The 264,514-nt window shown below is 41.6% G+C and overlaps 6 protein-coding genes across 9 annotated transcripts; 4 read left to right on the top strand and 2 right to left on the bottom strand.

The window, feature by feature from the left end:
- The first annotated feature begins 497 nt into the window (after nucleotides 1-497).
- On the top strand, nucleotides 498-44,219 carry CACNG4 (calcium voltage-gated channel auxiliary subunit gamma 4). The gene is made up of 4 exons (XM_014882718.2): nucleotides 498-833; nucleotides 33,514-33,597; nucleotides 38,869-39,009; nucleotides 39,838-44,219. The coding sequence occupies exons 1-4, from the start codon at nucleotides 611-613 to the stop codon at nucleotides 40,374-40,376; spliced, it is 987 nt and encodes a 328-aa protein (XP_014738204.1). The 5' UTR covers nucleotides 498-610; the 3' UTR covers nucleotides 40,377-44,219.
- Nucleotides 44,220-48,212: 3,993 nt separating this feature from the next.
- CACNG1 (calcium voltage-gated channel auxiliary subunit gamma 1) lies at nucleotides 48,213-57,822 on the top strand. The gene is made up of 4 exons (XM_014882724.2): nucleotides 48,213-48,453; nucleotides 54,018-54,092; nucleotides 56,129-56,266; nucleotides 56,986-57,822. The coding sequence occupies exons 1-4, from the start codon at nucleotides 48,213-48,215 to the stop codon at nucleotides 57,210-57,212; spliced, it is 681 nt and encodes a 226-aa protein (XP_014738210.1). The 3' UTR covers nucleotides 57,213-57,822.
- A 6,374-nt stretch (nucleotides 57,823-64,196) lies between these two features.
- On the bottom strand, nucleotides 64,197-150,288 carry HELZ (helicase with zinc finger). 3 transcript variants are annotated; one of them, XM_014882702.2, is made up of 31 exons: nucleotides 150,165-150,288; nucleotides 132,892-133,119; nucleotides 131,159-131,195; nucleotides 127,664-127,788; nucleotides 125,457-125,513; nucleotides 124,576-124,624; nucleotides 124,082-124,157; nucleotides 121,159-121,357; nucleotides 120,036-120,143; nucleotides 119,440-119,737; nucleotides 115,979-116,246; nucleotides 111,169-111,502; nucleotides 107,292-107,422; nucleotides 104,816-104,995; nucleotides 104,223-104,324; nucleotides 97,494-97,672; nucleotides 95,816-95,934; nucleotides 94,235-94,380; nucleotides 91,642-91,789; nucleotides 89,117-89,300; nucleotides 87,942-88,170; nucleotides 84,602-84,806; nucleotides 80,580-80,631; nucleotides 79,557-79,750; nucleotides 77,019-77,226; nucleotides 76,457-76,533; nucleotides 75,678-76,263; nucleotides 75,048-75,288; nucleotides 73,365-73,878; nucleotides 70,291-70,546; nucleotides 64,197-66,818 (listed from the first exon to the last, which is right to left on the bottom strand). In XM_014882702.2, exons 2-31 carry the CDS (start codon nucleotides 133,099-133,101, stop codon nucleotides 66,487-66,489), a joined length of 5,844 nt encoding a protein of 1,947 aa, XP_014738188.1. In that variant the 5' UTR covers nucleotides 133,102-133,119; nucleotides 150,165-150,288; the 3' UTR covers nucleotides 64,197-66,486. The 3 variants fall into 3 exon arrangements, with proteins under 3 accessions (XP_014738188.1, XP_014738187.1, XP_014738191.1); XM_014882701.2 differs by having other exon boundaries at nucleotides 104,223-104,327; XM_014882705.2 differs by lacking the exons at nucleotides 131,159-131,195; nucleotides 132,892-133,119 and having other exon boundaries at nucleotides 104,223-104,327; nucleotides 150,165-150,214.
- A 6,794-nt stretch (nucleotides 150,289-157,082) lies between these two features.
- Nucleotides 157,083-165,836, bottom strand: PSMD12 (proteasome 26S subunit, non-ATPase 12). 2 transcript variants are annotated; one of them, XR_015807766.1, is made up of 11 exons: nucleotides 165,646-165,834; nucleotides 163,564-163,623; nucleotides 163,236-163,364; nucleotides 162,057-162,164; nucleotides 161,033-161,137; nucleotides 160,444-160,593; nucleotides 160,133-160,267; nucleotides 159,474-159,586; nucleotides 158,970-159,144; nucleotides 158,385-158,517; nucleotides 157,083-157,525 (listed from the first exon to the last, which is right to left on the bottom strand). XR_015807766.1 is itself a non-coding variant. In XM_014882716.2 (11 exons), exons 1-11 carry the CDS (start codon nucleotides 165,751-165,753, stop codon nucleotides 157,316-157,318), a joined length of 1,371 nt encoding a protein of 456 aa, XP_014738202.1. In that variant the 5' UTR covers nucleotides 165,754-165,836; the 3' UTR covers nucleotides 157,083-157,315. The 2 variants fall into 2 exon arrangements, 1 of the variants encoding a protein (XP_014738202.1); XM_014882716.2 differs by having other exon boundaries at nucleotides 158,385-158,462; nucleotides 165,646-165,836.
- A 39,822-nt stretch (nucleotides 165,837-205,658) lies between these two features.
- On the top strand, nucleotides 205,659-249,090 carry PITPNC1 (phosphatidylinositol transfer protein cytoplasmic 1). The gene is made up of 10 exons (XM_088176811.1): nucleotides 205,659-205,706; nucleotides 207,066-207,214; nucleotides 210,814-210,902; nucleotides 211,335-211,342; nucleotides 220,389-220,460; nucleotides 229,478-229,573; nucleotides 237,691-237,846; nucleotides 238,573-238,636; nucleotides 241,827-241,945; nucleotides 244,923-249,090. The coding sequence occupies exons 1-10, from the start codon at nucleotides 205,659-205,661 to the stop codon at nucleotides 244,926-244,928; spliced, it is 807 nt and encodes a 268-aa protein (XP_088032937.1). The 3' UTR covers nucleotides 244,929-249,090.
- Nucleotides 249,091-250,539: 1,449 nt separating this feature from the next.
- NOL11 (nucleolar protein 11) lies at nucleotides 250,540-262,088 on the top strand. Its single transcript, XM_014882709.2, has 18 exons — nucleotides 250,540-250,692; nucleotides 251,937-252,050; nucleotides 252,764-252,820; nucleotides 253,403-253,548; nucleotides 253,804-253,861; nucleotides 254,395-254,533; nucleotides 254,917-255,129; nucleotides 255,415-255,491; nucleotides 255,817-255,940; nucleotides 256,612-256,715; nucleotides 256,967-257,044; nucleotides 257,808-257,992; nucleotides 258,233-258,358; nucleotides 258,513-258,734; nucleotides 259,207-259,285; nucleotides 260,106-260,198; nucleotides 260,498-260,605; nucleotides 260,910-262,088. Exons 1-18 carry the CDS (start codon nucleotides 250,555-250,557, stop codon nucleotides 261,021-261,023), a joined length of 2,175 nt encoding a protein of 724 aa, XP_014738195.1. The 5' UTR covers nucleotides 250,540-250,554; the 3' UTR covers nucleotides 261,024-262,088.
- The last annotated feature ends 2,426 nt before the right edge of the window (nucleotides 262,089-264,514 follow it).

The following is a 264,514-nucleotide window of genomic DNA, read 5'->3' on the forward strand; positions in this document are numbered from 1 at the left end:
GAACCCACCCAAGAAAGAGCAGTGAAGGTGCAGAGCTTTGCACCTCTAGAGTGGGCAGGTCTGCTCTCCAGACAGATCCTGCCGTGCTGCAGGGCTGACAGCCAACCTGGTTCACATTCACACCTTCATGCCCTGTGAATTTCACAGCACGGCAGAATGCTTTGGGTCGGAAGGGACCTTAAAGCCCATCTCGTTCCACTAGACCAGGTAGCTCCAAGCCCCGTCCAGCCGGCCTCGAGCACTTCCCGGGATGGAACACGTCAGACGCGGCAGAGCCCGCTCCGACCGGAGGAGCGGAGCGATGCTGGGCGGGCGCGCACCGGGGGCCGGGGCCGGGCTCTCACGTCGGGGGTCGGGAGGGCTCCGTGCCTCCGGTGCCGGGGCCGGGCCGCCCCTCCCTCCCTCCTCCCTCCTGCCTCCCTCCGCCCGGTGCCTGCGCGGCCGGGGCGGTGCGCGGGGGCGCGGCCGGCGGCGGAGCCCGGCCCCGCGGCGGCGGCAGCGGCTCCCCCCGCCCGGCCCCCGCCCCGTGACTCGGAGCCTCCCGCGGGCGCGGCGGCTGCCGGGCGGTGTCGTGCGGCCCCCCGCGCCCGTGCGGGGACTATGAAGCACCATGGTGTGGTGTGACCGTGGCGTCCAGATGCTGCTGACCACGGTGGGCGCCTTCGCCGCCTTCAGCCTCATGGCCATCGCCATCGGCACCGACTACTGGCTCTACTCCAGCGCCCACATCTGCAACGGCACCAACATCACGACGGACGAGGCGCAGGGGCCGCCGCGGCGGGCGCGGGGCGATCTCACGCACTCGGGGCTCTGGAGGATCTGCTGCCTCGAAGGTACCGGGGCCACGCCGGGGAGGGGGGGGGAGAAACTTCCCGGGGGGACCCGGTTGGGCTCCCGGAGCCGCCGGGCAGCGCTCGGGCAGAGCCCGGCAGGAGCTGGAGCCGGAGCCGCCGGGCTGAGCCCCGCCGGTGCCGGGGCCGGAGCCGCGCCGCTGCCTCGGACACGGCCGAGGAGGAGGATGGCGTTACCGTGGCAACCGGCATCTCCGACATTGCCATGGGAACCGGCGGCGGGATGCGGAGCGCTGCCCAGGGGAGCGCTGCCCAGGGGGGCGACCTCGCTCCGCGACCATCGCCGGGGCTTCGGGGCTTTGGGGGGGGCTCCTGGCGGGGTCGGGGCATTGGGTGCTTTGGGGCGCACCTGAGCCCTGCAGGCTTCGGGTCCGGCCCTCCCCTCCCCCCCGGGACTTTGGCTTTAGGAGCTTTGGAGCTGAACCACAGCTCTCAGGCAGGACAGCGGGAACTCCAGTTCCTCCCAGTCTGCCCTCAGACAGACACCGGGAGCTCGGGTTGAGGGGGTGTTGCCACCGCTCAGGTGCTTCAGTGTGGACTCGGGGTTCCTTGATACAGCCCGAGGGTCAGGCTGAAGGATCGGAACAATGAAAAGATGGGTGTTTTAGCGGCGGAGCTGGGCAGCAGGACCCCGCTCCCCGCAGAAGCCGAACATGTGGCTCCCGCTCTGAAAATGGAGTTGTGGAGAAGGCGCGGCGGTAACTGCGGGGACAAAGAAGCACATGGGTGCTGCGAGGTTTGGCAGAGCAGGTCGCAAAGCCCAGATGTGAAACCACATCTGTCCGCCGAGAGCGCGGGGCTCCGGCCGTGGGAAAGCGGCACATCCCCGGCAAAGGGACGTGCGCTGGCAGCGGGGCCGTGGCCACGGGGGCTCTGAAGCCCCTCACCTGCTGGTCCATTCTCTCTGCGAACGGCCAGCAGAGCCTCCGCGGTGCTGGAGGAAAGGGAGAGCAGAGGAGCGATGGTGACTTGTGCCGAGCTGCTCTGAGGCTCGGGGGGCCGGGGGTAGCGGAGCTCTGCTCCCCGCAGGGATGCGCTTGGCGGGCGGGCTGTGTGCGCCCCATTCCATCAGCACGGCTCAGCTCGGCACACGGGAACTTTGCAAACCCGGCTTTGTGCTTTATTCCAACTGACAGACGGCTCAGCCCAGAGCAGCCCAGCTCCGGTTCAGAGTCGCAGCTGTGTTCAGACGGGTTTTTTCCTCCCCAGAAAAGGCTGTGGCGTGGTAGAAAACACCTCATTCTCACGTCTGTTCTCATCTTCTCCTTTAGCTAATGATTTAAGGCTACAGTGTAACATGATTTTTCTCTTAAAATAGGGGATTTGCTACCTAGTGATAGTAGGCATACATAGAAGAGCTGTAGGAAAAGGAAATAAGTATTTTTAGATGCTAAAGAGAGAAAGAATTATTGAAATGTGAAGGTTTATGGGTAATAGCAATGCTTGGCTTTATGACTTTTAAAGGAAATCTAACACTCAGCATGGGCTTTTATGGCACCTGGAAAATGAGGGCTTGCATCTGAGAGCTCCTGAGTTTGCTTGAGAGGTGCTGAGCATCCTCCACTTGAACTGAATCTTGTGATCTTCACTGAGCTTGTTCTAAGTGTCTTCAGCCTCCGTTTTTCATGGAAAATAAGTTTGTTTGCATCTTGCAGGAGTTGCTGAGCTTGTTCAGCTAGGCTGGACCCGTCACCACTGGGAAAAATCCCTGAGCTCTTCCCAATGTCAGGATTTCTGTGTGGTCTCCCAGTAACACCATTCGTAGAAATGAAGTGCAGCTTTGACTGAAACTGGTGGGATTTCTGCTTTGATTTCACCTGGGCTTGAGTCAGAAGTTTATTTAGGAGAAGAGCAGCCAGGGGAGCTGTGGGGAACGGGCAGTGTTGAGGCAGCTCCCAGTGGCATGGCCGAGCTCCAGTCTGGCTGCAGTACTGGTGCCCTGCTGGCACTCACCAGGGCATTTTCTGGACATTGGTGCCCTGCTGGCACTCACCAGGGCAAATGCTGGACGCTTGCACCCAGGAGCTGTGTGCAAGTGAAGCTCAAACCCCCATCAGTTTGGGGGATAAAAAGGCGTTTCATGGGACACATCAATCCGACAGCAAGAGAGCTGTGCTGCTCAAAATTCAAATGCTCATAATCAAATTATAAAGTTACAATTTTTAAAGTTGTCAAATATGTGCTAAGAATGCCCAATTTGAGAAAGCTGTCATCTGTTCCCAGAGCTGAGGAGCAGAGACTACATTCTCTCCTCCTTTTTCAGTATGTTCTGTTTTGTAAGATAAAATCTATAGATACAGTAAATTATTCATGTTTTAAACCATGCCATGGGACTTGGATTCAACATGGAACCATTCCTTTGTTTTATAAAATAATAAAACCATTTCTAGAAGCTGATTTCAAACAACACTCCCTTGACCATTTCAGAGCCTCGCTCATTTGAAGTGGCTGAGTCTTTTAGTAATCTAAAGGTAATATTGCAATTCTGAGGAGATACATAGCAGGAAAATAACTTCAGTTATGGATTTTTATATGTGATTAAGTGGTCTGGCTTCAAACTTATTTTTAGAAGTCTTCTCGTCTTTTGGAGAAATAATTGTTAAAAGCTCCTTAATTTATTTTAATGGTCTTTATTGCCATTTCACTCATGTCAAAAAGACAAATCTGAGACACAAATGTGCAGAAGCTAAAAATGCCTTAAACAGCCTCTGGAATTGCTTTTGACATACATAAAGCATTTTGCTGAGCAAATTTCGGGTCAATTGAAATTTCCCAGTAAAATGTTTCTCAATTCTATCAATAAAACAACCCGTATGCTGGATTTTGAGCAATCACCTCTTCTGTAGTCCCAATTTCAAGATTTCAAACAAAATTGCTGAAACAGGATATAAAAGGATAACCTTCTAAATCAATTATCAGGTGCTCCTCAGTGTTTTCCTGTTTTTCTTTGAAACAATATTTTACAACAAATTGGCATCATAATTGGAGTGATACAGCTTAGGGATCAAGCATATTATCTTTGTTTGGAGCTGCAGGGATGAAATCATGTTTCAGTGCTAGTAGTTGATACTACTATGGAGCTTAGTCACTCAAGAGGCAGCGTTAATGATACATCAGTCAAACTCTTGCCTATCTAATCCCAATTTTGTTCTTTTAGCATGTTTGTCAAAGGTGGAGGTAGGAGGTTCATTGAGTGGATTTTAAATAATTGTGCCGTTTTTTGTGTGGTTTTTTAAAAGTTTTATCCAAGGTAATTGTCCTCAGTCAGAAACTGAAATAATTCCTGGTGTGGATATGCAGAACAGAAGTGGCTGAGCCTCTGAAGATGGCCCAGCTGGCAAAGCTGGGGTTTGGTTTTCTGGGCCCAAGACAACCATGATAGCTGCAGCATTGGCAGCTGAAGTTAAAATGTCACCAGAGCAGGGAGTTTCTGACAGAGCCCCCATCAACCTGAAACCTGCACCCCAGCCCACAAATTCACAAGAAGAGCAAACCAGCCCCATTTTGGGTGGCTGCTGTTCTGTCCCATGTCCACACCTGAGCTGTGGTGGCTGCCACAAGCTTTGGGTCCCTGGGTGCAGAGCAGGGTCTTGCAAGCACAGCAGATGCTGTGTCCTGTGAATAACCATTCTGTGGTCAGCCTAACCCGAGAAAGGCAGATTAAACCACTCTGATTTCCCAGCAGCCCTGTTCCTATGGGAAATGTGCAGCACAGCTTCGTAAGCCTCGCACAGGCTTACTCACAAGGAGGATCTGATTAAAATATTTGCCTAGGAAAAAACAATGTTAAAAACACCACTTTATCCACTGAAAATGCTTATCTTGGTGAACAATCGTGCTGAAGTTAATAGGACAGCTCACAATAGAGCGCTCTGCAGGCTCTGTGACATCAAGATAGGAAATCAAGTAATGTACTTGTAATTTAAATTTATTCAAAGAGTATTTTATTAAACACTTCAGCACATGAATCTCTTTGAACCTATTGTGTCTACTGCTTTTAGTATTCCCTGTTTGCCATTTACTTTTCAAGTGGTGCAATTGGCTATTTAATTCACGTGGGCCCACGTGTCTTCCCTGGCTGCGTGGCTGGAACATTTATAATGGGGAGGAAGGATCGAGTAAATCGTTTATGATTTTGAAAACTTGCACAAACACACATTTGCACAATTATTTGCAAGTCTTCCAGCTTGGATGAATGCACACAAGCACGGGAGCTGCGGCACCCGCATGCGCTGCTTCCATGGATACTCCTGAAAACAAAATAAAAATGCTTATACCAATGTTTGATGCAAGCAAATAAAGGCAGGCTGCCACCCATCAATACTGCAAATTCATGGCTCATCTGAAAAGAATGAATATTCCTTAATATTCTCCAAGCACAGCTATGAAGCTCCAGCAGCACCACTGTTTGTAGTGAACTAAATACAACGCAGCCTTTTTATTCCAATGCTGTGGCCAAAGTGTTATTTGGTGTAGAGCAAATGTTAAATCACTCTAAGATCAGACATGACCTGCATAGGAGGTTGTGTCCACAGGCACATTAAGAGGTGGTTGCTCTTCTCAGTCCGTGCAGGCACACGAGCCTGTGCTCACAGTGGGAAAGAGAAGTGGTTGCAAATGGAGAATGCACAAATGGATGTCTCTGCTGTGAAAAACTTGTTTTGTGATGCTGTGGCCTGTTTCTAGGACAATATATGTGTATTATTGCACTCCTGAAGAGTGAACTTTCACCCATGAATCTTTCAACACGAGCATAAGCCCATCAGTGAAGGACTTTGCTGAGATGCAGACGCTGTTTTCACTCTGTCATTCCATACATGCTGCTCATACCGTCTCCGTTTCCTTGGTAAAACACGCTCCTGAGAAGGTCCATGTGCTTTGCTCACTGTTTTTAAGAGCAGAGCTGTTTTTCAGGCAACTGATGGACTGATTTTTTTAACAGCCTTTTTAAGTTTTTTTTGTTTGTTTGTTTGCTTGCTTGCTTGCTTTTCAGGAGTATTCCATTTGTTAGTTTCTGAATTTGGAGCTTCCTTTAGGGACACAGAGTTCAATCCCTTTGAAATATTGTCCATAGTATAAAATTCTTAAAAATACTGAGAAATTTGAAGGACCTGTCAGCAGAAGATGGGTTAAGGTATTATCTATTCTCAAAAACAAACAAACAAACAAAAAAATAAAGCATGTGTCTCCTCAATGCATCTCTTTGAACATTTGTACAGAGGCTCTCAAATGATCTTATTGATGTCACAAAACATCCATTCTTCCCTGCTCTATGAAACAGGGATCTGAAGCTAATTGACCGAATATATGTCACTTTAATGAATTAATTTGCTTTCTTGAACTCGATCTACTCTATAGCCAGTAGGGAGCTATCAGGCTACACGAAGGTTTTGGTTTTTCCTCCGTGGCTCTCAGCATGTCAGATATCCCAGTGCAAAACTTAGATCCCAAAGACTCTGTGTGCATTAGCAATGCTCCCCGAAGGCTGCAATCCAATGAAAGCACATTTGTAATCCAGCTCTAAAGCTCTTTCTGCTGTGCAGGATGCAATGTGGAGAATATTAATCTCACCTCGGTTTCAGGATTGTTCTGGGGAGGTTTCAGAAATGTTTTGTGAAGAGTCAAGGAGGCGTTGGGTTGTACAAACAGGATCCTCGTGGCTGTGTTGTGCTGCAGTTACTGTTTTATTCTGTATATAGTTACACTGCATGTTCTGAGGACTTGACAGATGGCATTTGTGGTGGGATCTGTCAGAGCCATAGTAACTCATTTTGGGGTTTGTGGGGACCTTTGCAATGATGTAATGCAGTTTTTGGGCTTTGTCCAGCAGCTGTTACCTTTAACTGACCTTCTGCCATGGGCTTTTATTGCTCTTTTTACATACTGCCAGGGCTTGCCCTGCCTTCTGGCAGCTCTACTGACCCTCACCAGTGTAAACTGGTAAAACAATTCAATACAATAATGTATTTTTTTTTTGCTCCTGTGAAATTTCAGCACGGTGATTATTCCTCCATACACCCTGTCCCATTTGCTGGGTCGTACAGTGTCACCTCTGCTCAGGTCCTGCTGTCCCACCTGTAGCTTCAGTCAGTCTTGCCAGGTGCAAAACACCTCGTAAAAAACTCGGGGAGAAGGGGAGTGTACCTGATGTTTCCATCCTGTAGTCTTGTACATTTTTCCAGAAACAGAGCAAAAAAAAAAACCAAATATTAGGAAGGGAAGCAAGTGCTTTCATCTCATCTCTAATTCCTTTGAGGAGGTAGGAGTACTTAGATACTGAGTGTAATCTGAAGTCTGTTATTAACACCTATCAGCTCCCAGATATTTAGTTGGTGTCTCTGTGGTTTATGTGTTAAAGAGCAGCAATTTCTGTAGAATTTCTGTATCCCCAAACTGAAAATGGAGAGGAAGAAGAAGGAGGAGGAGGAGGATGATGATGGGCTTGTGACTCTCTGGGGTTGCTTTATCTTCCTGGCCCTGACTAGGAGGGATAACTGTGCTTCCTTTCCACCCACTTCCCTCTCATTCTAATAATAAAATGGAAACGAAGATGTGGAGAAACTGGGACACGGCGAGAGGGCTGCCCAGCTCGGGGAAGATGCATGAACACAGCTTTAACTGGGTTTGAAGCATTTTGCTTGCAACTTATGTTTTATACATGCAATATTTGGTGTTTAAGCATGTCTTCCTTGAGGGACAGGATTAAGTCTGAGTCTCCACCTACATGAAGTTAACTGCTTTCTAGGAAGGCAGTGGAATTATGCCAATATGAAGCCAATATAAGAGAAGGGATCTTAGATTTGTCCCTTCAATTGGACCTTTTCCTGCTGGTCTTTCTTTTCTGAGCCAAGGCTCATCTCAAGAAATAAATCAAACTATCAAACTAAAAAAACTGGTCCTGCTTCCAAACATTACTTGGTGCTTATCTTCATTTTAGATTTCTGTTTACTGGTATTTATTATGTCTCAGACTTATGGTTCAGCATCCAAATTCTTCCCAACAGATGGCAAGGCAGGATGCACAGGAGTCGTAAAATAAACAGGATAAATGCACAACTGCCCATATGTCTGAGAGGCTGATACACATTTATGACTTCAGAACAAAAGGGTGTTTGCAGCAGACAGCACCAGTGCTGGGCAGGACTTCATGGTTTTTTCTGCCTTGTTTTGAAGCCTCTCATTTTTTCAGTGTGTTTTGATCAGTTAATTTGCGATAAAATTTTTCCTCCCTCTTCTACTCCCAGGTAGTTCTTTTCCTTAGTTATTTGTCTCCACTCCCAAGGTACATCAGTTTATTTTATCTTCAGCATTTTAACGTGGAAGGTGGCTCTTTCCTGGGCTTCAGCTCGTATTTTTTCTTTCAGTGTGGTTGTGACTCTTTTGAGGGGCACGCAGAGGTGCTGGGGACCACAGCAACATTTGAGGCTTTCTCTATATTGAGATTTATCATAATATTAATGACAAGTGGCCTCTCTACTATCTCAAAATAGCAAGCCTCCAGGCAAGCTGCCTGCAGGATGGATAGCCCAGCCTAGACAGACTTAGCTAGATTTCTCTTCAGATCTGGGGGCATTTTTGCCAGTTGTTGCATGCTGGGAGTCAAATGCAGTGGAAGCGTTGAAGCAGTTCTTGATTTAGCCTGGCAGATAGTCCAGGCCCTCTTTCTCCTCCTTCCCGTGGCATCCTGTCATCTCAACATCTTTATTCTCTTCCTCTTTTTTCCTCCCCTTGCCAAAATGTTGTAACCTTCCTTCTGCTAAAGAGATACCTTTGAAATCAGCTCTTTGATGACAGCACATCAGTCCTTCTCTAGAAAATGAGTAGATACTGCCCTAGGCAGAAATTTAAGATTTTTAATTTCTCATCTTAACTCTTGACCATCTCTGTGCCCTCCTGCCAATGAAAAACCTGTAATCACTTACTTGTCCAAAGGTATAGTCTGGGTTCTCTTTTTCTCTACCTGTTTTACTCATTTCCCAGGATTTATCCAGACTCCTGACTACTTAAAAAATAACCCCTTCTTCAATAGAAATTTAATCATTTCTTGTCAAATGTAATCCATGAAGGAATGATAGATTATAAACACACAGTCATGGTATGAAGAGATGTGTGAAAGGAGAGCACGTTATGGAATTACAGTATTTCCTGTAGCAATTGCCAAGCGCTGATACGAATTAACCTCTTTTATTGTTCTTTTTCAAGCATTCCGCCTTTTAATTGCTGTTTTGGAATTGTGCCACTTAGTTGTGCCCTTTGAATGTTTCTCACTTAGCCAGTCCTGTTAGCTTGATAATGCCAAATGTTTCTGAGATATTCAGAAGCACTGAACATCGCCTGCTCGAGTGGGAGAGGGACCCAGCTCAGGCAGGAATTAGCACCCTTTTTTAGCTGCCAGGGCTTTTTTTTTTTTCCTTCAGATTAAGTTAATAGCCATTTTTAAGTCACTGCCAATTCTCTACCGGGGATTCAGATCAGTTGTCTACCATTTATACTTTTTAAATGATGCCGTTTTGTGTGGAATATGGATGACTGGATATTTTCTCCTGTCCAAATATATAGCATTCAATATCACTGGGGTTGTTATTGTCTTCCTTGCATCCCAGAGGCACAGTTTATCTCTTGGTGCTGTAAGGCATTAAAAAGGAACCATGGCATGTCACAATTATGACTTGAAATAGGATCTTGCCAGAGGAACATTGCCTAAAGGTAATCAAATCTAAACTATAACTTATTGCAAATACCTATCAGAGCTGTGCACACCTATCTCACAGCTCGCTGGCTATCAGTGATAGCTGATAGCAGGGCACTGAATGATTTTGTTGGAAGAATTGTCATGCTGTTGGGATTTTTTAAAGTTCAGCCCCCAGCATTCAACTGCCTGCAAGCAAATGAAATCACAAACTCTCAATGCTGGAAGATCTTGTGACTATTTAGGCTGAGCTTTCAAAGGTACCCAGATATGAAAGTTTGTGATACTCCTCCGTGCATGACTCACTAATGGCAGTAGTGGGCTTTAATCATCTTTGTCCAGTGGATATTCTAAATTCAAGTAAACCATTGCAATGCTCTTTTACATAATGCATATATTTTAATGCAAAATTCGCTAGACTTGGTTTCTTTGTGTGTTAGATTGGTTTTAGCCAGATGATGAAACAGCAAGTTGCATTGTGTCACATCACATTTTCATCCACGAGGATTTTGAACAGGGTTGAATCCCTCAAATTCACTGAACAGAGAGCCCCGTTACTGGAGCCAGTGAAGCCAATAACCCAAAATGGATTGTTAAACTCCAGATATGGCTCTGCTGAGTGTGGGGAGGTGATTTGCAGGCAACTGTGAACTACCAATACTTCAGGATTTGAAGCTGATTTCCATTTGCAGAGGGAGAGCCCCAGACTTTGCTTCCTCCCAGATTTAACATCTCCCATTCCCACTCTGCCACCTGATGTACACCTGACTGAAGGCAGTTTATTCTGTACAGCTGCAGCTCAGGACCATTTCAACTGGGTTTTATTAGGGGAACTGTTGGAAAGCATCAGTATCAAGCAGAGCTCTCCTAAACATGGTAAAACATGGATTAATAAATCTGGGAGCTCAGTAACAGTTTGGAAATGGTTTCTTGAAACTGAGTTGCTAACCCAAACCAGTTGGGTCTTCACCCTCATCCTTCTGCTAGCCAGCAGGGGCTCAGTTATTTGCCATGACAGCAATTTGGGGGTCACTAAAGTGCTCTTTGCAGACAGGATGACCCCTTCCAGATGGAGCAGTAGGACACAGACAGCTCCAGTCCAAAAGCCCCTCTGCACACACTGAGCCCAAGCCAATGAACATAGCAAGAGGCTGAGTTTCTTGGCTCATGCTTGGAGCTGCTTGGATGTTCCCACCTTGTGTTTGAATCAGAGCTGGTCCATGTTCCCCCACCTCTGCCCACTGTGAAAACACATTTTTCTCAGTCAACAAAAGATGCTCCAAGACAGTGAACAGACTTTCCAAAAGGTGAGGCTTCCGACCTCTATCCAAGCTTACATTGCACTGACAACCAATCAAATTTCATTTTTTTTAAGTTACTTGGGTGTTTCAAAAGATATTTATTCAAGACTATGCCAATATCTGCTCACTGTGAGATTAAACATCCTGTGGTTTGCTCCAGAGGATGGGAGGCATTTCTCCTTTGCTCTGCACGTTTTGCTGTGCTCTTGTCCTTGCCTTTAGCACTGACAAATGCAGGCGGTTCCGAGGTGCTTTGGGATCCTTAAAGATGCAAGACCTGAAATAAACCATGCAGCATTTAGGAATGATGTTCACAGCACCACTTCTAATTATAGCAGTTCAAACAATTCATTTGCAGTGTCCCGCTATGGTTGCGCTTATTAAAACAGAATCCTCTTTATAGTTTGGTAGCAAATTAAGGGGGGACAAACACAGCTATCCTGTTCCATCCCATGCCTTTGAAAGAGGTTTACCTTCATAATTTGCTTTCTAGGGATATTTCCATTGTTTTCTCTTGTGCTCCTGGCCTGATTTTTTAATGACTTACTCGGTGTCTCTTGGTAGCCATTTCTCAGTGACCTTTTTGCTCATTTTATTTTAATTTCTGTATATAAATGGCAGCATTCTAGCTGGACACATTCTTTGGGCACAGCACAAAAACCCCATAGGGAAGGAAAAACAGGCCAGAAATTTTCCACCTACATTTTAAGCATTAACCCAGGGCTTTGGCCACACAAAGGGCCAGCACGCTCAGCTCACGCCAGAGCTGGATCCTGGTCCAGGGCCAGGGCCAGACCTGGGTAGCAAGACATCAACATCTCCAGGCATCAGCACTGGATGCAGCTACTCCCACAGGTTATCCCATTTTCTGGCATGACTGCTGTGCCCTGGGAGGGCTGAGCAAGTGCTTGCAGCTGGCCAGAATATGGGTACACAGCTCCTAATGCTGATTTTATAGCATTAATGTGCACCTGTTTTGGTGGCCAACTGGCACCGTGCTCAGCCTAAAATATCTGTGTAAGCTCTGTATTAAAAGAGGCATAAGAATTAGCATGTATCAAACATGTCATTAGACACGTGCCTGGTAGACATAATGCAGGATAATGAATATGATCACAAGAATAAATTAATAACCGAAAATATTTTTTATACGTGTGCACACTTAAAACAGGGTAGGAACTAAGTGACACTTGTGTCACCAGTTTATAATTAAAATGCAGTGCTTGAATGAAAATGTAAGCTTCAATTAGCCAGCACGACCCTGCTTCCGGCTTTACTTCCCACTGAAAAGCAACGATAACAAGCTCACATTTATTATCAGAGTTTTTCCTGGAGCTGTGCACTGAAACATGCTCACATCTGAGCCCTTTCACTGAAGACATTTTTTCGCTTCAGCAGTTTGGCATGCCATACAAAGGCTCTCTGATTTTTAGTGATGTTCACCTCCTCTTACATAAAAATGTTTTCTGTGCATATTATTTGGTTTTAGTTAAAGTCCAGGTGCACGGGTTACTGAAGAACTAAAGGGATGGCTCATCACAGAGCACAATGGGTAATTATTGCTGAGCTTCACTGTATTGCACAGACAAATCCTTTCTTGGAGCTCAGCATTGTGACTGTGAGAAAGAAAATACCTAGGATCCAGCCCAAAGTCCTACAAGGGTAAGAATAGATTCTGTGGGAGATGCTTTGCCCATTTCATTTTTAACTCTCTCAAGGGACAGAGCTTCACAGTTTTGTTTAGAGACACTATTTTGCATTTTAATTTCACCAGTGGGAAGTTAATACATATATAAATTATGAGGTCTCATGTGTTCCCATTTCATCCCAAGAGGATGTTAGGCTTTTTGTAAAATGGCTAAATAATTCTCTGGGTTCTGCCCCCCATTAAAACTATGTTTTTTCTTGATTTATGATCCAAATTTTGCTGCTGCTTTGCCTGAGGATTGAGCTTAATTTCTGCAAGAGAGGGCAGAGTCCTTGGCTGTGCAGGCAGGAAGAAAACCCATTTGGCTCCTGCCCAACCCCACACTTTGGGCACCTGGCTCAGCACTCCACGGGAGGGGCAGACCCATCCACGGGAGATCCAGATCCTTGAGGTGCCTTTTGAGAGATCCTGACATCTTCCCAATCCCCCCCAAAATAGGAACCTTTTAGTCTAGGACTTATTCAGCCTTGTGTCCATGCAGGAGGTACCTTTTGGGCATTCCTACACCCTTCAAATTGGTCCAGGTGCAGAAAAGGCTGCAGGAATCTGGGTCCTAAATAACAAGGATAGGGAATGGCCACCTCAGCCAGTGCTTAGGAGAGCTGGTGAAAAGCACACAAACCCCAACAGCCCCAAAATGTCAAGATTGAGCAGTTGAGCCTCAGAAAGTGTATTTAAGGAATATGTCCTCTCTGACAGAGATGGACCAAATGTCCACACGGATTTCTTTTGCAATGCCCCCTCCAATATTTTAAGCAATTTCTACAGGCAGAATTCTTGTGATGTAGGAGTGGATGTCAAGCCAGGATATCTCAACTCAGAATAGATGTGTGCTCTTAGCTTTGGGTCAGGCAGTGACGTGTGGTGGAGTTAGAGCCTCCAGGAGCTCTTCAAGTTGTAAAAACTACAAAGCTCCTGGTTTTTCACTGGTGCTGTTCACATGGGACAGAGTGACCTCTCCAGAAAGCCCTTCCAACATCAGCCACAGTCTCTCTCAATAGCATCTAATAACTACCCATGGAGAAAATTACTCTCTATTTAAAAGGCCAGAAAAATCATCTTCAGTTTAACTCTGCTGACTTTGGTAGAATTACACCAAAAATGAGTTCTGTCTGATATCTTTTCCCATACTAATGTTCAGTAGCTGGCCATAAAAAGCCTTTCCAAGGCAGATTAAACAAGTCCAAATGGTGAAATATTCTTTTAATTTTCTTTCACACACGTTATTTTAGGTATAGTTTGGAACTCTGCCCTTACAAGAGGCATCCCTTTAAATATTTATACAGCATCAATATGTAGCCACCTTCATACGTTTTTAATGATATGTTCCTTTCTAAATTAACCATTAGGTAACCCTGTCCTATGGTGTTGTGTGTTTTGCACTGCATTTACTCTACCCGTGGATTTTTACTTTTTTACTTCTCCGTGGAACAATGAAGATGTCAAGGCAAGCCCCAGGGGCGCAGTGGAAATCGAATTCTTGGAGCACCAGTGCTGTTGCCATGTGGACACACACTCAATAGAACTCTGTGCTGCCCTGCAAGCCAAGGGGATGCAGCCCCAGCCCCACTGCTGGGCCCTGGCACTTCAGTGCCAGCACCATGGCAGCTCCTTGCTCCTGGAAATGTAATTCCCAGCATCCCAGGGGGGAAAAAACATTGAAGCAAACCCAAGCAAAGAAGGGACAGGAAGAGATATCTCCATTTCGAGGTTCTCCTTGAGATCCAGTAAGTTTCTGGATTTTCCAGAGGTTTTTCTCTTTTTTTTCCTTCTTAATTGTGTAATTAAGATGCTACAATGTGCCAAGGTGAACAAGACCAAAGCCATCAACTGAGTCAAAGATCTTTTCCTCATGATCTCTTTGCTCAGCCCTGATTCAGCCTGAAAACCCACAGATGAGTAAAAGTGTTGGTACAAGCCATGGGTTTTTATAACTCTGGGATTTTTGAGTCCTGTTTAATTACACCACATTATCATAGCAAAGCAGTTTCTGCAGAAGTTGCTCATGGCTTATTTCCCCTCCCTCCCAAGGGGACCACAGGAGGTGGCTGCAGAATGAGAGTGAGATCACGGCTGCAGAACCTCAGCAAAACTTCAGCAGACAGACAGACAGACAGAAAGGCAGCACGCCTCTCCCAGCTTTGGGACAAAGATTATTCCCCTGACCAAAAAAAAGGGACATCAGAGTTTATCCTGTGCCCTGTTATGCTGAAAAATATTCCCACACACTGCTTCACAAAGAAGAGTTTCACCCTTCAGAGCTGGATTCCAGCTTCTCCTCCTCTGAACGGGCCTTGCCCTGTATTTGTTTTGCAAGTAAAAGCTTCAGTTCAGTCAGCAGAGATTTTGTCTGAGGATAATGGGCTGAAGGAAATACTGCAGTGCAATTTCCCTGAGTTGCAGGGTAGTGAAGATCGAGTCACCAGCAGTGCCCTTCCCATCCCAGGCAGGATGTCACCGTCTCCTACACTGCACACCAGGCACTCTGTAAAAGGCACAGGGGTATTTTCTGTTTTCCCTCCAGTGAAGCAAATCTGGTAGGGTTTGGCTGCAGCAGTCACTTGGTTTCTGGGTTTTTAAATGCACTGGTGAAGGGACAATTTTTGCTCCAAACAGAAGCCGCCTGGGCTTGGCATTCCTGACAGGTGCCTGAGGAAAAGAAGCCAGGAGCAGCTGAAATCCAACAAACTGCTCCCTTCCACCACGGGAAAGGCAAGGTATGGCCAAGCTGAACTTGTGCTGTTATTCCAGGATTTTCTTTTTTTTTTTTAATTTTTTTTTTGGTGTTTGCTGCAAATAAGTTTAAATTCTCTCTGTTTTGGAGGCAAGTAGTCAATGCATCTGAAGTGCATACTTGACATATGTTTCTTTTCACATGCTGTCCTCCATTCATTTCATGCAGCAGATGCTCAGTTTACCACTTTAAATGTATTCTTATTTACTAGAAATTATTTTAGAAAATAGCTGTTTGGAACTAAACACTTCCAGCCCTTCTTTTGGGTGCAGGCAGCTCCTTTTTGCAGCTGTCCTGGGTGGCTGCATGCAGATGTTGACAGGTTAATTTGCATTTGAAGAGCTGGATGCAGTGAGCTAAGCAAGGATTTTTCTTCCCTGCCTCTGAAGGCAGTCATTTCACACTCCTTGCCAAATTTAGCCCTGATGCTACTCTTCTTAATTAACTAGAGCAACATCCAAGCTGAGTTTGGCCCATTGTTAGGTGGCCATTTATTACAGGCTTGAATTAAACCCTTGGCCGAGTAGAAGAAAGGCTTTTATTCTGAAAATTGATTGGACAAAAGTGAAACACAAGGACAGCCCTAATTCACAGCAAGGTGGTAGATACAAACTGGTTTATCTGATTTCTTCTATCCTTTCACAGAAACTGCAAGTCCAACCTGGTTTTCTTGCCTGCTGCACACTGCTGAAGTCAGAAATGGTTTAGTTTAAAAAGGAATCCTGATGTTAAGGAGAATGTGCAGCTCACATTGCTCAGTCTCCCTTTCCAGAGAGTATTCTTTTTCTTCTTGTTGTGGGTTTCTTTTTTCCCTTTAAAATAAGTTTATATCAAGACTGTGAGCACAAAGACACCCAGATTTAGACTTCAGTCCCTTCCATTGCTGTAGGAAAAGGCAGAAGTCCTGATCCACAGCCCTGCTGTCAGCCTTTAGGAACTGTTGCTGCTGGTTTTTCATGTGCCTGATCCATCCACATCAGCTCAAAGCAAAGACCAAACTTTCCCTGCTGCAGCAGGGAGAAGAGCTGGCATTCAAAGAGTTGTAGCCCTTTCACCACCAAAGCCCTCTTTGCTTCCTCTTTGGTTTCTTTTCTTCCCTTTAGATGTTACAAAACTGTCAAGGAAAGCTACATCCTGTGGGTATTAGAGCACTGAGCTGAACCTACAGAGACATGGGAAGACATAATTAATGTTTCTCTGGCGTTTTTTTTCACCTTCTTTTCACCACATTTCTGTGCTTCCCTGCCTCGTCCCTGCCATGATCTGCCTGTGAGCAGATGCTGGTCTCACTTCTCCCCCCCATAATCTGGATTTCAGCTCAGTTTGCTGTGCATCCCCCTGGCTGAGGCTGCCATGGGGACAGTCACCCATCTGAGGGACAAAGTTACCCTTCTGAATTTAGCAGTTCTGATGTTTATTTGCAGGCATTAAATGGACACTGGTAACATGTTGGATTCAGCCTGCATTCCTGGCAAAATTCTTCCTGGTCACAGACAAATGCAAACTAATTCATCACCCCAACTGTGCGTGAGGGAGGTACTGGCACAGTGCACTGTCTCAAAGGAAAGTGTTTGCTCCAGTCCATCATTTGCATGGCACTTTTCTTGGAGATATCTTTGGGTTTTCTACGTAAGAACTTCAGGGGAGGGGATGGGAATGGAGAATGTTGCTGTTAGACAGGCATGATTCAGGTACCCATGGCGACATGAGATCACTCTGCATTGTCACCAGCACAAGGAGATTACCTTATACAAGAATAACTAAGAATAGAATTTTTGACCTTCAATATTTCCTTATCTGTAAACATTAGATCTGCAGAGCTGTGCAGCCCTGCTTGTCAGCAAGAAGAAATAAAAGAAAAATAAAACTAATTTAAAACCCCACAGTGGCAGTGGAATAAATTCATACATTTATCATTTCAGAGGTTCCCATCACTCCTGCCTCTTTTCCTGCAAGGTTTAAATGATTACATATTTTTTTTGTGGTTATGTTTACTCTCCTAAGAATAGAACACACTTTACAGAAGCTCACATGGATGAAAAAGCATTTTCCTTTTGCACTGTTGCTCACAGTTAACACACACAAACCTATACCTTGAGCTTTCCAAAACCCTGGTTCATACCATCAAATAAATGAATGACATATGCAGAAATTTATTTTTAAGTCCTTAAAAGTTGAATGTTTATTACTTGAACTTTTGCTCTAAGAAATACCATGGATCTCAATGATTGGTGCAAGACTTTATCTAGTCCAGTAAAAGAGGCAGATTCTTCACAACACTTGCACCTGCCCCTGCTCCTGCCAGCATTAGAATTGGAGATATTTGAATGAAAAAAGATCCTTAAAGTGAAGAAATGCAGGATGAGGTTCTAATCTTACCACAACAGCTGGAAAGAACCTTGTAAAATTAAATTCAGCATCTGCTTCTGTAGATGTCTCAGGTTTTAAGTTTCTGAGGCAGAGAGTAATTTTCAAGCAGAATTTTAACTTGCACATACATGAATTATTTCTAGTGACTGGCTCAAAAATAGCGATTGGAGCCTGTGCAATGTGTTCACACAGGGCTGGAGTGTGGCCAGGCAGCCTGGCCAGGCCTGGGGACACAAAACTTTCTGCACACACCTGGACCATGTGCCCCACCTTGGGTCTGGCGCTGTGGGCTGGGGACACGCTCTGAGTGTCCCTTGTCCCTTCCTGGGCATGGGTTCATCAGGGAACAGCCAGAGTTTGGCGTCCAGACATCTTGCTGAGGTCTGAGCTGGAGTTTGGAGTCACTGGAGGCCAAAGGCAAGGTGCTGTCCCCTGGGAGCAGGGGCTCATCAGGCTGTGTGACTCAGAGGTGCAGCTGTCACAGCCCCCGTGGCTCCTCCTGTGATGGGAATGGCTCAGACACCGTGTTGGGATCAGGCTTCAAGTCACCATCCAGTCATGGTGTTCAGGCTCCTCCTTTGCTCCATGGGGAGAAAGGAATTTGTGCTCCTCTGAGAAGAAAAAGGAGGCTGTGGTGTGGGAAAAGCAGCTCCCAGGTTCTCACTCATGAGAATACTGTTAGGAAAAAAAAAAACTCTAGGAAAAAACACATTATAGCACAAGAGGATGGCACTATGTCTGCTGAAGCCCTCCAGAAGTCACAAGAATCACAAGGTTGGAAGAGACCTTCAAGATCATCGAGTCCAACCTGTTTCCTGGCACCTCAACTAACCCATGGCACCAAGTGCCACATCCAGGCTTTTTTTAAACACATCCAGGGATGGTGACTCCAGCACCTCCCCAGGCAGACCATTCCAGTACTTGATCACTCTTTCCATGAAAAACTCTTTCCTAATATCCAACCTATATTTCCCTTGGTGCAGCTTAAGACTGTGACCTCTTGTTCTGTCAGTGTTCCCTGGATAAAGAGACCAACCCCAGCTGAGCACAGGCACCTTTCAGGGAGCTGTAGAGTGACAAGGTCACCCCTGAGTCTCCTTTTCTCCAGGCAGAACAACCCCAGCTCCCCCAGCCGTTCCTCACAGGGTTTGTGTTCCCAGCCCCTCCCCAGCCTCGTTGCCTCCTCTGGATGTGCTCAGGTGTCTCAGTCCTTCCTAAACCGGGGGCCCAGAACTGGACACAGTAAATCCATGAAGGAACCCCTGGTGTATCCAGCATTTGCAGGTTAGCAGGACATGTTGGGTAGGATCGTGGGGAGTCACTGCAGAAAAGCACTGATGTCTCATGAGGGCACAGCTCTCCTACTCCAGAGCCTGCAGGAGCAGGTCTGCAGAGGAGTTTGGGTGATGCTGTGCTTAAAAAGTCAAAACTCAGCCTACAAACCCCAGCACCCTGGACAACAAATGACACTGAAGAGCAGAGCTCAGGAGCTGCACCCTCACGGTGACCCTCATGACATCAGACCTCCCTTTACAACCCACAGGGCTGATGTCTGGGGCTGTGCTCGTCCTCAGGGATGGACATCACAACTCTGAGCCTGTGGCTGGAGTCAGCAGTGCAGGAGTGCACAGCCCATCCCTCCTGGGGCTGCCCTGGCAGCACCACCAGAGTTCAGTGATGCAGCAGATCCTCTGTCTCCAGCAGGTATTTGCTGGCCATAACTCGGTGATTCCAGTCTGTAGAGCAGAAGTAATCCACAGTCACTGGGCAAACTTTGTCCAGAGCTTATTTGGGAGAAAAAGCCCTGCTGCATCCTGCTGGGTGCAGGAGAGCTGCTGGAGCTGGGTGATGTTTCGACATGACTGAGTATTTTTAGAGCCATCCTATAGTGCAGGATTTTTAACTTCCATTTCACAGCCCTTGAAGCCTGGCAAACTTTCATTAACATTTGATGCCTTGAAGTCATGCAAGGTCTGGGGGGAAAGGGAGGGGAAGGAGGGAAAAGGGATACACCTTTTTGGAGCTAAGTTGCTCGGAAGCTTAGGAAAAGCCTCCAGTCCCTCCTTTTTGTACCAAGTGGTTTTGAAGGACCCCAACTATTCAGAAAACAAAGCTAGAATTCCAAACCATGGCTGAGTGGAAGAGTCTTAATTAACATGTGAAAAAATACCTGGAGTCTGTCTTGGGGAGTTGAACCCCACCACCCTGCAAGGATCATGTCTCTCTTCTTTGCCCATTATTAGGCAACTTTCTTCATACAGAGCTGTTTGACCCATAAATCCCCAAATTATTTATAAGCCATCAGGCATCCATCCTCGAGCAGAGAACATGAGCCATGGAGAAGTCAAAGGATTTGCTCCCAGTTCCCATTTCTGCTCAGCACAAAGTAAGGCTTTTTTGCCCAAAGTTATAACCAATGAAAAAAGTGCTTCCCTGGCTACAAGGCAGACTTTCTACTGGAAAATAAGTTAACAGAAACTCTTTTTTCCCCCCTCTAAATGTACACACATACACACACACAGAGCGGCTCTTCGTGCACACAACTGAGATTTTTCATAGGCTGGGGGAGTAGGAAGAAGAGACGTATTTTTGTCTCCTTGGCAAAAATATATTGGCAGCATATCACTGAGTTGTAAAGATTGAGTAAGTATCAGAGCATGGCCCCGTTAAGCAGGTTTTGGAAAGCTGCCCCTTGGCTGCCTCTGCCCGTCTGCCAGGGCCATGGCAGGGACACTGCCCTGGGGACTCAGCCTGAGGGGCCCCAAACAGCCCACCCAGGCTCTGAGGAGGAAGAGGAGGTTGCAGTAGCTGGGAATGAGGAGCTGTCAGCTCTGCATCACAGCCGATGAGGTGTCTGAAGGGGAGAGGAGCTGTAAATCTCCCTCTGGGCATGGCAGCGTGCCCGGGCGGTCGGAGCTGCTGCCTGACTCCTGATGTGGACATGGCAGGAGGTGTCACCAAAGGGGTGACAGACTGGTCCTCCCCTGCTTTCAAAACTCAGGGGGAAATCAGGTCCCCAGGATGCTGTTATCCAGGGGCAGGGGCAAACACGAAGGACTAAGGGGACAGGAGTCAGGACCTGCCCTTTGTCCAATCTTCCCAGCAAAAGGAAAATGTTTTGGTTTTCTCCTCCCAGCTGCTTCCATGCCATCCCAGGTCAGCAGAAGGCAATGAGCATTTCTGGTTACAATGGCAGATGTGCCTGATGATGGTAAGGGTTGGGACTCTCAGATACATTATTTAAAAGCAAATCCTGGCATTCTAAATTGGATTGCTCAAAGCTCCCACCACCATTGTCCTTCCCCGGTGCAGGTAGAGACATTTCATAGTAAAACACAATCCTGAAATACTGTAAGTAAACTCAGAAATCTCGACAATAAAATATTTATGAGCCTGTGCTTTGGTGCATTGTAATTTTGCATGATATGTTTTGCTTTTCAAGACTGACTAGATTAAGGCTCTTCTGATTCATTAAACACATTTTCCCAAATGCTGTTTCTACAAATATTGTTGGGTCATTGTGTTTAGTTGCATTTATTAGCTGGTGTAACAAGGAACGTACGTCTCCCATAAACCTGAGAGGAACCCGCTTAAATGTGTTGCTCTGAATCTCAGCAGAGAAGAAAACAGTTCTCATGAATAATTAAAGCTTAAAGAGGTCATGCTGGTTTTGCAGCCTCATTTTTTATTTGTCACTGCTTAGTTTGCATTAGGAAATAGGAAGTTTCAGGTGCAGGAGGCAAATGGAATCTCTTCTGCATGTGTTCATTTAAACAGATCTATTTGGTAGCCATCTCCATCTTTATGTATTAGGTCATTTGTTAGCTGTGATAATTTAAATCAGTCCTAGGAATTAGAAAGTTTAAGGCTTTTAATTTTCTTCAGGCAGTGGCTGTGCATCCCTTTGCCTTCTGGCAGGAAGGAGAACTGGCTCCTCAGCCAGGCAGGGCTGGGATGAAGGCAGACATGGGATTCAGGCAGGGCAGGAATTCAAAAACACTGGGATTCAGACAGGGCAGGGATGGGGTTCAGACAGGGCAGGGATTCAGACCAGACATTCTGCCCCAAAGTGCTCCTTTGCTCTTTTTCTGCTCCTTTGCTCTTTCTTTACATTGCTCTCAGCCTTTCTTCACAAAGTTGCAGCACCTTTTGGGTTGCACACACTGCTGAGGATCAGGACTAACCAAGGCAGTAGTAACTCAATTCAAGTTAAAATGCTACATGCTGCCTTTATATTCCCTTCCAGGATTTAACAATGGCGAAATATTTTTGTTCTTTTCATTTTTTCCCACTGGAAGCTGCTCAGTCTCTCCAGCAGCTCTGCTATTTGTTCCCAAGGTTAGACATCAGCCCCGGGTATCCAGCTCAACAGCACACACAGCACTAATCTCTCTGGTGGAGTGTCTTTCACACTGATACATCATGCAGATGATTGCTGAGACCTTTGCCTTGCATTTCCCAAATCCAGCCATCAGCAGGGCTTGGCAGTTCCACCCCTTTCTCCCAACCTTTCGATTCCCCCTTGTCATCTGCCTTGTTTCTGTCCCGCATCACTGATTGTGCATGATCAATCTCTAGAGGCTTTGCTTCTATGTATAACTCAACAAGCTGGCAGAGAGACCAGGAAGATCATTTGTGTGCTCCAAAACGAATGGAGATCCAACTCAAGGTCACTGCATTCCAAAGACAGACACATTACAAGCATTCCTTTCAACTAAGATGATTTATGGACTGTTATTTCCCTATTGCTTCTTCAGTATTCAACTGTTTTTCTGAATGCCATCATCTTATGATGAATCTCCATGGAATGAAGAGATGTGGAATCACTACAAGATCGCAGGAGTGTCCAAATATCCTGCATATTCCTAATCAATTCACTTGCAAGGTCCTTTATCACTACTTTCCAGTGTAAACCTCATGCTTTTTGCATTAAAACACCCCAACTTGGCAATGTATGAGTGAGCCAAAGGAAAGTTTGTAAAGAAAGTTCAGCTCTAGATGTCAAGTTAGAGACATTCCCTGCTATTGGAGCAGATAATAACTCATTTAATGCAGAGAGGCAATTATTTAGTGCCTTGCAAGCTTCTGCTGCACCAAGAGATCTCACCATCACCAATAATCAGAACTATCAGTTATCAATTCTCTAGTAGTGATTGCATCAATAATATGAACCATCACCTTATTAATAAAATATCAATAGTATGAACCATTAATAATATGAATTTTTTTTTTTTACTGACCAGATCTGGGAGGTTTTTCCATCAGAGAAGAAGACATCAGGTGCACCCTGTGTGTGTTACCCCAAACATCACCAAGGATTTCCCAGATCCTCATTCTGGAGAGTTTCTTAAATTTTAGACTGCTATATGCCAGCTGCAAACCTTGCCTGGTGTGAAATGAAAATGCTTCAGAAAATGGGGGGGGAAATGGCAGTTTAAGAGGGTTTAAAAATAGAAATCAAGAATAGGAAGGCAACAGCTGGAGGTTGTGCATGTGTGAAAGTTGAAATGGCAGAAGATACAGGGGATTAAGCATACACTGCACTGGGTGTGTTTCAGTAGTTCAGGAAGCACCCCAGAGGTGACCATGACAGTGACTCCAATTATAAACTCAGTAGAGACTTTGAAGAGACATCAATGTCCACTTCCTTGAATTCCACCCCCAGGAAATGCCAAGCCATGGGACAGGATCTGTAGATGTGCTGTGATCCTAAAAGGTGAAGCCATCGAGCCCTGGTTGATCACCATGTTAATGAGGGAGAACTGATGACTTACCCAAGGAAGGGAAACCATATGGACAAAAACCAAACTGCTCCTTGAGGGAAACTTGATTCCAACTGCGCAGATGCAGGAAAAAGGCATCGTTTGACATTGTGCAAATAAACACGATTTGTCATTTTACAGCACATGAACTTCACCAGGCAAAAGGAGGGTCTGTTCTCAGAACTGCACCCGGTACAGTTTGGCACTCCAGCCCTCTCACAGACTGGCAGCAGCCTCCCTGCATGAGCAGTCTTTGTACCACTGCATCTATGTCAGGGTCAAGAATCCTGGGGGGGAAGAACAGATTTTGGTCCAATCCTGGCTACGTTCAGGCCAGCCCCGTTCATTTCCCGCACTGAGGCGTTGGAGCCCTGATGGTCACTGTGGGGCCATTCACAGTTGTGAAAAACAAGTCAGTCTCTGACATATTGTGCCAAAAGCACTGCCAGTTACTAAAGTACCTCTTTAAATTAAGGTGTTTGGAGCCAGAATGTAAGTAAGAGCTGGAACCTCATCAGAGGATGACTCTCAGTTCAGAGCTCTGATGGATGAAGGCTCTCACCCAAGAAGCCAACTCCAGCTCCTCAAGTGCTAGACTAATTTTAGCTAAGGTAGAAAAGCCAACTACAGAACTCTAATGGAGGTTTCTATCCAAGCTCCAAATTCCCTTTAAAAGGACAAGGAGGATTATATCAGCCACCCAGAAACAGCCTCAGCAAAGTGGCAGCAGAGCAAAATATGGAAGTGAGTGGTGAGACAAACTTCTGGGCTGCCGGGATAAAGGACTGTGGCAGGAGATGCAGGACGAGACGAGGTGTGAAGGCAGAACACAGCGAGTGTGGGCCGTGCTGGTGGAGAGAAAAGCAGACACAGAGAAGTGAGTTAACAACCCCACGACAAACTAGAAATGTTGACAGTTTCTTGAGACTGAGCCAGGCATGAGAACGCTCACCGTGGCAGGGCTGATTTCTCTCTGACTTGAAAATATTCCTCAAAAGGCATCACCAGTGTTGCCCCAAAACAAACCACGGCATACCCAGACTGAGGGATTGCCCCTATTTCCCTGCACAGCTATTTATAAAATGCAAACTGAACATTAGGGCTGGAAGTTTGTCAGTTTTCTCTCTAGAAAACACAGAGTCATTCCCTCAATAAGCTCTGTGAAAAGGATCAACAAAAGAGACAAAAACAGAACCACCTGAAACAAGCCCCACTTAGCAATCCAAGCAGCAGCGTGAGAGGATGTGGCTGATAAGGAGAAAATTGCAAATTGCAGTAGGAAGACCCATCAGCAGGGCTTGTGGAATTACACAGCACGCTCCATTATCTGCTGCTTGGCCAAGGAAAGGCAGCTGGGGAGGGATAGGAGCACTGCTGAATAACCTCAGTCTTGAATTCTGTGGCCAAAATGCTGGTTTATGTGACAAACATTTGAAGAAACTGGAAACTGAGTAGCCCAAACCAACAGGAAACACAACTGTCCCCTCCTCTGCCGCTGCCCTGCATTTCCCTGGTACCATTGGTATTCACTGTGGTAGCACAAGGACACTTGGTACTTTTGGCAGCAGTTTTGTAATGACTGAAGAGAATTCAAAGGACAGCAGCCAGACACTGTGATGTGTTTTATTAGCTCCCAGATGTGCAGGTGAGGAGAATCTTTGGGAAATGAGTTTTGCTGCCACGAGTTTTCTAACATCACTCAAGGTCTCAAAATCTTATAACAGAACAAAAGGGTGTCATAGAATTCGAAAGGCATCTTTGGCAAAGCATCTTTTCTGAATCTGTTCATTTCTTAGACAGAAATACAAATGCACAACATCTCTGATGATATTTGCCCAGCTGAAAGCAGGAGGTCAGCTGCTGAGGCTGTGTGTTTTCCACATGAATTATAAGTGACTGAGACACTGTAGGCATTTCCTGGGATATCTTCTGGTGTAGGTGATCCAGAATCTGGAGATGCTTTACCAGGCTGTGTAAAATAGAGCTTGGTGCATCCTGGCTTGCAGAACATCAAAATAACAAAGAGTATTTTGCTCAGAAAGTAAAATTTTTCCTGCTAGGATTAGAAGTCACCCCCCAAGAGCAGAGGTGCTCCATCCCTGGAAGTGTTCAAGGCCAGGTTGGACAGGGTTTGGAGCAGCCTGGTTTAGTGGAAGGTGTCCCTGTCTATGACAGGAGGTTGGGACAAGATGAGCTTTAAGATCCCTTCCAACCCAAACCATTCTGCCATTCCATGAACAGAAAATGAACATGAAAAAAAAATCCAGTGGATTTTTTTCCTCCCCTAAGCAAGGTATACCTTCTGCTATGGTGCCAACTTCTTTGGGAAATAGTGAGCATCCCCTGGCATCGGGGGAGATCAGCTAAGGCCATGGGAAGCTCAGGAGTGTTTGAAAAGGGGTGGCTGTGGCATGAAGGTCGAGCTGCCCAAGCAGGAACCTCTCCAGTCGCTATTTGCAGCTCTGGAATTGGCACTCAGACCACTGGAGGTGGCTCCTCAGCCACGCCAAGCATGAGCTCCACTGCGGTCTGAGACCTCTGTACAAAAAAGCAATGCAAGGAGCAGAGCAGCACAGCCTTCCTTCTGTGGGGCTGTGCTGAAAGAAGGGGCTGTGAGCTGCCTCTGCCTCCAACAGAGAGGGCTTTGTCCAGGAGCACCAGGGAGAGGCTGCAAAAGGGAATCAGATCAAGCACTGCCACAGAGCAGGCGAGTTGGGGAAAGCAGATCAGAATATTCTAAGCACTGGGGAGTGGTGGTGTAAGACAGTTCTCACAGAAAGTCTACGACAAATACAGGAGGGAGGATTTACTACACGAAGGTAAGAGAATGGAGTGAGCACATCAAATGACAAGATAAGCCAAGACCTGTTCCTGGAGGAAACATGCTTCTGCCAGACTGGAGGGGAATGGGGAGCACTAAATAAAGGCCAGGCAAGAGATCCCTGCCAGCCCCAGCTCCTCTGCAGTGCGTGGGCAGCAGCAGCTGCTCCAGCGTCTCCTCCAGCTCCTCGGAGCCCTCCCGAGGTGCTGAGCACACCGGGAAGGTGTTCTGCCTTCAAAAGCCTTAAAGAGGAGCAAAATGGAGCAGGCAGCAAATCCCGAGTGGTTGCTCCTCACCTGACACCGAGGGGACTGCCAGGAAGCTCTGAGCAGTGGAAGGTCTGTAGGCAGCAGAGGGGGAGGACTGGAGAAAGGGGAAATTCATGTCACAGCAGAAGATAAGAAAATAAGAGACTTGAGGAGGAGTTTTGCTTTGCCCACCAGACAATTGAAAATAGATCAAAAGAAGAACCCAAAGGGTTTGTTTGAGATGACAGCTCATAAGGAAGAAAGTGGGGCAAATTTCATACATTTGAACGTTTTTAAATAATTTTCTTTCTGCCCGGGAAGTAGATGGGAAGCAAACAAAAGGGAGTAGGCCAGATTCTGATATCACTGGGTGAGACAGATTTGAGCCCACTACAGTGAAATCAGAATCTGGCCTAGAAGTAGGCAGCTCCTCTCCCTGCAAGGAGAAAAAAGTGAGTTCTGAGTTAGGGAATGTAAGATAGAGAAAGAAGGAAAGGACTTCTAAAAGTGTAATAAAAGATTCTGTTTTTCACAGTCTCAAGACTTGTAGAGAAACATGGTTAGGAGAAAGGACTAATTCCTTTTAAAGATTCAGCTGAGCTGAATTTGCTTTGGCCTGACCATGACCCACATGGGCAGCTCAGCTGGTTTATGGCACCAGTGTAGCCCACAGTTACAGGAATAAAATCCTACTCTTTTTATGTCCTGAGTATTTTCTGAACATAGGACCTACCCTGGCAGAAGTATGACAATAACCCCAGGTATGAGCAGTGCTGTTCATCAAATTCATCTACAGGATGAAACAAAAATACTAACTGTCATATGGACAAATTTCCAGGACTGGCAGGACTCCGAGGGTGTCAGACAGAATCTGTCTCAAAAACAGCCTATGCTTTGAAGTTTCCAGCTCTCACAACAGCCAAACTTTTTTCAAAGGCAGACACCCAATAAATGTGTATTTAACCTCCTGAGGCTTCTTCCTCTGCTGGCTCCATCCTCTGTGGTGATGAAGGCGGCTCCCAGCAGCCTTGTGGAGTAGCAAATTCACATGAGGTGTGTTTTGCACATGACCTGCATCAATAGTTCATGATTTCTTTTATAACAAGAGCATTAAACATCTCCAGGCAGAGGCTCATGGGATCTCTGCTCATTCCAGTAACTTAAGGACAGGCTTGTGAAACTCTCAGCAACCAGCAGGAGACAGATAATCAAACTTGGGACTGTTTAACACAGAAAGTTCCAAGCTACAGGAAAATATCTAATGTTGTTCCTTATGGTCTGGTGGGAGAGCTCAGAACTAGAATAACCCCTGTGTTTGACCAACAGCACCACAAAGCAGGTTTTGAAAGCAAAAGGAGGTGCAGCCTCATTTCCTCTTCTCGAGGGTTATTTTGTGGCAAGAGGAATGAGAAGAAAGCAAAGGCAGCCCCTGCCTGTGCTGTGGTGTCAGTCCAGTGAGACGGGGGAGCTGTACTGGTGGAAAATCAAACAAATGAACACAGTGCACAGATACATATTTTTGTGGAGATGAACATTTTTTGGCATGTCTGATCTCCTTTACTCACTATTGCTCAAATCACTCAAAGGCAAAGGGCTTCAGAACCTGTCAGCAGAGAAATCCTCCTAAGGAAAAACACACACAAGTGTTTCTCCTCTCCCCTGGCAGAGTCCAGCACTGAGAGACTTTCACTCACTATAAATAGAGGCTCTCCACTGATGTCCAAGGGAAGTGTAAAGCCATGCCATTAAGGAAACCCAGTCCTGCACGACGTGCTGGGATGGACACTGTGTTCAGGCAACTCCTGTTACAACAGCCCCACTCTGCTTGTCACGCTTTTCTCGTGGTGCTAGCTGTGATGCTGTCTGTCAGTCAGCCCTCTCTGTGCTGATACATTCAGAAAACTTGTCGTTTAAACATTCAGATATTCATGTGTTGCAGTAAATCAGGCTGACAGTCGGCTCTGGAATTGAGGCACAGCATTTAATCACAGAATAGATGCAACAAGCAGAACCATCGGTCCAAATTTCCCATGGTACTTTACTAATTGCCTTATTTTTAATATACAGCCAGCTCCTTCAACTTGTATTCCCTGTTTCCTCAAGCACTTGCTGTCAAATGATCCTGAAAATAATTTCATTCCATGTCTCCAAACCAACCCAGAAGTCCCACATTTGCCAGAAAGCAATCAGCTGCTTGGTGGGGTTTGGGGTTGGATGACTCTGGGTGTGTTTACCTGCCTGCAGGTGACGGCTGAGGCCAAGTGACCACCCCTACAGCTGACATTCACAGCCCTCATCCCACCGGAGCCACTCCTTTGGGAGAATCCCCTGCTCCACACTATTAATAGAGTGCATGTGTGTGCCCCAAGTTCCCACAGCTGCTCGAGAGCTGCAGGAATGTGGAGTTCTGGCAGGGGAGGGTTTGATCCAAGACACAGCAAATGTCTGCTGTCCCATGAGAAAACAAGAAAGGCTTCTCTAGCAGGCCCCAAACCCAGTGATTTCTGCATTAAAGGAGGGCTGGCAGCTGAAAGAGTTAATGGGGCCGTGGCTCTGCAGCAATGATGGAGGAGGAGGGAGCAGCTCGGCCCCTCTCTCCTCGAGTGTCTCCCACTGCTATCGGATATCGCCTCCCCTAAGAGCCTGCTCAGCTCAGGGAGACAAAAATTGCTATTGGCACAGTTCCCCTGCAGCCAGGCCCCTCTGCTGCAGAGCTGCTCCAGTCTGGAGTGGTGGAAACCGATTTTAAATGACAACAGAGCAGTAATGCTATGGGAAGATCTTGTTGTGTAGAGTTTTCAGGATTAGGGCAGGGAGAAAACAAAAGTACAGCCTTGTATTGACAAATGTTGTCAGACATTTGAGGACTCTGTTTTCTAGTGCTGATTTGTGCAAACACTTCCAGGGCATCAGGGAATGTTGTCATTGATAAACACTAAGCACGGGAAATTGCTGTTCTCAAAGCCATGGCTGATGGTATGGACAATAACAGGATCATGTAATGCATGGCCACCAAATTAATAAGCATTTGCATCCTAAGCATTAACCTTCACTTTCAGTCATCAAAAAATAAAAACCAGTGAAGAATCTGCAGTGGTAGAGGCAGGATTATTGGAGGAATATTTGAGGAAAGAGCAAGGAGAAGACAGTATGTCATCAGAATTTGGGATCACTACTTTGATTTGCTGTTGAAACCTCTACGTATTTTGAGATCTCAAACCCCAAAACAAAGCTTAATCTCCACTTAGGCACTACAGTTGCCTCCCTTATCACGTTATCCGAGTACATCACACTCTAATTATAGTTGTCTGAACAACACTTAGTGAGATTGGGAGGTACTAACCTTGCCAGAGAAGCCCTTGAACGCAGAGTAGAACCAAGTCAGAAATGCTTTTTAGTTCCTAAATGCCAGCTAAGTATGCTGCAACAAGTGGAAAAAATTTGTTCTTACACCATCAACAACACTTCAGAAAATTTACCTCTTCATTATCATTAATGCAGATCCTGAAGTCCTGGTTCAAAATTCAGAACAAAGTTATTGTTATTATGAGGGGGAAAAATGAATTCTAATATTTGTATTTCTAAAAGCATCATTAAAAACGTTATTAGTAATCATTCAAAGAAAGGAGTAATACTTACAGCATCTCAGTGGGATTTTATATCGCACTCTCAAGAGGTATCCAGAAGTGTTTCTCAATATTTTAGTATCTGTTAGGCAGTGATTGCAGTTTATTTCTCTCTCTCTAGTGGGTACAGCAGTAGGAGTTAAATATTCCATCTCCCTCTCCCAAGGATTGAAGGGACTGTATCCCCAAACTCAAGCAAGGAAGAAAATCTCTCTCCCACACCCCCTCCTGGAGTGGGAAATGGCTTCGTGTGCCTCAGTGAGTGTGGACCTGCTTCAAGGCAGCTGCTGAGAAGCCTTTGAGAAGGACTTCAAGGAGCTCAGCCCTTGTGCAGATGCTTGCAGAGTGGTCGTTACTGCATTTAATTGAAGCATTTCCTTTTCTGCCACGACTTTTATCCTTTTTGCATTGCTTTACATGCCAGGGCATGGACATGGGTATTCCACCAAATTCCAGCTTTGCTTTGTTCTTATTTTTCATGTACAAATACAACTCAGACTCTGCTGTTGTGCTTTTAGAGCTGACCACTTCTCCAGCAAGTTTTAATTTTTGCCAAATCTGAGTTCCAAAGTCCATCATTATGAAGAAAAGAGGTATTGTTACTTTTCCTAGCAAGCCTTTATTTCAGATGCTTTGTGGATTGAAAGAGGCCTCAATACCCTGTAGATCACCAGAGTTCTTGATAGCAACTTCAAGCCTCACTGAGAGTTTAATAAGCTGCTGCTGAATTACATTGCACTTGTTAAGTTTATAGAAAAAAGTTATCCAGTCTGCTGGTGTTAATAGCTGTCAAACATCACAGACATTAGAGAAGACCCTGAACCAACATCTCTGGTCTGAACTACACCAAAAATACTGGGCAGAATATTTTGGATTCCTAGGCTTTGACACGGGTACAAATTTCACAGTCATTTGCTACTTCTATCATAATTTACCCAGATAAATAATGACCAATTAATAATGACCAATCCCAGTATTCCTAAAAACTGAAAATAAAAAGGAACTCTCAAACTCATCCATATTTTTGGTGGGGTTTTTTTGGAGGGGTGGTTATTCTGTTTTTTACCTCTGCTAGTCTCGCTAGTACTCTTTCATGTGAAAAGCTCTAAATACAAGAGCCAGGAAATGAAGGTCTCATCAGTGCTGTCCTGCTGGTGCATTCCAGCCCTGCAGTGGAAGGAATGGCTTCATGGCCTTTGTCAAAGTTCTGCTGAGGGGCCCATTTCACTCAGCAGTTCAATTATGTTGAGCCATTTCACAGAGCCCAAACCCTTCCATCAGTCCATCAGTGCTGCAACACCAGAGGCTTTGAGAGCGTTTCAGTCTTGCAGACTTCTCGTCTGTTAAGTGAATTTCTGGAGCTGAGGTGTTTGTTTGGGCTGTTGCCATGTCCACACTCTGAACGTGCAGAAGGAGCCTGTGGTGGGGGCACAGAGCTCTCCTGAATTCAGGCATCTCCCTGTCTGCACCCCTCAGTGACCTGTGGTACCTCCACTTTTACATCAGCTCTGGGTAATTACAGCCAATTACCTTAACGTTCATTGGAGAATCATGGAATGGTTTGGGTTCAAAGAGATCTTAAAGCCCACCCAGTTCCACCCACACCTTCCATTGTCCCAGGGTGCCCCCTCCAACCTGACCTCGGACACTTCCAGGAGTGGGGCAGCCACAGCTTCTCTGGGCACAATTCTCACAGGGAGGAATTTCATCCTAATATCCCTCTAACCCTGCCTTCAGCCAGTGTGAGAAGGACACAGAATACAATACCTACAGACAGAGAAGTGTGTACAGACTGAGAGATGGCCCCACCCAAACACCCACAAGCACAGTCATTGGAAAGCTTACTTCCATAGGAAATTAAGATGGGAAAATTATTTAGATTTTTTTCCTTAATAAATGGAGAGGATAAAAATCACATTCTGAGTGTATTTCCTATACATTGCACATATTAATGGAGACACTCAATGAAATGTCCATCTAGTCTCAGAGGCTCTGTAATGCTGGGGGTGATTCAGTTCCGTTGTGTGAACTGCCACGGAAATAAGCACTGAGGTCTTTAAAATCTGATTTTTGCATTGCCTTGCCCGAGAGCCATGAGGAGCAGCAGCCCCTGTGATGGCCAGCACAGGGATGCACACTGGCTCAGCAGCAGCAGCAGACACAGCTGAAGTTCTCTCCCCACCTGGCAGCCAGGACAGGTGTGTCACTCCCAGATGTGACAGGAGCCACTTACATCTTGTTCCCAGCCTTTGAAGTGCTGTGCAGAGAAAGCCTGAGCCGCTGCTGCAATTAGAGCTGATACATCATTTACTGGGAGAATTAAATGCGCTGTAGTAGCAAACCTGCAGTTGACACTCACAGGGTGCAATTTAAATCCTCCGGATTAGTAATTCTTTTGAGATCTTTGTAATCATTGGTAATAGGTAGTGAAATAAATCCACATTTATATCCTACAGACTGCAGCTGTGCTTCTGTTAAAGCAGTATTAACTGATGGGTTTTAAATCCTTCTGCCAGCTCGAGCTGTAAGCACAGAGACTCCTGTGCAGGGATAACTCAGCCTGGGTGATGTGTTCCCGAGCAGGAGAGCGCTGGTTAATGAATAATGAAAGCACCCCGGCACAATCCCAGCTCAGGGCTCACTCCTGCAGGAAGCTCTCTGGGGAGAGGACCCTGTGCAGCTCCCTGTGCCACAGTGACCCAACTGCAGCTCAGACTATGGATAACTGTGACAGGAAAGAGCACAAAATGCTCATGGACAGTTTTACCTACAGGGACAAAGTGCTGAGGTGTCTGGGTGAGCGAGGGGTTTGTCCAGCCAGCTCTGGTGTTGTCCCTCCAGGGATCAGGAGTGCACACTGTGCCCTGACTTTACTGCACAGGCTCCCAGTTAGATAAACAAATATGCCATTAAAAGCTGAGCCAACCTGGAGTGGGACATACAGGCTTAAACTGCAGCAGGAAGAGATTTATGGACTTGTTTTTGCAGCCTAGAGAGTAATTGAAGAGGCCTCAGACAATACAGCTTTTACCAGCTCTGATAAGGGAAGGCTGCACTTCACTGGGATGAGATGGGAAGGGTGATGGGAGCAAGATTGGCACTGGGAGCCCCAGCACGGAGCAGGGACCCAGCCTGACAGCCACTCTGGGAACAAAAAGAAGCTTTGCAAACTCAGTATGCTTGTAAGATAAGCACAGCGCTGATAAAGTGAAGCACTTAGAGATTAAAAAACTCAAGAGAATGATATAAGTGGCTGAAGGAAAGAGCCCAGGAATCCTGGCTGTCCCTTCAGCTCAGTCTGCCCAAAATTCATGACTTTGGAGATGGTTTCTTGACAGGTTAAGAAAAAGCACATTTACCTGATTCTGTTCCTTATGGGCTGTGTTTGCTTTGTTTCCATTTAGGAATCTACAAAGGACATTGTTTCCGGATCAACCACTTCCCTGAGGACAATGACTACGACCACGACAGCTCAGAGTACCTTCTCCGTAAGTGAGCAGTGACACCCAGCACACAGATGTGCCCCCAGAGGCCTCCCTGGGCTTCTCTTCTGCAGAGAGAAACCCCAGTTTTACTCACTGCCAGACTGGTCCAAACTGGGCTGCAAAGCCCAGTGGTGCCACACGCCCATCACCCTTGGAGACCCCCACTTCACAGAGTCATTCAATCATGGAATGGTTTGTGTTGGAAGGGACCTTAAAGACCATCTAGTTCCAACCCTCTTGCCATGCAGTTTCAAGGATTTTTTCCAAGGGTTTCCTTCAGCCAGGAGAATGCTGACAATTTTGCTGTTGATTGTCTAAACATCATATGACAAATTTCCAAGTGAAAACTACAGCTATTGTGCCCAGATTGGAGAGGATATTTTACAGATGGAGTATTTATAGGGTTACAAAACAGGTTTGAGGAGTGGGCTCCAGCCCATTAGGAAGCTTTACCAAATGCTTAAACCCAATCCTCACTCAAGTCCCAGTCTTTGCAGCTGGTGAGCCACCTCCCCCTGCAATGAAATTACTGCACTGTAGGAAGGAAGCTGAAATTTCTGCAGCTATCAGAAAAATCCCAGCATGAAAAGGGCTGTGGCTTCCCTGCCTGGCCACCCAGCCACTGCTGCTCCATGCTGGCATGTAATTCCTCCCAGAAAAGATTTCACCCACCAACCTGGTGCTTGAAATAAGGGCAGTTGTTTCACCCCCTCCACATGGCCATTCTCAGCTGATGGCAAGTCCTGGAACCCAACCATGAGAGCTGCAAAGTTGGAGTTAAAATTCCCCTTCCCCAGAGGACTCCTTGCCTTGTTGTTCCTTCTGAACAAAAGAGCTGAGCAACCAAGCTGAAAGCAGTGCCCTTTACCAGGGAGAGGAACTGCAGCTCACAAGCTGTTGGGAAATCAGGGAGCAGAGGACAACACTGCTGGCAAGGCAGAGAACTCCTCAATTACAATATTAATTACCTGAAACACCACTCAGAGAGCTGCTCTGCCCTTCTGCTCACTTCTGGGCAACAACTTCTAGTTGCTAAGACATGAAGAAGGAAAAAAAATTTCCGAAAAGTTTGCCTCACCAGAAAACCCAGATGTTTTTTCCTCTTTGCTCTTGTCAATTTAGATCAGTCATAGCACCCGGCTGACACAATTTCAGAGCTCAGGCAAAGGCAGAGCATGAGCACAGCTGCATTTATCTTTCATACAATGCCTTGAAACTAATGTTAAATTGATGCAAAGTCAGCTTTAGGAAACAAACATCATTAGTAAAAGGAAAGAGGAATTAAGTAGCATCTTGATAAAAGCACATTATGCCTTCTTTATATAGAGAAAAGTGAGAACTGGGAAAAACAGTCTCCAGCTCCACGTTAAGGTACAAGACTGGTAAATTGTTTGTAAGTGTGCTTGTGACGGGTGTTCCTAAAAGCTGTTTGCAAAAGTGACTAAGTACAGATCTTAAAAACAAGTTAGTCCAACCCTTTATGTCTTCTGCAAAATCAGTCTCCAGTGCCTCCCCTGCAGAGCAGAGCTCACCTCACAGTCTGCACGGAGACAAGGCTCCTTGGCTTTAACTTCCATAGGAGCTGCTGTTTTCCATGCACAGAGTTGATTTAGAGATTACTGAAAGGTAACATGTCTCAATCCAGAGGAGATGAGCTCATAGCTTTATGTAGTCGGGACCAAATCATTGCCTGAGACAGGAGGATATTTACATCCTGTTTCAAAGGGACATGAGAGCTTCTGTCCTGTTTTTGCCCTCTGCAACACCTTTGCTGTCTACTGTCTCCATATCATTTTCCACTATTTCTGGCCATTTCTTGGCACAGTTTCTCAGAGGGATGTGTTGGAACTAATATTTATTTTTCCTGCCTGGCTTAGACAAAGGCACCCACACTGATGTATTTCCTGCTCCTGAAAGAGCAGCATGAGGGGTCTCAGCCTCTTCCACAGTCCCCAATTTAATTCAGGCTTCGCAGAAATCCAAACACTGTAGTGCTAGCAGAATCGAGCCCTGGTTCAAAACCCCATGCAAATCAGAGACAAAAATGACTGTTTTGGGGAGACTGGTCTAGGGAGTGGGCAGAGGCAGGAGTTTGGATTTTGCCCTTTGATGCTCAAGCTGCTTCCTGCAAAACCAAGCGAACGACAGCGCAGTGACAAACTGACACCTGCAGAGGGGCTCGGACGAGACCCTTCCTATTGAACCTTCCCCGTGGCAGCACACGCCCATCTGTGTGTCCAAAAAATCCTCCTCACATGCCTGAGCAGGGCCCCAGCGAGCAGCAGATGTCCCAGTGCCAGCACGGAGAGCCCCGCGGTCCCCGGGCTGCCACCGCATCCCCAGCGGCAAAGGCGCCCGGCTTCGCTCCCTCCTGCTTCCCTCCTCTCCTGCTTCCCTCTCTCCCGCATTCCTTTGGGCACACAAAACCCGAGCTGCTCCCATCCAGCAGCGCACAAAGCACAGAGGACAGATCTCCTCTCCCTTTGCAGAAGGGGGATGTCATCCTCGCTGTGCGCTGGGGATGTCGGGGCTCTGCTGCTCCGAGCAGGGGGACTCTGCTTCAGGGGCATCTCTACTTTCATGCCCTTCCTCCCTGCATGTTAGAGCATCCTCTTTCCACAGCCATTCCCTCGGCTCCTGCCTTTCCGGAGATTAAAAGCCCGAGCCGAGCAGGGATTGCAGCCCCATGGGGAGGAGCAGCACCGCGGCTCCACCGGAGGAGGTGTCACCGCACATAGCGGTGCACAGCAGGCGATGCAAACCGACAGGACGGTAAACAAGGCGGGGAGGAAAGCCAGGGAGAAAGCAAAAACCAGATTGCCTTAATGTATTTTGATGTGCTGTCATTTTATTACCAGTATCAGGAGACATATGTAAATTCTACGTGGTACCTTATGAGCTTCCTTTGAAATATCAGAGCTAAAAGTACACATGGTAAGAAAAAATATACTGTGGAATTTTTCAGGAAGAGAACACTGTGTGTTCTGCTTCTCTTCGCATTAATTACCTACTACAGAAAAATTATCTCTGGAGATTATTAGTACAAATAGAACAACCCACCCCCTATATTTGGTATGTCTGACAAGTTCCTTCCAATGATATCACTGAAGCATTTTGGGAAAGCTCTTTGATTTAACTGAAATCATTATAAACAGAATGACCATAAAGTGCAGGAAACAATATCCAGAAAGGATGGGCCAGAGGAGATCCTGAGCGTTTAGCCAGGGCACAAACAGACAGAGATTTGGGGTGCCTTAAAGTCCAGCAGCAGAGACTGACTTGGAATCTTTTTCTAATAATTGACTGAAAAAAAACTGACCCAAAAACCAAAGTGCTGTTAATTCATACCACACACGTGAGGGTACAGCCAGGACAAGGGAAGAGGCTCTCACGTCTCAACAGGCTTTGACCAGAGACCGTACACCCACTCACATCAGTTGGATTTGGCAGTTCCTGCAAGACGCTGTCTGAATAGCAATGCGCCCGCCTGGACCGGGTTCAGATCCGGCTGGAAAATGCCCCATCTGTGAAGGACACGTGCAGCTTGGGGAGGGATGGACTTTTCTCGCTGCTGCCTATCGATACAGGCATAAGCTTTTCCCAGGCAGGCGCTGTCTTTTGGGGTTTGTGTGTGCGCCCTCCCCGCGATGCGGAGCGGGGGCTGCGGGGCCGTGCGGGGCGCAGGGAGCGATGCTGGTGTGGAACCCCCAGCCCCCAGCTGGGACCTCTGCCACCAGTTACCAGGGGAATCGTCAGGAAGCGATTCACTGAGTCGGGAACGCCACGGCCATCGACAGCAAAATGAGAAAGCAGCAGCTGGAACATCTGCCCGACTCTCCCGGGGAAGCGGGAGCTGCTCTCGCTGTGCGTGTCAGCCAGGAGGATGCACCCGGGGAGACCGCGGCGCTCACGGCACCGCAGCGGCCCAGATGGCGTTTTCTGCTCTCCACTCACCCAGCCCTGGGGTGCCCGTGCCCTCACAGTCTGCTCTGAGGTTTCCATGCCACTGCGACAGCAGCCTGTGACTCTCACCCGCCTTGGGACCCCCCGGCCCGGCACCCCTCGCTCTGCCAGGGCTCCCCTCCGTGCCCTCGCCCTTCCCCGGCTTCGGGGTGATCCCATTTTCCGCAGCAGTATTCAGCACCTTATCTACCCTCCTTCAAAAAATAAATCCTCTCTCTACAGCAATAAAACTCTGTTCCTCACTCTGCCTTTCAGGAACCCCTGCCAGCTTTTACCCCTTTGGTTTTTACAATACAGACATCTCTCTTCTCATGCTTGTTTATTTTTTCTCAGCCCTTTTGTTCCCTCCCTGCCGCTTCCCTGGCGATTGCTGCTCTGTCTTGTTGTGACCCGACTTTGAAAGCCGGCTTGAAGTGGTGTTTTAGTATTTTTGTGGGGGATTTTATACGCTGATGAATGGACTGAAGCATGCAGAATTTTAAATGACTACTTTGCTGTCAGGAAACTAAACACAAACATCTAAGACACACTTGTTAAAATTCCTTCCTTAGAAATCTGAAAGGTTTCCATGTCCTTAATATCCAGCAAAAGAAAAAAGGGGTTATTAGCCATGCTTGCTGGCAAATATGGATGCTGCTGACTTCAAGAGCTGTAATTTGCTCACCTTGTGTGTGCACCACGGAACAGATCCGTCTGCTCCAGCTGTCCCAAACGTTGTAGGGTTCATAGCCAGCTCATGAATTTTTCACTGCTGCTCCCTGCGTGATGCTGGGTCTTACTGTCACTTATCTCGTGCTTTGCCAGAAATATTCTGCACACGGTGGCATCAGAAAATGCCAATAATGCTGGACTTCCTGGGAGAAAGCTCAAAACACTGAAGCCACTCAGTTGAGAGTCTGTGTCACATTGACCACCTCATGGCTTTGTCATCCCAAAAACGTGCCCAGAAATGCAGAATCAGTGGTAATTCTAGCAAAAAGGAATAAAAAATGATAATAAGTTAGATATTAGGAAAAATTTTTTTCACTGAAAGGGTTATGAAGCACTGGAACAGTGAGTATGTGCAAAAAATGCTTGCATGTGGCTGAAACTCGAGGACATGATTTAGTGGTGAGCGTGGTGGAGGTGCTGGTTTCACTGTTGGATTTGATGACCTTAAAAGTCTTTTTCAACCTTAACAATTTTCTTGTTCTATTAAATCATTCTTCTTAACGATTTTAGGGAAAAAAAACAGGGGTTTTGAGACTCTAATCTCCACACTTGCACCCAAAATGATTACTCTGTCTTCCCCTCCTACCTGTCTCCCTGCAGGCATCGTCCGTGCCTCCAGCGTGTTCCCCATCCTAAGCACAATTTTGCTGTTGCTGGGAGGACTCTGTGTCGGAGCAGGAAGGATTTACAACAGCAAAAACAACATTATTCTCAGCGCTGGGATTCTCTTTGTTGCAGCGGGTATGTTCTGTTTAAATTGAGTTCTTGAGAAGTGCTGCCTTTTTCAGCTGGAAACGACTCTGGAAAAGCTCCTTGGCAATGCTTTCCCTGCACTCCTTTCCAGGACTGAGGGCAGTAACACCACCACACCAGGCAAATTTCTCAAGACAAAATTATGCTCTTGAAGCTCCACAATAAGTGTGTTCTGGAAAAGCTTTTGGTTTTCCTGCAGAAAGAAGTTAAATTCAGTAACAAGCATGTTTTACACTATTTAAAATGTATTAAACGTTAGATGAATCAAGCATCTCTTATACCTAAGGTCTTTTTTTTTTTTTAAATATGAAGGCAGGAAACATTCCCCTCTGATAGGTGAGCCCGATTTTCACACTAGAAACATCTGAGAGAGTCAGCCCCATTGTTAACAGTTCTCCCTGCAGCCTGTATTAAGCATGCTGCATTTAGATGAAAATTCAGCAAGGTGCAAGAGAATTTATCTTGATCAAGGTGAACAGCCATAGCCCTGAGCTCCAAATGTATTTTTATCATTCTTCTGGATGTTAGAATCCAACTCACAATGTTAGCAAGCTCCCACATGCTGCTGCTTTTCCACTCTTGCAATGAAGAGATGGGAAAAAATCCTGCTGAGTATTTTGGGAACACATGACCCATGTGTTGATCTATTGGTTGTTTTTCAGGAATAAATGAATCCTTGAGATAAATGTAAGAGTAAATAAATGTCATAAAATTTCATTGTCCCAGTCTTAGAGCCACTCAGGCCCAGAAAGTAACGTGGCTTGAATTTTATCTCCCCAGCCACATAAACACTGATTTATGTTTTTCTTCCTCTAGGTCTAAGTAATATCATAGGGATCATTGTCTACATATCGAGCAATGCAGGTGACCCAAGTGACAAGCGAGATGAGGACAAAAAGAACCATTACAACTATGGTTGGTCTTTTTATTTTGGAGCCTTGTCTTTTATCGTGGCTGAAACCATAGGTGTTCTGGCTGTGAACATTTATATTGAGAAGAACAAAGAGCTGAGGTTTAAGACCAAGAGGGAATTCCTTAAGACTTCTTCCAGTTCTCCCTATGCCAGGATGCCAAGCTATAGGTACAGGAGGAGGAGGTCCAGATCCAGCTCCCGATCCACGGAGCCTTCTCCATCCAGGGACATTTCTCCAGTTGGCATGAAGATAGCAGGCACCATCCCCATGAACGAAATTTCCATGTACACCCTTTCCAGGGAGCCTTTGAAGGTTACCACGGCTGCCAGCTACAATGCAGACCAAGAAGCCAGTTTCCTGCAGGTCCACAACTTCCTCCAGAAGGAATTTAAGGAAGGACTCCACGTCAACATGGTCAACAGGAGAACGACGCCTGTTTGAAGCACCTTCCTTCCTCGAGCTTTTTGAAGAGATGCCCAAACAGAATGGATCTGTCAGGAGCGATGTTAAAATACCCTCTCACCTCTTTAATTGTGGCATGTGTTGAGGTAGCAAGTGGAGATCCTCTGGACCAACATAAAGATATTTACACGCTCGTAGCTTTTTTTGAAGCTATTTGGAGTTTGTTTATTTCCGTTCTTGGTGTCACAAGATGAAGGCAGTTTTCGTGTTCCTGCACTTTTGTAGTGTGTACACAGTCTTGGAGAAACTGCAAAGGACTGGCCACCAGTGTGTTTTAAAGGATTACAGAAAAATTGTTGTACTTTTTTTTTTTTCTAATATTGAGATCCCTTAATACGAACTTGCAAATATAATTTATAACCAAGCCCAAGGATGAATATGAACTACTCATCAAGTGAGCCACTTTCCTTTGACACAGCGTAAGCTTTGCCTCTTTCAAAAAAAAAAAAAAAAAAGAAAAAGAAAAAAAAAGAAAATATTTTTGAAGGCAACACTTTCTAAAACTGACCTGTGCCACTGAAACCGTAGAGCACCCACGTACTGAGCATTACAGACTCCCTGATGGGGTGGGAAGGGGATCTCCCATTCCTGGGGTGAGGCATCCCTTGGGGCAACGCAGGCCGAGGAGCAGAGGGTGGGTGCGTCTTGAAACACCTGGAAAGGGAAAAAGATTAAAAGCAGGTGGGACTTGAGCGTACTCGCAGACATCATTTCTTGCCTAACGTTTCGAAAACTTGAATTCTCATTTCGACGAGCCCTAGTGCCTGATCCGGCAAGGTGCTGAGTGCTGGCTGTCAGGAACCCCTGGCGGGGAGCAGGGCTGAGCCCCGGGGCCCCGCTGCCCATTTCCTCACTGCTTCACAAGTGCAACACCAACGCCACTGCGGACGGAGATCTCCGAGCTAACGAGACGCGAGCGCGCCCGGCCGACAGAAACTTCCCGCAGCAACGGGAGCCGAGCGCTGACAGAGCAGATGACGACTTTGTATTTTTTAAAACAGGACAGAAAAAAAAAAAAAAAAAAAAAAAAGAAAGAAAAAAAAAAAAAGAAAAAAAAAAAAGGAAAGAAAAAAGTTAATCGCCGTTTATGAGATATTTATTAAACTCTTTTTATTATGAATTAAGTGCCGCATGGTGCAAGGTATAGTTGCTTTTAGATGGAAATGGTGGTTCGACCTAATTTAATTTATTTTGTAATGATGCATCTACTTACGTGCAGAGAGGCCACAGCAAACTCTATGCATCACGTAAGGAGGGAACTAATTTGTACCCTTTGCTTCTGTATGTTTCTAAAAGAGTCTGAAATTTATTTTTTTTTCTTATAAATTCCTGTTTTCATTTTTTTCACTTAGGCTTGGATCTCAAAGCTCGAGGGCCTGACTCAAAGGTAATTTAATTTAATAGTACTCATGCTGATTTTAGTGACCACTCGACCAAGCCATATAAGAATGAGGTGCCCAGTTCCCCTCAGATGAATTAGATGCAGTGAGAGAGGAGCATCTAATTCCTGTAGATTCCTTTGAATATCCCCATCATTTTTGCCCAGAAAAAAAAAAAATCTTTGCTAGCAGAACACTAGACAAGTGGTGACCAAAAAAAAAAAAAATCCATAATTTGGAAAGTTTGGGTCACTGGTAGTGGGAGATCTCAGCCAAACTGTTAAAACCTCTTTAGTCTTAATTTATTCTATGATGGCCCCAGAGCCAGAGACTCAGTGGTGGTTTGGATACGAGGCTTTCAGCTAGTGGAACCAAGTCCTCCAGGGAAATCCCGGAGAAGCTGCCTTAACATCCCAAAAAGGAAGTTACACCCCCTCTCCCCCCAGAGAAACCTGCTCAAGCCTCTCTCCTTGCAAGAACCAAGACACAATTCTCAATTTTAAGCGAGAGTCTTCCCCCTAGTCACTGTTAAGCTCTGCCTGGCCCTCAGCCTGGCACAGCCACGTCGTTATTTTGGCAGGGGTGGGTTGGAGCCTTCATCCCTGCTCATTAAGAGTTTCCATTCAGGTTAAAACTCTGCTGGGATGCTTTTTTCAAACCTCTGAACTCTGAGAGCTAAAGCGAATGGAGCGATGGGAATGATTTAAAAGTAGAAAATGTTGTGCTACTTTCTGTATCAACACACTATGGAGAAAGATGTTACACAAGCTTTTTAAAAAAAATTCAAACAGAGGCAGAAAAGAAAACTTTTTTACCTACTTTTCGGCTAGGACAACATAAAAGTGTTCTAAAATTATTAAAGTTCTTGATGAAAGGTTTTTTTTACAAGAATCTTTATGCTTTCAAACAATAAATTATTTCCTACTTTTTGAGACTTCGTAATATTAAAATACTTTGATTAGCTATGATAGAAGTAGAAGTTTGCAATGAAAAAAAAAAAAACAACCTTCTGTCTCATTAGTGTGTCATACTAAGTGCTAATTAATTTACATCTAATTATAGTCAATGTATTTTTCAAGTGCAATTTCCCAGAACTATTTGTTTCCCACTGTGTTAAAAAAACTAATAGTTAGAACTAAGTCCTCATCCGTGTTTACTGTAATTAAGAATAAAACCATTCCCTTTCAAACCAGGAGTTAGATGTAGGCTGTTTCTCTAAACTCATGTACCTTGAACTGGAAGTGGACAGTGTGAGGTTTGCTCCGCGCGTGGGTTTTGTTCTTTTTAGTCGTCGTTCTCCAGTGAATGTGCTTCAAACCACCCATCTGATTCCACACGAAGTCCAAGGTTTTTCTTCAGCCCAGCTCAGACCTGCAGAGGTGCAGTATTTTTTGGCAGAATAAAAGTCTTGCTGAGTGTTTTGGGATGTTGCTCTTTGCCAGAGCCTCCTCCCCCCGGAGCAGGGCTGGGTCCAGCAGCTCTCAAGGAATGTTTTGGTCCAAACTGGAGCATCTGCTCCTTCTCCAGCAGGCACCTTCAAGAAATGGAGCTGGAGTAGTGATCATGAGATGTGCATGGGGTCTGGACAGGGAACAAAGTCATGGGGAGATAACAGGGACCAGAGCTTTTGTCCTGTGGGACAACAAGGGCTGCCACTGAAAACTCAGCAGTTAAGTTGCAGTGCAGTAAATTGTTCAACCAAAGCCAAAACAAAACAAAACCAAACAAAACCAAAAAAATCATTTGATAATTCCAGTTTAAAAAAAAAAAAAAAAAAAAAAAAACAAATTGAAAAACCCCAGTCCTTTCCCATGAAAAACTTTGATTCTGACAACACTGAAAAATTTGCAGCATTCCTGCCCATGAACAGTCTTGCTCCACGGTTGATCTGTCTGAACAGAGTTAGATTGTGCTCAGACTTTGAAACCACTCAGTGATAGTTTTAAAAAAATCATCTGTTCTTCCACATCTTTCTGGTTTCCCTGGCCAGCATCGAACAAATGAGCCCCATTTCCCAGCAAGGCCTGCAGACATCATAAAACCATATCATTAACAATAATCGGTCTTTTGGTATATAACATACTCTAGCAGCAGAACTAAAAAAAAAAAAAAAAAAAAAAAGCTATTGGATCAGATTTGATTTTCCAAGAAACAAAGTTTCAGGTGTACCATGAGCTCTCTCTTCCTCGTTTCTCATACACAATAGGAGTAAAAGGAGAAATCACTTCAGCTGCCCAGACATCTAACAATAAACTATTTTTCTATTTCCTTTTCTCTCTGTATGGATCACATATCCACAAGGGCTAATATATCATGTCCCTTGAGGCTACATTTCTGTCTGCAGTTCTAAAGTGTTTCCACTGTGCTTCAGTTCTACTGGTATAATCACAACCATGTATAATGTACTTAATCCTTACTTTTTAAATAAACCATTTTAAATGTATTTGGCTTTGTGTGGAGAAAGGTATATAGATTTTAAATTTCAAAATTCTCTGAGCTGAGATTTCTGTTTATTTTTTCACATTTTTCACTGATTGCACCTGGCCATGTTACTGGGAGCCAGTATTTCAAAGGAGATAAAATTCTTGTGGTCCCTGAGACCACAGAATCTCCAAGATAAGCTATCTTCACAACATTTTCAGTTATTTGGTTGGAAATTAGGAAAAACCTTCTCATTCCCAGCTTACACCTGTCCCATATGAGACACACTGTGGTCTCAGTGCCCAGTTTGAACCTGGTGTGGTGGCCACTGCAAGCCACCCTTGATGAAAACAGCCCCGTGTGTTCTGTGTGCCCTCCCTGAGCTGAGCTCAGCTTTTGAGCTTTCTTACGAGCTCACCTCGAGCCTGCTGCTGTCCCTGAAGGAAGGATGACCCCAGCTCCACACAGCCTTGCTCTGATCCCACCACCAAACCCCAGCGGTGCCAAACACAGCAGAGCATCCCCTGCCCGTCCCCAGGCAGCCCCAACTATCCCCGACAGCATTTCTCCTTCAAATCCTTCTTCTAACTTCACCTCGCAGCTCCTCAGCCTCCAGACCGTCTGCAAAGATGAGGACTGGGCTCTCCCACCTCTCTCCCAGCTCATGAATTGGCACATCGGGAGGGAGGCAGAGGATTCATCTTTTCAAACGCCTCTGACACGCCGTGGTGAAGCCATTTAAAGCTCAGGCTCAAAGCTGCTTCCCTTTGACTGAAATAAATAAAGGTTTTTCCCCACGTTTATGAGCAAGTCCGTGGGTAAATGGTGACCCGAGGAGCTGTGGCTGTCCCGCTGTGCACAGGGATGCTGGAAAAGTGATGCTTGAGGAGGGGGGAAGCAGAAACAGCTTCGGAAAGTGGAGGAAAAGGGGACGTGGCATTTCCTTGGAATGAGAGAACCAAGGAAAGACACGGGCAGTGCCGAAGCTACCCGGGAAAGGAGAGGCTGTGCATCTGTGAGCGATCCAGCCCCGCTTTCAGCTCCCAGAGCCCCGGGATCGCTTCCCCAGCGGCACAACCCGCACGGCCGCCGGGATTTTGGGAGCACGGAGCTGTGGGTCAGCCCCAGGGGCAGCAGGGATGGCCAGGGGTGGGACCCTGCTGAAAAATAAAATAGCCGGCCAAAACACGCACATTTAGCTGTTGTGTTCCAAGATTTCCACCTCAGAATAAGGGAGCTTTCGGACAGAGCTGCTGGTGGCATTCCCAGCTATTGGCTGTGCAGACCCATCCCGATTCCAGGGGTCTCACCACACCGGGGCAATGCAGGCTGGGGAGCCCAAATATTGCTGAGGAGATCCTGTTTGAAGAAAGCTCTTTGCTGAGCTCACATTTGAGCTGAGAGCAGAGCAGGAGCTGCCTCCCTTTCTCTGGGTTATTCTGACCTGCAAAGGGTTTTCTGCAGAGCGTTGTTCTGCAAGCAGGGAACCACAGAGTGAGGTTAATCTGGTTGTGGTAAATGCTGAGGCTGGTCTGAAGGAAATCCAGAAGAGTGCAAGTGCTGGGGAGCAGAGCCAAGTCACCACCTCTGCCAGGGAAGAAAACAACTCAGTAGTTTGGCTTCAGACGCCTCCTCTGGCATTTTCTCCAGAAGAGAGAGAGAATTGTGGCCCCTGCTCACTGCTGCTAAAGTGCAACTAATTGCAACCCTCCCTGCTTTCCAACAGGTCCTCATTAATAGCCTGTTTATATTTCATGTGATATCGATTTTTAAATGTGAGTATTTACTAGCTGACACAGAGAGGCTGCAGGAACCATTCCCAGAGGATTAGGTATCATGGTCTTCTGAATGTGCAGAAAACTTCCAGGGTTTGCTTCAGTCCTGTGCTCCTCCAGAAATCTGTTTTGTTTCTGCATTTACCAAATGCCCACAAATAACCCATAAAACCCCTTTTTCCCCCATGGGCTGGCAGCTCTAAGTAATTTTGGGGGGCGGGGGAGAGTGTTTCACCTCAGCTGCAGCAATGTGAACTTGGGAAGCCACTGCTGCCCATGCTGTGGCTCATCAAAGCCTGTTCACACTCCCAGCTCCACTCAGCAGTCGGGAAGGATCAATTATTCCCTTCTGATTTCATTTCAGTTGTTTCCTGGAAATTAGGAAACTCAAAGCCAAACCAAACTCATAGAACTTCTCCAGAATGAAGGAGCTAAATGAGAACAAAAAGTGTGATTCTTGCCAACACTGGAAGAGGCACAAAGACCAGTGAAAAAAACTAATGAGTTCCCACCCCTGCAGTCCTTGTAGGTTGTAATTAGTCTAAAGCAGAATCATTAGCACTTGATGCCTCAGCAACCAGAGCCTTGCTTTGTGCTCACATTTGCAAGCACAGATTCACTTCCCTCTGCTCCACCTGTGGAGTTTGTAGCACCAAGGAATTGAAGTCGAGGTGCAGCTCCTGAGATTGACTGATGTCTAGTGAGATTTGACAAGAACCTGCTTCAAAGGCAAAGGCATTACACCTTTAATGCATTTCTTTTCTGGCTTAAAGTCTGCTCCCTTCAGGCCTTTCTGCTTTCATGACAAGTCTTGGTTCTGGTTTAAATGAAAGCCTCTAATATCTCTGCCAGCCCAGCACAAATGTGCCTGTGGTCCCTGGTCCCTGCCTTGCTCCATGTCCCCACTGCTCTCCCTGGTCCCCTTTCCCTCCAATTTTGCACCAGGGACCTCTACTCCTGCCCACAGCTCCCACACCCCAGTAAGAATGGGGCTCCAGATGCCATCCTGGGTGCCCACATGTCCCTCTGCTCCACAGGGGTGTCTGAGCCATCCCTGTCACACATCAGAGTGATGTCAACCCCTCTAAGTCATACTTCAATTACAGTTACTTCGGACCAATATTTTTTAACTTACACTTTATTTGCTCTCCCTTTCCCCTGCTCTCCCTACACTTTAGTTCCTTGCTCCACATTGTCCTCATCAACTTGAGCTGACACCTCTGCACCTTTATTTTGACATCAAACTGGAGTGTTAATAAAGCAGCACTGGAGTAGCTCTGACATTATCTTGACACAATGATATTTGCAGCTTTCCACTGGCATTTTTTTAACCATTCTTTTAAAATTCAGTTACTGTCACCCTCCTCAGTTTGATATCACAATTGTAATGTCACCTCCACAGTGGCCTCTGCATTGATATTACCATCAAATTGGCTTTACAATCAGCTGAAATATCAAAGGGAAGGAGAGGCTGTCCCAGTCCCAGCAATGTGGGGCAAGAGAAGCCATTTCTGGAGAAAGGAATGGATGTGTTGGGTGGCTTCTGGAGTTACTGCGGGCATCGAGGGGAACCTGTTTAATAGGAAAGCAAACAAGGATTTGAGGGATATTGCATTAGAAAAAGAAAAAATACATTAAAAACCCTAACAACAAAAAAAGTAAAACAAAAAAGCCCTGGAAAAACGGAACACACAAAAAAACCCCCAACTACCCAGAACAGTTCAGGCTAATTAAAAATTATTACAATAAAAGCTTAGAATAAAAATAACTATAATAGAAGTTAATAATAAAATAAACTAGTCGGCTTATTTTATCACTCTCTGCAACAGTTCTGGGCTCTCGAGGCACATCCACCTCTGAGCTCCTGCGAGCCACAGGCGTGGGGTGAGAGGGCTCCAGGGCTATTAAACTGTTTAGGATCAGCCTGAACTCAGGCCCAGCACTATTATAAACACAGATGTTTTTATAACCTCGCTGAAAAGCTAATCATCCTATTAATGCCTATTTCTGGGCATGCTGCAAGTGAAGAGATCTCAGCCCCTGCGCGGCGGCTGCAGCCGCTCCGGCCGGGCGTGGGAATCCAAAACAGCCCGGGTGGGACGGGGCCGAAAGCTGAGCTGCGCTTTGGGAGCGTCCTGACACAGCCCAGCAGCTGCCCGCAGCCTGGGACTGACATTTCCAGGCACTCGGATGCGCCAGGATTTCGGGAGCCCTGGCGGTTCCCCCCGCTCCGGAGCGAGATGGACGAGAGCAAACCCCTGAAGGTCCGGCTGGCGTTCTCCGTCATCCTGGTGGGCATCTCGCTGCTCTTCGCCGCCGTCGTGACTGACCACTGGGCCGTGCTCAGCCCCAGCCTGGAGGAAAACACCACCACCTGCGAGGCCGCTCATTTCGGGCTCTGGAGACTCTGCACCAAGCGGATTTTCATGCAGGAGCAAGGTCCCAAAGAGAAGAGCTGTGGGCCCATCAGCCTGCCAGGAGGTATGTGAGCACACACGGGAGAAAGCACCGGGACTCACAGCAGGCTTTGCTTAGGAGGTTGGAGGGCATGGCAAAGGAAAATTGGCTCCGTGTGCCCCGTGGCAGAAGGAAAACAGGCGCTGATTTTGGGATGGGGTGCATGGGGCTGTGTTCCTGTTGGTGTGCACACACACCTCGTTGCCATCCCTCCTGCTGGGGCTGCTGTGCTGTGTTGCCTTGGTCTGTTTGTGACCATATTTGAGTCCCATGTGAAGCAGTGACAGCGCTGGGGAGAAGGGAAGGAGGATTGAGCACAGTGGGAATCACGAAGGGAGATTGGGATGGAGGGAACCTTGCTGAAGCCCAGCCAAGGGTCCTACAGGTATGCTGACAGCAGCAGGCAAGAGAGAGGATTTACGGGTCCGCCAAACACGGATGGATCTTTAGGATTTTCCAGAGGAACAGCCCATCCACGGTGGGCACTGGGCTGTCTCTGAGCTGTTCCAGTAACAGCCATTCCTCAGGGCAGGGAGGGAGAGGGACCTGCAGGATGGCTTGTCAACTTCCAGGAAAAAAAAGAGTCATGAACAGATTTTGAATCAATTTCTCGAGAACTTAGGGAGCCTCCTCACCTCTCACCAAAGGCACCTGCTCCCACACACGTCTCCACCTCCAGTTCGATCGATGGGGAGGGCAGTGGGCACGGCAGCTTTCCGGGAAGGCTGCTCCATTCCCATGGCTAAAGGAGCTCATTATGTTCTGCTGATTGCCAAGTCAGCAACATCCGTGCCGTTTGCACTAATACACTCCCTCTGTGACTGAGCCACGCTGCTTTTTTAGAAGGCTTATAGGGTACTGGATGCTTTCCAGAACAGAAATAACAGGATTGCCTTCGTGTTAGACTCACTGCTTGAAATGAAATACATGTTAACACATATTTGAAAATTTCCTGTGAAAATCTTCCTGCTTGGGCTGACTGTATATTGCCTGTATTACTGCAATTCTTTATCTCATTGGCCAAATTACATGTTGTGAAGAGAGGAGCTGAGCCTCAGCATGTGGATCTGCCTCTAACCAAACTTGGGAGTGTGTCATCCATATGCTTAATGTCTCTCAGGAAGGTACTTACGTGCCTAGAGACGTATTCCTCTCTGCACGCCTTCCGTGCGCACAGAGAACTCCCACAAAAGGAAAAACAATAGAAATTGGTGGATAAACAGCAAAACTGCACGACCGTGGGGTAAATATAAAACTCATAAATATCCAGCTGTCTGCACAAAGCAGATTCGCAGGCAGGGCACAGGAAAGCAGCCACTATCTTTGACAGACATCAGCATGTGCTTGCACAGACGTTGAATCACATCCCAGCGCCGCATTCCGCCAGGCACAGAGTGACTGGGAATTATGGAGGGGCTGGACTGTCCCCCACACCAGAGCTGGCTCACCCAGCTTTTAAAGATATTTGGGAATTCGGATGACAGCCTGCATCATAATCGCATTCCAAAGGGTGAAATTCGCACCTCAATTATAACATCAATACCTTCATCCCTGTTTTAGCCGGGAAAGGATCAGAGCAAGGGGAAGGAGCAGAGCCCGGGGCTGGGGCTGCTGAGCGAGGCTGTGGCCGCACGGCTCCTGCTCGATTGATTTCACACTTCTGGGAAGGGATGTCGGCAGGGAAACACCGGGGCTGTGAAACCTGCAGCAGCCAAGAAAATGTGAATGAACAAACGCACAGTAAAAGAGCAGATGCAGGCACTGCTCTTCCTGAAAATCGTGAGATATAACCAGACATTACTGCCAGGACTGGGAAAGAGGCATCAGAATTTATCACTGAATTAATAACCATTTACCAGTCGCTCCCTGTGGATGAAATGGATGGCATGATTAACGTTATTTATTAGGTTTTGAGCTCAGCACAGTGCAGAGTGGGGAGGATGACTTGGCTCGCAGTCCACAAAGCAGGGCTGTGATTTAGGCAGAGCTTTAAAATTTTACAGCACCCATCCGAGGGTGTTGACAAATTGAAAAGAGTTCAGCATCCTGCTGCAACAAATGAAAAGATCAGGGAGATGGTTGTTAAAACCAGGCAAATTCAGATTAATACTGAGACATTTTTAACTGTGGTCAGTGGGCACCGGGGAATTTTACTACCAGCTGTAAACAGAGCTCAGCATCACTGCCTGTGACTCCAGTGCTGGTGCTGTCCTGAAATGTGGCTCCTGTGCTCTGGGCAGCAGCAGGGATGTTCAACAGCTTAAACAAGTCCTTGTAAATACAGGAACCTGAGTGCAGGCAGCTGGGGAGGAGAAGTGCTCAAGCAGATGGGCTGTCTGCAGGGCTGTCTGTTCCCTGGAGACTCATCCTGCAGGACAGCTGTGAAATTAAACTGCTTGGAGAAGCCATCTCCAGAATTTCATGTGTGCCAAAGGCCTTGTTGGCCAGGTCACAGCCCAAGGCCTGGCCCCCTCCATGGCTCAGCCCTCACTTAACACCTCCTCTAAGGTCCTGCTTCCCAAACTCATCACAGGTGGAAATCCCACACTAAAACCCAGGATTTTCTAACCATCCACCCTGCCACAGTCTCCCCATGCTCTCTCCATCTCAGGTTCAGGGCAAGGTGTTCTCCAGCCCTTTCCCAGCCTGTCACTCCAAAGCTCACAGGGGACAGCTGCCACCCAAAACTCTGCGTGCCCTGAACATCTCGTGGTCTTTCCAGCCTTTCTTTCCCCCACGGTCTCCAACGTGCAGGTGCCCAAGGCTCAACCACAGCTCAGCGGGGTTGCATCCCATGCCTGCATCCCATGCCTGCATCCAGGTGTGATGGATCTGAGGGCAGGGAGCAGGAAGGCTGTGGGGGGTGTCTTGGAGGGGTGAGGACTCTGAGATAAACCACATTATAACCCTGAAGTTCATGCAACCACAGAGTCCCTGGACTGTCCCCATCAGCACCTTGGGGTGACCTTGTGGCAGAGATAATGCAATTGAGGTGGAGAGAAACGAAGATTGGCACAGTGTTCATCCATTATCAACCCCAGTGTAAATCCTGTCTGTTATGCAAATGTGCTGTGACATAAATGGGCTTTTCTCTTATTCATGGTGGCACCAGAGTCACTGCAGTGCCTCAGATCTGCTGAATAACAGACTTGTTGAAACAGATATCCCCAGCTCAGCAGAGCATGGGAGCACCTTAAAAACCGAAAACAATTCAGCATTTCACCAAAACAAATCTAGTGCTATTTTCCCACAACAAGTGCATTTTCCAAAAACACCAACCCACTTGTGTGATGACCCTTTTTATCATACATAGGGAGAGCTTTTCTAAGGGCCACAGGGGACAGAGGTAGCTCCATCTCCTGCAGACAAGCCCACCTCGGAAAGGTTTCTGAGGCTGGAGGGTGGACTGGGCTGGTTTGGTTCCCCTGCAGTGGACACAGAGCTGTGCTGTGCTCGCACCACACCAAGTTTGGATGCTTCTGCCTTTGTACTGCACATCTGGGGACCCCTTTGATTTTGGGCTTTTTAGAAAATTAATGAAAAACTAAATCAAACGATCCCAAAATAAAGTGTCCCAGACACAATGCTCAGCCTCAGCCACCACTGAGTTGCTGGTGGAGGCACACAACTGCTGATTTGAGGCTCAAAATTCACAATTAGAGTCACAGAGGGCTGAGATCAAATGCATTTCTTCCAGTCATTTGCCAGGATAATAAAGAACAGGTCAGGAGATGCCAGAGCTAAACATTAACCTTGTCTCCAGCAAGGAGAATCTGCAGATGAAATAAAAGTCAGCTTATAAACTTAAGTAGATAAGAGTGTCTCGAAGGAATCTTCCTCTAACAGGCCCAAAAATGCTGCTTTGCAATTACCTGTCTCCTGGGAGAGGGAAAATAAATCCTCCCTGAGTCACTAACTCCAGCAGCCACCACTTACATGACAGAAAAAACCCACAAGAACCAACAGGTAGAACACAGAGAAACGATTGCTGTACAGAACCACTGAAATGCTCATGGGCAGAAGCTCACACAGTCCCTGCATGGTTCTGCACCTGGCCTGGCTCAGGATTCCCCCTGTGCTGGAGCAGCCAGTCCCAGCCTGGATGTGCAGAGAGCCACAGCTTCTCCCAGGCTTCCTCCCAGCATCTCCTGGAAGCTGCTGCTAACTCTGTTATTTAACAGAAGAGATGCCCCTAAGGGAAGGGGCCCCTATTTTTGTGTTTCAGGCAGCCTTGGCTCTGTTTCCTGGGCCATTGGGAGCCCCTGGGTGCTCCAAGGTGCTGGGGCTGGTGCTGAGTGTGTCCCCCCGCCCAGCTCAGCAGGATGGCACCACTCAGTGTGTCCCCACCAGTGCACCCTTCCAGCCAAATTCCTGGCGAGCAACTGCTCTCCCTGCTCCACACCCCTTCAAACCCTCAATTAAATCAGTTATAAATAGCAAGAACACCCTCAACCCTTACCCTGCTGCTGCCAAAGCTCCGAGTCAGCAGGAGCTCACCAGAGCCTTCCCATCCCGCAGGGAGGCTGAGGCTGGAAGTGTCCTGTGCCTGCTGACAGCAGTGACATTGCTCCCCGGGCTGACCCTCGCCTGGCTGAGGAGGAAAAGGGATCGTGGCCATCGAGAGACTCAGCCAACAACTTCCCTTGTCCCCATATCCCCCTGTCCCTCAATCCTGATCCCTGCTCGCTTCTCTACCCCCCTACAAACGCCCTGTACCTGGCACTGTGCCCACGTGAAGTCCAGACAGAGGAACTTCACAAAGCTCCCTCTATCTACCTCTGTCTTATCAATGTAACTCAATAGGCTGCTCTGATGGGATCAAACCTGGATAAAGCCTGGCACGAGCCTCTCTGCCCTTGGTCCACACTGCCTTCCCTTCCCTGGGCAACTGCTTGGGCTTCAAAAAGCTTTGGTCTTTTTTGCTTTGTTCTTTTTTTACTGACAGCCAAAAAAAAAAAGCTCTTAGCATCCCTATTTTAGTAAAACACCATGTGATTTGCTGCATTGCAGCAGCCTCATCTCTGGGACCCCCAGAGCAGCAAACCTCCTGCATGCAGCAGAACCCCCCCACTGCCACACAGGGATCTGTGAGCTGCAGAAGGGAAGAGCCAGGAGGGAAAGGTGGATGAGGACACTCCATCCTCCCTGTGTGCCCTCCAAGGCCACCACACCCCAAGGGGGTGATGCCACTGGGGGTGGCTTGGTGGGAAGGGAGCTGCCAGCTCAGCTGTGAGCATGGCAGGGGCCATCCCCAGGAAATGCTGCAACACTGAGAGGCAGAAACCCGTGATGGCCAAAGACAGAACGAGAAAAATCCTCTGTAATTCATATTTTAAACAGGAGAGCAATCAGCTCTGAGAGGGATACAAAAGGCACCAGAGGGGTTTCAGCCTTGTCCGTGCTGGAGCCCAGTGTCCTCATCTGCTCCCAGGGAAATCAGATCCAACTCCAGTTCCTTGGTGTCACCAAGGGTAGGGAGCCTCAAAACCTCTGCAAGTTTGGTACATCAATAAAAAGCTAATTCAGTTTTACTGCATTTTATCAGAGGCTTCCAAGAACACAAAACTGAATTTTCCTTTCTCTTTCAGACCACAATTGCTCCTATTTCAAGCACTTCACTCCAGGAGAAACCTCGGAGATATTTGAAGTAACCACCCAGAAAGGTAAGAATGATTCCAAAAGAATATTTTCCTAATGTTGTATGAAGTGATGGACACACAAGATCTAATGAAAAGGGGTCCCCAAGAGGAGAGTTCAGTCCTGGTTCCACTGAAAGCAGCAGAATTTCTAACAGGCACCATCAGTTGGGGAAAATGTGCAAAATGTCCTGGACAAGGTCAAATCCCAGCTTCCTGGGGACAATTATTTTTATATATGATCACACCCATGAACATGATTTTACATAAGTTGTCCCACAAATATATAACAACGTCAATACCCAGGAAAATTGCAAAAAGTCCTTCCAGCATAAAAATGACTTTACAACATTGGCACTATCCGTGACACTCAGCTTCTGCCATTGAAGGGGAAGATATTAATAAAACCTAAATGAATAAATCATACCCCAAACAGAGTCTTGACCCTGAAAAGAAGTGCAGGGGCTCTCTGAAGACCATTAAGAATTTTATGCTTCATATTGATTTTATATGAAAGCCATGTAAAAAATAGAGCAATCAATGAATGGAAGGAACAGGAATCCTACAAAGACATGAACTGTCAGTGTTTACAGCAGAACTGTCTTTCATGGACAAATTTCACATTTTTAGTAAGTCCAAATATTTTGAGGGCTCCCCTAACATGCTCCTCTCTCTTTCTCATCCTCTCCTTGGGGACAAACTCCTTCATAGTTTGCAACACAACATATTTACTGTGGAAAATGTGAGCCATTGAATACATTACATGAATTAATCTGCTTTGCTTCTGCTACTCTGAAGATAGGTTCCCTAAAACAGGAGCTTCCTAAAACAGGAAAGACAGGAATTTTAACTGGATAGAAAAGCATGTATCTGAGTCACCTGCTTTTGCTTACTAATCTGCTATCTGATACAGCCACCTGATCTTCAAAATGCACCCAATGCCTTCAGGGCAATGAAGAACAAAATCAGAAAAAAATTATTCTTTAGGAAAAAAAAAAATTAAAAAGGAAAAACTTCTTTTCTTTGGGGCAAAAAGAAAATCTTAAGCCCAGCAAAAGATTTTACAATGAAATAAACACTTGCAGGCAGTTCCAGCACAGAGAAAAGAGAAACATTTAGAAAAGGATAATAAAACAGTGATATGAAAAGCAGGGAGAACAAAGAGTGATCTGCTGTTCCCCTTTGCAGAAATAGCTCATTTGGATGGGAGCTAATTAGTAACAGGCAAAAAAATTCTTCATGATTTTGCCTGGGAGATATTTTTTTTAATGGCTTGAAAGGCAAATATCATCAGGCACTGTGATGTTCATGCATGGCTACATGTGTTAAATATTAAACTAATCTGAAAACGAACACAACATGCAAATGAAGCCCTGAATTACTCAATTAACAACTCTCCCCCTCCGCCCAGGCACTGAGCAGTGCTGGGCTGGGGAAATGTCCAGCACATGGCTTAGCAAAAACCAGGACTTTGGGGAGGGTTAAATCCCATTCCCTGAAGAAGCTGGGTTTTCACAGAGCTGGAAATCACTGTTGTAAAGGCAAAGGAATAAAAATGAGCAGTGCAGAACATTTCACCCCTGGCCTGCTGTGCCTGCTCTGGTGCTGAGCCCACGGAGCACTCGGCTCTCCATGGGACAGCACCAGCACCATCCACGGGCCAGGGCTCTGCAGAAAACACGGAATAAAAGCAGCAGAGAGCTGACTATTTACTCCAGGAGCAGAGTATGGGTGACGGAAGGGACGAGAGTCCAGCACTCCAGCAGCCCCATACAGGGGGCTGATGAGCAAAGGTGCCCTGGGCTACCTCAGGGGGTGTTCAGAAAGCATTTTCCCCTTCCTGCTCTGCTTTCATACCCTTCACATTCAAAAGATACACGGCCAATACTTGCCCTGTTTTCACTTGGGGGAAATAATTCACCAAAGCCACCTCGCCCAGGCATCAGAGATGCACATATTTCTCAGAGTGAGTTACTGCAACGTCCCCACAGCTGATGGCAGCAGGCTCAAAATGTGCACACTATGTCATTTTTGGTGTTTTTTTTTTTTTTTTCCTTTGGCAGAATACAGCATTTCAGCTGCAGCCATTGCCATCTTCAGCGTTGGCTTTGCAATCATCGGGACAATCTGTGTCCTCTTGTCCTTCAGGAAGAAGAGGGATTATCTGCTGAAGCCAGCATCCATGTTCTACACCTTTGCAGGTACGAGGAGGGCTGCTCACATTTCTGCACTTGGTTCGTAGGACAACACAGAGAAACTTAAGATAGATCCCAAGGGACAGAGACACTCCTAAATATGCCCTGAAAGCATTTTCTTCCTGGCCACAGACTACAGGTCTCTGTGTGGTATGAGAAAATTCTGTTCAGCAGCTGGTCTGTGTTTTCTCCAACCCTTTAAAAGTATATTCACTCCCTTCTAGTATGTTCACTGTCAGTCCCAGTCTGAACCAGGGACACACAATATTCTATCTCATTTATTAAGCTTCAAAACAACAAAACGGCTGATCCAGGCCCAAAATACACAACAGTCTCCCAAACACACGAAGACTGCACTGGTACATGAGCCAGGAATATTCTGACATGCCACAATGAGCGAAAGACAGAGGTGCAAACTGTCACCTCAATATAAAATCTTCCTCAACCTCTGAAAAAGCTCCTCAGGGAACGCAATTATTCCTCCTCCACTTTGAATTCCCCATCCAAGCCTGCCTAAAAGATCACACTCAACAAGTCAGTGGCTGACCTCAGTAATGGCAGAGCTCCTGGCAGATCTGAGCACTGGTTCCTTCAAACACTGGAGTCAGTGACTCACCTGTGAATCTCACTGCAGCTCCTGTATGCAAAACAACAGATGAGGCGGTTAATTAAGGATGAAAAATTGACAGCTGGTTATTCAACCCACTGCTCCTATCTTCCTTCAGGTCTCTGCATCATCATCTCTGTAGAAGTCATGAGACAATCCGTGAAGAGGATGATTGACAGCAAGGAGACAGCCTGGATCAAGTACAGTTACTCCTGGTCCTTCGCCTGTGCCTGCGCCTCCTTCGTGCTGCTCTTCGTCTGCGGCATCGCCCTCCTCCTCATCGCGCTGCCCCGCTTCCCCCAGAACCCCTGGGAGACCTGCATGGATGCAGAACCAGAGCACTGATGGTCCCTGCACCCAGGAAAAATATCCAGAAAGTGCTCTGAAAATATTTGTATTTTTTTAAAATGTCTGGGTCTCACCACACAATGTGCTCTCCATCAAGTGAGTCATTACTGAGCCAAGGCAGGTTTGATTGCAATTGTTGCTTTCTTTTTCTTTTCCTCTCTTTTTTCCTTTCTTTTTTCTCTCTTTTTTGATTCTTTTTTTTTTCTTTTTCTTTTTTTTTAAGAAAGCAGAAAGACCACTCAATACCATCATGGGTGTGTGTGAATGGCACTGCTCTGTGCCAATTTGGGGCTGCTCTGTGCTGATGCAGTTGAGGGGAAATCTGTGTCTGAGACAGCTCAGGTCATAGAGGAGACAGCTTTGTTATGAAGATGTTTGGTGTAGTTGGGCATAGATCCATGAGGGATATCGGGCTTTTATACCTTACTTGGTCAGAGAGACACTGAGGAGTCAATGTCCCCAGTTTTGCCACACTCCTCTCCTTCCCTCAGAAGGGCTAACTTGTTTCCCCAGGGTAAGTTGGAAATCTCTTCTATTAAAATGTTAACATTTGATAAAAAACAAAACAGAACTTTGCGTAGCATTGGGATAAAAATCCCCCCTCCAAATTTACACCCTGCAGTTCCATTCTTCTGAATCAATCATAAAACCCCACAAATCAGAGTCTTGTGTTTTGCTTAAACTTCAGTGGCAAAGCCAAGAAGTACTGAACATGGAGAGTGATATTTTCCTTTAATAAAAAGCATAATCTTCCAGTAGCATGATTTTCTGGAAAATTATTTGATGGATGAATCACTTGGCCCATCAGATTCTGCCAGGCCCGTGATGGCAGAGCAGGGCTGGGTGGTGTTTGCTGCACTGAGCTCTCATTTGTTCCCTGGACTGGGCTTTGTAAGAGCACCCTGCTCTGCTCACTGCACGTGTGTACACAGAGCTGCATCCCAGGAAAAACTCTCCAAAGCTGAGAGGGGAAGGATTCTGTCTGAAAGAGCCGGGAGAGGCAGCCCTGAGAACACCCCGGCACCTCACTGCTGCTGCTGCTGCTGCAGAATCACAGAGCCCAGGCACTGCTGGGGGATGCTGCAGGCGCTGCTTTGCTGCTGAGAGCCTGCAGGGCTCTGCCACAGCTGCCTCAAGCACTTTGGAAGCACTTTGGGGTCCCCCAACCCAACCATCAGCAGCACTGGGGTCCCCCAGCCCCACATGCTCACCCAGCCCCTCCAGCCAAGTCCTTTTCACCCTTAAAATCCCCCAGCACCAAGAGGTGGGGTATTTCTTCTTTTTTTTTTTCTTTTTTACAGTTCAATTTTCAGAATCTGTTCAACATTTTCCCCCCAAGCAGGAAACGGTACATAGCTTACAGTGTACTCTTCTCACCCAGTAATTTAAAAATCAGGAGAAAGGGGAACTGAAGTGCTATTCCCTCTGTGTTTAGCTGTCCACAATGCTAAAGAAAATGAGAATTCCTAACAGAAAAATCTCTGGTCAATTTGAAGAGGTCTGAAATCACGGCATGTTCAAACATTTGGAGAAATTCCCCAGCAATTCTGTGCTGGCTCCAGGGGCTGCCCTGGGCCCTGCTCAGTCCCAGCAGCCCCAGCCAGACTCAGGCTCATCTCCATTTTCCCCATCAGCAGAGTGGCAGCGAGAACAGAAGCCTTTTGTGAAGTTGCATTAATGTTTTCCAAGCTCTTTGAAGTTGAAAAGCACTACAAATAACACATATATTATAAAGTTTTGGGATGAAGCACTCATTGGTGCTCAGATCTGAGTGTGAGCTGAGGAGCTCTGCCTGTCTCTCATCATGAGAGACAACTGCAAGTCTTCACGTTGTCACAGAACCACTCTGAAATGCTAAATAGTTTTGAAATCTTATTTTTGGGTACAGAGCTGACTTCCTGAATTTGCATTTTCATTGTTCAGAAAAATAGAGGCTAGTTTCTAGGGAGAACCTTTACATGCAACAACAGAAAGGAAAGCAGTCAGTGTGACTGCTGGGGTGGCTGACCCCGGATTGGGACATCCAAACCTACACAGCAAAGATTAATCCAAGCAGAGCAGCTGGCAGGAACAACAGTGTACCCAGTTCAGCCATCATCATCATCATCATCATCATCATCATCATCATCACCTCAGACGTGCCATGGGTTGAGATAAGCAAGGTTTGGGGACATGGGTCTGGGTTAATTCCCCCACACAGAGCAGAGGCACTGTGTCCTGTGTCCCTGGGGAACCCTTCACCCAGCCACACCTTTCCCGAAGTGCCATCCCTCTCCTTCAATTCCTCCACTGGGAGAAGGTCATTTCTAGCTGGGTTCTTATCCCAAAGGGCCAACCTTTTGCCCAGCCAAGATGCTGCTCAGTCCCCTTCTTGATATTCAAGAGCAAGATGTGCACATTTCAGATAAACACAGCCTGGAAGGTCTCACCCATCTCCTGCACACTCCTGATCTGCTTCATCCAAGCCCCAGTGAGGGCAGTGGAAAGATTCCTGGTGAGTGCTGGGCTTTGGCCTGGATCCGAGGTTTTACAGCCTCTCTGGGATCACTTTACTCACGAGGCAGGGAAAACAAACAGCTCATGGCATCGAGATCCTACACCCACAGCCAGAGCTCAGGCAGCTCAGCCAGATGCCTCCTAAAGCCCTTAAGACTCACTGAGTTTTATTCTCTTTCTGCTCCAGGCTGAGGCTTTGTGATCATTCCCTACTCTGTACGGTCCCTGTCAGACTGAGAAGCACGTGGATAACTTCATTTTCTTCTTCCAGATATTAAGAACTGCTGAAGAGGGACCCATCCATTAAATGGGTCATTGGTATTCATGGTGGGAAGGGCTCTGCTCCTGAAGCAGGTTTGTTCTGCCACAGAGCTGATAATGTGTTTTAAGAGAGTTAATAAAAGTAATTGGCCTTCATAAAGGAAAAGGAATATAATGTTGGAGGGGGGAGCTGTAACCAGTTTCAGTTTTCATTCTCTCAGCTGAGCAAACAGCAGGGAAGAGCCACCAGAACCTCAGGAATGTACCATGAAAATGTGAAGGAAACTTCCCCACCAGCAGGGCCAAACAGGGATGGGAACCTGGCTGCTACACATCCAACAGGAGCACTCCTGGGTTTGGGACACAGCCAGAGTGGGAAACATGCACCAGGCAGAGGGAGAGGCCAAGGATTGTGCAGAACAAGGAGCCAGCCACCATGAAATCCTGAGCACTGCCACCAGCAGACCTCCAGCCCTAATCCAGCACCAGTGCCTGTCCCTCCTCCACAGCCACAGAGATGTCCCAGGGCACTGTCCAAGCCACAGTGCTGAGATTGGGGCTGCTCCAGTCTGCCAAAGCCCGAGTGTTAAATCACACCCAACGCAGCAGAAGACGGGAAGGTTTTTGTTTATGTAAGATTTGCTGTGAGGCGTGGAGAGAATCTGCTTCCCTTGTTTTTAAATGCTGTGCTGTGTGAATTTAATGTGCAGAAAAGGTGTCAGACAAGCAACCCTGAAGAAGAAAACTGCCTGTTTAGCAGGGAGCTGAGCTCTTGAACACCCTTCATCTGCAACGAGGTTCTGCAGGCACAGCCCAGCACCAGCGGGTGGGGGAGAAGAGCTCAGCACACGAGGCAGCACAGATGGGTGTTTCACCCAGAAATCCTGGCACACACCCCTAATCCTCCAAACCTGGGAAGAGCCAGCACGTGCAGGATGCTCAGGTGCTTGATCACCCTGACATAATTTACAAAAGCACAGGTACTTACTAATTTACTTCGTTTTTTCAGTGATCCCTTTCCACTCTGTGACTTCCTTGTGGCCATCACCTTTTTCTCCTCACTCTGACTGCTGTGGAAATGATTTCCAGGAAGTCCCAAGGATCTGCGAATTTCCCCCCCTGCAATGAGACCCCTGGCCCTGCTGCAGAGGGACTCGTTCTCACCTGGGCCTGACAGCTCTTGAGGAACACACCTGATACAGCAGACAGAAGTTTGCAGCACTGCCAGCCCTGGGGATTCACGTGGAGTCCCTGGGCTCCATCCAGAGCTGCAGCTGGGCACTCACATGCCAAGAACCTGACCACAGAAACTGTTAGAGAATAAACCTCGGCCTAAACTTGATTTAAAATGAGCCTCCACAGTGGGACAGTGCCCCTTGGAACACTGCATTACTTTATAACTTAACTACAGGAGTATTAGGCTGCTCTGTACCATAAAACACACACAGCAGTGGGACCTGCTCTAAAAGCATCCATTCCAATTATTTCCCCTTTCCATTGTCACCAAGGGACAAGAAAAGAGCGTCACAACTTTGTTTTGACTGAAGTAGAGGATGAGATTGTCATTGCTTTGTCACACTTGATCGATGCTCAGGCTCCACTGAAGCTATTGAACATAAATTCCAAGGCATGCAGATGTCACACATGCCCACTCTGCAGCAGACACTGAGCTGCTCTGCTGCTTTCTTCAAAGAAATGCAGAGAAGGGAACAAACTCCGATTTCTGGACTATTTTCTATTCAACAGAACCAGCAGCACAATTCTGTTTGGCAAGGCTGCACCCCAGGCTCTGGCTCAGCTCGTTCCCAGTATCACCAGTCTCACTGGGAGCACCTCAGTGGCTTCACAGCTGGTCTTGCTGAGGTATTTACCCTCCAGCAGGAAGCCAAGTCTTCTGGAAAAGGGACTGACAACATCTTTTAACCAGTCTTGGATAATTCATATCACCGAGCGTTCTGTAATTTGTCAGAAGCATCTATTAATCCTTAATGAGGTAAAAGCTCCTCAACATTTCTCAGCTAAAGTTGCCAAAAATCCCCCACACCGAACTGACATTTCCATTGCTGCTGCTGCAAATCCTTTTACTTCTCTTGAACGGAAGAAAAAAACAAATTTGAAGGATTCAGCCCTTGCTCCCTGACATAGCCAGCAAAAAGAAACTGGCTCAAGTATTGCTACACTAACAGAAATAGCCCATATTTCATGTCAAGGAATAGGATGTGCAAATTTTTATAGGCACCATAGATCATCACCATCTGTCTTGACAAGTTAATTGTCTGCAGTTTTTCTAGGAAAACTAGAACCTTTAAAAACTAACAAAACAAATGAGTTGAAGGATGATATGGCCAGAGCATGAAGCATCGTGGGCTCACTGCCCTGGAAATGTGCAAGTTCTGATATGCCCGAGTTCAGTCTAAAAAGAAAATTTGGAGTGGTCAAAGTGCTCTTGGTGCTACTTATAGCACTGAAGTACTACATACATAGCAAAAGAATTGCTTATAGAGCACAATCTCTGCAAAAAAACCAGCTGAACTTGACAAATCTGGGAACAAAACATTAATTAATCAAAGTGGGGAATGGCACTCACAGGGTTCGCAGTCAGTGGCAGGACTCACATCCTGCAAAGGGCCAGCAACACCACAGCCCACACAATTAAAAATCCAGGACAAACTGGCTTAGATGACAACCTGCAGGAAAAAATATGGATGCAGGGGCTTTGGTTCTAACCTGCCAGCTTTATGCAAAACAGCAATTTGTGAGCTGTCTTGTAGAAACACTGAAAGCTGCCGTGTGAGCACAAAGGGGGATGGAGGGGAATTGTCCCAACACCCACTCTGAGGAGCCTGGCACTGCTGAGACACCTGAGACACCCTGAAACCATCGTGGGGACACCCCCTGCTCTGCAGGCTGCTCCAGAGGACACCAGCACACCGTGGAGGGCCCCCAGCAGCCAGAGCAAGAACAAAGAGGGACAGGGACGTGGCACAAAACCTCTGCCCCAGCCTGCTGGGTCCCTCAGGACGGGGCCAGCAGCAATCCAGGCTGGGGACAAGCACAGCATGACCCAGGTGAGGCAGGACACCAGGGGCAGGTCCTGCAGCATCAGCAGGTGAGAGTGGTACCTCAGAACCCAACTGCAGGTCAGGCTGAGCTGGGGGCAGAGCAGCATCACCTCCGGCTGCTCCCGAGCCAGGATGGCCAAGTGGGAAGCTCAGAGCTCCAGCAGAGTTCACTCTTCACCTACACACACAAAAACATGCCAGCTGCATTCACCCAGTGGCTTTTTAAAGGGTGAAGGCTCTAATTGAATTGTAAGAAAAAAATTTTCTTAGAATCCAAATCAATTATTTTTAAAATCTCTCCCTTCATTCTTCGTTAGTTCTTATCACCACAGTGACAACCTCCCCATGAGGCACCCAGATTTTTCTCATCAAAAACTGGAATTAAAGAAAAAAGAATCCGAAATTATTCTTGAATATCAAATACAAGCTTACTAAATTTAGATCTGTCATTTAAATTTTCCACAGACAACAATGGGGAGTTTATTCCTAGACAAGGAGCATAGGATTTGGCACTAACTGAAACATAACAAAAATCAAGGAGCCAAATACCCAGTTGGTGCATATGCCCCAGCCTCCACTTATTTCCCTCAAACTGAGATAATTTACACAAACTCAATTTTGAATTTTCCCTGTAATTGCAACAGGTCCATATTTACAGTGCAGCCTGAACAGTGCCCACTGGAGCCATCTGTAAGACTTAATTTCATTTTAATAAGAGTTTGATTGAAGCCCTAGGAAAGTTGAAAATACAGTTTTGGGGTTTTCTAAACATGACTTCAACAAAAATGGGATAATTTACTCCAAAGATCTCGCTCAGGGCTGTACATGTGACACACAATGGCCAGACAAGACATTTCAAAAAAATAGAATCTGTTGGAAAAAAAACTAACTCTAAGAAATCAAAATGATTCATGCCAAAACTGTTAAGTCAGATCATCTCTTATCATATCATCCTCAAATTTCTGGGTGAGAGCACTTATGAAAATTTAGCACCAAAACCAGCTGGGGCTTTCATAGAAAGTTAAAGAACTGAAATTCAAAGTCAGAGAGAAAATGGGATTTTATCTGTAATATTTTCAATGTAGATAAAATAACCAGTGTAAAACAGAATAAAATGTGGTGAAATGCAACCATCTCCCCCTTAACTGATCGACAGATAGCAGTAAATTAACAAGTGATGTTTATTAGTTTAATATTCAATATTAAATGGTGAACAGAATCAAAAGGCTGCTCCATAGAACTGAGTGACTTTGAAACCCCTGAAATTACAAAACGCTGACTCGGGGACGTGAAGTGCTTTGGATCCCATCTCTGCTCTGCCAGTCCTGCTCCTCCCTCCACTGGATCCCCACCTCAGCTCTGCCAGTGAATTTCCCATGGACCAGTTCCTGCAGCCAGCAGCTTGGCAAAAACCCATTTAACAGCAGCTTTGCTTGATTCAAGGTTGCAGAATTTGGCCTCTCCTCGTTCTTGGGTCATCTGGGTTCCACGCCCTGGGCTGAAGCTGAGCAGTACCTGGCAGGGGCTGTCCCCTCCCCAGCATTGTTTGTTTGGTATAACATTAGGAAATAAATTAAGGAGTTATATGAGCTTTGCTTTACAGCAAAAAGAAGGAAAAAGGTATTCAGATTAAGTTTCTGAATCATAACCCAGCAAAGATTTATAATAAAAAATTCATATGCAAATCTCTGCAGTGTACTGAGTTAAAATCAACACCGTTACACAATGACCCCTGTCATAATACAAGAAGTCAAATGCAAAAAAATAATGAACCTAATTGATTGTAACTAGAGCAAAAATGTGATTGAACAGAGCAGTCACTGCTCCCCAGTAATGTGTCCCATGGACAGCTGTAAAAATCTGAAATTCCGCCCTCACAGCTCTAAAATTTCAATTTTCACAGGTAATAAGTGGAGGAATTCTGAACTACACCCAGCTCATCCCTGTAAACCAGTTCCCAGATTTAAAGTTATTTCAAGTGTTAAATGAGGATTAAGGACAAATAAAGGAGAAACTCTACAAACCCCCTCTGGAGCTCCCCAGCCACAAAGCAGGGACAGTGTGCAAAACCAGAAATCTTTATCCACAAAGTTTTTATCTTCTGAATTTTCATTCACATTTGTTTCTTTAATTTTTTTTTTTAATATCCCATAATTAATTTTTCAGACTGGATTCCTTAAGGGCCAGGTTCATGGAGATAAATAACCTGGTAAACACTCTGATCCCCAGAAGATTTAGATTAATTTGGATACAGCTTTGACAAACATTAAATCTCTTCTTTAATGATGTTCCTCAAACAAAACAGTTAGCAAAATATCTGAATTTCCTTGTATAATGTCACATTTTAATGTAAACATCAAATAATGTACCAAAAGTTTTACTGGAAAAAAAAAAAAAAATTAAAGCGGCACAATTCTTTATACCACTGGAGAAGAGGGGAGGAAAAAGCCAGATTACAAACATTTACACATGCATAGTGGAAAAAAAATTAAACAAACAAACAAAAAAGTATTTTACTAAATTCACGCATTTTTTTAAAATAGTTATTAAATCTACTAAGCACCAACATACCTAAAAATTTATTTTCAGCTTCATGATTCATTTAAAAAACCTATCAAATTAACTTTTCAAACAAGCTTATATTATTAGCTTGTCCAAAAATAAAATGTAGAGTTTTTTTGGGTTTTTTGTTAATTTTTTTCTTCTTTTTTCGATTTTTTTTATTATTTTTTAAAGTATACCAATACTTTTATCTGAATGTTTCCAAACAATGGCATAGGTGTCTGCAAAGAATGCCTTTACTTTACCCTACAGTGGATGGAAAATACAATACCACATCATACAGAATCTAAAACTATAAAAGTCTGAGAATGCAGCATCCCTTCACAAAAAAGCTGATAAAACTGAAATTATTTAGAAGATGCTGCACCTTTATTTAAAAAAAAAAAAAAATTAAATGAATTTAAGCAGAAATAACATACATTTTTACATTAACTGGCCATTTCTGGTACAGAAACCCAGCATAGTATGCTAATGTTATTGAATAAATGTAAATGCTACTTACAATCTTCTTAAATACAATTTAGACAAACTTTTTTTTTCCTTTTTTTTCTTTTTCCTTTTTTTTTTCCTTTTTTTCAAGTTGTACAGGTAATCTCTCAGCTGCTAGTTTAATGCAACATATCATTAACATTACACAAATTAAAAAATAACACGTGTGTGTCTTCCTACAGAAAAGCTTCCAAAAACCCGACCCACATCAAAAAATGCAAAACAATGGAATATAATTAAAAAAAAAAAATTAGTTGCAAGTCTAGCAGCAAAGCAATTAAGTGAGGATATATTTACCAATATAAACAAAGGGAATATTTGCAACTACAGGTGAAGCCCCAACTATCTTAGACCTACCGACACAAATAAAAATTAAATTCTCTCTAAAAAAAATAATCTGATTATTTAAAATAGGAGTAAAAGCCATTGCTACCTGATGAACTACCTAGGCTAAGTTCCTGAAACAAGGACAGGGGGTCGCTGTTCTTTTTTGTCTGCTCAGGAGGAGGTTTGGGTTTGGGGGGAGCCCGCAGAGCGCTGGCGTACGACATGACGGGCTTGGTGCCCCCCGCGGGCTGGGGGCTGCTGCTGTTGGACTCCACCAGCTGCTTGTTGGGCATCAGAGGGGGGAACTGGCCCAGGTGCTGGAGCACGTTGTAGTTGAAGGAGTTGGAGAGTTGGATGTTCTCAGCCTTCAGGTGTTCCTCCGGGGGCTTGGCAGCCTTCGGCGGAGCTGCGAAGGAGAAAGAAGAGCTGGAGCAAACGAAGGGCTCTGACTCAGCCAAGCCACCTGCAGCGAGCCCAGAGTCAGAGCTGCCACCACCCCTCTGGTAACCTCCTCCCACACCACCCATCTGCCGTGTTTTAGTCACTCTGAAAACCAAGTTCACAGAATGACACAATCCCAGGATGGGCTGGGCTGGAAGGGATCTTAAAGCTCATCCTGCTCCATCCCCTGCCACAGGCAGAGACACCTTTGCAGGGACACATATTGAGAAAATTACAGCCTGAAAAATATTCCAGGCTGGAGCTTCTCAGCTCTGTTCCCAGCCCATGAGCTGCTCCAGCTCAAGGCCAGGGAGAATTTCTCCCAGGGTGATCATTTGGTCACAATAAAAAGGAATTAATACCAAGATAGAAGCCCTGTTGTGGTGTGTGCCCAGGCCCTGGCCATGGGGTGTCTTCTCTCTGAACCAATCTCCTTTTCTCTGCTCTGGGAGTTGCAGTCATGCTATAAAACCAAGTGTGTTCCTGAATAAACTTGGCTCTTTCTTCCTGTCATGACAGACGACCATGGAGCTGTGCATCTTATTTCTGCCTCACTTAAAGGGTTAAAACCCCTTCCCACGGCTACACAGCTTCCACCAGACCAGCTTGATCCAAGCCCCATCCAACCTGGCCTTGAAGTGATCTAACCTCATTCCCAACTCCTGGATCAAGCAGCAGCAGCACAAGACTGACATTACCCAGCCGATGCTGTGTGTCTGTGCCCTGCAGCTGAAACCCCAAACCTGCAATTCTGCACAGCACATTCTCTGGTGCACTGAGGGAAGCTGCTTCCGAATGGGATCTACTCTAATTTAAGCACTTTATCCACTGAGACAGCATAAAGGGTATTTCATTCTTCTTGCTTTACAGCTTAATAGGCTAAAATTAAAATTTACAGCACCATATATAATTCATTCTCCAACAGCAATTCAGAGTCCTGAATGCCAACCAACTAATTATTGGTATTTCAGGCTGAATGCATTCCTGCTAATTGATATGTTCTTGCTCCACATTTAACAACTCCTGTAACTATCAGAAAAAAATGGTGCTTTAAACCATAGGTATAAAACTGCTTTCAAATGAATTTCCTGAATCCTAATGAGGTCCCTTACTTTTGTCTGGAGAATTCTGCTGTCTTGCACAGCTAGAGAGACACTACACTGAAACACAGCTCCATGTTCTAACTGCAATAGTCCAGGAACTGGGCAACAGATATATTCTGTAATTATTTCAGTCTTTGATCATATAATGTTATTTTTAAAGTGCACTTACAAAAATGTACTACCAGATGAGTGCAAAAGCAGAAAAACTTAAAAGTTTCTCACTGGAAGGGTCACACACAGGCATCTGCTTTTTATAGAGCACCCAAAGAAAAAAAAAATACCAAAACCAACCCATAGGAGAATGGATATGGAAAGAACACAAGCAAAGCAATTTTGCTAGGGTTGCTATGATTCAACAAAAAACAAACAACCCAGAACACGAGCAAAAAAAACCTCCCAAAATAACCACAGCACTCAAGACAAGTAATGACAAGCAGGGCCAGAGGTGAAAGCTGTGTGTGGTAGAGGTGCCTAACAGAAGGAAAAATATGAAATACACATCTTGAATAAGAACTTAAATCATTTTCTTTGCACCAACAGAAAAAGCGATGCATATCAAACCCTCAAACTGCAATTTTGGGAAGTGCCTGTATGGAACAATTGACAGCAGCTCTCCCTGTGCCCCATAAATCCCTCCTGGTGCCAGGGCCACTCCTGATGTGCAGGAGAGATGAGCCCTTGAACACTCTGGGGTCAGGGTCACTCCCTCTCAAGCAGCAAAGGCAGGCCCAGGACTTTCACAGCATCACATTCCCACGGGCCTTCATTTCATGGATAAAAAGCAACAGTAACGAGAAGAGTGCAGTTACTGGCCATTAACCCTTAGCTCTATAAAACACATTTGGGCTGTAAATATGATCACAGGCAGTGAGCTGTAAATGTGGAAAGCCACAGCAGCCATAAAATGGAGATGTGTTTGCATGAACCATTAGGTACAGGGCTCTGTTCCTTATACATTTATTGACAAAACAGAAACCATGCTTAACTACAATAAAAAAAACGTTTCACTGCAAATGCAGTTACCAGCGAGAATTTGTTATTTTCACTTAGAATTTCGTATTTGACAGCAAGTGTGTGTATATGGTACTTTTTACATACACATCTGTCCTCTGAGGACTTTACTCACAAACAGGTTCTCAAGCTTTTCATTAAACCAAAGAAATGTGGGGCTGGCTGATCCCAACATAAAAAATGTGCCAGAGCTCCTGAGATAGTTCCTCCTCTTAGATAACCACGGAGTTTGGAGAGCAACTCACAGTGAGCAATTCAGTGATGAATGCCACATAATACTGTGCATTCAGCTCCTTGATTTTCAGTAAAAATAGAAATAGATTGAAGGAGGTGCCCTGAGCTTGAAGCTTTGAACTTAGCATGAAAGATGCTGCCATAAATATGGGTTTGCAAAATAACATTTTCACATTTTGGAAATTAAAAGGCACATTAGGAATTTAATTCTTGAGTGCTGTCGCTGGCTGACATAAAGAGCTTTTCTCATTCATTCTACACTGCATGTTCCTACTTCAGAATTACTATGAAATTACAAGATGTTTTACGTTTATAAAGTTTGGTGAAAAGCAATTAAATCTTTTAAGGCCAATAAAACCAGCTTATAAATATTTTTTCTCATTATTAAGTGGTTTTAATATCCACACTGGAATACTGTTTGCATTTTTATTAATTTTGTTTTTAAATTACCACTGAAGATTCTTAAAGCAAAATCACAGGGAAGAAACTGTACTATCCTGGTAATTTTGTTTTTCATAAACACAAGAAATACAGGAAACAGAAGAATAGTTGCACTGCTCCAGCTCTCTCCTTGCAGCTTTTTTTCTTCTCTGAAAAGTTAATTTAGTTTCTGTCTGCTCAATCAATCAGCACTGCTGCTACCACCAGGGAAGCCACATTCCACTGAGATTCTTCCACAGTGAGAGAGAATTTAAACTCGTCACTCCTTTGATGAAGTACCAGAATTTACTGGAGAAATGCTGAGAGCACTAATTCAGTTTATGTGTTGCTCCCTCAGACTGTAACACCAACACAAAATATCACTGATTCTGGAAACAAATAATCTATCTTGCAAATAAATCCCACCAGTCACCTCAGCTCCCTCCAGCACAAATTCAGCTGCACTCGAAGCCACAGTGAGAGACTTTCTGGGTTTAGTGGAGCTTTTGGAGAGGACTAAGAAGCAGCATTGCTTTTTTAGCTGAAGAGCAGGATGTTAAAAAGAAATGAGATTATTCCAAGCAAGCCTATAACGACTGAAACAAGAAATACTTGAACAATCTTTGCTGAAATTGGTTTTGGGAAAGCAGCAGCTGCAGCTGTACCCACCTAGCAGCTCCCGGGGTGGAACAGCTCTGCTGGCTCCATTGCATGGAATGTTTGGGTAGGGGGCAGAGGAGGAGGAGGAGTTCACCCACAGCTCAGGGGAGGAGTAGTTGAACGATGACTGGTTACTGTGGTCCTGAAGCTCTTTACACTGACCAAGACTGTCTTGAGGAGTGCTTAATTCTTCAGAACAAGCCTGGACTGAACTAGAGGAAATTCTTCTTTGGTACAACGGCCTGCCTGGTCCTCTTGGTTCATACTGTGAACAAAAAAAAAAAACCCAAATCAGAAAATAGCCTTTTGCTCTTTTGGTTCAACTGCTTGTATCAAATACCATTTCCTCATTTAGTATTTTCCCTTAAATGTCTTACCAAAAAAAACCCCTAGTTCTTTGCATTTACAGAAAAAACGAATACATTTCAAGTTATATATTGTATACTGCAGTCACTGATAACATATTTTGATCACACAAAATAGAGAATTTTAAAGGAAGTGCAAAGAACATCAACTGAGATCTCTTAATTCTTATCAACCTTTCCATCTCACACTCCACACTCCCACGTGGGTGTTGGATCACACGGTGAGGAGGAAGCCACCCAGCATTTACAGACGAAGCAAAGGAACACACAAGAGCAAGAAAAAAAAATGTTCTTACAATGCAGCCAGGAAAAAAATGGCTTTTCCTTTTCCAAAGGATAAATTAGTGACTTGTACACCAGGATCTGGGTAAGCAGGATACATTTGTATACTGGATTTTGTACATACAAAACAAATGCTCTGGAGAAGCGAGTACCCTCGGGAGAAATAATGCAGAGAATTTTATCTGAAACCACAGAAATTATTTGCTTCCATAAACCCTGTAGATCATGTAGATGAAAACGGCAGGAGCTCCATCAATTAACCTGTGGGCTTCAAGAGTTCAGATTTAAGGGCCCTCTAAGCTTTCTCAAGATTCAAAGCAAGCCTGTTGTATTAGACTTTATTTTTAATAGTAAATACAGTATTTACTCCCACCTGCACTGACTAACAAGAGCACCAATAACAGAAAAGTCATACAGGTAAATCTAGACTTGGTAAAGGGAAAGAAAACCCATCCTAATGAAATGTCACAAGAAATTAGCTAAAATATCAAATAACTTGCTTGCAGAGTCCAGCTATTGGTATTCTATCATCTATGAAAAATAAGGAGAAAAGTTCATGAAAGGAAACTGTTATATCTCATTTCAGTCACCACAACCAAGGGATCAACACTTGGATATCCTGACAATTCACTCCCCTAAGGAAATTCTTCAACAACAACAAAAACAAACAAAAAAAAATCATAAATTACTGCCTAAATCAACCCAGAAGTATACATTCACTGAGTTTAAAAGGGTTATTTTGGTAAGCAATCAGGAATTTATCAAAGTTCTGGACACTTGCAAGTACAGAACCAGACAGAATAACTCCAGTATTCCCTTTGATGTGCAGTTCAGATCTGGTTTGACTAAACACATGCAAAAGCTTTCAAGTATCAAGTCAATTAACAGCTTTATAAATAGTGATTGAGCAAACAGTTTAGCAAGGATACCAGAAGTCAAGAAATCTGCCCTGACAAGTGCCTTGTTGGAGGGATGTCTGTTAAAAACACACCTAAAACTCCATTTTGATTTCTTTGTGCCTTCAGTCCCACCTACCAGCTGGAGCAGCAGTTTTGGAAAGTTTATAAACAAGTCTCTGTCTTTTTTGCATTTGGCATTTCTGTCACATATTTTGAAAAGAAGAAGAAATAAGAACTAAACCGAATTTGCACTAATTACATAAAGGCTTACTCTATTTGTCTTCAGATAGCAGGAGCTGTCACAAGCTTTATAGGAATATTTATTGGTTTATTACTGCTGAAAAGCCATTGTTCCTACGTCCCGCTGTACTGACAGCATTAACTGTTGTCACAAAGTATTAGATTTTATACAGGGTGGTATGACTTAATGGACTGAGACATCAAATTTCTAAATGTCTATAAACCCAAACCTCACTACAGCTCTGGCTGGGCCTGAGGACTCCATTAACCTCTCTGGATCTGTGTAAGGCAGAAATTTGTAAAATGTACTGGAATTCAATTTTAGTTATTTTTCCCATGCTCATAAACTAAGTATTTTCTGTTTTCAGAAGTTGAAAGACAAATTAAATATGTATTGTGTGAGACAGCAACGAGCAAGGCTCCCTCCCCAGCTTCTGTAAAAACCTTAACAGAAATGCATCACAGAACAAGCCACTTATGTACAAATATTGGATTACATGCAGTCAGTGAGAATATTAATTCTCACATTCCTGGAATGCAACCTGGCTTCAGGACACTCCATGTTTGCACATCACACACTCCTTAGCACCTCAGATTCCAACAGGGATTGAAACCTCCTGTTCAGAACACTGCCTGTCCTGGCTGTGTGTGCTGGCACAGTCTGCATGTCACAGCACAGCCCCCCGGAGCCCAAGGACAAGAGAAGATGGAGAGGGACAGAGCCAGCCGTGGGTGGCAGGGTGTGTGCTGGGGCCAGCCTCGGGGAGCACAGCTGGATGTTTCTGATTTCCAGCACACAGCCTCCAAAATACACAGGATGGCTTTGTATCAAATTAATGCAGGCAGGGTGGGATTATGAAATCAGGTTTTGGACCGTGTTGGAACAGCTGTACAGTTCTGGTCTCGTGTGAGAAGTAACTCAAGCACACTCACAGCTCAACACTGAGTGAGACCCTGGCTCATTCCAGCTGCTTGTCCAGAGCCTCCACCTGGGCTGGGGCTGATTTTCACTGCAGATAAATGACATGCAGACACAGAGCAATGACTGCACCAAAACTCAGAGTAACATTCCAAAAGCCAAGGCTTCCCATTTAGCAGAGAAAATATTACACCTGCAGCGACAAGAACCACAGATCTGCTCAGGGTGAACAGCAGAGACGCAGAGAACGAGATTTCACCTCGCAGAAATTCCCACTGTGAGCTTTTAATGCGTGAGGTGTTTTGCATTCATGACCACTCCACAACATAATCTGATATTAAAATGACAGGACAAGTGCAGAGCAGCCAGAACACCCACCTCTTCTAAGCTGTGGAGCGAAGAAGCAGAAACTGCTCGAGATGCGAGTGGATGAAATGGCTCCTGACCGACTGCGTGCTGATGATTCTGGATTTGTATAAAAGGGCTCTGCTGCGACCTGTGGGGCAGTGGAGGTATTCCATAGTGAAAGCCCTGCCCCAGGAGGTGATTCTGCTGGAGGTTAGCATAAGTCCAGGACCCATCAGGTTGCAGGTATTTCAAGGGAGACGGGGTTATGTGTTCGGATGGCATTGAGAAAGGGGGGTTGTACATTTGGGGTAAATGCTGCTGGAACGCTGGGTTAGTGGGCAGTTCAATGTCTCTGCTGTTCTCAGTGAAGTTGGGGAAGTGGGCGCTGTGGTTGGAGTTGCAGGAAGGAGAAGGGAGTGCTGGTGGGCTCCGGGGCTGGACTTGTCTGTATTGCAACAGTCTGGACTGGGGGGGCGGCATCTCGGCCACGTCGCGGCTCTCGCTCGGATCGCGGTGCGACAGCTCCCGCAGCAAGTCCTGGAACCTGCACGGGCACAATAAACGCGGCGAGGAAAGAGAAAAGGAAAAGAAAAAAAAAAAAGTTTTGCTGAAATCTCGCTCTTTTTGAGGTGCAGCAAACTCAGAGAACAAAACGCTCCATTTAAATATCCTCATCTTTGCACTTACTGACCCTAACTTCAAAGGATGTGACTTGAGCAATCAGAAATTAGGCACAAGAGGATTAACGGGATGAAATACCCACCTGAATCATCTCAAAGTTTTAAATAACTCTTGAGATTGCCTTTCCAGTCAGAAGAATCAATTTTTTGTTATCTCTTAAGAGACAACTAAAGGTAAGGATTTCCTGCTTTACTACACAAAGTAAAAAGTTCACATAGTTTAAGAAAATTTTAAGCCCTTTCAAGGCAAAAGCCAGAACAATCAGGGACTGCCCTCACTCGCACAATGTACTTCTAAACTTTTTCAAAAGGTCAATTCAGTTCAGCACTTCAAAGAATCAGCTAGGAGGGCATTTAGATGCTTTACCATGTCTATAACAAACCAGATGGAAAAGAAAGCATAGTGGGAGATGACAGTAAACAGAGGCAATTTAAAAATCCAGCCTTTACAATATACATGATTAAAGTTGATGACCACTGGAACCATTTTTCTGTTGATGTTCAACAGCTTCCTCTCTTGCCCCCTAAAGCTCCATCTCAAATACAAGTTTTTTTTTCTTTAAATCTGCTTTTAAAAGCAAAGGCTTTTTGAAAAGGAAGAAAAGTTTAGGTTTCAACTGGGAGCAGTGTTTAGGGAGGGGCTGTTTTGTTTCTTTTCAAGCACACAAATCTCAGACTGCTACTTCAAATTGAAGAATTTACAACTTAAATACGCCTTAACTACACTCAGACACGTTTTTCATAAAAACACAAGGTTGTTACTCTCTATCCATTCCTTATTCCATAAATACATCCCTGAAAAGCTCCATAAAAATATTTTTCCACTACAGCTTTACTACCCAATATACTAACAGAATAAAGCATAACACATAATAAAAGCATAGTTGTAAGTCAGCCTGCCAACTATTTTAACCTTCATAATAACAGCAGCAAAAAGCAATACCTTTAAGTGCCTTGCACTTGATCACAGTGTTACAGATAGGTGCCCACTGCTCAATTTTACACAAGCTCTGATGACTCAGTAAACAAATACCTTGAATATGTTGCCTCTGTTTCATCTTCTGTATTACTGGCAAGTTTCCAGTTTGCCCTAACTTGCTGCTGTTGATGTAATCCAATTGGTTGCTGAGGAAGATGTGGTAGATGAGGATGGTGATGGTGTTGATATGGAATAGTGCCTTGACTGAGATAGGCATTATGTTCATTCCATTGCTGTAACCTGGCTTGTTGTTGCTGCCTTATTGTTTCCAAAGCTACATTTCCATGCATACGATCTATAAAAATAGTTTTAAAAAAAAATTTTATCTAATGCCCCTTTTTAAAGATCTTTATGTCAGAACAAAAAAAAAAAAAAAAAAAAAAAAAGAATACTTTTTATACAGTTTATTCCAGGGTCTATTATACACTAACTGCATTGCAGTGCATAACCTGGTTATTTAAATCATATGGAAAATCATATAAACATGAATCTTCTAATAAAGTGCTGAATATTCAAACATGCCTCAAGCAGTAAATTATGCTCAATGACATTACTTATGGAAACTAACCCAACAAAAACCCAATTCAGAGCAATATGCCTGAAAAAGGTAAATACCTCCTTCATTTTCACTTCAATGTAGTTATAATTGCACACTCTGAATTTAAATAAAGAAAAGTCACCTACCTAAAGTGTCCCCTAAGGGCATTCCTGACGGATTCTCTTCAATGAAGTTGTTCAAGTGGGTTGGCAGAACTGGGTTGTGCTGTGCAATAGGCCTCAAAGGATTATTGACTTCTTGTAACAGAGGTGGGGGGTGTTGTTCTGAAATCACAGCATCTACAGCAGGAGAATGTGGTCGGTGGGGAATGGGATTATTAAAAAAGGACTGGCTGGGGCCTGCCTGGAAAGCAGGGGAAAGCTGAGAAGGTGCTGGAGGCTGCTGATTCAAGTGATTATGCTGCTGAACTACCTGGCTCTGCTGGGGGGCCATTTGGTTGGGTTGCTCAGGCAAGTGATTCTGCTGTTGACTTAACAGGTTTTGCTGCTGCTGCTGCTGCTGCTGCAGAGGGAAGGGCTGCCTCGGGATCTGGGACAGGTGCTGGAAGTGACGGCTGGGAACTGCAAACTGGGAGTGGGGAGGGGTCAGGTGCAGGTTCAGCTGCCTGGGGTTGGGGTTGGGGTTGTCTTTGCGATGGAATTTAGCATTGGGGTAAGCAACACTGGAACGGGACTCTGGGCTTCTCTGCTGAGGGTTTGCTTCTAAATCAACCTACGAAAGGAGAGTACAAAGCTCTGAGAATTTGCGTTTTAAAAATCGAAATTAAAATATTTCAGTTTGACTAAATTAATAAACGTGATTAAATTCGTTAAGAAAGAGTATGAAATAACAAACAAATAAAAATATCCAAATCCCCCCAAAAAATAAACAAACCAAATCAGAAACCCAGACAAGAGAAACCTACCTGCTTGGATTCCAGAGGTTTCTTCTCAGGTGTTCGAATTTTACTGATTTCAGGTCCAGCAGTGTTTTCACTTTTACCTAAAACATTCACAAAATTGTTTCATTTCAATAGAAAAAATTACTATTTTGGAATTTTTTTTCCCCAGACACAGGAAAACTGACTTATTAGCATGGCATTTATAGCACCACAGACATTTAGTATTATCTACCTAAATAACACTTTCCCTTTAATCTCCACATTTCATTCATTAATCACCACTAAGTAGTCCTTCCAACTTAATTGCAAATAACATCAGCAGTACTGCAGAAAGGGAGATGGAACAATTACACCTTCAACAGCCCTCCCCAGCTCCCACTCCTTCTGAATCTCACAATATCCCAGTTATTCTATTTGTAAAGGCAAATCCCAGGTAATTTCCCCCAGTCTGTGCATTGCACGATTAGGGAGGAAAGGGCAAAGGACTGACAGGATGGAGGAAGGGAAATCCTTTCCACGAGCCCCTGTTTAAAGCACAAACTCTCCCCAGAGCAGAGCAGTTTGCAGAGCCATTCCAAGCACTGACCATTCCGAGTTTGCTCGTGCTGCTCCTTGTCCTGGTGTGGGAGCTGCTGCTGTCCTATGCTAACAGGGGAGTGGTGGCCCAGGCCATACGGGATCGGAGACCCTCGCCCATGTGCCTGTAACAGGTTCATGTTATATGCCATGGCTGCTTGGTGAGTAATGAGTCGAGGGTCGACTGCAAACCTACCCTGATACCCCGTCCATGGTACCTGCATGGTGAACAAAAATTAAAATAAAAAATAAAAAATAAAAAAAAAAGAGAGAGATGTGATCTGTTAAGGCACATTCAATTAAAGGCAGTGATAACGAGCACATTGATATTAGGTCAGTAACAAGAGCTTTTCATGCACCAGCTGACCTGACACACACACAACTACAGCTGGTGCAGGGAGGGGAGAGCTCTAAGGGCAGGCAAAACAAGGGGCACAGATTTTGCAGGAGAACCCAGGGTAAAAATTTTTCTATCCAAACCCATTCTTGTTTCAGCGGTTTCAAAGTTCAGCTAGAAAAGACTAGTGGACAAACTGTAGTTTACTAAACTTCAGATTAATCTCTTCTCTAATTAAATAGAAATGGGTGAAGTTCAAGCAAATGCAAAGCCCTTTGTCCTGGTAGCTACGAGACACTGGGCTGTGGCTCAGGGTGGGGACAGAGAGAGAGAAGCCTCAAAGGTGAGGAGCACCCAGGGCTGGGATTCTGGGCCACAGCAGGAGGGGCTGTGCCCTCTCTGCACCCACAGGACACCCAGTGAAGGTCCCAGGAGTACTGGTGGAACCCAGAGAGTGCCCAAAGGTGAGCAGTGACAGGGAATGACACTCCAAAGTGTCTGTGTTACATGACACGTGTATTGCAGAGTCAAAGGAAAATCCATCTCCTGAAAGCAGGTAAAAAGTCAGGATTTTTTACAATGGCTTCAATTCCATTCCTACAAGGAATGCTAAGGAAGACAGCTCTGCATCAAATGAATTCAAACTCGTCCTGTAGGAAATTTATTAAAAGAAGGGAAATATATGAACAAGGAAAGAGTGCAGGGAAAGTCTTCCCAACACTCAGGCTGCCAAAGCATCCTTTAGTGATGGCAGCAGACAACCTCCTCCAGCTTTTACTTTGGGTGTGGAATCTGCATTCAACAAAGACATCATTTGATCTTCCACTAACATAAACACATTTCACTTCAGTCCCTGCTTGTTTCAAGCGTAACAACTTTCATCCAATTCTTTTTTTAAATTACTATTTGCCCTTGAAATGTGCACTTTGAACTTCAGCTTTAGGCTACTATTGCATCTGTACAACCCTAAATGATCTCCAAGCTTCTTTTCAAAAGTAGCAGTCTCATTAGTACCTCAGTCTTCCCACTTAATTATTTAAAAATCCATCCTCAGGGAAGGTGAGTTCAAAATACTTGTTTTTAGTACATCTCTTTCGATTGGAAACACATAAAAAATATATTAACCTTGGAACAATAAGACAGAGCTTTCTAAATTACCTTGGTTTGATATTAATGTAATGTGAGCAAGCATGACAAAGATACAGCTGCTGGCCTTCTCATTGCATTTAAATTTAACCATCAAATGCAGATTTCTAGTAAGCTTGGAAAAAGGAAAATTCCTTGTCCTAGCAAAGAAAACTGAGTTACAGCTGCCAGCTGATCTAAGACACAAAACTGAAACTACAGCAAGTCCCCTATTCAGCATCCATAACCCAAATTACAACAGAGGACTCATAATTATTGCAAAAAACCAAATTAGCTATATTCCAACATTTAGCATTATGAATGGAATTAAACACATCTGCATCTGTGGGTTCCACGTGCTTGCCACGGTCCTCAGGAGTTGTGTACAACACAGACATGTTACTCCACAAGCTTCTGCAGCCTTTGTTTTTCCTTGCATTTTCCTCCTGGAATATGTTGACTGTGAAGGGTAAAAATAAAGCAGAGACTGCTTCTTTAATGTGTGTCAATTTTGGTGGGACAGTCTTATTTGTAATCCAAAATTCCATGCATAAATATAGCCTAAAAGAGCTGGTTAGAGATCTTCATTCTGTTCCCAAATGTCATTAAGGGAAGGGATTGGAGAGGAAACTGGTTCACTATGAGGTTCTGGAAGGGGAAAAACATCCCATTATGCTTATTTTTCTTATCACTTCACTTCAGACACCTTGCACTGCAGACATCCAAAACTTGTAATTTAGGCTGTGTGATGCCAATAAAGAGAAACAAACTTGGTGTGAATCACTGAGGTCTCTCCAATGATTAAGAGCTGAAGCAGGCAAATAATTCAGAGGCAGGTGTCTCAAGTCAGATGAGACAGATTCCACTGGTGTGCCTAAAACACACCAAATTACAGGAACATGAAATTGCTTTTAGCCTGCCGGGAGTTATTGGGGGGAGCAAAGCTTTCAGGTCCTCTGCACTGCCACTCCTAAAACCAGCAAAGCCCACAGATTTGGAGTGCTGAAAAAAAAAACCCTGCAATACATTTATGTGCACACAATAAGTGAGGTGGGGAGGGGGGAGAAATAGAAAATGAATTCTTACAGGCAAAGGCACAGACATGACCATATTTCCTCCATAGACAGCAGGTACATATAGAATACTTGTCCCAGTGTGTGGATCTATCCTTTGAACAGGACTTGGAGATTTCCCCAGATTGGGGTGAGGTCCCAGAGGAGGAGGGGGAGGAGTATATGCTCTGATAGGATTTCCAATTAGAACAGAAGGGTTGGGCTGAACTGAAAATAAAGATTAAAAAAAAAGAGATATATATATACATACATAAAAAAAAAAGAAGATACATACACAAAAAGAACATGAAGACCATTTCTTTGTTTTTTCATCCTAACAGCATCTATCTTTATAAAATATGTGTGCAACTCTCTAACAGCACAGGTTTGGTACACCAAGAGAAAGCATTAATCAAATACTGTATTCCATTTCAAGAATTTGAAGAGGCAGAAAATACAAGTTGAGATACAGAGAAACAGGTAGCTGGCAAGTGCATTAATGAAAGAATGTCCCAAACTAATTAAATATGCTGACTGTCAGAGTGGCTGTTAAGCACTGCATCAGAAACTAAAATAGCCCTCCTTTCTTTAGCAGGGAAGACAAGCTCTAAACTAATACTTTTCCAAATTAATAATAAAGTCATTCAGCTGTTGCATGCTGCCTTGCAAAGGTATGATCAGTAATATCTGGGTGTATGACAGCACAATTTAACTTCAAAGTACCTCAGAAAACATTGCATGCAAAATTATGTCCAAACCCTTTTAGTGCAAATACCCTGGTACAGGGCTGTACATTGTGAATTTCAAACACAGCTATTTTTCAAAGGCCAACAACTGTGTTTGTGTTAAGGCTTCAAAATAAATGCACACAACACCTATAAACAGAGAGCCTCGGAAATATCAAATGTCCACTTAACAGTCTATGATCTGATTCCCACATGCAAACAACAAGTGAATGGCTTTCAAACAGAGAAGGGACCAGCTACTCAATGTATGTCAAACTACTGCCAGCTTCACTGGGCCCAGGAATGCCCCCAGGAACTGCAGAGGCACTCACCAATTCCATCAGGTGGGAAATGGTCATTCTGGTTATGATGATGGACCTTGCCCTTTAAAGGAAAAAAAACCAGGAATAGTGATCATTGCATTCTTACACAAACCAAAGCTTTTTATTTCAAGTGAACATGAAAATTAAACATAAAACAGAATTTGAAAGGAGTCAGCCCAACAGTTTATTCTTACACATTCAACCATCCAGTTCCACTACCTGACTATGAATTCACAAAGCTGGACATAAAACACCACTAATTCAATTAACCAGTGGGTCATCACAACTCCCTCTGGGAAAACTCCCTCTCCCACAGCCTGTTTTGAGATACAAAGAGAGTTACAGCAGATATTTTGAGTTCCTTTTCCCATCATTTTATTTCCAACTGTCCCACATCTTTCAGAAGCAGCAGCCAGGACCAAAGTAACCCCCAGTACTCCTCTGCCATGGCAGCTTTAGTGGGAGCAAGATCCATTTTCTGCTCCAGGTTCCAGCTCGAGAATGTTGGAGACAAAGGAGCTGCCCTCAGTTTTACTCAGCTGCTCACCCAGCCCCTGGAGACATTTCTCCCTGTCCCATCTCATTTATCAGCTTCTGGGCTGTGGCTCCTCTGTGACTGCTCCCCAAAAGTGCAATACAGGAGAGTAAAGAACCCCAGTGCCCAGGGAAATCTGTTCTTCCTTGCTGCATTGTACATTAGAAAAGGATTTTAACAGACCTGAGTTATCCCTCCTACCTTCTCATGAGTTTACAGCATTAGCTAATTAGTTAATATTCATAAACTGTGAGCATATATTCCATTGCCAGTATGCTCTCAAGTTCTTTGCAGAAATACTTTACTTAATCTGGACCTAAGTACGCTCACAAATTTAAAATAAATCTAAAAACGCTTTGATGCTGCAAAACTTTTCTTGCCCAGGAGATAAGTCCAGGCAGTTTTCCAGCACTCTGAGCAAATTAGTCAGGGTACAAAGACAGGTTGTTTGACAATGTTGACTCATGCATAAACCAGATTAAAGAACGGGTCTCCAAATTTTCCTCTCATTTGAAAAATGAATTATGGAAAAATAAAATAATAATTGCTTTTCATTGCAGCACTTAAAGAAAGCCTGTTTATTCAACAGAGAAAGATTCAATCTAAAAACGTGGAGGAGCTACAGCCTTAATCACTCATGGACAGCACACAGCATTTCTGTGTCTATTACAATGTCAGAGGCAAGCTGAGTGTACAGAAGTCTGACAAATCTCTGCTCTAACCTATCAGACCTGTATTTTATAGGTGCCACATTCTTCAAACTGAAATACCAAATAATTACATTAGTTTGTAAGAAAATAATGATGTAAGTTTGTAAGAGGAGCTGTCCTGCTCAATGGCAGCTTCAGTATGTCCCTGTATCAGACAGGTAAATAAAAGTCAACTGGGCCACCAGGAAGCTGGGGAAGGGAGTTGCTGTCTTTCTTTTCTCTTTTTCTCTTCACAGTTTTGAAGGCTTAACGATTTTATAACAGTTCTGTTATGAACTCAATTGTTACTCCATTTCTCAAAGATTTTCACACCAAGGTTCATGTCCCCACCCATCTCCAGAACACCTAAACCTCCCCTAGAACTGATGGTGACTGACAACACCAGAGCATAAATACACTCAGTTTCCTCTAAAAACTCACTCCACTTTTGGAATATAAAAATCCACATTACATAAAGGCTCTCAGAGGAAGCCCAGACCAAGATTTGGGTGACTGCAGGCAGTTAACAGCCTCGTCATTCCTTGGATCCCCCTTTAGTCAACAACCAGGAGTAGAGAGAGTTCTCCAGAGATTTATTCTGACCTGTGGTCCACACTGACTGCAGGAAATGTCTGGGATGATGATGCACCCTGATTTAAGTGCCTGAATCCAGAGCAAAAGCTGGCAGGCAGTGAGTGGGAGGCAGGAAAGTTGTAAAGTCAGAGCTTAATTTACTGTACGTGAAGTACCCCGAGGGAAGCTCTGAGCTCTGGAAACTTTCCCTTTCCACATCATCACCTTCCATGAAGGCTGTCCCCATCCAACTCCCACTCCTGGCCAAGCCACACCAACACAGGACAAGGCAGCACTGCCCTCACAGCTCCGTGCTGGCTCTTGGCCTCTCACACACACAAGACTGAAACATTTTTCCTTCTCTAAAACCTAAACAGCAAGGAGGTTTTTAATGTCCCTACATAAATCCAGGAGCAATTCTGCTGACTAAGAAGTGCTGTTTGTACAAAACCACTTTTCAGCACAGGCAAAAGACAAGCCCTGACTCACACAACGTCCATAAACTCTCCACAAAACACGTACTGCTTTTGGAGACTGCTCTTATTTTTTTGCTACAAAATATGCCAGCATTAGGTTTTAATCCTTCATTTTTCATGTTAAATACTGTGCTTAGGATGTCTAAAATAAACAAAACCAACCATCTGCTTTTCAAACTTGAGCAAAGGGAAATGGATCCCTGATCCCAGCTGTATTCTCAGAGTATTTGATTATTACTTGCTCACTGCTCTGCACACACTCACTACCTGTCCATGGCATTCAGAGGGAAGATTTTATTTAGAATTGTGATATAGGTGGTTTAAACACTTCAGATCTTAAGCTGAAAATAGAGTGCTGGCAGTTTGACAGCACAAGGGCTTAGTTTACCAACAAACTAAAGCAAAATAAACAGAGCTGTCGACTTACAAGACTCTCACTTTCCCTAACACTCACTCCCCATTTTTTTCCTGAATTTACTATACCTGCATTTTCAAGTACTTTCTTTTTTTTACATTTAGGAAACTAAAGGTATTAATAATGATGTCTTATTATTAAGGAAAAGACTGAAGAGCTCATGAAAAATGGGAATACAGCCACAGCAGTGGCTTTTAAAGACAATTTAGTAATTTCTGGTTTTCTGTAAGCCCAGTGTTTTGACACATGACTAGAAGCTTTAGAAATCTGGTGTTTGTTTCAGAAAGTAATGCATGCATCTTGATGAAGAAACCAAATGTTCTCACTTACAAGCTCCCTTTTGGGAAGGACTGCCAAAGGGAAGGCTTTCCTTTTTGTATTAAAAAAACCTGTCGTAAAAATTTCATTTCAGTGATACAAGCCTGGAACAAAAATGCAAAGCTATGGGAAATATGTGCAGTTCTTCCTTCCTGTACACTGAGTTCATCACAAAGCTGACAACCTGCATTTCAGTTCTATCTCTAAACACAATTAAATTAAATTACAACCCAAATGATTTTGAGATAAACTACAAAGAACTATTAAAATGGAATTCATTACTAATATATCACCCCCAAGAAAGCTCTAAAATTTAGTGTTGTTCTTTATCATCCTAAGGAAGCTATGCATTTTCATCACTTCTTCACCTGCTTTTATAAAAAATGCTGATGAAATTACCATTCAGAGGTAATTTTATCTCTCTGCCCTCTTGATGCTAATGAAATCTGGTCTTCTGAAGGACATTATCACTGAGCTAATATATGCAATAAACCAGTTTACAACATATTTTCAATTACATAGAAATTATGTAAGATAACTTAAGTCCTTGAATTTTAAATGTGATTTTTAAACCAAACCAAGTCCCTTTTGGCTATTATTTTGTTGTCCTCTTTTACTCCTTGTCACTGTCTGTACGAACCTGTTGTTTCTTGGGATATAATCAGAGCACAGCTTGGGACAGGGACTGGCTCTTGCTCAGAGGGTTTAATCTGGTTTATCTAAATCCTGAAGTTCTCCAGGGCCACTGCAAAACTGCCAATGAACATGCCAGAGTGATGGGCCAAGGTGTGTTTTAGTAAGGAAACAAGGCTTGGACAACCCCAAGCTATATTGCTAAAAACTTTATGATAATACAAGTCTAAAGCTTTCACTTGAAAATGCCGAGGATCCCTCTGGAATTCGCATTCATATCTGATTGCACTGATGCAATTTTAAAACAAACAGCTTGTTCCATAAACCTTTCATGTTATTTCTCTACCTTCACTTGCAGTTTCTGACAGAAGGCATCACCAGTGACACTTTACCTTTGGAGGTGACTGCTGCTGTTTGGTGGGATTGGCTGAGTGCTGGTGCCGCAGAGCTCGGGGGATGAACTCGGGGGCCAGGGGGTTCAACACGTAGGTTTTCTTTAACTCCAGAGCTTCCAGCTGAGCTTTGATCTGCTCAAATGTGATGCCATGAAGACTTTCGTTCTCGTGGCACAGGGCAATGAACCTTTCCCAGAATTTCCTACGGAAATGATTTTTACAAGCAGTGAGGAAGGCACAATGGCTGTTATTAAAATGGAAACAGATTTAATGTAACTGTGGGACGCTTTGATTTTGTGTGTGTGCACACCAATCCATCCACCCTCAACGTGCTCCCTGCAGCTGAACCCCACAGCACAGTGCAAAGCTCCCCAGCCATTCCAAAGGGACACCCAGCTCTGTCCGTGGCCATCAGGTCACAGCACTGGCCGGGTGACACATTTAATATTCATGCCACGGACAGCTCCAACTCAGAACTTTTCCCTAGAAAACCAAAACCAGCAAACTCAAAGCTTCAAATTCTGGAATGTATGTGATTTAAGGCATTCATCAAAGCTCAAATAGTCACAGGAATTACACAGATTCTCAGAATGTTCTCAGAACATGTCAAGAACATTCTCCACATTCAGGCAGATCCCTCAGTGTAACAAATAGCAAAGCTAATACAAACCAAATACAAAGGGTTTTGAGATATCCCCTCAAAACCACTCTTGTGAAACACTTCAGAGGCACATGAAAATCAATATTTTTGGGAGTTTCTAGAGATTCTTTGAGATCCTCTAGTGGAAAACAAACAAAACCATAAATTTTAGTGCATGTCCAATTTTTCTACAACATAAAGAAGTATTTTTGAGCTAGGAAAACAACCATCACATGATGCATGACTTGTCTATGAAAATTCTGTTTCCAACTATTTGGAGGATAGAGGGGTTATTTAAACCATGTAATAAAAAAACATTCCTCCCTGTCTTCTGCTTTCTCATGACATGTCTTTCCACTGCTTTATAAAAAAAGGCTTTTTTTTTTTGTTAACATCCACAGCAGAATCTATACAAAATTTCACACTTGCGATTTTTTCTAACCTCAAAAGAACATTTCGGGTGAAGTTACTGAAGCTTAAAAGATATTTAAGTAAGGTCTGAAGGTGTCACTTTAAAAAAAAAAAAAATCAACAAATCTGACTGAGCTGTCTCTTTCAAAAATATCAAGAGTAAAGGTGTGCTTGACTAGAACTCCTGCTTGTTCACCCTTCAGTAATAAGGTCTGGCCTATCAGCAAGCATTGTTCTTTCCCCAGAACCTGCAAAATGAGAGATTGCTGCACATTAATTGTACCAGCAGTGTCACATTTTGCTGAGTAGATGACTTTGTGAGAAAAAACAAATGTCTGTCTTGCAAAAATGCTGTGATGCTAGTGATGTTTTTAAGAATTCAAAATAGTTTTCCCTAAAAGCCCATTTCTGTCGTGATTTTATAGAGGCAAGAAATGCTCTTTTAGAATTCAGGGTGCAAGCTGGCCCTTTTTCTGCATTTTGCTCTAAGGCAAATAGCTCTTGCAAGGTTTTAAATGAGAATTAAAAACGAAAATTAAATGCATCACCAGAATGCTTTAATGATGGAATTCCTTCTGATTAATCAATTCAGTCACCAAACCTACTGCCAAGTACCACAAATCCACTGAGACCCACCCACTTTTGCTGAGAGTGCCCCAAGCAGTCTCTCTACACATGGAACACTTGTTCTGGGGTCTGAGAACAGAGAATAAAACCCTGCTGTCTCTGTCTGAGTGTGCTCAGGAGTTTAAGGGGGGGTGTCTGCCAAAACAGCCCTGTCGAGTCTGGCTGGAGCACACAGGAATGTAATGATTACCCTGGGCAGGCTTCACAAAGCTCTCCACAACTATCATTACAGTCCTGACTCCTTTTGACAGGTATTAGAATATTTATAAAATTCAAGTACACTCTCAACTTTTTTGAGGTCTGTTTTTCCTAACGAAATGCCACTTCTTTCAGACTTCTCTACTCCTGTTCTACTAAAAAAGAACCCTCTTCCCAGCAGCCTCCCTGAGCCCCTCCAGCACTGTTTTCAAAGACTGAATGTTCAATTATTCAGTGAAACAAGACAATGGTGTATTAAAGGGAAAGCTCAAGATACATCTTAATAAAGTTTCAGTGTTCCTTGTTTCTTAATTATCTTTCAGTTTTATAATTTGGAACAGCTCTTCGTCTATAAACAGCTGCTGGTCTTCAAAATGCAAACTCAATCCTTACGTGCCAGCACTGTGATTTATTTACCACGATGACAGCCTATATTTTTATTTTATTAAGTTTTGCCCACCTTATTTCAGATATTTTGAAGGAGCATTTGGGAGGCACAGGGGCTCTTTCTCATCAGCTCATTACCTAAACCAGCCCCTGCCTAAAATCCCATCCAGGTAAAGGGAAAAGTGAACTAAACCTACAGCAATTATTTCTCTGTCAGGAAGATGTTAAAAGCCATTTAAAGCAGATCACTGCATTCATGTACAGACAATCCTGACACAGCCCCAGCAGGGAAGTGGTGAAATTCAGGTTATATTTCATAAATACAGTAAACAAAGGTTTGAGTTCCATTTGGCTTTTTCAACTCCAATCTTTGAAAACCACATCTCTTTTCAATACAATAGAAGCAGCATTGCTCAGGAAAGTAGAACACAACATAGATATAACAACTAACATGTATTTTTAGCTTTATTTTAATAATGTAGTCAGTGCACTGTTTCCTCTCTTCGAGAATAAGCTGCAGGGTTTATCTCTGATCATCTCAAAATTTGAGAGCTCTTCCATCGAAAAAAAACCCTTTGAAGAAGAAGAACTTGGAACCTTTAACGTAAGTGTTTACATATCTCAGCATTTTTCACATTTCTTCATTTAGGTCTAAAAAATGTAAATTCACTCAACTCTTAACAAGATTTTTCCTAGTGTCATGAAGACTTATCAAAACACAAATAATGTTTTTCAAGTCTCCTACCATCCTATGACTGCCATAATATTCAAATATGTTACATCACAATTTTAAACTCCAAATTATGCATTACCTTTGTTTGTATATAGAATTGCAATGAATATACAAAAAAACCCTACTAGAAAGTAAAATGAAGCATGTTTAATTGATAAGTGAAAATCTGAGCAACTATAAATACACCAAAAGTCAGGTTATCAATAGCCAGGTGTAGGTATCTCATATTTTTCCCTGTTATACATGATGACAACTGTCACTTTCCTAAATCCACCAGTCACAAATAAACACATTTTCCAGTGCCCTTAGCCCTGATTAACCAAGGAACATAGAGAAAGTACCTGCATCTTCCAATGGAACACAAAGCAATAGGATCTCCCACCACAGCTACCAAGGATTGTGCTCTTGTAATGGCAGTGTTGAGAAGTTTGTAATTAGACAGAAAACCATAATCCAAGTCTTCTGTGGAATCCTCCAGTAACTGCTCTTTCCTTTTAATTGGAGTTTGCTTATGTTTGCATGTGTGCCGTGTTCGTACTGTGCTGAGGAACAAAACTCTGAACTGTTTTCCTAAAATGAAATAAAAAAACATCTCTGAGATAATTGTTGCTGTTCTTTCTCATACCACAGCCAGACCAGTGCCCCTGCCAGTCAGATTTCACACCTACATGTTCTGAACTCATAGTTACCCTTCACATGAAGAGCTTTATGCAAGGATAATAAGATTTAAAAATTTTAAAAGATGCACTATAAATAGCATATTCCATTACAAGAATATTTCCTCTTTAAAAAACTTACTTTTTTACCTTGATATCAATCACTCCTGAACTTCCCAAAACGTTAATTACCTTTACAGCATTGCCTATCAGTCAATAACAAATCTTGAATTTATTTATTCTACCTAAAAAATAAATTCTGGACATTCTTGATTCATATTTTTAAATTTCTCAAATACATGAATATCCACCATGAAAAAACAGAGCAAACCACTCACTGTCACTCAGTTACTTTATCATCTGCCTTTGTTTATTACTGACTAGAAGTGCAGCCTAGCAACAGGCTATGCCTACACATAATCCTTGTTATCAATGTGATTTCAGGAAGAAACACCTAAATTTTTAGACTCCTTGCAGTTTATTCTACAGATGGAAAAGAAAGCAGTAAAACATTTCAAGGCTAAAGTTCTTTTACTTTCGTATTTGGAACTTTAAAACCTATCGGTTTGTTAAAAAAGTTTAAATTCTGTTTAAAATCTATCAGTTTCCACAGTTTTGTTTTTGAAGTGGGGTTGAACTCAATTCTGAGAAAAGACAAAAATACGTTTTTGAGGAAGAAGAAATCTCATATCCATGGGTTTAGAGTCAACATTGGAGTAACATCTGTACGACAGCCCTCCTTTCGCCGCCATGGCTTTAGGGTAATTCCAGTAAATCACAGGGTCATTTTATCAAATTATTAGTGCAGCAGACCCATTTCCCCTGGGTCAGCCCAGCTCGGGGCCAGCCCAGCTGCTCACCCTGCACGTTGAGCACCCTCTCCACGCTGACGTCGGACAGGCGCTTCTTGCGCAGCTCGGCGCGGATGCGGAACACCTGGTCAGCGTACGGGGTCACCACCCCGATGCTGCCATCGTCCAGCTTGCCCCAGGCCACGGGCCACTTCCTCCTGAGCTCCTCCACACGCTCCACCACCTCAAACACCTGGGGGAAAAAAAGCAGGATTCTTCAAAGTTACACCCCAGCCAGCGTCACTCTCCGGTAGGGAAAGCGAATTTGAGTTTTAGGGCTTTGAATCACTCATAGGACACAGTGTTACATGAGCAATGATACTAATGATACTAATGATACTAATGATACTAATGATACTAATGATACTAATGATACTAATGATACTAATGATACTAATGAGACTCCAGTATCCTGGATTGAAACTATGTATTCACTACACTGCACCCTTTTTTATCTGGAAATAAGTTTTCTCACAAAAGCCACAGTTAAAATGACAAACTCCAGAATTACATTAATAATCTTAATTCTTAGGTTCTTATGGAAATGTCAAGTGTACTAGGACCTTTCTTGCCATGCATCAACTTATTTCTATAAGTAAACACACTGCCTAATTAGATAAAATTTAATTTTTTTTCTGGATTTGATATATGACATCTTAGAGTCTGAGAACTATAGACACAGAGTCTGTATACACAGCACAATCATCTCCCATTCCAAAGGATATCATTGGGAGTTTCAGATTATCCATCAACTGCTAATTCCTCTCTGTGAAATATTATGAAATGTGCTGAGAAGACTAATTTGTAATAAAACCTGAACACTTCCTCCAGTGAGGAGACAGCCTCCAAGTAACCTCCTGCCAGAGCAGCTCATCTCAACACACCAGAGGTTCTACACTGCACAAGGCATTTCTGAGTAACTTTAGAGAAGGTTTGTGATTCTTTTTTTAATTTACATTCAATAAGTATTTCTCCAGCTATTTAAAGCATGGTAATTCATGATGCTGTTTTCCTACAGCATCACAAATGCAAACTCAGCCTCTTTAAGAAAAAAAAATCTGTTAATCCTTAAAAAGTCACAAATAATTTATTTTCGGTAATTTCAGAGGACAGTGAAAATATGGGACTGTTTTTAAGCAAGTCCTGAATGCTTTTGTGACATCAATTCTTGCACTTATAAGCCAGCTCTATTGACAAAGGCTATTAGAATAAACTTTTATATCTATACAAGCCATAGCATGAAAATAATGATCTTTTGTGGGTATTTTGGCAAGATTCTCTGAAAGTATATAGCTTCTGGGTATGTATTTAGAATTAATACCACACAGAGAAATCTTTAAATTAAGACCTACAAGGGAAAGTGTATTTCCCAGAATAATTCTTAATAAAGTCATCAATGAACCACAAGATGCCCCAATGCAAATATCCATTAAGGGTCAAACAGAAAAAATCTCCCTCATCATCTAATTTCAGCTTTTCCTGCTAGTGTTTAAGGAGCTGCTGTCCTTCATTTCTGCCTGTGGCCATTAATGACTCACAGTTTTCAGACAGTTACTTGGCCACTGAAGATATTTTTAGGTCTTTTACAACTTTTTTTAAATGGCAAAGCAATCCAAATAGATTAATGAAAGCAGTCAGGTGTTCAGAAGTCACTGGAGTTTCTTATTTAAGAAGATATTTTAACTCAGCAAAGGGTGTTTAGCAAGTACAGCACAACAACAACAACAGGTTCCAAATTGTGCAGCAGATGAACCTCACCACGATCAGCAAGGGGAAACAGGCAGCTCTGCAGTGCTTCACAACAAGCACCAACCAGAAATTCCCCTTAAGCCTATGAAAATTACTGTTATTTCTTAGATTTTCTCTCCCTTCTCTAACTGGAGGTGACTGGGAAAAGGAGTCTTCCACTATGAGGAGCTTTATCAAGTCACAAGCTGGGAGGGTGGGTGCTGCTGCATGTGCTTGTTTTTGTGGGCTTGGGTTGTTTGGTTCTTTTAAACACAAGGGAAGGAATGAGAACAAAAGCAGGTTTTGAAGAATACCAATAAACCTTTGTGAAACAAACAGATTGAGAATAAGTTCTCACCTAAAAGAATCTCATCTGCACATTATCAGTTAGACACTGATCCTAAACATATTAAAGGAAATGTGAAATGTTACTCCAGAGGACTCTTATCTGAGTGGGAACATTTCTACAACAGTCAAAGAAATCTAAGTTTTACTTCAAATTGCAGTTACTCTCAGTTGCTAAGATACCTCTATCAGAATGTCACATAAATTATCAGGAAAGACATCCTGAAGAATGAGCCTGGGAGAATGAGATGCGGCTTATAATTTGCAGAGAAAAAAAAGAAGGTAAATTAGTGGAAATGTTTACTACAATTGCAATTTTCATTACATCATCTTTAGCAAACTCCATGTTCCCCTCTCCTAGTAAAGGACAATTTATGTCTTCCACCCACACTGAGCATAAACCAGTAAATTCGGGGGAGTGGAGCTTTAAGAAAACAACAGTAAAAGCAAAGAAGAGTTACCTCTGCATTATTGTAAAAAGCTGTACTGTTTTTTTCTTGCACATCTTCTCCACGTGCTGTGAAGAAAGTCAAAGGGTAGAAATCTTTGTGTGCTGGCTGCTTTCCACTTGCCATCAATTTGCCTTCATAGAAAAGTTCGGATGTGTAACTGTAACGAGGCAAAACAGGGTAAAATGTGGAGTCTACACATAAGCTCGCTGATAAAATATGCAAATCTCCCTGATGAAATATGCAACCACAAAATACTTCATAAGGAAAACAGAACCACTGATTACTATTCAGCATCTTCAAATGATTTCTCTGAACTGATATTTCCCTACTACAGACACAGCAGAAGGCACTAAAATTATGCTTCTCCAACACTTTTTCTACAAAGGCTGTTTTTTCTTCTCATCTAAAGCTTGACAAAGTCATGAACATTTCTCACTGATGTTTCACTCAGAAGTTCTGATGGCTGGAAACTGGGCAAAAAGAACACTTGCTGTCTGGCACTGGTTATTCCCCAGGCTGGACAACGAGCTTGCTCATGCCAGTTAAGAGTTATTGAACTTGGAAGATAAATTTACTACAGATTTCGTGTGCACTGAGCCCGACACTGGCCAGGCGTTCAGCTGTCAACCAAGCTTTTCTTCTGTGACTTCTACTCCAGGCTGATCTATGTTGCTAGAGACCAGAAACACAACCAGAACAGAGTTCCTCTGCTGGCAGCAGCCATTCCAGCAGCTGGCTGACTGAAAAAGAAACGAGGCAAGAACTACTTCACGGTGAAAAGCAGGAAGGGGAAAAAGGCAAATTGAATGGAATAAGACAAAAAGGCAGCAAGGAGAGACTGCAGAGTGGTGTAAATGCACAGTACAGCTAAATTAATGCACTGGCTTCCAGTAATTAGTGAATTTGGTATAATCTCCCTTTCAATCTTCAACCTCCAACCTTAATGTTCTTTGGATATCTCTCAGAGGTTGCAGTAACCCGAGTACAGCCTGACATGAAGACAACCAAAGCAGGAGACTCTGCAGCTGGTGGGTCCATCGAGTTCTTCCAGGATTATTGCAGCTTAAGATGGAAACAGCTGCTCATGGAAAAGCCACAGAAATTTGTCTGCTACCAAATCACCATCAAAGCACTGCAGCCCACCCCTGAGCTGAACTGGCTCACCCTGGACAGCCCTGAAGAACAGTGGGCTCCTCTCTGGGCTGGGTTGCAGCAGTGACTCCAAAGCAGCCAGAGGGCAAAACTAATAATCTCTTCTGCAAATTAAGTCTTAGTAATGAGATCTGATTAAACAACAAAACTTTTCTGTATGGGCTGTTTTTACCAATTACAGCTCTAAAGCTAGGCTGAACTAATGGCTCATTCTTTCTTCAGTTTCTCATGGTGTCTCTGCTTCAGTGAGGTAGAGATGATTAATGAACCCTTCATCTTCCTACACGTCTGTCCTAAGTGTCATGGTCCCATTTGCCAGGGGGGAAATTCCACATTAAACACAAAAGGAGACTTGAGACATCTCCTAAAGGGACCACCATGAGAGTGTTCAGCTGGTGTCACCTCACAGAGAACACTTCCCAGTGGCATTGGGCAAGCTGGACTTTCACCAGACAGCCAACCAGTGCCAGTGGTGTTTCTGCATCCCCACCTCAGTGTTCAACACAGTGGATCTTTCTTGGAACTCCCTGTCTGAACCCCAGCTGCTGAAGTGAATTTTGATGATCTTTCTGAGGCAAATGACATGGAAGTGATCTCTAATGAAAAGCAGAAATGATCCCTTCCTTTACAAATGTGCTCTCATTTCAAACTCAGAAACTCAAAAAATGGCTAAGAAATCTAGCAGCACTCAGCCTATAATTACAAAGTCCATAAAATGAAGACAGATCAAGCTATGCAAAAAAATATTTTACATTCTCACTTTTGATTCCCCAGAGCACTTAAATATTTCTGCTTTTGCTTTGAACACAGTGATAACCTAATTAGTATGACTGGATACCAACATAATATTCCTCAGTACATATTTGAGCCAGGATTTAAACTTTAGCATTTTTCCCCATGATTGCACTTATTCTTTCCAGCACAGCTCATGGATGAGCTTATTACACTGGCAGCCATTAGTTTATCATAGCATAAAAATGCAAACCCACTGATTAATGTGTCTTGAAAGAAGTAATAAAAGATGTCAACAGTAAAGAAACATGTTCAAAATTTGACCTATTTTTTTCCATTCACAGTTGCATATCCATATGTTCCTTACACTGCCCACAGCTTACCATTCCAAGATAATGCAGCCCAGTAAATCTAAAATTCTGAAATGGTTCAAAGAAGCACAGAGCCTTATAACAGACTGCTGGGTGGTTAAAAAGGGAAAGTTGGCCCTTCTTTGGTTTAGTGTGCAAACATCCAAAGCATCCCCACCTGAATGAGGGGCTCTGTCCCACAGCCCTGGCAGCTGCTCTAGGAGACCAAATTACAACACAGAATTACTAATGAACTTTGAAAACAAGTAAGATTTTCGTGACAGAAACGCTTGAGCTGTGCTTGGCTCTTTTGTTGGCTGGCAGCAGTCAGAAAAAGCACATGATACAGTGAAAAAGTTCACACCTACTTGATGATTGCTTCATGGGAGCGATAGTTCTCACACAGCAGGATCCTGCACGGGAATTCTGCAGGGTAGTGCTCGTAGAGCCGGTCGAGCAAGGAAACATGAAGGTTTCTCTCCCTGGCAAATTCACTGTAGACAAAAGGACTGAGCTGTAATAGACACACACACACAAAGAAAATGTAACTAAATGGGTGGACTCGGAATTTCATGCTCCCAACAAATGTATTTGCATTGTTTTTGCATCAAACCAAAAATGAAACCTCCTTTTTACCGGACATTCATTCTGAGCTGGAAGATACAGACCATGGCTATTCACAGAAATGCTCCTTCCTATCAGAAAAGTAACAAAAGACCAGCATGGTCTTAAAGGAACAATAAAATACTCTATAACTATGCAAAGAGCCCTTCTATCTAAGTTTAACACCCCAAACTGTGTTTAGAATGACTTTACACCATTATTCTGACAACCACTTTTACAATTAAGTTATTACCACAAATAGTACAAATCAGAAAATAAAGAAATTTTAGTACCGTTTAAAAAGTTACATAGAAATGTTGTTGAAAAAACAAAAACCTGGTGACCTATTTACTGTTACACTGAACTCCTACTGGGCTCGTTTAACCATAAAGCCACAATCTATTACAGCAGGAAAAACTGAACCAAAGATGATGAAAATGAGATGTTTAAGATACAATTTCAAAGTGTAGAAACAAAGCCAATCTATTTTATCATTCTGAATTCACACGATTCAGGTTCTGAGTTTCACTTCAGCTAAATATTAGTTTTGGAAATTTAAATACTGGACACCTGATAGAGTATCTTCTATAAGACCCTGAGTTACAGAGCAGCCTGAGACAGGCCCAGGGAAGACTTCACCCACCCAGCTGGGCTGATGAGATCAAGCCTGAAGTAAGAATTCCAAGCACTTGAAAAGCATTTTGAGAGCAGTATTTAAAAAGCACTACTCCAGTCCTTGGCGTTACTAATACCACTGAAATTATCCAGTAGTATTAAATCATAGGTGGTACCACCATTCTGAGTTTGTTACTGTACCAAAGCAAATATCCATTCTACTGCTACTGTGAGATGTAAAGAGAATTAAAGGCAAATCTATAAAAACAAATAAATCTGGCCTAAATCAATAAAGCAAGTAAAGCTGACTTTTCCAAGCATGCTTTCTCATGCCTACAGGCTGTAAAATGACAGGCAGAATCAGTGTTTTAAACTCTCCAAACCAAGCAGCTCCCAGGCACTTTGCAGAAACAGAAAAGCACTGGATAGTTTCAGTTTTCCATTCCTCACTTGTTCAAATCTTCACCTGATCAGATGCTTCTAACAAAAATTTTAAGTTCTCTCAATCCTAATTCTCCATATTCTTGAATTCTTTTAAAAATCAACAGGGAATACCAGTCATTAACTCCTGACTATAATAAATATCCTCACATCTTACCGAAATAATGTCCCTGGAATTCTCCTTGGCTTCCCCATCTATTATATGATTTGGTGCAGATAAATAACTTAAAATAGATAAATACAAACATTATACAGATGCACTTCATCCTCAAAATTTGCATAGCTCTTACCTGCATATGGTCTCCAGCCAAGACAATTCTTGTGTTTTTATCAGCTAATGCTAGAGGCATAATCGTTTCACACTCCATAGCTTGAGCAGCTTCATCTAACAGAATGTGTGTAAAAAACCCTGTAAAACAGAGATATCAGCAAATAAATGAAACTTGAAATATGATAAAATGAATATCGATAACAAAACAAGAACTTGGACTTAAAATTCTGTATTCTGATAATAAGCAAAACTAGAATTTTAAGAAGTATGGCTTACACAGATTAATTTCTAGCAACTGCTGAAAACCACACAATTTTCAAACCCATCAAATGACCAAGGGTGGTCACCTGATTGCCAGTGACAGCAGAGGAGCCCCCGGGTCTGCCTCTTTCCTGTGATACACAGGAAATTAAACACGTGTTTTATCAGAGCCCTGCTTACACCAAGGGAAATCTCTCTTGGCAGACATCCCTCAAGAGGTTTCTCGAATTTGAAAATCATTTCACCACCACGAGACTTGAAGAGCTTTGGACAACGACAATGACAAGGAATTCCTCTTGTACTTGAGTCCTAGTAACTATTTTATATACTATATTTCCCATTAAAATTGCACACATACCTGAGCACTTTGCTGGTTATGGGCTTAAAGGAATGTTGGGGGGGGGGAAAAAGGAACAGAAGTTGTTGAAGGAAAATTTGAATTCAATCTTATGATAATATTGGACCAAAGGTTTGGTGGGAATCTATGCACTGGAGAACATGCACTTGAAAAAAAACTTGCCCATTGTAGAGTTATATTTTATGAAATCTAAACTCAGGTTAGGTACAGAAGTGGTTTTATGCATTGATGTCTGTGACATATTAAGGTTTAAAACAAAGTATTACAGGACTTACTGCACCATCCAATTCAGATTACATACATAAAATTGTAGCAATTTTCTTTGGAAAATATGAATTTCATACAGCTGTACACACATTGCTATGGCATGACTGTACACAGCCTGCTGCCAAACAAAGCAGCTATTTCTCTCTAAAGACCCAGAAATATTTACCATCAATTCCATATTAGTTTTCTCTGCTGCAACAAATGCTTAAACGTAGCCATAAAAAACTAACCCTAACAACTTATGTCAAGAAATTCCATGTTCTCCAAAAAGCAGATGGATTTAATTTGGAGATCAGGAAAATAATAAACCCTAAGCAGCCTCGACCCCAAAAAAACAAGCCTAATATATTTCAGTTTAGAAAACAACCCTAAATGTATCATGTTAACAAAGACAGGGGTTGTATGTGTGGGAGTTGTTTGCAAAGCTAAACAATTCACAAAACAAGGGAAAAAAGCTCTCTGTTATTTATGCTTACATGCTCCACTGAGTAATGACCTTAATGAGCATAATATTCAAAGTCAGAATCTCAAACAGAATTTTCCCCCTTGGATCTCAGAAACACCAGATCATAGATAGCATTGCTGCCTTTTTTTTCTTTTTTTTTTTTTTTTTTAAAGAAGGCAAAAAAAATAACAAGCAAAAGGTTAATTAGAACGCCAGCAGTTTGTTTTGTAATAAACATTTATTCATTAAAAAAAACAAAAGAGCATTTTAAGATCATCATTGTTTACTTTATTTTTGAACAGTTCCAAAAATTGGGTAAGGGACCAAGATCAAGCATGGACACTTCTTGTCTAGAAATTCTCTTACCTGGCTCAAGATCCAGCTGACATAGATACTGTGATGTATTTAAAGTAACAACTACTACTCGTTGCTTAAGAATATCTTCCTTCTGTGGCATCTGAAAGGTGGAATGTGTGCTTGAAATCAAACAGTACTGATGCACAACTGGGTGAACAGTCTTTACCCAGCGATTTCGGAAATATACCCTAGGAAAGAAAAAGGAGCTTATTTTCCATGAGCTTAGCACACAGCGCCAGCCTCACATTTCAAATATTAATATTCTGTTTTCTGGTAAAGAAACATCATCTTCAAGAAATAGAATGTAACAACTATGCAGAATTACATGCTAAAATGTCTTGGATTCACTTTCTACTATTGCAGTGCAGTTTTACATACATGAACAGTTAGCAGGTTTTAATTCACATATAGAAATCTGTAAATTCTTCAAATATTTATGTCCTGTGATCCTCACATCACTATCTAATTTTAAACTTACAATAAACTAATTTTAAAAAATATTTCCTGACCTGAAATGTAACTATAGCCCAGAGTATAGAACTGACAGTGGTCTGCACATCTCAGCTACTACAGCTGAAAATATGAATATATGAAATACATTCAAATCCTGTTGTTCCTTTCACCCATCCTGTGTGTTGTCTGAATTCTACAAACCAAACATGAGGGAGATTCATCTTTTTATCACTCAGGGCCACAACTGTGATACTTTGGATAAAAGAATGAGAAAACAGTGCCAGAAGTTTGGCTGGAGTCTAAAATACAAAGACACTGACTGGACTTCAGCCACCCCTCCATGACACATCAGGTCATTTTAACCATCCCATGGGATCAGTGATAAATTTTTCTCAGGAAGGGATGATCTGTTACAGCCACTTTAGCTGCATGGAACAGAAGCACAGACACAAAGTCTGTGTCCCAGAACACAGAGTACAAGTAACTCCACAGGGGTGAACACATCCAGCAAGGAGCTGCATGAAGGTGCCTTGGGACACCTCCATCAGGTGTTCCTCACCACTATCATCTCTAGCAAGAACTATAAATCTGAAGTAGAACCTTAAAACTACAAGAAATTATTGTACAAAAATGAAAGTTTTTAAATTTATTTCCAAAGCAAATTAAGATGAAATTAATTAATTTCAGTTCTAAAAATGGGATTTAATGCTGTTCAGTTGATCTATTCATTACTTTATTTCTCCTGCACCCATAGTTCAAATCACAAATCATTAATAAAGTGTTTGAAAAAGTGTAATTATGCACCTAATTGCAGAGCATGATTGCACTGCATGGACTCTGGATATCACATGTCCACCCACGTCTGAAAATTACAGCTGAGCTCCATGTAACGTGAGAGAAACAAGTACTAGGATTAGAATAAATCTGGTTTGTGAAGATACAATGTCCATTTTGGACAAAACGAAATGCAAAGGCACTTCAGTACCCTAAATGACTTTTTATTTGACAACCAAGGCAAATCCACACTTGGAGACCAAAGGTAACTCCAGGTAAAACTGGGTTTAGTGCAGGAACAGCCCCCACACTCCTGAGTCATTCTCAGAACAAGAGGCTTCTAATGTTACCCTCATATATTTATTTTTCTCAGCTATCAAATGGATGAGCTTTATTTGATAAACTGTTATTACACCAAGTCATGGCCTAACAGCTACAACAAGGGATTGAGATAACCCCTGCTCCACTTATCCCAGCTTTTGTATCCTCAGCTTTTGTGTGCTTCACTTTCCCAACCTTAACTGAGGTAATACTTACCCCCACCTCACAGAGCATTACTGAGTTTATTGGGAGTTTATGTTTGTAAAGCACTTTGAGATTCTTGGATAAAAGGTGCTATTGAAATGCAAAATATTATGGTTATTAGACATTATTATACCATGCACTGTCTTTTATTACAAAAATTCAACTGTGGGTGACTCACAGATTGGCTGACAGCATTTCAAACTGCATTGCTGCTTACCCATTAATTTCTTTTATTTTGATGTGAGATCAAATAGGTATCCCAGAGCTATTATTCACTACTGGCACAAAAACACCTGACAGATGTGACTACTTCGAAAATGTCATGAGAGAAGTTAAGCCTCACTGAACAAGGACTTTCTTTCTCAGGTGCAACTCAGGCTAACGAAATCACCCAGAATTCCATTATTAGATGGGTTTTTTTCCTCAAAGTTGGAAGAACCAATTACAAAAATGGAGTTTACCAGCTTAACACAAATCATAACATTTCATCTTGCAACATGCCCTTAACTTCTGATTAAACAAAAGACTAAATTTCTAAAATGTTTAGTCTTAAACCTGCATGAGCAGAGTCCCTTAACTCCAGCAGAGTCAGTTACCAACCAAAACACTCATTAGTACCCACAACACATTTTTTTAGTATTATTATTATTTGGGTACAAAGTGGGCAAAAGCTGAAGCCACAGAACCCAAACCCAGCCTCAGCTTACAAGAGAGATTTTTTTTCTGTCACATTCCTCATATCAAGGCTTTCATTCTGGAGAAATGAAAACCTTGCAGGGTAAGGTCTACCCAAACCTCAGGCAGGGAAATTACTGGCACATACATGGAGCATTGCTAAACATGGAAATCCCAGAAGATTATAGATTAGGAACTCAATCTTCTACAAACAAAGGCACTGAATATATCCACTGGATTTAATGCTTGGTTGACACACAAAGAATCTGCATTTCCTGTGGAAATTCAGCTCACCTTTAGTTCTAATGTGGAACCTGGGTACCTTCAACAGAAATCTTAATTTCTGTGCACCCCCAGCAAATGAGCCAAAGGATGCCACAAGCTGTCAGCTGACCTGCCTGTGCTTCCATCATCTTCCCTGCCCTGACATCAAAAAATATATTTTCCCCAACTAAGTGTCAGTCAAATCAAGTAGTTCCAGGTTGGGAATGCTTCTACTCACTTCAAAACACTTCTAAAATTTAATAAAGGGGGAGTCTGGGGTCAGAACCTCTGAGGGAGGCTAAAAAGAGTTTCCCTTGCACTCCTGTCCTGCACCAGTGACTTCTGGTGACTCCTTACAGCAGAGTGAGTGGGGATTAAACTTCAGTTCCTCAAAACTTTTTCTCCCTGTTCTGCACCTGACTCCTGGCAGTTCAGAACAGAAAGGCCAGGACTCTCCCCTTCAGGCTGTGCTCCAAGAAACCCTTCTTGGATACATCCCACCTCAGCTTTTGTTATCCTACCTCTCACCTGAAATCCCTCCAGTAAAAAAAAGCACAGAAATTCAGAGGGAAGGGAATCTAGCAGGCTAATTTCATGTCTCTGTTAAGAAACCATTTTTACAAATCTAACTAGTCCCAAGAACCCTAAAGAAAACTTTAAAAGCACCTGATTTTCCTCTTCCATTTCTTTAGATCCATCTCCAAAGAGAGGCTCATTCTCACAAACAAATCTGTTCCTTGGGATGCAGAAAACACATGAAAAACCTGTCCTACAGTTTGAAAGTTCTCTTTTTTAGCACCTTTTTCCTTTAAGGATGGAAAAGATGGAAGCTGGAGTTTCAAGAAAAAAGTAATTGGCAGAAGAGTAATTTATTTTCCAAACTAATGTTTGATAAGATGAATTAATTCCATTTTCAGTACAAAAATTCATTTGGAAAAAGGGCAATGGTCTTTCAAAACCTGTTGGGGGTTTTTGGTTTGGGGTGCTGTTTGTTTTCTTTTTTAATTCAGCTCTGGCTCCTGTGGATTATTTTTCATAATCTGGATAATTCTTAGCTAGCAGCCACATACTAAAGCTACCTGGCTCCAGGATAAATGCAGAATTTACACATGGATGTTACAATCAAAGTAGTAAAAAATTAACTGAAGGGGTTTCAGTGAGATATTTTTAACAGAACCAACTTATTTTTTAACACTGCAAGAACATGCTTAGGAATAAAAGAAAATACTCAATATAGAGATAAAGGCTGTATAAACCTCTTTCCTTTTCCCTTAATATTCTATATAAAACCAGTGTATGGAAACAACTAAATTTGAAATATGCAAGTAAAATAATACTAAATTAATGTCACTAAATAATAATACCTCAAGCACTGCCCAGCAACATACAGAGGAATTCCTGCTATCTGCTTGCTGGAGTTTTTAGGAAAGGGTGATAATCTGAATTCTCCTGCTCTCCTACATCAGCAGCCACCTCCAGAAGGTTCCAGCAGCTGATGGACACAGGCACATCCACGGAGTATAAGAAAATACAAATACAAATGAGGAGCCCATTACTCCCTCTCACAGCTCTGACTCACCAGCTAAAGGTGCCTGGCTGCTCCTGCACGCTAAAAAATCAGGAGTGTCAAAAATCAGAGTCTCACCATCAAACACAGGCATTTCATCGAGGCTCTCTCCTCCCAGCTGTAGCCTGGGCTTGGCTTTATTCCCTCAGAAACATTTCTGCATTCATTTCCATAAGTATATGAAATTGTTTCAGTGTCAAGTTTCTCCAGTAAAAGGCAGGTTTTGGAGTGTGCCCCTAATACAGTTGACTCATCTAATCAAACCCAGGGGCACCGTTTTTTTTCTGGGTAATAATTTGTTTATGGGCATCAGGACTATGAGAATTTGGCCTTCAGGCTTCACTGGTATTTCATTTAGGTGCAGAAGTTAGATTTAACATAAATTCTCAATGTTCCCTCTGACTTTGTATTTTCCAAAGGGCATAGGAAGTTATTTTATTAAGAGAAAATACAAATTTATAACACGATATTTAAACAAAAAGCCCCACAAACTCTACTTTTCAAACTTTTATGTCACATCACTGACAGGATAATTTATTTAATGTACATCTCACCCACAGAAATATCTACGTGGTTTTCAGTACAAAATGTTAAATAATTTAGGTTCCTTTCTTTAAAAACAACATAAATATTATAAACATTATGTTGCTCCCCACTAAGCTAACTCATCACTTGCAGAGTAAATAAGGGATAAAATCTACAGCAAAGTGTTCAGTTATTGAGAAACACAAGAAACTCTGCAAGCAGCACATCTACCTTGAATAATTAACTGCTTCCACTCCACTTAATGCTTCCTTTAAAATACTGCAAGAGGCTCAGATTCCCCTGTTTGATCTAACAGTAATGATTTTAATTTGAAAATACACCTTTACAACAGTCAAAAGGAGAAGTACCTCTATAAATAATTTTGAGCTGGGAGTCTCACACAACTCCAGCTTGGATTCAGAAAAATTGACCTTCAACTCCTGCCAGAGCAGGTTAATGCACTTTGTGCTCAAACAACAATTATCTGTCAGATTTTTTATTTGAACCATACATATTTGTGTATCCACTAACATATATACACAACTCCAGAGCTACCTTCATTTTCTTAAGTTTCAATTTTTTTATAGAGGTGTCCTGACTATTTGAACAGCATCAGACAATCTACAGCAGCACTTTCTGAAGGCTTCATAACAAATACTACAACACTTAAATTCAAATATTCAGTGACTTTTAAATTACATGCTGTGAGTCTCTTGGCAAATATGCACATAAATTTTAACCATAAGAAAAATACCACTTTTAATGTTTTTCATATTTCTGAGATTGGACTACACAGTTGAAAACAAGGTGGCAAAAACCTGGCAACAAAAAAATTGTATTTAACTCCTTGCACTGTTAAATCACAATTCAATATTCCCAAAAGAGTCGACCACACACATTTTTTCCCTTCAGAAAATTAAGACTCCATAATGTTTTTCATCCCAAAGTGCTTTACAAATCACCTTAAGACCATCTGTGTTAAAACACAACAAGATCAAAGATATCTTTTAAAAGATAACACTGCTTTCTTTCCCTTGGCCAGACCCTCAGTGTCTGTAAAATGTCACCAAAGCCAACAGACCTAGGAGAATTTACACCTCTGGCAAATGTAGCCCTTTCACATAACTTCATTGGCTTTACTGACATTGCATAAAATATAAGTCCAGGATGGCTTTTAATAGCTAGCAAGTAAACACAGAGTCATTTTCTTAGCAATATTATAAATTCACCCATTGGCATTCAGAAAATGATGCCCATAATTTAAAATATATATATACACCAAGTTAGCAGTATAAAGTACACATTGTCATTACTGGGCAAAATGTTTCCAGGAGGAGATTTATGCCCATAAATAAATCCTCCTTAACTATTTCCATGCAAGTATACCCTCCTTGCTCTTAAGATTCTGCTGCTTCTTTTTTTTTTTTTCTAACCCAATTTCCCCACAACACCCATGGTAAGTACATACAATACATAAACAATCACTTCACACTGATTTTTCAGAAGAGGCCAAACTACTTTCACACAATTCTCTAAGTAAGCAGCTCCTACAACACCAAAATGTTTTTCCAAGAAGCCAGCTGAGGAGCTCCAGTTTCCAAATTAGCCTTGTAATTGTGAGTCAAAACTTTCAAAACTTAAAATATAAAAGTAACTGAAGTCCATTTTATTTTCCCACAGTAACTTTTAGAGGAGCGTATCAAAAGCTTGCTCACTAGGACAGACACATTTATCAACAGAATAATAAAAGCTTAAAAAAGGATGTCTTTATTTTTATTTAACAAATGACTGAAAATTACATTACAAGATTTCACATTCCTTTTAGGCTGTTTTTAAAAGCACTGCTGGTAATGCCAATACGCTTTTATGTTTTAAAAGTTCTTTAACCTTATTTTATAGACACCTTTTCTTAAGAATAGTATTTTATAGATACATAATAAGCCTTAAAAAAATACCTGAGAGGTCTTGCCTGGGGATTGCCTGCTTCTACATATGGATGTAAATAATCCTTTATGTAGAGATCAGCAGCACTATTAGAATGGGTGCAAATGAGAATCCTGCTGGAATAAATGGATGCAAATAAAAAAGCAATGAAGAAAAACAGAAAACAATTCAAAGCAGTAGAATACAAAAAAAAGAAAACAGTGGCCATCTTCCTGCACATTCCTCTTCATGGAAATACTCACTGACCTCCTGCACTTCCCATGATTCAGCCCTCAGCTCAAACCCTTCACTTATCAAACAGCGTTTCAATAATCATTTCATAATTATTAATCTAGACTTGATTTTAAAGACCAACTTTTGTTATCTAGAATGCTGCAAAACTTCCCAAGCCATTCTACATTTTAATTAGTTTTATTCTACACGGCAAATACAGGCCAAGATTATAAAATTACTTTATCATCCCAAACCATGACGGGTGGCTTGGTTTTGTTGTTTTCTGAGCTGGGTGGAAATTCTCTATTTCTACCTTTGACTCGAATTTTAGCCAAAAATCACATCGTGTGTGCTAGTGGGGTCCTGCTGTGCGCTCAGTGCCCCCTCTCACCTGGTGTCCTGCTGCTGGAGGATGTGCTTGACTGCCTGAGCCAGAGTGAAGGTTTTTCCTGTCCCATAGGGACCGATGATAAGAACGGGGGGCAGCTGAATGGAGAGCGGGGTGGTGATGGCCAGAACAGCTTCCTTCTGCTTCGCGTTCAGCCGAGGGTCCAACTGCTCATCCCATTGTCTGCCAACAGGAGGTCACACACACGTTACCAACAGAAGCTCTCCCAGCCCACTGCCAGGCAGGAATTAAATGAAGGGTGCTTTCCAAAGCGTTAAAGGAACTGAAGAGCCTTTACAGAGCTGCCGTGTGGGTCGTGGCACCGAGGCACATGAAATAAATCACTAAATCTAGCAAAACAATCGCGTGCTTCAATCATAAAAGTTTGCTATTTGCAATAAGTTTGTTGTGAAGGGGTTTCAATCTATTCTCAATTTACATCATCCCACCTAACAACAGTTTACCTGCACACATTTTAAAAGAAAGACATACTGCACCATTCCCTGATAACAAAAGCAGGTAAACATACAATGTTTTTTTCTACTATATCATTCAAATAATAGTTCCATTAGTTATTTTTTCCCTGCAGCATTTACACTGCCAACTTGAAATGTAAACAGTTATACAAGCCCAGGGCGTGGTAGAAGTTATCTAAAATCAAATTTAAAATCTACTGGCTTCCAATTAACTACAAACTTCTCTCTCTTTTTTTTTTTTTTAAGATCATCAGGGCACATACCTCTAATGGGGAAGCAATTTTAAAAAAGGATTTTTGTTGTAAAGCAGCCAGTGATGCCAGCACTGGGAGGAAGATGATTTCAGAAAATTCCAGTAAGTGTAAGAAGATTTCTAGACAGAGTTTTTAATATTCTCACTGTCAGATTCAAAAGCAGACATGCACAGTAAAAAACACCTGTCACTGTTGCACATATGGCCATACTTTACTAATGTGACCTGCTTTGGTACAAGCACCACACTTCTTACAGACTGGGAAAGTTCCTGTTCAGAAGTAGTTTGCAATAGGGAGCAAGATCAAGAGGGAACTGAATTTTAAGATGCCTATGAACAACAAGCTGGCAAGAGACTAAGAAATATAGGAAAGGAACAGAGATATAAAACAGAAATAGAAGAAAAACAGGAAAGACAGTTTGGAGTTAGTTTGATTCTTAAAGAAGGACAAATCAAGCCACCAGATGGAATTGATTTAAACTGAACTATAATCATTATGTATTTTATTTATGTATACAAAAAATACCAAACATTATACCAACACAACAACTACAACTGGTTATGTATATAGAAGATAAAAGTTCTATCCTACTTGACTTGCCTCCTTTTTCTTGAAATCACTCCTTACTTCCAAACTATTCTTAAACACTATTTCTTTGTAAGATTCTCTCAGAACCTAATTAAGTCAGTGAACACATTGTCACTGACCTCCATTAGCCTTGTAGTGTAACTCTAAACAGAACTTATTCCCTTCTTCCTCCCAGTACTGTCAAAGCTCTGATGCACACAGCAATCACCCCACCCTTGTACCACATCTGTTCTTACACTTCCAAACTACATATTTTCCAGTGTTTTTTGACTTAAAATATCCCACTGTCTCAGCTTTCTGATAGATCATTTTCCTTTAATGCCTAGGCTATCTCCTGATTTGTCCTGCATCACAACCACACTCCTAATTCTCACCTTCAAGACCCCACACCACTCCTCCCAGGCTGTACAGACTATCATTTCCACATTCCTCTCATTTCCCTGGTCCCCAAGCACAGAAACCTCATGCCTCTTTTATCAAGAGCAAGAATACTGCCCATATTCCCTGAGCCACACAGCCTCACATCTCTCCTCCCTAAGCTTCCTCTTCTATTTTCTATTTCTATACTATTTTCACTGCATCAGCCTTAAGGTTCTTTAGAAGTATTTATATAACACAGGGGTTTAAAATTTCATAAAGGAAACTGTGAAACGTGTATAGAAAAAATCTCTGGGCTACTTGCAAAGGCAGGGCTGGTCCTTGAAGAGTCATTGCCACACCTTCCATCACCACATCCTCTGGGATATGTCCAAATCCGGGCTCACTGCAGCTCAACAAGTACTAATGGATCAGCCCTTGCAAACTGGACTCTGCACACTTGGGATGCTGCACAGCACTCCTGGAACTGGCACTGCCATTCCTACACAGTACAGTGTTTTCAGAGGAGGGTGGCAGCACGGAAATGAACAGCAGCAGGTTTGTTTCCTGCAGCCACAGGAGAACTGTGATGCCTCCAAAGCCCCAGCTCACCCAGTGGCTTCTGGCCCTGGGAGGATCATTGCTCTTGTTTTATTTAGCACAGTTTCACTCCCTCCCCTGAACCCCTCACCACTAACGAGGAGTGTGGCTTGTTTCCTGTTCAGGGACAGATTTCAGCCATCTGCTCTGAGAAATTCAGTGCTGCATTCCCACCCAGTCTTTGATTTTACAGTGCTCATGTACCTGTTGGGACTCCAGGGTATGGTGGGAGTCATGCTGACATCTGGAAACAAAATGCTGTTGTCCTTAATCCTGTCCAAGGCATAATGCATTTCACAGAGGGGTAAGCGGTTCAACTGGAACTGAAGCTCAACCTGCACAACAAACCAGTGAATAAATGGACAGGTGAACAAAAAGGATTCATTTAGAAAATGCTCATTAGACTTTGCTGTACATTATACATTTTTCTCTTCCTGCACACCACTGGCTCTTAGAAGAAAAGAGCAAACAGCATTCAATCCAAAGATCTGTGATAAAATTAACTTCCTTTTTTTGTTGTTGCTTCGAATCAAAGATAAATACAGCATTTTCTCTAATTTAATTTTGTTGTTTGACTTTTAAGATTAGATTCCTCTGTACTTTCAGAAAAAAATTGAAAGGAAAGCATTCTTGAATTTATTTTTTTTTAATACAACAAATCCTTCTGGAAAATATTATTATCCTAAAACACTGTTTTTACAAATGTAAGCTTTTATCTCTTATTGTAAGAGCAACCTCAAAAAAAGTCAGGCCAGAAATTTTACCAGATCAACAAATGACATAAATCAGCAAAGAAAAACCCCAAACATTATTTCTAGTCAAACACTCTGGAATGGCATAACTTGTCATTTTTGTTCAATTATTAGGACTCCCCAGAAGTTAATTTCTAACTATTAGCTGCTTACCAATGCATGCTTGTTTTTGTTCTCTCAATTATAGGTGTTTCAATGCTAGTAAATAAAAGATATTGCCAACATAAATTCTGGTACAAAGCCAGAAACATCACACAGAGTACTTAACATTCCTGGTTCAATTCAGAATGGAACAATGGATAGCAAAAGCAGTTGACACACACACTCACTGAAAGGGTAAAAAGAAAAGTACATTCTAAATTTGAACAAGGGATAAAAGCAGCTCCTGGGGAAATTATTCACAAAAACAGTTCACTCAGATTATCATTTACACATATTTAAATTTGCAGTAATTAATCTCTCCAGAAATATATGACTCTGATCAGAGTATTATGCCAAAGAACTCCACATTCTCAACAAAACAGAAGACAAAACTTGACACAGATCTGCACTAATAAAAACCAGCATAAAACCACCAAAGCTGATGAAGAACTTCAAGAGACTAATACACATTTTTAGGTTTATTTCCAAAGACTGCTGTCACTATATATATTTATGTAATTACTGTGCTACAAATCTAATAAGTATTTTTGATGAAATAAGCTAAGTACATAAGTAAATAAGCTTTTTTCTGAGATTTACAATGAGTGTGAACATGTTACCAACAGCAGCCCCATTACTGCAACCTGTCTGGAAAAGCACCCCTCATTTACCTGGAAATATCAATTATTTAACAATTTCTATGGCCATCTGTGAGAGATTTCACAAGCACATGACAGAATCTGGTTCTGTCCTAGTAATTAGGAGAAGAACACAACCAGAGCAAAGATGAGCTGGATGTGGTCCATTAGCACCATCCCAAGTGAAGGTGCAGCCCCCCAGGTCACCCCAGAGAAAAGCCATGGAGGTGACAGTCATTCCAAATGTTCCCCCATGCCCACAGCAACAACCCAGTCTCAGATCTCATCATTTTCTGCCCTAGCACTCACTGATTTCATGTTAGCCCATTCTTACTTAATCACACTTTAATCTCGTGGTAATGAGTGCTACCAACCAGAAAGTTCAACAAACACAAAGCAATACTAGAATATATTTTTACAATTATCTTTTTTGAGAATTTATATAAAAACCTGAAGGTTAACAGGTAAAAAGGAAGGGCAGAAGGAAGGAAAAGTGCTCACTTCTCATTCAAAGCCATATAAACTTCTCTCAGGAACCTTCTCCTACAGAGAATTCCCCATACAGAGGAATAATTTATAATCCTAGATTTAACTACTTCTTGTACCTGACACTGCTTTACCGGCCCACAAAGCCCCTTCCCACCACAGGGATCACTCTGGTGTACCAGTAATGTTTACTACTTGCAGATCATCTCCTTCAAAAGGCTTTGTAAACGAGCATTTTCTTTTTCCTACTCTTATTGCAGTATTACAGTGTTCATATCATTATGTAGCATGTAAAATCAACACGAGCTTTGCTGTAAATAAACAGTGTTTGCTTGTATCCCTGCAGAGTGTAGCCATTAACTTTCCATCTCTGGCAGATATAGAGACATTAAATATTCATCTTGACTATCACATTTTACAGCAAGACATACAACCATAAGTCTGAAGACAAGGGCAGCAACAAATCTGACAGCGTTAAGCATGGAGCTCATGGAGGTGTTTGCAACTGCTAAGAAACTTTTTTTAAATAGGACACATGAAAATTCAAGAATTATTTTTCCACCCTGTGCAATTTGTGCCACCCAGCCCCTCAGCCCCGTTCTGCACAGCAGGGTTGGCACTTTTCAGGAGTGACAGCACAGCTCATCCTGCCTGATGGGACACCTCGAGCTCCTCCCCAAGCTCTGTCCTCCCCAGCACTGCCCTGTCCCCCAGTCACATCCTGCAGATGTTTGGGAAAGACTGCCACTCATGGTTTGATCTATGCAGGGAAAATATCTTTGCCCAGACAGACCCAAGGCTGACAAAAGATCACACAAACTAACGAGGGTAATTTAAATGCAGAAAATCTGTGATGCTCATCTGGGTGACACTAAAACAGCCCCTTCTGGGAGTCCAAGCAAGGTGCCTGGCATTAAATACCTCCTATTATCTACCTGCATTCACCACTTTCTTAACAGCTTGTGATTTGTTTTGCTTTTAATGCTGCTTGGATGGAATCAAACAGTTCTATTTGCTATTGCAGAGTACTGAATGAGGCCATCTGGGAAGGAGAGGCATGTAACCTGCTTTAATATACATTCCACAATCAAAAAACAGTGGGAAAGGAAGTTAATCCATTGCCAGGTTCACAGAGCAGGACACACAACAGAGGAACAACTCCAAAAATAAAGCCATGGTGCTTCAAAGTTCACTCCACCCCACTCTTATGAATGGTTTACCTGATAAAAGCAGAATTGTGAGTTTATTATAGTTAAGGCAGAATAGCAGGTAAACAAGGCACCACCAAGTTTCTGAGGCTAATTATAAGAGAAAAAGGAAAGAAACTACCCAACTTATCCAAAATCCACAGAAATCAAAGCAGTTTTATCAGTGTTTGAGAATCACACAGGGAATATGAGCTCTACTGAAGAGAGCAGTGAAACCTGCAGCACCTTTAACAAAAACTCAGTACATCCAAATTACAGCCTCCTCAATTCTACACTGAGCATTGCTTTCCAAAATTTCAGTCAATACTTAATCATTAAAAAATCCCTCACAGTTAAAATTCATTCAAATATAGGTAATGCTTGAAGAATCTGACCACCAGTTCAGTGATACATGTATAAAGCACTAAATGATTTTACAAACAACTTTAGGACCCAATTTCTAATGCAGAATAGATCTGCTGCCTCAGGCCAAGATTTATAAGGCACTCAAGGAAAAATTAGCCAGTTCCTGAAGCCCCAGCTCATTTTGTATTCCAGTCAAGTTTCAAATACAACCAATTAGTAAGTTTAATTATTGTTTTAAGAAAACAAACACAAAACCAAGAGCTCAGAACAACATAAGTCTTCCTAGACCAATTATCCATGTTAAATTAAGACATTAGGATTCTTGCATATGTTTCCCCAAAACGAAATAAATGAGATGAGATAAACCTTGGGTGAAAATGCATTCATTCCAGGCAATTACAGTGACCTTAATCTGAGGTTGTTTCTGTTTGGTAAACAGATCAATTATGGAGGCAAGAGAAGCACAAGGCAAAGAGTTCTGACACCACAAGCACCCCCAACCCGGACCTACCTGCATTTCACAATCTGCCCGAAGATTCAGCTCCTCACAGCATTCCCTGGATACCCTCAGGAAGATATAATCCTTTGTCTTCTCCTCGATAGCTGCTTCATAAACCTTCTCTTTGGTTCCTTGGGTCTGTGCTGACTTTTCTTTAGTGACAGGCAATAAATAAACAGCATTGACTTTGGTCATCACCAGCCGTCCAGCCAAAGTGTCTTCAGAGAGAGTTTCAGTGAGCTTAAAACGACCAAAAAGTTGTCCATTCTGGGCATATTTTGCACCTCCAGAAACACCAGTGAGCATGAAGCTTGCTACAATCTGCAATTGCACTTTTATGTTGAACCTAAGCGAGAAAGCATCGAGTCAGTGCACGAAAATGCTCTGGGATTCTGAAATTTCAGGCGTTCAGAGTGAAGATTCACTTCATTAATTAATTTTTAAGTATGAACAAGGACAGTCAAAATGGCCCTTTTTAAGTATGCAGCTGTCAAATATCCACACTTTTTACTTTTGACTGTAGCCTATAAAGTAGATATTGAAAAGAACCAACATCTATGAAGTTTAAAAAAAGAACCCTCACAAGAGAGAAACAAATACCAGATACCAATAAAAGCTTAGAGTGGATGAATTACATGTCCCAAAGCAGTGAAAATTTCTGTTTAAATAGTCTATAACCTTATGGAAGGTATGCAAGGGGAGAAAAGCAGACAAAGAACAGAGCAAGATTCCTATTTATCCCATCTGTCTCTTCCAGGCTGCACACCAAAGAGGGCAATCTCCATCTTAAAAAGTAAATGGTATTATACCTGTAATTCAGAGGGATTGATTAAAATGCATTGAAACAAATCAGACTGTAGGCATTAAAATGATATCATTTTATTTAAAATGAGGGAATGGCATCACAGGCTCAGCCCTATAAACCATCTATCCACAGAATTCCTATTAGCAGCAGCTTCCTCCTGTAATCAGAGATGTAACAAATTCATCCTCTGCACTTATCATTTTCCAGAAGTCACATGCACAACACATGAAAGTGACTTATTAGCACACTTCATTGACCTCTCACCAATAAAAAGTAATTTCTCCCTAGGGTGTTGGGGTTTTTTAAACAGATTGTTTCAACCTAGTTTTAAAAAGAACAAAGAGGAAAAAAAGTCTGACAATAGAGTAACAATATTCAGTTATTTTCTCATCAACAACGTTTTCCTAAATTTGCAAAAAACTACAGAAAAAAAGTAAAACCCATTCACAAATGAAATAAAACCTCTTGGAAAAATACATTCTTATAATACTTTTCATACTCATACTGGTTTTATTTTATCTGCTCTTCTTGTAATTTTTATTTTAACCTAATAAACTGGTAATTGCTCATTTAATCCCTGCAGTATTAATGATCATAAGCCTCCAACAATAAAATCCAACATTTCAGCTTGGTAATTAAACATCTACCAAACCAATCAAATCTATTTTTTCGGATCTGGCAAATCACGACTCTTGCACAAAAACTGCAAGTTTGCCCCCATGTGGTAACAGCTGCTTCTTTACAGAACATGAGCATTGTCAGATCTGAATTTCCCAGTCTTCTATTCCCCAAAAACAAGGGAGGTTTTCTTACCCAGCAGGAATCTGTTAGGTTATCACTGACCAAGCTGCAGTGAAAGCATTCACCCAACCCTTCCCATTTCCACACGTACCAATAAAAACCCCATAACACAAAGACAAGCTTTCTTCTATTGAAGGGCTGCAGTATTCCAGAGGAGCTATCAGCAAGTCAGCATTATCTAAACCAGCTCATATCTCCTTGTTAAAACACTGTAAAAAACATTTAAGTGAGTAACAAGGGCTGGGAATTCTTACTGAGACACAATCGTTTGCTATTGGGAATTTATGCTGTTGAAACTTCCCTGAAGTTGATCCCTATGCTGCTAAACACGTTGCAGCTAAAATTCAGATTTATAAAAACAGGCTGCAAAACAGTTTTATTGCATTTCTGAGACAAGGTACAGGTCAGTGTTTTCATAAATGACTGAACTGCATCTGCTGTGCTAAAGGGAATCTCAAGTTTACATTATCAAGCAATTTCCATTGAGCAAGCTGACACCTTCTGGCAAACTACAAAACTACAAAATCCTCGCAGGATTTGATTTTTAAAATATCAGAAGTTGCTTCTTTCACCCATTTCTCACCCTTGCTTTGCAGGGTTAGACAAAAGAGGGTTTTCAGTCAGGCTTATAAAAAAACCAAAAACTTTTATTTCCTCCTAACCACTGCAAATGCCAGCCTACCTGCAGTGTTCACGAAGCAGCTACAAGAAAACCTGTTGTTCATATTTAAAAACCACAGAATAATTATGAAGAATGACTTCATAAATCATTAATCATCCAGTACCAGTGCAAACAATAAATTCCCCAAAGGCAAACAAACCCATCCTGGCCAAAGCCCCAGGTGTCACTTTGCAAAAGCACATTCAGCACATTTGCAGGGCTCAGGGTGTGCAGTGGGACACCTGCCTGGGGAGTGATCAATGGAACACACAGTAATGACAAAAGCAAATTTATTTTCCATCAGAGCCAGTGCTTGACGTGTTCACAGCCTTGAGGATAAATCTGCTCTGTAATTCTGGGAGCATGGAAGGAGCTGTCTGTCACCTCACACCCTGTAATGTTCACACAAGAAAATGTTCTAGTCACTCTAACAAGTATATATTGCTTTTCTCTTCAATATGCAAGAGAGAAAGGAAGAGCTAAACCATAAATATATTTACATTCTCCAAAAGCCAGCTAATATCGAGATTGGAACACTGATTTGTTTTTCCTCAAAAACAGTGTGTTTGCAATTGGAAATTCAACAGTAGTAACTCCCTAATTATTCTATTTTGTGATACTCATGTGGAATAACTTGTATAAATGTCTCTTGAAATATTAAAATAAACATGATTTAAAAGTAAAGTTCTCTGAGACTGTCCAGAACTCTCTTATAACTGAATTCAAGATATGTTCCAGCCACTGCAACTTTCACTCAGTACAGTGAAATACAGTGTGCAGCTCCACTCAGATGATTCCACATAAAGCCTGAACCAGTGCTTTCCTAGAAAGTGAGAAACCATCAACATTCTTAAAACCCAAGGATCCACTTCAGTCTGAACTGCAGACACTCATGTGATTCCAGTATTGTCACAAGACCACGCTGCCAATGCTGCTGCTTTTACAATGTACATTCACAAACCCTTGAAAAGTGTAACAGCTCATCAACACTGTCACTGTGGCACCACTTCAGACGTGTTACAACCCACTTGCATCTGGATTTCTCAGCCCATTTCCAGGCTTGCAACCCTGACACTTCACTAGAGAATACCAAGTGTGTGATCTTAGCCACAGAGGAGTGGAAATGGCTGCTGGTTTGAGCCTTGTTACAATAAAGTGGGTCAGCTACAAGATCAAAAGAATGTTTGTCATCAACACTATCAAAACAGAAGATTTCAAGTATTAACACTTACTTAAAACTTATCAAGCAATAAATTACTGCTGCACCAAACAGTCCAAAGGGGAAGCATTACATACAGGATACACTTATTCTTCTTTCATTTCTCCAGGTTTGCTGCTCTTTAGTTTCCTATGAGGCATGAGAGTGCAACTCCCAAGGTGAAAATTCTATCAGTAAAAAATACTGCTCATGTTTTAATGGTATTTCATTAATATTTACTTTAAATCCACTTTTGTTTCAAAAGGCCTTAGAAGAGTCAACCTGTTTATAAATATGTATGATGGAGAATATTTCTGTGAGCTGGAAACAGTGTTCAAGCATGACTGCTCCACGTGTTAGACTCCAGCTCAAGAGCAGAGTGCAGAAGTGATAAAAGATAACAGGGCAAATACTGCCCCTCAGCTGAGATTTAAAAAAGAAATTGAACTGGTTTTCTGCTTTAAAAGCAATGGAAATACAGAATTTGTTTTCTAAGTTCTAGAGGGTTGGTTCAACTGAACCTCTGTAGCTCCAGAAATGGTTCTTCATCCTAAAGACTTTCTGATTTGGAACTTCCAAGTAATTGGTAAAACTAAATATGCTACCAGATTGGGCTAAAATGATGTTATCTCTTTTAGGCTTTCCATTATGAGTAGTGACAAAACTCTGAAACTCTTTAGTACCACAGGAATTCAGGAAAAATTTTTGACCACAAATATTAAACTAAAAAAAAAGTCCACATGAAGGTCTGTAACTGTGAATTTCACATCTTTTTCCTAAATCCCTATTTTTCAATCATCTAACACCAGTTGGGTAATTTGTACATAACACCTAAAGACACAACAAACCAAACAATGTACATTATATGCCTTTTATTAGGGACTTTTATTCAGAAACTGGGTGTCAACCTATTTAGGAAATAAATAAAGTCAGCTGCCACATCATCATAAGATCAGTCTGATCCACACAGAATTCAACTCTTTTTACAAAGATTTTATATATTCCTTTGCTATAACCTACTTTCACACAGGAACAAAAATATAACTATTATTAATAACATTTTGTGTAGACAGATAATAAACTAGAAACAAAAATAATTAACAAAACCTCGTCCAACAGCTGCTTAGCACTACAACTTTAAGCACAGACTGATACACACTGCTTGTTCTCAATGAATTAGCAGGAATTTATATTTAAGTGCTAGTGACCTTTACCAAATACTTCTATTCCCAGACTTGTTCAGGTTCAGTTCAAAGAAACAGGAAGCCTCAGTATCTTAAAGAAGTAGAAGTTTTTTTAATGAAAAAAGCTGTCACCCTCATTTGAATAGGAATATTTTTATAAAGGAATCACTTACTTGCTAACTTCCTTATACTGTGCTATTTCCTCAATATAAAGGAGGTCGTGGAGCCTTGACTGGTAGTTGGTCTTGGTCAGTGATTTGTCCAGGACAGATTGTGTGAACAGCTGGTCAGCAGACAGAGGGATTTGGTATCTGGTGAGAAGGCTCTTCTCCAGTTCAGTAGTTTCATTAGGCTCAAACTCCACAATAGTCTTAGACGTGGAATCCCAACGCTTGGCTGTGGTCAGGAGCTGCTGCCGTGCATGCATCAGGTATTCAAGGTCTGCATGGACACACAGAGCAGGGAAGGTGGGGTTTGTTTTTACAAACCCCAGCTGGCTTGTTTTTATTCAAAAAAAAATCAAGCAGAACCCACTAGTAAAACCAATCCCCTCAGAGATACTGAAGCACAGGCAGAGTCTCCTCTGCCCACAACACCTTTAGGAAGTTCGCTGCTGGTATTTACTATTCCTCAGGTGTGCACAGAAAGCAAGCAGGCTCTCCAAGAGTATCAGAAAATAAAATATTCTATAGATAGCAATTAGAATTAATAAAGACCAAAAAAGCACTTTTATTTAAATAATCAACAGCTTTGAAGGACTTGGCCCTGGAATACTCTTTAAAATCCAACTGCAACATCCCCTCATTTCAAAAACATTAAATAGTGAGGAACCTACAACGTACATTATAAAATTCAGAAGGTCATAAAAACAAGTTGATAAATCAGCTCCTAAGGAACCATCACATTTGCAACACCGTGAAAGTCTTTTAAAAAAGTTCTACAGCCCCCTAATCTGTGTGTGGTGCAGACTGCTACATAAAGTAGCTACAGCTACTTTACTAAGGAAAACTTGGGAAATGTAACCTAGCAGGATACAAAATGAGAAAATTCAAAGGAAATTAATTTTTCAGTGTACTCTGATTTCAGGGACCACACATCTTAGATTAGAAACACAAGACCAAGCACTTACCTACAGCCACCTAGAATATATCCATTAATACCACAAAACCACTATGACAACAGTGAATCAGTTAACAGAATTGCAGTTAAATTGCAGAGCTGAAAATATTTGGCATTTATAGTCAAGCCATGCTATCTTAATGTATAATCTCTGAGTAAGATTTAACATAGGTATCCAGGATATCACACCAACGCTGAAAATGTGCAAAAAAGACATTTTCAAATTCAAATTAAATGCTTATCATCTTGACTGTCTTTAGTCTAAATAGGAAAAAACCAGCATTTTAGCAGAAGAAATCTCCGTTCAGCTTGACTATGACTACAGGAACATGGCTTATCCTACTCACTGATCTCATGTGCTCACTAAGAAGACACATTTAAATACATCACTCAAGCCTGAACCATATCAGTAGTTACAGTTGTACAGCAAGAAAAAGTCCAAGTTTGTGTGGTTTGTGTGTCTGAAATAACATCACCACAAATGAAGCTTTCTCTGCTACAAATCACACCTCAGATCCCAAAAGCTCAGTAATTATGCTGGGACTGACTCCTTGCTTGCTGAACAACAGCCATTTAATTCCCAGCACTGGAGAGGCTTTCCCTGGAAGCCTGACATAAACAGTTCCTGGCACACATTGCACACACAGTGACACTTTCTTAAAGAGCAGTTAGTACATAATCAGTGCACAGAAAACTTCCTACAGCTCCCTCTTCCTGCTGCAAATAAAGATTCCAAACTGCAGAATGGAGCCTCCTCTACAAAAATATTTTCATGTTGACCTTTCATTCCTGCCTAAACACCTCATCAGGGCCCTGAATTACATAAAAGCATAGAGACCTCGGGCATCTTTCTGTTAGAAAAGCATTTCCATAAGATCTCAATTCATATATGAAAAAAAGTAAAAGAAATGATGGAACTGGACACAGATGCAGTGTAATTATCCCTTTCCCTTGCCTATTACACACCTCTTGGATTACACAGCATAAAAAGCCCACGATTCTGCAGTTACAATTATCTGTAAAGCTCTTATCCATCTGAAATAAGTATCAGGGATGACCTGCCTGCAGACAGACAGGAAACCTGTGAAGGAAACAGCAGCACCCAATGCTGGGGGGCTGCCACCTCCACCTCATCCATCACCTTCACTGGACAGAATTCAATTGGCTGCTCCTGGGATCCCCGTGGTTTGGACTTGGTTTAAGGCCCCAGAGCACAGATGGGTTTGACAGGAACTCTGACTCTGCAAGTGGCTCATGGCTTGGTTCCCCTGATGTTCCCCAGGTTTACAAGGCAAGGACTGTTCTCCACAGGCCCAGTGTTTAGGAAATCTGGGATTACCCCCATACTCCATGGAGATGATGGAAGAGCTGCCACTCCCTGGCAGTGCCATCCCCTGAGCTCCCAGAGATGTCACACCAGGCACAGTCCCCCTGCTCCTGGCCACAAGCTCTTGGGTCATCTCCAAAGACCACGACCTTTGGTATTTGCTATTTACAGCTTTGTTCCATTAATGCTGCAAATGTTAATCTGTTATATAGAAATAAAGGCCAGGAATAGAGAACTGCTGTTTTCTCAGCTTCATCTTTTAGCCTTCTTTTTCCCTTTTTTTCTTCTTTCTGCTTAAATCCCAGTGCTACAATTCTGTTTCGATGGTGTTTTTATCTCTCAAATTTTCATTAAAAATTAAGATTCTGTGTCCCACCCAGTGGCTTACTGCCAAGTGATACAGTGACCTACATTTACCTCTCTTACACCATAAATCAAAGTGCTTCCTTCTTTTTTTGCACCTCTCCAAACACCTTTCCATTTTATGACATTTTTCTCATACTGGAGTTATTTCAGGTTTGAACTGAGAGACATAGATCAGTTTAAGAAACAGATTAAACATTTAACAGTAACTTGCAGCTCATTTTTTATACTGGAAAACACAAATATAGTTACACTTTCTTTACATTTTCAAATTTTATGCAAGCAGCAAATTATTGAATTACGAGCCTATATTCAGCCTCTTGCCTTTGAAAATTCTAGTGAGGTATTGCAAGAGAAGAAAAAAATACAAACCAACTTCTCAGATAAGTCTGTTTTAATTACTGAGTTTATTACCCCATGTATTCTTATACAGAAACACTTCATTTCTCTAATGACCTTTTCTGACATATTTAATGTCTTCATCAATATAAGAATGTTTATAAAAACATAAACATGTTTTTATAAGGGCAGAACTTCCAGTGCTGCACTCAGACCCACACCAAACTAGAAATTCCCAGCATTTTAATCATTCTTAGGAGCCATATCCTGATACAGAGTAAGTAATATTCCAATTATCTGCCTGATTTACACTCTCTGAAGCTTTTGCCCACTATTTCTATTCATATCTATGAAGAACATAAGTTACAGTACAAAACATTCATGAGCAGTTGACAGAGATGCTGTTCTGCCTGAAACTGGAAAGGAAAAAAATGGCATGAAAGATGTCCACTATACAAAAAAAAAATAGAAGTTTTTGTACATTACCTTCAGTTGAAGCAGCATCAATCATCACTCGTTGCATGAGGACTGGTTCTAATCCAAAGTCAAACACCACAGTTTGGCGAAAAGTCCCAAAGATTTCTGTGTTGAAGGCTATACTGACTTTGTATATATAGTGATCTATTCCATTCTGGACCATCTTTCCTCCTATCCATTCCTGACAGTTTTCTGGAACTTCTTGTGATACCTGGGTGGTGCTGTCTCCAGCAGATATTGCAACGATACTGAAGTGTGGTCGATGGGCATCATAAAGCAATGCCACTCGATACAGCATTCTTGCAGGCTGGAAAAGAAATATAAAGGTTGAAATACTGAAATTATTCCAGGAGTATCTTCATTTACAATCAGATAAAGAAGGTTAATAAGAACTATCAGTTTCTCAGAGCAGGTACTGCTCTGCCTGATTTCCAGAAATCTGGGCAGTTGATACATAATCACCAGAGTTGCTGGGAAAAAAGAAAGAGAAGGTGCTAGAAAGTTTCTCTATTTTAAGAATGATGCAACTGAAATCTTAATTGCAAAAGGTTATGAGTTGCATTCTAGTTATTACTGACTCACTTTCAAAAAATAAGTAGTCCTACCTTACATGTGAGAGCAAATGTCCATGTCTGGTGTGACTTTTTGGTGGTGACAGTTACCGAGAGCTCGGGATTATGTTCTACTCTCACTCCTTCTACACATTCACTAAGCTAGAGTAAAAGAAAAGGAACACAACATTAAACTTCTAGAGGCAGTATCAAAACACAAACTTTCAGGAAAAGACAGCATTTTGTTTAATAGAAAGAGGAAAGAATGGTTTCCTAGATCATGCAGGATTGATGCAAGTCCCACTCAGGAATTAATGTAAATATGTGCTAATGCAGAGAGACAAGCAAGCTAAATCTACAAGATCACACTGTGCAAGTGAAGAATAGAACCATTTAGAGACAATTAACCACAAGACTTGATTTTCAACAAGTAACTTAATTGTAAATGTTTAAAGTGGAACAAAATTTCATTTGAAAAAAGGATCTGTGATACAGTGAGGCCCAGGAGACCCCAGATCTCACTGACATCAACAAGACTATTGAGACAACAGGAAACGAGAATCAGACTTTCTACTCATCACTGCATTTTGCATAAAGTCCACTTTGCCCAGATTTCAATCAACAGTAGATGGACCAAAAATTCCTTAGGGTCAGTGATTAAGCAGAGCTGGTCGAATGTCACAAAAAATGTTCTTTGTAATTCCAAAGAGCTGCTGACTTTGATCATATCCATATCCCACACTCCTTGATACTCAAAACACTTTTGAGGATTTGGGGGATTGGCTGTTCTTCATACCAGTGCCTGCAGCTCCAGGCAAAGAAAAGGAGTGACACACAAGTAAGAGCATTCCCCACTAAGCTGTGAAACCTTTACCATTTATTCTCCAGTTTAAGAAGTTCTGCCATTTAGTCAGGGAACAGGAACAATACCATGGGACTTGCCTGACCCATCCTACACTGAGAATAGTAAATATGCAAAATGAGCAAGATGTGATTAACTCACAAATCAGCCTAAGTCTCGTTGCAAGAAGATGTAGGGCAGGATGGAAAGGGGAGCAAATTGGTTGGACAATTTCTTGGTGAGGAGTGATTCGACCAGCTCTGATAGTAAAGTCCAAAACCAGTCTCATGTTTGTTTTAAATATGAGCACATGGAGAAGCAGGATATTTTCCTTACGACTTTCTCAGGAGATAAGGAGTTCATCCATTTCTCAATCAGGGTTTCCATGTAACTGCCTGAGCACTGCTTGTTTTCCTTCTGCTGCTTCAGGCGGATCAAGCGGGAAGCGTATCGTTTCTGCCATTCTGTCAGCTCCTCCTGGGAATGTGCTGAAGTACACTGGGCACCATACCTGCAGATCCCTTGCTCTAAAAATCTACATAAAATAGGATTAAACATTATACTTTGAACTTTTCAGCCTCCAATTAAAAAAAAAAAAAATTTATCCAAATTTTATTTGTAAAGCCAGAAGGACATTCGGACATTCTTTAAGTTTCTCTTACAGAACTAAAGGCAGTTTAGCCCATGTGAACTAATTTGGAAATATAGATATTTATACAGCATTTTCTAGGAGAGGCAGCAACTTCTATCATTGCAAAACCCAGAAAAGTGCATCAAATTTCTCAGAAATACAGGAGATGGAAGCCTAAAGAAATTTCCAGCTTTAAAGAAAACGGAATCAAGTGTTTGTACAGCAATTAACACAAGGAGATCACAGAGCATCCTTGAAATGACTAGGCACTGTATTAATATGCACAAAGCCCCTTGTTAATCAAGGGCAAAGGAAAGATGTAGCATAATTTCATCCAGTGATTATATTATTAGCTGATAAATACTCAATCAGCAGTTTTTCCTGGAGCAACAGTGACATCACATGGTCCCTTCTACCAAATACACCTACACAGAAACCTCTAGGAAAAGGTTAAATCCTCTTCTTTGGAAAGGGTGCATTAGTCTAAAAGGATCTATTCTTGCAGACACTAAGAACTTCTTAAAGAAGTACATTTTCCACTTAGTGGCATGTGCTGATGCATCGAATTAATGCTATTCCAAAGGCCTGTATACAATGAAGCATTCTAGTTCTCAGAATTTACTGCAAGTCTGGGCAAATGCCTGTATAACTTGGGAATTATTTTTATAATTTAACTTTGTATTAAAATTATAAACCACAAGGCAGCAGCTGCAGTTCCATCATTCTTCAAAACTGAAGCACTTAAAAAACAGATGACAAAATGAAAATGAAATAGAGGGAAAGATTTCAGTTCTGAAGCTACCAGAAAGCATTGGTTATGCAGAATAAAATTAGGCCAGGAGACTGTTTTGTTTATTTGTTTGCTTTGCAAAAGGAGACTGTAAAAAGTTAATGCAAACATCACATTTTTATTTCCACAGTACAAATGTTACATAATGCAAATTAAACTGTGAACTTTGAGCTGTGAGACAAAACCAAGCCACACCTGACTGGGACATGAAAACCTTGCAGCACAAGTACCTGCACATCTAGGTCACACTTGCATCAGTGGCTACAATTTGATTTAGCATGCACTTTTCCTTTCAGAAATGTGCTTGAAAGTTAGCATGCCCAAACTGTAAACAAAATAAACGTGATATGTAACACCATGTCACCAAAGGCCTTCTCAAACTATGTTTCTTAATATATTTTAAATTAAAATATTTTTCTTTGCAGTCAATTTCAGTATTCTTACTGTCAATTTTCCAATTCACCACTGCATTAGAATGTTAAAGTACAATTATGATTTTCACCTCCTAAAGTAAATGGAGTGCAAGCATAAAAAATTGCTGACCTGTTCTTATAACCTACATAGCAGATTTAAAATCAAGGGAGCTTCCTTTTCATTATTTAACAGGAAAGCATATTACTTTAAAATTTGTCATCGTTATACAGGTTTTCCAAGATCCCATTGTTCATATTTTTAACACTTTTTTCCCCTCTCAATTTTACTTTCTTATTTAATACCTCCTGCAATTCCATAGCTTCATTATCTAGAATAAATATGCTGCACTCCTACTGCTTTATGGCACACAGGGGAAAAATAAACCAGAGCTTCAAAAATTCATATTCAGTACCTGCAACTGCCTCCTCATAAGGAACTAAAAATCTTCAGTCCCTGGTCAGAATTATGCTGCTCACAGGGATTTGCAGAGCAAGGCACATCCTTCTCACTGGAAGGGTTAACAGTGAGCATAAAGCTCATTACACAGCTTCAGTGGAAAAATGTTTCAGAGCAATGGTTGGAAACATGGGAGAGATGTTACTCAACAAAAGATCACCACAAGCTAAAAATTGTAAATATCTGCTTTTTTTAAACTGCTGAATAAGCACCAGACATGATTAAGAGTCAAGAAGAGTTGCCAAGATTTAGCATCTTAGAAAATCATGCCAAAAGTAGCTCAAAATCAGCAGTTCAGTCATGTCATTTAAAAAGCAGGTCAGAGCTTTTGAAAATAATTTGCATTAGTTACATAAACGGCAGAATCAAGTGCATAATGATGGTTCCTCCACATATATATTAATGCAGTTTTATGTAGAGCAATGACAATTAACAACACAAAGTACAGGCAATATTGACCAGATGACTGGAAAAAACAAGGAGAAACACCAATACAAGCCACTGGATCTTCTCTGTGTATTTGAGTTTATGCAAAAGGGAAAATAATGAGATCTGAGAGAAATTCTATTTTTTTTATCTGAAGACAAAGCCCATCTACCAACAAAGTTCATTTATCAGGAGGCAGCAGTGTAAGCAGACAAACACAGTCAGGTTATGGTGCTGGGCAACTTCTCACATCTCTGAAATCATCCAAATTAGAAAAGGCAGGGGAGAAAGGCACACGCTGACCTGTCACTGGAGAAATGCCCCTCAAACCTCAAATGTGTTATGAATCCCGAGTCAGTGATTCCATTCCACAAACTGAAGTGCTGCTGGAATGAACCGACCCTTCCAAAAAAACCTGCGAACAGCTCAGCTCCTGTTCTAACAAGCACCTCCACTTTCCTGGCCTCTCAATCGTTGTGTCAGCAGGTCAAGGGGAGTCGTTGTGTTCCCTGGGAGGGGTAACACGGGTGGAAGGAGTTTACCTTTTACACAGTGTGTATTCCTCACTGCTCGTGACGCCCCTGGGAGGGGGACGGAAGTGCCAACCATCCCGCGACCCTGCGGGACACAAACGCCGTCATCTCACAGCTCTCAGCTCCCCACTCACACAGCAGCTGCCCAGGGATCCACGGCTCTAAGCACCAACCCAAGGTGCAGCTGAACACAAGGAAAATTAACCCCCCCCCCACCCCCCAAAGCCATTTACAATCCGTGACAAACTCATGTAGAAAAGCTCACGAAGGTGAATTTCCAAGCATCTGCAGAACGGAGCAGGCTCTGATACAGCCCCCTGGTCAATAAACAGAAATTTCTGCCTCCAAATTCAGTCAACACCGAGATAATTCTGCCTCACTGGGACTCATCACAACGGTCAAGCCCCTTTTTTACTTTCTGCCTGCAATGCAGAGCTGGGCATTCAGCAGGATCCAAGTCTTCTCACTAGGAAATTATGTAGCTTTAAAATTAAATTACATACCTTCTTCTAAATCTTCTACATGATATCCTGATGGTACTTTACCAGCTGCCTACAATTATAAAAAAAAGCCCACAGTTATACAGGAACACAAAACAATTTCATCAACAAGAACTGCTGTCAAAATGGGTTTTAGAACAACTATTACAAAAATATCAATCATAAGTTGAAATTACTTCCAGTCACAAACCCTGCTGATAACAGGGATTCTGATAATAACAGGAATTCTGACAGGAACACCAAGTCAACTGAAAAAAACTTTTAGAGATTTTTACAAGACCAAATTCCACCCTGCAATCAACTTAACATGGACTGAATTTCTAAAACACCAAAAACTAAACTGCATTGGTAAGTCTTTCAGCTTTCAATCTACATCAAAAATAAAACACAAATAAGTAACTAAGCATAAGGGAAAAAAAGAGAGGGGACAATTTAATCAGCAGACATGAGAGTTTGACCTCAAATGCAAAAGAAAAAAAAAAAAAGGAAGAAGAAAAGGTGATTGAGAAGGCATTTATATTATTTAAAATTTTCTGAAGTTATGTTTATTACTTCAGACTAATTTCCAACGGAGAAAAATGCAATAGATAAATAAATAAATAAATACTGCAGATCTAATCTAAATGCTTGGAATTCTTTCTACTTGCTGCTTCAGGAATCAACAACCTATTAGCATCATTTTTTATTTTCTCGAACATCCTGCAAGACTGTGATGAAAAGTTCCTGAAGAGGTTGGTGGGTGAAGACCAACCCACCAGCAGAAACAGCAATTTTTGAACCAGTCTGTTCCCAGTGAGCCTGGATCTCCTGGGACACATGAAAAGCAGCCCTTCAGCTGCTTCAGGTACTGCTCATTATTTTCCCAATAATATCCTCATTATTACCTCTGTTTCAGCAAGAAGTGTTTTCAGTCGTGTGAGATCTTTAGTTACCATCCCGTTCTGGGGGCAGAAAGAATATTAATTATTGAACACATAAACCTTCATTATGTGCATTAAACCACAGCAGCCAAGTTCATTTCCCCCTCAACACCAGAAGAAGGAAAAATTAGTTTGACTTTACAACACCAATTTTAAATGACACTAAATAAAACTGAGTAAACACTGTGGTGAAAAAGAGAATTCTACACTGGCCAAAAACAGCACTAGACTTAGAGCAAGTATCAATACAGGACAATTCAGGAAAGCATCATATTAAGAACTTGAGGAAAAAAATATACCATGGTTACTGCAACACTCCTGCTCTGAAGAATTGATATCATAATCTTTCACTGCTGTTTCAGTGATGGATTCATTTCTTTTTAAGGATCTACTTTACAGATGACTGATTTCTGCAGCTCCATAACTCTTCCTGCTCTGATGTGGACTGTGTAATTTTTGGAGTTTTCCCTCAAAAGCAAAGATTAGCCACGTGACTAACTGCATAGTCAAGTACAATTGAAGTAAAAATCTTTCAAAACTGAATTTATGTGAAATACATAGGTATTTGTAACAATTTCACACTCTTGTAAGTCAAAACTTTGATTAAAGGAACCCAGACCTGTGGGGTTTGTTTCAATAATCTCTTGCAGAAATTTAATTAAGTGCTACAACATTTGTTAGACTTCTCCACATTCTGACTCTGCTACTGAGCAGGAGAAATTACTCTTTGCTGAAAACTTAGACACTTAACAATCCTCAAACTTAGGCTTTTTCCAAAATGATTTTTCACTTTTTCAGCAGAAGGCTGAAAATGGAACTTGTTGAACTTAAATGCATTAAGAGCAAAAAAATGCTACCAAGAATCATTCTCTTAAACCACCAGGGAGGAAACTGGATGGATTCCAACTCTTCAGTAAATTAATTCCAAAACTTTGTTTCACTTCTTCTTTCAGACAATGGCACAGTCAGTAAATCAGCTGCTGATTTTAATATTCCTACTGAAAACAACTGTGTCTAACAACCTAATGCTTGTAAAAACCTCTCAAACCCTGCTTTGGGATGACACTCTGGAACTCTATACAAAGGTACCTTTATTTGCACAACAACAGCTCAAAACAAGGCCACTCCACATTCCCTGCAATAAGACTATTTTACTAATTTTTCCTGAAGGCAAGTTTCCTTCAGCCTCACCAGGAATTTTTCAATGAAACATTTTTTCATTAGAAAACAGCTAAACAAAGAAAAAAAAAAAAAACCCTTTCTTTATGTAAAAATAGCCAATGGCCAGGGGGAAGGGAATTCAGGATACAGAGCAGACAGACAAACACAACTCTCAAAAACAACCTACTGATTCAGTTAAGCACCAAGGCACAGGAGACAGGATCCAATCTCAAGGTAAGAGGTTTTCCTGCAAGTTTCTGATGTCCCAGGTTCCCCTCAGTCTGCCCAAGCTGTGACCATGTTTCTGGGTGTGTTACCACCGGCAGTTCATGCTGATGAACTGCCTATTTAATCCCAATTACAGAAATTAAAATTATTCTTTGGAGACTTACACATGTCCCCAATTTCCCCATAAAAGTCAGAAGTTACTTACATGTCTGGGGTTAAAAGCATCTTTACAAGTTTTAACAGTTCAAGGGTAAAATAGAAGCTTTGAACTCAAACCTTTATCTTCATCTTGAAATACAAAGCTTTTTTTCTTTCCCTGAACAGCTTTTTCTGCTGTCTTACAACTTATCATGGGCCAGTTATTTAAAAGTACAATCAAGACTTTTTCTGCGTTAATGGACAGAGTTCCTGAAGTCCATTTAAAATGGGGTCAGGTACAATTTAGAATAAGCAAGCAAAAGTTCAAGATTTTTATTATTCTTGTCAATCCCAAAATATGCAAATTTCTTTTACATTTCCTGAGGATTCAGGGCCAACAATGAAAAAACTTTTCAAAATCTCAACAACTCTGAAACACTGCTTATGCAACAACCTGGCATCCTGATGTGTGCCCATATATTTATCACACCATTTTCCACACAAATCATTTTTGTTGCAACCCGCCAGTGAAACACATGTTCGGAAGTTTCTTACTAAACAGATTTTTTAAAAGAAGGAAATACAAAACTGTTTGGTTTTTTTTTTTTTTTTTAAACCACGTAGATTGCAGCAAAGCCACTTACCAGTGATTCCCCCATCAGTGATTTGGAAAGAACATTAGACACAATTTGCAGCTTCCCTTTGAGATGCATGCAGCAGAGCACTGCCCGCAGAGATCCATCGCCCTTGGCCAGCCCCTCTCCCAGCACTGCAACACAAACCAGCCACTGTTACCTCAGCACACCATCCATGTAAGTCAGATATAAGTTTTAAGTCATATATACAGTTTTCCTTCACCCTTAACAAGAAAATAAAGTCTGAAGCTCAGGTTAATTCCATGGTTTATTGGATATAAATTAAGTAGCATGTGCTGTTGTCTAATATTAACTTCAAGCTTGTCTCCCACCAGCTAATAAATGCTGCACATGAGCTCAAAAAAGGCTGCCATATTTACATGCTAAAATAGACATAAATATGGGAAGGGTAAATTCACATATTTGACACAGACACAAAGGACCTCCTCTCACAGAAAGGGTAAAAAAGAAATAGCAACCAACAACCTCCCAGTAACACAAACATGCTCAGGAAGATCCATTCATGCTCACAAAACACATGCCCTGTCGTTTCCAAAAATAGCCAACCTCCTCATGGGCAATTCCTTCTCCTCTAAAAGGGCTTTTATTCACTAATGCTGCAAAGTGTGGCATATAGGAACGATTGTCTGAGCCCAGAAATTTACAGGCTCCCCATAACAGAAAACTTTCTGAATGCTTCCTAGCACAGGATCAGCAGCAAGCAGTGCCAAACACTTTGTGAACACTTCCAGCAGGGACAGGATTTATTTCACGATACAGACGTGCTTCAGACAAGCTGCAACAACACTTAATCACACGTATTACCTGTCCACAAAACGAAATGCCAGAGTGACTAAAAAGCTTAGCAAGCTAAGTGTGTGAATTGAAAAGAAGGCTGGACAGTTGTTCAAAATTAAGGAATTATACAATAACTGTCATTGCAGGCAACATCAACATCTGTCTTTATACTGCTACTCATGCAGATGCAAACAGCCCCTCTTAGTGCTAACAGGAATTTCACATTCACCACAACTTCATGATTACATTTTAGAGTAATAAATCAAAATTCCTCACTCAACAGACGTTCACGTCATTAACAGAAATTGCATGAAAGACTCAATAAATAAATAATCCCACAAAACATTTAAGCAAAAACAACCAGGCATCTCTCCAAACTGCAATGGTAACTAAATCCGTTTTTATAAAGTGCCTCAAAGACTAGTCTGAATTCACCACCCCAATAGTACAGACCACATTGCCAAAAATAGAACTTACTTCCCAAATCAGAAGCAGAAGCACCAAAAATAGCTTTAACATGTCTGACAGTTTGCTATTTTAATCTCAAAGATTAAATCTCCAATTATTATATTTCATATCACTATCTGTGTAATATCACCAAGTTAAACCATACAGTTGCATATAAAAAGTTGCAACGCATTAACCACTACCCCTTGGGAAAGATTTGTGGAATAATTGAACAGATTTTAAGCTATCATCATTCCCTGTAACACTGCAAGCAGCATACTATAGAGAACATGTATTTCTCCAGCTATTCCAGAATACACTGATCATTCAGGTTCAAATAAAACCATCATAGCTGTGCAACATGTCAAGTCTTGTAAAAAGGCAGAAGAGCAGCTTGAATAAAGCTTTGCCCATTACAAAAAGCCTGTGAGTATCAAGGAGTGTGAGTATCAAGTAGTCCATGCTAAGGTTGTTTCTTCCCCACAAAAATTCATACATAAAACCAAAACTAAGACCTTCTGGAATCATAAATGCAGATACTCTAAATGTCAAGAGCTGGGCTACAATTGATAAGTACACATCATGGAGAACTACAGCCAAATCATTCATTTCTATATTGATAAAAACATGGTGTATGTGTATATATATTTTCCATATATATAAACATATACACAACATTTTTGTATAAATACATAAATATGGCACTAGTAATTTCAAAAATGTCCTCAGTTTTAGATCTGGAAAATAATATTCTGGTGCAGAATATCCTGGCATGAATTAAGTAAATTAACATTAATCTGGATGCTATTTCTTTGTTAACTAATATACATTTAAAGGCTGTTGTTTAAAAAAGATGCTAGAGATCAATGGTCCTATTCCACCCACTTCTATGCCTGTCCAGTGAGAGATGACAAGCAGTTACCATGACAGTTCCTTTGAGATACTGACAACTGACACACACACCAAGAAAAAGTTCCATAGATGAAAGTCACCCCGTCCCCTATGACAAACCCATCAGAGCTCATTGATGAGAACACTTTCATTAAAAACAGCATTCTCCCTCCTACCTCCTTTAACCATCATTCAGCTTTCCATATGTCTGTCACTTTTATTTGCCATCATAAAAGACAGCTCTGAATTTAGAACATTACACCCCTATAGCATACATCAATAAGGTAAAAGAAAAATTTTTAAATAGCATACATCGATAAGGTAAAATAATTTTTTTTTAAATTTCACACTATTTCAAGAATTGTACTGATTAAGCGACAATCAGACTTTTTGAAACTTTAATTTTACACCTACAGAAAGCAAGTTTATTTTTCTTAGTCAATTTTTATGGACCTTTACAAGCAGGCTGCAGAGTGCCACAAACTCCCCAAACTATGTCTTGACTATCAGTGAAAACAACCACATTAAAAAAAACCCCAAAACAACACAAAACCCACAAACCCAGAAAGGAACAATTGAAAGATAATCATTGCTAGCATAGGAATGTCAGAAGAGTAGATCACAATCTGTGCAACAAAACTGTCACCTGAAAAAACTTCCTTTAATGTTCAGGAATAGTTAAAGAATTAAAACCAAAAGGTGGGATCTACCCATCTTTTCTTTCCAAACCTAACTGATAAACTCTGTTCCAACACTTTCCAAACTCAGTGAGTTCTCAGTGAATTCTGAATAATTTGCATTATAGATGAACAACAGAGAGATTAGGAAAGATGGATAATTCCTTCAAAAATACCCAAACTGAACAAGGCAGTGACACACGAGAGGCTCGACTTCAAAGTGACATAGGCACATTTGGAAGTTTTAACAAATGTGCATCATCTTGATTTTCTCTGAACTAAGTCCCAAATGCAAACCAAAATATCTACCATGTCCCTGGGAAAAAAGGCAGAACAATCAGCTTTGTCTTTGTGTCTTCATCTTGGTGACAATCCTCACATCATCAACTCTTCCTACATTTGTGCACTGAAATAACTATTAGCCAAACAGCATCACTGAGCCAAAGACATGAATTTGAGTCCAGGTACTTGAGTAAGAGCTGAAAAATAGTGAGATCTCTCTTTAAGGGGGAAAAAAAAAAAAGGGGGGGGGGGAACAAAAAAGCAGAAAAAGTATTATAAAGCAGATATATAATTTTAAATAGGAAAAAAACCCACTGTTAGCAAACTAACAAATCTGGAAATGTTTTAAAAATCCAGACAACTGACTGCAATTCATAACACTATGTAATAAAAAAAGAAATAAGCATACCATGCCTACAGTCTTCATCTGCTTGCCCATACTTTTTCTGAAAGGTAAAACATGAAAAGTTTAAAAAAAGCATTATTCCAGTTAGCATAAACAACTACATGATTGAATTATAAATTTTGAAAAAATTTTTAGAAACCATTACCTTGTCTTTTCCTGGGTGGAACATGTAAAGAACATAAGTCACATGTCAATTATAATATAATTAATTCTTAGAATGCTGACTTTTTCTCAAATTCTCAGCATTTGGATATTTTAAAAGAGGAGCCTGAATGGGCAAAGGTGTGTGTGTTATATGTTTGTAGGTGGCTCAAAACACCTGGGAAAAATATAAAACTTGACTTTCAAGATGCTGTTTGTTTTTTGATCTTGCACTAATAGAGTTATGTTGAAATTTTAAGATATGCACGTTGCTTTATTCTTTTCAGTAGTTATTTGAAAGATTTTTTTGTTTAGCAAAACAAAAGGAAAATTTGGATTGTTTTTGTCTTTTAAGGCTTTATGTACCTATATAATTCAAATCTTTAATAGGAAGGTTTTGATTTCAAGTATTTTTCCAAGCCCCTGCAGACTCACTGCAATAGTATCCCTGTGATGAACATCCACATAGGTGCCTCAGAGGATTTTCAAAGAGTGATGTCAGAAATGTATTAAACAATCCAAGCACCAATCTGCATATTGGCTTACAGAAATAATTTTGAGAAGTCAAGTTTGTGATAACACAACTTCACTTATTTGTGAATCTCTTTCCCTGAGGAGCCATAAGATAGGTCACTTCTTCATTTAAGAGATTTCCCAATTCTTGTTTTGCACACTGAATAGTCCAATCCAGCTATTTATTTAAAGAATGCTTAAAAACACTCCCTCAATCAGATGGGCAAGATTTGTGTTAAAGTGGCCCAGCAAGGTCTTGTGACTTGGCCAAACTTTTTCCAGCTGGGATGAAACTGCTCCTAATCAATACATGAACATTTGGAGTGGACAAGGCCATATAAATCTGTAATACAAAGGTAAGAAAAAGCAGGTGGTAGGTTTAGTCTTAATCACAGAAATGTCCTTTTTTTTAAGAAGCTCTGATGTTTTAAAGGAAGGACAAAACTTTGGCAATGGGGTCACCTGTAATTCAGGGTTATGCCTCTTGCATTGCATTTACAAACCTTTACAAAACCTGTTTTCACCCAGCCACAAAATATTCAGTCTAAAAGTTACATCTTTCATCAGATATGCTCTAGCCTAGCTCTGGAAAGCTGGGATTAAGCATTAAAAGACTAATTTTAGGCCTATGCAAATGGTGCTAAAGCATGGTATGAAGCTGGTATGAACCAGCTACCTCGATTCTGGCATTTCTTAACTTTGTTTTTTTGAGTGTTTTTATTTGTGGAAACTTTAATTTTGTGCTCTTTAAAGACAAGGTAATTTGGTATGTAATTCAGCATATGTACTCTAAACCCAGCTATTTTGCCTTCCTGGAATAAATATATATATTTTCAATTATTTAAGTATTTTTCCTTATTTGTTTAGAAAACTGTGATTGAGAACCAAACCAAGAGGTTCCAATCCAAAAATAAATGGATCAGGGAGAGCTACAAGACAGAAGCCTCACAGATGCTTTAGCAAGAGGGATTCTGTGGGCAGAGCAACACGCCAAAAATTCTGAGTTGCATTTAAATCTTGACAATACAAGGTATTTGACTTTTCTTTCCAGTTCACTAGATACTATAAAGAGTCACACTCACAAGTTGTAAAAAGGAAGCAATTCTATACAGAAGAGTCTCGATTTTGATGCGGTCGAGTTCTGCCTGGCAGGGCTCCGGGAGGTGAGCTGGGGGGTACTGGCTGAGGGAAAGGAGAGCCTCTGTGCAATGCTTCACTGCCACTTCATAATCCTGCTGCTTAAGGGATTCACATGCTTGTTCACATGCCTTCTCTGGTCTTCTGTCTGCCATGACTCAGGGACAGAAATCCTAGAGCGGGGGCAGAGGGGACGATAAAACGTTGGTTAGCTGTGGAATGGCACTGACAACTTGCCAACCAACTTCCATTCCCGTCTCAAGGTGCTGCATCACATCCCCCTCGTGCTATGCCACTCACATTTCCTACACCAAGCTTCTCACTAACTGATTTCTTCCCAGGCTTTTTCTCCACCACTCCCAGCTCTTGGTTTTGATTCTAATTCAAGAAGGTACTTAAAGCCCACAACTGATTTTAAGAACATAAGTAGGGGTTTCAAATTTTGAAGTCAGCACGGATTTAAAGATGAGGCTTTTGGGTCTTCAATGGCAACACGACCTTTGCTTTGGAAGGAACACAACTCATCCCCTAAGTGCTGTCCCTGAACCTGCAGCCATGTACTCCACACCACCATCTCTTCCAAGCACTTCTCACCTACACTGGGGAGGAGGAGACACTTCCTCTGGGTGAAGGACAAGGATGAACAGGGAAGGACAGGAAAAACCAGGGAATCAACAGCAAACCAACCACTTGTCTCTTCCTTCTGCTGGTTTAGCTACATTGATGGCTGAGAAAGTCTAGATGCTCCTGCCACACCAACACCTTTGTGCAGATCCTTTTAAACAATTTCAAAATAAATATTGGGGGGGTGGGGTTTGAGATAGTTATAAAGCAAATCTGTCCACAGACAGACATTATCTGCCACTAAACTAAGACAAATGGTTATCCACATCTGAACCAGCAGCAGAAGAGCAAAGCACTTATACAATCCCTGTCCACACTCTCCCCTCATTGACATGTCTGGATACACTGTGCATTAAACCTGACTTCACAAAAATGGGTTCTGATAACTGAAAGAGGAAAAAATCTCAAGAGTTCTCATTTTTGCTTTTAGCAAGCAGCATATTGTCAATATTTGTGATTAGAGATCAACTATTACAATTGTCTCAAATAACTACTTTTAGTGCATTTGAAAAATTCACTGTTAAAAGCTTTATACGTGGTATTTTCAGATTTTCAACCAAAGGTAAAGTAACTTCAAGAATTTAAAGCCAAATAAATGCAATTTCCTCATATGAAAAATAATCCATTATCCCACTTTTCCCATTAACACGTGCCTAAGCCAACATTTAGAAGAAATGTAAACAAGTCTTTTCATACATTGTACAACATAGTGTTCTATGTGTTCCCTTCTATTCTTAAATTTCCATTCAGTATCAAAGTAATTACATAAGGGAATACTGATTTTTCAAGACTTAAACCAGCTTCCCTTTTACAATACTAATATAAAAATTTCTCATTTAAAACAATAAAAAAAAAACTTCTCTAAAATGAAGGAATGTAAGCATGAATAGTTTGCAGTTATCCTGGTACAAATCTGTGACGTGTGCCTCTTTCTTAATAACAGCCTTACAAAATATTACCTCATTCCTCCAGATATTTCTTCTTCTGCTAAAAATAAGTCCACATTTTCAAACAATAGGAACAGGCAAGTAGGTTTTGCATTTCCATACATATGAGTAAATTCATTCATGAGGTAATTCTATTAAAGATTCTGCTGGATCACTTAAGCACATATTTTCAATTACATAAATGTTAGGTATTCTTAAGTTGTACATGCAAGGATCTTTTCTAGATATAACTAAAAATTGTACTGGTTTCCACTTCACTACCATTTTAGGCCACTGTGTATTTCACAAATCTAGGATCTGCTTCCACAGTGACACAATAGTTAATTGATGTTTTTCTCATGTACATTCTGTTTTCCTCCTAAGGGACTGAAAATAGAGGACTCCATGAACTCTGCTGTACTTTTGATTTCCTCACTTCCTGGCTGACATATAACCAAAATTCCTTTGACCAAAAGGCTGAGCAGAGCTTCTGTGTGTTTATTCCCAAAGAGCTGATTAAACACAGATCCCATCCTGAGTGACCTGGCCAGCCCAGCTGACAGATTTGAAAGCTCTTCTCCTCCAGCATGGCACAAGGTAAAAGACAAAGATGTTCCTTATCAATTGCCTTATGCTGACTGGTTGGAGAAATACTGAACTCATCTGTTTGAAAAGCTGGATTTTATACACCCAGCAGGGCCCACACAATTTCTTGGGTCAATTTGAAGACTCCAGAGTACTTCAGAGGACATAACTGACCCTGAGCTAAATCCTGTGAATTAAGTGGAAGCAAGAGCAGTAAGGACCAAGCTGTTGGATAACTGGCTAAACTGAGTCACACCAATGATATTTCAGAGTGTAAAAAAATCCACTGAAATCACAGTGCATAGGACACACTGATAGATAAGGAGCCACTGCAGTGTAATTTGTTTGGTGAAAAAAATCAAATTACAAACAAAATAACAAACAAAGCCAGTATGTGGACAACATATGGAAAATGATGCTCTCAGATTTCATTTCAATCCCATCTCCAGCCATACATGCAGACTCAAACATGCACATTTTTTTAGGTATTTGTGTCATCTACATCAGACTCCAATCCAGGTGCTCTAGACTGTTCCTTGCAGACACCTCACTTCTCCTGCTGACCTCAGAAACATTTTTTCCTAGTTTTGATACCCTAAATCAGCAACTGAGACTTGTGAACGTGAATTACAACCACACTTCTTAAAATCTAGTCTGCTGAAGTACCTGACTTACGTGCATTTAAAATCATTCAGAGCAGTTCCTAAGTCCCAGCAGGACCAGGAGGGTGATTGTTCCCCTCTGCTGGGCACTGCTCAGCTCAAGTCCAGTGTCCAGTTCTGGGCTCCTCCCTTCAAGAAGAGCCTTCAGCCCAAAGAGGGGAAAGGAGCTGGGGAAGGGGCTGGAGCACCAGTGTGACCAGGAGCAGCTCAGGGAGCTGCTGGGGCTCAGCCTGGAGAAAAGGAGGCTCAGGGGGGATCTTCTCCATCCCTACAATTGTCTGAAAGGAGGTTGTGGCCAGGTGGGGATCGGGCTCTGCTCCCTGGGAACGAGTGACAGAACAAGTGGAAATGGCCTCCAGCTGCACCAAGAGAGGTTCAGGTTGGATGAGGAAATATTTCTTCATTGGAAGAGTGGTTAAGCATTGGAATGAGCTACCCAGGGAAGTGATGGAGTCACCATCACTGGAAGTGCTCAAAATACAAGTGCAGTTCACAATACAGTTTAGGTGGCACAGTGGTATTTGGTCAAAGGCTGGACTTAATGTTCGAGGTCTTTTCCAACCTTAAAGTAATCATAGAATCATTAACAGCCAAGGAGCAAAGGCACTTGTTAAAAGAAATTTATTTTCAGTTCTACAGGTCTTTATTTTCAAGATTTCAGGCATATCAACATTCACTCTTAGAGCAGAATCTATTAGATTAGAACTGAAAGCTGAAGTGTCACAAGGCCTGTGCTATATTCCCAACTCTCTTTGCAAAACTGAGCAAATTACTGATGAGCTTCACTTCTGTTTGCAAAACTGAAATGAAAATATTAACATGTAACAGAACAAACATCAGGATTATTCATTTTCTCAAAGAGACCTGGAAAACCCCATGCCAAAAGAGTTCTAAATCCAATTCTGAGAAATAATTTATCCTCTAGTGAAGTTTAATCCATCTTCAAAATATTGAAGAACCAGTAAAGAGGCATATTCCCACTATCTAAAGTTGCATATCTAAAATACGTGGACATACCTAAGAAATTATATATAGAAATATATAATCTGGCATCATACTTCGTACCTCAAAAAAACTCCTGCCCTTAAGTAGGAGAACTTACTGAACTTCCATTTCATTGAAAGCCAAGCTGTACTCAGCTTATCTTCCACAAAATATTATTTCAAAGAAGTTAGAACTGGTTAGTTCCAACTGGTGTAACTTAAACTTTGGTGGCTTTTACAACTAACCATGACAATTTTCTTTTTCCCCCCTACAATTAATGATATTCAGGCTCAATATTCCTAATGAGTATTCCACCTTCTTGCCAAAGGGGTTTTGTAAACAAACATGGAAAAGAGTAACTAAAATCCAATCTCCAAATAAAGCTGCATGTTTCCCCTCCAGAGCTGCAGAGGGTGCTGGGAAAGGCAGAAGGGACAGCTTGAGGAGGAAGGGTGACAAACAACGTGATCCACACAGTCATTTATTTCCAAGTAAACATTACGCCTGCTTGGTGCACAGGAGGCTCTGAAGAACTACTCCACAGTCTGATGAGTCCAACTTCAAATTAAAATCGATGTAGGAGGAGAGAACATCATGAACTAAAATTCCAGTGCTTCACAGCAGTTTAACTCATGACTGTGCACTTCCATGCTCCACATCTTATTGATGTGTTTCATGGAATCAAAGGGTCCATACACTAAGATAATAATAAGTCAAAGCATGTGACGGTTCCTAAAAAAATTTCAAACAGATGCTTTTTCAATTCACTGTAAAGCATCTAGCCAGATAATTCTTGCTGTACTTCATAAACAAACAGATTAGAGGGCACAATGCTGTTCCTATTAATGTTACTGGCAAAATTCCCAATGTCTGCCAAGACAGAAGGATCAGATCCAAGGTCTCGCATGCCAAGCTGACAAACAGTAGACAAGTCAGTAAATATTTGCATATTTTAACCAAACATTAACATCTCTTGTAAAGATTTATGCTAAAGCAATGATGTTCAACTTGCAGTCCTACAGTGAGACTGGTAGGGATTTACTGTCAATTGAATTTACTTCAAGAGCCACATCCTGGGAATCGCAGAGTGAAGCAAATGAATGAGACCCATTGCCATGGGGAACATGCAGGGGAAGAGCCTCTCCAGCTGCCTCCCATTACAATCCATCCTTCAAACAGTTCTGCTGAGGGGAAGAAGCACAAAATATTCTTTGCCAAGGCCAATCAGCCGTGTCCTCCTGTTAGCAGCCCGCTGTCCTGCGGGAAAGGAAAGCAGGAGATGGATTTGCCCTTCCATTGCCTATTGCAGTCAGGCTGGCTCAGGCTCCCAGACAGAGCAGGGCAGGAATTCCACTCATCCTGCCCCTCTCTACAGAAATGCAAGCACTCTGTTTCCCAAGCCTCTGGGATGTTTCAGCCCATCACATACACTGGAAAGGCTGGCCACTGAACTGGAGAGAAGTTTCAGACATGTAATAAATACAGGCAATACTCAAGAAAAGACAGCTGGTTTATCAGAACTTCCCAGCAATTCCTTTTAAGAGCAAGAAGTGACCTACTAGATTTATATATGAGGTTGGTTACACAGCTGGCTGCTCTGCCCTTCCTCAGTAACTTCTGAGCTTCAAGTCAATTGGAACTGAATTTCCCAGAAGTCTGAAGGGTCTTGAAGATGTTGCAGGTTCAATGAAAAATGTGTAACAAGACACATAACAGAGCCAGGGAAAGGTTAAGTTATAACTCAACCTCTTATTGATACCAAGACATCAGCTACCCCATCAATTACTGCCACATGCTGCCATTTACCATCAAGGGCTGCAGCAAAGCGTCACTCACCAGTGAAAGAAAAGTCTTATTTATTTTTCTTGCCCATAACAGTCAATGCCATAGGCTGCATTCATCAGTTTAACTGCTCCAGGATCCATCCAACAGTCTCCAGGTTTCACTAAAGCAGAGTTTCCAAACTTTTTAGACTACAGACCCAAGCAGTGTACATCCCATCCTTTTCTCGAAGTTGTTACTGGTAAACTGAGATGTAAGCAATTCACACATCAAAAATTTGTTATTTCCATAATATATCCAAGTAATATTTGGGAAGTCACAAAGTTGGTATGGCTACAATCCCTGTGATTAACAGTTTCCCTATCACTCAACATTATCAAGAAAAAAGTAACAAAATAATGTAGTTTATACAGGTATGGAAAGATCCAGAGTTTAATCTGAATTACTATATTGAATATGACACAATAAAAAACTTAGCTACTGTGAGCATGCCAACATTACAGTTAGAAATCACGGGCCACTGGAATTCAGCTATTAAAACTCTGCAAACAAACTGCATTTGTCAGTCCACACAATAAAACAGTAAATAGTACATCTGCCCACTGTTGAATCCTATTAGAGACTTGCTCTGGTACCTCTTGTGATCCCATCTTAAGGCATGCCTGCATCTCCACCTGTCAATTGGTTTTGTATTATTACCAAATACCACTAAAATACCTTTAGATCAGTAACATTAAATTAAATATCCATTTATTTTCCTTACCTATTGTGGTAAAATAACCCAATCTTTGAGACAAAAGAATAAAATAAAAACCCAAACCCATTTATTCAAGCCTCCAGAATTGAATAAAATAGAGCTGCACAAAATAGAGAAATGACTTACAGAGACATACAGAATAAAAATGCACTTTCCTTGTGTCATGACATATACATCATAAATAATCCCAGTCTAAAAAATCAGTTAATAAAATGAGAGTAGATAATGACAGTGCACTGTACCAGCATCACAGAGAGGAAAAGGATGGTGCATCTTTCATACACGGGGTGCAAGAAAGAATCATATTAAAAGAGCTTTGGGCTTTTTTTTTTTTTTTAAGAAAAATATAACAGCAGAGATCTCATGGACTCATTTATTGCAATTATGGCTGAAGTCCGTAATAGTTAAGGAGTTCTCAGAAATGCACTGCACACCTTACAGAACAAATACAAAAGCCTCCACCCTTGAGAGAGGACAATCTAATCAGTTTTCTGAAGTAACTGAATTACTTTGGCTAATGTTGTACAACTCCAGGCAAAATGACCCTACTTTCAATTCCAAAAATGATGTTAAATCTGAAATGGAGCATAGAGAATGAGGCAAGCACATTTCAAGGTTTTATTCTATAGCATAACAGCAGCAAGAATCCTGCTCCAAGGCCTCTGAGGAACATCCTATGCCTGTCTGGGGATGGGAAAAAGGGGAAAGAAGAGATTCATGATGCCCCCAACCATTAAACGCTTAGACTATCCTTCCACATTGAAAAATCAGAGACAGCACCATAAATTAGGTGATCTCTGGCCACATAAATGAAGCTTTGAGTCGGATCCTGAATAAATACAACCACGTTTACTGAAAAAGGAACAAGAGCCTGTGGGTGGCTTGTCATTCACATAACAACAGAGGCAACTGAGATTAAGAGCAAATGCCTTCTGCATCTGGATCCTCTGCAGGCTTTAAACCACTTTACATATATCACAGATAGTAACAAGTTACATTTTTTGCATGCCAGTTATGACTTCAGTACAGACTACCAAGTGATTATTAACACTTTATTACCTTTACTAATCTCTTTTATTTTCATTTTGAAAATAGCAGCAAAAGGACAATCTGTGCAGCCAGCAGCAGCAACACTCAGACATGGACAGACTGGCTATCTTTGGCTCAAAATCTGGAAATAATTCATGGCCTCAGCACTTGCAACCATCCCTTCCACCACATCCCTATTACCTTCACATCTTGCCTTTAAAAAGATCCTTTTTCACACAGCTGTCTGAAAACATCACCTGTCCTGATGAAGCTAAGCAAAATACCTGGCAAGCCAAAGCACAGAATCTACGTGACATGTGCTGGTGCTGTCTGAAAGCCATTCACAGCCAACACAGACAAGGTTCCTATTTAAACAAAGCAAATATATACACACATATTGCATTCATTAACTTCACAGAACAAATACTGGGTTGTAAAGTTCGATACTCTGAGGTTGTGTGAGGACAAAAGCATCTGTACAAGCTTATGCTGGCCTCTTGTGTGCCTGCATTATTATGATATTGCCTTTAATTGTGTTAGTTACATAGCACATTTTCCAAGGGCTACCTGGTGGAATGAGCAGGCAGAATGGAGGCTGCTGCTAATGGGCATCCAGTGAAATACTTCAGCACAGGGGCTGAGGCTTTATTTACTGCATGCTACTCAAATCTTATTCAGAAGACAGCATTGGAAAGTTTTCATTAACTTTTCAATAATGCCTACAATACTGCGACCGATTGCTTTACAAGAATGAAGATATCTTTATCATTCTGACAATATTCCCATTTCACAGAGAATTAAGGCAAAACAAGACAAAAGTTTCTAAAAACTTCTAATATTCCCATTAAGAGATCCAGAAGTGATTTCTCCCCATTATGCTCTGCCTGTACTGTAGAGTCTTTTTACATGACCAACACAGAGCACCTGGTGTCTGCAGAGTGACTTAGGAACATCCAGCATTTCTCTACAACACAACATGGGAAAATTCATTAAAAATACAGAAAATGAAGTGTAGCAAAGATGAGGCTTAAGTAGGATTTGCCTTCTCCTTTTTTGCTATTCCCTACTCCATTTCAGAAACAGCTTCTAATTTATGCAGACAGCAAAACCGTATTCCAACAAACAACTGTATTACCATTATAAAATAAATATGTACCCACACTGCACAGCCTCCCTTCTATTTCTTTTGAATACTTTTATTTTTCAATCTCTTTCTCTTCATTCAACCACCCCCATCTCTACATTTATTGTAATAATTCTGCAAAAATCTGCATTTTGCACCTTCTGTTTAAATCCAGTCACTGCTTCCTCTGTGCTGCAGGAAGGTAGAGCTGGGAGGAAAGAGAAACTTGGTATCAGGAGAACAGAAAGGGAATTTTCTGTGCTCTCATTTTTATCCAAAATCATACCAAAGAGGAATGCAGGAGCCCCAGCCTTCAAATTACAGAGATATCCTGTTTAGTTGAGGCTGAAGCATATTCACTGCAGGGATTATCTTTTACATTTGTACTTAATGCTGATTTGACCAACACTGAGAAGATTTTCACAAGGCTGACCACAAGTACATCCTTGGCAGAAACATTATACAATAACACATCTCAACTTGTCACTACAGGTCATTAGATTATTTCTTTTCTAATTTATTATGAACACAAGAAAATATTTTGCCCAATTTCTAGAAAAGATGGAATCATATTGGCAGAATCTTTCTCTCCTCGACAGCACCCAGAAAGTCAAGACTATGAAAGACACCTACCATGGGAAATTTCAACCCAAATAATTAAAATCTGGCAAGCAATAACCAAGTGAAATGAGGAGTATGTCATAGTGAGCATCAGGTAACATAATAATAGGTGGTGCTTCTGCCCCACCTAAAGTTTTTGGCTCCTTCATAGAAAATCTTTACGTAAACAATCTTTCATAATAACTGGTTAACAACAGGAATTTGTACTTCATACACCTCTATGTTCACACTGCTTTTTGAGAATAGAGTTTCTCACACTTACCCAAGATGAGGGCATTTTAATTGAAACATTGTCCCATGGTTACCATTTTATCCCCCTAACAACATCACCAATTACTTACTTTGAAAAAATGCATTAGAAAAGTAATTTAATCTTTGCTTCTCTTAATGAAGTTTGCCAGAGAAAAACAAAGGGAGGAATCACTGCACGACCAGCCAGCTCTCCATTGAGCAGCACCAACCTACAGGACTCAAACCCAAACATACTTTACAGAATAATATCCATATTCTAAAAGCTGGTTTAAACACAACAATCCACAGCTTTCCAAACTATGCCTTGCTTGTGTCAGAACGTTTCTTCTCAACACTTGAATAACAGAACACAACTTTGTTCCTGTTTCTGCACTAGTGTTTAGTAATAATTTTGACCAAAAAATGGACACTACTCATCTTAAGGACTTACCCAGTCCTGCAACTCCTAGTATTATTCTCCACTGAGTCATAAGGTAGTGCCAGAAGTCCTCTCTGAGAAATGTCTGCTCTATGATATATTCAGTCACTTCTGTGTCGATGTGACTAAACATGTGTCACCTCATTTTCAAAATGCCAAGCAAGTGCCAAACTATGTTCCCAAGGAATGTAAAGGGGAGTCAAAGAAGATTCCCAAGCATCATTTCAACACAGGACACATATCACTAGATTTACAAATATATTTCAGAAACTTAAATGCAAAAACACTTCACAAAGTTTTCCAGTGCTCACTGAACCTGCCACTCATGCAGCACTGTCTGCAGAGAGCACTTGACCATAGTTCATTTGCCAAATTCACCAATTTAATCAAGTCTGAGACAGAATCAAAATTAGCAGTTCCTAACTCTCAGTCTCATGTTCAATTCACAATTTCATCTAATACAGCTGTATTTGGATTTCAGAAACAGAAGTGTTTTTAAACTAGGAATTATTTATCACAGCATATTCCCGTTTCAAAAACTCCATGCAAACTCCTCCCCACCCCCAGCAGCTCAGCAGCTCCAAAGCTCAGTGGTCCAATCCACATTTTCTCTTCTTAACAGGATATTGTAGCAATGCTGAAACAGTCTTCTCTCAAATGTCAAACCTTCACTTTTCCACAAGAACTTTCTCCACTCCTGACATGACCTAATACTGCAAGGCAACACCCTCCTGGGAGTAGATGTAGCTGAAAAGCACAGCTTTGATCCCCAGGGCAAGGGCAGATACTACAGTATATCACAGTTTTACAGCTGGATAAACGGGGAAAAAAATAAAAGCCCCAAGTTCATTTGCTGTTTGAGATGCAAAATATGAATCACTCTCTCAATCCGTTCAAAAGGCAAAAGATTATAAAAAATCTTCCCGCTGAACATCAGGTACATTGCACAGGTCACAAACTGAGCACAGGAATCTGCCAGAATATTGTGGCACAAAACAGGAAAAATGTCTTTCAATATACCTCAGCCTTCATGGCAGCTTTATAATGAACTTTAATTTATTATAGTAGTGAATAATACTGTGACTGAGTTTTTTGTTATGCATTTACACAGTGCTTAGCACAAAAGGGTCCTACCGTAACAGATTTAATAACACAATCATGCCACCCACAGATCCTCCAAACACATCTTTCCCCAAACCATGCCTATTATGTAACTGTACATGGTATTTTTGTGCAGTTTTGAAAGTTCAAAGCAGTAACTAACCCTCCACCTCTAAAAACTGCTATCTTTGTTGTAAATAACTTTTGAAATTAATTTTTATATGACCGTGTTTCAAATAGTAATGGCATAATATAACTAAGCCTAGTTTGGGGAGTTGTCTTGTAACTCTGTATTTTAATTACATTAACCTTTCTGCATATGGATAATGCTTTTATAATGTTCCTGTTTCTTCTCCTCAAATGCCTGTCCATGGTAGTACCAACAGATTCAATTTTTAGACTCTTTCAAGAACAGAATATGGATTCCCAAGTTCTCCCCTCACAGCAAACCCTACGAGCAACACCACAACGTGTATCCAGAACACATTTCCCAATAGAACTTGCCCTCCTCATTCCTTTTGAAACGAACATTAGTGATTCAGTCACGTATTTGAAACCCCACTCAAAGAACTGCATCAGCAGGAATGAGCAACGATCCTGCTGTGGTTAACAGCATAATCCTGACAAAACTTGGGAAGCAGAGGAGCAGTGTCTAGCCCAGCCAAACAAATATAAACAAAGCTACAGCCAAGTAATATCAGTCAGTTCAAACGACAAAACAAATGTCCTGCACCATTCCCAACGTGTGAGTGTCTCAAGATATGGCCAGAGCAGTTACCTCAAAACCATTTGCACAAACAACTATAACCAAAAACATCACCAGAATAAAAGACCCACAGCACTGAGTTAGCACAGATTCTGAAGTATGCAAAAACCATTCCCCTTAATGACCTCCCCGTGTAGATAATGAGAGAAATCCAACAAATTCTGGCTCCCAAGATAGCAGAGGAGCAGAAGTAAGGCAGCTATCATGGCTGTTTGGGAATCCCAGCTGAGAGGGAATTTAGTCGAGACCCATGAAGGAACACTACTTGGGAACAGAGGCCAACGGCCCATCTCTGTCCTCCCAAAATTACCCCAGAAAAAAATTAAATTTTCTGTTAAAAATATACACATTACCTTATATTAAGTGAAAAGATACATAGGGAAGAAGTGTTATTTTACATGCTGCCAAAACCACTACGCTTTTCATTTGTGGCATTCTCCATTTATGATGTTCACAAAGATTTGTTACCTTCTTGGTTTGCTGAACCACTAAACATTTTCCTGCAAATTAAACACTCGTGCCACATTACTAGCAACCAAGATTCTCGAAAACAGCTCATGTTACAGATTTCCCTCTTGCCACTGGGGTCTGAAGGGCTATGAAAGACCTTTTAAGCATATTTAAGCACCGTCATTTTTAGTGTTTTGATGAATACAGTATTTTTGCTATATGTAACTATAGGGGAAAAAAAAAAAAAAACCCAGACTGTGAAATTCACAGACTGGAAGATCATTTCTAAGTAACACTTACCCTAACTACCATAAAACCAGCTCAGACGAGTCCACACAGTGCTCACATTTCTATCCTCCACTTCCTGCCGCTGCAACATTCAAAATTTCGTACCAAACACAAACCTACTGTTCTTTTTCTTCCAATATTTCATCATTACAGCTCCAAGAATCACTAGCCTAGCTACTGCTTACAAACAGGAGCATGAAACTTATTTCCCCAAACCACACATAAGCCAAAGATTCAAAACATTCACTTCAGACACATCGTTCTTCATGCAAGTGATATTTCCCAAGACTAACAGCAAAAAATGGCAAAATAGCTCCCAGTCACATCTCCAAAACATATCTCTATATAACATCACCTACAAAACTTCTTGTTACCAGCTCAGCAGCACTGTGTATCCACTGCTTCTGGGAAAACCTGTGTAGTTCAATGCTATTAATTCTAAATCACCTTCCTGCTAAGGTTCAAGCCTTCTAACATCTGACAAAGACTCCATGCCACTGAGAAAACCTGATCGTTTGTACTCATTCAGAAGTAGGATGGGGCCACAGTCACCACTCAAACTTTGTAGTCGTGAAATGGAACCTCTCAGTGTAGTAAAATTATAATTAAGGAGGAAAAGATTGAAAGCTATCATTTCTTATCTGGCTTTCTTGTAATAAGGCTGTAATTTGGTACTATGGGCGACTCTGAGAAAAGACTGGATAAATAACCAGTCCGTTTCTAATTTACAGCAATGTATTTGCATATAAAATAATATAGGAATATTTGGGTATTATGTTATAGCCCCATTAAATATCCTTTAACTTCAGCTGGCAGTGCAATAGAAAAGCAACAGAAAAACAAATTCTCACCCATGGGTAATTACAATCTCCCCGCTTAAATTCCCAATCCTTTCTTTTCCTACAGTAATATTCACTTTTCTGTGTTTCTCAGACATGAGGGATTGCTTCTGTTGGAAGCCTCACGTTGTAAACATTCGTGTGAAAAGAAAAGCTCAGTAAGCAAGACTGTTTTGGAATAAGGAACCTGAGTCACATATCAGTGTCACCATAATGAAATCCCCACAAGCTGGTCTGTTCCTGTGGAACAGCCTCTGACCTTGCAAACTCTAAATTTCCCTGTCTATGGAGTTTAGTTATTTTCTCCCACCCCAAAACATTTGGGAAAAACAAATGTTGATTTTCCCAGTCACTATCTCCAGAAGACCAAGCATTCCTTCCGATTTTTTTATAATTCCATACCAATGCTGTGTGGAAACTTTCAAAAAAACCAGTCTCTTAAAACATTCTCTCTTCCTTGTTGAAAAAGAATGGCAACAACATAAATTTGCACTAAAGGGACGAAGAAATCAAACATATAAAGTACTATGTCTTTAAATATATGCCATTGATACATATAAACATAAGTGCTGCCTTGCTGCCAAAGCCACGAAAGAGATAGCAAGACAAACAAGAACGAAAAAGGAAGGTCTTGTTTGTTTTGAAAATCTAACTCACAATCCTTCCATTTATGGGGGAAAAAAATACTTGTACCATATAGTGAAAACGAGATTTTGCCACAGCATCTCAGCAAAAGAATTGAGAAGGGATTGAACCGCTGCAATATGAGCAGGAGGGAGGGTTGGGATTACAAAATTTGGAATTTTCCCCCCCCATGATGAGCCACTGGCAGCGTTGCACAGAGAGGAACATTGGGGATCTGCTTCCTTCCAGGAAGAAGAGTTCAGCAATGCCAGGAGAAACGTCAGGGCAGGGCTGAGGCTCGCTGGGATTCTTGGCCTACTGATCCCCCAGGCAGGGGAATTCCAGCTGTCCAACCCCTCTATCCCTGAGCTAGAGCACTGTCACAACATCCCTCCTTCCCCTGCTCCAAGCCAGCTCCCACCGCTTTCCCCAGCTACTCAGGCTGTACACAGGGGATGGATTTAAATTAATTCCAAAGACCTTTTTAATTTAGATTTCACTCCTGCTACCAGACCTGTGAGGTCCCACTGACTTCAGGAGGGGTGGCCAGTGAGGTGAGAGATTCAAGGGTTTTAATAACCTGAATTGCTCCAGCAATTGTTTCTGCCATTACTAAAATGAAAACACCAAGAATAATGTTCAGTAGCAAATATAAAATGGTAGTAAATAATAAATAAAAAGAAAAACGAACCAACACACTGAAAGTCAGAAAGAATATCCAGCTATAAATGCAAAGAGGATTTTACTAGCAAAAATAATTGCCAACAATGGAGAAAATAATTCATCAGACTATTAAATTAACAGAATTGGAAAACATCATTAATATTATTGCCCAGCTCCTACTTGGGCTCTTTCATCCACAAGCATCAGGACTCCTTACAAGCCAGCAAGACTCACTATCCCTATTTTAAATTCCTTCAAAAGGAAGCACAAACAGGTGAAGTGATTTGCATCAGGCTCTCCACATCTCTCAAGCACTAGACGTGTACCTTACCCACGTGGGAATATCCTCTCTTCAAGCTCTCCAGACACTCTGACTTACATCTTTTGAGATGAGAATTTCTCTATGAATCCAGCCTTTGAGAAGAAGCTCTCTCCAAAGCACAGCCCTTCTTCTACAACCAGATCTCCTCACACTGAACCCAAAGCCCAGGAGGAACTTCACTGAAACCAGGGAGATTTCACAAAGGAAAAGGATCCTCCATGGCACATCAAGAAGCAGAACTGGGACAAATTAGAGAATAAGATGCTGCTTCCACATCTCTCTTTAAGTCTTAGTCTGATGGGAAGAGGTAAAAACAAGCTTGCAAACAAAAAAATCCCAAAATAGACCAAAAAACCCCAACAAAATCAGCTATTACAACCTTTCAAGTCTTTAAGCCATGACTTTAACAAGCCTGTACCACAGAAAAATTCATCTGGCTCACCTAAAAAGGCACAGTGCCTGTATGAATTTAAAAAAAAGGAAAATACACACTGTACATTTCGTAAGTCCAAAAAAATCACAGAGGTGAAGAGTGATAAAGGAAATGTCATTTCAGCTAGGAAAAATAAAGAAGTAATTTCTGCTTTCAGAACAAATTACAAAGAGAACTCAATTTATCAGTAATAACATAAAATGTTCCTTCACTTACCAATAAAGAAAAATTGCTCTGCTAATTAAAGCTCAACAAAAAAAAAAAGCTTAACTCAGCTTCTGCCACTCACAATTTCTGTGCTGTAAAAGCCAAGCCTACCAAAGTGTGATTCCCTGGGTTTGTACCCCAAGGAGGTGGAGGGAATGTGGAGGCCCCTCATACACTTTCCCCTCCTCTAAGTTTGAACTGAATGTTCAAAATCAGATCCTCACTATAGACCTGCCCAGCACTCCCAGACTGTCCCCATTGCAAAAGCTTTGCCATTAAAAAAAAAAAAAAAAAAGAGAAAAGAAAAGCAAAAGAAAAAAGGAGTTTTCATTCACAATCTGCTATGGCTCAAAAGTACCAAAACAACTGAATTTAACACACATTACTTTGAATCCTCCCTATTCTGCCTATCAGTTTTGGAAAATAATGCAAACTTGCCAAGCATCACTCGCTTATTTTTTTATTTTTTTATAAAGGAACGTGTGTTTTCTTACATAAAGAATGGCAGGTGGTGTATTTTATCTCTTATCTTGCTTCAATTACACCAATTATTAAGAACAACAACATTAGACGATGTCAACAATCCACACTCCACACCATCCCAACAGGACCAGCCACGCTGGTACACTCAATCTGTCAATGGGGATATCCATTTTCAGGGTATTTTTCTGTCTCACAACTGATTCTTTTATTTTTTTCAATGAAAAGTGAAATGTGTTCTTTTAAAACTTCCTCTGAAGCTCGCTGTACTTTTGATAATGTGAAAATCTTATTACCTTGTTAACTCTTACTCATTTTGTCATTAATTGGGAAGCAGCCTTGCAACTGTTTCCCTGCAGTTATTTCTTAATTTCCATCAATGATATGTTTAATCATGTTACTCTAATCAAACAACAATTGCCTAACAAAGCGCTGAAGCCAAAACAACTGCACTCCTTTGGAAATTAACAAAAGGACATGTCCCACTGCAGGACGGGAAACGCAGATCCTTCTCCTGCCTGGGGATTTGCCCTAAAAATATACATCTAAGTGTCTGCTGGAAGAGCTGTGTTGCAATGTGCAGTGGAAAACTCTCCTGTTTTCAGTTTCAGAGCTGATCCAGGGTATAAAAGCTGCTCTCAGGACCTGTGTAAACCTCTCAACTTCACTCCACTCTCCCTGCCAAAGCCTCCTGCAGAAAACAAAAACATAAGCTCATCTGCCCACCCTTCAACCGCTCCGAGGGGGTAATTTTACAACAGCTGTTAAATTCTTCCAATTTATTTTTCCATCCCTCCACAAACCCTACCTACCCCTTTTTTTTTTTTTTTTTTTTTTCACTTCTATTTCACCACTGTTATTTCCTGACCGTCTCTCCCGTCCCCTCCCGCCCCGCCCGGTACAAAAACAAAGCTACCTCCCACCTCCCCTGCATCCCCCCCGGAGCACCCCCGGCTGGTGCGAGGCATCCCCGGCTCTCCGGCCCGGCCCGGGGGCCCTGCCGGGCTCGGGGCCGCTCCGCCCGCCCGCGGGCCCCGGGGAGCGCGGCGGCGCCGGGGTCCGGCCGAGCGCCCCGTAAACACCCCGCGAGCGGCGGCCGCCGCAGGCCCTCCGCGGACACAGGGCCCGCTCCCGCCGGCACCGCGCGGCCCCCGCGCCCCGCACCGCCCGCCCCGCCGGCCGCGGAGCCCCGCGGGTCCCTCGAGGGCGCGGCGGGGCAGCGAGCGGCCGGTGCGGGCCGCGCTCGGTGCCCGCGGGGGCGGTCGGGGAAGTCCCGACTTACCTGTCATTACTTTCTACGCCATCTTGGATCCACTTGTCAACGTCCCACAAAGCATTGTGGGAAAGGCCGGCCCTCCCCTCGGCCCGGAAGGCGGAGGGCGGCGGTGTGAGGGGACGGGACGGGGCCAGAGCGGCGTTGGGATTGGGACGGGGACAGGAATGGGGTCCGGGTGGGGCCCAGGATCGGGACGGAACGGCCATGGGGACAGGGTCGCGGTCCGGCATAGGGGATGGGATGAGCATGGGCACCGGGACCCACTGTCCCCTCAGCCCGGCGGCCGGTGAAGCGCAGCCCGGGGTCCCTTCACGGGACAGCGTCCGGGGCCACATCCGCGCTAGAAACCGGCAACTTCGAGGGGTTTTCCGCCTTTTATTTTTCCTTTTTTTTTTCCCCTCCCCTTCCCTGGGTTCGGAGCGCAGCTGCGGAGCCCCAGGGTCGCTGGCGGGGCAGGGACCGGCAGGCGGGGGGGGCGGCCAGAGCCGGACACGGAACCCACCCCTGAAAAAACGGGAAATTACTTGGAAATTGTTTTTTCTCATGGTTTTTCTACTGCGTGAGTTGGATTTTTGTGTGTGTGTGTATGTTTGTTGGGGGGGGGGGATTGTTGTTGGGGTTTTTTGGGGTTTTTTGGGGTTTTTTTGTTTGGTTGGGGGTTTTGGGGGTTTTTTTGTTTGTTTGTTTGTTTTTATTTTCCTGTGGCTTTTTAAAGTTCCTTCTCTTAAAGAACTTCGCGGGTGCCGAGGCTGCCGCAGGTGCCGGAGCAGCTCTCGCTGTCACCGCGTTTTCCAAACCCATCCGCCCGTGCTGAAGGACTGCTGGTAACGCGTTGCTGGCTGCTCATGACTCCCAGAAACTGCTTTGCATAACAGTTTTATTTTCATGGAGTAATCTTCCCTGTTAGCTGTGTTTTCAGACTCTTTGGTAATCAGTTCTTATACCTACGCTGTTTTGCAAACTGGCTTTTTCAAGGCGTTACCGGCTTAGCTGCCGTGGATGAGTGCCCTGTGCTCTGCATAGGCTGTTCTGCTTTAGGGCAAAGTGGACAAGAAATTGAGGAAAAGCAGCTTACTTCAGGATCTTAGGAAAGTTTATCACCAAAACAGGATTCCAGTGTTTTTTAAAAACGTTTTCTTCCCCTTTAATTGAAATAAGATCCAGATCATTCTAGTATTGGATCTTCCTGTAAAATATATTTACATTTATATTTAAATTTACGTCTAATGCCTCCTAAGTCTTTGAAGACTAACCACCAGCCAAGCTTCTGATGCATTTCCACTGCAAGAAAATACTTGTGCCCAAGAAGTTTTCAATATTCATCAGTAACACATTTATAAAGAGAAAGCTCCTTGCAACAATGTAAATACAGGAGGAAATAAAACTAAATAAATCCTTTGCATTTGCTACTCCAGTCTTAAATCAGTCTACTTTTTAATTCAAGTTTATAAATAGTTGGGAGTGCAGTTGTGCTGTTGCAGAGGGGAGTGTGGGTGGTCCCAGGAGATGCCATTTCAGGATAAAACCCTCCTGTGAACTTGCCAACACTGCTGTCCCTGCTGCCAGCCTGACACCTTTCCTAGTGCTGACTTGTGTTTTCCATGGGCACTGCAAGGAACAGGGATCAAAGAAAGCTGAAATCCTATTTAGGATCCACTCAGTCCAGGCTGTTGAAATTAAGTTAGTCCTTTTGAAGCTGGTTGTCTTTGGTTCCTAGTGAGCTTTATCTTACTGGTCAGTTTTTTCTGTTAAAAAATGCAAAGATTTTCTTCAAAATAAATGATAATTAGAAAAAGCAGTGGAAGATAGAATTATCAATGTATGCATATTTTTAGATATAAGCACATATATCCTCTAAAGTTCAATTTGGAGAAGACAAATTTAGTTTGGTTTATTTTTCATGTAAGTTTTTTGAGTCCATTTGTTCTGACAGTATTTTTTTCATAATGTGCTAAGAAAAAAAGTGTGGCAGTGACTTGAGTTATTGGAGGATCTGTTCAGTGACAGACCCCATTCTTATCACTCTGTCTCTGCTGATTTAAAGTTCCAGGTTGGATGTACCAGGAGGCACAGGCTGCTGTGAAAAGGTGGCAACTCTGCCCTGTAGGACCAGCCCAGAAAGGAGCTGGGGAGGACCACAGGAGCAGGGGAGTCCCAATGTATAAAACAGTACACGGAGATGTGCCTTGCACCCACTGCTTTTAAAGATCTTGGTACTTTAACCCTTCCACATGGAGGAGGTTTTAGTCTATTTTGTATTGTATAAACCCTCAGTGGAGGTGCCAGAGGCTGGACAGGGAGCCAGCAGCTCTGGGTGGGGGTGACTGCCAAGCTCTGCCCTGTTCAAGCAGAGTCTGCAAGCTTGGAACAATCTCCTGTTTCCATGTGCTGTCCCCTCCAAGCTCTTTCAAGGTCCTTGTTACCAGATAGAAAAATGAAGACTGTTGGTCCAAAACAAATGGGGCTCCAAGAGCTCATTAACCCTGCAAATTCTGCTCAAAGTGAGAATCATAGCAACTAGCTTAAGGGATGAGATCCCAAATCCAAAGAGCCTAAAAAAACTAAATTTCACATTAGAGCCACTTCTGTAGTAACATCTCAGGAGGCAGAGAATGGTCCAGGAACTGGTTACAGATTACCTGGGAAGAAAGACACTTCTTGTAGCTTTCATTGACATGTTTCAATACAGTATTAAAGAATAATATAACAAAATTAGATTATATCTTAAAATAATAAGGTTATTATATTCCTACTACTGTGAGAAGAACTCAATATCTATCTATATGAGACATCTCTTTCTCTTTCCTTGATGTGCATTACCCCAGTGGAAACCAAATGTGTCTTCCAACCTCTGCTCTTCAGCACATCATTCACAACCCCCCAGGGTGAGCTGACAAGCCAGGCTGTCACTGAGCACTGGGCAGAGCTCAGAACCAGATGTGTTACATGCTGACCACTGCCTTGCATTTCCAGAACTGTCCAGACTTCCTAAATTCCTGGACTCCAATGGGGTTTCATGGCAAGAGGAGAGTTTGCAGTGGTAGACTTCTGCTCAAAGAGACCCGGAGCAGGGGGTGACAAAGAGTCTGGGGGGAGAAGAAAAGCAACAGTGGATGTTGGAAATGTAAGAAATACCAAAGGCATAATGGGGAAGCATGAGAGAATAACAAAGACAAGGAATTCCCACTCAGCATCATGAGACTTGGCAGGACTCAGATCCTCAAAGGCCTAACAGTGGTTCCATTTCTAGGGATTCATTATAATGATAAATTTTTCTAAAACCCTCCAATGAATGCAGCAATATCAAACTCAATTCCACTTGTACATTTTTTAGAATTTTGAAATCTCAAATCTGAAAATAGCAATTTCTTACTGGATGTTTAGAAAGCCCACCTTGCCAGGGACCATGTGTGCAAGGAATCCCTGTACAGAAGCTCTAACACATCCTGTCTCCCTACTCTTCAGTCAGGGTTCTGTAAATGATGCTGGCCCCCTATTCTGTGAAGCCAGGAGCCATGTCCTGGTCCTTGGAGAATCCAGGCTCCTTGCCAAACACCAGGGGTTTGAAAACCTGGGGCCACTCAGGGCTGCTAGGCTCCCTGCCATGAAGCAGAGATCTGAGCAGAGCACTGAAAGGTGTGGCACAGATTCTGGCAGAGTTGGGAACTCTCAAAGCCTCACTTGCTTCAGGCCTAATGGAGACTTGGTAGCCAAAAAGCCCTGGAGTCCTGGCTCACCCATGAGCTGCACACTTGGAATCAGAATCACAACTGCAGCTTGGTTTCTACATTTTCAAAACAAAACTATTCTAATTATTTGAAACTTATACTGCTTATATTTTTTTTCTTTCTCTTCTGTTTTCACAGGAAATCCAGAAAATCAATTTCCATTCTATATTCAAGTTCACTCCCATTTCTGGGAACTGGTATTTCGTGAATACAGAAAACTCCATTTTCAATCAGCTCCACTCATGTCTGACCAGAATCCAGGAAAAACCATTACAATTAACATGTAAGAGTAATAAGGACATACATAATAGAATACATTCAGCAGGGAATTGCCTCCCTGACCCTGCAGCCCAACATCCCAGCAGGCTTCTCAAACAGATTGTTCACCCCTGAGCAACAAAACAACAGGAGGCCTTTCTCAATGGAAGTGCCAGACAGATTGCAGCAACGGGAGCAATGTTTTTATTGTCTTAGCACACTGGACCTTTATAAATGTTTCAACTCCCTCAGAAGCAGCAATCATGGGAAAGTAGCAGAAGTTAAGTGGTTTAGCCTCTGCCACAAACAAGGCAGTGGTAGACCTAGGATTAGATAGCAACAGCAGTTCTTAGTCTTGGTAAACAATAAAGCAAACTCTTTCTAGGCAGCCATTAACGTCTGGTTATTAGGCTGAAGAGTAGCAAGTTGTGATTTTCCAGCATGAAAATTCCCCCGGAATTCCTCCAGAGTGTTCTAATGAACAGATGATCTCAACTTTAATCTTTCTTCATAATTATCCAAGGGTAACATTTCAATGTGGACTCCTTAAGCAAATGTAGTTTCTAGAGCAAGTAATATTCAAACTAATTCATTTCTCCTTTGATCCACAAAATGAGAGCATTGAGAAGCAACCAACAGCAAGGGGATATTGAGGGTACACTAAGGAAACAGAAACTACAAAGGTCAGAATAGCATGATGGTTAGATCCCACACTGTCAAGATCAAAGATCTTCAGTCTGCATTTTTTTAAGAAGCTGGCATGTCTTTACGCTGACCTTTGAATTGCTCATGTTGGAGTTATATCTGACATATATCTGCATTGTTGAGATGAAATGGCACCAAAAATTTAGAACTTTTTTCCTAGCAACCTGAATGTGACAACTTTTTTGAGAGACTCAAGATACACTTCCATTTTCATCAATGGCAGTCTGCAAGCAAAGAAAAAAACACAACAAACAAACAAAAAAAACCCCCACCAAACCCAAAATTCAGGGTAAACAGATTCTTTTCCACTCACTTGGAGTTACCCTATAGCCTAATAATTCCAGAGTTTTCTTTTAAAACTTCTATTTTACCTTTGTGATGTATGGGGAGGGAAACTCTCAGTTTTTTGCTTCTGGCAACAAATACTCAGAACACAGCAGAAGTCTCCCTCTGAGGACAGGGAGGGAGCCTGCCTTGGGCAGTACGTTCCAAATCAAGACTAAGGTGGTCCAAGGGTGAACAAAATCTCTTTCAGATCAAAAGCCACAGAGAGTGATCATTGGCACAAATACAGACCATGACAGTGAACCTTCACAATCCTTCTGAACTGACTTTTAAGGAGATACCTGAGCTGTTGAAAGATAAGAGTTCTTCCACATTCTTTCTAATGCTAACAGCAAAAGGTGGTTGTGAGGGGAGAGAAATCACTTCCTCTCTCCAACAAACTCGTGCTCTAAATCCAGCCAAAGGCAGCAGAGTGATAGAGCCTGGACAGAGAGGGAGAAGAATCTGCAAGAAATCCAGAAAGAAGAGCCAGGGAAGCACTGAAATATTCCACTCTAGGATTAAAATGAAAAGAGGGTTGGCTGGGGAAACAGGTCCAACATATCTGGTAGAAGCATCAGAGGCTTAAATGGTTGGGGGTTGAAGATTTCAGACCAGACTGCAACTGGAAGGAAAATGTTTATGATAAGAACAGGGAGAGGCAAGTTCCCACTTCCCCTGATGACCCATTGTTCCCCTCTCTGATAGCTCTTGCCTCAGTTTCCAGATGATGTATTGTTTTTTAAGATACTTTGTCCATTGTTCTGGCAGAAGCCTCCTAATGGCCACAACATCCCATGTTCAGAAACGGTCATGACAAGATTTTAAAAATTTGTACAACTGGGATTATAGTACAGTTCAGGAAGTTAGACAGTAAACATTCTGTGCATTCTGAATACCTGCTCCTCTTCCTTCCCTTACTGCCAGTTCAGCTGCCTTTCTGTTGTTTAAATGCAGTGAACTGGATGGGTAAGGCTTTGAAAGTTACAAGCCTTCCAAATTACATTCCCAAGTTTCCCATCAGCCATGTCCAAAGTCTGCATTTCAAATGCAAATCACTGTTTACAAGCTTCCATCTTTTCCTGTCCCTTCAGACTTCCCTCACTCAAAAATCGCTGTTTGGAGTTTCCCAATTTCTGTGTATTCACATGAAAAGAGCTTTGGTCTGAATGAAGCCCAGTGTGCTTGTAAAGAAATGGGATTTATATACCTCTCACTGCATCATTTACAATGGTAGTCTCTACTTAATTAATTATGAACAGAATGGTTATGGCTAGCATTAAAAATCATTCCAAACCAGAGCAAATTCAATAGAAGTTCCATTCATTCTTACTACACTATTTGTTCTACTATTTTACTTCCTTAAAAAAACAGACCAGGGGGAAAAGTCCACAGGTTCCCTCCATTACAAGGAGGTTAAAGTAAATAACAGGGCATTATCTGCTCAGAATGTAACACACTCACGATGAGAAGCAGCAGCTTTCAAGTACCAGCTTAGCTGATTAATTGCCATTGTAGCTCTTAAAAAACAAAATATTGTAGCCCTTAACAACAAAACAGGCAAAATTAGTGACTTGCACCAAGCAGACAAAAGTTTAGGTACTTACTCATGTATTGATTGCTCTGGCAGTTCAGAATTAATTAATAAATTCTAACTGTAGTACCAAATCATAAGAAATAGCATTATTCTTAAGCATAAACATCCAGAATTTTGTTCAAAGAGTGTATTGACATAACTTTACACTATTATCATTTTAAGTTACCTCTTTGTAAAACCCTAGGATTTTATTTACAGTATATCCTCTCAATCACAGCCTCAAAAATAGTCCTGCAATGAAATAACCACAGAATTGTATGTTCAACAGGTAAGGGTACACATTGAAAAAAAGAAATCACAAGACTATTATTATACAGGCAATACAGTTTTATTCTGTTCTTTCACCAATTGTAGCAAAAACATTTAACAACTGAATGAATAATCAAGGGAACTTAATTGTCAACAGGAATTTCAGAATTATGTTCTAAATTTTAGACCAGGAAGGCTTGACAGGGAGAAAACAAACCATATACACACTTGTAATAATAGTCTCTATTATGAAGATTTAATGCCTTCTTTAAAAGCACTGAGATTATTGAGGCACCTTACTGCAGGTTATGGATCATCTCTTCTTTGGCAATGAGATGTGTGGTTTTGTTAACTAGGGCCATGAGGGAGTTGAGCTTGTGAGACCAGTCATTGAGTATATTGTTTGGGTCCTTAGGCCTCTGGAAATTGATAATTCCTGCCAGCCTGTCTACTTTAGCAAAGATGGTTTTATTAACTACTAGGTTAGACAAGAACTCCTCCGATTCCTGTAAAGACAAACAGCAATAAGTCAAGAAAATAGCATTTTTACCTACAAAGCACCAAAATTCCTCCCAACAGCATGAAAGCACCAGGAACAGGATTTTCTTTATATGCAAGTACAGCTGTAACAATATTGTACTTTAAAAAATGCAGGATACTTTAATATTACACATGCTGGCAATGCAAGGTACAAGCTATTAAAAAAATTGTTTTCAATTGACTTATATCTGTTTCTCTTTCATGAAATTAAAGTTTAATATATGACCCAAATAGACTTTTACACGTTGGATTACTTGGCTACACAGATACCAGTGCCAGTTGTGTGGCAAGCAAGGTTTGGGAAAATCCCAGTGAGTTACTGGTCACTGTCAAAAAGGGTTATTTCTGAGTCTGTGGGAAAAGCAGACTCCATGAAAAGTGTAAAGTTTTTCATTTGCACTCAAAATACCAGGATGTGTCATTCTGTTTAGAAAGCTCTTGAAAACACGAAGAGGGGGTGGCAGAAGACTCCTCCACCCCATGCTCCCAAAGTGCCACCACCTATGAACAGGGACATTGACAGGTGCAGGACCTTCTCTTCAGTTGGTTTTCATCACTCATTGACAAAAACTTTAACACTGAAACACCAGACAAGAAGCTCCAGCATTTACACAAGGCCTTGAACATAAATGAACTTCTCAGAGCAGTTTTTTGCCTTATGGGCATGTGCATCACGAAACTGAGTTTAAGGTTTAATGAATAGTTTTCTAACTCCCATAAAGGCAGAAAATTAAATCAAATAAGAACATTACTCTGCTGAATACTCACATCTCTGCCACAAACACACTCCCCTTATGAAAGAAGGATAAGCAAAGCAAAACTTACATCAACGGACAGATCCAGGAGTTGTGCCATTCTCTTCATTGTAATTCTGGTATAATATTTAGCCATTATTCTAATATTCTGGAATAAAAGTGTTCAGAGTAGAGGGTTATGTGCAAAAAATAATTGAAGCAGGCTGCAAAAATATAAAAGTCCATGTTAAAAGCAGACTAGGAACTGTAGTGCTCTAATGGCAGTCCAGCATGGAGCACATGAGGGGCTGTGAACAAACAGCTCTTTTGCTGGTGGAAAGCATAAAAGTCTCTACATGATAAATTTTAAGAAATAAATCAACCCATTAGGAATTTAATACAAAGCAAGATTTTCAGATTTATGTTTTATTGAAACATGAATGCTAAATCTGAGTGCAATAAGCTCTTTTTGGTGGCAACTATGCCAAATATAAACATACAATAAAGATATACAAGCAAATAAAATTTTGAAATACAAGACAACAGAAAAGACACCTTACCTGCTGCTTTATTAGCTACATTTTTGTCTTCTTTGTGATTAAAATACGGCAAGCAAAAAGCATTTTTAGCTGAGGCACTGAGTTAACAGCTACTGTTTACAGACACTGATACTTACATGTTCCACAACTCTGTTCTTTAAATCTTTCCATCTCTTTTCACCTTCCTCTGTACAGCCAAAAACATCTGTTGCAGGACTGTCAAGGGATCCTTCTCTCAACTCCTTCCCATATTCTTCAACTAGGGCACTCCACCTCATCAGCTCCATGGTGGTAAATAGTTTTAGGAGGTCTCTAAATGGTTTAGTACAGTTGGATTACAATCCTGTATTAATAAGGCCTGGTTCATACTTAAAATAGATCAAAGGCATAATTTTAAATGTTTTATTCTTATTATCATAAATAATGGGGGCAGCTCAAGTCAGACTGCTTTTGTAACAAAGATCTTTCTCTTACAAGAGACATTTATTTTCACATAGAACAACCATGGCATTTTTGCAGTATTCTTAATGCAGCATTAAATTAGACTTGCTTACAGCAGACTCAGAATAAAGAGATTTACTTGCACTGTTATGGAGAGACACTTTTTAATCTAAGAATTGGTTATTAGAAAGGATACTTACTTATACTTGGGGATTTCTTCTAGCTTTTTGTCACTACTAATTCTGTGCACCAAATCAGACTGTTCATTGTCATAAGGTGAAAGAATAACATAAAGAACAACGCTCTTCAGTGCCTGTTTAAGAGGAAAGAGTGTGGTTTTTCTCCCATAATTAAACAGAGGAATTGCCAAAACTGATACAGACTTTAGAGTTTAATATGTAAAAGATTTAAGCTCAGCGTTCTAAGAAATTAAGGTGAAATTGATGTCATCTTTCCGAAATGAACTGTGGTACTTTTAAATTGACACAGGTTAACCAAAATTCTAGTATTTCCAATAAATGCATTAAAAAAAAACCCTTTTCAAACATGAAAGACATCTGTATTGCACACATAACAGCACCACTGAGACCACACTTGCACAGCTGTTTGTAATTTCTACACTTGTATGAAACAGTTGAGACATTCTCAATTTCAAAGGTAATATAATGAAGATGTTGGTTATAAACATTCTTTTGAAATCAACTCTCTCTTATCTGTTTTCAACTAACCAATTTGTTAATACAGCCATTTAAATAAAAACAGACTGATGAGCTATTCCATCCACTGTACACTGATGTGGTGAAAAAATGAGTATTTGTCTTGTGGAAATACAGACATTTTGTATGGAAAGTTTGTTTACCTGTTGCCACTTTTCACTTTCAGCCTGGATACAGGGAGTGTCATAAATGGCTCTGTAGTGCTTACAGATGGAGAGGTAGGAGCCTTCATGTTGATCCAGCTGGATCATTAAGTTGTAGTATTTCAACTTTAGTTTCTGAAACAATATAAAAAGTCGAATTAACACAGCTCCATGACAGGTAAATGAAATTCAGCTGAACTCTAGAAAACAGAGAAATTTAAATAAATCCACTTGGACCTGAAGAGAGGCAAGTCAGATTAAAATCTGGATGGGGGGAGGGAGAAAGAGTGAGAAATCCTCCAATTACTTACTTCTGTGTTTTCTTCTTGAAAAAATTTTGTATTAATTTTTTTGCTGATAATTTGAGTCCGAATATAGTCTTTTACAGCTAGACAGAGTCTCATCTGCTCCAAGATAAATTCTACACGTTCTTTTTTTTCCATTGAACCGTAGGTTTCCACCTGAAATGAAATTATAACTCCTTAATGTTGTCAAAGACTAAACAAGTGAAGGCTTAACTATGCCAGAAGAGTGGGAGGTTGTCTGGAGGGGGAACACACCAGAACAAATCAACAGAAGAAAAGCTATTACAGAGCAAAGGAAAATGGAACAAAGGTTATTCCATTTTAATTATCACCCCCACTTACACCAAAGAATCCACCAACACTAAACTCAATGCACAAGGTAGAGAACTGAAATCTGCCTTCCAAGTGGAAAATATTCTATGTAACCCAACCATGAGATTAACGAAAGAAGTTAAAGCTGAACTGCACTTCCACTAATAATAGATCATCTCATTCCAGGCATTTCTGCAAACAAACCCAATTCAGTTTGTAAACAACCTCAGCACAGTCAGAGCAGTTGCTACTGCTGATGCAATTCTGAGTTCCAAGGCGTTACCTGCAACTCCTGCAGAATCGAGGCAGCCTCTTTCACCTCCCCGTTCTGCTCCTTTATTGTTGCAAGTGTCTTTGTCAGGCGAGCACGTTCGATTTCCACGTATATCTGAGGGCAGAAGGAAGAGTTTAAACATCGGAATTTTCTAAAGAGAAGTGCAAACTCTGAGACTGCAACCCCACTGGGAAATACACTTGATGCTGTCATCATACAGCCACTTCATTTGTTGTGTATCCATTCACTATACTGGCACTGTCCACAATATACACTGATGAAATACAATGGATAACTGACACCTTCTTGGCCCAAACTAATCTAAAAAATAATGTTTACACTGACCTGTGACTCTAAGCAAACACAAAGGGATATGCACTGTGAATAAAGTATTGTATATTTTATCTGCTACAATATATCAAAACAGATGGGAAGTCACACTTCAATGGTTAATGTGTAGTAAGCATTACCCTTTGAATTATTTCACTTACTCCTAACCAGCCATTAATCAACAAGACTTGATTACTAACAATTTAGACTAATAGACAGAAGTCATAACATTGACCCAAATTTGCCTCATTCAGAATTCTTTCTTTTCTTAAAGCAGAAGGAACACAATATAAATAACTCACTCGGTATTACCTTCTGGTTATCAGAACTATATGCAATACCTTGCTAAGTGCAGGAGAAATTAAATTAAACCTGCTCATTTCCCTAAAAAACTCAAATACATAACATTTTGAAAAGTGAAAAGGAAATGGCATTTTAGAATTTTGAAATGTATTAATAACACAACCAGATACCTACATCTTAGGAACACGACCAGTGTTTCAGCATATGATTTAAATATGGAAAATATCTGCAGTCTTTTGGAAGGAAATAAACTACTTGGCTTCTCAGCGTAATTAAAAAATTAGTTTTAGTCTTACTTGCACAAGATTTAAAAAATAACGCTAAGAAACTATGCTTTTAAAGAAGGCAAACATTTTTATTCTATCTTTTAGACACTGAGTCTTAAAAAAAATAACCTTACTTTTCCTTCTGTGACCATACGCAACGTGTCGATTAAGCGCAGTTTGACTGGTAAATCTGTAATTTCTTCAACGTAAGTGCAGCACTGCTGGACCATTTTAGCAACTGCCTAGTATGAAAACAGAGGGGGAAAACATACTGTGGTTTTAGATTTCCATAATGAATTCAAGCTGTAACACTCAGAGGTAAGTAATAAATAATTTCACATCACACTAAAGGGACTCATTTCAGCAAAAAGCACACCAGACACATCTCCTCTCTTTGATTCACAAACGTGTACAATGATGCTATAGACTGATGCTATAAGGCAAACATGATGCTGTACTGTAATTTCTTTCATCTCAGTTTTTCCAATATTGAAAATAATCCATGCCATGCAGTTCTATCCTGAAAAGCAACTCCTGCCAAACCCACAGGACTCACATGGACTCGCAGAACTTCTCTGCCTGCCCTAAGATCTGCATGGCTGAAGACACCTGTACCTTCTCTTAACTGTGTGCACTACCCTCTCTCCTTAGAACAACTGTAGATTCCTCAGGAAGGGAAGGAAGAGGGAGAATCTCTTCCTTCAGTAACAAGTACAAGTATGGGAATGTGCACTTCTGGTAACAATGCTAACAAAGCTGGCAAAATTATTATTGAAATACCTACTTCTAAACAAAAAAACCCCAGAAGTAAAACTTCTAAAAATGTCTTCCTCAAGAAGTTCCTCAAAATCCAGCTGGAATGATCCACATCATCAGCTATAGTCTGTGCAGGTCAGAGAACTAAACTGTACTCCTACTTTTACACACACTAGTGATGATTCTGCACACTAAACAACAGGTAACCTTTTCCTTCCTAAAGCAATGCTGCCATTAAAATCACCTGTTGTTTCAACTGAACAGAGTGCAATGAACTTCACGCTTTCTTAAATGCAAGTGCTTTTTGCCAAAGTGTGCCAGTTTCAAAAGCAAGCATGCAAAGCACACATTCCATATGAGCACAATAAAATGCAGTAACTCTGTTTAACATGCATCTGAACATGAATAAGGAATATGTCTACAACACACACTGCAGAAGAGTGCAAAGGTGAATCACTATCTTTGCACAGGAAGTCCCTACACACATGGGGGAACCAGATACGTAAAACAAGTCCAAACCACAGTTTTACTTTTTTGTTTCAAAGGATTAAATTCACCTGTTTTAACTGACTTCTTCTCTTTGATAGAAGAATAATATTTTCATTAAGAGCATCCCAGTCTTTAGCTTCATAACACATTTTCACTATGGCAACTAAGATTCGGGATGTGGAGACCATGTCAGAAGCCTGTAACAAACCAAGAGCATGTTAGAGAGGGGATAAACAACCTGCAGCCTTCCAACACAAAGGAAAAAAAAATCATTGTGTCTGGTCTCACTGATTTGCTTTTTACAGAAAAGAAAGACTGATCCTCCAAGTCCCTTCACTTTAACCCAGTGGAACATGAGGTGTGTAGCACATCCCAGCATCACCACTCACTACTCACCGTCCGTGTTTGCTTTTCCAGGGAGAGAAGGTTTTCAATGACTTCTTGCAATCTTCCTTCCTAATAAGACAAGGAAACAATTATCTCCGTGAGTTAAGAACAAAATTAAGTTTAAACTGGGAGTAGCTCAAATTCCCACATAAATAAAAACACAGACCAGCCTGTACACTAATTTTTAATATCTTTTCCTTTAAAAAATGTATGCATAGCACTTACGTTAAATACACGGCTCTATACAGAGATAAATCTGGAGAGGTATTAGTTTTAATTTTTACACAACACATGCTCTAAATTGTCTGCCTTGGAAGAGAAACCTGGCAAGTTTCAGACAGGTTTGGTGAGCTCACATTCACTGAGCTGCATGGAAGACTCATTTCTTCTCTGGCCAAAACAGAGTTTTTAGTGAGATCAGATATGCAATTAAATACTTTGGCCACAAAAAATCTTCCCTATTACTTTCACCCATATTCATATCTTAATTACAGTGTATTACACAAAGCATTAGCTACAAGCTTTGCATGCTAAGCATGCAATTATAATAGCTCTGTTTTGAGAACCATATTTGCCTTTGTTTAGAGGAGTATAAGATACTACAATGTACTTTTACTCCTCAGTTGCAAATCCTAGCAAACGTCTAGTAAAGAAAAAAAAAAGCTGATATGGGTGAGTTTGTAACAGCCCACGGCAATGGTGGGGCTGCAAAAAACGCTTAGAAACTAGAAACAAGAAATAGTTAGAAAATTAATAACAAACCAAAGAAAATGAAATTTGTTTCTAAAACATCCCAGCTGAAATATTTTAGACTACATACAATGGTTTGTCAAGGATGTGCTCTTACAGCCACAGAGTTCATATGTTTTGCAGAATGAAATATGGCCATGGTGTTCACTCCTTTGCAGAGCTGTGTCTGTGGGATAAAATCCCTGAGCCTGCTTTCCATACAATAGTCTTAAAATAATCTAAGATGCAATTTTTTTAACTTAAGGCTACTACCTTTAGAACTGTTCAACATGTGTGTTTTTTACAATGAGACAAGGGGATCAAGCAGAGCATCTGCAGCATGTAAAGAGTCAGATGCCATCCTACTGAGACAATAAATGACAGCAATGACAGGGAACCTGTGACTGCCCCATCCCTGGAAGCGTTCAAGGACAATTCGGACTAGTGAAAGGCATCCCTGGCTATGGCAGGAGGTGGAATGAGATGAGTTTAAGGCCTCTTCCAACCCAAACCATTCTGCGATTCTATGGTTCTGTCTTTTCTGAGATCTGAGATGCACAAGAATCTCCAGGCCACAGAAGTTTTTTTATAAAACACCGGTGCTCCAGCACTCTGACCCCATGTGGAACACATCCTGCGGTCACCCAGGGCGTGTGCACAGACGTTGTTTACTGAGCCGAAGGAGGCAGAGACAGCCCTAGAGCCCGTCCTGGCTCTGCCCCTCCATTCCAGCTCCCTGGGGCTCGCATGTAACCGAGTTAAAGGATACCCAGCGCTGCCTGTCCAACCTGACCCGGGACCTGTTACACGAAGGCAGCTCTGGCGCACAGAGCCCCGGGATGAACAAGCAACTCCGCGTTGCAAAGCCAGCAGGGAAGAGCCACGGGCTTTGTGGTGGACTGGGGCCCTCTGGTTCCCTAACCCGCGAGGCTGCGCCCCAAAACCTCGTCCCGTCTCAAAATCACAGAACAGGCTGAGTTGGACGGAACCCACAAGGATGATCGAGTCCATCTCTTGGCCTTGGTTCTGCACAGAACATCCCTAAGAATCCATGTATCTGAGAGCGTTGTCCTAACATTCCATGAGCTCTAGCAGGGTTGGGGCCGTGACCACTGTTTGGAGAGCAGTTTCAGTGGTCGGCCACCAACCTCCCTCCTGCCCACCCTTCCACATAGCCCTGAAACGGGGGAGCCGTCCACTCCTTCCCTTCCCTAGCACGGCACGGAGAGCCCACGACCGGACCCTTCAACACCGCATCGTGGGGCAGGATGCGGCCGCGGGTCGCTCCGCGCCGCCTCCACGCGCGGCCTAGCGCGCCATGACTCAGCCCGTCCGCCTCGCCAGGCTTCTCTCCCGCCTCACCTGCGCCAGCCGCTCGCACTCGGGCAGCCTCTGGTCCACGGTCGCGCTGTAATCCACCTCCATTTTGACGATGCGGCCATCGGCCCGCTCCGCGCCGCCGTCCGCCATGTCCGCCCGCTCCGCCGCCTCAGCGCTCACCGGAACCGGCCGGGCCCGCGCGCAGGCGCGCCGGGGGCAGCCCGGCCGAAGGGCCCCGCGCCGCGGCAAGCAGGCACTGCCAACGCCACCCCTGGCCGCCTCAGGACCCGTAGCGGGGAGGTGCCACCTCTGAGGGGATTTGCCCCGCCCACGGCCCCTCTGAGGGGACCGGGACCGCGGTCCTCGGTTCTGAGGGGGTGCGCGCCTGAATCCTCCCCTATGAGGGGATCTGCCCCTCAATCCGCCCCTCTGAGGGATTCCCCCCCTCAATCCGCCCCTCTCAGGGGACCCGCACCGCGATCTGCCCCTCTGAATGGGTCTGCCCTTCAATCCGCACCTCTGAGCCCCAGTCTGGCCGGGGGACTCCCTAGCACTCAGGGAGGGCAGCTGTGAGTTGGTGCCAGATGTGGCGGTGACATCCCCCAGTGACATCTCCCGGAGTTCAATTTCGCCCCCCAATGTGTCCCTGTCGCCACAGCCCCGGTGTTAGTCGGAGCTGGGGGGTGGTGAGGCAGGAGAACGGTGCGTTTGTGGTGTTCTCCCACAGTTGGGGACAACCTGGCCATATGGACACGTCAGGTGTGGCTGCAGTGGAGCACTGGGTTCTGCAGCTGCTGCTGATTTCACCTTGGAAATTTCACTGTATCTCATTCCAGCCTTGAGTCTTTTAATCACCTAGCCTTGCTGGAGCGGTGAGGGAATGTAGGACACACCATGGTTTTTAGGAACACGAGAATCCTGATCTAGACAGTGTTGCCATCAGTGTGTTTGATAAGTTGTGAGATGTTGGTGCAACACTTTGCGTGCTGGTTGCCATCATCTCCCAACACAATTTCATACACTGCAGAAGTTTCATTCACAGGAAATTCAGAAAAACTCCCTCGTGTGTGCAAGCAAATACTTCAAATACTCAGCAAACACCCTGAATCAGAATCACAGGATGGTTTAGGTTGGAAGGGACTTTACAAACACCTAGTTAGTTCTAACCACCTGCCGTGGGTATCTTTAGATGTTATTTAGCATTTCTAGAAAGAAAAAGTTAGTATGAAATCACATTTTGTGTTGTGTTACTTTCAGACCATACTGTACACAGACCAACATGTTAACATGACCAAGAGGTATTTAGAGGTATTTATTTAGGTATTTAGACCAGAGATAACTGGTTTAAATCTTTTGTTTACAGAATTAAGACTGAGATCCTACATCTGCTGCACTGGTGTAAATTCAGAGTAATTCAGCTACATGAATTCAGAGCCCCAATACTGTATTTTGCAACTGTGTCTGATGCCTTCCAATTAGCACAGCACATACCACGGGCTTTGAATCACTTTCTGTTTGAACACAAACTTGATTTGAAAAGTCTGCTGACAGAATTTATCCATTACCCTTAATCATTTTTACTTAATTTCAGTTGACTTAAGTACTAAAAATACATTCATATACCACACATAGTGTATCAGATGTTCTTCCCTAACTCTGGCCATTTACGAATTTTTACAGAGCTTTTATTTTTACAATCTCATTCTTTTAGTTCATGGTAATATTAGTATATTTTTGCAGGTGATGGATTCGTAGTGATGGCTTCCTAGGAGGTCAAAAGTCGCATGCTAATCTAATTGAACATAGTCCTATACACAGGAATTTGGTTCAGACATGTGAGTGAAAGTGGAAGAAAATAAATGCCTTCTGCAATTGTTGTTTTCCTTTACCTGCATGGGTACACTGGGAAATGAGAAGACAGCTGTTGCCTCCAGTATAGAATCCCTAAGTGGCTAAAAAAGAAACTAAATTCTTATTCAAAAGTCCTTAGTGAAACACCCAAAGAAACAACTTGGCTCTTACTGCCTCTTACTCTGAAGTGACACTTAGCTGACACAAGTCCATCTGGAGCTCATACTCAGCACAAACATATGGGCTTTTCCCCCCCAGGCCAAAAAAGAAAATGTCTCATTTTCACAACAGAGCATTGAGAGCATGTTGCAGAGGTAAGAGTAAAAATTTCTGCCAATTCATGGAAATCAAAACCCAAAACTGAGGCAGGAATGTTGGCAGGCACTGCCTGGCTCATGGGAACTGGAAGTTTTCTGTCTCATAGATCCCCTGGGAAGCATTTGGGGAGTGTGCTTTGGAAAGAGTCTGGGCACTCCCAGTGGGAAGTTGTAGGGGATATCCTTGGGGCCACTGCTTTCCCCATGTGCAATCAGCACAAGACAGACCTGAGGTTTGGGGTGACTGGAGAATGTTTTGCTGCAGGTATGGGAATTAGTCATGGTTTCCATTCTAATCGGGTTCTGTATTTGACACACTGCTTTCTGTAGATCTGCTTTGCTAATGTACACAGAGTTGCAAGGTTTGCTTTATGTTGAAGTCATGTGATAGGTGAGAAACTAGTCTGTCTTTCTTCCGGGTTTATTGACATTCAAGACCCTATGCCAAGAAGTTCAGGTTCTTTTACAATGTGTTTCAGCAGAAACCAGAGATTTTGCTCCCAGTGGAAGAAACCGCTAGAAAAATCACTTAAAACTGAAGGATGTTTTAGATCTGAATTTGGATTGTCTCTAATGTGTAGGTAATACCACAGAATCACAGAATCATCGTGGTTGAAAAGACCCTTAAGCTCATTAAGTCCAACTGTCAGCCCAGCACCATTGCTATGTTCACCACTAAAGCCTGCCCCCAGGTGCCACATCCAAACATTTTCTGAGCACTTCTGGGGATGGTGACTCCACCACCTCCCTAGACAGGATATTCCAATGCTTCACAAACCTGTGAAGAAGTTTCTTGTGATATCCAATCTATACCTCCCCTGGCATTGCTTGAGGCCATTTCCTCTCATCACTTGTTCCTCTCGCCCTGCCTGTCCCTTCCTGTCAGGGATTTGGGGAGGGTCAAAAGATTCCCCCTGGAGCCTCTTTTTCTCTAGGCTCCAGCACCAGCTCCCTCAGCCACCCCTGGTGCTCCAGACTTCCCCAGCTCCATTCCCTTCTCTGGGCACGCTCCAGCAGCTCAGTGTCCTTTCTGCAGTGACATATCACAAGGTAATGCCTTGGTTTTGCTATTTTGCTTGGAATTCCAGGAACATGCAGTACCAACATTATGAATTACAGCCACAGTTTCCCTATTTATAAATGGCTGTGTCAGATTTGAGACCGAATTCTCATTAAACATATTGTTCATACCTCAGTTGAAAATCCAGACTGTTAATAGAGTTCTCAGATTTTTTATTTCTTTGTGTAGGTGTTTGCTCTTCCCTGGGAAGGCAGGGATGTGAAATATTGTGCCATTATTGCAAGGGCCTGGCAAACAGACATCGTTGGCTCCAGGAGATGGCACTGTGTCCTCTGGGCTGAGAATTATACCCACAGCTCTGAAATGTACATCCAGAACCAATGAAATTCTGAGGGGCTTTTGCTCTTTCTTGTTATGAAACACACATTTCATTGTAGACCTAAATTCCTCTTTAACTGTCCCAAATACGGTATTTCATCACTTTTATTTTTTTTTGCAAATAACTGGTATGTAAGTGCAGATGTATATTTTACCATGATCTGTTCAGTGCCTTGTGTTTTGCTCTTACAGTGCTTCTCTGCAATCCAGTGAGTGGCTTTATAGCCACTGGGAGCACAGGAGAAGCAGCAGGATGAGCATTTTAAACATGAAATGCTGAGGTTGTGTAACAGTTCAGGGTTCCCAGGTAGTTTCAGAATTCGGTTCCTGTGAATTTCAAGTTGTGACTTAATGATGGGTAAATTTCTCTGAAAAACACAACCCCAAGCACATTAAAAAACTAATGCACTAACAAACTCCTCACTAAAGGAGAGGGGGAGACCTCCTAAAACGGTTCTGGCTTTAGAGTTCAGCTAGGAAGGAGGCGTTTTTTCACTGAACTTTCTGCGTGTCATTTGAAAGTAAAAAAGCCGATATGAAAAAAGGGGTTTATTTGTGCTACAAAGTGTGCTGGCTGATAGCGGAGGGCTGAGCAGAAGGGAAATGGGTGAGGCCTCCACATCCTGTGTGTGTCCGCACCGAGCGCACGCTGTCCTTTCCTTTCCTTTTGTACCAAGGAGGCGGGTGCGAGCCCGAGGTTCACGGGCTCGCTGCTCCCGTGCCGGGGTGTAAATGCTTCGCAAGGTGCCTTGTCACACGTAGGGCAATAAACTTCCAAAACCCGAGAAGTCTTCAGGGCAGAATAAAGTGAAATCGCGAATTCTTGGAGCTCAGCGCTGCCGTTGTCCCCCTTGCCGGGAGGCGCGGGCGGGCGCTGCCCGGAGCCCCGCGGCCCGGCCCCGCTGAACCCGCCCGAGCGGCGGCGGCCGCTGCCCCCCCCCCCCCGCCGGCCCCCTCCCTCCTTCCTGCCGCCCCGCTGATGTCAGCCGAGCCCCGCCGGGGCCGCCGCCGCTGCAGCCGCTTCGCGCCCGCGGAGTCCGCCCGCCCGCCCGCCCGTGAGCACCCCCGGCCGCGGCTGCGCCGGGGAACCCGCGGCCGCCCGCCCGAGCGCCGCGCTGCCCCCCCGTACCCTCCCCCGAGCCCAGCGGGAGCCGCGGCGGCCGCAGCCGCGTTGCGGCGGGGAGGTGGGAGCCGCGTTTGGCAGCCGGGGAAGGCAACGTTATAAAAAGCCTTTGTCTTGGGAATCAGCATCGCATCTCTCCTGCCGCCCGACGTGCTGCCGGCGGGGGCGAAAGCCACATTTTCGGCTCGTTTGTTCTTTTCGCCGCCCCAGGCATGTCTTGACACAGCCGCGAGAGAGCCTGGCGTTTCCATGCACTTCCGACGGATGTCTTCGGCTGGGGCGAGAGCGGTGGGGGTTTGAGACTTTGTAGCGTATCTCGGTGCGAGCGTCTGTGAGATTCCCATGATCGCAGTGTGAAGGAGGAAGAACTGGGAGAAAGAAGCGGTTGTGGTGGTTTCTCTTCTTGCTGGGTCAGCCTTCCTGGATGGTTGCATTACTGCCTTGTGGACACATTGTCAAACGCGCACAGAGAAAGAGGCTTGGTTATTTCCCCCCTTGTTTGGTTTCCGTCGTGATCTCTGTGCAGAAATCACCACTTTTCTCCCAGTTCGCCGGTCCGCACTGAGCAGCAGGAATATGCTCATGAAGGAGTACCGGATCTGTATGCCTCTGACAGTTGAAGAGGTAAGATCCGCGCTCGTACCGGAGAGGCTGTTCCTTACCGAGCCTTTTCTCTTGCAAGGCGAATTGAGGTTATATTTGTTTTGCTGAATATTTTTTCTTCGTGTAATGAACTTAGTCGGAGATGACTGGTTAGAGAGGAATGTTTTCATTGGAAAATATAGGAATCTTGCAGGAACGGAGGAAACCTAAGTGTATCAAAAGCATTGTGCCGTCAAAATATTGTTTATAAAGATTTTCCAACTAGACTTTTCAGAGGAATTTCATGCATATTTGCAAGAGAATGCTTTGTGCTGAAATTTCTACCTGATAAAGCGTTTGTCCAAAACCCAGATTCTAAGCATATTTCGCCTTTGCTTAAAATACCCTCGCAGCTGAACATGGCCTTAAACTCCAGCACAAGCAGGAAAGAGAGGTGATAATTTATTAGTAAAACTTTGTTGTCGTGTAAAGAAGTGATTGAAAGTCAAACAGCTCTTTGTCGGTGTTCTGAACTCTGTGTTAGGAATGTTATGATTTTATTTATCTGCAAACATCCCATCTGCTCACTGTTTTAATTAAGACTGTAATAGCTACACTGAGTGCACGTGCTCTGGAGTTACTGGTGCTCATGAAGTATTTGTGGGTGCAATTAGGTGCCCAAAGGCCTGATGACGTTTGGAAAGGAGATGGTGCTTTATGGTTTAGTGTCCTGCAAATACAAAAAAACCTCGATATTGTTTTATTTGGCCATTTCTGCTGCCGACTGGGCATTGCGGAGGGGAGCGAGCCGGCTCTGAGCGCGCATTTTGCGCCGAGCTGCGCGCAAAGTTCCTCTGGTCCCGCGGGCGGCGGCGAGGCCGCCAGGGGGCGCTCCGCTCCGGCCCCGCCACGGCCCCGCTCCGGTCATGCCATGGCCCTTCCACGGCCCCGCCACGGCCCCTCCACGGCCCCGCTCCGGTCATGCCATGGCCCTTCCACGGCCCCGCCACGGCCCCTCCACGGCCCCGCTCCGGTCATGCCAGGGCCCCTCCACGGCCCCGCTCCGGCCCCTCCACGGCCCCGCTCCGGTCATGCCATGGCCCCTCCACGGCCCCTCCACGGCCCCGCTCCGGTCATGCCACGGCCCCGCTCCGGTCATGCCACGGCCCCGCTCCAGCCCCTCCACGGGTCATGCCACGGCCCCGCTCCGGTCATGCCATGGACCCGCCAGAGGGTCCCAGCCGAGGGTCCCGGGCGGAGCGCGCCAGTTCGCTCATTAATCCGCTAATTAATGCACACAGTTGTTCTTTGACTTCATTCAGGAGAGTGTTTTGCCGCACAGTTTTACTTTTTGCAATATGTGTGCAGAAGTCCTCGCGGGTGTGTGCGATAGTCATCTCAATGGTCGTTTTGTCCGTATCTTCAGATTTGGCAAATTAACAGTTCTCTTAAACTCAGAATTGGAACTGCCAAATATTTACTTCAGGCTGCTCAGGAAATTCCTTCCGTGGGGAGCAGGAGCTAAAACCACCATGTACAAGAAGTTAAATAGACGTAGGTTTCATTCTAGCATGTTTCCATCCAAATTACATCATATGCTGTGATACTGGATGGCATTATTCTTCTAATACATAATTTTCTTTGTTTATTGCATCACCCTAATGTAGACAACATTTTATCCAAGTCAGTTCCTGATGCCCATAGACTACCACACTTAGTTAATAACAGTTCATTACATCATCAGAAGGGAGCAGATCTAATTTATTTTAAAATATTATTGTTAAACAAGATTTCCAGATGCAGAAAAGTTTAAAAATCTCCCAAAACAGGAATGGTTGATTCATGATGAGGCAGAAGGCAGGCTGGATGTCATTTATTCTCTAGAATGTTAACAGAATTAGTAAAGATACTCGATTTCTCTTTTGTTGAATCATCCATTATTTAATCTAGGCACTGTAGCTGAAATGTCTGAATGAGGAACCTAGAACATGTCTGATGTTTATCATCAATTTAATTATTAATTATAAAATGAACCAGGACAAAATTTTGAAATTAGGAAATACCTTGTTTTTCTTACAGTGTTTGCATACTAAAGAAGTCCCACACTGTATTTCTCATATTCATCTTTGTGGCATTTCTTACAGTCTTAGGAAGGTGGTATCTTATTTTTACCCTTAGTTGCACATTAACTACCAAAACAGTGATACTTTTTGCCATCTGTGTGGAACAAGGTGCTGCATTGTGCAGTGGTCAGGAGAGCATCATGGGGTAATGCTCACCCTTCCAAAGCCAAGTTTTGGGTTTGGCATTTGGGTTCTGAGAGGCCCAAACTGCCTTCTGCAGAGTGCAAAGTCACTCTGAAGTTCAGTGGGCTTTGAGGGAAAGGCATTTTCCACAGGAGCTGCAATTTCCCACAGGGTTGGGATGTTGGGCTCTGATGTGCAGTGGCACTTGGGTACCTGACCCACATGGACACCACTGGCAGTTAAGCACCCAAGAATTTTGTCTCAACAGGTGTGGGGAAAATGCAGTTCTTTCTTATGCAACAGCATGGATTCCCTTTCTGTGCTGTTTTTCTTATGTGGACTTAATGAACTCTCTTTTTTCTGTTGTTTGGCCGTTCTGCCTTTCAGCCTGCACACTTTATACATACATCCAAAAGCACTTCCTCGAGCATCTTTCTTTTTTTAGCACTGCCTTGCCAGTTAATCCATCCATAGAAGTCTCACATCATGAATGAGAAAGAACTATGTCCTTAATTTGTGGTGTTGCCACCAAGACCAGAGTGGTTTCCATATCATTCCTGTGAAAAGAATTTGGCACGGGCAGGAAGATGAAGTGTTAGTTCTGTCAGCCAAGCACCTGTATCCAATCTTCTGTAGTCAGATTTTGTTTGTAATGTGAAAAAATGTGCAGTAAAGTGTTGTGTAATGTCCGGGCAAGTAACTGGAAGTCATGAGCTCGCATGTAAATACCTGTGCACGCAGCAGTGTAGGAGTTCGTGCTGCTCTTGCTGACTATTATGACCTAAATTTATCTCTAGAGAAGAGTGAAAAACTGATAGATGTCAGTGTAACAGCAGCACTGTCTCCAGGTTTAAAGAGTTTCTGGCACTGTTGTGGATAGGAAATTCCTTCATTAGCTACTGCAGATTTTGTTCCTGAGGCGTTCTTTCCTTGATGCACTTATTAGATAAGATACCCAAATATTTATAGGAGGTTTGTTTATCTACCTGTCTGCTTGGAGGCCAAATGCTTTCTTGCAAAGAAAACATCTCCTAAGAAATGCTGTTTGCTGCAGACTGAACTGTTGTGGAGTATTTTGAGCTAGGATCCAGGAGCTGGAGATGCATTTTTGTTGCTTGCTCATAAGCACCAGAAAAGATGGGTTGTTCCAAGAGTTCTTGGTGAAGTGCAGTGGCACCACACTACAGTTCTTATTCAAGGCTGAGCCTTCCTCAGTAATCTGAATTTTTGACAGCTGTTTAGGTTTGTTACATGTGCATAGTCACAAGCTGTCTGATCAGCTTTAAAATAATTTGAGAAAAGAAGCACCATGTAAACTACTAAGCAAAATAATATCATCTGCTGTAAGAACTCTGCAGGTAAGGTCAGGATGGAACTGTTGGTTGACAAAACCAATATGATTGCCAATTCATTCTTTACCTCATTTGTGGTATTTTGGCAAATTCAATCCATTTGTTAACATTGAGACCTTATAGATTAGAAAAAGCCATTTCTTTACATTAGTATATAAAGTAAAAAAATCTGTTCCAGTAAGTCCATAGGATATGTTACCAGTCTTCATTGCAGCTGCAATTAATAAATGAGCCTGCTGCTTGGTTATTTTTCCCCTTGCATTTTCATGTGTTAGTTCATTCTTACAAATAGCTTGTTACATCATTTGAGAGAATATTATAATAGGCTGCATTGTGGGTTTTAAATATCATCAGTTAAAAAAACACATTCCTAAGCAAGTGAACAGAACACCAAGCAATTGAAATGAGCGGAGATGCTACAAAATTCTCAGGGTTGGAGCTCATTGCAATCAGAATTCCACAATTTTTCACAGGGAAGATTACACGAGTTTATACTTTAGAGATACATTTATCTGAAAATGTAAACCAAATGTGATAGGTTAGTGTGGTACTGAACTCTTCTGGAAGAGGCAAAGTATAGCGAAATTCTTCATTCGTGAGGAAAGTGATTATTCTTTAGGGAAATAGATGGAAAGACATTTTTGCTGGATCCTGTTGCAAATTGAGTTGTTACTGCTGTAAAATGCTATGAGTGATGTGAAGCTGGGTTATGTAAATTTGAAAGCTGAACATCAAATAAACTACAGAAGTCATAAGGTGTTTTCCTTGGAAACAGGAATAGCCATTAAGGTTTCTGTTAGTTTCAACTGTACGTGCATGGTCAGTACCTAAAGTCCCGACAGGTTTTTCTTTCCTTTGTTCTTTATTTCAACGAAGATGATCTCTGCTGAGGCTGGTGGAATCACTGCCACTCTGTGCTTTCAATAAAGGCCAAGCTGGATCTGTGGGGAGCACTGCCTGCATGAGGTGTGGAGGATCAGCTCTATCGTCATGAATACAAACAAGCAGAGACCTGCAAAATGTCTGTAAATGCAGATCATGGTTTTTCAACAAAAAGTCCTTTCAGCATTAACAAATTCTGGTTTAAGAGGTGTTATCCTTGCTACTTTATAAAAATATCCATTGTTTAGTTCTTGTTTCAAACACTATGAATTCTCCCAGTGTGGATTATTTACATAAAATTATTTCAACAACATCTGTGTAAACAGTATTTGTATCTTCTGAATCTTGTGTACACTTCTTCTTGAAAAGATTTCAGTCTCCCTTTTTGTGTACAAAGGGTATATGTTATAACATGTTTTATTCAGACAGATTTAAAGCTCATTGAAAGCATTTGAGAAGGGGTTGTTATGCCCTGAGAGTCAGCAGGTGTTACAATATTTGGACATAACTATATGTATGTAGTACAGCAAAGCCTTTAATAGGGTATAAAGTGTAAAATAATTTTTTTCTGAAGTACAGTACTCTGCTGCAGAGCAAACTACATCTACTCATCCTGCAAAGAGATAGATTAAATAATGGTCAACTGTGTCCATTTCCTTCATATCCCAACTATAGCTAAAGAACATATTTTCAGGAATATATAAATGTATGGAACACTTGTAAAAGCAGTATGTTGGTCATAAGCAAGAGGACTATAAACAAACTTAAGCTGATGTCATCTTATCAAATTTAATTTATTTTTAATTACTTGTAAACGAAATTATAGTTGGACCATGTCATGTCCATGACCTCTGCTGAAAACGTTTATCTGGCATTTTTGAGCTAAGGTTGCCCAGCAAAAACAGAGGGGTTTTGTGCAATTTTAATTTAAGCTATCAACAGCTCTAATGCATCTCACACCAATTCCTTGACAATATACTGAATTGCTGTGGAACATAAAGGACCTTTTGCTGTAGTTAATCATTCTGCCAGGAGATGCCTTCTGAGAACATCAGCAACCTCACTTGCCTTTTGCAGTTAATACAGTGGAGGCACTGACACATTGGTCTGAGGAGGATTCCGAGTTAATTACTGAGCTAGAAAACCACTTTACACCATTCTGAGCATCTTTTTACCCTTTAAAAGAATTCCTTGTGTATGTCTCTTGTCAGCAAAAGAGTTGGATGTGGTCTTTGGTGAGTGGTGATGTCTACTCTCCTCACAAGGCCTTTGCTACATACAGTGTGACCTTAAATTCTCCTTAAATCTTATGGCCTGGAAATAATCATTGTAACAGATAAAACCTATGAGAGAAAGCACCAGAAGTTAACTACTAGCACCAAGGAAGAATATCTATTCAATTTTCTTCTGCTGCATGGTCTAGTTGCAAGACAGAACAGATGAAACTGAGAGCTGGTTTTTAGCATGAGAGAAAACAAACACCTTGCTTTGGTTTGGCCTTCTTACGTTAGTTGTGGTCAGCTGTGAAAGAACAGCAATGCAGAGCAGATGTCAAACCTTCACTGGTTTCCACTGCAAATAAAAATCAAAAAATATGCTGTTTTTCTCCCTTTACTCCTCTTGGCACATTTCACTCTAACTCTGTGAAAGAAACAACATAATCTTTGTTCTGCAGACTTCAGTGTAAATCATTTAAAAAATCTTTCAGTGGAAAGGATTAGATATTACCCAAGGAATACCAGACTCGAACATCCATCTCTCTTTATCTCCTTTGTCCTGTCTTCCTGTCTTTCCCTGTCAATACTTGTTTTCCCCAAGGTGAGCATACATACATACATACATACATATATATATAATATATATATCTATATATATCGAATAATACCACATTTGATTTGCAGGCTTTTTTAGCAAAGTACACGACCAGTTTTGCATTTCCCGTAAAAGAAAATGCAGCCTGTTGGTGGTTTAGGACATTTTCTAGCTAAAGCACTCTATAGAGCCTTGATGCTATCAAGAACTCCATGAGCTGTGTTCGGTTTTGAAGCACAATGTAGGTATGGAAACAAAAGAACAGGGAGAGAAAAACACAGAATGTCAATACTGGCTTTTAAAAGTTAGAGTTTTCTGTTGTTTGGGTTTTTTTTATTTTGGGTTGAACTTTGTCTTGCTGAGAACATGAAGTTGTAAGAGTTGATGTTAATGTCGAATGATCAGCACTTTTTAAATTCTGACTACTTCTGTTTAAGTACCTAATAATGAATGTAGGTGTCTATATTGGTGTCTTGAAGTTTGATAGCTCTGATATGTCAAATACATTTTCCCATAGTCCAGTCTATTTGATTTCTTCATTCTTCATACTTTTAAAGTTAGAAATAATATAACACTACCAATTTTCATGTGCTTGACTGCATATGTTATAAAAAAGTTGAGTGATTAATAGGTCTTTAAGTCCCTAAAGCGCTTTAGATTGGAGGAAGACAAAGATTTCTGTACTAACTAGGAAAGGTTACAAATTCTATTTTTCTTCATGAGTATTCATTTTAGTCTGATAGGCATCTGCATTGTTAAAATCTCTTAGAGATCATGTTCTTGGGTACAAAAGGCTGCCTAGTCAGATAATGGAAAACCCATAGTTTCTAACAATGATTCATTCACTAAATTCTGCTGTGTGACTGGTGAGCTGACAAATGTGTTCCCCAGGCTGTTCTTATAGCAGCGAGTTGGTTGTGGATGCTAAAATCCACTCAGGCTTTCCATTTTGGCTGTCCAACCTAACCCACAAGCAACCATTATATACTGTGAGGATGGGGATGGATAACACACACATGCAAACCCTTGAAAATTCTCAGTCATCGTGAGTAAGGAATAATCCTTTGTATCCTTCTTAATGGAAAACTTGGAAATTTTTTTAATGGAGTTATAATTTTCCTTATTTTTTTTTTTGTTCATGGAGTATCTATCATGATCAGCAGTAGGTTTTGTGAGACTTTATACCAAAATAAAGCAAATAATGACATTTCATGCAAATTTGCTGTGAGTGCCCTCCACTGCAGCCTGAAGAGCTCTCTGCAGGAATATTGTGCACATATTTAAGTGCAATTCCCAGTGTCTGCAGGCATCTAAAAAGCAAGGAGAAAGGTGCTCCCCAGGATTATTGACTGTGTTTTAAAAGAAGTGAAAAAAAGGTAATTTAGATTTCAAGTTGGGTTAACAGATGGATTTGCAGTCTGTAGGTGGGAGAAACCAGACTTGAACTTCACCTGTGTTTATATATAATGCTTTTAGTCTGGGCTTAGTCTTGTTTATCTCCTTCTAAGTTCATCATTTCTTTCCAATCTTGGTTATAAGTGATCAGCCAATTTTGAATCCTTGGATAGGTATCAAAATGTTATTTTTAATTTTCTAAAGTACAATGCAGGGTGCTAAATTGTAGGAATGACATTTTAATGGCTCTTCTTGGGGGAAAAAGAATGCATCTTTCATCTTTTTCTTATTTGTGGTTAAAAAATGCTGAAGCAGTTTTGGATTCTATTGGTTTTGTACTTTTGCAGTTCCAAAGCTGGTTTTGCTGTGTACCCTCCAAACTCCAGCACATCCATAACTTGCACACACACACTTAATTTAAAGCACACTTAATTTAAAGGAGTCATGTGAATCACAGGACACGAATGTTTGTGGATTTAGTAAAAGACTTGTTCATATGCTCTGCAGAAAAATCATGGTCTTTATTTAGGACTTTTTACGTGTCTGTTCTAAGATTAGTTCTTGCCCAAGTGATTTAGGAATACTTAGGCTCTGTGGGAATTGTTTTCTGTGAGCATGCTGAGAATGCCTTATTTTCCATTTCATCACACTAAATGTCATCTTAGGTTTAATGTGTTGACCAATTAATGACTGTGTTCAGAGTTTTTTTCTGTAAAAATATTATTACAATGCATGACAAAATAATTGTGTGATAATGACACTCCAGTGTGACACACATTGTTGCTCAAGTGCTTGATTAACAATCAGCCACTGATGACAAACAAAACTAATTTTGAATATATTTTCAAGTTTTTGCTCTCATTTTATATAAAAGTTACTAAAATAACCTTTTGTGCTAGTGGCACCATCTTCCCAAAATACAGAAGTCTACCATGAACCAAAAAATTGTCTTTATCAGAAAAGTAAAAACAATGATAATTCTATTGAAGTTCTTACCCATGCCAAGCTTGAATCTCTCCTGATCATACATAGACATTTTTAAATAGTCTCATTTGTTAGGTTCATTTGAACACTGGTCCTAGTATGTACAATCCTATCTTCTGAAAGATGCTTGACAAATTTATCCATCTACTTCTCTGATTTTGTAAGGTTTTTTTCGAAAGTGCAAATTAGCTGACCTCTAAGTCACATTTTCATTTAATAAATTATTTGTACAATGACTTGCAATAAGCCAAATGAAGCACATTAAATACACACATGATTACTGTCATTAATAACCTACCTGCTTCTTTTATCCCATAGTCTTGATATAAAACTGATTTAAATCTTTCCACTCAGTGGAAATTAGACCATAGTAATACCAATGAGTGCTGTCACTGATGTCAAGAGAGACCAAGATTTCACCAAATATGTGTGATAAAACACAGCATATTTTTAGAACAGAAATGTTGAGAATTTAAATTCCATTTTAATTGCGTGGTGTAAATCTGAAGTCCATTGACCTCAGGAGATCCATTACAGATTTTTGTCAGTCTGATCAACAGTGGACTTTAACCAATGGCTGTAAACTAAAAGAAAATGTAAATTTCTCAAGTTTGTTGTTCTGAACTAGAAAGAGACAAGGCTGATGTCTTTATTATTCTTGCCTAACCTAAATAACATTACCACATGTTTAGATTAAGGCCCCAGATTTGTGTCAAACCTCTGTGATGTCTGTGAGCCTCCATTAAGTGAAATCCTTGCTGTCCTCACACCACAGATTTCTCAGTTACCTCTTTGCTCTCCATGTTCAGTCTTAGTTTTATGGAGCCTTTCATTTCCTTTCCTTTCTCCCATTTTTGAGCCCTTGGTCACTGTGAAGTGAGGAAGCCTCTCCAGCCCAGCAGGCGTGTGGCCAGCTGGCAAAAAGCTGCTGCTCTTGCTTGGCCTGGGCCTTGCAGGGAATAAGGAACTGCACAGCAGACTGGAACAATTGATAATTCAGCTCCCTCTTGAGTACTCAGCTCGGCTTGAATCCCTGTATTCCTGCAGTTACCATGGATCTTTCTCCCAGAATGAGAAAAGAGAGCACCAACTTCCAAAATTTCTCCAATGTCTTAGAGGGTTGCTCAGTTTATTTGCATTTCTAAACTGTTTGCTACTCAGTTAAGCCCAGGGTTTTTTGGGTTTTTTTGGTTTTTTCTTTTTTCTCCTCAGGGATGATTCAGTACAAGAACATGTTTGTCTATATTAAGGGCAGTCTGTGATACATTTGGGGTATGTTGGGATTTTTTTCCCCATTAACTTCAGTGGAAACAGAATAAAGCCTAAATGGGGATTTTTGTTGTTGTTGTTGTTAATTTGTTCTCCACTGTTCTGCTACAGTTTATTTTCTCCACTATCTCTGCTTTCTTTCATGTCAGAACTTGAACTCACTTGGAGTCAAGTGATGCCGAACTTCTAAATCTGTTCTGAGGGAGTTTGAGATGAGGCAAACAGCATTTGAGTGGAAATGTTATGTCATAGTAACAAATACCTATGGATTAGTTAGTTTATTTCCAGGACCCCATGGGCTATACATTGCTATTTATAATTTAACTTTCTCAAGCAGCCACGACTGTGTTTATGTTGCCATGGTGTTCCTTGCCATACTTGAGGGTGGATAGTAAATGCTATAATTGAAAATAGATACTCCCACTGAATTAAGGGTAACAGGTGGTTATGTTTTTATTTAATCATGCTGCAAGCATATTATAAGTTAAATGTAGATACCTCTACTTCTGCCTCTTTGCCAAGACATTTGCAGACATGCCAGTTTGTCTTCAGTGGCCAGGAGTGGAGTAAACAACATGAGTGATTTGTCTTCTGACAGGCCAAGGAATGTCAGTGGCCATCAATGAGCAACATCCACTTCAGACTTCAGAAGCAAATGTTCTTCTGCAGGAGGGAAGGAGCTGCTGTGATGCACAGGGACAGGTCTCTGTCTCATCCTTCCCCTGGGGACTGAACTCTGCCTAAAGCTCTGATTCCTGAGCAGCATCTGAGGAGCAGCGATTGCTGTTTGCTCGTGATGTCCACACATCAGCCATTTACCTCATCTCAACTCCTCATTTCCTTCTGTTTCCCACTGAACTTTTCCAGATTTTTCTTGCGGGCGAGACACATCCTACTGTCACAACTATTCAAAGCATCCCCCTTTCATGACCATAAGAGTAGCTTTTGATTTAATTTTGTCAACTCCAATAGAATCAGTTAAACGGCATATCTATAATTCATCATACATGAATCACATAATATATAAATGTATATCTTCACATGTGAATACATATATCTTTTTCCATTCTTCAGAGTAAAAAGACAGAAACACACAGACACTGTCTTAAATTATTCTTATCATTTAGGTGGGGGGGAAAAAAGGTGTTGTAAATTTTTCTCCCCCAAATATTCTAAGATGTGAAAATTAAAGAATTCAAAATAATTCTACACTCCGTATTTACTGCAAACAACCATATGCCCAGGAGTATAAAGTAACCAGGTGCAAATGCTTCAGTCAGGATAGTATGATTGTTATCAAAGGCATTTATAAAACACGTGTTAATAGAACTGTACCAAGGATGCCTAATTGGTGCAGTTGTGTGAGCAGTGAAGTGCAGAGTGGAGCTCGCTGCCTGAGTTCTGCACAGCAGTCTCCTGTTGAGGATTTTTGTAGAGTTTTTAGAAGCAGCTGTCAGACTTTGGTCTTTATTAAGTTTGGCTAATTGAGTCCTCCAATTTTTCTTATAGCTATAGGATATAAAATGAATTTTCAGGAGCAGGAGATGTGTGCATACACAGAGTTTTCTCTTTAACTCAGTTCAGGGTTGTTTCTTGTTTTTTAATTTTCCTTTCATATTTTACCATTTTGTAAAGCAAAGCCAAACAAAATAGTGTTTCATGGATGGTATGTTTTGTCATAGTTTGGTTTTTAAGCTGGTTTACATTGGCTGGAAATGTTCATGCTTTGTACACAAGACCAAGAGTCAGTGAGTGTCTTAAAGCTTTGCAGGGAGGTCCTTTGCCTTTTACAGCAATTGCATTCCTTTCCACGGGGTGTTATACTCAACATCTTTGTTTGCAGGCCTTTTCCACAATTTTGGAAGTTAGACTTGCAAATTAAGTGAGCTGGTTTAGGCTTATGTTATAGGTAGCACTTGATTGGGTTTATTGTTACAGAAAAGCTGAGGACATTCCCTAGGGCCACTCACAAACTTCCATGTAACAGTAAGTGTGCAGTAAAGCATTAGGCTTTGAAGTATTCATGCATATTTAATGGTAAGAGAAGGAGAGAGCTCTGCATTGTAGCCAATCCAAGACAAGAACAGTGAGTTAAGGGGAAAAATTGAGTTTGCAGGATGTTTTTGATCAAAGGAAATAAAAAAAACCATTGCTGAAGGTGATTAATGTAGATTAGTAGATCATGTGTTTTAAGGACGATGTCTTGGATTCACAGATCTAATGGAAGTTCAGTCTCCAGCCTGGGTTTTTCTTGGCCTTTCTGAGTTTTCCCAGCTCAGCTGTCCCTTCACCTGCTCTTTTTGGAGATGTAGGACCTCTGCTTTCTTTTGGTGCTGGTAAACCTGTGCCTTGGAGCTGCCTAAATCTCATCTGAATAGATATTGACCTGGGAATAACGACCTCACTCTTCTAACTCTGTGTGGGCACAGAGCAAGAGTCTGGAGTCAAGCTGCTGCTTCAGCAAGGTCTTCATCAGCCACAAACCAGAATTTTTAGTCTTGAAGTTTATGAAAGCTTTGCCACTGTGCTTTACCAAGCTTCATTTTGCTGAGTTTATATCAGGTTATTCCACACTTTTCTTAAGCAGTTATCTATGAATATTCATTCTTAACAGTCACGATTCTCCGTGTGAAATTGTAGCATGAATTTTTATCTTGGTGTTGATGGGTGGTTCCTGATACTCCCCCCTCCTGCGCCAAGTGTTCATTTCTTTGGTATCTTGCTTTTTAAATACAGGTTACATCGCAGTGAAAATGCTCTTGGTTTAAAACATTTTTACCCACTTCGTCAGTTAAAAAGAAAAGAAGTGAAAAGTAAGGAAAAAAGGAAGAACACAGAATGCATTTTTCAGAGAAAGGAATTTAAATAATAAGGTTTATAGCAATAGAATTCACTTGCTCTATCAGGGGACATTTAAAAGTATTTTCCTTTTTTTGGAAACTGGAAATACAAGGAAACCATGTAGAAAAAGAAATCGACTTCCTGAGTAAATATCTTATCATGCAATCACTGACATAAAAAGAATGGCAGAGCTGTTGAGGTACATTTTTGCCTGTCTTATTTTGCAAACCCTTCTTTTAATTTGGACTTTTGACACCTTCCAGTCAAGAGTTTCAAAGCAAAAGGACTTTTAGCTCTATCAACATTTCATCACCCCACTGATTTATGTGTGCAAATTGTTTGCATATATCAGATTTAAACAAAAACTCTTTTGGAGGCACAGCAAACTTCACAAGTTGACATATATATAGTTCAGTAAGTCAGCTGAAAATTTGGTTCCCTGTGTCCTTTCTGTAAAAAATCAGTGCACTGCATCTGCTTATGATATTCTAGAAATCAGGGAAAGAAAAATTACATCATCAAAGTCTAAAAGGTGTAGAGCATCAGTAGACTTTTCTTTTACTATTTCACATACCTGCATATTGATGCTAGTTTAAAACAGTCTTTTAGGCTTCAAAGATCGATTATTTCTTCATATGTTGCACTTATAGTGATGGAATAAAGAGTTACTGGTTTTTTTTCCTGTTAAATCTTCAGCATTTTTTGTAAACTCAAAAAATATGCAGACTCTTGTGTGAAAGGCTTCTTGACAGAAGCCAGCATTTCAGTGTAGCTGTCTAATGAAGCTGCTCGGGGAATGGCTGTCATAAAAATGCAAAGACTTGTGGGTGACATAAAGCCATTCTGACATCCTGAGTATGGGATCGTTTTCAGGCAGACTCTGAACAACTCCACAAATTAATCATTACCTTAATATAGGATTGCACTGGGATGTGCATTGCATTTTCATAAGAATGAGAAATAACTAGCCCGGGATTGAAGGCTCATATCCTGTATACCCTGTATTCCTGCACTGCCAATAGGGGAGGTCTGGTTTCCTCTCAGTTGACCTTCTGAGATGTTTCTCTGGAATTTCACACAGCTCAGCCCTGTGGCCCAGCTGTACCTCTCTGTTTCAGAAGCAGAGGCAGTAGCAGAGCTGTGGGGCACAGGATGACCAGCAGGAAACTCAGAGCTCTCTGGTTCCTCTGTGTGCAGAACACAGTGAAGCCTAAGTTTTCATCCCTGAACTCTTCCATCTGCAGTGCTGAGGTGGCCCTGTGGTGAATTTGGGCTAAAGAATTTTAAGCTGGTGTCCAAGGTGTTCATTCCCTCTAAGGTCAAGGAGATAAAGTTACTGAGCTTTTCATCTAATCAAGAGTTGCTCTCTGAGCCTTGCAGGCTGCAAGTGATCACTGTAACTGTATCCTCTCTGTTGTCTCCTATTTTCTCTTTGTACTCTCTGTAATGTGCCTCCCACTCTCTCTTTTAAATCCTTTTTGTAGGAGGTTAATTTCAAAAATGTAGCTTTGCAACCTTGTTGGGTTCAAGCTATCTTAAGTTGCTACAACCATCATTAATGACGAGTGGAACACTTTCAGACCCAGCACAAATTCTTCTGGGACTTAACTGGTGCTCTCTGTCCAGTGTTAAAAATTATTTGTCTATTTTTTTCACTTTTTATTGCACCTTGTAAACAATGATTTGTCCATGCAAGGACTTTCCTTATGGGAAATTTGTTTCTTTTAGAATATGGGAGAATGTGCTCTCAGGCACTTGCTGTGACTCTTGGGGATGTCGTGTGCAGGGCTAAGAGCTGGACTTGATAATCCTGGTGGGTCTCTTCCAAGCCAGAATGTTCTGTGGTTCAGTGGCCTTGGCAAAATGGGCTTTTGATATTAAATTGCCCATTATCTGCTGGGTCTGCTCTGGCTGTGTACCTGCTGACCTCTTTAAACACAGATTAACACATGACTTTTCACTAAAGCTGTCTTAAATTCTACTCTGTGTTTGTGCTTTCAAGTTGTGCTAGTCACATTTTTTTTTAATTTTTCTTGAGTAATAGGAACCATTCTCATATGCTCTTTCTCAATTTTCTGTTCAATACATTGAATAGATGATAGCAAATGAAAAGCATATGAAAAGCAAATTTCATACAACTCCTGCTCTACTTGGTGAAAGTATGGAATTATAATTTAATGCCAACACAACATCCTGAATTAATTGTAAATGCAGATGCAATCTTTAGAATACCAACTGAGATTTTTTTTACCATGGCTATCTGCTTTACTGCATGTAAGCACAAAACTTCAATAGAGGATCTTTGATTGCTGTTTTTTTAATTCTTATTCCTTTAAACTGTCGACTATTTGGAGACTGTTTCTTAAAGAGAATCACAGAGGTAGCAATAATGCTAATAGTCAGGATTTCAGGCGGTTTATTAATATTTTTTGCAAGTAATATTTATCAGTGCACCAGTATTTGCATATTATATTAGAAGTTGTTTTGCCAAGTGCTGGTTTGGCAGGATGTCATGTTCCCTGGTTTCCATTTGGAGCTGCAAATTTTTCTGATTTTTTTTTTAATCTCTGAAAGGAGTTAATGTTTCCTTCATTTTAGATGCTAGCTCTTGTAGGATGCACAGCATCTAAAGTAACAGGGTCCTGTGCTCCTGGAGTGATTCCCCCCTTTGTCACCACCAGGAGCAAACACAGTTCTGCAGTTATTTCATCACCACAGCCCTGATTCATGCCCAGCACACACCAAACTGTCTTGAAAACAGAGATAAATTTCCATGTCCATGTTTAACTTTGATTAGTAGTTACATTTTCGCTCTAACCTCCTCCCACCGGCTGTAAATCAATAAGTGAAAAGCACATCACGTACACGATCTGCAGTCAAGCATTTGATATGCTTGTAATTAATTGACAGCATTCCTATACAGCAAGATTAATGCCCTTCTCAGGTCCACTTCTACACAGTGAAGCCAGTGGGAGTTTCTCTTCTTTTACATTAAAAATGCAAAAATATGAACCTAAAAGAGAATTCATTGAATGAGGAGCTGTGTGTGACATGCAAGACAATTCTGTCCTGAACTGCACTTTGTAGAATTCTGCTGTTTTTAGGTAAAATGCTTTGTCTTATTCTCCCACCAAGTACCACAAGTCATTTTTGCATATGACATTCACATTTATGTGTTCTTTAAACTGTGCTACCAGAGGACCAAATTATGTTAGAAAATTTAAACTCTTTCCTGAGGACTTCTAATAAAATTGTAAACCTGATGATTTGCTAAATTATATATAATATGGACAAAATTGCACAAGATGAAGCAAGGTTTTTTCTGGTCAGTAGATATCTAGGAGGAATGAGCCTGGCTTGGTAAGCCAGTACATTTTTATGTTCTGTCATTTTTTGCTTTGCTGCCTCATCTTCAGCAAGTGAGTTAACAGTCAAAACTCTTCTTCAAGTGGTCCCTTGTTCTGGAACTACAAAATTGCATTGTCCTCTGTTGATATCCGAAATCCTGTCCTCCTCAGGAAAAACGTGTTTTCCTCATCAGAAAATTCAAACATCCCATGACTACAAGGGCAGGAATCCTGGCAGCCCCACTTGTGCTCCACATTCAATTAGGAATGACATCAGTAGATGTCGGGACTTTTTTTGTTTTGCTCCTCATGCTCTCCTGTAGTGGCTGCAGTCCTGGAATTGATGGCCCGTGGAAGCTTTTACTGCCAGGAATGGGGGAAATATGCAAATAGAATAATCTTCTGAATCATCTTGTAGAAGGCATTTCTGTAGTCTGAGGCAGAATTATAAACTATCAAAACATGCAAATCACGTTTGTGTGAGTGACACAGTGAGGGTGTCCCTGTGCTTAAGTAGGGCATTACTCAAAATAGTACTATTCCAGCTTTCCATGGGAAAGTACTTTCTGTTCAGTGAGATGTTTTCTTTCTCTACCTAGTCATCAAAAACACCATCAATCCCATTTCCAGTAAGGCAAGCTTCAGTGGAATGTGACATTTGTTATTTCCCTTACTTGATAAGAGCTGTAGACCTAGATTTGTACAAAATGAAGTGCATACTTTTTTTAAAAAATATATTTCTTTATGCTTGAAAGAGGTCTTGTTCAGAAGAACTTGGCACCAAAAATTTTATTTTCTAGCTAGGTGCAAGAGAGGTAAATTCACTCTTTCTGTAGTTTTCATGCACCTGAATGCAGAGAAGGAAATAGGAGTGAGTTTATTGGAGTCACAATATAGAGTATATAGTTGGAAATAATTAAAAGGTTAATAATCATGCTGCTCTTTCTGTGTTTGTTGAAGAAAAGGACATTATTACAGCAGACAACTGTTAGATGGAATTTCAGAATTGATATATTACAGAAATAGAATATAATGTGCACATTATAATAATGCTACCAATTTAGTGAATGTTTTTGGTGGAATTAACAACATAAATTCAAATCTATACAGGCTATAAGCATATTATTCACCCAGCTGCCCTCCTGGACCTCCAGGCTCGATCTTGTTTCCTTTGCATGCATGAAATTTGTGCAGGCATCAAGAGTTTCATGCCAATATATGAGGTAGCTGTCAAACAAGATCCAATGAACAGAGGTGATGGCACTTTCTCCCCCTCAGTATCCCAAAGTGTAATTGCACACAAATATATCATTGCACACAAATATATCATTGCTTACCTGAATCTAAAGAGAAGTTTTCTAGAACACAGGAATGGGGGTGTCATTTTTATGTTACTTTACATGGCTTCAGTTTTGTCCTGTAAAATAAAATGTTCTGAGCCTTGCCATTTATTTTTTCAGTTTGTATGAGCTTAACCACTTAGGATGATCCACCAATTTGGTTTGAAGCACAAAATGAGGTGTATTCATGCAAGTATTAGTCCTGGTGTATGTGTCCTGATGAACATCAAATTAATAGTTTGAGTCACAAAGGTTAAAAGGAATTTCAAGTACTGCTTTAATGAGGACAGACAGGAACATCTTTTGATACCTTGTACTGAATTTAAGCAGTTGCCTATCTGATATACTGTATAGTGGTGCCCGCTCCACTCCCATAATTATGGGCCTGTCAGCATTTCCATTACTAACCCCTATATTACAGCTGGAAATATCACTCCAGGATGAAGTTTTGTACAAAGCCTTTCAGCTGTGAACGAAGAAGCTTTCAAAATTAATTTTGCTGCTTCTCCAATTTAAAAAAAAATGAAGTTTTGCTGTTGCTTGCTCTACCCTGTATTAATGTCTTGTTTTGAGAAAAAAAAACCCCACAGGATCAAAATACTGATGTTTGTTTCCTGTAGTGTGAATATAACGCATTGAAAAGATAAAAACTGAAAGCTGAGTGCTTTTGTTTAACCACAAAAAAAAAGCACAAGCAGGAAAAGTACATCTAAGCTCAGAGCCACCTCGCTTCATTTTCACCTGTATGCAAGGATTTTAGTAGCCACTATCTTTTTGCAGATTCCAATACAGCAGGGAAATTATACTTTTGGTATCAATGTAGACTGATTTAAAAATTGTTATTTAAGAGTTCAAGGGCACTTAGAATTAGGAGGTGCCAAAATTAATGCTGCCCATATAGTTTTGGTTTTTGAATATATTTTCCATAAAACTGGCTCCTGAAAAGGCTGGGTGAGGCTGGTGTGAACACCGTGTTTTCATTATACAATTTTTTTGTCTTTTTTCCCCCACTAACTTACATCTCTGAAACTGGCACCAGTGTCTATCATGGTTTTGAGTGATGCTTATCACTAAATTGTCTGTACGTTTACTAAATATTAATCAATTTGTTTTCATTACACTTTTGTAAACGGACAAGTTCTATAATTTTCAGATGACAAAAGTCTGTATTGAGACAATAGTTGAAAATATTCACCTTTTTTGAGTATTTAACATTTGGAGCTTGATTTTCCAGGGTGGAATTGGAAACACAGTTCTCATAGACTTTAGCAGCTGGCAATCTGGTAAATATTTAGCATTTCTCCAAATCAGATCTCTTGTGTCGAGTGGGGTATCCAGATGACGATGAACAAGAGAATAGCAATTGCTTGTGAAAAATTTGGGATTAAGTGATTTACTTTGTGTTACCTCCATTGCTTAAATGTGCTAATTCTTCATCCTTGTGCATCACAGCCAGGCCCCCGTGCTGGTGATGCCCAGAGGATACACACTCATGTGGAGTCTTCACTTCATGTGACCTTGAGCTGGCACTGTTTGCCCTTCCCAGAATGTTTTTCAGCACTTCAGCAAATGGAGCAGAAGCCCTACGTAAAATCATCCACATTAGTATGCAACTGCCTCGAATTGGGAGAAAAACTGCTACATGATTATTTAATTGTGCCAGTGTTTAGGTACCCAAGTGCATTTAGATCCAATCAGACACCCATCCCTTCCTGCAGCTCCTGTCTGCCTGCCTTTACAAGCTGAGCAAGATTTCCTTAAGTATAGATTTTGTTTGCAATTATCTTGGATGATTTTGCAAACTTCTGAGAAAAAAAAAAAGAGCTTGTCTGTCAAAAATAATCACAGAATGGTTTGGGTTGGAAAGGACCTTTAAAGGTCATCTGGTCCCACCCCTTGCCATGGGCAGGGCCATCATGTGATGTGTGATCATCAGGCCTCGTGTGAGCTGCTGGCTCTTATCAGCACTGCTGGAACCTTGGGATGCACTGCACAGGCTGCTGCACTTGAGATAATGGAAGTAATGGATAAAATGAGCATTTCAAATGTACACAGTGCCATGTGATAGAAGAGTATAAGCAAGAGAAAAAAAAAAATCTGTGATAAAGAACACGAGAAACATATATCCTAAATATAGTAGGATCTGTAAGAGTGTGCTGTAAGAACAGAGTATTTTGATAATTCTTCTGGAAAGCCCTTAAAAGCTTCTTTGAGAATATGGAGCTGTATTTGCAAAGACTTAAATTTAAAGGTTTCTATTTAGCCAAGGGATTTTCATGCATAAGTATTTATGCAAAGACTACACGTCTGTTGAATTTCAAGTCTCTTTCCTAGTTCCCTGTAGGCATAAGAGCCTTCCAAAGAAAAAAAAAATCTGACATTTATTTTCAATACAATGAATCATTTTTATTTAATAATTGCTATTATTTTTACCAGCAACTGAAACATTCCAGAGCCATTTTCATTGTGGCTTTCTGAGCCTAAAGTAGACACAGTAAAACATCATGCAACTAAAATTCAGTGGAGTTTTTACCAGCAAGAATAGAATCTCTTGTATTGGCAGTTGTTAGTCAGTTAATGACTGATCATCTGTTACTTTCTCTGCTCATACTTCAGATACAAATCTCTTCAATGCAAGTGGTTCACTTTCATATTACTGTTACTGATAACATGAACTTTAAATACAATTCTGTTAGCAGAAAAATACCACTACGTATTTACACAATACACTGCTTATGTCAGTGTTAAAATAAATAGTTGATGGTAGCATAAACTTGTGTTTTACTTAACTGGCAATGACCTGCTGCAGTATCAACATCATTGTTAGCAATATAAACAAAGAGCTAGTAGATACACAACACATGCACTAAAGTGCCTTCATCAGAATTACTGTCAGAGCAAAACTGAATTAAGTCAAGCTACCACTGCTTTTGATATTTCAGGCCAGATTCAGCGAGACATTGGCCATTGTCAAGTCAAATACAGATCAGCAGGAGATAAGAATGGTTCTTTGGCTTCAGTTATAAGCTCCTTTATCTTTTGTTCCAAAAAAAACCCCGAGTAATAAAACAGAAGTTATAGTCAAGAAAAGCTAAGAAGGAGCTAAGAGAACAGGGACAGTCCTGAGGACAATATTGGGTTGGTTGTCTCCACCTGGATTACCTGCAAACGTTGGCCTGAGTGTTGGAACAATCTCACCATGGGAGCACAGAGCACTTCAGCCAAACGAGCCAGCCCACACTGGGCTCACACTGCAGTCCATGTCTGTGTTATTCTTTATTATTTTCAGCTTGTTTCACAGGTTAATTATTTGATGGCTCATCTTCTTTCAGCATCTTTTTCATATAAGCTTCAAAACCACATCTAATCTTTCATTTCAATAAAATTTAAGGCAGTTCCACTTATTTGAGCTTCTCAATAACTACTCATACTAATCTTTAGGCTGGTGGTGTTCTTTGAGGCTGTCTGAGATTAATTTCTTCTATCTTTTACTGTCTTTCTGAAAGGGTAAAACAGCACATTTTTGTTCATAGTTTTGAATTTTTGCAGGGGCAATTGCAATTTTAGGAATTTCAATGAAGTTGTTGTGACGTGTAGAAAATTATTTTGAGGATGATATCCGATGGTAACTGAGAATTTATTTCACGTCAATTTTTCCTTCTGATGTCATTGGAAGAAGAAATGTCACTCAAACAGCCTTAAGGGAACATTTGGTCTATGGATGAGTGGAGAGGCAAGCGTGTCTCTGCAAGTTTCCCTTCGGGATTGCATTTCTGGACTTGAGAAAATGCACATTGTGCTTCATTGGTGCTCGAAATGTGTGTCCTCACAAAGATGGGACAGTGACACCACAGTGACGTCTGCCAGTTACTCACGAGGCAAAGGTACTAAAATGCAGAAAACCTTTCACATCATGCTGACTTCACAGGCACCTCAGCTGCAAAGATAAAAGCATCCATTTTGTAAAGAGAGTTTTGTAATATGAATCTCAGCAATAGATAGAAAAGGAAAGGAAAGAAAAGGAACTAAAAATGGAATGGCAAGGAATAGGGTAGTATTTCAGCCCTGAAGGACTGCTTTTAATAGTAAGTGAAAAACCAATACTAGTTTGATCTTCCTGTTGTAATGAAATTACTGAATTATCCTTTCATGTCCAGACAAAAAAAAAAAAAAAAAAAAAAAGAAACTTGATCGTTCATAGGCATTTATTGATATGAATGACCTTTAGCCATCCTGACTGTCTTTGTGTGAGGGAAGTCAGTTGTTGAATAGCTGGGGCTGTCAGGGCTTTGTGGCACATTTGAGGACTGCAATAACTGTATAAATAGCAAGCCTCAAATTCAAACCTGCTGTAGAAGAGCGTTTTATGTCTCTGTAGCACACATCAGGGCTGAGAAGAAAAATGGAAGGTCAGTTTTTTAAGAAAATGAGCCTTCCCAAGTTAAGGCAGCTACATGAGAGTTTGGGTCTTGAGTCTGTGAGTTCTGGCACCAAAAATGAAGTGACTTTCAGGGAGTCACCTGCAGTCAGTGTGGTCTGAACCAGTCCTGTTCTCCGTGCTGCTCAAGCAGTTTCCTAATTTTTTTACAAGGCCACCAAGAGCCAGCAGATCCATGATGCTGCATAGTCATCCTTGTTCTGTCTATACTCTTTTACCCATAAAAAAAAAAGAAATAGAGGAAGGTAAAAGACTGCCATGAGAGTTGGATCTGCTAGATTTGTACCTTTGGGGGAACTGTGATACAGATTTGCTCCACATGGAATTTTCTGGCCTTCAAGGCAGCACTGGCAATACTGTATGAACCCAAAGTTGAAACTCACATTTCATTTTCTCTCTTCCACACACTGTTCAGGTGCTAGAATGCAAATCTTTATTTGCTCTCAGTAGCTCAGGAAGAACTGGGCAATGGGAATCCTCTGAGTTGTGAAAAAAGAGCCCTGACCCATCACTGAAACCAATTGAATTAAACACAGTTTGCCCTTTTGGAAGCCCTGTCTGGTTGTTGGATCTAAGCTTTTATATTCTCTGTTGATGTTCATTATGTGTTTGTGTGTTAGAAATTATTGGAAGAATGAGAAAATAAAGCAATAATCAGTCATGCTTGCCAGACTCTAGTTTTAATGTCACTAAGAGCCATGGGAAAATGACATGAAAACACTGGTCATCCACCAGCCCTGAATACAACTTCGCATCTTTCCTTGCCCTAAAAGAGCTTTTTTTACAGTACTAACTTCTCTTCTGTGTTTAGACCTCACTTTAAACACCTTAAATATTTTTCAATAGTAATTACCAGTTTTGCAATTTAAATTTAAACAAACAAGTTGGAATAAAAAGTTTCTTTTGATTTTTTTTTTCATTTCCATCCCCTTTTTGGCATTAAATATTATTTTTGAGACCACTGAGATCTATATTTTATTGTATACCTGGGGTGCTTTTTCTTTTCTAAAGTAACTTCATTTCTGTGTGTTATTTGTTTATTTAGTGTGAGGTTTTGGTGATCCAGGTTACATCAGGTGGCTATGGAGCTAACTCAGAATCATGGCAGCTTTGCTGTGGTTAACTGGAGTATACAGACTATAAAGACTATAGAATAGATACATAAACCTTGTGTGCATTGGTGGATCCCACTGGAAATGCCAGAATTGTTCCCACATTGTTCCCTACTTGCCAGCAATTGTGCTCACAGCAAGATGACCACTTGGTTTCAACAGAAGTGACACTGTGAGCTTCCCACAGAGCCAAACTGGTGGCTGCCTCTTGGTGACACCTGTGACCAGTTTGGGCAGCAAATTGCTCATTACCATCCTTTCAATCAAAGGGTAGAATTAGATGCATTAATTTATTTGGGTTTAACTAATTGTCTGTGGCCTGGATAGAAGAAAATATTAAAGAAGTGCTGCTTAGCCTGGTTGTCTGTGCTGGCTTTGCTAATCCAAGATTGGGATGTAGGTGTATGAGATGCTGAGAGTCAAGGAAGGTTCAGCTAAGGAATATCCCTGCTCTGCTGTTCCATCGTGTGGCTTTAATTTGTGTGTCTGAGGTGCTGGAGACAGTTCAGCCGTGGCAGGGAGGAATTCAGAGTGCCCAGATGTTTATCTGCCTCTCAGGAGAATCCTGCAGTCCATACAGAGCACAAGGCAAAACAACCGCCAAAAAAAAAAAAAAAAAAAAAAGAGAGAAATAGAGCATTTAGATTTCCAGGTTGTGTTATTAACCATTAACATTCCTTATATGTATTAATTCTGTGGCTGAATGTGAGAGACAAAGGAATGGAATATTCTAAAGATTTAACAAGTGCCTGGGAACTGACAGTGTGGATCCTGCAGGGCCAGTTTGCCACGAGCTCCCACTAAAGCTGTTCCCTGAACTACTTTGCTAAAATCTTCCCAGTCAAGCTCCCAGGCCCAGCATGAAATACCACATGTTAGAGGTTTCACTGTTTTGGTAACACCTATCAGGCAGTGTGACATCCTCTCTTCCCACCCCGAAAATTTTCAAATAAGGGAGAGAGATTTTAAAAAACTGAGAAACTGTCCCCAAGAGCACTTGATTTGTTAGTGAGGAAATGCTTCAACAGGCATTTACCCAGCCTTTGAGCTGTTGGAGAAATCCCTGAGTATTCCTATTAAAACATGGCATTATCTGGTTAACAAAGCTGACAGTTCATAAAGTTTTTAGAATAAAAAATTTTTTCATAAAAATGTTTCACAGTCACAAGCCTGTAGAAATAGTAGAAATTATCTAAACCACTCTAAAAGCAATGTTTTAACTTAAAAGTAATGCAGATATGTACTGCTATAAATGCTTGACTGAATCACATGCATTTAAAACTATGTCAGACTGAAGTTAGATTACTGACCAGCCTGTGAGATCTGTTTGGGCATGGACATTTTTAGTGAGTTTCATTCATGTTTTAATATTTTCTTCCATCTTTTTCCTTAATTATACCTTTTTGTGTTTCCCAAGGAAAAATTTAAGGCACATGACATATGTCAAAGAATTCTCTAAATTTGTCTGAATTCTTTAATTTTATGAAAAGTAATAGGGAAGGTCAAGCTGTGTTGCCATGCAACAAGTCTGTGGTCTTGCTGTCTGCTCTTTCAGCATGCTATAAAAAAAATAAAAAATGTAGGAGATAAAGAGCTTTCATTGGGTTTCCATTGCTGCAGCAACCACTTCCTCTCTGAGTGTGTACCAATGACAGGAGTGTTTGGGGAGCAGAAGGCCCTGGGTGGCAGGAAAGGAAGCGATGATTTCTTTGTAACTGTATTTTTAGACTCTGGTGAGGAGAGGGTTTTGTTCAGCTTGTGTGTGTGTGGTTTTTGTTTGGGGTGTTGTCAATTATTGAGGTCTACAGCAGAATGCTTTAGATTAATTCTCTGACTTTTTCCAAACCCAGCTTTTTACAGGGTGTCTGCACTCTGGTCTTTGAGCTACATGCTTTCAATTTCCAACATGTGTGTTAGACAGCAGAATCCAGCCTGGAGTACTCACATTCACGGTGCTCCCACGACTGTCTCAGAGCACTGTGCTGGTCTGAGGGACTGCAGGAAGAAAACCAGGTTCTCTCTACAGAATTCTTATCTATTTATACATTTTGTTGTTATGGCTTTCAGCTCTATTCCCTGGTGCTACTGTACACCATGAACTCTTATACCCACAGGATGGGTTCCAAGTGACGCAGCTGGCTCTAACTAATGAGGAAGTGGTTAACTGCAGTAGGGAGTGCAGGAAAGCTTTTTGTTCATTTACGTACAAAGCTCTCTGCAGTCAACAGGAGAGGCTTTCCATTGGACTCCACAGGATCTGTTCCAGCTAAAACGGCCTTTTGGAAACTTCTTTGTACTTGGAAGTTTCCAAAAGGCCATAACACAAAACAAAATTCTCATGGCAGAAAGATATTCCCACTTAGAGGTATTGAGAAAGTGATTAATCTTTTACTGGTGGTGTACAAGCTACTTCAGAAGGGTGCACAGTCCAGCACAGAACCAAGAGCTGCTCATTCTTCTGCTGTTCCTGGTGATCATTACTTCTGGTTTTGGTATCCAAAAGGGTAAGGCAAGGACATCTGTCCTAGAAGAGTTTTTTAGTTCCCTGGTGCATGGTCAAGGCTCCCTGAGTCCCTCGGGGTTCTCTCAGATGCTGATATCTGCACTGATAAATTGCCAGTTGTGTTTTACTGTCCCTGCATAATCAGACTGTAGGTAGCTTTGTGGAATATAGAGACATGTATTTCTTGTATAAGCTTGAGAAACTATATCCCCTTTTACCCAAACATTGTCACCCTCTCTAATCTTCCTAAACATGATGAACCCACGTAATTCTTTGTGTTGGTTCAAATCTGCAGGTTGTAGTTTCCTGCACCTCCCTCTGCACTGTTTCCAGGTTCTGTCCCAGAGGAGATGCTGTGTTTGTGTAATGTTCTAGACTTCCCCTACAGAACACTAAAACCAGATAAGCACTGGTGGAATGCCTAATGCTGTGGCCTCATCTGGCAAAAACATCTGAAAACCATATAGCTTCACATTCCTGGATTATGATAAAACTGAATTAAGCCCATAGAGTCCCTTGTCAGGAATTTTTCGCCTTCATCCTCCCTTTAGTCTACATGTGATATTGAAGGAATGTCTGCTCTGGAATCTTTGTGGCCTGCCAGTCAGTCAGGAATGTGATCCTTCCTGGAAATTTTGCTGATACTTACGTAAGAATTTCAGTTCTGTGTGGTGCTGGAAGGCAGCAGTGCTGTTCAGCTGTACATCATCAGAGAACTTCAAGGTGGAGAAGTTTGAAATGAAAGGTTGTGTGCTCTAACTCTAAACAAACACATGAGCACTCTGACCTCTCCAGCATGTGCACCTCCAGATGTCACAGCTGCTTTTTGTTCTGCAGCAAAACCCAGGTTTCCAGCCCAAGAGTTTATTTGGCTGCAGTTTTGATTTTCTGTAAGTCAGTAGCAGGCAAATAGATTTCTCCTCTAAATGTGCTCCCAACATTTATTACAGATTCATCCATGTAACAGAGGCATAGGTACAAAAGTGGTTCCTACAGTAGCAATTTATTTCAGAATGAGGGGATTTTGTCACAGATATATAGAGTAGGTACTTAAATTGCAAACGTTTGCCCTAATTAACTAAAATGGAAAAATTACATCTTCTTTCAGTACTAAATTTGAAACTTCAGTATATCTTAAAATCTGGGGAGGAAAGTATGTCTTCATTTCCTCCTTATGCAATTGCTCTCATGTGCTTCCTTCCATCAGATGACTTCAGATAACCTTAATATTTTCATCATCCTGATCCCTGGGTTAGATGCAGAGATGCAGGAGTGACCTCAACTATTTACAGACACTGGGTTCTTTATAACATTATTTTTATCTTCAGGATGCAGGAATAAAACAAGTGCATTTAAAAAATTAAATTGAAGTCAGTTTTATTTCAGGAGATCAGAAAGTAGGATGAAGTATTTGTGATAATCAAATGAAATATTCTGGACTGAGAATATATTTTTATTTCATTGTAAGTAGCAAACAAAATTTCATTTTCTTTTGAATAAAATATCAGAAGGCAGATTGGATTTGTCTTGTTCAGCTTGTTACTACTAAGTACTAAATTCTGATGCTGTTTTATTCATTGTAGATTGTGCATACTAGGAATGTTCTAATTTTTTCATATTCATAAGCAGAATTATATTGCCTAAAATGTGTTGTAAGGAACTTGCTTGCCAAAAAAAATGTAATTGCAGAATTATTCCCTGCTGTGATTCTGACAAAGTTTCTGGAGTCCTTTGTAGTCTCTTTGGTGCTTCTAAACACAAAGTTTTTTTCAATTTCTTTTCTGAAAGCATTGCATTCTCTGCACTTGAAAGTTGATGGTGTTGGTGGGAGAAAGATTTTTTAAGTCATAAAAATGAGTAATTACTGAAGAAGAGTAATTAGAGAAAAGGAGCCTGAGGGGAAAGAAGTTCTACTTAAACGTTAAGCAAATACTATTAGCCATGCAAAAAGAGAAAATAATTTCTAAAAGCATGAATAGATGCACACGTGTTTGGTCCATTTATAGTTAAAGATAAACCTAACTCTCTATTTCTGCACTTCATTGAATTTTGAAAGGGTCAAAAGACGTATGAAACTCTGAATGCTCCCAGCTTGAACTGAACTGAATTGAGATAACTACAATTTTTAAATCCTGCACTTCACACAAGTCAAGCTCCCTGTTCAAAGCCAGCTTTGCAGCCCAGCCCTTTGCCCCATTGAGTGGCACAGCACGTCCCAGCTCTGGCCAGCTCCAATGTGTTTAATATGAATGGCACACGAGTCTCTTTCCCCCCACAAATCCTGTTCGTTTTAATGGAAAAACAGCTTTTGCTGTCAGTTTTAATAGAGCAAGCTTCTCCATCACCGTCACTGCTCCGTGGAGAATGTTACATTTCACTGTGAGTGAACAGAGTCCTGTGCCACCCCGTGTGCAGGGCTTGTGCCTGCTGCTGGAAAGGGATTGGGGACAGAGATCAAGAAGAATGCCCACGCTTTTCCATTCTGACTGTTCTTGGAATATCTGAAATGGAAATAGCGTTTTCCTGGAATATTAGGAAAAGAGTTTATGTCACTGAAAAACCTTTAGTAACCTCTACAAAAATTATGTTGCAGTTTTACTTCATTTTACTGCATTCTAAGTTAAAATTTTAAAATATTTACTGAACAGCTCCTTGAGCTTCAGGCTTTAAATTAACAACAACCACATGAATGAATTGTGGCAAACAAATAAAATATGCTTTTGCCTCAGAAAAAGCTTCGGTAATGTTTGGTAGTTATCAGACTGATTGTGCACTGTAAAGCAGAGTGAGCTGTGCACGAAAAGCAGGAAGCTGGAATCAAGGCAGGGAATGTTTGCAGACAATCCGAGCAGGCAGTCACCAACGGGGCTGAGAAGATGTGGAGAGTGGTCAGTGTGCAGCACTGACAGACTGCTCAAGGCACACAGTGAGGCTCTTTTAGCTGTTCTTTATGTGCACAGAGGACTTTGGAGACAGCCTCAGGAAATGTTATCTGCATTCCTTGCAGGAAATACAGGGATAAATCTACATAATGGAATATCATTGGTATTTATGCACGAAGCACATAGTGTACATGGTAGAAAAATGTAACCAGCTGACTCACTGTAAAATATTGTTAATAAAAACTGATTCTTAAAAATTGTATGAGCTTGTACGCTCCAGATAAACAGCTGGCTTTTCTCAATAGCACAGCTGGTGTAGAAGCATAAAATGACTACAATTTGAACAGGACATGAGCTATATTTGGCAAACCATTTGCATGAAAGCTGAACATTTGCAACTTAATTGTCATTTATTTTCATTTTCATTGTACACCTATTAACCAGAGATTTATTGGTTTCAGTAGCACTTGTTTAATTGTAAGCCACTACAATGCCAGGGTATTGTAAACTTAGAGTGGCCATGTTTCTTCAACTGGAAATTCCAGAGGAGGATACTGACTTTCAACATCCAGTGTGTCATTGCAAAGTGTCATTCACGGAAATTTAGGCAGATAAAGCATCTTAAAGATGTAATTTCTTCCTTGAAAAGGCAAAGCAAACATGAAAGCAGCAAGAATGGCACTTCACAGCATGCAAAAGTCAACTGTTCCCACTGCAACTGTTTGTTTGTGAGGTTACAAAAGCATGTTCCCATGAATTTGAGCAACAGTAAAGAATACTGCTGATGCAAGTCAGCAGATGTGTAGTGCTTTGTGATTCACAGATGCATGCAGGAATTAATTGAAAGAAAAATTTCAAGCTCAACTCTAAACTCTGACTGGCCAGATTCTTTATATTTTACTGCAGGGAGTGACATTTATGCCACAAAATAATTTGCATGATTTGCTGGGGCCTCAAATCACAACAGTGAATTATGCTAACATTTAGGCTTTAGGACCTAGGTGTTTGGTGTTATTCCTTGATTGATCTTTTGTACAGATAAAATCAGGTTTCCTTTTGAGGACAATAATTTAGAAGTCTACCTTTGCTCCTGGAGCTACTTTCTTGTATTTGTGCCTCGGGGGACAGCCATTTAAAATCCCAGTTCATAAAAACTTTGCACTTTGGATGTTTCTACATGACAAAGAGAATGCAGTGCAAAGGTGCCTGGTTTGCTCTAAACATCTTAGCTTATAAACAACAAAACAATGCATTAGTGCAGACTCCACACTGCTGTTTGGCCAGGCTAAAGGAGATTTAGGGTCAGCAGGCTGGGAATCTCTGCACAGCACTGCACTGGGCTGCAAGAACCACCCCCCTTCTGCCTTCTCTGTTCACTATTCATGCTTTCCTTGCAGAATTTCCCAAGCAGTCAAATCCAGTCCTCTTTTCACAGGACCCTAGCTCACAATGTCATTATTTTACCAGGAAAATCACTATTTTAGAAATGCAAACCACTACTTTCACACTGGAAAATTGTGCTAAATAAGAAAGACTTCTAAGTTCAAATTAACATTGGGTTTTTCTTCCTGCTTTCTTTCCTGCCTCTCTGGGAAAAAAGGATTATTTCAGTGGCAAGTTTTCTTACTCTGCAGTGCTTACAAGTCTGACTGATTTCTCTCCATAGGAATGTCCTGCAGTAAAACCTTGAGCTGGTGGTTATCAAGAGATGCCCACCTCCATTGCTTGCAAAGTGGTAGCTCTGTGGCCCAACTGAAACTAAACCAAAGCAAATTCCTAATTCCAAAAGCAGCCAAGGAGGAGCCAACACAAACCCAGCCATACATGAAAAATCGAATACCAGTACACTGCACATTCCTCTATTCTTGTTAAAACCGATCTAGGAATGTTAATAACAAGGTGAACAAATCACTTTGTCAGAAGCTGGAGCTTGTGTCATGGAAAAGAGTTCCTGAAATGATTGTTAATGGCCGTGAATCATCACCTCCAGGAGCCTGGGGATCAGAGGACACAACCTCAGTGCTCCATCAGCTGGGGCTGTAATTGCCCACACGTGAGGGCTCTGCTCCCACAGCCACACGAGTGTGAGGAGGCATCAGCGTTCACCCATTCCTGATGAAATGATGTCTAATAATACCAACATGAAGGATTTATGGTTAGTGAGGGAGATAAAAGAAACCACTTCTCTTTAAGTAATTATCATTAAGAATGAAAAAGAAATTACAGGTGTGTCTTGTGGTAACAGCACTGAGCTGGAATCACTAGATTGAGGCTAAATTCCCTGTTCTACCACAGACATCTTTTTTAAGGTTGATGTATTAATTTCTGTCTCAATTAATCAAATATAAAATAAGGTTAATGCTTTCTTTGCCTGTGTTCAGTATCTAACTGGAAGCTTTTCATATCTATAGCAGTGTAGGGCTTAGGTCTTGATCAGGACTTGAAAACAATGCCCTCAACATCAAAACAAACACAATAGGAGACCTCAGTGTATCCTCTTAAACAAAGATATTTACTCAAGCAAGTACATTTCCAAACAATTTATTCCAGAGGTAAAATATCTTTGTAAAACTGCTGGGAAGAGATTGCTGGGAGTGACAGGCTGTGCATGTTTGGACAAGTAACTCACCTGGGGATCACCACGTGTGTCTCATGGTGGTCCTTTGAGGAATAATCAGCAACTGTTTTAAATAATTCAAAACGTGGAAAAGTGACAAATAATATTCTTATTAATGTTTTTTAGCAAAAAAAAAAATTTAAATTAAGTCCTGGAACACATTCACGAGGAGCACACAGAGAATCTTGCAAAGACCAAGACTTGTAAATAGATCAGAAATGTATCAATCAATTTTAAGATTGTTTTCTGTGAATGAGACAGCATTCTATAAATCATAATTCCTTAATAAAATTGCTACTCTTTTGCCATGATCAATGCCCTTGGTTTCAGTGTAGCTGGACAGATATAACTGATGATGAAGCTGATTCATTATATTTTCTTGCTAGAAATAAATCTTAACTAAATTGAGGTCAATGACAAAACAACTATTGCCACCAGTGGAAGCAGGGATGAACCTTCAGAGCTGCCTTTGTGCATAAGGACAGATCTGTTTCATTTCAGTTGTTGCTGCTTTTCTTCTTTTTTCCTGTTTTACCTTTGCAGTTTTCTGAGAACAGGACTAGAAGCCACTGGCATGTTTTAGCATGAAACTATGTGAGAAATACTTTCCAGTGTCAAAATGCAGCTCCCCAGTCATTACCTTAAGCAGGCAGAAAAGACACTCAATGTTTTCTGAACTCCAGCTCCTCTCTGCAGGAAGGGATCTCACTACTGGCTTAGAACAAAAAATGGCAGCACCATCCCTGATGGTTTAGTCTAATTACAGAAAAGTAAATGTAGATGAAAGTGTTCAACCATTCTTTTGAATATGAGAATTATGTAAGACGAAGACAGTGATAACTGTTACATTTTCTGTGAGCATTCAGATAAGAACTTCAAGGAGTGGTAAGAAAATTTCAGATACAAGATCATTTTGGCATAATTTCTCCTTTGAGAGAGTTTTATTTTTGACATTCCACCTGAATATGAAAGTTTGTACTCTGAAACTTGCATTGAATCAAAACCTGAGCAATAGGCAGTTAGGCAGAAAAAATTCAGACATGTTTATACAAAGTTTTCTTGTGCAGCTCCTGCTGGAGACGGTGGGAGCTCTACAAATGAAAGATGGGTGGAGTGGACCCCTTTTAAAATTGTTTCGATTTCTTTCTTTTTTTCCCCCCTCCTATCCGAGGGATAAAAATACTTCTGCTCTCAGTTTAAAACACAATCAGATTGACCATCCTTATGCTGTTGCTAGCATGAACCTTGTTTCTTGTATGGGTGAAAGCCAACAGCAAACACCATCTGCTTGTTGAAGGAGCAGGCGAGTCACCACCGAGACAAAATCTCATTAGGGCTTGGGAAACACCAGGGCCATTACCAAAGCTCCACAGAAATACCCTCAGAAACCCCTAATGCCACATTCTGTGCATTTGTTTATTGATGGTCTTGCTCTGATACTGAATAAATCTTCCCCTGTTAAACTGAAGAATTTGCAGAGGGTTTTGCCCCAGATTCAAATGCCTATCAGGTGCCATTGTGTGAAATTTTACTGAGTAGATGGTCTTGGAAAATTATCTTAGAGCTAAGAACACAGAGATTCAGATTGTGATAGAGCAAGATAAATAGTAGTGGCACATCAGTTTACCCTTGCAGGAATAATGTGTATCAATTACTGTTGTTAAGTGATTCTTAAGTGCTATTTCTCCACAATATCCATAGGAACTAAGAAAAAGCTGTGACTTTTTATTCAGGCATTTAAATTCCAGCAAGTTCTAAAAGACACATCTTTGCCTTAGATTTTATTCATTTTATTTTATTTTATTTATATATTTTATTATGTAAATAGAAACATACACTTGAAAAAATGCCATTTTATCTGAAATAATACTTGTGCACTCTCTGATTTAGTAAAGTAGTATTATTTTGGAAGTTAACATTTTCCATTCTGCCCTAGAATGATTTTAATATTTTGTACAGCAGATAGAAACAAATGAATAGCACACAAAAGAGCTAAGTTATCTGCTTTAAAGTACATGTACAAATATGTTTCCTTTGCAGGAGGCTTTCCAGCAGGACTAATGTAGCTGTTGGAAGGGGTTTGAACCCTTTAGGTGAGGCAGAAATAAGATGCACAGCTCCATGGGCGTCTGTCATGACAGGAAGAAAGAGCCAAGTTTATTCAGGAACACACTTGGTTTGATAGCAGGACTGCAACTCCCAGAGCAGAGAAAAGGAGATTGGTTCAGAGAGAAGACACCCCATGGCCAGGGCCTGGGCACACACCACAACAGGGCTTCTATCTTGGTATTAATTCCTTTTTATTGTGACCAAATTATCACCCTGGGAGAAATTCTCCCTGGCCTTGAGCTGGAGCAGCTCATGGGCTGGGAACAGAGCTGAGAAGCTCCAGCCTGGAATATTTTCCAGGCTGTAATTTTCTTACTTTCTCAATGTGTGTCCCACAGACTGCCCAGCCACTTCAGTAGTTATGAAAGGTCATAGAATGGTCTGGGTTGGATGGGACCTCAAAGCTCATTTCTTTCCATGGCACTCCCTGGACCAGGCTGCTCAGGGCCCCATCCAAGCTGCCTTTGAAGGTGGATATTTCTACTGGACTGCTGTCAGATCCATAGCTATGGCAAATCCTTGCCTGCAGAAGGCGAGGAGCAGTGGGGTTCCTGCAGGAGAGCTGTCCAGCAGTGGTGCCTTCTGTTCCCTTCAGCATCTTCCAAACGGGAGGCACCACACTGAGCTGCCTGGGACACCTTCTGTGAGATCGTGGCTGTGACTGGAACATGTGAGATTTTCTCCTCGGCACAGGAGAACCTTCCTTTAAGCACGGACTGTGAGCATCTGGAAAGCAGCTGCTGTTTGACAGCACTGACCCTCACCTGCAAAGTGCAGTGGGCACAAGGCTTAGCCCCCTTAAACTTCTGCTCAGATTCATTTACAGTCTTTGGGATTTGATATCTTGCAAGGATTTTGTGGTGGGGTGGGTCAATGAAAGAAGAACAACCTCTGCTGATAAAACCTGGTGTTGTGATGATGCTGGAGCAGATGAAGGTGTCAGTACAACCCCACAGTTGGTTGTCAGTGTGAAAGTTCATTCATCTTGGTATTTCTGAGCCAACATTTCCAACAGAAACTGAGGCGTTTGTATTTGACCATCAAAACTGAGAGCAAAATTGCAAAGGACTGTGTGGACATAGGAAATTGATATGTGCAATTATGAAACACTTTCCAGAGGTGTCCATGGCAACTAAAATTCATAACTTTATGGGATAACAAAAATCCCAATGGAGATCATGATCGAAATATTGACTTTATGTCAAACTGTAATTCCTCTCTCTACTCCTCATCTGACCTTTTCATATTCACAGGATACAAATTACTGGCCTCTTCCTTTCCATCAGAAGATAAGGACCTTATCACCTTTCTCCTTTTCTGCCATCCTTATCACTCGACAGACAGGAAGTCTGTGCTCGAAGGTGGTCTAATTGATACATATCTAATTAAGGCAAAGCGTTTTTTCTCAGCTTGTATTCAGCTTTGATGCGTGTTGCTTTGATTTCAGACCTGAAGAACAGCTTTGTGTGCCTGAAAGTTACTCTTTTTTAAACCGTACTAATTGGGCAAATCAAATGTACTACAAACTTGGCCTTCACTGTGCACTAATACATTCATTTTTGTTAGTGAAAAAGAGAAGACAATTTGTCATGGATCTAGTTAAAAGCTATGTGTGAGACTTGCAGCTCTTCAGAGCCTTTGAGATTAGGACAAAATGTTCAAATATGATGAGATAGAGAAAAAGGATTCAGTGGACACAAAGGTATAGAAGTGGATTAGCAAGTAAAACAATGTTTGGACTTACTCTCTTAAAGCAAGATGCAGGTTCCAAATTTCTTACCTTCCTGTGGCCTGTTGCTGTAGGGGAATAAATTGGGATTCTGTAGAATTGAGGAGCTAATATAGGGTGCCCACCATCCTCCTATTCCTTATCATTTTGTTTAGTAACTGTCTTATTGCCAATTGCTAATAAGGGTTGTGATGGTTTGGGGTTTTTTTTCTGAACTAATTGCTCTTTTGATTTGGACTTTTTAAAGTATGTGATAGGATTGCTGTCTATAATGCAATAACCACAAGAATCTCATCGAGTTTTCTGAGGTCAGACTGTCACCATGATTTTGTTTGCTTATGCTGAGCTAGTACTTGGCAGCTGGTGTGGTAGCTCAGCCATTCTCTAAATTAACAGGTTGTTCTTTGTGTTTGAAGGGGGATTGATGTGATTGAAGTGATTGCTATGCAAATGCCTAAACAAATTGCTCTGGGAGAGAGAGGGTTCCAATCAAGAAAACTGGATAGGTAAAAAGACAGTTTGTTGGAAGAACCCTGGTATGTTCAAGCATGTGCAAAGGACTTGAGAATAAAATTTCAGACCAGAAAATGATTGGAAAAGCACAATTTTAGTCTAAAAATCTTTATTAATGGAAGTTCAAGGATGTATTTTTGTTAGATTTCTTTGGAGGCAAAAGTCCTGATGTAGATACGAGACACAGTGAGAAAAAGATCAAGATTTATTTTGGTGTGATAGCAAAGTTGGGCCAATCCTCACAGTGTTTGGCTTCCAAAGTCACTTGAGAGTCTATAGAAAAATGATCATTAAAGTGCTTAAATACATTTTAATAATATTGTCAACTCACCCAAACTTCTTTTTTTCAAAGGACTTGGAGTCAACATGGTTTTTTTCTTAAGAGCTGGTGCTCCTGTCTCTGTGGACCAGCCATAGTTATCCCAAATCTTATTGCAGGGCTTCATTGTGTTGGCAGGGCAGGAGAATCCTGTGTCCCACAGAACTTTCAGAGTTCACCTGCTGGTTGAAGTCCCTTTACATTTCAGCATATGGAAGCACTAGATTAATTGTTTACTTATGCTTAACTGATACACTTCCAAAGTCTAATAGTAGAGGACTGGCCTAATTCTTTACATTTGTATGCACACAGGTTTTGTTATTTTTTCCACAAGTGATGCCATGGACTTCATAAGGTAATGGGAGGATCCCAAAAACACTGGTTTTCACCTTCAAACTACCTTTTATTTACACACAGCAGTATATCATTGACTAAGATTGGCTTTTGAATACATGTGTAACATAAAACTAATATACTTTGTTGTTGGTTTTGCCTTGCAGTACAGAATTGGACAGCTGTACATGATCAGCAAGCACAGCCATGAGCAGAGTGACCGAGGGGAGGGTGTGGAAGTGGTGCAGAATGAACCCTATGAGGATCCCAACCATGGCAATGGTCAGCTAACAGAAAAACGTGTCTATCTCAACAGGCAAGTGCAGTAAAACTGCTTCTCCCAGCATGGACTGTAAGAAAAATTTGCAAGGATTGCAGGCAATAGCCTTTCTGTTTCAAAAGATGTTCCCTTGAATGCATGCAGTTTCCTGGTAGCATGGGGAGGTGGGATAGATCAGTGACTTGAAATAGAGGGATTAGCTGTTATTCCTTCCAGAGCATCTTCTCCATGAGAAGGAATTAGAACTTGGAATAAGGATATACTGAAAATCAAAACTTTTGTTTCCTTTCACACTTAATTGTTTGTCATTTTGTTTTCCAAAATCGCTGGGGAAGGGGAGCCAAAAAAACAACAAAACCAGCTAAGTCCCACCCTCCAAGAAAGCCAAAACTAAACCATTGAAAAGGTTTAAGTTTCTCTCATCTCATAATCATGTCACAAAGCCAGCATTTTTGCTGACTGTATTTGGCCTCAGCAAAATTAATTGACATTGTGAATGACCATTGTACAATGTCAGCCTTCTGGACCACTAGGCTTAAAGACATGGTGGAAAATTTGGGGGTTTTCTCCCTGAAGTTCCATCATTCCTTAGAGTGAAGTGTTTGTCTTCCTGTGCTGACCTGATACTGCTGAGGACCAATGTCTCCACACTCACAGGCTGGAGATGTTTAGAAATACATATTTCTATGAGATATGTTGCACAATCTGTTCCCATTTTTACTACCTCTGATTGAATTGAATACCACTGCTTTTTTCTGAAGTTCTTCTTTTCCCCTGGACCTGTTTCTTTTTATTAAACTTATTCTCTGCAGCATTTTGGAGTGGGCATATAAACACTGCAGCTATTGCTTCTACATTGCAAGTTCCTCCTGCCCTGCAAACCTGACATATCTAACCTTAATTCAGGCCAAATTGAATCACCACTGATGTTACACACACACACACACAAGGGCTCAATAAAATATGTCTTGCCAACATTTAATATTATTGTAAGTATTCTCTCACAGGCTAGATACAGGATTTGGGAAAAATCAATATGTATTCCCACTGCAGAGCTCCCACAAGTCATGGGTTTTTAAAAAATGTTTCTGGGTATTTCTTTCCTGAATGTTAAAAATAAGGCTTTAAGCACTAAAGAGCATATTCAGAATTGCCACTTCAGGGCAATTCAGAATGACCAGAACATCCTAGAAGCCATGTACAAACCATACCTGGGAAGCACGAGATTCCTGGTGCTGCAGGCAATGGAACACAGGATTTCTTAGCCAAAGATAGCTACAAACATTGCCAAAGTAGATCTTTGTGTCTGCAACAACTCAGGACAGTTACCTACAGCTGTACTGGATGTTTGAAATCAGGTTCACTGAGTTTAATGATAATTCTGAGTCCTCCATCACCAGATTTGCAATTTGAATCTGGGTGTGGTGTCACAATGCCACAAGATATTGCATTACTGTTGAAGCTTTGTGGAAAGGATCAGGAGATTTTCAGGCCACTGTGGATTTTGCTGGCAGGCCAGGATGTCTCTGGAGGATTTCACTCAAGGCTTCCATACAGGATGTGCTGGAAACTTTGCCTCTGCCTGCCTTGCTTAGGAACACAACTTCCACCAGCACAGTTCTCTCTCTCAACTTTTCTTCTTCCTGGGTCCACTGCCCTAACAAACTTTGCTTTGCTCGATTTTGATCTGAACTGATATCTCTTAAAGAAATTTGAGACTGAACTTCATCTCGGTGGAGGAGAAATAAGGAAATAAGGAAAAGAAAAAAAGCTAATGTGATCCTCATACCTGTGCTGCTGAAATAGAGATATTAACTTTTCTTTAAGTGGACCTTGGAAGAATTCATGTGTGTCTGTGACTGGGACTTGCTAGTAATTCTGAGTATAATTTTATTTTTGCTCATAAAGTTATTTTTTTCAGGATGTGCTGTACTGGTGACAGTACATATAGGTATAGATAGACAAACAAATATGCCAAAAACAACAATAAACAAAAAAAGTGCAAAATGAGCAGATGTATGTTTTCTAGTGTCAATGTAACCTTAGTTATATTTAGAATTGTTTATTGCCTCTTCTTTCCTGCTGGAGCAATGTTTTCAGAAGCTGAAAGTCTGCATCCTCTGGTATTTATAATTTAGGCATCAGAATAAAGTTTAGCAGGGTAAGGGAAGCATTCATAAACACACTGACAGAGGCTGACAAACAGAAAATCTGATACAGGGAAGTCTATTATGCAGGATGTAAAATGCTGCTTAAAAGTCTGTACACAAGAAAGGTTTATGTAAAGAAAAGAATCCAGTTTTGAGCAATGTCATCAAAGAGCAAAAGTCAATGCACTTGGCTTTGAATCTGTAGATAATGTACTAACGTCTGCATTTTGCCTCTGGACAAATAAAATATTTATATGTAGCCAGATCATGGTTAAATAAGCCTTCATGATCCCAAATGTATTTTCTTCAGAATTTTGCTAATATGGAAAGTTAATGTACTTTCTGCACACAGTTATCTAAACAGAACTATTTCAACATTTACACTCGGGAAATTGAGGTTTGGAAGCATCTCCTGCAGCTCAGTACAGATTCAGGCTTGGCCTGGCTGCTCTGCTCAATGCTTTGCCAGACCAACACCATTTGATCTGAGTCCCCCAAGTGCAGGGATTTTTGTGGTGTCCGAGGTCTCCTGTCCTTGGAAGAACTAGTTCTGCATCTTTGTCCCTGGCAGCCTCAGTGCTTATAACTGAAGTCATTAAGAGAGGGTTGAAAGATGAATTATAGTGAACTTGCCTTTTCAAATGTTTCTTTGTTCATCATTTTTGGTACCCTCTGTGACCAGAGCACTGGAAACGAGAGATCCAAGAGCAATGGTAAAAAATGCTGCCACCCTTGCATAGTATTATTCAATTACCCTTTAATGATCCATTCAAATGGTGTATCTATGTCTTTAATTTCTGATTCTGCTGCCTTTGTACCACTACACTGGTGAGTTTTCTTGACAGAATGAGCTCTGAGCTGTAATGTCAGTTCCATTAATTTTCTTCACTTTTGTTATTTACTTTTCCCATCAGCAAAATGGGACTAATGCTGCCTACCAGCCTCACGAGGTGTTTTGAGTGATCTGCTAATTTTAATATAAAAGCTTCCTACTCAGGAATTGGTGTTGGTAATGTGGGAACAGCTGCGTGCCAGGTGAGCTGAGCATGAGGGTTTCAGTTCTGGCAGAGAATATGAAGGAAGAAGAAAGAATCCATAAGAAGAAATCATGGATTCGGGATGAATGTGGACTGAAATGCCACATTTCCTCCTGACCTCTTGTTAGAGAGTGCCTCCCTGTGGCTGAGCACACGGTGCCACCTTTACACCTGGCCTGGCCTCACCTGTGGAGTGTGGCCAAAGGTTTCAGGCCATGAATTCCCAAAAGGAGCAGCCTCAGTTCAGCCCAATCGAAGGTTGTTGCTCTGGCACCGATCTGATCCCTCTGTGAGGGGAGCACGGCTGAGGCAGAAAATGAAAATACTCCTGAGAAGTCTGGGTGTTGCTGTATCCCTCGAATGATGGGTAAATTTGGAAGTGTCTTTATTTCTACAGTACACGTACGTCATAATATATTCTAATTTTACATTTTATTTTTACTTTCAGCAAACTGCCTAGTTGGGCTAGAGCAGTTGTTCCCAAAATATTTTATGTTACAGAGAAGGCCTGGAATTATTATCCTTACACAATCACAGGTAAGGAACGTGGCAGAAATGATTCCTGCTTTGTGGTTTAGGGATAGTTCAGTTTATCTTCAGAAGCTCCAAGTTATATTTTGAACTACAAGCACCAAGCCTCTTTAACCACTCCTGTTGAACTGCATCTATTTTTTACCTTATATTTACTGGTGTCAGGAAATGAAGGTTATAGACTAAGGAGAGGTAAAAACTGGAGTGTTGTATCTATGCAATTTCTTGTTTGCAAAGAAAACATCAGGTGCTTGGATTCTGTTGGTATTTATTGTCCCATAGGCTTTAGTCAAGTATAAATCTGCAGCCTCTGACACAATCATTTTTATTATTAATGTGTGTTTACTGTAAGGATATTGCATAATTGTTTTATTTCACGTCTTTTTTTTTTCTTTCCCTCTTCTTTTTTTTTTTTACAAATGGACAATTGGAAATCAGAATACACAGTAAGTTTTTCTTCCTCTTTTTATTCTAAAAATAGAAAAATTATGTAAAATATAGTAGTGGAATCCAATCTGATTCCTTCTTAATATAACTTATTCGTAATTCATTCAATTGTGAAAATTTATTTTAGTTATTTGTTTAAGCAATTTAAAGGGAAATTTGAAATAATTCTAAGGTGATCGTATGAATTGTTTTTCTTTATCACTCAAAAATAATTTGATATGTTTTTACTTACCGACTGTAAGAAAGAGAAGCTTTTATAAAAAAGGGTGAGGATTTTAAGGTTCCAGTTGTTACATGGAGACATGAGAACAGATTTTATTTTATTTATTCTTTTATTAACTTATAAGATGCTCATCTCTGGTATAGTATCTGGGAAACTGTACAATCTGTAGACAAAATTAAAGATAATCTGGGCACAGTGCCCAGAAAAATCAGCTATTCCCTCTCACAGAGCTAAGGCAAAATATAGCACATAAATCATGAGAAAAATTGTTTAAATGTGCTGGCCTCGATAATAACAATAAGTTTCCTACAGCCTTTGGAAGATGAGGAGGGGATGGTGAAGAGGTTCCAGGTGAAGGGACCTTTCAGAAATTCCTGCTTTGGTTTAGCTTGAACTTCTGACTGCAGATAAACATAATGTAGATGTTTCTCTTAATTCTGCAGTGCTCAAAATGTTTGTGCATATTTTTTCAAAGCTCATAAAGCAAAAAGAGAAAAAACTATATTTTAGTGTGATAAAAAGTAAAAAATAAAGGGATTTAAAGGCTCAGATCTGAAAGCTGCAGAGCAAGAGTTGAAGCTGTGATAGCCAGGTTTGAAAATCCAAAGCAACAAAGTGCTTTTCAGTATGTGCTACAGGTACTTAGAATATTCATTTGATTGTCAGAGGAACTCCAAATATCCCAGCATGGACAGTGGTGATGAGGGACAGATTCTCAGCTGGTTTTGCCAGAAGAGACTTTCAGTAGGGTCTGTCAGAGTTCACATTCACATTAATTAAGGTTTACCTTTGATAGCATATTTAGTTTTAAGGCAGGGAAGTTGACATTTGCTGCACTGATATCTCTCCATGGTAAATTTTTGCTTTAGCTGAAAGTAAATTTTAATGTGATTTTTTTTTTCTTTAACTGTAAGAGACAAGTGGGGATGATGCAAAGGGTGGTGGCAGACAGAAATACATATCTAAATTTGAAATGCAATACATTATTATAACCAAACAGCAGTGCTGTACTCAGAGAATCTGAATCAGGAGGTGATGTCTGTCTGGTCTGGTAAAACAACACCTGGTGCAGGTTGGAGGAAGGTACAGCTACAGAAATGTTCAAGAGCATCAGCAGAAGTGATTGCAGCGTTAAAGAGACATGGAAAGAAAAATTTAATCAGTCCAGAAATGCAGAAGGTAGGCAAAGCAATCACTAAGTGACAGTGTAACTGCCTAGGGGAGCTGGGGACTAATTACTCACCATGGTGCAAGGAAACACAACTAGAAATACTGGGAGGAGATCAAGGAAACTGAACTTCAAACAAAAAATCTAAAATATGTATTAATGGAGCTGATAGGCTACGAATTTCTCTTCATTGAATACAGAGACAGTGCCTTTGCCTCATGCTGTTGAATCTAGAACAAAAATGTTAAACATACCACTGGGAATAACTGCTATCCCTGTCTGGAATATTTCTCTAAATTTGATCTTCTGTATTCATTAGAGAATTCTGAAAGAAAAAATAAGCCCACAGACATTGCCCAAAATATGTAAGATAGCTTAGAAACCCTTTTCTTAAAGATCATAAATTCTCTCTGAAGGGTCTGTGGGACATGGTGAGAGTCAAATTGAGCCTCATTTCAAGGAAAAGTCATTCTAAAGGCAGGCCAATAATTGGATAAATAAAGCATAATCTTATCGAGTCAAGTACATACTGCTCTGTGGTATTTTCACACCTTATTAACCTTGTAAGCTCCATTCTAAATAAAGAGAACGACCTTAAAGGCTCAGCATGTTATTTCAGTGAGTGTTAGTGATTTGGAAGAGGATGTGAACAGCAAACTGAACCTTACTGACAGTCTGAAGGTTTTTCAGTTGTAAAATATGAAGGCTGTTGAGAAATTGCATTCAAGCCCATACTCTGGCATTCAGAAATGCTCTATGGAATAATTTCATGAATTTGGTTCTCCTGTGAATATTATGGAATTCATAAATATGACCTTCTTAAAGACCTGAAATTAGGACACCTAAGAGAAATTGCATCAAAAAATAATTTTCAGGAATTTCAGAATATTGTTCTGTGCCATCGTTGTATAAAAAGCCAAGAGCAATTGGATGCATGCAAACAGGAATGGAAATTATACTGTCATGATATTAGTTCTCTGTAATCTGGATCCAGTTATGATGGCATCTGCTTTAAGCAATGTTATTTGTTACACAGCAACCCCCTAAATTTGACAGCAAATACCAGGTCTGCTACTGGGTATTGACAACCATGTTAACAGCATGTAAAGCAACTGACACACTTGAGATAATGAGTTTAACAGAATATTGCATAAGTGATGCTTTTGTGGGGTGTAATTTGTGCTATAGGGTCATGTCAGCAGAGCATTTGCAAATGCACCTCGTTTAAGCTGCTGTGCAAAAAACTTCCTCCCAGGAAGATGACACACAGGGACTGTCCCAAGAAGTGCTGCATCAGAGCTGGAGCTAATCCTTGAAAGCTTCCTGCTGACATTGAGAGGGAGGAGGAAGACAAAAATACTGTCAAAGCTGAAGCCAAAGGAAGTCATCCAAATTTGGGGGTACTATTTAGGGAATAAGATATTCCTGTAAAGTTCAAAGTTTTAGTGGTTGGGGTGTTAGCTCAGAATTGTATGTGAGAATGTCTCTTCAACACTGGAGCTGCTTTGGTTTTGATCTTGTCATTAGAAATCTGACAAGATATCTTGCTAAAATACATGTTTAGGTTTTATCTACAAATCCATTTATACTGTGAGTAGGTTGATGTTAAGATAATAAACCTGGGATAGCGTATTCAGGATGCAGCAGAAAGGGAGCCCAGTAGGAGAAACTGCAATGGATTCCACTCCATAAGCAATTCCAGGACTTGGGTATGGTCAGGTGCCTCCTGCCCAGCTACACCTGCTCCTGGGGAATGGGTGCTGTTAGCTGCTGCCTTTGCAAAGAATTCCTTTGCTAGTCAGAGCCTTTTCCTCTTGGAGGATGGAGACAAGATGCCTTGCAGGTCTCAACAACCCCTTGTGTGCCAGCTTATCACTGCCTTTGCAAATATGTGTATTTAGTGGAAAATATTTATACTGTTCACAGTGGCAAGAACAACTGAACTTTCAGGAGGCTTTGTTATTTTTATTTCTGAGGTTGCCCAGCAAGATTAGAAATAATTAACTAGAAAGCAAACTTGTGTCTATTGCAAACCAAACGAAAAAGAATTACATAGAACTAAGTTTCTTTACCTGCATTGGAATATTGTTAGAAAATAAACAGCACAGAGCAAATATCCATTCGACTTGCTCAAGTGACAGTGGAGATTCTGGACAAAAAAAAAGAGAGGAGCCTCAAGCAAACAAATAATCAGATCATGAATGTTTGGTGACTAAACCATGGTACAAAATCTTCATGTGATCAAAGTACACTGAAAATGAGCCAAAGTTTAGCTCTCAAGCTGGAGTAGAAAGTGGTTAGGAAAAATACAAAGGAAGTTTAATCAAACTCCTCTGGGTTTGAGGGTGCAGTTCAAGTGTTTACCAAGGATCAATTCAAACAGACTTGCCACCTGACCTGAACGGCTTTGGTGTTGTTAGCAATATTGCAGTTTTGGGGCTGAAATTTAAAAACAGCTGGATAATTTTTTTTGTGCATAATTTATGGACAATTGTTAGTTTCACAGTGATATAGACAAAACAAACATTAAAATGGCATTGTCTTCTCACGAGGAGGAGGAGCATTCCTTCAGCATGCCAGCGTCCCAAATCTCCTTATGAATAGAATATAAATCCAGAATATTTATGAAAAACAGTTATGGAACAGAAAGCAGGAGACAACAATTCCTTTGATGATTTATCACAATGACATTTATTCTTCTACAGCAAATGACTGAGGAAAATAAAATTAAGTCATCTGGTATGTGTCAAGGCCCCAGAGTGAGAGTTGCTAAATGGTCCATTACTGACCTGCTGGTTTCTGATTACTTTTGAGAACAGGCATGTTTTGTGCTTCACTTAGCTGCTGGTTTATCCATGAAGTAAATTATCTGGAAGGAATGTTTTTTCTATTGTTATTTTTATAATGAGATGACTTGAGAAGGAAAACAGTTGTTTCAGATAAACATTGTTGTAGAGTTTTTTCCTGTCTTCTCTTTATCTGATTACCAGCCCTTGAAATTTAGATCTAACCCCTCACTCTTCAGTACTGAAACTTTTCTGCAGTTTGAGGATTTGAAAAGTCTGCATCAAAAATGCAGCAGAATCCTGCAGAATACTGCAGGATTAGAGCCTAATGCAAAGTTACTACCAGCATCCTCCCATCTTACCCCTCAACTCAGAAAACAGGCTCACAGGTGCCATTGTCCTGGGAAAACACAGATTTATTTCCCATGGAGGCTCTAGCAAAAGGAAGGATCTCTGTACTATTTATAAGAAAAAAAATAATACTGTTTTTTGAGAGCTGCAAACGTGTATTCTCATTTAATAGCTTAATTCCATTGAAACAAGTAACTTAAACTGCTTGGAAGAATTCCCCTTTATCCAGCACTGACTTATTCCAAAGCAATCCAGCCCCCTCTCTGATGGATGGGACTGTCATTTCCACTTGCCCATGCTGCTTTTCACTTTCTCTCTTCTTCAATAAGCAGGTTACTGTTCCCATGTATCAAAGAAAGAGATCCTAAGGGAAGGCAAAGCCAGAGATAAGAGTTTTATAGCGGTTGGAGGCAACTTGTTAGTCATTGTTCCATCTCCAGGTTATTGTATACAATACAGTGGTTTTCTTGCTTCGCTTGTTTATGAGAGTTTTGATCCCTTGTTTATTTTCAAGCCCTGTTTTTTGCATTGTTCTTTTCCTTTCCACTCAGCAGCGCTTTTGTTTGCTGTTTGCCACGGTCCTGTGCTTATCTTGCTTTCTAAATTCTCCTCCCTCTCACTGAGTCACATCTTTCAAATGCCATCACCCTGCCCAGCCCTTTCCGTCTATTCTCCTCCAGCCTTGTCACCCTGATTGATGCTGGTTTGTGCCTGGGTTACCTGATCACACAGCAGCTCTGGGGAATCACATGCACTGGAGCAATCTGAGCTGAGTCAATAACTCCCCATTGTCCATTTTCCAAAAAACATTGAATATTCCAGTTTCCATCACCTCACAGTCCCACATCCTCTTTGTCACTTACAACAAAGTTGGGACTCCATTTCTCTTTCCCAGGTTCTTGATCTTCAATAAAGAAATGCTGTTGTTGAGCACCAAAATAGTGCCCAAAAATTTTGAATTTAAAGGATGTGATATATGAAATCTACCCTATGGAAAAGACTTGATTTTCTTGAACACTCTCACCTCATTGTAGCAGTGACTGTGTTCTTTGTCTGTGGATGTCTGTCCATGGAGATTGCTCTTTAAAAAGTCCTGTTCCACCTGTGCTGTCAAAATAATGCATATGTGACCATAGAAAAAAATCATCAGTCTGAGAAGTGGTGGAAGATGAGAGGGGACATTTACATGAAATGTCTGCCTTGCTGGGCATTTGTGTTAAGATTTAGGGAAATATGCTTCTGCTGCTTAAAAAAAAAGTGGGATTAATTTTTACTGTACAGAAGTAACTGCCAAGGATTGTGGATTAATATTCACAAGGAGCAGGAGGGGTGAAGAGCAAGGATGAGATCTCTAGCAGGTCTTTGAACATTCTGCAGGAAGAAACCACATGGAAAATGAAACCAGCTGCAACATTATTGATGAACTGGCATGGCTCACACAAAGCAGGTTCCAGAGGGTGAAGAAACCTCTCTCAGAACAACATATTGGCAACTCCAGTAATTCCCACAACCACCTCAGGTGTAATTACTATGCAAAGGTTAATTTGACAGTCCTTTCCATTAAATGATTGTCACACCCCGCGTGTGTTTGATTGTCTCTTTAAGACTTTGGCAAGTGTTTTGGCACACTTAGGTTCTACCCTGTTCTTGTAAGTGTTGCTTATTGCTATGGCAACGCTAATCAATCATCATGCTAAAAATAGGCCTTTCATTTTTCAAGAGGTTATGTGTAGGGAATTGCAAACGCAGGCTGTGCTTTCCATATGCTGCTTTCATTCCCTTCCTTCTAACATGGAAATACCCCTGCTCATGGCTGGTAATTGCTGGTACACACTCCTGTTACTGCACTAGGTGCTCTCTGGAGCCTTAAACCTCTCCTGGTTCTTCCAAAATTCAGGTGCCAAATACAGAAAGTTTCGGAAAACAAAAAAAAAAAAGCCCTGAATATTCCCCTTACTTGTTTTTGCGTGTTACAGGCGTGCTGGGGTATAAGAATTTTTAAAGGCGTTTATAAGACATCTAAAAAAATCTGGAGGTGACAATACCTAAGATGCCTCCTTTGAGAGCTTTACACAAAGACACCTTATCGTTGAAGACGCTGTGACTGAAGAATTTGAATTATTCTGCAGAACTTAAGTTTAATTTCAAGTTAAAGATTGAATTTGCCACTATTTCATTCCCAAGAGGAACCTTGCAAGCTGTAGTGGTAGTGAAACAGAGAGCTGGAAACAGCACCGTGTGCATTGCTGAGTGTGCTCGGATCAATCGCCTGCAGGTCAGTGCTGGAGGAACACGGGCCCCGGAGGAGGCAGAGCACAAAGGGAGTGGTGCTCAGAAGAAAACAAGAATCTGCTAAAAGGTTTATTACCTGCTATTCACTCCCTAGTTTGATTCCGACTGTTGCATAACAATTTTAATCCCCAGTTAAGTAAATATGTGGCCACTTGAGGGGAAAAAAACCCAACTTTTTGCATGATGAATAATAGTCTTTTGAATGATGCATAAACAGTTTTCTGGTTCTGCCAGAGCCCTCTGCCAATTAGTCAGAGTGCAGCCGATGAATCATGAGACACATTCTGTGAAATGTTCAAAAATTTGGACCCTGTTAAGTGTTCCTGTAAGGCAGCGAGACCCCCCACAGCTGCTGGAGCAGTGGTTGCCAGCCAGTTGAGTTTCTGAGAGCGATTTTTTGCGGTGGAGGACCTTTCTGGTGAATTTGAATTTCATTTGGGGTAAACCCATGTTACCATTTATAATCTCAAATTAGGTTGTTGCAGTTCTCTCCTTCCTATTAAACACACAGGGAGGCTGCCTGTGGGTGGCTTTACAGAAAGTGGCTCCCTAATGAGGTGGCTTAAGGTAAATGGCACCATTCTTCTATGTTGTTCTAAGGATCCTTGGGCTTTTCTTAATGTTTCTTTTTGAAATACAAGGTTAGAAGATCTCTTGTTTAAATTAGAGTTTAGATTCTGGGTCACAGGAATCAACAACTCTACTCAAGCAGTGACTTGTTGAGCTGCTCCAGGAGTCCCAGTGCAGCCTCACGTTCAGTACATGGAACAGTGACATTTCAGTGTCATGACCATGACCCATTGCTGGCAACCTCTGGACAGTGATTGAAAATAGCAGGCATTTCTTTAATACCAAGGTAAAAGGGAAATCTGGCATTTGGCTTTATTCATAATTCCCTCTGAAACTGAATCTGTGCTTCAGATCAACAGCACGAAGGGGGATTGGCCTTCCATGGCACCAGAACCTTTTTTGAGGAATCTGTCTCACTTGTTTTTCCAACAAGGATTTATTCTAGATGTGCTTGTTGATAGTGAGTATCCTGTGATCAGAAGAAGACTGAACAATGACTTATTGGGTGATACCCATTGAAGGAAAAATGTATTTGCTGCAGTCTCCAAGGAGCTGCCTTCTCATTTTAATTGTTGTAGGACACCCGGCCTCCTAAATGCCCTCTTCCCTTACTCATCAGCCCCTCCCTTAGAAGAACTCTGTGAATGTTTTCAAGCCTGAACTTGGACCAGCAGCGTTGTGAGCCCTGAGCCATTCAGACATCCCCATTGTATAACCTGTATGTACAGCCCCTGAATTGCCATGGGGGATTAGTGATGCCTCACACAAGGAACTGGCAGTTAATGCAGGACAGCCTTGGTGACTAATAGCAAAGATGCTGAACTGGTGTCATTTAGAGCTGGTTAGACAGCTGCTCTATCTGCCTGGCTGAAAACTTGCTTTGAACAAAGAACTGTGAAATGATAAATAAAATATATTTGAAATATTTATTATGATGGGATTATGTTGCCTAGTATTACAAATTCTAGTCTTCCTAACTAAGATAAGCAATCCTCAGAAAAATACATTTATTCCCATGTAAATACGGAATATTAATCTTAACGGGAAAACATTGGTGTATTTCTTTTTTTTTTTATTGGAATTATTATCTAAAGATTTATCTGGATTTAGTATAAAGGAATTTTCACAGGGGCTCATAATCCATCTTAATTTCATTAATAGGAAATTATGCTAAAATTCATTTCTCACTGAAAATTAAGAAGAAGCCCTCACATATGAAAGCATTGCTATCTGTTTGGACAGGACCTGCATCTGGTGAAGTGTCCTTGGGTTTTTCTATGTGAGGGATAGACTGATCTATAATGAGGGATATTGAGTTGCTCTCAAGATCTTAGTGAATTGAATTTCTTGCAAGACGTTCAGGACATTCATACTCCTGGGCATAGTGAGCATGAAAACTATTGCATCTAATTATTCCAGACTTCCTATACTGATTTATTTATATCTTCATTATAATTTTCAGCTTTTAGATAGACTCTCTGGGTCCCTCCAGAATCATCCAACCTTTCAGGTTTACGTTCTGTGAACATTTACTCTTTTTCTTGAAGTAACCTGAAAAAAAAGAGAAAGGTGATGCCAACAGGGATGTACTGAATGTGTCAGCTGAAGAAGCAAGCCTTATTTCTTGTGTTAAATATACTTTTCTTTTGTTGCAGTGTTCGTTTTTGCCTAAGTTCTCCATTCATATAGAGACAAAATATGAGGACAACAAAGGAAGCAATGACAGTGTAAGTATGACACCTTGTGCAGAAGTTGATTTAATCCTCTTTGTTAACCACAGTCTGTGTCCGGGGCCTGGAGGTGTCTCAGTTTGGGAAAAAGGCCCCATCAGACTTGTGCCTTTGCCCCTCCCTGGGTTTTGAGCAGCTGTAGAGGAGTTAACTCTGAAGTACCAGGAGATGAAAGATCTGTGTGCTCACCTTCCTTTCTGCCTCTTCTATTCTATTTGTTCCTTCTCTGAACACAACATAATTAACATATGTGAATTTAGTCGTGATGAACATTTATGGAAAGTAAATGAAAGATGACGGGGAGGGGGTGTTTGTGTGCTTGTATTCCACTTTCTGTGTTTCACATTATTATCTCTGAATAAAGGGGGTTGAATTCCAAGGAGGTGTCAGGAAGAGCAAACAGGAAACTAAACAATGGTCAGACATGAGAGATCTCAGTGAGCAGCTCAGGGAGAACAATGGCTGTGACTTGGGCAGTGCTTTTGGCAGTCACTTACGAGGAGTTAAAAATTTTCAGAGTTAGAGCTTAGAGATGAGAAGGACAATTAACTATATCGAATCTCTTTAGAGGAAGGGTGGGAATGAGTAACCAGCAGCTGCTGATCAGAGAGGCACAGGAGCAGAAGGCAGGAGGTCAGTCAAATTTTGTTGTGCAGATAGCAAAGTAGAGTCATACACCTTGCAAAAAAAAAAGAAAAATTACTTTCAATAAAGCCCAGTATGTAAAGATTGAACCCTTGGGTTGATACACAAATATGTTTCTCTCTGTTTCATTTTGGTATGTGTTGGCTGCAGACTTATGGGAAGAAATTCCTTGTAGGCTTGAAATAAAGTTTAAATGTCTGGAAATTTTATCTGTAAACCAGAGACCCAATGATGGGGGTGTTTGAACTCATTCTTGAGAAGGAAAAAGGCAGTCAAGCAGATTTTAAGGGGTCTGAGCACAGCCTTCTAGTGTTTTGGGGTGTCCCTTCAGCAGCTTTGGTGAGAGGAAGGTGTTCTGTTCTCCAGGTGGGAGGTTCATTTCCCTCAGCCCCCTGGGGCTGCCTGTTCATGAGGCTGACAGCTGTTGCACTGCTTATGGCAGAATAATTACACATACAAGAACAAGGTGGAATTTGGAAGAATGCTTTTGGCATGCAGACACTTTCCCACTGGGAACATGACAGGGATCATCTATTAACCTCCAGATACCAACCACTCACAGTCACTGCTCCTCTCAGCCAGATCAGTGAGTGAGTTAAAAAGAACTGTATTACATTACCAGCTAGATGAACATTGTGTAATTTATGTACTTTTTGATGTTCACTTCTGCTTTTTGGCAGCACTTTAATTCAGAGCAAGCCCACACCTTTGGTTTTGGGAGGGTGCAGACTAATTTTCTGGTGCTTTATAATGTCAGCAGTGAGCAGACATGATCTGGGCTGCTGTCTGACAGAGGAAGAACTGAAGCTATTTAAGCAGAGTGAATTCTTTCAGTGTGCCAGCTTGTGGCTAAAATACTGTGAATCAAGCCCTGAACAGTATCCAGCCAGGGAATTCAGATGAAAGTGGCACAGAGGTGGGATACTCCAGTGATGTAAATCAAAGAAACTCTATTCTGCTTGAATCCAGCTCTTCCAATGTCATTTTTACCGGAGTGCCAGTGGGGTAATATCATATTACCTTTCTATTGCAGCACCTGAGTCACAGACTAAGCCAGTGTTTGCCTAGATTAAGAGATTTCACTGACCCCTACTTGAACTGAGGAGGAGAAAGAGCAGCTGAATTGAGGGTTGCAGTCCAGCCCTAATTTCCCTGATTTTGTAATTCTGAGAGCTGTGCTGTTCCCTGGTGTGAACACAATAAACCAATAGAAGATTTACGTTTTTGTGCTCCCATGACCTTTATCTGGGACCACAGACATGACTGGTACAGCACTGAAATGCTGGAAGGTTCCTAAATATGGAGAGGCTTTTGTTAATTCAAACACCTGGAACTAGGTGTTTACTCAATGGGCAGGCTTAAACTTCCCTTAAGAACTTGCAAAGTGCATTTTTCCTTTGTGTCAGACAAGTTTAGATTAAATGTCATTGTTTGTCTGGGTAGAAAACAGCAGGAAGCATAGCACCCATTTCTTAGATTTCCATAGATCCACTGTATTTTCCTTCACTGCAACTATCAGCCTTGTCTGATGAAGAAATAATTAATCCAAAAAATACTTCTGTAAATTTTGCAGTTGTAATGCAAAATAGACTGATTGAATATTAATGTTGCAGTAATGAGGGCAATAATACAAATCTGATTTTAAGTCAGCTATTTCTGATTATTTTTAGATCATGCAGATTTTTTGAAATCTTTGCACTCTGATCTATTCTTCATTTCCATACTGTCTGATAAAGTAGATATTGATTGTGAAAAGCAATACTTAGACATAAGGATTCTAAAACTAATTCCACTGATCCATGGAAGAAAGCAATATAAATGGTCTTGGGTTCCTGTCATTTGGCAGGCTGGGATGTTATTAGAGTTATTTTATTTAATATGTTGTGTTGTCTGGTATAATTCTAGCTAATTATTGCAATATATCTTGTTGTAAGTTTCCTACTGATTCTCCTTCCCATTTGACATGATTGAAGATAGGAATGATACTAGTGAAAGATGGTACCTGCTCTGGAACCTGATTTTTGTAGGTCTTAGACTTCATTATCATTCTGTTTTAAATGTGTTAAAGCATTCTTGTTCCAGTCTGTTAAAGTTTGCAGTTGATTTGCACAAATATAACCACTGACAGAAAGAACAATGGACAATAAATGTCTTTATTTAGGTAACCTTGTGTAATAGTGCAGAACCATAAATCTACTGAGCTGTGATTTCAGTGCTCAGAGCAGCTGATTTTGATGTATCCCTTGTAGATGTTCCATGGTAACTCTGTTCTTAGAAAAACAGAGGCAGTGTTGGATGAGCATGTGAGTACATCAAATATTGTCCCTGCTACCTTGCAGCTCTACAGCTTCATTAATACTGTCAGAAACTGGACCAGTGAGTCAGGCCAGTCACTGTTTCCTCTTGTAGGTCTTTTAAATTAAAAGTCAACTTCTTAAAGAGAAATTTTGTTTTAATTTTACTTTTATTTGAAATTACAGAAAGGAATTTTAAAACGTTAGAATATTTTGTGAGGGTGGCATCTGTAGAGTTCATTAAAATATTTCTTCCCTTTATGTATGCTGAGCTTCTTGCATTGGTCAGGATGGCACTGGGCAGTGCTGGGCAGGGGCAAGTGCAGATACCTGCAGCCAGCAGCCTCAGGGGGCACAGAGCAGTGTCAAAGAGTACAGTAATCACAGCCTTCTCCCAAAGGAAAATTAGCCCTTTGGGAATTTGAATATAGATAGATAAAGTGTGTATTCTGAATATTAAAAACATAAGGGACATCCAAGAGAATTCTTACAGGTGTCTGCTGACTGAAGTGATAGAAATCTGGGTGGGAGTTGCTGCTTGTGTGTCAATAAATTGGGTGTGTGCTTTCCATGAGAAGACTTCCTCGAGCTCTTTTTTTATTTGGACAGGTATTTTCTTTCAACCATCCATTGACTGCTCAGTATTTGTGTGACAAAGGACTAATTTAGTCGGGCCATTGTCTTGCTCTCACCTCTTTCCCATCTCTTTTTCTTACTATTTCAGTGTGCACTACAGACACACATTTTGGTTTTTTTTTTCCTTTTAGTGGTGAATGCACCAACTGTGCATTACAATCAGCTGTGTTGATTACAGGGAGCCACCATATGGCTGCAGTGGCTGCTGTAATCAATGCCCAGCCATGTCACACATGCTGTCCCTGGTGTCACTCTGGTGCTGGGGAAAATGTCTGCAAAGCAGCTGAAGGTACAGGAAAGGCACAGTGGGGACAGACACTGCTCAAGCAAATCACTGAATCACAGAGACATTCAATTTTCCCATTTGTTGCACAAGGATCATTATGTTTGCTAGATTTCTGTTGGTTTGTTTTGTTTTGTTTTTTAGTCACAGAATTAATTGCTGCTGATATTTGGGCAGTGATTTTTTGCCATCTGATGGTGTCTGGGGAAAGCAAAAAAATGTACAGCTTGTCAAATAATTCAAAGGTTGTCAATAATGAAAATTCACTCTATGTAAAACTTCCAGTGCCTTGCTCTTTGTAGCATAACATTTTTCTCTGGAAAACTCAGTGGCTGGATCTTGATTATGAAGGTAAAGTAAAATAAATTTTAGGTATGGCAGCTACCAAGAAAATCCATTTCTAGTTTGGTTGAGTTTAGGGTGATTTTTTCTCTATTTCTGTCTCCCATCTTAGTAATGTGGAACTAGGTTGTAACAAACTTGAATATAGCACATGGAAATTAAATGTAAATTCACTATTTAAGGCAACTGCCATGAAACACTGATTTCAGCTGAAAAGGATTCAGCTGTGCCCTGGTTTAGCCTCACTGCACCACAGGATCTCATTCTGGAAACTGTCAAAAGGATTGCTGGGCATGACTCAAAATATGGTAAAGTCAAAGCAAGGGACACTTTTAGGGTGATTTTATTTGCAGCCGGACTTTTCCTATATGATGGTACTGAGTATCCCATAATTTACAATGAAAAAAATCATGATTTTGTGATGCTTTTTCCCCCCCTCTAAGAAGCCTGAAAAGATAAAGGCAAACAAGTGGAAAGGTCAGTCCGAAATTCCCCCTGAGGGAAGATCTCTCTTTCCTGAAGTGCAGATCCTATGTCCCAAGCACATATGGCTATCACAGAACATATGACAAGGCCCACACTGACAGAGTGTGAACAAGTGATATGGTTGTGCCTCTACTTTTTGATTTTTCTAAATGAATTACTGAAGTTAGTCAGTAAATCTGGCACTTGAACTAGATGTGACTTAAAAAACCTAATCCCAGTAAATATTATAGATTGTCTATTGCGGTCTTGGAAGCACTTTGACATAATTACATAAAAATCCAGTTCTCTGTCCAGAAAGTACAAATCTTAATGAGATATTTCATAAGGGATGGAATAATAGAGGAGTCGTGACATGGAGATCAAAAGGAGCAGGGAGAATGGCTGCAGGTAAATACATAACTGTCTTTCCTGCTCTGTGGCACCCAGGGATATTCCCAGCCAGTTCAGGGAGCCAAATTTTCTCTTCTCAAAGAGAGATTCCATCTTTTTTCCATTTAAAAATTGCTCCAAATTATGCATGTCCAGATAAATAGTTTCATCCCATGAACAGGTGTGAAATCAGTCAATTCCTGTAATCTCTGCCCAAATAAATCTCAGAAGGAAATTAGGGAATTTGAAAGTAGCTGAGGTTGCAGCATGACTTACTGAAAATTTACACACTGAATAAATTCCATGGATTTACTTGTGAGTCAGAGTTTTCCTTCAGAAAAATGAGAGCTCCAGTGCAGCAGGTGACACAACCTGCTCAAGGTGTGCAGCATCACACCAGGGAGCAGCCAGGGGTTCTGGCCATGGCAATCTGCAGAGATGAGAATTTCAAGGTGGAAAGTATATTTTGTGCATTTTTCTAAAGGAAGAAAAGGATTATTCTTGCAGTTCTCACCACAATTAAAGCCCTGCCATGAAGGAGCTGTCTCTTTACAGCTTCTGACCACAAACTCCTCGTGTTTAGGCTGGGAAAAAAAAAAGCATTTTGTAGTAATGACAGAGCCAAACACCTTTCCAGCTGGTAATCCCTTGGATGGTTCCTTTGCTCTTGAAGAGGGGAAACAAACATCACAAAGAGAATCATGTATTATGAAACAAAGCCAAGGCAGAGGCACAGGTGTGACCCTCTGAGTCCTGGTGGTGCAGATGAGTGAGGAGTTTGCCAGTGTGGATGGAATCAATGCATTCAGCAGAAACTGGTTTTGTGCTGTTCCAGCCCAGGTTAGCTGTGGAGATTGGCCATAAAACATTACATTTTAGATTCACTACATCTGAATAAAATTGAAGCCAGCAACTTAGCCTGAAAATAGAAAAAAAGGGAAAAAATAGGAAAAAATGCTTGTAGAAAAGAGGATATTCAATTTCCTATCATATCCTAACCTGACTTTCTGTTCTGATTGTGGCTACCAACAGAAGGGAAGTCACTAGCAAAGGATGTGCCAGGACATGTCTTTGTAGGGCAGGAGAGAAACAAAGGAATGCAATTTAAGTTCATCAGGACTTGCATTTCTGCAGTATTCTGCATGAGCTTTCTTCAGGTTCTGGAATCACCTGCCTGAGGGGGTTTTGTGTACTTTTCTTTTGGTTTCTGATCGGTTGATTGGTCAGGTTTGACTTTTTTTGGTTGGTTGGTTGGTTGGTTGTTTTGGGGGCTTTTTGTTGCTGTTGTTTTGGGGGTTTTGTTTGTTTTTTTGGTTTTTTACTTTTCACCAGAAGAAAAAATTGAGTGTCATAAAAAAGATCCAGTTGAAACCTTTCTCCCACTTTCTGTCATTCTGTGGAAATGAGTTTTCATTCCTCTCAGGAAGGAGATGTATATAAATGTTTGTTGTAAAAAAGCTGTCACGTTACTCCCCCTAAAATAAAACCAAAACCCGCAGCAAAAAGGCCACTTCAGTCTGAATGTTGCTCTTTGTTTTCCATTTGATTGTATTTTAATCTCAATTAATTACTTGGCTTCCAAATGTAAAGCCTGTCCAGTTCTTTCCAATATAATATTTAATATTCTGTCTTTCTACATCATCTACTTAAGGATACAGATTGTTCTCACCATTCAGCTTCTGCACATTTGCAAATACAGTTGCACAGATTGGGAGCCTTATGCTTCTTTTTGTGGCCTTTAATCTTTTCCTTTAAAACTTGCTTTAGTCTCTTTGATCCCAACCACGATAAACCCATCCTCCCTACAGGCTTTCAGGCAATCCAAGATTCTGTGGCTAGGAGAGGCAATAAGAGAATTAGAGCTAAGAAAGAAATCACTCTTGTTCTCTAATGACTTCTTATTTTCGAGTGCTGATAGAATGAGAAGATTAAATCTCTAGCTGCAAATCTTGTGAGGACAATCTGAGAAAGGGAGAAGCATAAATGATTAGACAACAAGTTCTGCTGGCAAAGGGAAGTGAGAACGTCATTCAGCAAACTTCTGGAATAAAGGAAATGGTCAGAGACAGCCTTGGCAGCAAATAAGGCATCGTTGAAATGGTTGAAAAATTCCTCCTGGTTTTGACAGATTGGCAAAGGCATCTGTCATCCCCACTTCCATCACAGCATTTTAAAGAGAGAAATGGAATTTAGAACTATTTTCATATGAGGTGAAATATGTTGATCAAGCCTGGGACAGAGCAGGGCACATTTCTTTGGATAAGATACTGGGTAATAATCTCTATTTAGGTCCTTGCAAATGGGCAGAGATTTGCATGTGCTTGAATTTATGGGGATTGTACCTAAAACATGGACAGATTCAAAGCCTCAGCTGACCTGGTAATGTCCATTTAAGTGCAATTTCCATTATTTTATAGAGATTATGGTGAAGTGCATCTTGTTCCAGAAATAGTTCAGCTGATTTCATCAGGGGCTGCTGTGTATTTCTGAATTTGTTTAGGAAAAAAGCAAGCGAGGAAGCATAGAAAAGGCGACCTATATTATATATATAAACACAGAAGTGATTTATGTCAATGTACCAAATTCAGAGAAGGAGCACTACAGGAGAAGGGCTTCCCAGCTCCAATTTGTTCAAATAATCAACATATTTTTTTTGCAAAACAATGATTGGAGAAGGATAATAATACAAATAAAACCAGGTTGGAGTTTCTCAATTCTTCTGCAGTTTCATATGTGTGAACATATTACATCCAGCTCAGTGAGCATTCAGTGCTGCCTGTTTTATTCACTACCAAGACAAGTTAAAATTGTAGAGTCAAACTTCAGCTTTTCCTGTATTTGAAAGATGATTTCCTGAGCAATATTCTTCCTACCAGCTGGTTCCTGTGTTCACTGGAAGTCCATTGCTCTTTTTGAATGCTTTAAATGGGCAGCCCCAATGCTTTCAGAAATAATGAAGTAGCATTTCTGTTACTAAAGAATTGCTGGCATTTTGTATTTTTAACTGTTCCTCTAGAATTTAATTAAATCAAGAGAGCATTCACTGCGTTTATTAAAAAAAAAAAAAAAAAAATTAAAATGAAAACAAAAATACTTTTTCTTCCTGGAAATGTCAGCTATAGAACATTGTGCCCCAAAGGAAAAAGCACGTTGTGAGCTTATTACTGATCCTGACAGTGGATGCAAAACTTCCTTGAATTTCATGGCACTAATTCATGGTAGCCTTTTAGCTCAGCACTGTTTCCAAGTCTCAGAATCATGAGGGAAATGTATTGCAGATACAGTGTAAGTCACATGGGTCACTGAGATGCCTAAATAATTAAATTATGGACACAGGAACAGAAGGATACTGCACTGCTGCTGCAAATGACCTGGATTTTCAAAATATCTCCATTGTTTGCCTTGCAGAGAACAGGAGGCTTGCTGTTCCAAACAAGGTCCTGAGGGATTGAAATGTGTGTGCATGGATGGGCTGGGGAAGCTTTCATCTTCCACTGAGGCACTTGAACCAAAATTTTGATTCTCAGTGTAGCAACTCAGTCTGACTGTTCCCAGCAAACACCTGCACAGGGCTGTGGTCCTTAGAGGGTGAAAACACTCTGAGTCCAGTCAGGTTTTTATACAGCGTCAGACTCTATTAGTATAAAGATTGGGGAATACAGTAAAACCAATCAAAATTGTTGACTTTACCGTTTGTAATCAAAGTCTCCATTCTAAAAAAAAAATCCAAGGAAGAACAGCAGTGGGAGCAGAAAGTGCTGAACACGATGTGAGCAGTAGGGTTGAGAACATGACCGTGTTCCTGCAAAAACTCAAGTATTTTACACAAAGCTGTTCAGGCACAAGCTTAAAATACATTCTGTTGCACAAGTCATTGAAACTGCTTGTAACAGTTATTCCAGGTGGATTTTGTGAGGGTGTTGTTCTGTAACAGCCTTGAATTTCTGTAACTCTTGCAGATTTTTGACAAAGAAGCTAAAGATCTGGAGCGAGAAGTCTGCTTTATTGATATTGCCAGTGATGAGATTCCCGAGCGCTATTACAAGGAATCAGAGGTAAGAGGCTGTGAACTGATGAGGAAGGGAAGGTAAGAGGCTTTAGAAGAGCCTGGATAGGAATCAAAACCATTTTATTTTTGTATAAAATTTTGCTGGTCAGTAATACTGCAAGAGCATTTGGGGGAAGAGGGGAAGCAGACCCAGCCTCTCTGTCCGGATTGCCCAACACCTTCTTTTGCAGATGAATCTTTGAAATGCTTTCCTACCCTTATCAGAACACATCCTGTACCAGACCTTTGATATTCAGCTGAATTAGTCCAAACTAGTAAAGGCCTTTCCTTTGCATTATGAATCTCAGTGAAGAGTTTGCAGATCTGAGCACTTTTAAACATCCTTGCTGTCCTTACTTGCATCCCACCCTGATCAGTGAGCCCTGCAAAGTGCCCAAGCCCAGCAAAGGGCAGATGTGCTGCAGTGACAAGGGGCTGATGCACAATTGCTTGAAGGGAACAATGACACAAGACCAAGAGGGACTGAAGCACACTGCAGACTGCAGCAGATCTGCCAGAAAGCATCAATGGCAGCAGGCAGAGTCACTCTGAAAATTCCCTCGGAAATTGCTCCCATGTATATTTGATGGAGCACATCTCTGAAGTGCGTGCTTCTTCTAGGTCAATGCAATTCAGTTTGAAATCAGCAGCCACCATGCAAATGAAGATGAGGTCTCAATGTTTTAATCTCATAGTTGATAAATGATGGTTCACAACAAGCAGCTAGAGAGGAATGATCAGATCTATGCTCGCATTTAATTTTGGAGATATGATTTGCCTCTGGAGCCAAGTCTATATTCATAGCTGGCAGTGAGTATGGCAGCTGTTGAACTATCTAAAACGAGACTACAAAATCATTTTTAGGATAGAAAGTGAGGACTTGCCAAGGAATATATTTCTATACTATAGGAAACATGATTTTGGGACTAAAAAAGTTGAGTACTTGTTATCTTCCATTTATATAGAACCTATTTTGGATGTTATATACAGGTCATAAACCAAAACTGAGCCTACAGTAGAACTGAAAGTAATTTTATTACTTTCTTTAGATAATGAAACCCATCTGTTTAGTACCAAAAATTATATAACACCTCATGAAACAGTTTATTGGTCCCATCATCTTATCTAAGCTCTATGGCTTCCCTCTCCATTTAGGAATGAGCTGCTAATGGAACGGGTCAGCATTTGTCTGTACTTTAAAGAAATCCTGTGAGATTTTTCATCTCAATCTCTGCACTTCAGAATTGTAAACACAAAGGTGTTTACACCAGTTTTGCAACTTTCCTGCTCGTTTTTAATAGCCAACTGTTAAGCATAATTTCTCTATGATTAATCTCCTGACAGAGGAAAAACAAGTTTATCCTAAAGGAAAAAAGCATTTCAGACTCTTTGTGTTGCTATTTCAAAGACAAATCTAAAGACCTGATTCCAAGCGAAATGGAATTTTATATGGGTTTAAACAACAAAAATAGCCCAGCATCTGTTGTTTTTTTCTGTCCTGATGGATGATTTTTCTGTTGACATCCAAATTCTGTTTCAGAATTCATACAGAGCAGTAAGAACACCTTTAGTATTTAACTGTGCACATGCCACGATTGATAGTGAATTTGTAATAGTTGAAAATGGTGGATCTTCCAAAGTTTATAAACTATGGGGTTTTTAGGCTACCATATGATGATCATGAAGCTAAATTCCCACTTCTGATGAGGCCTCTTACATAACTCAGACTATAAAAATATTTTTAATGTTCATAAATTTCCATTTGTTTTCAATGAGAACAGTAATTCTATGCAAATGAGAAAGGGTTTGTGTTTCCCAAATAGCAGCTTCAGATAAACCCAGTTAGTATAAGCTTTTGAAAGGTATTTTAGTTGCACTAATAACAACAATTTGGCTGCTTTTAGAGCATGTAATCTGAACTGATACTAAGTTTAAAGATTAAAAGTGAAGTGCAATGCTCAGGATTTAACAATTAGATCCCACAGGATAAATGTCCTGACTCCCACCCAGAAAGGCCAACGAGAACAATTTTAACTTCAGGCATGTCAGTAATCTCTTCATTTCAGTGGCTCTTTCACAGGCTTAAAATAAAGCAAATTCTTTATTAGGGTCAGCATGTTTGGCAGCTTCTAGAAATGAGCTTTAGTTTTCTTTACATCCTGACGAAAACGCATTCCTCTTCAATTAAAAATATACTTCAGATTTAACAGCAAATGTCTTTATTTAGCTGTAATGCTGCATACTATAGAGTGGCTTAAATAATTCAAAGCCTTCACACACTACTTCCTCTGCTTGCTCTGGGCTGGGACTTATGTACCTGATGGTAGAAGGACAAAGCCACTGTGTCCTCCTACCTATGATCTAAAAAGTAGTTTTACAGTTGTCCTGACATGAATCTTAAAAACAGATTCCATTTTCATTTCCATAATAGTGATTCACACATAAAAATACAAAATATATAAATAATCTTTGTATGAATACTATTCCATTTGAGTTGAACAGCTCATTCTCACTGGTGCTGAGAGAGGAAATGTGTTCCACGAAAATGTTCTGGCTGAAGGGAAAATGATTGAATTCAACTTTGTGCATATTTGCTTTTCTCTCCTTCTAAATATTAACTAAAATTGAAAAGTGAAGAATCCAGTTGGCTGGAGGCTTAAGGAGAGCTGTTGCTTCATTGCAGGACACTTTAAGGGAGCCTCTACCAGTAATACTAAGAGATCTCTTGAACAGAATCATTGAGTGGTTGGGATTTCCTTAAGGATGAAGGGCTTACCTGGCAGTGTGCACAAAGGACTGAAATCACCAGGTCATTAGTGAATCAGAAGAGAGCTTTGTGAGATATTACAAACACTTAGAGAGTCCAGTTCTATCACGGGGCTGAGCTGATTTCTTCCTTTGTGGAAGGCTGGAGGTGAAACTGCAGCAATTCAGGTGTCCCAAAGCAGATGACCTCCCTTAAACTTCATTACCATCTACAAACTCCATTGTGAAGTAGCCACATCTTAAATACAGAGGTTTTTTTTACGAGTGTGGTCTAATCCTTTTAAGTTTTAAGAAGTTTAAATGTGAGATTCCCAAGGGAGAAAGGTTGATTCTAGATCCCAGCTAGCAAGTTTGCCTGCTTGTCTGTAAGATGTTTCCAAATCTGGATGTACATATTGCATTGAGTATAGAATTTTGTATTTCTGTACAGACGATGTACCAGCCAGGTAAGAGTAGTTGTACATTTTGTGAAGTAATTTCCTTATGACTTTAGCATTGATGAATATGTATCACCAGCTATATAGACAGATAAATTTGTCTGAAACATAGAAAAGAACAAAGCTGAGCTATGCTGAGGAGTGAGGGCCTCCAGTGAATCATTCATGAAATGAAACATTTACCGTAGCTGTGAGCCACTGAGCAAAATGTTCAGTGCAAACATATTCAAGTTCTCAGAATTAACAATGTTTCATTTCCTGTTCATAACAAAGCAACGGAGAGCTGGACAAATGGAATAAACTTTTCAGGCTGCTTCTGAAGAGATTCCATGCAGCTGCTGCAGTTTTCTTCTTCCATTGCTGGTTTTTCTCCTTTAGCACAGCTGCTCTGTGATAGGTCCACCTTACTCCTGTCCAAGTGTTTTCAGAGGAGCAGAACCTCTGTCACATTACTCAGTGATGGGAGCTGAAATAATCCAGCTGCCTCAGCCCCCCGTGAATGTGGGCACTGTGTCAGCACAGGAGTTCAGTGACGGATATGAAAAAGTATGAACATTTCCTTTTCCTTGCCGTGTGAGTTTACATAAAGGCTGACTGGTTTATCATATTTTAACACCTCAGAACTGTCTCAATATTTACAGTTCTTAAGTATTTAGCTGGATCTTCCAGAAAATACCATTTAATGGAAATTTTTTTTAAAAGTCCTTAAAAATTACTCCACATAAAGGTCTATGGTAGCATCTTTACATCAAAAAATCTTTCCTGAGCCCTGGCTATAAAAGCTGAAATCCAAAACCTAGCAACTACAGCTGATGCTGAAATGCCAGATGACAGGTATTAAACTCAGGATTGGTTCTGAAATTCAAGATCAAACAAAATGGTCTTCAGCATAAAGAGGGGAAAAATGATTGCACTTCAAAAGCACCATGATATTGCCATTGGAGCCTGAGAAAAAATTAATCCAGGCATTAAAAAGAAGGAAGGATCTGTTTCAGGGACATCTGGGCACTTCCAGGGAGAGAACAGGATGCGTGGCACAAGCTGGGTGCACTTTCACCTCTGGCAACATTTTCAGCCTGGGGACCTTTGCCCGTGCTGGAATGGCCACACAGGCAGCAAGTGGACACAGAAGGGTGACAAGGCTGCCAAGGTGTCCCGTGCAGGCTCCCAGCACACACAGGGAGGTGCTGCCAGCTCCAGGGTGGAGTGGCAGCTTCCAGTCAGACCTGGTACCATGGCAGAGCTGAGGGCAAGTGTGCCGGGGGCAGATTTGGAGGTTTTCTGCAAACAACAAATGCATTTCACGATTTAACTCCGAGTACAAAGTAACAGCTCAGAATTAATTGTGAAAAGGCTCTGCAACAGCCCAGCTTCCTGGAAAGGGCGTGACCATTCCTCATCTGATGCCCTGACGTCCGTGAGGAAAGTTAAGTAAATAAATGCTAAATGATAAATAATAGACTCCATCAATAACCACATTGACTCGTGGTCTAAGTTATAAACTCTGGGAGAGTGCTATGTTTGAATACATATCCCACATACAGAGGCTTTTATTTCATTGTAATTTTACATTTTATTCTCCACTAAGCCCAGCTCACGGGTTATGATGTTTCTGCTCTGTTGGCAGAAGTGCTATTTTTAAATCACTCTGCACCTGGCAATAATGTATTGCAAATACAGAGTAGGTTTTGCTCCTCTAGCAAAAGGATTTGCCAGATGGGCTTTCCTAATAAATTGTGTCTGATAAAAGGACAAGAAGGTTATTTAAACAAAAAGATTTTAGCTATGCCATTACATTTAAAACAGATTGAGGATTTTGCCAGTAGATAAATCAAGGGGAAAATAGTGAATAGACACAGTATTCTTTGGATGATGCCTTCTCTAGGAAGAAAGCCATGGGTGTCTAAAAGCAAAAATAAGGAACACACAAAATTAATTATCTAAATAATAACATAAAAGTGGGGTCAGAGAAAAGCTCAGCTTGCCCAGTTTCTAGTCACAGGAAGAAAAGCTTCAAGTATGTGTGCCACGAGTGCTGGGTACTAATATCATTTCTACTTCTTTTAATGGAAAATTATCAGCCCTGCTTCATTTTTCATTATAGAAGGACCTTATATGCTTAAATGCAGAAAGAATTTCAGTTTGTGAGTCTTAATCATGCAATTTGAACCCACGAGTTAGGCACATAAAATCATTCTTGTCCAAGGTCTCATTAATTTCAGTAGGCTTTGGATCAGGCATGGAAGAGCAGTCCTGGTCCCACCAAAGTCCCTCTGGAGTGGCCTGCTGCCCATGGCAATGGTCAATAGCAGAGGCCTAGGAAAAGTGTAAAAATATAGAGGTGAATGTGGAGATTCTTCCCCTAAAGGCTTCCTTGTGTGATCCATAGCACAAGCAGTTGCTGAGATAGAATTTGTGTCTTTCTAAAACACTCAAGATCTTGTTAAATGTGTAATTTTTAGCAGCTGGGTTAAAGCTCAGGGACATTAGTTTTCCTTACAACAGCTCACCTCTGTCAAACATTTATGCCCTTGGAGTTGATGGCCCAGAAATCAAATTCTCGGGTTGACTTTGCCCAATGTCACAGTGTGCCTTACACCCCCTGCTTGGCTCTCGTGCAGCCTTTGAGTCTCAGCTCAAAGTCAAAGTCTTTAACGCCTTGATCTTTCATCCAGCAGGCTGGGAATCTGTTCCACTCAGGTCTGGCTTCCATTCATCCCTCTGCAGTGTTATAGTATCAATATGTTAATGTTTCCAGAGAGGCAGGAATTTCCCTAAGAGCTGTTTGATGTGAGTTGCCCGAACGCTCCATCATCGGCTGGCTCTTCCCATGGAGCTCTCCAGCCAATTTGTGACTAATCCTCCTGTCCTTCAAGAAAAAAGGACAGGATTAAGGGATGCAGAGGTGCCGTCTCTGGGTGCTGTTAAGGGAATTTGCACCTGGGAGTGGTCATGGATCAGCTGCATTGCAGTTGGGTGATTTGTGGGCTGCCAAGTTCACAGTGATTCCCACTCTGTCCCCCCTTGTCTGCCGAGTTAAACTCACCAAACCAAACCAGACCCAATCCATAAAACTTGGAGCCAAGCAGTGATGCAGGGCAGTTATTCATTATTTAATTTTTAGTTAGAATTTCTTGATATTTGATACCGACTCAAATTGATTACATTAAATCCCTTTGGACTGTACTGAAGTTATTCCATTGTAGATCTGGTTTTCTCTGAAGGATTGTAAAGTAAAACACTCAGAATTATTGAAGTGTGTATCTGAAATGCTGAATCGAGGCAATGGCTCCATCACACCAGCACTCTGTGTTGTAAGAAATAGCAGACACTGACTTGTAGGGAACTATTTTCCTTTTTAGAGATTCTTATTTCACACTGGAATATTTTGTAGACATATTTGAAATCATATTTTCTGTAATTATTTCTTTTTTTAAGAAACCTCCAACTAGAATGTTACATCTTTCTGAATAGTATGCCCTCTTCCCTTTTTTGATTGCTTCAGGCAATGATCAATTATTAAACCACTCTTTCAACCAGAAAATGTGTAGATCCATCTGTGGTTGAGCTTTGTTGGGTGAGAAGATTGGCAGCAGCCTGTGACCATGAGTTGTGCTGTATAGGGGAGTGTTGCTCTGATAAATGATGATGCTGAACTTTTTTATGGTGATTTAACATTGAAACCTTATTACACTGTGAGCTCAAAGTCTCCCCTCTGCAAAGCTTGTGTCAGCAATAAAAGCAGTGACTTTCACAGGGAGGAAATACTATCACCTCATTAGAGCTTTGTAGAGAAGCTTTAATGGCAGAAATTCAGTTTAGGATAAAACCAGAAGCCAAGAGATACCTAAACATGAATGCTGGGTGATACATAAGCTCACACTGAATGAAGCAAAATGAAGATCAGAGTAGTCATCAACTTTTTTGTGTTTTTTTCTCCTGATTGTCATCCATTTAATGCATAATTTAAGTATGTTTAACTGCTTTTATAACAAAGGATGTCCCCAGACCTCAGCACTGGGGAAAGAACATAGCTGAGCACTGCTGGTTATTCTTCAGGACAGATTTAAAGGCTCCACTTTGAATTTTCTGAAGTGACATAATTTTCAAGTTCTGACAATCAGTGCTTAACCATAAATTATTTCTATTTACAAGATATAATTAGCGGGATTGGACATAAAGGGAATTAGAATTATACCAATATGGAAAATAACACTTTCATAGATAAAATTGTATCTTGTACAGATGAAAGTAAACTTTAAAAAGATGAACTAATGCCTTTAATGGTTTTATGAAATTAAGCTGTAATTTCAGTGGTGTAGTTTATTTGATTTCCCAGTTCCAGGGTGAGAAATAGAGTTGGAATTATTCAGTGTTTGCTCATAACTCTGTTATAACCAGAGTTGGATAAACTGCAGGAGTTTCCTACTCAGCTTAGGATGAGCAATCTCACTTAAAACTGAAAATGGCATTGTCAGGGTCAGTGTTGAAGTGTCAGAGTTCCAACTGGATACAATTCCACAATTCCACGAGACAGCTGTGGGTGGAAAGTACAAGCAGTTCACACCAAAGGGCAGTGGAAAAGCAGCCTCTGAAGAAGCCACTTTTTGTTTTTTTTTCCAAAGGCCATAAATAACCCTTGGAGTGCACTGCACTGTAATGACTTGCAATAACAGATTTTCTTATAGCAGAACGTCCTGGATGATATGATTGTCAATGCATCTCCAAGAATATGCTGCCATTGATTCACTGCCAGGCTTGGGTTTTAGGATATCCTAGTGCATTTTAAAAGTCCATTTCCTATTACTTTTCCATATTGTTTATTAGCATGTTTTTTGTCTTATCAAAACTTTTGCTTTAGCAAACTGATAAACACAACTTCCCCTCCTGCATTTCCTTGTATGTTTTCTTTGTTTTGCAGGATCCCAAATACTTCAAGTCACAGAAAACTGGGAGAGGCCAATTGAAAGAAGGCTGGAGAGAGACCCATCAGCCAATTATGTGTTCCTACAAACTTGTGACTGTGAAATTTGAAGTCTGGGGACTTCAGACCAGAGTAGAGCAATTTGTCCACAAGGTCAGTGAAACAGGAGCTGTTTCTTATCCTTCACATGAGCAGAACTCGAGCACTCACAGGAATGTGGCTACGGTTGTGGAGGAGCCTGGGAGCTCGGCCCAGTCTGCTCAGAGCTCTCCCAAGGTCTGAAAGAGCTGGAGCAGAGCCCAGCACTTCACTCTGGGTACCAACCTGACATAGCCTGGAGCTGCTCAGGCCTAAGGTTGAGAAAAATTATCAATAACATTTTCAGTGCTGTGACCAGTATATGAGCTGAAGTATTTCTGGCACACAGGGGTCCCATACACGTTGCAGTGAGGTGAAGAATTCCTTAGTTACAGATAGTGGGAAAGTTTTCAGTCTACTGAATCAGTCTACTAAAATCAGTCTACTCAAAAATCAATTAGTGAATAGTGTGACTACGAGGTGATAAAAATTTTCATAGTATTGACCTTCTACATATTTGGAAAACTAAGAAGGGAAAAGAAGAGATCCAGAATGTCTAATTGGCCAAAGACTAGTGGAATCTGTACATATTCCCAAATGGATTCCCATGCTTGTCAAAGCCATGATTCAGTGTTGGCAACAGATCCAGTTCCAGTGGGAAGCTGAACTAGGAGCCCTTCAGAGCCAGCATGGCCATTAAACACAAAAGTGTCCAAGGGTTTCTCACTTTCAATCCTGTTGAAAGAAAGAGATGAGATGTTTTGTTGCTGCTGAGGCCTTTAACCCTTTCCTTGTTTGCAGGTGGTCAGAGACATCCTCCTGATCGGTCACCGGCAGGCGTTTGCCTGGGTGGATGAGTGGTATGGTGAGTGTCCTCCCGAGCCAGGCCCTTCCAAAGGGCTGATGCAGAGCCTGAGACAATTAACAGCAGGTTTCCATTTGCTTTCATGGATCACCAGGTCCTAGTGTGAGCTGTTCATGGAGGAGATGGAACCATGTTAAAGATTATCTCCTTCCACCTCTTTCCATGGGCAGGGACACCTTCCACTAGACCAGGTTGCCCAAAGCCCCATCCAGCCTGGCCTTGGACACTTCCAGGGATGCTGGATTTGGGCAGCAGGCAGTGTCCAGGGATGCCTTTCCATCCCAGCATGTCAGTGGACCTGCACCACTGCTCTCACCTGCACTGCAGGCAGGAGTATCTGTATGGAGAACCTCACACAGCTTTGAATGAAGCTGCTTCTTAAGGCTACCTTAACTCACAGCCATTTCCATACTGCAGACTCCTAAGGCCTCTGATCCAAAACATTTCCAGCTTTTTAGGAAAGTTTTAAGCTATTGGTATGGATTGCAAGAAAGAAAAAATTGAGCTTTTCTGAAAAAATATGTACATAAGCATAAATCCTACAGGGTCTGATTCAGCAGCAGCTGCATGCAAGAAGTGTTGGGAATCCATGAGCCAGCTGTGGGATATGGGCACTTCCAGTAGGACAAAGTAATCTGAATATCAAACCAGCCAATCCCATTGTCTAAAATGAGCTCACTGGGTCTGTACCTTTTACTTATATTTTCTGTAAGACATATCCTTAATCACAGCTACTCTTGAAACACGTTCTGAGACAGGCCTGTAACATATCATGGCAATTTGGAAATATATTTAGAATGTTTATTTAGACCCTCCCCAGACTTTAGGAAATTTGGGCATTTCATGGGTGAGGGACACCCCTTTCATCAGAGCCCAGAATCAATGTGCATTGCTCAGGAGCAGTCACTGCTGCAAACACAGCTCAGAGGTGTCACAGCCCTGCACTGGAATTTAACCATCAACTCGGTGGGCTCATTATTTGGAAATAGAGAAAAAATTGCTTTTGAAATCACAGTGTTCTTATAAATTTAATACTGCATGAAAATCTTGTGCTGTAATGGTCATAAAAATACTGAAACTGCTAAAAATATCTTTTTCTATTGGGATAGCTGTAAACTACTAAGATAATTTTATATCCAGTGAGAGAGCTCTTCTTCAGAGCTAATTCTTTAAATTTTAGATTTGTTTCTTTTTTTACCTGAAACAGAGCAATCCCTGTACCACGTCAGGGAAACTGGTAACTTTAAATAAAACAGCCTGACTTCATGTAAAAATTGAGCCCATAAATTTGCTCCCAGTCTACCCAAAATATCTATACAGTGAGAGATGGAGAATGTTACTGAGGAGGAAAATGTCAGCTGGACTTCAGCAGTTACTGATAATGATGACAAATGAATAGCCATGAAGTTAAACACACCAAACAGGTTTAGCTCAAAAACATTTCACTATAGATCTTCCCCTCCTAAGTCTGAAATCTCCCTGTCAAAATGAAATATTGTGATACACTATTATCTCGTGTATTTTTCCTGTCAGAGTGAGCCTTTTTACTAACTTATATAGTGGACTTTTAAGAGCTTAATTATCAGCCTAAGTACAAAACCTAAAAAATCTGGGCTTGAGAAAATAGATATAGTAATCTAGCATCAAAAATATAATTTTTAAATATCTATTAACATCTTTTAAAATGAAAGTTTGGGAAAGACCTGGAAATGATGGTAGTCAGCTAAACTGAATCAAATACTCAATAATAAACAATGTGTTTATGTTAATGACTGGTTCATCTTACTGACCCTGTAAGTATGAATGTGTTTTATAATTTAATTTACTAAACTGTATTTAGCTTTATCATTAAGAAATTCTATTTTCTCAGTGTTACTTACTAATAAAGAGCATGTTCTCTGCTTGGCAAAGTGCATCCCAGCATGTTACTGACACGGCTTCTGAGCTTGTTTCTCATTCCAAATAACAGTAAAAGACTGAAAGAGTACAAGTTAGGGGCATTCCATGTTTCCTTTTGATCAAAATTTGAGACTGCATTTCTTTTTTCTGATAAATTATGGCATCGTGCTGCCACTACAACAGCTGAAGTTTTATCTTGCCTTAAAAGCTGCCTCGTAAAATGCAGCAGGAGCCTCACAGCACAGAACAAGGAGTGGTGTGATACAAGAATTCCCAAATCCCAGATCATAAACTCGAGGAAAATGGGAGCCTCAAGAGCAGATCACAGTGCATGACCAAAAGGGCACCCATTTGCAAGCAGACTGTGCTAATAAAATGCTCTTTAAGTGTTTTAAATAAAAAGTTGATGGCTGTTTTTACGAGGCTCTGAAGTTCCCAAAGCATCATAAAGAACAGACCAAACTCTGACACTGCTCCTGTTGTGACTCCTCACTCCCCAGTGGATTTATGGGAAGCATGGGAATACTCACAAGAGTCACAGGTCAATTACTGGATTCTTTATGTTTTTGCTGGAGTTGTGGTTGGTGACAAATGCTGTTAAAGGTGTTGAGCATTGCCTGGTGCTCCACAGCACCTGACAGGCTGTGCTGGGTGTCCCCAGCCAGGCTGGGCAGTGCTCAGTGATCCTGCAGGTGACATCAGCCTCATCTCTGGGATATTTCTAGTTTTCATCATTCATTCAATTGCTTGAGGCTACACAACCATTAACATAGTCGCTATTAATTGACTTCCCAGTTTAAGTGTTAGTTGCTGGGATCTAAACTGGTGTGGGCTCTAAAACTAAGAGTTTTGTTGGTTATGAGATATACAATGCAAAGTTAACAAAAAACTCTTTTTGCAAGTCCTGAAAAGGTAAGTAAATATTTATAATATTTCTGTATCTATCCTTTACTCCAAAGGATCTTCTAAAATCTCTTTAGAAGATCTTGGCCTTTGCCAAGGCCTGCACTTCAGTACTTCCTGCCTACCTTACATTACACAGACACTCCTAAACAATTTCCACTCCTTCCTGTTCTCTGACTCCCTTTGACTTAACCTTGCACCTTCCTTGGCTGACACAACTACCTTTATGAGGCAATTTTCATAAAGCTAGTTGCTCCTTGCTTTTTAAAAAATCTTTTGTTGGCTTCTGCTGAAAGACTTTGTGTTCCTAGAACCTTCTCCTTAGAAAAAAAAATGAAGTTTGCACTTAATCAATGGAAAAATGCCAACAATTTTGAACTTTTTACAGATATGACTATGGATGATGTCCGAGAGTACGAGAAAAATATGCATGAAAAAACCAACATTAAAGTTTGCAACCAACATTCATCTACTGTGGATGAAATAGAGAGCCATGCCAAAGCAAGAGTATGTCAAATTTTAAAACATATTGCCCATCCTCAGCCAATACACCTGCACAGATCAGAAAAGAGCAACCAATTGCTGATCAGTCAGTGGAATATTGGGAAGGTTTTGCTTCAATAAGAACAGAATATTTCTCCCTGAAGTGCAATCCTGCCTTTGGTTTGCACTGTAATCCTGCCAGTTATGTAAGGGAGGGTGGGGTTGGGCTCATAGACAACTCCCTGACTTCCAGGAAAACACAATGCTCAAATTTCAGTTGGATTCATAAAGAGGAAGTGAAAGAGGACTTTCCCTTTCTATTCTTTGAATAGTTAAAAAATGCAGGAGTTCACAGTGGTCTAGTCAAAAAGCCAAGAACATGGGGAGTGGAAAACTTCTATGGGACTCACAAAATTCTTTGTTTCACCAGGAAAAAAAAATCTAATGAGTTATTCACTCTTTTCAAGGTAACTTTAATGTTACCTTCATTGACCAGGTACTGACAAGGTGGGAAGTATTTTCAGAAGTTTGTTACAGTGGTTTGTGGGAAAGGGCAGGTTTCTGTGTAGGTTCTCTGGTTCAAAGTCTGGAGATTTCATAAAGTATTTAATTTGGGCCCCACAAGTAGAGGCCTAAAATTAGATTGATACTCTCTGCAAATAGAGAAGATGCAGTGGCCTTTGCTCCTGAAATGCCATTATTCCTTAATTTCTGCTAATGATGCTGTGGAACTCAGTGCTGGGTTTAGTCATGTAATCAGTGTGGGGCAAGGCTTGAAGGGCTCCAAGTCTCTCCTTGGCTCTTGCTCAGTGCCAGCTGTCCCCAGCCTGAGGAGATGTTGTCTGTGTAGTCCCCAGGAAGGTAATTCTTGTGTTCATGACACAGCAGCTTCACTGACATCAAAGTTATTCCTTGGCAGAGAATTAGTTCAGATTTTGGCTCCATACTTCAGGATCTGGTTCTGAATGAAGCCTGCCACCTGTAGTTTCCATGTGGAAAAATTGACATTGAGGTCAGAACAGAAGTTGTTATTAATGGAAAAAAAAAAGTGAATCTGAGTCCTCCTAGCTCAATGTAAGGACTGCTTTACTTGAGTGTGTATCACAGCAGAAGGAAATTAAAGCAAATATAAGCTAAAAAGTAAAAATTAATTGAAGAGTTTCATGTCTGAATTGAAAATGAAGAGTCTTGGAGGCTCCACTTAGCAAGACTTCAGAGGACAGTGCACTGAGAAACCTTACTTCATTTATCCAAAACAGCTTTTGGTTCATGTCCTACAGAATTCCTCAATCAAAATCCCTGGGATTTCAGGGGGATCTGGGACACTTCGAGTGCAGAAATGCTCACCCACTGTTACAGGGTGTGAAACGAAATGTAAACCAGCAAAACAGGTTCAAACCTCTCTCCAACACGAGTAGGTACAGTTCCCCTGGGACCATCTGTTCATTGCCAGCACTTCTGTCAGATCTGAACCCGGCGTTTCTCACTCCTCGTGAGTGCCAGCGTGGGCTGGAAGGGTCCCTGCAATGTGGAGCAGGGGGGAGCAAAGGCAGCCGGCACCATGCACGCTTTTTGTTTATTTAATGCCATGCTGGAACACAACAGAAAGCTGCTTCGACAGCCAAGGTTGCACATGTCTGCAGCTGGGTAGGGGTAAAAAGCATCAGAGCCTGGAAGGACAGGATTTGGTCACATATTTGATAATCCCCACCGCCAGTCCTGTGCCTCACACACCCGAATGTATGAGACATCTTAATTGATTAAAAGACTACTGGTTTTATTTCTAGGTTTTTGAGCTTTCGTAGCTCAAAGAATCTATAAATGGTCTAATGAAATTCTTCAAATTGATGAATTTAACTTGACATTCAGCAAAAATCTTAACATTGCCTTCAGTTGGCTCGGTGGGCGTCTTGCAGGCACTGCAGACATGGAGCAGCAGGTTCCAGAAGAGCCTCGCTGATTTTCTGCTCAACTTCCCAGTTTGTAGCAGATGTCATTCATTCCCTGGGGATTTACCGGAGGTTTTGCACGGCTCGGCTCCGGCAGAGCCCGTCCAGGCTGGGATCGCGCTGCCCTCTTGTGGGCTCGGCAGCACCGGGACATCCCCGGTACCCCGGGACACCTCCGGTACCCTGGGACACCCCCGGTACCCCGGGACACCCCCGGTACCCTGGGACACCCCCGGTACCCCGGGACACCTCCGGTACCATGGGACACCTCCGGTACCCCGGGACACCTCCGGTACCATGGGACACCCCCGGTACCCCGGGACACCTCCTGGGCACCCGACTTCCCATTCCCGAGTGCTTTAGTCCCTCATCTCATTTGCCTACGTTTCGCGAGGAATTGAGCAGTGGATTTGTCACTTGCCCAGAGGGGTTTAAGTGCAGTTTCTGGATGGAAAGTTGGGAAGCACGGCTTTGAATGTTGTGAGAGGGAATTCTTTAGGCTTTATGAGTGGGAAAGCAAAACAGGCTCGGTCCTGTGCATGAAGCTGCAGCTACAAGTCAATGGAAGGAGAGAGAATTTTTCATCTCTTGATAATTACAGCAGATGAACAAACCATGACAAACTTTTGCCCACTTGGGCTCATAATGGAAATGAAAAATTTAAAATCCATTTCAGTTGTATTTTGTTTGAAGTTCTGAAAAATCCTACTGCTGACTGTATCCAAATGTACTCTTTATTTCCCTGTGGAATAGCTGGATTTTCCCAGCAATTACAGAGGCAGCAATCTTTATTCAGCTCAAACCCAGGTAGAAGAAGCATTAGTACGTGATTAATGTACTTAAAAGTTTGTTTCCTTTACATTGTGCTCATTGTGCTCCAGTCAGCGCCTTACAATGGGGAGGCATTCATGTGGAGAATCACTTAATGAGATGCATGATAAGCAATCATTCCCTGATTTAGGATTTGGATGGAAGTAGTTTAACTGAGTTAATGAAATGATTATTTGAAATTATTCTAACATGCCTTTGTCTTTCATTCCTTCTCGTTGAAGACATGACAATGGATGAAGTCCGAGAGTTTGAAAGAGCCACTCAGGAAGCTACCAACAAGAAGATTGGGATTTTCCCACCGGCAATATCTATCTCTAACACTTCCATGCCTTCCTCCACCCGCAGTGCTCCATCTAGTGCTCCATCAACTCCTCTCTCCACAGATGCTCCTGATTTCCTAACAGTTCCCAAAGATCGGCCTCGGAAAAAGTCTGCTCCAGAAACTCTTACTCTTCCAGATCCATCGAAAAAAAACTTTTAAATTAACCCTGCATGTTTCCTCCTGATAAGCCATGTCTGCTACAGCAAGAGTGACATAACTCAATTGCTACAAAGGTCGTGGTGGTTTCTTGGTTGTTTTTTTTTTTGTTTGTTTGTTTGTTTCAAATAATCTTTCCGGTGTGGAAAGATGACTCCTTTCCTCAGACCTGATCCTTAAAACCTTCTGAAAAGTGCATGCAAGAGAAAGTAGTTTATATATTCCTAAAGTAGTGTTTCAAGCCATATGGTGCATCTTACTGACATCAATGGAACAGTCTGAGGGGATGCTATAAACGAAAATCAATCTTTCTGTAGCAGTATTCTGCCTGCAAACCCTCATCTAGGTCACAGCATTTATAATTAGGAGTAGGTATTAAGTAAATCTGCCAAGGACTTCTGAGGCAAATTAGTGCCAACTAGAATGCAGGGTTAACAGAAAAAAAAACCCTCCCATTTTCTTATTTTATAACCAATTTTAAAATCTTTCCCACTCTCAGGCTTCTCCTGTGTGTTCATAAACCTTTGATCTGTAACTCATTATACTTGAACACCAACAGATCCACATTTTGCTTAATATGACTCAGGATTTGGGGCCTAAAACACAAAACATAAACATTTTCAAACCTAAAATATCACTGTATCAAAGCCCCAATTGTAATTAATTATACGACTTTGAGGCCATTGAACTATTTCTACCTTGCACAGAATTTGTAAAAGGAACCACCCATTTCTTGTAGATAATGTATTTTACTAGCTGTCCCCTGTCCTTTTGTGAGCTCAGAGTGTTGGTGTTTATCAGTGGTGTTCTGTGACATTGAAAAAAGCAGCTGAATTGTGCCAGTTGAGAAACAAAAGCAATGAATTCTGGTTTTTTCTCGCTGGAAGAAGAGTGGTAGTCAGGCTGGGAGACCTTGAATGTAAAAGAAAGAAAACAGGAGACTCCTTTTCGCTAAACAGAACAATCAGACAGAGAGCTGGGTCCAGGCACTGCCTCGTTTGGAGAAGGGGGACAAAATCAGACACTTTAAAAAGCAAACGAATCGTGGGTGATGTTGAACCAGAAGTGCTCTTCCTGATCTGTGTGTGAAATCACTCTTCAATCTCAGGAATTCAATTGTAGACAAGGATGTTTCCCAGAGGGAAGTGTAGATGGTCGAAGAAGGAGAAAAATGAATGACAGGAGTGGTCTCTTCCTTCCTTCCTCCCTCTTCAAAGCGTGACTGGGTGAGAAGCTTTCCCTGCTGTCCCCTTCGGGGCACTGTGCTCTGTTCCACTGCTGCAGCTCCTGTCTTTTGGTGACATCACTGAGCCACTGCTCAGTCCCCAGGGAATGACAGCTCCTGCCTGAATCATGATCCCAGGGGTGATACTTTGTGCCACCACTGACGGTTCATGGATTGAGAAAAAAAGAGACTTCTCCAAAGCTGAGCTGTCACTGAACACTGAACACTGAACACTCAGTTTGGGGGTGCCCAGCCCAGACAGTGGCTGAAGTGCAGCTGCAGCACAAGTTTTGTGGAATGTGTGGCATTTAGGGGGAAGTTTTAGGAGCAGAAGTAATTCCACTGCCAACCTGCACTGAAACAAGTGTTTGTTTGTCTGATAGGAAAAAATCCTGCAGCCAGCAAAATCCAGAAGCTCTCTGTAGGTTTGCTGTGGTCTGACTTTCTGCATTCTCCCATGTCCTGTCCATGCTTGGCTTTGCTTTTCTTCCCAGAGCTGGTAATTCCAAGTCATTGGTGATGGGTGATGCTGTTTTGTTTAAAAAGAAGCTGCTGTAATACTGAAAACAAAACTTTCCTACATTGGTTTATGATTTCAGCTTAACGAGGGTGCATATTGTGGGATCATAGGATCATGTATAATCTTTTTATTGTTATTATTGGTTAGGTATCAAGATTGTAACATTGGCATCAAAGGGAAACCTTTGAAAACATAAAACATTGTTTGGTTGTTTCCTCATTGCCTGACTTTGGCCCATACAGAAATAGTTCAGGTCTGCTCCACCTGAAAGTCTATTTCAATGGATTTTTAATTTGTCCAAGACAAATTTGCTCAGTTCTATTCAGTGTCTGGTGCTCACACGTGACTGCTTCTATTCACATTTTGGGATCTGGGTTTGACACAGATTATTAGATCACAGCAGTCCCACATTTACTCATGTTTAACTGATTGATTTCCAATACATTGATCACGATATTAAGTAGGTTTGGGGATAAGTCATTTGTGAAGACCATTAACCTACCCGAACAGGACAGAGCAGAGTATCTGCCTGGCAGAGATGTAGGAGACACAGATCCTGGCATGTCAGAGTGACAGGACACTCCCTGTTGTGCCCAGCTTTAGTCAGGCTCAGGAAGAGCCACTCTGCCTCATGCTGCTGCCCAGCCAAGGCCAATTAAAAGATCTGTCATGTGTCCCTCCTTTGGATAAGAATATCCCAGGTTTTCTCAAATTGTGGAAGGACCCAGCACTGAGTTCTGCTTTGCTTTCCCCAGCAGTCATCACCCATCTGGTCAATATGATCTTTAAATGCCTTTTTCTCTTTGGTTGGGTGCTATTTAGGGTAAGATAGCTTTTTCTAGAATATTCCCAGCAGGCAAACATGAAATGAAATGAGAAGGAAGGTCTGAGTACTTCAGTGTAACAGCTTGAGGAGAAGGGTTTGTTTCCAGTACTGATTTTTCCCTTTCTGTTGTGTTTTCAGACACATTTATTAGGATTAAAATAAAGAGTTTTGCAGGTGTTCCTCACTTCGTTTGCAAAAATAAACTTTGCTGTGATTATTTACTGAGTACAGCCTCAGAGCATGGTGAACACAGCCGTGTTCCTCTCCTCTGCCACAGTGACAAGAATTCTGTGATTCAGCTCTGCTAGGACTTGGCAAGGAATTGTTTATCAAGGAGAATACAGTTCAGAGCAAAAACTGTGATGAGTTTGTTCAGGTTTCTATGAAAACCTCCGGGCTTTGCTTGTACTTTTGTGTATTTTGGATAGAACAATCATTATAAAACAACTGACAATTCAGTGCAGCTTCAAAAGGGTTGATCTCCTAAAAAATAAAAAGGGAGGAACCCACAAAAGTTGTGAGGAGCAGCACATTCCTGAAACGTACTCAGTGGGATTTATTATGAATGTAATGGTTAATTTTGTAAAGGATTGGATAAATCCTATGGAAAGAAACTATTTGACCTTGTTCTTTGGCTTTTTTGATTATTCTGGAAGGTGATTTTGTGACATCTAGTAGCCAATTTGCATTAATTGCTGCTGTAGAGACTTTGAAACTGAAATATTTGTTCCTTGAATTTCAGTTTGTAACAAGACCGCTATACTTTGCTAAAATTGCTTTGAAGCTTGCTGCACTATAACTTCAAAACAATGTGTTATCCTTTGAAATAAGCCAAATGTATATGCTTTTTATGAATTAGTGAGTGCAGTAAGAGAGAATTCAAGATCTTGTCAATAGGAGATTTTCTGTTGCCATTGTTTGGACTTGGTTTTCTATGTGTAAGTTAAGATTGCTAAATGAGTCTAAAAATGTTTTGCTTTAAATGAACAGCATGGTCATTGAATTATGATCTCCTGTAGTTTTGTGATGTCACTAAAACAGGTTTTATTGGTTTATTTCATTTCTGTGATAATTCTAGGTGATTCTGTTACGTCCAGTAATTAATTTCTTTTATTTAGAGCACTGATGGCAACATCAGGCAATGCATCATCACCATCAAAGAAGGACCAAGTCTTGGTTTGCTCTGCACGTCAATAGTGTAAGGCTAAGCAGGAGAACTTGACTGTCATTTTTCTCGTATCACTTAGTTTCTGTTTTTTTCCAAGTTATTTATTATTTTTAATATTGTCTTTTTCGTTGCATTTTGTTGTAAATAAACTACCAACAACTATTCTTTACAACGGTGGCTGTTTTCTCTTACCGGGTCTCCTGTAGGCAGGAACCTCCTCATTAACATGTACCATTGACATTTCTACCCCAGCTCGGCAAGTCACTTCCTCAAAGTTAAACAGCACAAAGAAACAGCTTTGTGAGGAAAATGTAAAGCGCTTACAGCCTCTCCTGGGTTCTGTTGTGCCCCAGCTCTGTAAAGGTTTTACCGGGGCAGGTGCCCCATCAGTCTGGCATTAGCCCATTCAGTTGTAAATGACCATTTGGTTGACAAGGAAGTTTTTCAGTGGGGAATCTAATTCTTTATGCAGGGTTTGGCAGCGCAGCGTTTTACCGAATAACGGGAAAATACTGGAAAAGAGACCACTCGAATCCTCTCAGGCTTGTCTCCAAGTCAGTTAATTTTAGTCAACAGAAATTTCACTTGCACAACGGTTCTTTACACAGGCACTTTCTCCATAGAAACGGAGCTTTCCCTGCTCCAGAGGAAAAGCTTCAGAGCAGCGTGGGACAGGGCAGGGGGAACAAAGAGGGGACTGGAAATGTTTTAAATTGGAAATGGCACGGCAAAGGGACAGAGCCCGCGCAGCTCCGGGGACATCTCAGTGACCCGCTCTGACCTTTTACAGCTGGAGCTCCCATTCTCGGGCAGGACTGCACTGAAATCTGCGCACACTCAAAATCCTACGCAGCAAAATACGGGTGAAAACCCGAATGGGACTCTCCGGCTGCGCGGGCGGCGGGGCCGGGCTGTGCTGCCCAGGGGACAATCCCGGCCCGTGCCCCGGCCCAGGGGACAATCCCGGCCCGTGTCCCTGCCCAGGGGACAATCCCAGTCCGTGTCCCTGCCCAGGGGACAATCCCGGCCCGTGCCCCGGCCCAGGGGACAATCCCCCTGCCCCACAGGGCACTCGCTCGGGCGGGGCCGCAGCCCGGGACAGCCCAAACCCCATTGAAGCCTTCACCGGCCAGCCCGGTGCAAATTAGCGCGCACGTGACCGCCTCATTAACACGTGACCTTCATTAGTAGAGAGATGACCTTTCTCATTGGCGTGCACGTGACCCATTCATTAGCATAAACCTGACCTCTCATTAGCATACAGCCGGCACTGCCGGACGAGCCTGGCAGTCGCCGCGGGAGCGATGGGCACCGTGCGCGAAATGCGCCGCGGATGCCTGAACACGGGCAATGCCCATGGAGCCGAGTGCTGCGCTTTGTGACACCGTCCTGAGGACGCTTTCTTTAGCTTGTACAACATTTAGAGTCTCTAACACCCTCGGAAGACAGCGGGCTCGCACACCCCCAGTCCCAGCCCTCTGCAGGAGCCGCCCGGCGCGCTCGGGGGAAGCGAGGCCCGGCCGGGCACGGCCGCAGCGCGCGCTCCCTGTCGCGACAGCGCCGGGCCGGCCCCGCCCCAGGTCACGCGCGGGTGCGCGCGCCGCGCCAGCTCTCGCGAGAGCCGGGCCTGGCCAAGATGGCGGCGCTGTGCGAGAGCTTCACGCTGCGCGGGCCGGGCCCCGGCGGCGACGGCCCCGGGCTGTGCCTGGAGCCGGGCCCGGGCCGCGACCTCGTGCTGCTCACCGAGCGCGGCCGGGCCGCCACGCTCTTCAAGGTACCGCCCGCGCGTGCTCGGGGGGCGGCAGCGCGGCCCCGGCATGGGGGGTGTCCCGGGCAGGGCCGGGGCCGCGCTGCTTCCCGCGTTCCCTCTCTCCCGGCCTGTCCGGGCCAGGCCCCGCTGTCCCCGGCCCGGGAGCGGCCCCGGCCCGGCCATCCTCTGCCCCCTGCGCTCCTCGCTGCCCCACCTGTGTCTGCTCGGGGACACAGGGCGGCTCGCGCGCTTTTTCGCGTGTTTCTTCTTTTGCTGCTATTCTCTGTCCATTCCCCGTCCCAAAAAACACTTTCCCGAAGCCACAAGTGCGTGTTCCGTGCAGTGCCAGGTTTTGGGCTGTCAGCTCAGTGTCTGCTGCCGTCCTGCTGGCTGCAGGAAGACTTTAGTTTGCAGCACCTAAAAATGAAAGTGTGTTCTGATCTCTGTTGTTCACTAGGCCATAATAAGAAACTTTAAGGCGAATATTTGAGTTTCTCTGTTTATTTGACTATCACATCCATGCAGTTGGGGATTGTAGTGACAGGACAAGCAGGAATAGGAAGTTTCCAAGGCCAGGTGGGATGGGGCTTGGATCAACCTGGGACAGTGGAAGGTGTCCCTGCTCATGGCAGGAGGTGGGACTTGGTGATCTAAGTCCTTTCCAACCCAGGCCATTCCATGATCTAAGTGGGTTGATGATACAACCTCCTTTGGGTTGTTTATTCCCACTGCCAAGACAATATGTGACAACACAACTGTGTTGTAAATATGCCCAGTGTACTCCAGACTGAGAGGGGGTTGAGTGCCCTCAGCAGTCGAGTGTGAATCACACAGAACAGGAGCTCAGACTGCAAAATCCACTGCTCTTGGTCTCAATAACTCGCCTTGGAATAGGAAGAGAAAAAGCACAAGTCTCTATATGATTGTATTAGTCAGTAAAAACAAATTACACTAGTGATAAAATTAATATCTGCCCTGTGAAAAAGCCGTGCCATGTAGCTGTGCTCCATGGCATAAGCCCTTCAGACTGTTACAGGTCAAAGTTATTTCTTACATGAAAAGAAATCTAAATAATGTAGAGTTCTTTCCTGTTATTCTGAACCTGTTGGTATTAGAGGTGGAAACAGGAATGCTCAAGAGGAATTTCTGAGTTAGGTCAGATGTGGCTACCTTGCATTTCCTTTCTGTCATGAGAGAAGTCACCAAAGTGGTCTTTCATCTTTCATGTGTTACATTTTAATTGCAGTGTCTTTGTTCTGACTCTGTAGATTTCAGATCAGAAGCCGCTGGGCTGTTGGTCGGTTAAACATGGGCAGATTCTCACCTGTCCTGTCGTGTGCAACTTTGAAACCCACGAGTACATCGCAGTGCATGATGACAAGGTGAGAGCCTTCATCCTTCTTTAGAGGGAGCAAGGATTTGGTGGGTCCTCCTGAGGGAATGCAGGTAGGAAAAGATCAGCAGTGTGACATTTCTGGTTGAAAGTGTGGGGAGCCCTCGGCACACTGGTGACGTGAGCAGCTTCTGTGCTGAGCACCGTGCTCTGGCAGCCCTTTAAGCACTGGAGGTTCTCAGTGCCTCATGTATACTCTCCCTAAGGATGAGTTATTTGTCCTGTTGCAGCCTGGGTGACATTTGCAGTTGCATGATCATGGTACTGCAATGGTTACAATAATTCACACCCCCATCTTTGATTTTCTGCTCTTGTTTCACAGTTAAAAGTTTCTCTGTGTACGTGTAGCTTTTGTTTAGATGATGCTGAGCCTTAGGCTTTTTATTGTTGTTGATGAAATATCACTCCTGGCCTTGCATTGCTTGTGAAAATCAGGCCATCTGTATCTCACCTGTCTCCATCACTTTGATCTACTTTCATTCAGAGTTCTGCTGTGTCTTTTCCTTCATTCTTTCCTGTCCTTTCTTTCCAACTCAGGATTTCTGAGCTTGGTTTCTATTCCTGCTGTTTCTGCTCCCCCCTAGGGCACTCAGGGCACTGTGAATACTCACTGTGTTTCCCTCCTGTTGCAGTTACTGGTATTTGGAGTGCTCAGAAGTCTGTGTGTTACTGTTTTACCTAAAAATGATGCTTCTCTTAAAGGTTTTAAGAATATGGAAGAATGAAGACATTAACTTGGACAAAGCCTTTAAAGCAACAGTAAGTTTCCTTCATGTATTCTCTTCTCTGTGTTTTGGATCCTGGTGGAGGGAAAAAGTGCTCTAATTTTCAGAGTATTGGCCATATTACATTTTGGCTTAATTTGTGCTTCATGATGCTGTGGAGTATTGTAGGGAATCCACTTGCACTGATTTTATCATCAGAATATTTCTCTTAAAATGTTCTCTTAAACAATCTTAAAGTGATTGTTATGCCAAGGCCTCAGCATTTCTCAGGACTTTCTAAAGATGATGAATTATGTTCAATTACAGATCTTTGTGCTCTGCTGGTTGATGTGTTAAACATCACTTTGTGTGTTGCTGTAGAGCAGATGTGTGACCTCCTGACCATGTCATGTTTTTTTCTGATGTAATTCAGGAATGGGATGCTCATCAGGACATTTTTGGCTTTTTGTTGGGTATTTGTGGCATTTCAGCAAATCAGCAGCTACTAGATGTACGTTATTAAGAATCTTAAAGGTTCATCATTCTTCTGCTAAAGTTTATTGGAAAAAGTTAGAATAATGAATAAAGCCCTCAGTTTTCAGGGTAGTGTAGCAGAGATTTGTTTGTGTTCTTGCAGCTCTCAGCAGATGTGTACAGGATCCATTCCCTGCCCCACGGGGGCCCGGTGGTGCTGTTCAGGGGAGGGGGGGTCAGGACTCTGGATGTGCTCTTGGAAGCCCCTCAGCAGGAAATTGAAAATGTCATCTCAGGGGAGGTCATCAGGTAAGTGATGCCACTTTGTGTTGATTCTTGCTTGGAGGAACTGACTGTGATGATAAAAGTTGTTCCCTCTTCTGAGGAGATGGGGGGGAAATCAAAGACCAAGATCATGGGGTTGGGTTCCAACACATTGGTTTTTATATCTCAGAATTCCTTACAGAGTTTTCCTAAAAATGAGAAGATGCCTGAGGAATAGTGATATGACTTTATGCATAAATTTAGAATTTGGAGAATGTTCATCCAGCTTTCTGGTTTTAGGTGGAGTGGAGCTTTTATGGAAGGCCAACAACCTGTCTTAATTTTCACTACTGAGAAAGTGAGTTAAATACTTTTTATTAAAAGAACTCTCATAGCAGGAGACCTGAATACTTTTTTCAAAATCCATCACTGGTTTAATTTGATTTTAAGAGCTTTTAGTGGAATCATTATCCTGATATAATCAATACAGCAGTTAAATGGAAGTTGTGTTGTATTCAGGGCTGAGAAGCTGGGCTCTCAGAACTGCAGAGAACAATTAATAAGATGAAGTACAGTGGACATTGTGTTACTCTTCATTGCTCATTGTGAAGAACTGTTGAATAGGATGTATGTTTTTAAATAAGGAATTATACATGAATCTGTCTTTATGCAAATGCTTTTTCCTGTATGTCCATTTGTTGCATCAAATAAGAATTTTCTTTACTTGTTAGAGTCTGCAGACTGTTCCAAATTATTTTATGTGTCCTATAGAAAACACGACTTCCTAATTTTTCCACAATGTCTAAAGCTAAGCAGTATTGATACCTGAATTTCTGTTATATCATCTTTGTGTAAATTAAGGGAAAATTTTCTTTTCTTTTTTTATTTTAGGATGATGATTTTTTTGTCTATGTACAGAAACCTAAGCTGAGTAGTCTACACAAATACAAGCTTGAACAACAGGAATCAGCCAAGCCACTGTGTTTCACAGCACATATAACAAACCAAATTGTCACACTTCTGTGTTTGTGTAAGTTACATTTGTTAATGGGTTGTGATAAGGAACAAAGAATTGTATGAAATTACATGGAATGTTCATATTTATGATATACCGTTTAATATTTTTAGTTTTTTAAACTTCCCAAAACAGCTACAAGTAGTAATTAAAGATTCCTGATACTTTAATGGATACCTGTGATCACTTGCACCCTGCAGATCTCATTACACCTTTATTGCTGTACGTTAATTTTGCTGCTTTGAATCATAATAAGTCCTTTAAATATCCTGTATTAATTCTTCTTTCAGCATTCACTGGCTATTGTTCTTTTTGGATGTCCTTTTGCCATATGATATCAAACAGGTTTTTCCCACAAAAATCAGTTATAAAAGTGATTATTATTTTTCTTTTAACAGATTCCAATGACTCTGTGTACCAGGTTCTGATACCTCTGCAGCAAGATTCTGAAGAAGAAGAAGAGGAAGAAGAAGAAGAAATTTTGTCCAAGTCACTTCTACTAAACCTTTCAGTGTCTGGAGCTGTTCTGAAAGGAACATCTTTAGTTGTCCTGGACAAAGACCACGTTGCAGTGTTGGGCAGTCTGGCTGCACCTAGGAAAGAGCCCAGAGGTAGCTTGAAAAATCATATTAAGATGTTGTAAGGTCTAAAATTTCCTTGGGCAGAGCACTAGGTGGAAAAATTGTGCTGTCCCTCTTGTCCTAGCTTCTGGTTTAAAGCTCTTCACTGGAAAAACAACTTTTCTTTAAATTGGGATGTAACCTAATGCTGAATACTGGCTGAGCTGTTTTCTAACAGCTATTTCTGTTTCCTCCAGCGTTTGTAACTGAAAGTAGCAAAAGCAAATGTAGCACTTATGTTGCTTTTTGGTCTCATCTATGTCTTACTTCCCTCAGAGTGCCTGACCATATGGAATACAAAATTTCAGACGTTGCAAACCTCAAAGGAGCTACCCCTGGGGACCAGTGGCCAGGTAAAGCTCGGCCGTGGGTTTGGGGTTCTTGTGCATTTGACAGCAGGGAGGGGAGTGTTGGGCTGCAGAGCTCTGCTGGTACTGGAGGAGCAGTAATTGCAAATTCTGCAGCAAAATTCATAGTGACCACTTGATGAGTAGTTTCTGTCAGAATATTCATTGGGAGGATGGTGACCTGTAGAAATTTCTGTGATAATTTAGTACTTTGTCACTTCTCATGGTCATGATTATTTTGTGTGAATAAAATCACTGAACACAAAACCCATCAGTGCAGGAACTCACTTTTCTGCTCATCTCATTGATGATACACTTCAATATTTTGCAGTTGTGGTGTTATGAGGAAAAATTTTTTCTAATTCATGGGAAAGTGCTGACTGTAATTATGTACAAGTGTGAAACATCATCCTTGGCAGCTGCTGTGGGAAAGCTCAAGTACAGTCAAACTCCTGGTAAGATTTTTTTTTAATAATTACAGTGAAAAGATCTTGTAAAAGGAAGATGTCTGAAATTGTATAAAAATTATTTTAATAGTCCTATAAAATTAATTTAAGTTAAACAGTTCGAAGCAACTACACACTGTACCATGTTCCTGGCTGTTAAATTTACTGGTGCTGGGAACACCAAAGCACCAAATGTCTGAATTTATTGTGGCTTCACTTAACCTAGGTTGTCATTCAGATACTGGAATTACTGAGAACACTGGAATGCTGGTGATGAATACTGAAAACAAAGTGAAGTGCTGTTTCCTAAAATGTATTTTCAAAGAGTATGTGATTGGATAGGGTAATGTCAAAGCTTAGTTTGTGAATTTCAATTTGAAATTGTACTATCATAGTGGTTTTAATTATACACTGCATTGATAAAACATTGCAAGTAATGCTCAGGATAAATTGTGTAATAACTTACTTCTCCTGCTCCCAGAGGCAAAATGGAGAAACAGTATAAAAAAGGTCATAAAATTACCTGCTGCTGAAATAAAACTGGCAGCTTTCTTGGCATAAAACCACTTGCATTATAGTTTAGAAAATATCTATTAGCATAAGAAGTTGATGCAATATTCATACTTCAATAAATGTGCTGTAAGTGTTATCTTCATGTAGTTTCATTTGTGTGTTCCCAGATGTGTCCTTGTTTATGAACTGGAATACCCTGGAGGATGAAGAGCTGGTGGCTTCCTTTCAGTCCCAGGAGTCTGTAGCTCTGAAAGCAGACTCCAGACTGAATGTAAGTTAGCATTAGGGTCGTTTGAGGTGGTTATTTGTCTTGTCTCTTCCCCATGCTGCTACTTTTAGGTGTTGTAGCAGAAAGAAATTTCACTTTATCTGTTACTGATTGTTTCTAGCACTGTTTCTGGAATTGGCGATGGTAATCATAGTCTGGAAAGCAGGTTGACACATGAAGTTTCCAATTATATTGCTTAAAATCCTTAAATATTTTGGAGCTGAATGATAACTCTTTGTTTTGCTTTACTACAGTTAAGATCAAGAAAGAGCAGTGTTGCTGAAGAACAGCCAGAGCCCTTATCAGTTGGGCAGATCTTAATAAATTTCAAAGTAAGTAACCCAGATATTTTCAAGTAGTGTTTAAACACTCTCAGAATATTCTAGGTATCTCTTAAAACTGTTACCTCTTTCCATGTCCTCTTGCACATATCAGGTTGGCCAAGCTGCCTTGAACAGGTGAGGTGAAGGATATTGTTACTATCATTATTGTGCAAGAACAGCATTTGGCATGATGAAATTAAGTTTTGTCATAGGAGTGTGTTTTGAGAACTGTACAATACAGGGCTTACAACAGCTGAGTTCTGAAAACTTGAACAAATTTGTTTATTTTTAATGACAGTCTCTTGCAGTAAATAAGGGAGGATATTTCATCTAAACTTTGCTTGTTTAGGTTCTTATTTATGACTTTAATTTTGTCGAAGGCCTTTTGGTTGTAGGAAGTCAGAAGAATTGTCAGGAATTCCACTGCAAATGCAGCAGTAAGATCTAGTTCCTTCCTAGAACTTGCTCCAAGTGCTGTGATAGGTCACAGTGGGACAGGAAGGGACACCTTGGTATTGTCACTGATGTAGCAGGTGATGAATCCATGAGCAGTTACTGCTTGCCTGAGTTTAGAGTGAGGAATTCTCTCATTTGGCTCTTTCATGCTTGAAAGAAACTATCCTAGCAAAACACAGAGAGGTGAGGAATTTTTGTAAATTTTTCTAACTTGAATTCCGAAATAGGTCTGCTTCTACTTGGTCTAATTCATGCCAAGGCAGTTCTCAAACATTTGCCTTGTACTTCTGAGTTGCACAGTGTTTGTCTTTTCCAGGATGCTTCTAATTATGTGTTGGAAACCAGATTGAGAAAACTGATGACAAAAGCACCGACCCCAGATCTGCAAGCCACCATTGGCTGTGTGGTCACTGCCCTTACAGACAGATGTAAAAGAAATCCAAAGTACTACCCTCAAAATTTCCTGCATGAGATTGTTGAAACACGGAACTTGTCCTACAGGTAGTGACTGCATTTTTTGAAGTGTAAGAAGTAGTCTTTAAAATTAAAAGAAGTAGAAATAAAGTTCTTTATAAGCTGCTCTTGAATTACCAGAATTTAGTAGCAGAGGTGTTTATTTTCTGATGAAGTTGGTGTTTTACATAAAAATCCGCCTGGGGAGGAAGATTAGTACTATTACCTTAGTCGTCAGTGTAGTTCTCAGTGTGGACTGTGCAACCTATTGATTGCATATTCTTACAGTTTATGTCCAGATTTAATGGCTGTTGCTTTGGAGAAAAAAGATATGCATCTCTTACAACTCTGCCTAGAACGGTTTCCAGATATTCCTGAAGAAATTACTTATGCTTGCCTGAAAGCATTTTTAAGGTAACTTGAAATATTTTCTTTTTTTCTTCACCAAATTTTAGTCTGCTTTTGTTTTTGTAATAAGCTTCAAAGAATTCTTTATGTGTGTTGATGGAACTGCTGATTTTAAAGCTAATAATTAAAAGTGTAAAATGTCTGAAATTTTTTTCCACAGCATGAGTGAATCCCATCTTGAAAACATGGATGTAAATCTAGATTCCGTGATCTGTTACATTGATGTTGAATTCGACAATAAAGACGTTAAGACTGAAATTGTAGAGAATGGTTTCAGAGCAGAGATGGACCAGGACATGTGTGGTACCAAAATCCCAAAGGAAAGCCAGTCCAGGAGTGATGATGACTCCTGCCCTATTGGGCCTCAGAAGGCAGCACTGCTGTATCCTCTGCGTGTGAAGGGAAGCCAGAGCATTGCATGTGCTGTGGATGTTCAGATCTGGTATTGCCAAAAGGCACATCCTCTCTTCTTGCTGAAAGTTTGAGGTCTCATAAAAGCGGTTCCTACTCAGTAAAAAAGTGTTTAAAATATATATAGAAACATTTAGCTTTTAGAATGTATCTACACTGGTTTAAACTTAGTTTTATTACACTATTGCAATAATCTTCCTTTACTTAAGAGAAGAGTTATCACTGCTTTGGATATTTGCCTGTTCAAACACATCAGGCAGTTACACCCTTGCAGTGGACAGAACTGTTCAAGTTAAATCTACCATGATGGTTCAGTTGCTGTAGATATTTCATGATAGAAGTAAGATTAAAAAACGTGGGGAAGTATTTTCTTTAGAATTCACTCTGGTTTGTAGAAACTGGTATTTTTCCTGCAGTGTTATTCCCTTAATAGCACTGGCCAGAAATGCTATTCTCCATTCAGCTTACACTGAAACATTTCTTTTGCCTCACCTGAAAAACCTTCCAGCTGAAGAAGCTATTGTAAGTATTTTAATATTATAAGGTTTTAAAAGTCTTACTATTATTTTGTGATGAGGGAAAGGGAAGAGAGTTTTTCTATCGTATATGAGAAATTCACTATTCTTTCTGCTTTCTGAATAACGAACTAATGCACCGAAATTAATTAGGATGCCTAATAAAACTAATAGTAAGGAATATCACATTTTTCCACATACTTCAGTAATTTTCTTGATATTTGTAGTCCTAACTTGTTTTAGAACAGCATACATGGAAAATGTTCATATTCTGTTAGCAAGTAATAATACCTTTGCTTGATTTAGATGCTTTTTAGGAAAGGAAAAAGTCACAGTAATTTAGTCAGTTATATCAGAAACAGAAATGTAGAAAATATGAGAAACAAACTCTATAATCCCAAATGTAATACAAATCTTGGTCTCCTCAGTTTAGGGGAAAAAGCCACCAAGCCTCCCCAATTTCTCAGAATCTGAAATAGAACTTACAGAGCTGTGTGTACCTGAGCATATATGTGATTTTCCAGTGATTTCAGAAAAACCCCACACATCAGAACAAAGCTGATCTCCATTCTGACACATTCCTGGAACAGTGATTACTCCGAATGTAATTTACACTGAATACTGCTGAGAAATTTCAAACATCTAGCTATGAGTAGTGTAAGAAAACCATAAAACTTGTTTTTAATGTGTAGTATACAGGCATTCATGTTTGCATTCAAAAACAGAAAAAAATTTAAAATCCTTATGAAAATTACCATGTGCAGGACAAAACCCCTTGGTCTAGTAAATGTCTGTCCTTTACAAATGTTCTGACTTTCTACTTTCAGCTATTTCTCAGGTATTTATATTACCTGTATGTGAAATGCAGTGAAAAAGTTAACACCACTCTTCCTGGAATACGCTCTCCCACAATAAATCAGGTGAGCAGCTCATTCTAAGAGCTGTACTTCCTTCCCTTTCTGGGCTATGTAACTGTGAGTAGTTGGGGAATATCTAAAATCACCTGACATCTACATTCATTCTACCAAGTGCTGTCTGTCAGTGTAACCTGTATGAAGTCAGGTGTAACACTTTAACAATCAAATTCCAAATATGCCTGAAAATATGAACCTGTGCATTTTGTATTAGAAGTTAATGTCTCAGAGTTCAGCTTTTAAAGCCACGTGTGTGTTAGTTCCAGACTGGGAAGTGTAAGTGTAGTTTTCTTGTTTGTCTTCAGATCATGGATTGGATGTGCCTGTTGCTTGATGCTCACTTCACTGTCATGGTGATGCTGCCAGAAGCAAAGGAGTTGCTTTCAAACCTGCATAAGTTTGTGAGAGCCCAAGTAAGTTGCATCTTCTGGGATAATTATTTGAATTTCAGTTGGATGTGGAATATGGTTGCTGAGAAAGGGGGGAGACAGACAACAACAAATTATATAGTGAATCCAACCGTGTGTGTCTTCCTCTGTATGTTTTTTCCTGAGCATGAATTACAGTTGCCTCAGTCGCATTTGGATTTCAAAAGCTGCTTTGTTTGGTTTAAATATCCTAAACTGTGCAGAACCAGAGATAGTTCCACAGTATGATGATGTATGAAAATAATTAAAATGTATTTTGCTATAAATGTCTCTGTTTTCTTCTTTTAAGGTACGGTTCTACTCAGAACTCAACAAGATAGAAGGAAGTTTGCGGGAATTACAAAGACTGAACCACCTGAGAGAATCTCACACCTATTCTATTGAAGTGCTGGAAATCATTTGAATTTGAAATTCATTAACACATTTATTTTGTATTGATTCCTTTTATGACAAGGATTTATTAGCACTCCATATTGGGGCTGTCAAAAGTTGTTTTCTACATAGGAGGAGCCTGGTTACTCTGTAGCTACATGGGAGTTGTAAGTTTTGAACCTTGTGTATTAAAAGCTCTCTTTTTGACTGGATGAGAAGCTGGATATTTGCTTATATTTTCATGTAGAATTTTGATATGTGATCATGAGAACTTCCTAAAGTACCACATGATTCTTGGCTAAACCCAAGATGATTGTGGCAGAAGTGCTGGGGGCATAACCTGCTGTCTTGGGCTGTGTAACTTGGAAAGAGCTGCACGCACAGTTCAGTGGCTCGAGTCACTTTGGAAGGTAACAGTTTCAGTTGTGTTTATACACTGACAGTACCAAATGTATGTAGAAGTCTAAAAAAAAAACAACCCTGCAGTGGCAGCTGAAGATTTGTATAGAGGGGGACTTCTTGGCACTGATAGTGGTTGCTTTCAATATTTTGGACAAGAAAACTTACCTTGAATTTAAAATAAGAACATTCTTACCTACATTAGTTTGTTTTCTGTAAGTACTTTACAACTATTGAACACCTCTCCTTAGTTTATGTCACCTATAGTGCTTGATTTTTAGCTTTTCAAAGTATATCTTAGATTGGTTTTGACTCTCTTTGAAATACAAAGTGATTACTAAAGTTTTATGTAAGCAACATTTGTTGAAGATTTTACAGTTATCTGTTGAATTATTCTTCTGATGAGGCATTCACTTAAAGCTGACTTGTCACAAGATACTTGTGGGACTATTCATCTGGAATAAGGAAAAATGGGACAGAAGCATAATGCTGGATTTCCTGGAGTCAAGTATAAGATGGATGGTTGGGGACAAGATAATCAGTACATTTTCAGAACAGCAAATACAATGTTATTTTTACTTATTTTTCCTAATGATGTGATTGAATATTAGTAGAATTCAGCATATCAGTGCATTGATATACTTTGGTTTTCATCATGTAAATAAAATGGCAATTGGAATTATATTGAATTACCTCAGCAAAAGTCATGTAAGCCCTTCCTTCCTACACCTGACTTCCAGTCTGCTGCTGAGCTCTAGTGTAACTTTACTCAGCAACACTGCGGTGTCTTAGAAAACTGTACGTGGAACTGATTGGAGAGCTGAACACCTGAATGCAATTCCTAACACAAGTTATGAGATAGTTTGGAGTGAAGGACTGGACAAAAGCATCTCAATAATTTAAGCAAGAGTATATGCTCACTTGTTCTGAATGCCATCCAGTTGTAGGTTAAGTTCTTTCTCTTATCCTTGGAAGAAAGGACAACAGCTTGGAACAACTGGGCTATTCACCTTCAATGTTCCTTGTGAAAGGAGGTTTTTTCTCCATCTGTCCTAAGGATGGAAGCAGGATAGGGCCTCCACACAAAAATTCCTCTTCCTGCTGTATTCAATTCACTTACAAAGATGTTCATTTAACTCTACCAAATAGTTCCAAATCAGTATGTTCTCTTGTGTGCAATGGGCAGGTTCTTAGGGTTGGGGTTGATTTCCAACACACAGCTCCATACAGAGAAAGGACTAATTTACATCCTGTCCCTGAAGGTAACATCGCTCGGTGCACACATTTCTCCATCATAAAATGAAAATTATTAAGTTCTATTCAGTAAGCAATTCCACATCACCAACTGATAAGGGATGGGATTAAGAGACGAGATACTCTGGTTCACAGATCCAAAAGCACATGACTCTCAGCACTTTTGATCTACCACAAATACACAAGATCTGCAGTATTTCAGAGGTGTTAGTGCTTTCACAATGCTGCAGGCTGTGGTTTGGTGCAGTAGGTGCACTAGGACCGTTGTTAGATTCTCGATGTATAGATGGCAGATGCACAGGTGTTTTTCCCATGATACCAGAAGGGGATAATGGAAAATGTATGTCTGTGTATTCATGTATTTAAAGTTACCACAATCTTCTGCAATCTTTTAAGAAGTAGCAAAAATCAGCCTGACATAAGCAATCTAAAGGTAACTTGGAAAGGTTCAGAATATAAATGGAGTAGAAAGGTGTAAATGGGGTTGGGCAATGTTGGCTGCTGCTGTGTGTGTCATCCTGTGTTTAGACTAGGGCTTTGAGCCTGTACAGCTGCTACACTGAATATAAAAGAGCTGCAGATAAAAAGCTGGATATAGAGTGCAAATTGGGCTAAACCCTGCTGCTACTGTTGCATGCTTGATGCTGTGGCAGGTTTGTGGGTTTAATGAGGTGCTTGGCCTGACCAACAAGTTAATGAACAAAAGGACTTCAAAAATTACTACAGAAGAATGCAAGTTAAATGACATGTTGGACATGTTGCTGCCATGTTTATGGCATGAACAGTGTTGGGTTTTACCTTGCTCAGAAGTATAAGCAAGGGACTGAAAGAAATGAACATGTAAACAGACTGATTTTCTAATGATAAGACTTCTGGCTCTCTGAAATCCTAAAGCTGTCTTGATCGAAGGCAGGCTAGTTGTAAGAAATACAAGATGTCTGTGTGCCTTGGGCTGGCTTTCAGTTTTTACTGCTTTTGTTTATGAAACGGATACCCTGAATTCAAGTGGCAGCATTGGAAACCCAACTGTGCAACTGGTTTTTGTTGATTTTTAGCTCTTTGTGGGCTCTGGCAAATGAGACAATCAGAGGGATTACAAAGCAGACGGAGCCCATCTCTTTCCTAGTGCTCCAGGGAACTGTGGAAACAGCAGAATAGAGGAAGTGGATGGACAAAAACGGTGATGGTATATCCCTATGTGATCTCAGCGTTTGCTTTACACGGGTACTGGCCGTGTAAGGGTGAGCTGTAAAAGGGGTTTAACGGGCGAGGAGTCAAAGCACGGCCAGAGATGAGTGTCAGGGGAGCTGCTTGGTGCCGATGGCGGAGGGAAGCCTCACCCGAGGGCTCTGATTTAGGCGGGGAATGAAGACCCCCGTGGGGAGCCCCTGGCCGGGGCCCGGCGCGCACCTCGCTCAGAGCTGTTCCCGACGGGCCCGGGACTCCCTCGGGGAGCGGGTCGAGCTCTGGGAGAGACCCCGGCCACGGGCCCAGCGACTCCGGTGTGGGGAGAGGCTGAGTCCGGGGGCAGGGCCGGCTAAGGGAGCGCCAGTGGAGGGACCGTGAGATAGGGCGGGGGGCACGGCGGGTGCCGGCGGAGGGGAAAGGGGCAAGCGGACCATAAGGGGGCGAGGAGCGGTGCTGATGCCGGTGGCCGATGCCGGGTTCGGATTCGGGGTCGATGCCGCGTTCGGGTTGGCGGTTGGTGCCGATGTCGGTGCCGGGGTCGGTGTCGGATCCGGGGTCGGTGGTAGGTTCGAGCTCGTTCCAGGTTCGGTGCCGGGTCCGGGGGTCGCGGGGCCGCCCCGTCGCGGCGGCTCCCTCACGGCCGTGGCGGGCGCGCCCCCTGGCGGCGGCGGCGGGCGCGGC

This window comes from Sturnus vulgaris, chromosome 20 (assembly GCF_052056855.1).
Source record: "Sturnus vulgaris isolate bStuVul1 chromosome 20, bStuVul1.hap1, whole genome shotgun sequence".
Taxonomy (NCBI): domain Eukaryota; kingdom Metazoa; phylum Chordata; class Aves; order Passeriformes; family Sturnidae; genus Sturnus; species Sturnus vulgaris.

What these genes read in the sequence shown, in the direction of transcription:
- CACNG1 (XM_014882724.2), top strand. Translation starts at nt 48,213, where the DNA reads ATGGACGAGAGCAAACCCCTGAAGGTCCGGCTGGCGTTCTCCGTCATC. An exon ending in GCCCATCAGCCTGCCAGGAG is followed by an intron (nt 48,454 to 54,017) that starts GTATGTGAGCAC and finishes TTTCTCTTTCAG; the next exon opens with ACCACAATTGCTCCTATTTC. An exon ending in TGAAGTAACCACCCAGAAAG is followed by an intron (nt 54,093 to 56,128) that starts GTAAGAATGATT and finishes TTCCTTTGGCAG; the next exon opens with AATACAGCATTTCAGCTGCA.
- CACNG4 (XM_014882718.2), top strand. Translation starts at nt 611, where the DNA reads ATGGTGTGGTGTGACCGTGGCGTCCAGATGCTGCTGACCACGGTGGGC. An exon ending in GAGGATCTGCTGCCTCGAAG is followed by an intron (nt 834 to 33,513) that starts GTACCGGGGCCA and finishes GTTTCCATTTAG; the next exon opens with GAATCTACAAAGGACATTGT. An exon ending in CAGCTCAGAGTACCTTCTCC is followed by an intron (nt 33,598 to 38,868) that starts GTAAGTGAGCAG and finishes GTCTCCCTGCAG; the next exon opens with GCATCGTCCGTGCCTCCAGC.
- PSMD12 (XM_014882716.2), bottom strand. Translation starts at nt 165,753, where the DNA reads ATGGCGGACGGCGGCGCGGAGCGGGCCGATGGCCGCATCGTCAAAATG. An exon ending in TTCAAGAAGAAAACACAGAA is followed by an intron (nt 160,268 to 160,443) that starts GTAAGTAATTGG and finishes ATATTGTTTCAG; the next exon opens with AAACTAAAGTTGAAATACTA. An exon ending in AGAACAGAGTTGTGGAACAT is followed by an intron (nt 158,463 to 158,969) that starts GTAAGTATCAGT and finishes CTTTTATTCCAG; the next exon opens with AATATTAGAATAATGGCTAA.
- NOL11 (XM_014882709.2), top strand. Translation starts at nt 250,555, where the DNA reads ATGGCGGCGCTGTGCGAGAGCTTCACGCTGCGCGGGCCGGGCCCCGGC. An exon ending in AAGCAGACTCCAGACTGAAT is followed by an intron (nt 256,716 to 256,966) that starts GTAAGTTAGCAT and finishes GCTTTACTACAG; the next exon opens with TTAAGATCAAGAAAGAGCAG. An exon ending in TGCCTGAAAGCATTTTTAAG is followed by an intron (nt 258,359 to 258,512) that starts GTAACTTGAAAT and finishes TTTTTTCCACAG; the next exon opens with CATGAGTGAATCCCATCTTG.
- PITPNC1 (XM_088176811.1), top strand. Translation starts at nt 205,659, where the DNA reads ATGTTCAAATATGATGAGATAGAGAAAAAGGATTCAGTGGACACAAAG. An exon ending in ACAAAGGAAGCAATGACAGT is followed by an intron (nt 220,461 to 229,477) that starts GTAAGTATGACA and finishes TAACTCTTGCAG; the next exon opens with ATTTTTGACAAAGAAGCTAA. An exon ending in GCTATTACAAGGAATCAGAG is followed by an intron (nt 229,574 to 237,690) that starts GTAAGAGGCTGT and finishes TTTGTTTTGCAG; the next exon opens with GATCCCAAATACTTCAAGTC.
- HELZ (XM_014882701.2), bottom strand. Translation starts at nt 133,101, where the DNA reads ATGGCAGACAGAAGACCAGAGAAGGCATGTGAACAAGCATGTGAATCC. An exon ending in CAGTATAAGGAAGTTAGCAA is followed by an intron (nt 111,503 to 115,978) that starts GTAAGTGATTCC and finishes TTTCTCGCTTAG; the next exon opens with GTTCAACATAAAAGTGCAAT. An exon ending in ATACCCTGGAGTCCCAACAG is followed by an intron (nt 104,996 to 107,291) that starts GTACATGAGCAC and finishes TCCTGTTGGCAG; the next exon opens with ACAATGGGATGAGCAGTTGG.